This window comes from Schistocerca gregaria, chromosome 2 (assembly GCF_023897955.1).
Source record: "Schistocerca gregaria isolate iqSchGreg1 chromosome 2, iqSchGreg1.2, whole genome shotgun sequence".
Taxonomy (NCBI): Eukaryota; Metazoa; Arthropoda; class Insecta; order Orthoptera; family Acrididae; genus Schistocerca; species Schistocerca gregaria.
In genome coordinates, this window is record NC_064921.1 from 251,206,028 (window position 1) to 251,449,820 (window position 243,793).

The following is a 243,793-nucleotide window of genomic DNA, read 5'->3' on the forward strand; positions in this document are numbered from 1 at the left end:
CAGTTATTTTGCTCCCCAAATAGCATAACTCCTTTACTACTTTAAGTGTCTCATTTCCTAATCTAATTCCCTCAGCATCACCTGATTTAATTCGACTACATTCCACGATCCTCGTTTTACTTTTGTTGATGTCCATCTTATATCCTCCTTTCAAAACACTGTCCATTCCGTTCAACTGTTCTTCCAAGTCCTTTGCTGTCGCTGACAGAATTGCAATGTCATCTGTGAACCTCAAAGTTTTTATTTCTTCTCCCTGGACTTTAATACCTACTCTGAATTTTTCTTTTGTTTCCTTTACTGCTTGCTCAATATACAGACTGACTAACATCGGGGAGAGGCTACAACCCTGTCTCACTCCCTTCCCAACCACTGCTTCCCTTTCATGCCCCACGACTCTTATAACTGCCATCTGGTTTCTGTACAAATTGTAAATAGCCTTTCGCTCCCTGTATTTTACCCCTGCCACCTTTTGAATTTGAAAGAGAGTATTCCAGTCAACATTGTCAAAAGCTTTCTCTAAGTCTACAAATGCTAGAAACATAGGTTTCCTTTCCTTAATCTTTTTTCTAAGATAAGTCGTAAGGTCAGTATTGCCTGACGTGTTCGAACATTTCTACGGAATCCAAACTGATCTTCTCCGAGGTCGGCTTCTACCAGTTTTTCCATTCGTCTGTAAAGAATTTGCGTTAGTATTTTGCTGCTGTGACTCATTAAACTGATAGTTCGGTAATTTTCACATCTGTCAACACCGGCTTTCTTTGGGATTGGAATTATTATATTCTTCTTGAAGTTTGAGGGTATTTCACCTGTCTCATACATCTTGCCCACCAGATGGTAGAGTTTTGTCAGGACTGGCTCTCCCAAGGCGGTCAGTAGTTCTAATGGAATGTTGTCTAATCCTGGGGCCTTGTTTCGACTCAGGTATTTCAGTGCTCTGTCAGATTCTTCACGCAGTATTGTATCTCCCATTTCATCTTCATCTACATCCTCTTCCATTTCCATAATATTGTTCTCAAGTACATCACCCTTGTATAGGCCCTCTATATACTCCTTCCACCTTTCTGCTTTCCCCTCTTTGCTTAGAACTGAGTTTCCATCTGAGCTCTTGATATTCATACAAGTGGCTCTCTTTTCTCCAAAAGTCTCTTTAATTTTCCTGTAGGCTGTATCTATCCCACCCCTAATGAGATAAGCCTCTACATCCTTACATTTGTCCCCTAGCCATGCCTGCTTAGCCATATTGCACTTCCTGTCGATCTCATTTTTGAGATGTTTGTGTTCCTTTTTGCCTGCTTCATTTACTGCATTTTTATATTTTCTCCTTTCATCAATTAAATTCAATATTTCTTCTGTTGCCCAAGGATTTCTACTAGCCCTTGTCTTTTTATCCACTTGATCCTCTGCTGGCTTCACTACTTCATCCCTCAGAGCTACCCATTCATCTTCTACTGTATTTCTTTCCCCCATTCCTGTCAATTGTTCCCTTATGCTCTCCCTGAAACTCTGTACAGCCTCTGGTTCTATCAGTTTATGCAGGTCCCATCTCCTTAAATTCCCACATTTTTGCAATTTCTTCAGTTTTAATCTACAGTTCATAACCAATAGATTGTGGTCAGAGTCCACATCTGCCCCTGGAAATGACCTACAATTTAAAATCTGGTTCCTAAATCTCTGCCTTATCATTATATAATCTATCTGATACCTTTTAGTATCTCCAGGATTCTTCCATGTATACAACATTCTTTTATGATTCTTGAACCAAGTGTTAGCTATGATTAAGTTATGCTCTGTGCAAAATTCTACCAGACGGCTTCCTCTTTCATTTCTTAGCCCCAATCCATATTCACCTACTATGTTTCCTTCTCTCCATTTCCCTATTGTTGAATTCCAGTCACCAATGACTATTAAATTTTCATCTCCCTTCACTACCTGAATAATTTCTTTTATCTCATCATAAATTTCTTCAATTTCTTCGTCATCTGCAGAGCTAGTTGGCATGGGCTTCGTGTCTATCTTGGCCACTATAATACGTTCACTATGCCGTTTGTAGTAGCTTACCTGCACTCCTATTTTTTTATTCATTATTAAACCTACTCCTGCATCACCCCTATTTGATTTTGTATTTATAACCCTGTATTCACCTGACCAGAAGTCTTGTTCCTCCTGCCACCGAACTTCACTAATTCCCACTATATCTAACTTTAACCTACCCATTTCCCTTTTAAAATTTTCTAACCTGCGTACCCGATTAAGGGATCTGACACTCCACGCTCCAATCCATAGAATGCGTTTTCTTTCTCCTGATAGTGACGTTCTCTTGAGTAGTCCCTGCCCGGAGATCCAAATGGGGGACTATTTTACCTCCAGAATATTTTACCCAAGAGGATGCCATCATCATTTAACCATTCAGTAAAGCTGCATGCTCTCGGGAAAAATTATGGCAGCCGTTTGCCGTACCAGCACAGCAAGGCCATTTTGTTTAGTGTTACAAAAGTTAACTAAATGATAATAGTTTGCTGTCTAAGTAGGATGCTAATAACTGCTTATCTCATCTATCCAGCATAAAAACTTTCCTAGCCTTCTTGATGTATTAGTGAACTGCAGTAACCATTGGTGCTATAATGACATCATGATCACTAATCCCTGTCTCTATTCTGACACTGTTGACAAGGCAGGCATGGTTGTAGCTATCTATCTACACTCCTGGAAATGGAAAAAAGAACACATTGATACCAGTGTGTCAGACCCACCATACTTGCTCTGGACACTGCGATAGGGCTGTACAAGCAATGGTCACACGCACGGCACAACGGACACACCAGGAACTGCGGTGTTGGCCGTCAAATGGCGCTAGCTGTGCAGCATTTGTGCACCGCCGCCGTCAGTGTCAGCCAGTTTGCCGTGGCATATGGAGCTCCATCGCAGTCTTTAACACTGGTAGCATGCCGCGACAGCGTGGACGTGAACCGTATGTGCAGTTGACGGACTTTGAGCGAGGGCGTATAGTGGGCATGCGGGAGGCCGGGTGGACGTACCGCCGAATTGCTCAACACGTGGGGCGTGAGGTCTCCACAGTACATTGATGTTGTCGCCAGTGGTCGGCGGAAGGTGCACGTGCCCGTCGACCTGGGACCGGACCGCAGCGACGCATAGATGCACGCCAAGACCGTAGGATCCTACGCAGTGCCGTAGGGGACCGCACCGCCACTTCCCAGCAAATTAGGGACACCGTTGCTCCTGGGGTATCGGCGAGGACCATTCGCAACCGTCTCCATGAAGCTGGGCTACGGCCCCGCACACCGTTAGGCCGTCTTCCGCTCACGCCCCAACATTGTGCAGCCCGCCTCCAGTGGTGTCGCGACAGGTGTGAATGGAGGGACGAATGGAGACGTGTCGTCTTCAACAATGAGAGTAGCTTCTGCCTTGGTGCCAATGATGGTCGTATGCGTGTTTGGCGCCGTGCAGGCGAGCGCCACAATCAGGACTGCATACGACCGAGGCACACAGGGCCAACACCCGGCATCATGGTGTGGGGAGCGATCTCCTACACTGGCCGTACACCTCTGGTGATCGTCGAGGGGGCACTGAATAGCGCAAGGTACATCCAAACCGTCATCGAACCCATCGTTCTACCATTCCTAGACCGGCAAGGGAACTTACTGTTCCAACAGGACAATGCATGTCCGCATGTATCCCGTGCCACCCAACGTGCTCTAGAAGGTGTAAGTCAACTACCCTGGCCAGCAAGATCTCTGGATCTGTCCCCCATTGAGCATGTTTGGGACTGGATGAAGCGTCGTCTCACACGGTATGCACGTCCAGCACAAATGCTGGTCCAACTGAGGCGTCAGGTGGAAATGGCATGGCAAGCCGTTCCACAGGACTACATCCAGCATCTCTACGATCGTCTCCATGGGAGAATAGCAGCCTGCATTGCTGCGAAAGGTGGATATACACTGTACTAGTGCCGACATTGTGCATGCTCTGTTGCCTGTGTCTATGTGCCTGTGGTTCTGTCAGTGTGTTCATGTGATGTATCTGAACCCAGGAATGTGTCAATAAAGTTTCCCCTTCCTGGGACAATGAATTCACGGTGTTCTTATTTCAATTTCCAGAAGTGTATATCCAAATCCCACTCCAGCTTCTGCCGGGTCTGGGTGCTGATGAGTCCTCTCCATTTGGCTCGGTCCTCCCACCACTTTTCTTCCTCCACTTGCAGCCAGGTCACACCTCTCCTTTCTACAGATATTCTCACTCCCATTTTCCACCATGTTCTTGGGCACCCCTAGGTCTTTTCCCATCCATCTTTAGTTCTTCCATAATTTTGGGGAGTCTCTGCCCATGCATCCTCTTAACATGCCCATACCATCTTAATCTCTTTCTTTCAATTTCTTCTCTCATACTTTCTTGTTTAAGGTCCTTTCTAATCTCTACATTCCTTACTCTGTCCATTCTTGTTTTTCCCTTAACTGCTCCGAGAAATTTCATTTCCCCTGCTTGCAGTCCCTTTCTGTCTTTGTCCATGTTTCTCCACCATAGGTGACAAAAGGGATGTAATAATTCTTACACATAAGGAGTTTTGCTCTTTCTGAAACTTCATTATTCCAAATCAGGTGTTTTATTGTTTGATAGAAGTTGCCTCCCTTCTGTAACCTAATATTAATTTTGTTAGTTATTCTTCCATCCCTAGATATTTCACTCCCTAAATAAGTGAAACTTTCTACCACTTTGATGGTTTCTCCTTTCAAGGTAATATTTCCGTTGATCTATTTCTCTCTTCCAAATAACATTACTTCACTCTTATCTTTATTTATTTTTAATCCATACCTTTTCATTATTTCCTTCCACGCATCAAGCTGTAACTGTACATCTACCTCTTTATCACCCCATATTCCATATCATGTGCAAAAATCATCTTTTTGTCTTTTTCTATTACTATATATTTAACTACCCTATCATTCCCTCCATCACAACATTAAAAAGTGCAGGAGATGGAATACTTCGCTGCTTAAGTCCTTGTCTTATTTCGAAGTATTCAGAGTTCCCCAATGGTGTTCTAATTCTACAATTGTGTCCTCTCTACATTGTCTTTATAATATTAATGTATCCATCTTCTATATTATCTTCTTCATTTCTTCTCAGAGTCTTTCCCTGTCAACTGAGTCATATGCCTTTTCTATGTCTATAAAAACCATTATCACCCTTTTGCTATACTCCCAACTTTTTTCCATCAGTTGACGGATAGAAAATATCAGGTCGATAGTGTTTCTTCCTTTCCTGAATCCATGCTGTTCTTCACTCAGCTCCTTTTCTATCTTTTCACTTATTCGATTTAGTAAAATTCTTTCAAAAATCAGGGCTGTATGACTCATAAGGGTTAGTCCTCTGTAGTTTTTACAAAGTCTTTTATTGGCTTTCTTGAAGATGGGAACAATGTCTCCTGTTCTTCAGTCATCAGGTATTGTACTATTTCTCCACACGCTTGATAGCACTCTATACAGCCACTGCATTCCCACTGGACCTCCTGCTCTTATCATGTCCACTGATACTTCATCATGTCCTGGGACTTTCCCCCCATTCATCTTCTTCACATCTTTTTCCATTTCTTCCCATGTAATTTGTCCTAATTCTGTTTCTCAACTTCTCTCAATTTCTCCATTATTTGTTGTTTCCTCGTGTACCTGCTTCTTAAAATGTTCTTTCCAGAGATCTTTTATATTCCCTGGATCTTCAATAATGGTACAGTCCTGTGTTTCCATCTTTACTGGTACTTCAGAAGCCTTCCTTTTATTTTTCATCATTTTATAGAACATTTTCTTATTGCTCTTCACATCTTCTTCAAGTTTTTTTGTAAACTCTTACCATGCCTTTTTCTTTGCTGTTTTCAATATTTCTTTGCACTTCTTCTTTTCCTCTATATATCTTTTACGGTCTTCATCATTTTTAGTTTTCCTCCACTTTCCCCATTTTTTCTTCTAACTGCTTGGATTGTGGTATCATCCCACCAAATTGTCTGTCTTATTTTTTCCTTTCCAGATGTTCTGCCACATACTTTTTGTGCTGCTTTGAATAAAGTGTCTTTGAATAAACTCCATTCTTTTTCTACATAGCAGAAAACTTCTTTTAGGAAATTTTTGTGTGATTAATTCTCTGTACTTCTCAGCACATTCACCCTCCTTCAGTTTCCAATTCCGTATTCTAATCACTTTCTTCTGTTTTCTATTTTTCACACACTGATTCATTTTCCATTGTCCCACAAGTAATCTATGGTCTCCATCTGCACTCACACTTTGAATTGCCTTCACATTTGTTACTTTCTCTCCCCATTCCCTATCTACTAGAATATAATCAATTACACTCTTGGTTCTTCCATCCCAACCATATCTGGTGATAACATGACTTTCTCTCTTCATAAACCAGCTGTTTGTTATTTTCATTCCATTCCTCTGGCACAAATCCAGGAGTCTTTCCCCTTCTTCATTTCTGCCTCCATATCCAAAACATCCCAATACTTGCTCAAATCCCTTTCTGTCTATGGCTACCCGTGCATTAAAATCTCCCATCACTATATTAGCTCTCTCTATATGGTTTTCTAACACATTTTCAAAGTCCATTTTCTCTTATTCGCTACATCCCACTTGAGGTGCATAAATCTGGATTACTTTTAGTGTTTCTTTTTGGAATCTCAGGTTTAAGTTTATGATCCTGTCTGATATATATCTCACATTTTCATTATAGCTTTGTACATTCTTATTCGCCATCACTGTCACACCATTTCTTCCAGGCCTGTTATTCCCACTCCAGTACAGTTTTCCTCCTCCTCTCAAATTCTCACCTTTTCCCTTCCACTTTGTTTTGCTTAATCCCAATATATCTAACTTCCTCTCTGTTAGTACATCTGTCATTTCTTACATTTTTCCATTGGGGGTTAATATATTAAGGGTGCCATTATTAAGGTTATTTTTTAGTCTAGTTGGTTTCATCTTCTTGTACTGATGAATATCATCAGGTCTCCCATCATTTGCACCAGTACTTGAAGAAGCAGTGGGGTCAAATCCTGAGTGGTTCGTTCTGAGGCTCGTCTGTGTTTTGAAAGCAATATATGAAGACTTTCCTACTGGCTTGCTAGGCCTAATGCAAGAAAGGATTTTCTGTTGGGGTTGTCTCCCTTAGCCTTTGGAGTTTCTCCTCCATCACAAGGCAGTGGTTCCCTTCTCATTTAATCCCCAGAAAGGAGGGTTGCCTCATCTGCCAGCTATGCCATTCCAAAGTTTTCCTTCGCCGCCGTCACTGCCATCTACATCTACATTTAAGTGCTTGGCAGAGGGTTCATCGAACCACAATCATACCATCCCTCCACCATTCCACTCCCGAACAGCACGTGGGAAAATCAAACACCTAAACCTTTCTGTTCGAGCTCTGATTTCTCTTATTTTATTTTGATGATCATTCCTACATATATAGGGTGGTCTCAACAAAATATTTTCGCATTTGGAAGAGAAAGTTGGTGACTGAAATTTCGTAAATAGATATCGCTGCGACAAAAAACGTCTTTGCTTTAATGACTTCCATCCCAACTCGTGTATCATATCTGCCACATTCTCTCCCGTATTACGTGACAATACAAAACAAGCTGCCCCTTTTTGCACCCTTTCGATGTCCTCCCTCAATCCCACCTGGTAAGGATCCCACACCGCACAGCAATAGTCTAACAGAGGATGAACAAGTGTCGTGTAAGCTGTCTCTTTAGTGGACGTGTTGCATTTTCTAAGTGTCCTGCCAATGAAACGCAACTTTTGGCTCGCCTTCCCCATGATATTATCTATGTGGTCTTTCCAACTGAAGTTGTTCATAATTTTAACACCCAGGTACTTAGTTGAATTGACAACCTTGAGAATTGTACTATTTATCAAGTAATCGAATTCAAACGGATTTGTTTTGGAGCTCATGCGGATCACCTCACACTTTTCCTTATTTAGCGTCAACTGCCACCTGCCACACCATACAGCAATCTTTGCAACTGATACTGGTCTTCAGATGACCTTACTAGATGGTAAATTACAGCATCATCTGCGAACAACCTAAGAGAACTGCAGACCATTAAGGTCTTCACCCGTAACCCTGGGCATGGGTTCTGTGTTATACCCCACGAGATTGGGTATGTTTATAGCTTCCAGGTCTAAATTATTTTCATTGTGGCAGGTTGTTGAATTAGCTCCTCAGGACTGTTTTTGGAAAATGTGTTCAGAACTACTTCACAAGACTGACTGCTATGGATCCATAGATATCATAGTTGTGACATATAATTTTATATATATAAATTTTCGGTGCCTACAGTGTCACGTCTTTCAGTGTCACACAAATTTTTGTTTTTAAAGGGGATCACATAAGACTATTTCCATGGGTTTGCCCCTCAAATTTCTCCCTCATATCACAAAATTGTCGTCTGATGTAGTACAAACTGAAAAAATAAATTCCTTTTAAAGCACATTCGAATATAATTTATATTCAAAACCTTACACCTGTGTCACAGAACAAATCCTACATCGAGAATACTTTACACAAGTTTAAGGGAAGAAATGCTTCCGATAATTATTGCAGTATTTAAAGAACATCAAAATATGAACAGGCTAAAATGAACAAACAGTACACGAGACTATGTTAATCAATTCAACTGTGAAGAGCTAAGGAGCTTATTATTAGCAAGATGAGAAAGATGCAGAAGTGAAATGCCAAAATGAGCACTTCTCAACTGGGAGTAAATCAAAACAATCAGAATGGCTGAAAGAGAGCACAATAACATGAGCCATAAATGAATAAGAGCTAAGCAACTAAGCAAATAAGAGAATAGGCAAAAATGAGATGCCAACAAAATGAGAGCTGGCCAAACTCCGTCGGCACTTATTACGGTTGCGCTCATGGCAGCACCTCGCAGCCCGTATGCAACCCGTGCGCCTGCGATGGCAATGCACTCTTAGCGCTCGCGGTGGCATCTAGCGGCCCGTATACAAGTTGGACGATTGCTGTCGCAGGTCAACCCTTAATCTGTGATGTTACATAGTGTATACTAATTAGGTTATGTTAGTCACCTCCAACTAAAACTCCATGGTTGGAATACTTCCGTGCTACTGAACATAGACTTTCTTTGAATGATTCTTCAACAGTTACAGCGATTCAATTGAGTTCACCTTCGTCAGCTACTTGCATCCAGATATCTTCACAATCAGAATCAATTTCAACCTTGATGATGTTTCCCGTAGCGTACACACACTGAGGTGATTTGCTTTTTCAACATCCCAAACATTTTTCCATATCTAACACCAGATAGTCCCATAACTACCTGGCCTGACCAAGAAACAGCAGTCATTGTTGAAAAATATCTCTGGATTAGAAAGTATATGATCTATGAAACATATGTCTCAAGATTGAAGACGCCACATTGTTTAGTATTTGTTTGCCAGCCATCAATAGTGAACATTGTGAGTGAACTTGTGAAAATGGAGAAAATTGGTCATCATTATGTGATACAATATTTTTTTTGAAAGCCCTCAACCAATATTAAAGCTGAGCTAGATTCTATTTTGAGAGTGTCTGCTCCTTCATTGACAACAGTAAAATATTGGGTAGCTGAGTTTCTACAAGGCCATACGAGCTGCCACGACAAGCATCACAGTGGTCGACTAAATCAGGCGACGACTCCAGAAATGCTGAAGAAAACCAACAAAGTGGTGCTGGATGATCGCTGCCTGAAAGTGCGTTAACTAGCAGACATATCAGGAACTTCAAAAAGTGCGATACATTGCATATTATGTGAAAATTTGGACATGAGAAAACAGTACACAAGGATTGTGCCATGTTTGTTCACACTCGAGCAAAAACAGTATGGTGAAGATGTTTCAATTGAGTGTTTATCGAATTTTAGCTGGAACAAAGCTGATTTTCTGCATCATTTGATTATCATGGATGAAACATGGGACCATCACTTCACTCCCAAGACAAAAGAACAACCAAAACAATGGACACAAATTGGAGAACCACTCCAAAGAAGGCAAAGATCGTTTCATATGCAGGCAAGGTCATGGTGCAGGATTTTTGGGATGAGCATTGGATAATTTTCATTGACTACCTTGAAAAAGGAAAAACTATCAAAGGCAATTATTATGCGAATTTATTGCAACATTTGGGCAAAGAAATCAAGCAAAAACGGCTGAATTTGGCCAAGAAGAAAGTGTTGTTCCTTCAGGAAAATGCACCAGCTCAAAAGTCCATTATTGCAATGGCCAAAATTAATGAATTAAAGTTCAAACTGCTACCTCATGCACACTATTCACTACATTTAACCCCCCTCAGATTATTTTCTGTTCCCAAACTTGAAAAAATGGCTTGGTGGCCAAAGATTTTCAAAAAATGGGGCTGTTATGTCAGCAGTTAATGGCTATTTTGAGGAGTTAGACAGTTCTCATTATAAAAAGTGCATCGAAAGTGTATAGAGCTGAAAGGAGATTATATTGAAAAATAACTACTTTATTCCAAAATTTTTGTGTTTTCTTTGTTGGATTGGGTACTTATCATCCACCATTGTAAAATAGACATGATAAACAACAGACTTGACAATCCGCAAAACAACATTTGATTTGTTTATGGCAACTAATATGAATTTGCAGTTTGCCATTTGTTTTGTGTGTCTTGACTGTCAAATATTCATTTGCATTTGCTTACATACTTCAGAAATTCTACATCACATTTGCTGTTTGCTTCTATGTCCAGCTTCCTCTTTCGAATCTACAGATCTTGATGCCTTTAATTGTCCACGAGTTTGTTTTACTGTATTTAAGGAAGGAGAGGCACAAAGCAATCACTCGCAGTCCCATTAGTTTTTATTACTTTTGCATATCTAGATTTTGGCTATAAATAGCCATCTTTAGTGCATTTGAGTTACAACCCAACAAACGCACGGCAGTACCTGTCACCATACAATCTTAGTGGTGTGTAGGTAGTTTCCTCTACAGTCGCTCTGCACAACAGTTCCTTATTGAATGAATGTTGGTTTTGTTTTAGTGCATTTGTTGCATACTTCTATGAAGGGGAAACCTTCGTTGAATAAACCCAGGAATTCAGATACAAAGGCACTGCAGTTTCTGTTTACTGAATGACCAACCAGTTTTATTCTGTTTAGACCCAAACATATTCACATTTTGTTGACTAAAGCTCCTAACTTTTTTCACTAATAGGTGCTATCTAAATTTAGCAATGAGGAAAAAACAGCCAAATGGTCCGATATCCCCAAGTTGTTTAAAATGAAATTTTCTGTAACACCATAATTGACACTGCTTACAATATTCCTATATATGTTACAGCAGATTCTGTTACTGTAGTGTACTGACTAAAATTTGGTATCAGGTCATTTGTAGATACCAGGTCCTTAAAAAATTCTGGCAAATCTGTCTTCAGATCTTATTACTTTCTAAAAGTAAGCACAAATGATCTTTTATACAACTCTTCTGCAAGCATCCTACTCATAAAAGTTTCACATTTGTCTAGATATGCACATGTGATTGACTAGCCAGGGTTAAAGCATATGTTAACAACTAATATATAGGAGTCCACAAGTTCTACGCATCTGGTTTCTAATAACAGTTCCTTGTTCAAGCAATTAAAATTTTGTCTGAGTCCAAAGTTTGGTGACTGGTCTACTAATAAACAGACTTACTTCTGTGGGTCTGAATTTTTACATTGCTTTCCTGTGATACTTTGTTAGTTTCGGGCCAAAACTCGCAAGAACTGGTCCAATTTATTTGTGTCTCTGTTGAGGACCATCCACTCACAACAGATTTACTTCTGATTTTGTTAACAAGAGTAATCTCCTCTGCAGCACTGCTTATGTCAGAAGCAAACACTCGTTAGCACCATTTATTGAAATACATACATGCCATGTTAAGCACTTTCTTTCATAACTACTAATGTCTCACAACATTAATAAATTTTGCAAAGAGATTTTTCAGTTTCAGGTCAGTTAGTCTATTTTCTCTATGTACACTCAAGCAGTCTTATGGATCTTACCTGAGAGGCAAGGTCGTTACAGTTACATTGGTGAAATGCAGGAATTGCAGCACTGTGAGGAAATTTGTAATAAAGACACTAGCTTCATTTCTACAGACATTATTAGCAGCTCCTTAGAGGCCATGACTGATTATTACTAGTGAGATTGGAGCATTCTTTGTTTACATTCACAATAACACTGTCAAAAATTGCTTCAGGTTTTACAATGTCAGAAACATGATCACTGTCATTAACATAGTTTACCAGTACTTCCGATATGTTGTACGCAAGACTGTCAACAAATCATTTAGCCATCTTCTGTAACAACTCTTCTTTTGCTGAAATGTTGTCCATTTTCCATTCACTATATTTCTCTGAAAAATTGTTGTTACATGTGTCTATAAGAACATCGGAGATTACTGCATGGAGATGAAATTTGTTTTGCAGCTCCCTGATTGTTATGACTGTCTTCTTTTAATAATATGCACTTTGTACAGTGAACCAGTATGTCCCATTTTGTTTATGACAAATTCTTGATTGTGAATAGAGACATGCACTTTCCTTTACAAGAATGTCCACTTATCCTTCATAGAAATATAATTTGTATTTAGAGCAAATGTATCACGTTGAATATATCATTCTTTTCTTTCATTATATCTAGAGAGATGTTGTCACAGGTGCCACTAGCATATACGAGACAAGACCCTGAATAATTGTCACTTACAAATTAATGCTTAATTTGGAACATTTTTTTCAGGGAACTAACAGTGACAGTTCCTACAATGGATATGTTAATGTTAGTTTTTTGCTACACATCTAGTTTGCACATTTAGATTCTTTTTTTTTTTTGGTCAAGCTTTCCTGTAAGACTTCCCATGTGGCACCATCTTGTGTTGGTGAGGTGTGAACCTTTTCCTGATATCTAAACAAATACACCAAACAAGGGAAAATCCAGGATGGAATGTAACAGTATTATGAAAAGGAAAGTTGCTACTCACCATATAGTGGAGATGCCTGATCGCAGATAGGCACAACAAAAGACTGTCACAAATAAAGCTTTCAGCCAGTAAGGCCTCCATCAGAAATAGATGACACGCACACACACACACGACTGGGGTGGGGATAAGGAGGAGGCTAGGGTGGGAATGGGGAAACACACATGACTGGGGTGGGGGTAAGGAGGAGGCTAGGGCGGGAATGGGGAAGAATAATAGGGTAGGGGTGGCGGACAGTGAAGTGGGACTGCTCCAAGTTAGACGGAGGACAGGCAAGAGGTGACGGGAGTAGTGGAAAAGGAGAGAAGTAAAAAGACAGGCTGTGATGGTGGAATGAGGGCTCTGTAGTGCTGGAATAGGAACAGAAAAGAAGCTGGATGGGTGAGGACAATGACTAATGAAAGTTGATATATTGTAGGGAGAGTTCTCACTTGCACATTTCAGAAAAGCTTGTGTTCATGGAAAGAATCCATATGGCACAGGTTGTGAAGCCGTCATCGAAATGAGAGATGTCATGTTTGGCAGCATGCTCAGTAACAGGGTGGGCCACTTGTTTCTTGGCCACAGTTTGTCTGTGGCCATTCATGCAGACAAACAGCTTGTTGGTTGTCATGCCCACATAGAATGCAGCTTAGCTTGTAGATCGCATGGATGGTTTCACAGTTAGCCTTGCCTTTGATGGGATAGTTGATGATTGTGACCAGACTGGAGTAGGTGGTGGTGGGACGGTGTATGGGACAGGTCTTGCATCTAGGTCTATTACAGGGAGGGGTATGGGCCATGAGGTAATGGGTTGGGAGCAGGGGTTGGTAGGGATGGATGATATATTGTGTAGGTTCGGCGGACGGCGCAATACGACTGGGGGGGGGGGGGGGGGGGGGAGGATAGTGGGCAGGACATTTCTCATATCAGGGCACAATGAGAGGTACTTGAAACCCTGCCAGAGAATGTAATTCAGTGCTCCAGTCCTGGGTGGTGCTGAGTAACAATGGGAATGCCCCTCTGTGGCCGAACTGTGCGACGCTGGGAGGTGGTGGGAGACTGGAAAGACAAGGCATGGAAGATTTGTTTTTGCACAAGCTTGGAAGGATAATTACAGATTTTGAAGGCTTCAGTGAGACCTTGGTATACTTCGAGAGGGACCGCTCATCACTGTAAATTCGACAACCACGGGTGGCTAGGCTGTATGTAAGGGACTTCTTGGTATGGAACAGATGGCAGCTGTCAAAGTGGAGGTATCGCTAGTGGTTAGTAGATTTGATATGGATGGAGGTACTGATGTAGCCATTTTTGAGGTGGATGTCAACATCTGGAAAGATGTTGGGTTGAGTAGGACCAGGTGCAGCAAATGGGGGAGAGTTGTTGAGATTCTGGAGGAATGTGGACAGTGCATCCTCACCCTAGATTCAGATCGCAAAGATATCATCAATGAATCTGGACCGGAGAGGGGTTTAGGATTCTTGGTGTTTAGGAAATATTTCTCTAGATGGTCCATGAATAGGTTACCATAGGATGGTGGCATGCCTCTCCCTGCGCCGTATTTTTACGTCATTTCCCGCACCTTTCCAATGCCGCATGATCTTGTTTCTCAACCTATGAACCCCTCCCCAACTGCTCTAATTTTTTCTGCATGGGCTCTCTTCCTTTCCTCTGTCCATTTCGTTCCTCCTTTCTTTGGAGCTTCGTTCTCTGACAACTTCCTGTACATCAACTTTCGGCTTATATACCTTTCTGTTCAAAATATCTGAATAATATATCTGAATAATTTATCAGAGCTTTTTGTAGGTCCTTTTTGACTTCTTGTACTCAGGATATAGTTTTAAGTCCTTCTGTGTACCTAAGAATTTCATGCATAACTCTTGTTTTGGGAAGCCTAGAGACAAGCCCATAAAATTTTAATCGTCTTTTTCTAACGTCTGCTGCAAGGTTGGGCAATTTCTCAGTTGTTTGAAGAGATTGTAGTCTACAGCCTTCTTCTGTTTTCTTATATAACTTTTCTGTATTGATGCAGATGGAAGGAGCATGGATCCATTGTGGTGGAAAAAATTACACAAACAACATAGAATAATACAAAAAAAAAAAAATCTTACTCAAATGTGTGTGGGAGTCGGTGATAGCAAAAGTTGAAAACTCACTAAAATTAGCATGTTGTCACAAAGAGATCAAAGAAAAGATACAAATAATAAATGTGTGTGTGTTTATTTTAGTGAGTTTTTGCCTTTCGCTATCATCGATTACCTCACATTTCATCTCACTTCCCCCTTTTGCACCTGTTTAATCCTTCTCCTGATTTTTCACATGTATTTGTATTTCTTCAATTTTTTCGGACATTATTTTATGTTATTTAAGTAATTTTTCGCATTTTTTGCGCCACCATGGATCCTTGCTCCGTCCACCCGCATCAATACAGAAAAGTTTCCTTATCCCTAACTAGAACTCAGTCCCACATACTATTCCTGCATTGATGCTTAGCTCATGGAATCCCTCCAAATGGCCACCCATCTCCAGCTGCCACCCCTCCTTCCACAATAACCACTTCAGATTCTGCCAATCCTTAGCCCTCACCAACATAGTCCTGCAAAACCATGTCAACCAAGCCCAAACCACCTTGCAATACCTTCTCTCCATCTGCAAAATTCTTCTGCTATGCAATCCCAAATTCCTGAAACCCATAACACACATTGCAACTCTCGCCCTCCAGGAACTAGAGCAACATTCACACCACCATCTCAAAAGGCTCTCCAACTGGCTCACTTCCTACTCCCACTTTGATACCACTGTCCACCACCTCAACAACAACCTCCAAACCTTCCCCAAGTCACCTCATAGTTGACAAACCCTGTCTTGCAGATGTACTACACTTATCCACCCTCCTAAACTCCCTCCCACCACCACACATAATCCAGAACCTAAACAGGCCTGTAACGCAGTCATGAATGTTTCCTCTAGACGCTTTAGCCCCACAGAAATATCAATCATTTCCGAAGGCTTTGCCTTTTGCCCACTTCCAAATTCAATCATGCAGGACTTGTTAAAGACCTTCTCTCAGTCCCTACAGTGTAAACACTTTTTTGCCACCAACTCAACCAACGACCAATGCTGAGCCCTACCTAACTCAGTTCACTCCTCCATCCAACCGTGATCCACCCCCCACTGCCCCCAAATTACCCCGTCAACTTTCCAGAATTTCTTAACCTCAAACCTTGCCTCTCCACCATACCCCAACTCCCTCAACATGCAAACTAACTTTACATCTGCAGAAAGAAACTGCAGTACACCATCTAAAAACTGATCCCAACCTTATAATTCTACCTGTGGACAAAGGCTCCACGACTGGTGTTTTGAACCACCAAGGATTACCTGGCAGAAGGAAACTGCCAGCTGTCAAATACTTCACCACAGTGACCCCAGTCCAAAAATCCAACAGGATTTCCAGTCACTCCTCAAATCCTTAGGCCCATCTTCCCTGAGTCCACTTTCTGCTCACCCCACCACTACCCACACTCCTACCTTCTGCATACTTCCCGAAAGTCCAAAAATCCAATCACCCAGAACACCCCATTGTGGCTGGTTACTATCCTCCCACCGATAAATCTCTGCTCTCATACACCAAAACCTTCAACCTATTACCCGGAACTTACCTTGCTGTATAAAAGATAAACCATTGCCTCTCCACACTTCCCGTTCCTTTATCACACAGTGCCCTGCTCATCACTACTCATGCCACCTACCTTTACACTAACATCCCTAATGCCCATGGCCTTACCGCTACCTTTCCCAATGCCCGACAGATTCCAAACCAACAATCTCTTTCCTAGTTGCCATGACCAATTATATCCTCGCCCACAATTACTTCTCCTTCGAAAGCATTACCAACAAACGAAGCAAATCCAGGGTATGGCTATAGCATGGCATCATCCTATGCCAACCTATTCATGGGCCATCCTTCCTAAACACCCGGAATCCTAAACCCCTCACCTAGTTCAGATTCACTGATGACATCTTTGTGATCTGGATCGAGGGTGAGGACATCTTATTCACATTCCCCCAGAACCTCAACAACTTCTCGTCCATTTGCTTCACCTGGTCCTACTCAACCCAACAAGCCACCTTCCTTGATGTTGATCTCCACCTCAAAGATGGCTATGTCAGAACCTCACAGTAGTATACCACCATCAACTGAACCTACACAATATACTCATCCTTCCCTACACAACCCCAGCTCCGAACCCATTACCTCATGGCTCATACCCATGTAACAGACCTAGATGCAAGACCCGTTCCAAATATCCTTCCACCATCACCTACTCAAGTCCACTCACAAACATCAACTATCCCATAAAGGGCCGGGCTACCTGTGCAACCAGCCGTGATCTACAAGCCAAGCTGAAACCACTATGCTGCATTCTATGTGGGCATGACAACCAACAAGCTCCCTGTCCGCATGAATGGCCACCGACAAACTGTAGTCAAGAAACAAGTGGATCACCCTGATACTGAGAATGCTGCCAAACATGACATCCTTCATTTCAATGACTGCTTCACAGCCTGTGCCATGTGGATCCTTCCCACCAACACCAGCTTTCCTGAATTGCACAGGTGGGAACTTTCCCTGAAATGTATCCTACATCCCCTAACTCTCCTGGCCTCAACCTTCATTAGTCATTGTCCTCACCCATCCAGCCCTTTCCTGTTCCCATTCCAGCACTACACAGCCCTCATTCCACCATCACACCCAGTCTTTTTACTCCTCTCCTTTTCTGTTACTCCCCCCCCCCCCCCTCCTCCTCTCTTCACCACTCACCTGCCCTCCGTCTAACCTGCAGCACTTAACTCCACTGTCCACCACCCCTACCCGTCTATTCCTCCCCCTCCCTGTCCAAGGCTCTTCCTTTATTTTTTTTCCAGCTTTATTTGTGACAGTTTTTTGTTGGGCCTACCTGCAACCCAGCATCTCCGCTATATGGTGAATAGCAACTTTCATTTTCATAATACTGTTACTTAAAACACCACCTTACTTGATAGTTTTATCAAGTTACCTGTTTTCAAACTAGTAATCCAGGGCAAAGCACAGTTGTACAGGATTTGGTTTATACATTAAAGTGCCATCATTTATAACTTGATATTGCTCTACCCATTGATAACCTGTATGACAACTAGGCTGATTCTACTTTGTGTTCATGGCCTATGTATATGTTCAGTTACTAGTTAGTAATGTGTAAGATAAGTGTTGGGCCCATTGGAATTATGCAATTAATTCCCTGAATGTACTACTATGAAGCAATGGGTTCAGTAATTAATTACATGTGCCATACATTGTGCTGACACTGACACAAACAGAACATAAGTGGATTTTACTATGCAAGACCAAAGTAGAACTGAGGAGGAGGTCAGTGTACAATGTGAGGGGATAAGGTAAGATATTGTCAGATTCACATTCAGCTGAATCCAGCTAATAGACATACCTGCTTAAATGTACTTATTACAACTGAATAGATGAGTTGGAAAAGGAGTCATATCCAATTTTTCTATCAAATTACATTTACTGGACATAACTGTTCTTTATATCAATACACATCATTTCATAAACAGGGACTCATGTCCCATCAACAGAAGTGTTCGTTAGAAGGGCATTGTGTTAGAGAATGGATCCATATAAAGAAGCTTCCAGGGGACTTGTTCCAATAAAGGTGAAACCAGACAATGTAAAGAGAATTCTACAATATGTACCTTATGAGCAAAAACCATTTTACGACAGTATCTGCCAGTGGCCAGCAAAGGATAGCCAAGATAAAGACGAAGCATACTCACCATTGTCTGCTTTGCTGTAATTTGCTTGCAACTGTATTTTGGACACGTTATAAATATACCTGTATGCTCATTACACACTCTTTTATTGCTACTGCTTTAATGACTATGAGCAACATAAACTTTATAACACAGTCCTTCTGCTGCAAACAGAATGCTAGTTGCCTCATCATCAGATTTGAAAGGAGTCATCTCCAGTACTTTCAAACTTGATTACTGAGCACAGTAGATAGTACAGTGTTTAACCCTGGGGCCAAGTGCAACATGGCAACTCCATGACACCATGCTTAAACCCACTATGTAATAAAAGAGTTATTTGTCTCTTCTCAAAAATTTACTTACTGGGACATGACTCCATTTCCAATTCACTGATTCAGTTACATAAGTTCATACGGTTATACACGTTCATACAGTATACAGAGACAGATGACCACAGAATCCTCCCTCGGGAATGGGTATGTGTGTTGTCCTTAACGTAAGCATAAGCTTAGGGACTGATGACCTGAGCAGTTTGGTCCATAAGACCTTACCACTTTTTTTTTTTATATATCCTTTGATGAGCTAGAGCATGCACACTACCCCCCCCCCTCCCAACACACACACACACATGCACTTGCCGTACATTGTTGTCAGTTCAACACACAATACTGCAACTGCATTTGGTGGGAGGACTAGGGTGGGGCAGGGGTTGCGTTGGAGGGTGTGGGTAGAGGATGCACGAAGTGGGAAACAGGAATAGGAGTTGGAGATAGGTAACTAGTGGCTTGGAGGGAGGCAGCAGATGCACTGGTTATGAATGCAGGAGGGAGCAGTGGCAGATGCATGGGGTAGGCAAGTGATACCCATGTACTGGCACTGGTGAGGTGCGGCACACAATGAAGATGACATGACGGCTTGGATTGGGAGGTGGTGACAAGGCAGAGGAGGGGAAAATTGTTGGGTAGAGGGTGTGGGGGGGGGGGGGCAATGGGTTAGCAGAAACTGAAGGCAGGAGGATTATAGAAGCAAACGACGTGTAGCAAGGATAGCTTCAGTGTGTGTGTGTGTGCTCTAGCTCACTAGTAAGTGGTCCTTTACTCCTAAATTATTTACACATAAATATGATTTCAGTGTCTTACCACTGTACCCCACTCAGTGGACATCTGGAGGCAAAGTGAGAGCTTTTACAAATGTTCTGTTGCATTTGCATATTATGACACAGTTGCAGTCTGCACATTAACTGCCATGAAATCTTGAATTGATAGCTATGCCTGGCCATTCTGACATATACAGAAGTATCACCACACTAGAGTATAAGTTCAGGAGAATGATACTCCAACAGCATTAAAAGAAACTTGAGAGTTAAGTAATAATGATACACAAACATTCTTCACAAGCAATTTTTTTGTAAAAATTGTTCAGTAAAATAAAGCTCAGTAATGGATTTCCAGTCAAATAAACTTGAAAATTTTCATTGTTGAACAACCCTGGGTGGAGTATGAACATGGGTGTGTTTGAGAAAGACTATCACTCACCATATAGAAAATATATTGAGCAATAGATATAATGGTCACCATAAAGAAGATTGATTATTTTAAGCCAGATTTCAAACTTGTATTTTTCTTTAGAGCTGATAAAAAGAAGCGTCCTTCTACACACAAATATTTACTCAAGAAATTTGCAATAATAACAAAAACAAAAATACTATAAGAAAACACCTGAAATCATTAATTACCAGATTTTGGCAAATCTTGCATCATGATAACTTACAGGAAAATGGTTGGTTCTAGAGGGTGTTCCAAAAGAAATGGTCAGAATTCAGGGATATGATTAGAATGATCATTCAAAGCCAAAAAGTCTAGTAAAAGTGGGCTCTAAAACACATACTATAAGAGCTGTGAGCACTACTTCACCGTAATTTCTGTGAAATACATCTCTTATATCGAACAAATGGTCATAGCTCTTAAGGTGTGCATTTTAGAGCCAATTTTTATCAGATTTTTCTTTCTTGTTTTGTTCCATATTACCTCCTCTCAAATTATGGAAAGCAGGGAGCTTGCAGTAGAAGAGATTTGTTTCTCAGTATCAAAGCTGAAGATCTGCTCATAGCTCATGAAGTATCCATTTTAGAGCCCACATTTACTTAACTTCTTTGCTTTGCACGATAGCTCCTGTTATATCCCTGAATACTGACCATTCCTTCTGGGACACCCTATACAATAGTTAGGCAACCAAAAATGTGTCTTGTGGCAGATAGTTGTTATTCAAAAATTCCTTTTGGCAACAGACCCTACTGCAATTAAAATGCATAAAATAAATTCTATTTAGTTTTATTTTAACATTATCAAGCATAATTCCTGAATAACTATTTTGTTTGCACGAATAGTCATTTTTCTTCTGGATAGTTCTCATCACTTAAACTTTGAAAACTTCCTAATAATACTTTCAAACATGAAAAAATTAATTTTCGATATCAATAATGAATAAAGGATAAGATATATTGCAAATGAATGTCAATTTGAAAATACTGAATGTCTGGTTACATTCTAAATTCTCAAATGCTTAAATGCAGTGTTTTTATAATTTTATTGTGACCAATGCTATTATAAGGCTACCAATGCACATTTCCTAGTTGTCCATAATACGTACTGAAACAACAAAACTATGTTAAAGCTTTAAAAGCTGCTCTGTCACTGCTTTTCTTCCTCTTCCAATGCAATTTACATAATAATAAATTAAAACAAAAAGTAAGAGAAACACAATTTCCTTCTGGAAGATATTTTTCTCCCATTTTATTTGAGTGGTATCTTTATTTATTCACTGAATTGCCTGCTACATCATCAACACTATACGTATGGACAACTAGATGACCACATACACACACATGCAATTACACAAACAAACCAAGGAACACTGGATTACACACATTTAAGACAAAGAACTCCTACAATAAGAGAACACACTAATTCGAATGTAAAGAAGCAAACTAATACAACCAGAATATTTTGCACTAGTTACATTTATAAATGACACATTTAATATCACATCATCATACGGCAACACCTAGTTACTACATTAGCAAATGGTGATGAGTATCACAAAAATGTTACAGACAGCTATTCTCATAATAATTTCCTTTTACATATCTTACAGGAAAATGAGTAAAAAGTATGCATGTAAATAAACATATTTTACATATAAATACGTATAACCTCCATGTGTCAGTAAGTATACATATGGAGTAGTTGCAGATCATTTTTAGGTCTATATGTAATTCACATACTTTATTGGACATACTGTATAATGGACCGATAATCTTGTCAAGTAGCATACACACTTAGAAGGCATGAGAATCTTACATTTTATAACACCTAATTAACACTGGAGTCACAACACAGAAACATAGCTCTAATTAAATACTGCAGCATAATTACTTTCTTAAAACTGCAATGTCAGGAAAAATAGGCCTTTTCTGGCAAACATGTCAACAAGTCAAACTGCATGAAAAGCCATATAGAAGCAATTTATCCACAAAACAAACCAAAAATCATTTCTCTGAAAGAGAAATACTAAGGATCAACAAATTATTCCAGAAAAAGAACAGAATATCTGACTACAAATGGGCAATGATCTTGTTGATAACGCATACACAGAGAAGCACCAAACTACGGTTTCATCAAAACTGTAACTTAAGCCAATGAAAAAATTAAACACATAATGTGACCTCTTGTTATAACAAAAATACAACAGTTAATGCAGAGTGTGAGCAATGGGCATGACAACAGAGAAAGAAACTAGAAAAACCCGCCAAGATAAATAAAGTTACAAATGCAAGGTATTCTTTGATAAACACCTGCTCTGTGATCATTTCTCATCCTAGAGGACTCAAATAATACATTATTTCCTCATCTTTTATTTTTTCTACCTGTTTTTTTATTCTGTGCCTTCACTGCAACTACAGTTCTGTTTATCTAACATCCAAATATTTACTTTTAATTTCAACCAAATTCAATTTTCTCAAGTATTCTTTTCACAAATCCTGTAGTTATCATTTATTCAAATGTCATCACCATATTTCTTATTTACTTGGCCAACATGACCTAGGAAGGTTTTGTAACCATGTAGATGATGTATACAGCAGTTTGGATTAACTGCAATCAACCATCATTCTTTGTTTCATGCGCATCACTTTTCCATCACTATAAAGACCACATTAAGCAGTGGTACCCCCTCAAAAACTTTTTAATGAGGAGGTGGAAATGAAATCACTGTTCTCTCTAATCTCTTTTCCTATCTTACACAGCTCTGATATGAACAAATGAAATATGAAAAGAACAAGTATAGTTTACTATAGAATATAAATTTTTGTCCTTCTGCACACAAGTAGATCATCTCATCAGGTACTAGTTCGACCTTTATATATAGTAAAATTTACTTTCTGTTTGAACAGAATAGATACACCGCACAAAAAATAAATCACAGTATAAAAAGTAAAGAATACATTTCAGTGACTGTCACTGAACAAAACAGTAACAAAAAATAGTTTACACCTGCATGCAAGCAATAAGAAATAAAACAATTAGTTCCAGTAAAGCAATGGGGACATGAAAACACTGCCTGCATAGCTTAACTGGTCTATATCAAATTAAAGTGAGTATATCATGTAATTATAGACTTCATGGAAGTTTTCTGAAAGCCAAGTCAATGTTATTACATAATTAATTACACACTTTGAGGTGTTTAAATAACTGAAGCAATGAAAAGGAGGAAACCTCATTTCTCTTCTTCACACCAGTACTCGATACGTGGAAGTGACTCAAAATCTTTCAAGGGTGTTACAATTACTGTGGTGGTGGCTGGTAACTTGGAAACCTGCTCTGGTCATATCCACCATACTGACTTTGAGGAGGGGGGCCATGTGGCCCAGGAGGTGGCATCTGGCCTGATGGCGGACGATACTGGGAATACCCTTGTGTTGGCGGAGGAGGATATGACTGTGGTCCATACCCAGGTTGTCCATGAGATGGGTAGCCATGCTGAGGAGGATAACCTTGTGGCTGTCCAGCCTGGGGAGGTGGTGGAACATAGGTCTGAGTTGTGGCTGGATGTGACTGGAGAGGTGGGAGGCCATAACCACTAGGAGGATTCTGTACTGAACCAGGAGGTGGTCCCTGTGGTCCACCTGGACCTCCAGGGGGCTGAAAGCCTGCCTGTCCAGGAGCAGTGCTCGGTGGGTGCTGTGGAGGCATGTACCCACTCTGAGTCACAGGTGGATAGCCTGCCTGTGTAGTTGGAGGGTAACCACTTGATTGTGTAGTTGGAGGATATCCACTTGACTGAGTGGTTGGAGGGTACCCTCCAGACTGTGTTGTTGGCGGATAGCCACTGGACTGTGTTGTAGGTGGAAATCCACTTGTTTGTGTTGTTGGAGGGTACCCACTGGACTGAGTTGTTGGAGGGTATCCACTTGCCTGTGTCGTTGTAGGATACCCACTAGATTGAGTTGTGACAGGGTACCCACTACTCTGAGTACTTGGAGGATAATTGCTAGCCTGTGTGCTGGGTGGAAAGCTGCTACCTTGTGATGGTGAAGAATAAGTAGTTTGGCTCGTTGGAGGGAAGCTTCCACCCTGTGTAGAAGGTGGATAATTGCTTCCCTGTGATGACTGCGGGTAACCACCAGCCTGGCTCGAAGTGGAATAGACTCCTCCTTGTGATGATGGAGGATAAGCATTTGACTGTGATGAAATAGAATATATCGCTCCACCTGACTGTGATGAAGCCTGATATCCACCAGACTGTGATGTTGAAGGGTAAGTAGCAGATTGGGTAGAAGGTGGAAAAGTGCTAACTTGAGTTGTTGGAGTATATCCACTGGCAACAGACTGTGCGGAAGGAGAGTAGTTGCTACTGGACTGCGTGGTGGCAGGATAGTTTTGTTGTTGTGGACCAGCTGAAGGCCCTTGAGGATAAGTTTGAGTAGAAGCTGATGGTGCAGAACTGGTAGTAGTTCCAGTTTGTGAGTAAGCTGTCTGAGGAGATCCAGTAAAGGGTGGTGAGGTTGCAGCAGAAGAGCCATAGCCTCCTACTCCAGGACCTGGACTTGAGCGGCCCACGTATGTACTAGTTGATGTTTGAGAAGGGCCTTGGGCTTGAGTAGACGGAGGTGCAAAATTTCCTGACGGACCATTCCCTGGACCTCCATAACTTCCTGGAGCTTGTGTTTGTTGGGACTGTTGCTGTGGTGGCTGCTGCTGCGATGATGGCTGCTGTGATGGTGGCTGCTGTGATGATGGTCCATGAGATGGATGTGACGGATGTGATGGATGTCCCTGATGTGGTTGGAAGTTGCTGCTTGTAGGTCCAGATCCTGGACTGGGGCCAGTGCTGTTAAATGGTGGCCCAACCTGTCCTGTCTGAGTTGAAGATTGTGCCACTGGTCCGTAACTTGTCTGAGAGCTAGCAGATCCATAAGCTGGTTGTGGTTGACTTGTAGGAATTGGTCCATGACTGTAGCCACTGTTAGCCTGATGAGATGGTGTACCACTTGACACTTGATAGCCACTAGGTGTTGACTGTGATAAAGCCTGTCCAGATCCAGGAGGTGGTGGTCCATATGGTGAAGGTAAATTTGGTCCAGTGGGCCCACTGCCTGTAAAACAAAAAAATCTGTGTTACATATTTTGTTAGCACTTGAACTTTTGTTATTGCTGAGAAAAGCATTTAATTATTTGTGACTAATCTGATTTTCACATGACAGTGTAACATAGCATTTAATTTACTACATAGCAGTAAGAACTTTGCTAACTAGTACAAAGAAATCATGTTTTTGAGCAAATTTTTATGTGGCAGTAACAATGTATATTTCATAGTTTCGATTAAATAATCAAAGAATAGGTTCCTTCTGGTGGAGGACAGCAATGTTTTAACACTATACAATGTACATAAATTTGGAGTAAAACACTAGAGATAACATAAAGACCAACAACAGAACTATTTATCTCTTTTTAAGACCACAATGCTGCTACTATAGACAATTTTTTAAGAAGAAATAGCTACTATGTGGGAACTGTAATATGCCCTGTGGAATCCCTAGTTCTGACTGGCGACAGCTGGAAGACTTTACGCTGCACAGTTGTGCATTGCCAACTGTACAGCATCTTTACGCTGTACAGTTGTGCATTGCCAACTGTACAGCATACTACTAGCTGGTTTTTTATTTATTTATTTACACATCAAGATCCATAGGACCAAATTGAGGAGCAAATCTCCAAGGCCATGGAACGTGTCAGTACATGAAATTACAACATAAAAGAAATAAAAAATAAAATATTTATGAATCCAAAAAACAAGCCATAAGTTTAAGTAAACGCAATCAACAATACAACAAGAAGGTATTTTCCAAGGAACTTCTCAATGGAATAGGAGTGACTCATGAGGAAACTGTTCAGTTTTGAATCGAAAGTGCATGGATTACTGCTAAGATTTTTTAATTCAGTGGTAGCTAATTGAAAATGGATGTAACAGTACACTGCACACCTTTCTGCAAAAGAGTTAAGGAAGTCCAATCAAAATGCAGGTTCGATTTCTGCCGAGTATTAACTGACTGAATGCCATTTATTCTTGGGAATAAGCTAATCTTGTTAACAAGAATTGACAGTAAAGAATATATATATATATTGAGAGGCCAAGGCTCGTGAACAGGGGTCGACAAGAGGTTCATGAACTTACACCACTTATTTATTGCCTGAACTGCCCGTTTCTGAGTCAAAAATATCCTTTTAGAATGGGAAGAGTTACCCCAAAATATAATAGCATACGACATAAGGGAATGAAAACACGCAAAGTTGAACTAATTTTTATGTCAAACAATAACTCACTTCAGATACTGTTTGAATAGTAAAAATGGCAATATTAAGTCTTTGAACAAGATACTGAACGTGGGCTTTCCATGACAGTTTACTATCTATCTGAACACCAAGAAATTTGAACTGTTCAGTTTCACTAATTATATTCCATTCTGTGAAATTAAAATGTCGGTTTTTGTTGAATTGTGTGTTAGAAACTGTAGAAACTGAGTCTTACTGTGATTTAGTGTTCGTTTATTTTTTACAAGCCGTGAACTTAAGTCATGAACTGCACTATTTGAAACCGAGCAAATGTTGCACACAACATTCTTTACTACCAAGCCAGTGTCATAAGCAAACAGAAATATTTTAGAGTTACCTGTAATAGCAGAGGACATATCATTTACATAACTAAGGAACATGAGCAGCCCCAACATTGATACCTGGGATATCCTCTATTCGACTGTACCCCACTCAAATACCACATCACAGCCATTCTTAACACTGAATAATGACCTTTTCCTGTCTGGTGCTAAAGTAAGAGGTGAACCAATTACGTGCTACTCCCTGTATTCCGCAAGGGTCCAACTTCTGGAGCAATATTTTGTGATCAACACAATCAAATGACCTAGTTAAAAAAAAAAAAAAAAAAAAAAAGCCTAGCATTCGAACCCTTTTGTTTAACCCATCCACTACTTCAGATAGAGAAGAGAATATAGCATTTTCAGTTTTTAAACAACGTCTAAAGCCAAACTGTACATTTGATAGCAAATCATGTGATATAAAATGATCACTTATCCTTACTTACACAGCCCTTTCAATAAGACACTGATGGCATATAAATAGGTCTAAAATTGTCTACATAATTCCTTTCTTCCTTTTTATAAAGCGGCTTTACTACTGAGTACTTTAATCATTCAGGAAACTGACCATTCCTAAAGGAAAAATTACAAATCTGGCTAAATAAATGGCTAACATGTACAGCACAGCACTTTAACATTCTGCTAGGCACTCCATCATATCCATGAGAGTCCTTAGTCTTCAGTGACTTAATTATTGTCTCAATTTCCCACTTGTCTGTATCACAGTGTATTTAAGACACCCCTGTAGAAACTAAATTTTTATTTAATTCAACAGCAATGCTCAGAACATTATTTTAAATACTGTACGTATTGTCGCAGAAGAAGCTGAGTAGCACTGTCAGTGTGGTGTAGTGGTTATGGTACTAGACTGTTGCATGGAAATGTAAAATGTTGCACAAACTGTAAAATTTTAATTTCTATATTTGGCTCAAGGACATTCTAGAAGTATCCACAAATAACAAGAATCGTTGTACTGGAATGTTCTGCAACTGTATATATACTGTATGTGTTCTGGCTGGAGGCAGTTCACTCCGCGCTCTTGTATGTGCAAGTGCTCAACAAACCTTCATTAAGTGAAGTTAATGTTTGTCATTCATCTAATTACACTTTCTTCTACGTGATGTTATTCTGGTGTAGATGCTGGGTATTGGAACTTGTGATAGCGCACATTATCGACGACACAGTGGCTCCCATCAGGCCACGACAGTTTACGTGGCGAGAAACCCAAGTTCGAGCCATATTCCACAGATTGCACTCTTATCGGAGACAGAAGAAGAAGAGAACATTACAATGACAGCAATTGTGTGCCACCACATGAGACATCCTTCCAGGTTCTCTGGCGATGATGGCCGAGATCCAAACAAGTATCTAAAGGTATATGAGCGTATAGCCAGATTTAACAAATGGGATTACACCGTATGTTTGGCTAATGTATTTTTCTACTTGGAGGGCACTGGCAAGCAATCGTATGAGAACAATGAGGAGAAGTTCACAAGCTGGGAAGTATTCCAGGGGGAACTGCTCAAGTATTTTGGTGACACATAACGACAGAAGTGCAAGGCTGAAGATAAATTACAGTGCAGGACACAGTATCCAAAGAGAAAGATAAGGTTGCCCATCTCATGAAGGGTGTTGCTGAGCACATGTATCAAGCTCGACTCCTGAAGGAGGTTTTGACAGCAGACGACTTCATAAAATGGTGCCAGTATATCGAGACAATGCATCAAAAAACAATTACACACAAGAAGTTTGAACAGCTTTCAAATGTCGTATCTATGTCTGCGATGGAGGAAGATACTGATTCCACACGTGTTCTTCATCAGATAGTGAGAGATGAAGTTCAGAGGGCACTTGGATTGCACAGCGAGCAAAAAACTGAGACGCTTCAAGAGATCATAAAGGAGAAAGTGGAACAGACATTGAACCCAATCTCTCGTCCTTCATTTCCTCTTAAAACAGTGAAAAAGTCAAGACCCAGGCGGAGTTACATTCCTACAATGAGGAACCTGTTGGGCACCAAGGAAGACTGACGTCTGGAGGACCCAGGATAACCAATCAGTATGTTACCGCTGTAGATGACCAGGACATGTGCTGCACTATTGTCGAGAAAGGCAGTGGATATTTGATGACACCTGTGCCAGAAGACCAATCTTAATTGACGCCAATTGAAGATGAACAAGATGCGGGTGCAGGATGACGTAGTGTGGCGATACCTGTAAGACACCGCTAGCCCACGCCTCTCGCGGTGTGCGTTTAACCCCATTTAAATGACGCGCCAAGCGCGCGCCCAGCGGCTGTACGATTAATTAAATAATCGGCGTGCTAATCACAGTTGAAATCTCTGGTCCAGAGGGACGTGAAGAGGCTGTGGTCCAGAGAGAGAGTAGAGTCAGTCGAGTCTTGTTCAGTCTTAAGAGTCAGTCGAGCTAGAAAGTGTCTTGTGAAACGATCATTCTGTGGATAATATTAGTGTGATGATTTCTTTTATATGTGTTGTGTTGTCTTCTTCGATGAGTAAAAAAAAAAAAAAATTATAGGTAAAATAAATTTTTGTGATGTCCATCAATAAGTTCATTCCAGTAAAAATAGAACCACTTCCCTTCACCTTTATTCACCCTTTTTTCTTTCTTTCTCTTTCAACAAAACAAAAAAACAAAAAATTACCACCCTCCTTTTTTTTTTTTTAATTCCGGACATCACAGTAGGTCACCATCGCCGCGAGCTAGCCACTGGAGAGGACACTCCACAACACGCTGATAAAGGTCTCCATCGCTGTTTAGAAGCTCCAGCCAATCACCTAGCCACCGCAATCTGGAAAACTAAAGGGTGCGTCCTTCCTTGGAGGTGAGGCCGCCGAAGAGAAAAATCCTCTGGCATCAATCACTACAAAAATGATAGGAAACTATGTTGAAATCTTCATGGATGGCCGACCAGACCAAGCTGTTGTGGACTCTGGAGCATCATAGTCAGTCATTTCGGAGAAGTACCATTGGCAGTTGCAGAAAACCGTATTTGTCGACAACAAATCATCTCTGCTGAAGGTGGCTAATAGGAAATATGTAAAACCTACAGGAAGATGTATCATTCATGTTGGTATAAGTGGCCATACACAGCCCTTAGAATTTATTGTCTTACACAAGTGTAGTCATGACATCATTCTCAGATGGGACTTCTTGAAAGCTTCTCAGGCAATTATAGATTGTGGTCGCTCGAAGATTATGCTAGACGAGATTAGATACTATGGACAGGAAGATGTGCATCCGACTGTGTGGAGACTATGTGAGCTGGGTGAAGTGATCATTCCTGCAGTCAGCACTAGAAAGGTAACTGTCATGTGTCATGCCATGCATCAACCCATGGATCTTGTAGTGGAATGTAAGAGAAGCATACCACTGAAGAATAACTTGGTCATCCCAGCTTCTGTTGTCTCATTTAATTGTGAACTGTATATAGTTAATTGTCGCCGAGAACCACACATCCTTCCAAGACGTATGTGTGTCGTAGAAGCCACCCATGTCTGTTGGCAAAATTGGCACTACCACTACGAGACAAGATCTTCTAGCTCGTGTAATGCACCAGCAACTTTTGAATGGCTGGTAGATAATCTTCTAAGTCACCTGATGTGGACGATGTGTCTTTGTTATTTAGATGACATCACAGTGTTCTCAGAGACATTTGATGAACACATAAAAAGTGAGGGCTGTTCTTAAGTGTCTCCAACAAGGGGGACTGAAACTCAATTCAAGAAAGTGTCTCTTTGGAGTAAAAGAAATCAAAATACATGGCACCTTGTGTCAAATGAAGGTGTGCAGCCGGACCCAGAAAAGGTGAGATCTACGACGGAATTTCCTATTCTTACTATTCTTAAAAATATTAGAGATGTGAGAAGCTTCCTTGCATTATGTTCTTATTACCGTTGTTTTATCAAAGACTTTTGTATCAAAGCCAGGCCACTTGAAGAGCTGTTAAAAGCTGATGCTAAATTTATCTGCTCAAAAAGATTCTTTCGATGTGATGCGAAAAGCTCTGATGACTGACCCTTCACTTGGTCTGTATGATGTGACAGCACAATCAGAACTACACACAGATGAAAGTGGGTATGAAATCGGTACTGTTCTGGTGCAAATTTCAGATGGAAAAGAGAAGGTTATAACCTATGGTTCTAGGACACTAACAAAAGCCAAGAGAAACTACTCAACAACAGTTTTGCTATGATCTGGGCCATGTGAAAATTTTGACAGTGCCTCTACAGAAGGCCATTCACAGTTGTTACAGACCATCACTCACTCTGTTGGTTGACAGGTCTTAAGGATCCAACAGGACGACTCATCAGGTGGTCATTACATCTTCTAGAGTATGACATTACCATAGTATAAAAAGTGGAAGGAAACACCCTGGGTAAGACCATCAAGACTTTGATGAAGATAGTGACTGTCTCGCTGCACTCCAGGATCTCTCTGTTGAGCAGGAGGAGGACGCCAAGATATCTCAAATTATTCTTGCCTTAAATCGGTCAGAGGATGTGAAAGGACAATTCAAAGTAGTTAATGGATTACTTTGCAAGAAAAACTCTGATCTGTTTGGAAAGAGGTGGCTACCAGTGATTCCTAAACACATGCGCTTAGATGTTCTTCAGAAATTCCATGGCACACCTGTGGCTGCACATTTAGGATTTATTAAGACATATGATAGGATCCATGAGATTTTTCTGGCCAGGTTTATATAGTAGTGTCAGTCACTATGTGTCGCACTGTTGAGAGTGCCAGTGGAGAAAGGCAATTCCTCAGAAACCACCTGGCCGACTCATACCAATTTCACCATCCGAAACGCCTTTCCAGCATGTTGGGATTGACCTCCTTGGATGATTTTCAACGTCTGCTAGTGGCAATAGATCGATTATTCTGACACACTGTGCCATTACAAAAGCCATGAAAACAGTCAAAGTATTCGAGGTAGCCAAATTCACTGCGGAAGAAATTGTATTAAAATACGGTGGCCCAAGGTCATTCATTACAGATTTAGGGAAAGTTTTTCAATCGAATCTTGTGACAGAGATAAATCGTTGGTGCAATGGTACTCATCACATGACGACTGCCTACCATCTGCAAACTAACGAGCTTCCTGAACGCCTTAATAAGAGCTTGGCTGATATTCTATCAATGTTCATCAATGTTGAGCAGAGCAGCTGGGATGATGTGCTACCTTTTGTGACGTTTTCCTACAACACCTTCAAACAAGACACCACAGGATTTACGCCATTTTTCCTGGTGCATGGGCGTGAAGCAGCTACGATGATGGACACTGTGTTTCCATTACATCCTGATGACGTGGACGACAACTACATCAGCCAGGTGTTAACCAGAGCTGAGGAAGCTCAGCAGTTAGCTTCACTGTGCACGCTGCAGGTTCAAGAAAACTATTGCCGAAGGTATGAGGCGAGCCGCCGCCCTGTTGTCTACCAGCCTGGTGACCTTGTCTGGATCTATACTCCTGTTCGGAAGGTTGGTCTCTCTGAGAAGCTCTTCAGGCGCAACTTTGGACCTTATAAGGTTGTAAGACAGTTGTCTGATGTTAGTTATGAAGTTGAAGATTTCAAAAAAGGATGAGAACAGCTGAATCCAGGGAAGCACTCACCAGCTTCCTCACAACCTACCAGTCCATCCCCATAAACAAATGTAGTCCAGCCAAAATTTTACAGAGTCACACACTGCACTGCCTACCCACACAACCTTACCATCATTCACGAGGCTACCACATATGGGATTGCACTTTTAGCTGCCAATATCCCAGGTGGACCCAAGCTGGTGGTGGTGGCAGCAATAGAGAACTGCAAATGCTTCAGGTTGAAGCCACCAGGAGAACACAGTAAGGTATTGCAATCCACTCTGAAGGCAACGAGTTAAGTGCACCTCCCCCGCTTCCCCTCAGTAACTGAATGAGCATGATTTACACAACCACAATTAGGACAGTTCTGCCCAACAGCCTGCTTGCCACTGATACAATATCTACCCTTATTTTTGGTGCCAAATGAGAGTCAACAATGACCAGTGATTGAGGTGGAACCACTTTCACCCCCTAAGCCACTTCTGGCTCCCACCAAAATAAAAATTTGCTCCCCCCCTTCCCCTCCCACACCAGGAAATCAGTGGAGGTTCCACATTCTCAGAGTGAGGTTCCCATGGAGGCCAAACTCTTGCCTTGACCTGCACTATGGCTAGCAGCCACTCACCTACAGACATGACCAATAAAAGCCCCGGAAACCATCAATTGGGACAAATCTATAGACAATGCCAACATATGTTCCGTCCTTTCATGATGCGGATATATGGTGGGAGCCTTTGGTGGGGATTCCAGCTCTCCCTCAACGAAGGCGGCATAATGCCTATATGCTGATTAAGAGAGGAATAGTTTCAGATTTCCTGCCTAGCCTGAGTAATGATGTGGAGAAAAGGTCAGAGGTACTGAGGCTTCATACCACATAGGGTGCTGCTGCAGTCACGTCACATGGACTGGTCCTCTGACGAAAAATCGTTGGCAAATAATGCATCCCAAGAGTAGCCTGGCAGTTCTAGCTACACTCTGAAGCCCTTGTTAGGAACCACTGATAGTAGAGTAATTGACTTTGCCTATGTATATGTTACTCAATTCAGATCGCTCCTGCTGTGGTAACAGCAGTAGCCAGGCCAGAAGCAGATCAAAGGCACAACACAGCCCTGATCAGTGCACACATGCCAAACTATTTCCTACTTCTGCTGAAACTAAGTGAGAGTCAATCAAACAGAAGTGTTACTATTTGAGGCCCAATGCCCCACAGGCATTGAGCAGTTCCAATGTAGCCAGCTGCATTGGAGAGACTTCTCCTGGACAACATGCTACAATGATCAACTACTCTCTGATGTCACTGTGAAGTGGGATGGCCGTATGGGATGCTGCAGAGTGGAGAGGACTTCTACAATTAGAAAGTACCGGAATTGGTGCCAGTATTACAAATTTTATCCCACAGACTTTTAAAGAGATTCAACCTGTGACTATTACATTGTGGAACTCAGATTATTTGAGCATTCATTCAATCAAGACAGCTTTTACTTTTGTTTTTCAGAATTTTGTTATTGTGTTCATCCCAAATCTGTGAACTTATTTCTTGGGTTGAAAATAAAACTGTTTAACTGGTATAGCTGACTACTTTGGAAGTGGTGGGTTGGATGTTTCTCATTTCCAGGTACAGAGATAAATAGTCAAAGCCCTGGAAAAGGATATGGTCGAGCTGCCCCAGTCCAGGATGATACTGTGTAATTATTTTGTGTGTGTGTGTGTGTGTGTGTGTGTGTGTGTGTGTGTGTGTACGTGTGTGTGTACACGCGCGCGCATGTGTGTGTATGTCCACAGATGAGGTTTGGGAGAAACTGACTGATTGTGACAGCCTTACTAGGCCTTCAGAACACTGGGCAAGAGATTTTGCCTCACTGTAGGTATACTGTCCAGTTCTGACCAGATTATATGGGAGTGATTTTGAGATGTAAAAGCAATGACATCTGTCAAAATGCAGGTACTGGTAGGGGTAGTAGGCTTGACTTGGAGATAGATTTGAATGAAGTAATCAAAGAGGTTGGGGTCAACAAATGTTCAGGACGGTGCCACACTGGGCTTACTAGGACCACATGAAATGGATGGGAGAGAAGTGTTGGTGTCATGGAAGAATGAGGATAGTGTGTTTCGGCTGTCGGTTCATATGATGAAGGTATCAGTTAATCAGACAAGCAGTTTGGGATTATGTTTGGCTTGGAAGGTTTCCTCTATATGACACGTAAACAAGGTGGCATAGGATGGTGTCATGCAGGTGCTTACAACCATGCTGCAGATCTGTTTGTACTTCCTCCCCACAAATGGCAAGTAATTACATGTGAGGATGTAGTTCGATGCATAAAAAATGAGGTGATGTGGCTTTGGAATTAGAAGGACATTGGGAGAGGCAGTATTCGGTGGTGGCAAGGTCATAGGCATGACGGATGTTGGTGTACAGTGAGGTGGCATTGACAGAGACGAGTGAGAATCCAGTTACTAACAGGGTAGTGACAGTTGAGAGCCAGTAAAGGAAGTGGTTCATGTGTTTCATGTGGACGACTATGCTCCAGGCAGTTCATTGGAGACATTTGTCAATAAGAGCGAAGAGTCTTTCAATGGGGGCATAGTAAGCAGCTACAAATTGGATGTCTACAACTGTTGCCTTTAATGGATTTTGGAAAGCATGCAAGAGGTGTGTGTGCAAGGGGGTCACTGAAATAAGGAGGGGGGAAATGGATTCAGTAGAGGAATTCTGGGATAGGCATAAAGATTTTATAGGGCTTTGAGTATATGGTAAACTTCTGAGATGGGATCACTATTTTTCATGGTAAGGGACCTGGGAGAAAGAGGGTGAGGCAAAGTTGGAGGTAAGGAATTCATGGAAGGTAATGATGGAATGCTAGGGTGGGGGAGGATGAGGGTCACAGTTAGATCTGGTGGCTCTGACTGGCTTTGGCTGGAGGAGTTGGTGTCAAAAGAGTGCTTCCACTGAATGGAGGAGGGTAGGTCTTTGATGAAACCAACTTCGCTAATTTTTCGTGTGAGGCTAAAAAAAGATAAGGCCACTGGATATGACTGAAACTTCTGTAGTACAGAGTTTTTTTGATGGATAGGTTGACAAAAGTATTTTGGCAGATGGCAGTTGGTCTCCTTTTCCTCTGTTCCATTCCTCTCCACCTAACTGTGCACGGCTCCTCCTACCTGTGGCCAGAATTATCTCACCAGTGTCCATTCCTACATTCACCTGGCACCTCACCGTCTCAGCCCTCAGTCACCCTTCCCAATGACTCTCCACTCTCATCCCTTTTCCTGCCCCACGCCAACATTCCCGCCTTGTCCACTCTGCTCAGCACAATCTGTAACTCCAGTTAAGCTGGAGTGCCAGCACAATATATTCAGGCAATAATATGTAGTATGTAGTTGTACAGATTTATATATCTGTGCGTGTGGCCACATGCGCACTGTATAGAGATGAAAAAGGAAAAAGGCATCTTTATTCCTTCAATTATAAACTTTGATCATAATCACTTTACATTAATTGTTAAATGTTGAGCTGAGAGGTGACTCTTGACTAAACATTTCTAGATATGAGATTTGTTTGTGATTTAGTTCACACTAAGATAGAAATGAAAGTGTGGTATTATCAATGCCTACGCCATGACGCCTGCTGCCACACGGCCGCAGGTTACAGGTCACACAGCCCACAGCTGGTAGTTTCCGACTCATGAGCAGTGCCACCCAGCCAGACAATGCAGGCAGAGGCTCTTTAAATAGCTGCTTCAGCAGTATCACAGCAACACCTGGGAAGTGTGCCCTCATGAAATATCTCCCGCCGGTGCTGCTCCAAACATGTCGTATCACGCCACCATGGATCACCAATGGTGGTCATATTTGTACCACACCAGGGCTTCATAAGCACACGCAGCACCACAGTCAGGGAAGTCTCATCCTAGAGTCCTCCATTGCTGTTACCACAGAGCCACAGCACTTTAGGATTTCTTCTACTTAGTACTCAGATCTCCAGTTCATCCACAGACTTTGTTAATCGCCATCCCAGTGGCAGCACTAGCAAGTCACTGAAGATTTGTATAATTCTGTTTTCTGTCTTTGTTGGTAGAAGAATAAACTGTGTTTGTTACTCACAAATTCTGTTATTTGTTGTACCTCCATTCACGGATACAATAAATTAGTGGCAAAAGAGGCTGGTTCTTGTGTTGGCTTCCAATTCTTGACATTGTAGTACACCCTCACTTTCCAGTTCTGTGTCTAATCGCCTCCAGCAAGATTGTTGTGCAATTCATGCGTGGACGGTATTTAGCTTTAAGTTTTGAGGGAGTTCCTATTTGGTTATTTTTCTTCCTTGGATCTTGTCTTAACTTGTTACTTATTTTTTTATACCATCATTATCACGATCATGAGGAACCCTTATTGTTACATGAACTTCTTACATTTCAGTTGATGTAATTCATTCAACTCATGGACAAGGTGACATTGCTGTTGGAGGACAAACAGCTTCTGCATGAAGCTCTGCTACAACACATCACTCAGGTTTATGACAAAGATAATAGACACCAATCAGCTCTGCCTTTCGCAAGTTTGATTCAGTCGCAGAGGGGTGAGTCACATACAGCCTCCAGCTGTTTCAAAACTTTGTGGCCTACAACATTTTGGTTCATATTCAATGTTCATATTTATTTTCTTGGTTTGGCATAGACATTTTGTGCAGTTGCATTAAGATTTTCCCCCTTACTCGGCCTGTATTGGTTCCTTTCCCAAAGGTCATTACTGCTTTTGATAAGTATTTCGACTCCCAAGTTTTGGTCGCCACTGTGCGGTATCAGTTTTTGTGAATGGAGTGACAATCTACCCAGTCCCATTGGCAACGTTTCATGGAGTTATGTAGCACGACATTTGGGACACTATTGTTGAATATGTTACTGATTCCCAACTTTGCACACAAATCCTCAAACTATCAGACCCCTCACTTGAGGATGTCATTCATATAATTGAGGCAATTGTTTGACAATGGCAATGTCACCTCCTGTGGTGAGAGCTCTGTCAGTCTTCTCCATATAGCAGTTCTGCTGGGCCCTGTAAACAATCTATGGCACACCTGCAGCTGCTGTAAATCGGCAGACAAATTGCAATTCTGCCCTCACAGCTACATCTCTCATGGGTAAGGACATTTGCTGTTTCCACAGAAACAATTGTCTGTTTTGCAAACAGATTGGGCACATCCGAGGCATTTGCTCAATGAAATTATGAGGCACATGTGTTAACATGGCTGCCCACGATTCTGAAGCATGGATGTCAATCAAGTCAGTGTCAAATGATGTGTTGTTCCTGAAACATTTGGTTTCTGAGGAGTTGTTTCCTGTTCAAACCTGCTACAGCATTTCCTCTACGCATGAATCATCCTGGGCTGTCAGTCCCCCTCAGCATCTTTCTACGGTTGTTTGTGAACCAGAGAAACTTTTATTCAGCTGTGTATTTAAAACCGGGATGTCCAAATGTAGCTGGATGCTGGGGCATCCATTATGTTGATTAATAGGTGCACGTTCAAAAAGTTCGGCTCCCCACGGCTCAAAAATCCAACACAGGTTCTCAACAAGTACAATGGGGACTGCATGCTACCCTCTGCATGTCTTCTACAGTGGCACTACAGATCTATAATTAAGGCAATCCCAGTCACAGTACTTCATTCTTACAACAGTTATAACATTTTTAGCCTCAACTCCTTTGACATCTTCAGCCTCCAAATCTCAGATTATATGGCAGCAAACAACTCCCTTGTCCACCACGGCAGCATCACGAAGCTATATGACAAATACCATCAATTATTTCAGGACACTTTGGATGAGGCAAAAAACTTTTTTGCCCGCATTACCTCAAAAGATACTGCCCAACCACGATTCATCAAAGCACAAGATGTCCCCCACGCCATCAGAGAGGAATTTGCGGCAGACTTGAGACGAATGCAGGACCTGGGGGTTATGAAGCCCATCTCTGCAGTCAATGGCTGTCACCCATCGTCATTGTCAGAAAATCAATTGGACAACTCCATCTTTGCACAGATTGTAAGTCCACCATCAATGCACACTCTGCTGTGGATTTGCACCCTCTCCCTCACTGCGAACAATCAATGGACAAATTACAAGGGGACATGCTCATCTTGCAGACTGATATCAAGGACACTTATGTGCAACTCTAGTCAGATGATGTGATGAAATCCTTCATTGTAATCAACACTCACATAAGGCTGTTCCAATGCCAGTGACTACCCTTTGGCAGAACTTCTACTCCGGTCATCTGCTAACAGTTTTTAGAGCTACTGATGTCGAAGATCCTTTGGTGCTCCAAATACCTGGACACTGTCATCTGTGGCAGTACTCCAGAGGAGCACCTCTGGGACCCAGAATGCCTCTTCTAAACCCTCACCAACGCAGGACTCCAAATGCAAATTTTTCTGTACCCAAATGGAATAGCTCAATCACGCCAATGACTCCCACAGTGTTTACCCTTCTGCTCGGAAGCTACTTGGAAGCTTGTTTCTCTGAAGAATCTTGTTGAACTCTAAGATATCCTCTGCAAGATCTCATATTATTTTCGCTTCATCCCTAACATTGCTCAGATTGCAGCCCCCTTTCATGTTCTCAGAAAAATGTTTCCCCTGTCTGGCTGTGTCAGCAAGAAACAGCTTTCCAGACATTAATAAAGTCTTGCTGTGCAGCATATGTCTTGTCTGCTTTGATCCTATGAAACCTATGATTCTTTCAGAAGATGCCTCCTCCTACAGCACTAGGGCAGTTCTGTCCCACAAGATCAGCGCCACAGACCACCCAACTGCTCTCACACTGAAACTGCTTAACAAAGATCATGTGGCTTAACAAAACTCACTTGAAGTGAAGTTGACTAGAGAACAAGGCCTTGGCAATCATCTAAGGCATTTCCCAGTTTCATCAATGTCTTTAAGGATGGAATTTTTTCCTGGTAATGGACCACAAGCCTCTCACCAATTTATTCCACCCAGCCAAAATTGTGCCTGTCCAGACAGCAAAAACCTCCAACATTGTGTGCTTACCCTGGTCATTTATGAAATTCTCTGGTATGCCACAGCAATGTGAATACTTTATCTCATCTACCTATAGGATCATATGCAGAGTTTAATTCTTCTCAGACTGCTTGCTTTCACATTGACCAGATCGACGAAGCCACAGTGCTTACCTTTGTAATTGACCAACGTAAAAGTGCTATGGCAACAGGTTAGAATGGTACCCTCAAGCTCCTTCGCCAGGTTATTTAGTCAGGCTGGACTGTGGATAGGAAGTTACCTCCCAATGAGTGTCTTAGGTGTTGGGTTTCCCAACAGGATGACTTTTTGGTCCAAAATGGAGTTGGCTCCTATGCACACCTAATGAACAGACCTGGCTGCTGATACCAGTATCTCTGCAGCAGCAACTGTTGGACTTACTTCATAAAGAAGATTGGGGCATCGTCTGTATGAAGCAAGTGGCCAGACGGCACTGCATATGGCTGGATATGGACACATGATTACATATTGCAAGTGATGCACTGAGAACCTGCCTACTCCTTATCAGGAATTGTCTGACTGGCCCCAACCAGACACCCCTGGCAACAAAATTCGTATTGGTTTCACAGTACCATTTTGGGTTCGTGATGGCTTCTTGTACTGGATGCTTTTTTCAAATTTCATTTTGTGGTCCCTATGCATCCCAAAATGTTGGCCAGCACAATTTGAGCTATAGCAAATATATTCTTCCAAGGAGGATTACCAAATACTATTGTATCTGATAATGACCTGCAACTGATTTCAGCTGAATACATGTCTTTTTGTAATGCCAATGCAATTACCCACATCAGATGAACACCCTTTTCACCACAATCTAACAGTGACAAGGAGCAAGTCATGCATAATTTTGAGGTACAGATTTTGAAATCAAGGCAGTCCCACTCCAAGGAAAATGCTCTGCTCCTGTTCTTCTCAATGTAATGTAGGCCACCTCAGGGAGGTAAGTACTGGCAGAACTTCTGCATGACAGATCTCTTAGGACTACACTGCACCTCCTCATCCTCCTCAGTCCACAGGCACTCTTCTGTCTCTCACAAAATTCCAGGCCAATGCCAAAGTGTATATCAGGGTCTTTAATGGTGGTTATTCATGTGGACCTGGGATTATAGTCAAATCTGTGGGGAGAGTAACCCCTGTTATTCAGGATGGATCAGGACACCATCATCGCAGACGCCAGAATCAGCTGTGCTCTCGTGCTGTTCATGATCCACCTGCAGACCTTTCTGTTCCGGAGAATGTTTGAGCAGACAGTTTCTCCTCCTGTGTGTAACATACCAGCTGCCTAGCGCTACCAGAAAGGTTTTGCATCACAGCCACATTCATCACCACCCTAGTCACCTTGGCCAAGGGTGCTGCACTCTCCACCACAGCAGGCTCAACCAACACAGGCCCTGGTGTTTCTGCCTACATCATTGCACTCTACGGCATCACCACCACTGCGGTCACCACCATAAACACCAGGCCTCTTGTCATCTCAGCCACTGTCCTCTTCACCGTCAGCTACCAAGATGCCCCTGGATGTGGATATGCCTGTATCAGCAGGGGATTGCTCACACAAGGAAGGGCAGCAAGTGCATTTTGCCACCAGTTTTTCTGGGAACCTGTGCAGCAAATGCTGGAATGCAGGTCAACCAGCTCCTAGTCTGACCTCATTGCCCTGCCTCCAGCCCGTACCACCCCATCGTCGTGATGGCCTCTCAAAGTAAACCATCCCTGTGAGGCACTTTGTGGGAAAGTGTGGTATCATCAATGCCTACACCATGGGGCCTATCGCCACATGGGTACAGGTCACACATCACAATGCCCATGGGTCAGGTGTTTCCGTCTCATGTGCAGCATTACCCAGCCTAACAGTGCAGGCATGGCCCCTGCACATATCTGCCTCTGCGGAATCTTGGCAACACCCAGCCGGCTGGCATCACCTTACGAAATAGCTGCACACCAGTGCTGCTCCAATAACGCCGTGCCCTGCCACTCTGGACTCACCAATGGTGGGCATATTCCTATGCTGCCAGAGCTCCATAAGCACACATGGAACCACACTCGGGCAGTCTCATCCTGGATTCTGCTATTGATGTTACCACAATGCCATAACACTTGGATCGCCATCAACTGGACTTTGACTCTGCTTGTAGCTACACTATTTCGGAATTCCTTCTACTTGGTGCCATCCATAGACTTTGATATTAACTGTCTCCATGGTATAGCTAGCCACTCATTTAAGTTATGTATAGTTCTGCTTTCTTTCTTCATTGGTAAAGGAATAAAATGTGTTGATTACTCATGTCTTTTGTTATTTGTTCTACCTTCTTTCATGGATACAACAGAAAGTTTAATCAAAGCTTGTTCTGTAAACAATGAGATCAGTCTATGTGAAGCACATTGCCAGACTGGACAAGAATAGGGAATAAAACTGGCTGTATTCTCTTCAAGGGAACAACACACTTACTGATAAACCCACAGGAGACAATTCAGTCAATCTAGAGCTGTTTGATTTTGCAATAACGTCATTTATAGACAGATTCCTAAGCTTTGTAAATATGTCAGGTCACAAGATGATATACCCCCAGCTGGACTAATTCAAATGTCTTCCTGTGTTCAAAAAAGGAGACCTGAAAAATTGTGATAACTACCAAGGAATAAGCTTACTAAACTCAGCATATAAAATTGTTGCCAACATCATCAAAAATAAATTGTACAGACATTATGACCCCACTGTGGGTAAGGAGCAAAACAGCTGATAATAATCAGGTTACTTCCAGTACAGGCACCCATAGATCATGAGTCACTCCTAGTGCATTAGTATGCTCCTCTTTTAAACTTAGTATTACAGTCACAAGAGGAAATATTTGAAATCTAGTGACATTTTTATGACTTTTTAAGAGTCTACATATCATATATCATTTATCCACAGCTTCTTGTTTGTCTGTTATCTTTTTCTCTTTCTTTGGCGTCCCTGTATATGGCACTGTACAGTGAATAAATCACTATATTTCTTACAGTTTCACCATCACTTAACAAACTATTCCATGCTGCTCTTTTTTCATTACCTCCTTGATTGCTCATGTCTTTTTGTTTCCATTACTGTGTTATGAACTCAAAGGACAGGCTAACTGCAAAATTTCATGTATGGCAACTAATTTACATATACTTTGAATGAACTTGTTCAAGTGAAAAGCTACCGCATTCTGTTCCGACATGCCCTCAAACACCTTTCTTTTTTTGTGCCTGATTCCAAAATAACAGAACTAATATCAATCATACAAAATCTATTAGTGCAGTATATTGATGTCTTTATACATTGTCTACAAGCCTGACTGTAAAATCCTTTAAAATCCATGTTGTCTAGGAAGGACTATTCTGGCCATTTTCCTTTGCCAACAAATAATTTTATCAGAAACAATTTAGACACTACGAAATTCAGTTGCAACATTGCTGCATTCCAACTTGAATTTTATCATGTTCTCACTAATTTACCCCAATTAATTTAAAAGAAAAAGACAGGAAAATTAGAATGAGAATACACATTTATGTTCATACCGTAAGTACTACCCTGAGGTGGTTGTCCAGGCCCCTGACTGATGAAGCTGGGACCAGTACCAACAGATGTAGTGGTAGGGGGTGACGGTCCATATCCTCCAGATAACTGCTGTTGTGCCTGAGGCTGGGAGGGTGGTGGTTGTTGCTGTTGCTGCTGCTGCTGTTGTTGGTGTTGTTGTTGTTGTTGCTGCTGCTGCTGCTGCTGTTGTTGTGACTGTGGCTGTTGCTGTTGCTGCTGCGATGGCAAGGAACCGGGTGTTTGCTGTGGTGCTCCTCCTTGCCCATAACCTTGCTGCTGTGGTTGCTGCTGTTGTTGCTGTGATGAAGGCCCACTATATGTGGTACTTGGTGCACCTGGTGGGTAACCACTACCCTGCTGTGGGGCAGAGTTAACAGACATCTGCTGTGGCCCAGTACCAGTAGTTGACTGTGGTGGTTGAGGACCTTGTTGTTGTGTTTGTGCAGATCCCTGTGTTGCTTGTGGTGGAGGTGGTGGTGGTGCAGACTGTGATTGTCCTGGGGCCTGTTGTTGTTGTTGTTGTTGTTGTTGTTGTTGCTGCTGTGGTTGTGGTTGTGATGGTGGTGCAGTGCCCTGCTGCTGCGGTGGCCCTTGTTGTTGTGATGGTGGCCCTTGCTGTGGTCCTGGTTGTGGTCCCTGTGGCCCCTGCTGGGGTCCCTGTGGCCCCTGCTGGGGCCCTTGTGGTCCCTGCTGGGGCCCTTGTGGTCCCTGCTGGGGACCTTGTGGTCCCTGCTGGGGCCCTTGTGGCCCCTGCTGGGGTCCCATTGGAGGACCGTAACTCTGTTAAAAATATCATAAAATACATCAAATCTGCGAGAAAAATTAATTCACACAAAATGAATGATAAAAAATAGGTTCAGAAATATTTAATATGCTTTTGAATTTGCAATGTATGAATACTGCTGTGGTTATCAACACAAATATACTTCGTATTTCAACAGATACTCTGTGGCTAGAAAAAGAGAGATCCATACAAAAAAAGACTTATTTTCTGTCTGCCAGTCACCATTTTTATCTAAAAATTATTCGTTTTTAGCAATGTCCTCCATCTACAGATCATTTCTCATAGTTACAGAGTAACAAGCGTTAAGAATTACGTTTGTATTCAAGGTGCCCCCTACATTAGGTTGGTATACAAGCTCGTAGCATTTTTGTTTTTTGTTTTACATGTTTGTTCCCTGGTTGCTATGGGTTTCTTTATCACCTGTCTTTTTCATTTGCTGTTTGAGTTTATGTAGTATTATTTTGTCATTTGGAGATAGTGAGTGGAGCTGTGGATGTTATAAATGGGAGAAATCAGAACATTTCTGACAAATTCTTTTGCACTATTTATGGGGATTATGCCACTGGACACAGCATGACAAGAAAATGGTTTTCTCATTTTAAGCAGGATTATTATGACACTATAAATGCGGGAACTTTGACGTCACAGCACATGAGTAACAGCAGTGCTCACTGCGCTGTGATTGGTTGGCGCCCCATGCTGAACGCCTAGCGCCTATCGTTCTTCACTTGTTACTCTGTTACGCTGCCAACTTCATACGCAAACGTCAAGTGCAATGTTTCAGCGGCCTGGGTATAGTGACTCTCCCTGTTCAGGAAGATCTTCAGAGTTTGGTGCAGATAATTTAAACACATTAATCAACAATGACAGACATCATTGTACTACAAAATTGGCAAATGAGATGAACTGTGACCATTCCACCATTGTGCAAGATTATCACATGTTATGAGAAAGGTCCAAAAATCAGGTGTCTGGGTATGCATGCTCAAAGCCAAAATTACAAAAATCAGCAGGTGGCTATATGTGCACCTCTCCTTGCTCATCATCAACTGACTCGTGAACAACACTGACCATTCCTATCCTGTATTGTTACTGTTGATGGAAAATGGTGTCTTTATGCTAACATAAGGAAAAGATGAGAATGGCTGAGCCCAAACAAAACAGCAATTCCTATACAAAGACCTGCAACCATCCACAAAAGGTAATATGAATCTTGTGGAACAGTGACATGGTGGCGTACTATGAACTGCTTCCGCAACTTTCACTGCTGACATTTATTGTAAACAACAGAGACATTTTGCTGATGCCATCCAAGAACACTGTACGAGAAGATTGCATGAAGTGAAGTTACTCCACAATAACACACCCACATTCTGCTAGACTAACAAAAAACACAATACAGGAGTTTGGTTGGGAAGTCCTTCCACAACCACCTTATTGACCTGATCTTGTGTCCGGCGATTTTTCACTTTTTATGCTCTCCATTTAAAACTACCAAGGAACTTCCTTTCCAGATGAAAATGCACTCCGAACATGGGTTGAGAGTTCTTTACCTTTAAACCATGTGATTTCTATAGTCGCAGATTCAAAAAGTTACCCCACAGTTGGCAGACTATTGTAGATAGTGAACGAGAACATATTGATGCCTTAAGTCTCTGTTATGAATATATGTTGGGAAAATGTTTCAAACATATGCACCAACCCAATAGCTGTCAAATGATATTTTTAGTACAATCAGGGATGAACACAGTAATCAGCTACATATAAATTTACATTTTATTGCAGGTGTAGCTGGATTTCAGCTACAGTATAGCCATCATCAGTGCTAGAAAGAATAAGAAACACAAGGATCAGATACTGATTACAACAAGAAGCATTTTAGCAGTTGCTCAGTTTAAATATTACATGACAAGTGAAACATACCATTTAGTAGTGAGTCACTCAGACCCAGAAAGCTTGTCTGTGCACATTATTAAAATGACTTTAATCTGGTCACTTCACAAAACTACACAGCCAGCCACTGTGTAAGTCGTATATAGTATGAGGTTCCCCCTATATTAGTTGCCATTTCATTACAATATACATCAAATACACATAAAACATTAGCAGAAAACTACCTTCCTCAGCACCTTTAAAAATTCTCTCAAAAATTTTGGGATGCAAACATATTTGTGCTCTTTTTAACATTCAGCTCATCTCTCACTCCTGCAAGCTCCCCTAACGGTAGCTTGCTCACACCCATTAGTCCTCCACTGAAAGTTGCTCATACCCCTCCACTCCCCCTTGATCATTCTCATTCACTCATTCAGCCCAACTTATTGGCATTATCTCTTTGTGTCTCTCAAACAGCCACTATCTCTTGTCTCGTGGCCACAGTCTCCTTCGCGCTGTCCTACTGCTTCTGTCTCCTCTCACTGTCACTGTCTCCCTCTTTCTCTCTCTTACTGCTAATATATCATTCATTCCATCCCATTGCTGCTGTCTCTTCTCACCATCAATATCTCTCTTTCCCTCATTGTTACTGTCATACACTCTGTCTGTCACTGTCACTGGTTCTCATCCACTTCCACTATCTCCTTCTCTTTATTCCTCTCCCACGTGCATTGTCTCCTTCACTCTTTTCCAAGCACTGTTCTGTCACTGTCAACTATGTTCCACTTTCACTGTGTCCCTCTCTTTTTCTCACACTGCCACTGTGTCCTCCACTCCTTCTGTACCACAAGCACTGTCTACTACCTCCCAGTATTTATTACTTTTCTGTCTTTTTCCCACTGCCACTGTCTCCTTCTATCTTAGTATTAAAAACTGCAAATCCATTAGTATGCCAAGTTTTTGGAAAAAATTTTAATGGTGCTGGGGAAGGTAGAATGAAGCAGGTGGTACCCCACTGTTCAGTCAGAGTCTTTTAGAAAAACAGGAGTGTATTCGTCTTTTCTGTGCTCCGAAAAGAGCATTTTTCCACTGGCTCTCTTCCTTTCCCTGCTAAAGCAGGACATACTACTTATACGAAAAGAACTTTATAGGTCAGCAAAAGTCTGGTAGTTTACTTTACGTAAAATTGAAATAACACAAATATAAATTTATAGTTCAAACCAAAAATTACATGCACAAAAATTTTGCAAGTGTTTCAGTACTACAACATGGGGTTCCCAAAATCCTTCTGATGATAATGGAGACAATTGACAGTATCTTTCTCTGGGTTTATAAACTATGTTTCGCCTCACACCAGATGTTAAATGTGTACTTTACATGTACAACTGGGATAACTTTGAACATCTGAATCTTGGAAACAGATTAAAATATCAGGAAAATTTTCACTGCTCTTGGAGATTGGGATCTTAGGAATATATTGTAAACATTTCAGCCCAGTTGCTGTGCATAGCTGTCTTGGAATCCACAGCCCAGTTTTGGTACCCTAAAGCCATGTTTTTGGGGTGTTTCTTGACAACAGACAAAGATTTTTGAAAACAAAAAAATGACACTTATAGATAAATGCCTAGAGAATATACCATTAAAATTTGAGCAATTTGCTGCAGTTAGTTATTCAGATATCTGCTGCCAACAGTAATAAAATTTTGAAAAATACTTTTTTTTAAGTTTCTTAGTAACCTCCCATAAGCCCCTTAAGGCACACCGTAGACCACGTCTATTGCAAAAAGAATGAACTGATTACAACAATGGTTATTCTATAACTATAAGACATGATCTGAAGATGATGACACTGCCCAAAAGTGGTCGTTTTGAAATAAAAACAACTGACAAGTAGAAAATAAGTCTATTTTGTGTAAGTAAGGAATGCAGATAACTCTATGTGACAAGTACATCCAGCTGATACAGAAAGATCTGTTAAAGCAGTCAGTAATAAATATTCATCACTGATGCTACTTTAAAGTGCCCCACTCTAGACAACAAAATTAATGGAAACTGAGTAGCACACAATCTTTGTTGTTATATTTCATTATATCAAAAGGTAAATTCATTTTTGGGACTGAAAATCCCTTGAAGTAATTTTCTGATGCGGGAAGCTTTCATACAGATGTTTCTGTACTTCATGCACATCAACGTAAAGGTATGGCCTCCCAAATCTTTTGAACAGTTTTGTTATCAGAAGCAGACTGAAATTTAGCCGATTTCTTCCTTTGGGTTCACACTTATATTTAAAATAACAAACCCTTTCTGCAATTACACACATATCAATATTCTGAAAAAATGGTATGTTTATAGGCGGGAGCAAAATTTTAGGAATGGTTTCCAGATGGTTCTCACTAGCATTTGTAACATGAAAGTTTGTATGTTCCATCTATCCTACTATTTTTCAAATTAGAAGTCCTGAATACTATTTGCCTGTATCATTATGTGATTACATTGAATCATCATTGTAAGCATCAGTTTTATGCACTTCTGGTGCCACCAAAAACATTTCTATTGCAGCTGTAAAATCTGGCCACTTTGTTGCTTCATATTCTCTGCTATGAAAAGCACATATGATGAGTCAACATAAAGTAGCAGTGTGAACATAACAGTTTATGAAAGACAGTACCTTCACTTTTCATTAGAACACTACATTGCTATTTAAAGAAATACCTGCAAATTAATTTGTAAGCAATATGAAAGATTACATGAATTTACTGTAACTCACAAGTTTAAAACTGAGTCTGTAGTGAAACAGAACAGTAGACTGCATTCAGTTGACTGCTACCTTCAACTGAGACTTCATACAACAGTGCTACTATTAAGCATTACATTCAAGTACTAGTCAGTTTTACAAATCATTGAACTCCAGTTATGGTTCACATCCCTATATGCCATGAGCCTGTACAGCATTTAACATTTGTTCATAATAATCAGTATAAATGTTTGCTGTAGTGATCTGTTAACATACACCATGTGTCCAAAAGTATCTGGACACCTGGCTGAAAATGACTTAAAAGTTTGTGGTGCCCCCCATCGGTAATGCTGGAATTCAATATGGTGTTGGCCCACTCTTAGGCTTGATGACAGCTTCCACTCTCACAGGTGTATGTTCAATCAGGCACCCCATTCTTCATAGAGTGCTGCACTGAGGCGAGATATCGATGTTGGTCGGTGAGGCCTGGCATGAAGTTGGCGGTCGGCTTTCCAAAACATCCCAAAGGTGTTCTATAGCATTCAGGTCAGGACTCTGTGCAGGCCTGTCCATTACAGGGATGTTATTGTTGTGTAACCACTATGCCACTGGCAGTGCGTTATGAACAGCTGCTCGATCATGTTGAAAGATGCAATCGCCAACCCCGAATTGCTCTTCAAAGAGGGAAGCAAGGAGGTGTTTAAAACAGCAACGTACACCAGTGCTATGAAGTGCCACACAAAACAATGAGGGGTGCAAGCCCTCTTCATAAAATAATAACACTCCACCATCGGATCGCCACACTGTGTACCGTGATTCGTCACTCCACACAACACTTTTCCACTGTTCAATCAACCAATGTTTATACTTCTTACACCAAGCGAGGTGTCGTTTGGCATTTACCGGTGTGATGTGTGGCTTATGAGCAGCTGCTCAACCATGAAATCCAACTCACCTCCTGCCAAACTGTCACAGTATTTGCAGTGGATCCTAATGCAGTTTGGAATTCCTGTGTGATGGTCTGGATAGATGTCTGCCTATTACACATTATGACTCTCTTCAACTGTCGGTAGTCTCTGTCAGTTAACACACGAGGTCGGCCTGTACGCTTTGTGCTGTATATGACCCTTTACGTTTCTACTTCACTATCACATTGGAAACAGTAGACCTAGGGATGTTTAGGAGTGTGGAAATCTAACATACAGATGTATGATGCAAGTGATACCCAATCACCTGACCATGTTCGAAGTCCTTGAGTCCCGCAGAATGCCCCAGTCTGCTCTCTCACGATGTCTAATGACTACTGACATCACTGGTATGGAGTACTAGCAGTAGGTGGCAGCACAATGCACTAAATATGGAAAATGTATGTTTTTGAGGGTGTGTATGTCAGCAAGCCTATTCTGTTCACCTATTCTGTGCATCATCACTGGGAAACATACTTGAGAAACTGGCATACATATCTACTTTCTATACCATACAGTTAACTGACAACAATTATCACTTCAGCAACACTTTCATTTCTCTATTTGTGTGTTCCATTATATCCATTGTTTTGTAAGTGTGGTTATGACAGTGTCCTTGTGTCACACTGATCATTTCAGTCGGGTGCAAGAAGAAAAGCTAGCTGTCACATATTTGCATAAATTCATTCATTGAAGTTGGAAGCCTCCCACATTAAGCAGAATTTCACAGAAAGGAAGTGGCATCTCAAGTTATATTTGTTGAATAAGGCGGTGTACTGCTCGTGTTATAAATGGAGTCATCATGTATTTGCAATACCACAGAGTTTAAATATACAGTGTGGAGTGAATATTGACTTGGCTCATACTTCTTTATTACTATTGAACAAACTGGGGTACTATTCAATATCGGAGAGCCTTGGCAATATAGACGACTTAAAAAGGCGAAAATCAAGGTGGGCTCAGGTGTGAATTGAATTTCTGTTAGGGAGGGCATTGGACTAGGGTACTCTGTGCAGCTGTGTTTGCCACAATGCCAGGGTGGTGACGTGGATAACACATCTGCCTAGTAAGCATGAAACTTGGGTTAAAGTTCTCACCTTAGCACAAATTTTAATTCGTCACTTCAGCTTGTATTCTTATTCAATATAAAACTAAGACTCCATGTCTCTAGGAAAATGGTGGCCTGGAAATGTGTACAGGCACTTTTCTATAGTGAATATTGTTGTTTTTGATGAAGAGTATAATGATGGTGAGTCTTTATGGGTTGTACGACTGTAGGAGGATGCAAGATGACTTAGAAGAAATTTTAGTTGATGTGATGAATGGCAGCTAGCTATAAAAGTACCAAAGTGCTAGATAATACAGATAAGCAGAAAAAAACAAATCTGTAAAGCTTGAATACAGCATCAGTAGTGTGCTGCTTGACACAGTTCTGTTGATTTAATATATAGTTGTAATGTGGTAAAGTGAAATGAAATGGAACAAGCACATAAGGATTGTAGTAGAAAAGTCAAATGGGCAATATCAATATATTGGGAGAATTTTAGGAAAGGGGAACACATATAGGGCACAAGTTTGTAATTAAAATAATTTAACAACATAAATGCTTGGAAATTTTTTACAACTTTAAGAAAAGAAGAAAAACAAATTTATAATAATGTTATGGTGTTCTGATCATTCAATTTACAGAGATTTAAACTTTTAAAAAAGGTAGATTAACATGGAAATGAAATGTATGTTAGTGAAAAGTTTAATAAAAACTAGAAACATATCAACCCTGTCTCCACAACATGGAAGTCCACCTTCTCAAATCCTGTCCCATTTCTGTTATCAAGAAAGAAATACAGATAATTTTGTTTGACCTATACTGCTGCTGATGTTACAGCTGCGATTGTTTGAGTCACAAAATTAAATTGGTCACTTACAATATATGTATGTTTACCTGTGGGGGACCCTGAGACTGGTTTGCATACTGTCCTGGATAGCCCTGCGGTCCCTGCTGAGGATAAGCTCCTCGATACTGTTGTGGTCCGGACGTTGCTCCAGGTCCTGTAAGTGTAATTTCCAATAGAAGAAAGTATGAGTCACAGAGCAAGCAAGGAAACTAAATATGAGGAAGTTAGTGTATCCAGCTTTTAGTAAAAGTGTAATAATCTTACCTGAAGCTTCTCAGGAATGACAAGCAAAAATTAAAAGGAGAAGATTTAAAATAAGAAACTTCATACATATTAATCAGTACAAAGAAAAGACACAAAATACTATGCTTACGCTGGGGCATCGCTTGCTGAGATGGCATCATCTGACCTCTGTAGCCTCCCTGCTGCTGTGGGAAAGTCTGCAAAGGCCCTTGCGTATTTGGAGGCATCTCACCACTCGGTGTTGGTGAGGGACCACCAGGTCCACCAGGTCCACCTGGCTGCCCTGAAGGTGGTGGTCCATGCATGCCATGCTGTGGAGCACCTGGAGGCTATAGATATATTAAAAAATATTTCCTTACAACTCAACTCAGAAAAAGTAAGGTTTACTGTGTTGATGCTAAATGGACACTATCCTTCACGAAATGTAGCTGATAATACCATGCACATTTAACAATGTGTTTTATGGATGTGGCTTAGTCCTGCTTCTGAACAACATTGAATCCATACATATTATAAAAATGGATGTACATACATATGTATGTGTGTACATATCTTCCACCTCTACTATTAAACCACTGCGCCGATTTCAATCAAACTTGACACACTCATCACTTATTTTCTGGAGACAATCAGTGTAAGAGTAAGAATGATCTATCTATTATAGGGGTGGGGGTGGAGCAGCATGGCCCATGACGTGTGAGTATCCATACTCTATTCATCCAGTATTTGAGAATAAGAGCACTTAGTGACTTGCAACAAACTTAAAATAATTACAAATCTTTACAAAACTTTTTCTGATAACCCCTACAAAATGAAGAAAGGAAAAAAAGCTTGTCACTTGCTACAGTTTTGCTGTTCATGCAATAAAACTGCTGCATGAAACACGATATTTGATATGACATTATAAACACAGAGATGCATGAAAAACCGTCACATAATGCATGACATTTAAATTTATTACTTCTTTGCTTCTAACACTATTCGCAACACATTTTGCAGACAGTTGAATGTACCTATGAAAATTTATCACTGTACGACACAGTTCAAGAGATATGACATCATATACTGAGATGCGCGAAAAGCTGCTGCATCAAGCCTAATGTTTTAATTTATTATTTCTTTATTACTAATGTTATTCACAACACATTTTGCAAACAGTTTCTACATACATTGCTGAATGTACCTACAAAAATATATAGTATTACAACACAGAGTTTAGGAGATACACTGTCACAAATATCGAGCTGTGTGAAAATAAAACTGCAGGGAAAAATTTCTGAAGATACAGGTAAATACATGTACAAATACATATGAAATACATTTGACATGCATGTATGAGGGTAGTCTCAAAAATAAGGTCTCCTATTTTTTTTTTAATTACATATACCTGTTTATTTCTACAATGGTTTACATCAGTTTACAGCTTGAACACTTAGCTGTTTTTCAACATAATCACCATTTCTGTCGATGCATTTTTGTACACGCTGTGGCAGTTTTTGTACGCCCGTGTCATACCAGCTCGCCAATATGCTGTTCAGAAAGTTATGAACCTGTTCTTTCACCTTGTCGTCGGAGCTGAATCACTTTCTGGCCAAATGTTCTTTTAACTTACGGAACAGGTCAGGACTACAGGGTGCGTGGGTGATTATGTTCCACTGAAACTGTTGCAGGAGAGCAACGGTTTTCCAAGTGATGTGTGGGCGAGCGTTGTTATGGAGAATGTGTACGCCCTTGCTCAACATTCCTCTTCTCCAGTTCTGAATTGCCCGTTTGTGGTTTTTCTGAGTCTCACAGTGCATATCAGTGTTAATTGTGGTCACAGTGAGCATTAAGTCGACCAACAATACACCTTTCCAATCCCAAAAAATGGTTGTCATGACTTTACCAGCAGACTGTGTTTGTCTTAACTTCCGCAGCTTTGGCGAAGAAGGATGCCGCCACTGGCGTGATTGTTACTTGGTCTCAGATGTAAAGTGGTATGCCCAGGTTTCGTCACCCATGACAATCGAGTCCTCAAAGTTATCCTGTTCTCCTGCTCAGATGCGAGGCGATGAAGAAATGCGCAGGAAGCATCAACTCGTTGCCACACGTGGTCCTCAATCAGCATGCATGGCACCCACCTTGTGCACACCTTCCGGTGGTTCAATGTTTCTGTTAAAAATCTGTGAGCAGTGCTTCAGGAAAGCTCAGGAACCAACGTGCAGAGATCATCCAGGGTGATCCACCGATCTTCACGCATGCTTTTCTCAACCTTCAACACTCTCCCCTCAGAAATTGATGGTCTCCTGCTCCTTTGTTCGTAGTGATTTTCGGTCTGACCAGCTGCAAACTATCTATATCACTTATGAACATTTTTGACATCCATGTACGACTCACCATACACTTCCGTCAATTGGCGATGGCTTTCAATTGGCGCAGTGCCCTTTGCGTTCAAAAACCGAATAACTGCATGCAATTCGCACTTGGCGGTAGCATCCAACAGGAGCTCCATTCTCAATGGCTGCCTAGCCAAGACCGAGTGCCTCAGTGCGGTGTGCGCATGTTTACTCACAGCGCGTGAAGCACTCTTCATAGCAGTGTGACCAACTGCCACACAAACAGAGTTCTGTACTTCTAAAAAAATTGGAGACCTTACTTTTGGGATTACCCTCATAGGCGAACAATGGCATGGGTAGAAAGCTCAACCTAAAACCAAGGAATGATTTCAGCCAAATTTGGTACACAGACTAGTTACAATGTGGAAAGAAATACAATGGTAGTGAGAACCAATAGCACCCTACTGGGGTGGGGGTGACAACGAGGAGAAAGAAGAGCAAAGGGTGGACACACATAGAGAAAGGAGGAAATAAACAGAGAGGGGAGTGGGTAAAGGACAGAGAAAGGGGAGAGGAGGACATGGAAAGAGAAAGGGGAGAGGAGATGGACAGAGAGAGACGAGAGGAGAAGATAGACAGAGAGAGGAGTAGGAGGAAATGTACAGAGGGGTAGGAGGACACGGACAAAGGGGGGACAAGCAGATGGACAGAGAGAGGGGTAGGAGGAGATTGACAGAGTCATGGGTAGGAGGAGATGGACAGAAAGGTAGGTGAAGGAGATGGACATAGAGGGGGAGTGGGGGAGATGGACAGAGGGAGGAGGAAGGAGGTGATTGGAATAAATACATATTCGAGCAACATTGGGTACTCAGCATGTGTCAAATAGGCAGAAAGAAGAAGTCTAAGAACATTATATGAAAAATGAGTATGTGCTGTCCAATATATCTGCAACAATGTAATAAAAACCACATATAACAAAATGCTTGTATCATCCAATGGAAATGCAGTCATATATCTATTTTGGTCCTGACTCATGTTTTCCAGTTGTTGTCTTATCACTAAACACCTCTTTCACTCCATTTATGAAATATTTGAGAAGTTTCCATACAGTATATCTGAAAAACATTGTAGCAAGTGATCAGTAAATGAGCCACAACTGGTATCAAAATGTGTAACAAAAATCAAGATAACCATTTACAAACTGCCCTTTAGACAACACAAAAGTAAGTATCCTCCCAACATCATGTAACAACCAATCGAATAAGTCAAATCAGTCAGCATAACTTGTGAAAATGGCTTACATATAGTGTCAATGATTTATGCATCTTGCTGCAAAAAACTGTTCTGGAACTCACTTTCAATACTACTTCACGTTGACTGATTCTATAGTAACAAACAAGTACAAAAACGGAATGAATAAGGACAAAACATATAAACTTAGCTATATTTCATAACTATGTGTATTCATCTGTTGCACTAATACATTTCTGTACTGCATACACAACATTGTTTCTACTACCTCTTGTTTTGTACAGACCCACTAAGGACCATGACGTTCAACCAGCGTGTTTGGAGTGGTTTTGATATTCATTCAGCAGCTGCACATTCTCTCTGTGTTGTTCCATCCCTTCCTTCGTCCAGAGCACAACTGTCTTCTTTCCTGGTAATTAGCCCTGAACTTCCTGAACTTCACTTGCTTGAGCATTCTCCCACAAGATGTCCAGTCTTTTAAGTCTCTGTCTGCACTTCCCAATTCCTGCAGATTTTTATTACTTCCATCAACCATGGTAACTCAATCTTCCACTTTTGCCAGTATGCGAGAAGCCGACTGGTTAACCTGCTGGGACGCATAATGTAGACACGTCCATGTAAGTTGAGACATCTCTTTCTTGTCATGTCCACAATCTTTACACAGTATTTGTAGAGCTCCTGGACTGGTCAACCTTTATGTAAGGTACATCAAAAAGAATAATTCAATTTGGCATGACTATATTTCTGAAGCTAATAAACATATACAATGAATTTTGTTTTTTGATGAGCAGGCAACTCAAAATCTTTTTTTCACATCTTTTCATAGGTGTTCAATATGCCTCCCTTGAGATGCATGGTATATGTCAATTCGGTATTCAAATTGTTCACGCAATGCAGTGAGCATGTCTTTAGTTACAGCTTTCACAATTGCTGTTATGCAATGTCTCAGTACATTCATTGTTGTTGGTAATGGAGAGACAGAGAGTCTTTTCATTTGGTCGAGTGCGACTGATCCATCGTTCAGTAATCCTTCGATTTAAAAATTCCCCACTTCCAGATTCCAGTGTGGTGGTGCCCTATCTTGTTAGTAAATAAAGTCTTTCGAATCAGTCTCAAACTATTGGAAAATAAAGTTCTCAAGCATATTGAGATATGTGCTTCCTTTAGCAGTGTTCTCGGCAAAGAAAAATGGACCACACACTTTTTCCTGTGAAACTGCACAAAACATTAAATTTTGGAGAGTCGCTCTCATACTGTACAGCTTCATGTAGTCGTTCTGTAACCCATATTCTCACATTATGATGGTTCACCTTTCCATTTAAATGGAATGTTGCCTCGTCACTAAACTAAGCATGGAAAAACTGTCACCTTCCATCTTTTGAAGAATGAAATTAAGGAACTGCACACATTGTTGTTTGTGAACTTCAAGAAGAGCTTGCAGTAGCTGAATTTTGTATCGTTTCATGTGTATATGTTGATGCAACACACGCCAGACTGACATCAGGGGCATGTTGATCTGTCGAGCTGCACGGTAAACGAATTTCTGCAGACTTCTTTTGAAATTATGACAGATGCATTCGATGTCTGTGTCAGATACTTGCGGACGACCTGGCAGTTTCCTTTACACAAACAACCTATTTCTCGGACTTGTTCATCCCATCGTCTAATGTTCATTGCCGTAGGAGGATCCACACCATGCTTAGTATGAAAGTCATGTTGAACAGTTATTACTGACCCGAACTGTGCAAAATGTAGAAAACAAAATGCTTTCTGTTGTCCCAACATTATTTTTACTTGAACTGAAGTGGGCGCACACTGCTCCTACCTAGTGGAAACCATGTAAAACTGAGAGTTTGCTCTTTCCAATAGTACATTTTTCACACACATACCTCAAATAACATAACTGTTACGATTTTTTTTAAAAATCGGATGCTTCTTTTTTATTCACCTTCTATTTGTTGTCTTCTCTGACTAGTCCCAGTATCTCTTTCTCTCCTGGATTTCAAGTATATCTGTGAGACCCTCCCAGTTCACTACTACACAGTCTGGAACATACAGGGTTTCATGGTGGATACCATAGTGCTTCATTTTTATGTTGCAAGAGAGAGACTTTCTTAGTTATAAGTGCTCTTATTCAGCTGTTAGGCCCGTTACAGCTTGTTTGCTTATGTTGATAAAGTTATTCTTTTGAAAAGACTGGGGTCCAGCCATTCTCCCACGTATTTAAATATGCTGATTTTTGCCTTCTGCCTGCTTCAAGTGCAGTGTGCAAGGACATTCACTGCTGTTAGTGATGTATTTTGTCTTTTTAAAGTGACATATTTAGTCCCACCTTTGCTGCTTGTTGTCTACTAAAATTGAGCTGGCTCGCTGAAGTTCTATTGAATTAAAGTGATGTGGCAGGTCATCAGCAAATTCAAGGAAATCAACATTGAGTCCACTGCACTTGTGCCTGAGAGAGATACTACTGGCAAGTCTCTATCTAAATAACTCCTTGTTATCACTCTCTTATTATCTTCTCCAGTGCATGATTAAAGAGAAGAGGTGAGACACCATCTCCCTGTATTGATTTAAAAACTTCTTGAATGTGTTCCTCTGAACTCTACTTGTGATATGGTGTTGTCTTGTGGATAAGATTAAGGGGCCTTCTGATTCAGTCATAGGTTTTACACAATCTTCATGAGAGTCATACAATTCTTCAAATCAATTCATCTTGGATTTTCTGTGGAAACCTGTATAACCTTACAATTTATTACTGACTGGCAATAATCTTTTTGTGGTTGGGATTCATCCTTTGACGTGGCCATAGAAAAAAGCTGTACTTTTCCAAATCATGTCTGTAATGTTTTTTGATACACGTATGAAATCCAGTATTACGACACCTGCATTGTGTTTACTCTATAACTGGAGCCAAAATTTTCCTTCGTGTTTTTCATTCTATGATTTCCAGTGCTTCCGTAATCACCATTTTGTTTAGAGCTATTCATTTTGTTGCATAAAAAGCTTCTGTGTGAAATGCTGTAGTGTAGTGTCTAAGTTTAGCATTGAGGGATACTGATTTCTTATTAAATACGTTCTTAGTCAGGTAATAAGCTGTTTTCATCTTACTGACTCTTGCCTTAATGGCTTCTTTATCCAAAGCATACAGTTCAGTTACTTTTCCTAGCTCCTCTCGGTGGCACCCTCATGTTGACGTGTTCAGATTGTTGGAAGCAGTTTTTCTGGGCACAAACAGGTTCCAGTCTGCACAAACTAGTGTATAGGGGCGGAAGTGGCATGAGCACTGGCATGTGCATCTTCCTCCCTGTCTCTTAGAGCAGATGGACAACCCTGGCACCGTGAAGGCAGGGCTCATGTTGACGTTGGACCTGGCACTAGAGGTCATGGGCTGGGGAGCTGCAGTGTCCTGAGGTACTGTAGACAGCAACAGCAGGAGGCTGGCAGGTACCAGCGGCAGGCATTGATCACAGTGTAGGCAGTGCTGGCATCACTGGAGGAGGTGCGGCATCAGTAGAGGAGGTGTCTGTCAGTGCACTGATGAAGCTGTGCCCCCACTCCCTGCCGCCTCCGCAAGAGCAGGGATGGCAAGGTTGCCGTGAGACCAAGCTGTGTCACCCACATGTGGCTGGGCCAGCCACTTCTGGAGCAGCTGGAGACCAAGCCGGGATGGTGGGTGGTTACAGACTGAGTGGTGTGCTGCCCACAGTGAATGGCGGCAGCAGACGGGACAGTCAAGGCACTGCCAGTGTTTTGTTCTATTAAAGGCTTGCCTTTAATGGTGGTTTTGGAGAATGGTCCTCAATTGAAGAGTTTGTGCAAGATGGGGTACCTCAAAAATCCACGAAAAACTGTTTATTGCACCTATACATGCAATAAAATTAGTTGCATCTTTGATGTAAGAATGAAATAGATCTGCTGGAAACTGATGGTAATACATGTAATTAAAACTTTACTACCTCTTGCATCTGAGGCACCTCTAGGCTGTACCTCCCTCTTGCCCAAAATGATTCAGCAGTTGCTCAGGGGGGAGAAGCACATTCTGACTTTTGCACATGTTGCTTTGCTTTCTCCAGCAGCTAGTTGGAGAAATTGCAGTGGATGATAGTGATGTAAGTGAAGCCTATGCAGACTCAGGCAGTGAATTTATACCCAGTAATGATACTGAATGTTCACAGGAAAATATAAAGGTGAGTCATCAAAGTGGTTGAAATCAATTTAGAAATCTAATGAAGCAGAAAAGGAACCTGAGGAAGCTGAAATGTGCTGGACGTGAATGATATACAAGTGTCACAGGAAAAGTTATACCAAGCAGGAAGCCTGCTCAAGACTGCAAGTGCAAGGGAAACTGCTTCTCAATACTTATGGATGATGAGAAAAGTGACATCTTGACATATTCTTGTGAAACAGAAACTCAAGGACAACAAGATTCATACTTAAGTGGACTAATAATGGTACATAGGAGTGTGAGGCACACTAGGGACAGGGGCTTGTCGAGCTTACAGTTTTGAGTATAAGGTATATGTGAAATGCAACACTTTCAGAAATGTAAGTCTATTTGTATGTTGCTATGCAAAGTAGTGGAATTTCACACTATACTGTTTCTTTATAGGTTAGGATGGGAACAAAGGAATTTATGCTATGCAAGGCAGGATTCAGTTTAGTATATGGGATCAGCAAAAAGCATATAGTGCACATTGTAAACATTACACCTCCACAGGACAAGAGCAGGAAACTTGAAACCAGGCCCAGTGCCATCCCAGAAATCATCAGACAACAGATAAACGGTCAAATTAAAATTGCAAATATGTCATGGACTGGCCACTGACAGAGGCCCTTACATTCTTCTCAGTTCTTACAGAATGACTCCAGTTGAGGTAAAGAGCCCGGTTGAACTCTTGCATGGATTGCAGCAGCGAATGCTTCTCCATGTCTTGCACCCAGGCAGTGGTCCTGCAGTGGCACTGATGTAATGATCTGTGACACAATCTCCTGTTAAGGCCCGAGCGTTCAGATGCCACCTGCTTTGGAATCTGGGCACCATCCACAAATAGCACGTGTTTCTTCATGGTGTTCATTGATGAGTGTCTTGGGGCACACAACTCCAATCACTTGCACCCTTGGGTGGGCACTGACACCCTCCCAGCAGACAGCCATGCTAATGCCTCTTCCACTGCTCAATTGCTCCAGAGGTGGCCCAGCCACAAAAGGGTGACACAGCTCGGCCTCACAATACCCTTTGCCATGCCTGTTCCTGTGAAAGCGGGCTAGGGCTTGGCTTCATGTACACCAACAAGGACCTCCTCCAATGAGGCGCACTTCTCCTCCAGCAACACCAGGACTGTCTACACTGTGGACAGTACCTGCTGCTCTCCTGCCAGCACTACATTACTCTGGCCTCTGCAGCTCCCCAGCTCATGGCCTCAAGCACAGGTTCCAATGTCAACATGACCCCTGCCTGCAGGTTGCCAAGGTTGTCTGACTACTCTCAGGAAGGGGGAGGATGGCACTCATACCAGTGCTCACATCACTTCTAACCCTACATGCTAGTTCGTGTAGACCAGGACCCGTGCATGCTCAGAAAAACTGCTTCTGACACTACGGACATGTCAACCATCAGAACATCAAAGAGGAGCTTGCCAGACCCTCCCCTCCCCTTTTTTAAGGAAGGAGGAGTGTACTAACCCACACATTACTACACATCTGCCACCACTGCCATTCACCTGTTCAGTGACTCCTGCCACCTTCACAGAGATCACCAACTGTGGATGGCACCTCAATCACGTGCAACAGGAAGTCAACAGTCCGTGGCAGTCAAATATCCTTTATATTGTAAAGAATCAACTCTGTCCAACTTACTTTGTATCTGTACTGAACTATCTAAGTTGTGCTGTCACACTGTGACAAATAAGTAGTCGTTGGCCTCTCATAACCGTGTTTCTTATTGTGTTTGGCATTAGAACAACAACCATCTCATCAGCTATGGCTGCAGTCCAGATATCCATTAGATAAATTTTCTCCTTTTGCAGAAATGTGATTCTGCCATAGTATCAAGCACAAACCTTAACTCTTTTGTCCTCTTCAACTTACTGTACAAGCTGTTTGTAACCACAATATACACAGTATAAAAGGACTTCAAATCTAGAAAAAAAAAATCAGATTGTGTATGACCAGGAAGAAGCCATGCGTAGTAAAGTTACAACCCAGCTTTTAACATTGCCTTGAATAAAGGTTTGTGGTCATCATTTATACAATGTTACGACAACAGCAAGGGAAATCCTTGGCATCATGAGTCATGGCTGGCATAGTAATGGCAAGATGTGCACATAACATACAAATGAAACAGTACAAAGGAAAAAACAATCTTCAAATAATTACAAGACATACAAGAGATGAAATTTATCAAACATGTGGTAGCCAAATTAGGGTTATTACAGAAGGAATAAAATAACAAGAACTATATAAAGGTTATAAATGTCAGATAGAGAGAAGGAAACATGGACTGGATAAGGCAAGAAGAAGAAAGGATGAAGAAATTATGTACATATCAAGAAAAACAATGCCAAAAGATTTTATGATAACCATCAACATCTTCAAAACTGGGAATTTCATTTAATGGTATCATCAGGAATAAATTCCGTCAACTCTTAATGCAATTAATTGAGAAATTGTATCCATCAGTGCTGTGAAAGTAATTACAGCACTGTACAACATGGAATACTTGAATACAAACCCTCAGGGTATTGGAATGAAGATATACCATCACAACACAATATCCTAGCTGACTAAATTCTTCAGTGGTTTAACAATCATCAGGCAATTGTCAACTGATTGGTTTACAAGCACAATCATTTCTATCTTTAAGGGCGAGGGAAAGCCAATAGGAAAATTCTAATTACCATTAATTCATTTATAGGAGATCCGAAGGATCATTGCACACAGTTGTCTTTCGAAGTTATACGGCTTTAACTGATACTGTTGCTCTCAATCATCCATTGACTATGCACTACTGGCAGCAGTATGGTATTTTATGTATCTGTATACAGAAACAATGGTCTACAGATTGTGTCTTTGACTCGTAATTACGATGTTCTGAGTCCCGGGTTCGATCCCAACCACTGCGTAAATTCTGAATAAAAGCCTTCGGCTACAGTGGCCAAAGACTTCTGGTATAAGTAGTTACCTTCATTCTGCCATGGCATTGTCAAGAGGGCAAAGGAGCTGTGAAGAGTTTCACAGTAACCTCCTGCCCTTTGGTTACGAAAGCACAGACTAAAGGCAGAGGAGTCAGCAATTACCAATGGCATGAGGATGTTGAAGGAAAAAAGATAAGGATTTTTGGTCAGATGAATATAGGGTAATACCAACAGCAGCAGAATATCGTACAATGCGGGACTGGTCACCGTTTGCCACACTTCACATGTGCCAAATGTGCAGGCCAAGGCTTGGTCTGTCTCGGCTTTGCTTGGTCCTTGTCCAAGTACCCACTGCAGCATGACATTTGATACTGGCGATAAATGTGAACAAGGGAACAATGATGGAGGTAACATTAGACATTTTATATCATAAGGTGTATTGTAAGCTGAGTAGCTTAGACACAAAGCCCCATAACTGCACGATAAGTAACACTGAGATAATCACAAAACACTTGTCCCATCCAAACTACAGTGCATTGACAGCAAGAATGTTACTGTTGTGTACAAATTTGTTAAAGTGCAGCCAACCTACAGCCAAATGAGAAAAATATCCATTCTAATCGTAACAGGCTTTGAATGTTCAGATTTGTAAGTCTGATGTCTGTTCACGTGTTTTGCATCCAGACATGGCAGGGCGACAGCAACGCCTATTGGGCATTTCGCGGGCTTTACACCCGAAGACAACATGCAGTTAGCTGCTTTTGACTCCAAAAAAGATTTTTGACAGCCATTTTCGACGGGTTATTGCCGGTTTTACAACCTGAAACATATTCCATCATGTAGGCACTGAAAAAAATCTATACAGCCGTGTAACCATCTTAAGATGGACATAAAATGAATTTAGCGGCTTTTTCATCTGGGCTACTCAGATGTACATTTTTTATGAGTTTTTCCTTTCTGTAATAGCATTTTTTACTATAGGTTCTGGAGATCCCCTTATCATCGGAGCACAAAACACTGATGACAATGAACCAGATCATACTGAAACAGATATTGTGCCTGAAAATGATGTGCTAGATGTTGCTGATATAGAGTGACATCTTAATTTTAGGAAATTAATGCCTAAGAAAGATATATGGTGAAGGAAAAGAGGACTCACTTATGTATCTCCATTTATCGAATGGTACAAATGTTACTCTGAACCAGTTGATAGCCTTGAGACTCCCTCCCCATTTTTAAAAAAATATTTCACTGATGTACTTGCACAGAAATGTGTGGCATGCACAAACATTTATGCAGTTCACAGAAGTGTAGGTAATTTTTCTCCTAAGACAGAAAAAGAAATACTTTTACTTACAGGAATTCAAATTCTGATGGAAAATTTGAGATACCCCAGGATTAGATGTTGCTGGAAGTTGCAGTTATGTACTTCCCAAATAGCAGACACTATGTCAGTTAACCATTTCCTAAAATTGAGACAGAATTTCCACTGTGTTGGCATAAAATGTGATCCTGATAAAAATAATTAATTCTGGAAAGTCAGACCAATATACAATTCCATAGGAGAATGGTTGCAGAGTTCACCAATAGAAGAACATCTTAATGTCGATGGGCAAATGGTGCCTTTCAAGGGATAACTGAATGTAAAATAGTATATGAAGGGCGAACCAAAACATGGGGAATAAAAATATTTGCACTCTGTGGAAAAAATGGTAAAATGTTTGATTTTATAATATATCAAGGCTCGACGACAGAACTTGATCCAACAACATTAAAAAGTTTTGGTCTTGGTGCATTAGTAGTGGTGAAATTAGCAGAAAGAATCAATCAAACAAATGTGCTTCTCATTTTCAATAATTATTTATCAAATTATAGTCTCCTGCAGTACTTGAGAATAAGAGTATGTATGCAATACGTATGGTGTCCCAAAATTGCTTCAAGAACCCACCATTTTCAAGTGACAAAGATGATGAAGAAATGTGCTAGAGGCTCCGCTGAGGAACTGATAAGTTAAGACGGAGAAGTTACAGTAACAAAATGGTATGCCAATAAGCCAGTGGTAATGGCATCAAATTTTGTGGGAATTGGAAACAAAGATGTGTGTAAAAGATGGGATAAAACTGCAAAGAAATTTGTTGAAATTGACCAGCCAGAAGTTATTCAAGTTTACAATCAACATACGGGATGGGGCGACAATGTGGATTTTCTAATTACAATTTACTGCACATTAATCAGACTGCAAAAGTGGACGCTTCACATGTTTGCTCATGCAGTTGATATTGCATGTGTAAATGCATGGATTGATTACAAGAGAAGTGCATCAGAAATACGGGTTCCTAAAAATAAGACCCTTGATTTGCTTCTCTATAGGGTAAGTGTGACCAAAATACTGACAAAAATAGATAAGCCAGCTGACAGGAAAAGGGATGTCCCACTGGAGCGAGTCCAATGTCATCTCTGAGTACTTCAAAATGGGCCAATCTGGAATTTTTTACAGAAGCTGATATTTGTTTGGACAAGGTTTGGCCTCTTCCAGTGGTCAGCGACAAATATCATTTGAAAGGTGCAAGAAACTGGGTTGCAAAGGCAAAACCAAATTTTATTGTGTAAAATGTAACATTCACTTATGTCTGGGTAGCAAAAAAATTGTTTCTTTAATTATCATTATTAAGTAAGCTTTGTGTAATTTATGTATTTTGGTGAAATAAAAAGGAGAGAGATAAAAAGAAATTAAAAGACTGGGTGTGGCGGTGAAATGACGGCTGTATAGTGCTGGAATGGGAATAGGGAGGGGACTGGATGGGTGAAGACAGTGACTAACGAAGGTTGAGCCCAGGAGGGTTACAGGAACAAAGGATATATTGCAGGGAAAGTTCCCACCTGCACAATTCACAAAAGCTGATGTTGGTGGGAAGGATTCATAGGGCACAGGCTGTGAAGCAGTCATTGAGATGAGGGATATTATGTTTGGGATGCGTGTTCAGCAACAGGGTGGTCCACTTCTTTTTTGGCCACAGTTTGTCGGTGGCCGTACATGCGGACAGACAGCTTGTTGGTTGTCATGCCCACATAGAATGCAGCACAGTGGTTGCAGCTTAGCTTGTAAATCACATGACTGGTTTCACAGGTAGCCTTGCCTTTGATGGGATAGGTGATGCTAGTGACCGGACTGGAGTAGGAGGTGGTAGGAGGATGTATGGGACAGTTCTTGCATCTAGGTCTATTACAGGGGTATGCGCCATGATGTAAGGGATTGGGAGCAGGGGTTGTGATGGACGAGTATATTGTGTAGGTTTGGTGGATGGCGGAATACCACGGTAGGAGGGGTGGGAAGGATAGTGGGCAGGACATTTCTCATTTCAGGGCACGGCGGAGGTAATCGAAACCCTGGAAGATAATCTAATGCAGTTGCTCCAGTCCCGGATGGTACTGAGTTACGAGAGGAATGCTCCTCTGTGGCCGGACTGTGGGACTTTGGGAGGTGGTGGGAGACTGGAAAGATAAGGGATGGGAGATTTGTTTTTGTACAAGGATGGGATAATAATTACGGCCAATGAAGGCTTCAGTGAGACCCTCAGTATATTTTGAGAGGGACTGCTCGTCACTGCAGAAGCGATGACCACGGGTGGCTATGCTATACGGAAAGGACTTCTCGATATGGAATGGGTGGCAGCTGTCGAAGTAGAGCTATTACTGGTGGTTAGTAGGTTTGATATGGATGGAGGTACTGATGTAGCCATCTCTGAGGTGAAGGTCAACATCTAGGAAGGTGGCTTGTTTGGCTGAATAGGACCAGGTGAAGCAAATGGGGGAGAAGTTGTTGAGGTTCTGGAGGAATGTGAATAAGGTGTCCTCACCTTCAATCCAGATAGCAAAGATGTCATCAATGAATCTGAACCAGGTGAGTGGTTTAGGATTCTGGGTTTTTAGGAAGGATTTCTCTAGATGGCCCATGAATAGGTTAGCACAGGATGGTGCCCTGGAATAGGTTAGCACAGGATGGTGCTATGCGGGTGCCCATAGCTGTACTGTGGATTTGTTTGTAGGTAATGCCTTTCTGCTACTTACACCCTCCCCGCCACCTTCTCTCCTGCCCTCCGCCTAAACTGCAACACTTCACTGTACGCCACTCCCACCATACTATCCCTCCCCCTCCCCATCCCAGCCCCCTCCTTACCCCCACCCAGTCGCCACTCTCATCATGCACTGGTGCTGCTACTCGCAGTGGTGTTTCAGCTCTCTGAGACTGCAGACATCTGTGCAAGTTACGTTTGCGAGCGCGCGCGCGTGGGTGTGGGTGTGTCCACTGCTGACAAAGGCCTTAATGGCCGAAAGCTATAATTGTGTGACATTACCTCCAGCATGGATAAAGCAGTGGTCCATAGCCTTCACTCAATGACAGAAAACAGCAGAGTTTGCGTAGAGCTGCCAGTGCTAACACACAAGAAATCCTGCGTGAAATGACTGTAGAAATCAGTAGGACATACGATGAATGTATCCATTAGGACAGTGCATCAAAATTTGGCGTTAATGTGCTATGGCAGCAGATGACTCATGTGAGTGCTTTTGCCAACAGCATGACATTGCCTGCAACATTTCTTCTGGGCTCGTAACTGTATCGGTTGGATCCAAGATGAGTGGAAAACCATGGCCTGGGCAGATAAGACCCAATTTCAGTTGGTATGTAGTGGTAGGATTCAAGCATGGTGGAGATCCTATGAAGCTGTGGAACCAAACTTTCAACAGGCGCTTTGCAAGCTGGTGGTGGCACCATAATGGTGTAGGCTGTGCTTACTTAGAATGGACTGGGTCCTCTAGTCAAAATGAACTTATCATTGGCTGGGAAAGGTTATGTTCAGCTACTTAGAGACCTTTTGCAGCCAAACAATAATGGAATATTTGTGGATGGCAATACACTTTGTCAGCAGGCCACCATTGTTTGCAAATAGTTTGAAGAATATTTTGGACAACTCAAGCAAATGATTTGATCACATTTATGGGACATAATGTAGAGGTCACTTAGTGCAGAAAATCCTGCACCAGCAGCACTTTCTCAATTATGAATGGATGTAGAGGCAGCATGTCTCAATATTACTGTAGGGAACTTTCAACAACTTGAGTTCATGTCACGTAGAGTTGCTGCATCATGTTGTGGAAAAGGAGGTCTGATACAATATTAGGAGGTATCCCATGACATTTGTCATCTCAGTGTATATACAGAGTCTTTATTTTAACTTGGAACAACTAAATATCTCACTAACCACACACTGTACGGAAAAAATGTTCCAGATGAAAGTTAATATTTTCAAAGGGGGCATATGACTGTCACTTACTAATCTCCCCCTCCCACCACTTCTTTAATTGTAGATTCGAGTTCTACACCAAAAAATACCTTGAGTTTATCTGCAACAATTTTTTTCCATTCCTGGTCAGTGGTACTGTAATCGGCACGAGTTATGACAGTCGGATGGAAGAATACATCAAAATCAGTTACCCTGCTGGCCTGCTGATGAGATTCGAGGGGACTTGCCAAAATTAAGCATCCTGACAGTGTGAGGGAGCACTGAAATCAACCCCGAAGGGAACAGAAAACTACATTGCGTAAAAAGAAGCTTATTTGCCAGACTTTTAAATGTATAGAAGTAAAAGTTTTCCTGAACAATTAAATTTGCAAAACTAGAATTTTAACAGTAACATCAACTGTTTAGAACAGAAGTTTAGATTTTTACCGAAAACATTATGCATAATCAAATGGCTTGGTTCTCTATTGCAAAAACCGGAAGAATCAAATTTTGTCAATTGCAGAGTAATCAACCACAGATTGAAAATAATGTTTCTAGTAAACCCTATGTGTTTTTGGTGTTTAATTCAAATATGGAGTGAAAATGGAGAGATCCTATTTAAAAATAAAATGTGGACCTCTCCAATGGGGGGAAGGGTTCAGTGCAATTTTAGCACAGGTAAATGTCCCTCTTGAAAATATTAACTTTTAATCTGGAACATTTTTTCAGGCCGTACTTATTTTTCAGGATATTTAATTGTTCCATGTTAAAACAAACACCCTGTAATATGGTAGTCAATGTGCTCTGGCAGGTTACTGAACACATGTGTACCCATGCATCTGACTATTTACTGTACTAATGTTAACCCCTTCAAATCTTTAAGGAGGTTGTTTTTGTCCTATTGTTGTTGTCATACTTTTCACTATTTTTTGAGAAGAGATAAATACTGTTAATGACAAATGGCATTAATGAATATGTTGTGAAGCAGCTACCAAAGTACCAAGTGTTTTGAAGAGGCCTGTGCACTATGTTCTAGAACTAGGATACCACAAGATATGAATCTTATAACACACCTCTGCATTCTGAGAATAATATTCTTTGAAGTTGAATTTTCATAACTCATTAGTCAATGGCAAAACATAGAATAATGTTTTTTGCAAACCCTAGCTATTTTGGTATAGAATCCAAATCTACAATAAAAATGGAGGTTACCCATTTAAAAATAAAATGTTGATCTCCCTCAATAGGGCAGCAGTTGCATGTACTGCAAATGCAACTGGACTAAGGCGCTTAATTAGCTCTAGGTAGTTGGTGTTCCAAACTATTTTTACAGATTATGGAATTCTACAGAGCACACTGGACTTTATGTATTGAACTTCGTCAAAATTCAATGGTAATCCATATGTGATGAACCATTCGTTGATGCCTTTTTAGTAACAGGATTGGTGGAAGATCATTTACATAAAGCAGAAGCAGAGGATCTAAAACAGAATCTGAATGATGATAAGTGATTGAAATGGAACTAATATGCTTTGCTTTCTGTCATTCTGTGATTCAGAAAATCATGTTTTCCTTTTTCATGAGGATAGTATGGTTCACAAAAGCAAAAGCTTTAATCAAGTCACAAAATATTGCCAATGATAGTAATTTCTGCTTTATTCATTCTAGTATCCTATCAATGTAAATATGACAGTGATGATGACGATGATGATTGGTTTGTGGGGCACTCAACCGTGCGGGAATCAGCGCCTGTACACAGTCCCAATTTTTTCACACTCAAACTTTTTACGCAGTCCAATCTAGCCACCATCACGAATGAGTCCCTGGGCAGACAAAATCCCCAACCCGGCCAGGAGCTGAAACCGGGACCCCGTGATCCAGAGCCAGCAATATTGGCCACCAGATGTAGAGCTGCGGACTAGTATGGCAGTGATTTTTGAAATCCAAACTGTTTGCTACTTAATACATTTTCTTGCAATAAGTGTGTATGAAGTAACTGTACATGATCTCCAAAAATTTTGAAAATACTGGCAGTAATGAGATCAGTTGTTAATTCTTTCCTAATGCTTTGTCTTGCTTTCATGAAGTGGTTTGATAATAACCTGTTTAAGTCCCTCTCTGTGTAGTTTCACACTACAAAAACTACTCAAATTCACTAAGAAAAGTTATTAAAAATCAAGGACAATGCACATAATGTCAGAAGTCATAATTCTGACAACAGACTTAAAGTTACATGGCATATAGTGAAATGAGAGGCAGGACAACCAACAACAGACTAGGATAACATCACTATTGAACTGGATGGTAGGGCTGTAAATGATGAATCACAGGTACCATATATAATTCATAATCATTTCTTAACTATAGTAGAAAGTATAGGAACAAACAGTTCAAAAGAAAAATCACAGCAGTATACTGAAAAAGCAGCTCTCATTAAATTTAGTAATATGAATTTATAAATTAACAAAATTATATATGTTCTCAAAACAAAAACTCATCTGGTTTTGATGGTGTTTTTCCAATATAGAACAAAAGATTTGTTCTTATATAATAACCCCTGTCTCATCTGAAATATGTAATGCATCACTAACACATGACATTTTTCCAGAGAGACTGAAATATGCTGTTGTTAAACCCCTCTTTACAAAAGGTGACAGAAGAAACATCAGTAACTACAGCCCTGTTTCAATGTTGACATTTTCCAAAAATTTTCAGACGGTGATGCATTTATGAACAGTAACTCACCTATCACACCTGAGTAACTGTAGTATTCTAAGCAAATCACAGTCTGGATTTCAGAAGAACTGCTCTACTGAGAATCACATTTAGAAATAGGCAACACATGGATGAAGTAATATCTAACCAAAAGGTACTGAACATGCTGCCCAATGCGTCATTCTTCACTTCAATGGCTGCTTCACAGTCTGTGCCATCTGGATCCTTCCTACCAACATCAGCTTTTCTAAAATGTGCAGATGGGAATTCTCCCTACAATATATCCTATGTTCCTGCATCCACCCCTGGGCTCAACCTTTGTTAGTCCCTGTCCTTCACCTCTTTCTCCTCCTCTCCTTTTCCACTCCCTTTCCCTCATCCTTCCTCCCCTCATCTAATTTCCTGACCACACCTAGCTAGCCTACCCTATTCCCACGATGTCTCTGCATGCTCCCACAAGTAGCTCTTAAATGTACCCCACCCCTACCATGTTATCCCTAGCCCTCCCTCTCCCTGTCCCTGTCCCTGCCTCCCCCTAACCCCCCCCCCCCTTCCCCCTCCTAGATTGCTTCTCCCATCACATGTAGTTGCTTGCAGTCTAGCCTCAGTGCCAAGAGAAGTGTTCTTTGTGTGTGTGTGTGTGTGTGTGTGTGTGTGTGTGTGTGTACTTCAGAGGAAAATTTTTGGCTTAAAGCTCACATGAATAGCAGTCTGTGCCTGTCTGTGACTCAGCATCTCTTCTAAATTATAGGTGGAAGTCTATCCTTTTTATAATACTGCCATTACTCCATCCTGAATTTTCAATTGTTTGTTTAACAAATTGGGCACTCTGACTACTGCTTCACAGTACATTTATTCTCTCATGAGTTTGTTGTACATAATCCACTACAGTGATTAAAATGTCTGCCAGAGAGCAAAGTAAAATTTGGAAAGAAATGGAACAAGTTTCCCCTAGACAACTCCTTTTATCCCGTAGAATTATTTCTATTACTGTAATGTATGAAAGTTGTGGGTACAGATTACTAACTCACACCTGTATACTTAAATGATCCATGGAGCATGAAACTAACTGGAAACCTAACTGGAAAGTACCATTGTGATAGCATTTTTTACATAATTCACTCCATATCTTACTAAGTTTAGGTGAATAATATTTCCATTTAGTCTGGCTGCAAACAGAAACATAGAATAAAGTTTAGAAACGGTTTTGGTGAATTAGAAGCAACTAAATACCGACTGGGAAAAATTTAACGACTGGAGAAATATCTACAATAACACAAAAACATTATGGGCACACACATTGACCTTACAAACGCTGTGGGGAAGGGAGATTGGAGGGGGGTGGGGGTGGGGGATTTTAAGCAAATTACGCCTACTGTTTAACAAAGGACTTAAGTTTTTAGACTTGACATCATACTGTCATTTTGCCATTGATTTGAATTCACCTGCTGGAGCTTCAATTTTATCAAAAATAATACAGTGAATTAAATATTGAAGCCAAGTATCTTGACATACTCGCAAGTTTAATCTCAATACGCATCTGTTCAACAGTACCAGCACTGAAAAAACAACAGTACCAACTTACAGGCAAAATTGCTTGGATGTTCTGATTGGCATCGGCAATGGACGCAAGGTACACCAGATTACGGTGTAGTATTTGCTGGTATCTAAGGAGAAAAAAAGATACAAAAAGTCACTGTAACTGTACACAAAATGGAAACTGATTAAATGTTTTTTCATATAAATCAAAGAAAATAAAAACATCAGTTTTTACAATAAAATACACTCCAGAGAACCTGCAATGCTTGTGAATGTAGACTTTAGAAATAGAAAGTTTCCCCATAACAGCCAAGTTTGCAAATACAAGTTGTAAAATGTAATTCTGATACTGGATAACTGTGGCAGTTTTATTATTCCATGTTCTTTATAGGCCCACAAAAATATTTACAAAGAAACATGCTGCAATATTAATTATAGTTTACTCAGAAATCAGGACACAACTTTTAGTTTTCAGAAATGTACCTGTTATAAACTTCAGTCACAGGCAAATGGCAAAACTGGTAGCAAATGGTAAGGCTTGTTTTTACAGTCATTGTAAATAATGTTTGATCCTATATTGCGATGGTCAAAGTGGTGACTTCCTACTGCACAAAAAAAAAAAAGGCCGCTCTGAATTTAAAAAAAAAAAATGGGAGATATTTTTTAAAGACTATGAACACACATGATTGACAAGCAAACTCTTGGCCAACAATGGATAAATTCACAACAGGATCTTGAATTTTTAAGAGAACACAGCTCAGAGCTTCATATGAAAACACAAACAATTTTACAAATCTCTTACTGGCTGGGCACAAAATCAGCTTTCACCAATAAGATTATGCAGTGCATGAGTAGCACACACAACTGCTTATAAAAATTTTAACACGATTACAAAATGTGTATAAATCAGAAGTACTATTAATAATGCCAGATTAACAAGTCATCTTATAAAAGAGCATAATAGCAGTATACTCATGTTCAGCTAAGAATTGGTTTTAGAAGCAATAAATTATGCATATGACGCTGGCTTGGTTATGGGAAGGTGACTAATCCTTTATGCTTTAATATTTTCCACAAACTATTATCAGTCTATACTAGTTTCTTTCTCTAGGGATTATAATTTTCTTGATTTCTTTAGTAGAAATGAAAGGTAACATGAAATTGCTTAAATGTTTATACTATGTTTCTTGATATGTGTAAGAGAGCTTTTTTTCCTTTGGATATTACTGTATTAGTATTCTTTGAAGTGCTTAGAAATCAGTTATTGAAAATTAATGTTATCAGCTCCACATAGGCTATAATAAAATTGACTTCTTCAAAATTAAGCAAAACAAGTCAGTTTGCATGCTGTATGTACATGGCTAGTAAGTGGTTATGGCTACATGTTCGCTTTTGAAATAGAGATATATTTGTTTTTAGACATGTTATTAATTTCCAACTAAAAAAATTCTTCTAGAGAATAGTCCCCAGAAAAAAATTATTTGCAATTAGATTTTTACTTTGCTTTAGTCCTTATCAGATAGTATCATGTTATTGGGCAAATGATCAGAGATTTTTCCTGCTGCATACTGAACGCCTTCATGAACTACTGACATCTACATCTAAATCTACTTGGATGCTCTGCAAATCACAACTAAGTGTCTGGAAGAGGGTACACCGAGCCACCTTCACATAATTCTCTATTATTCCACTCTAGCACAGTATGCAGAAAAGACTAACACCTATATCTTTCCGTGCGAGCTTTGATTCCCCATATTTTATTATGATGCTCATTTGTCTCTGTGTAGGTCGGTGTCAACGAAATATTTTCACTTTTGGAGGAGAAAATTTGTGATTGAAATTCCACGAGAAGACGCTACCATAACGAGAAACACCGTTGTTTTAATGATGTACACCCCAAATCCTGTATCAGCTTTAGTAACAAGTAATGACTGCTGAAGTTTCTTCTAGTTACTGATTATTTATGATAATCTTAATAAGCAAATATAAGGTGTGCAACCCAAAAGATTCCAGAATGTGTGTGTAGTTGGTGAAGTCTTGCTTGTACCATGAAACGCCACCAGTTGGCACATAATACATCCTTTGAGGGTTAGTAGTACAAGCAGTTTTGGGCTATGTGGTTTCTTTTAGTTTTTGTGTACATTTCTCCATTCTCTTGAGTTGCGTGTCTTGCAATACTAATGATGGCGGGTGACTGTGATCAATGAGTGAGCATAACTTTTTGTTTCAGACTCAGAAAAATGTCTGCAAAACGTATGACAAGCTGAAGCAAACATTTGGGGAAGACATCTTAGATCATAGACAACTTACAACTATCTTAAACATTTTTAAGATGGCAGGACACAATCTGATGATGATACCATTCAGGATGGCTGTCAAGCAGCATTATTCCTGAAAATATCACTCCTGTGTGGAATACAGCAGTGATGGAAAATCATACGCAAACCATAAAGGACATATATGCAATGTCATGAGGCCACCTTATGTGACATGTCAGGTGATTTTTGTCTGACAAAAGCAGGATAGAAGCATCAACTCCTCCACCATGGTAATACGAGGTCATGCAGTGCGTTGATCACAAAGGAGTTTCTCCCGAAAAACAAGATGACAGTTAACAGTTTTTGATGTTGCTGAGCAACAGGCATACAATAATTTTTACATGAACACACCACCATTTGACTGGAATGACATTTACTTAGTTAAGACCCAGGTTTCACCCTTTTATGCTATTTTCAAGTGATTAAGTTTCTGTCATTTACGTATATTGCAGGACATACTCTGAGTAAAATCAAACTGGTATCCCATCAGGTCCAGCGGCCTTTCCTCTTTTGAGTGAATTTAATTGTTTTTCTGTCCCCCTGTCATCTATTTCAATATCTACCATTTTGTCATCTGTGCGACAATCTAGAGAAGGAACTACAGTGCAGTCTTCCTATGTGAAACAGCTTTGTAAACAGACATTTAGTATTTCGGCCTTTACTCTGTCATCCTCTGTTTCAGTACAATTTTGGTCTCAGTGTCCAGACATTTTGTTTTGATCCACCTACCGCTTTGACATACGACCAAAATTTCTTAGGATTTTCTGCCAAGTCAGTATATAGAACTTTACTTTCGAATTTGTTGAACGCCTCTTGCATAGCCTTCCTCACACTACATTTTGTTTAACTGCAGGGCTTTGGCTATGCTTATGTTTGCTGTGAAGTTCCCTTTGCTTCTGTAACAGTTTTCTAACTCTTTTGTTGTACCACGATGGCTCTTTTCCATCTCTTATGATCTTGCTTGGCACATACTAATCTACTGCATACTGTACGAGGGTTTTTAACTTTGTCCACTGATCCTCAACACTATCTGTACTTGAGATACATCTTTTGTGTTGAGCCATCAAGTACTCTGAAATCTGCTTTTTGTCACTTTTGCTACACAGAAAAATCTTCCTATCCTCTTCAGTATTTCTATTTACAGCTGAAATCACTGATGCTGTAATTGCTTTATGATCGCTGATTCCTTTTTCTGCATTAACTGTTTCAAATAGTTGGGTCTATTTGTCACCAGAAGGTCTAATATGTTATTTCCATGAGTTGGTTCTCTGTTTAACTGCTCAAGGCACTTTTCAGATAATGCACTTTAAAAAAAATTCACTGATTCTTTGTCCCTGCCACCCGTTACAAACATTTGAGTCTCCCAGTCTATAACTGGTAAATTAAAATCACCTCCCAAAAATACAACATGGTCAGGAAATCTAACTGAAATATTATCCAAATTTTCCTCCAGGTGTTCTCCCACAACAACTGCTGAGCCAGGGGTCCTATAGAAACATCCAATTACCATGTTTGAGTCTGCTTTAACCGTGACCTTCACCCAAATTATTTCACGTTTTGGATCTCTGTCAATTTCCTTCGATACTATTGCACTTTTTATTGCTATATACACGCCTCCCCCTTCACTGTCCAGCCTGTCTCTGTGGTATACATTCCAATCTGAATTTAGAATTTCATTACTGTTTACATCTGATTTCACCCAACTTTCTGTCCCTAGTACTATGGGACCGTTTATTAATGATAGCAGTTCTGGGACCTTTTTATAGACGTTCCTGCAGTTTACTATTACCACATTAATACTGTCATTCCCTGTTGCATTCTGTCTACTGCTACCTTGCTGCGTCTCAGGAGGCGTCTTGTCGGGCCTAGGGAGGGAATTCTCTAACCTAAAAAACCCACATGTGCACTCCACACGTACTCCGCTACCCTTGTAGCCAATTCCTGTGTGTAGTGCACATCTGATCTATTCAGGGGGACCCTAAATTTCTCCACCCGATAGCAGAAGTCAAGAATTGGAAACCCCAGATCTCCGCAGAATTATCTGAGCCTCTGGTTTAAGCCTTTCACTCGGCTCCAAACCAGAGGACTACGATCGGTTCTGGGAACGACACTACAAATAGTTATCTCCGATTCCACCCCGCGAGTGAGGCTTTCCGTCTTCACCAACTCCGCCAACTGACTGTATGAACTGAGGATGACCTCTGAACCCAGAAGGCAGGAGTCATTTGTGCCGACTTGAGCAATAATTTGCAGTCGAGTGCACCCAGTGTTCTCTATAGCCGCCGGCAGGGCCTCCTCTACATCTCGGATGAGACCCTCCGGCAAGCAGACAGAGTGAACACTGGCCTTCTTCCCCGACCTTTCCGCTATTTCCCTAAGGGGCTCCATCACCCACCTAGCATTGGAGCTCCCAATCACTAATAAACCCCTCCCCCTGTGTGGCTGCTCGGACCTTGCTGAAGGAGCAGCCACATGTCCACTCACAGGCAGATTGGGCGGTGCCACATGGCCAGCCTCCATATTGACCCTCTGTCTCATGTAACGTGAACGCTGTTGAACCCGCCACTCCTTTTGGGGAGAGCGTGGCCCAATCGCGCCTGGTACCCGCGAAGATGTCTCGACAGCAGGGACTGTGGGTGAAGCACGTAACACTTGTGGTGTACCATGCGATGCACCAGACTCCCCACTGCCGCTACACTCTTGAGGCAGCAGCCTGAAGATGGCTGACCGTGGCCATAATCATGTTCAGTTGTTCGCAAACAGTGGCCAGCTCCTCCTGCATCCGTACGCAGCAGTCAAACATCCTATCCATTCTAAGACACCAACAATTTACTGTACAGAGTTAAATTATCCAGTTTTAACTAGACTACTAATTCACTAAAGGTGGCTGATAACTGACTAACTGTACACTGAAGAAGAACTGACAAGTAAGAAAATACTCCTTTATATATGACACACCTGTTTCTTCACCTAGTTCACAGAACATATATATATCCTGTCTACTTCTTTTAGCTGTCCTTTGTACTTAGTAATAATTGTTGAAAGAACTACATCATGAAATATCAGTTTCAATGTGGATACCCTCGAAAATGTGAGCTTTCTAAGAATGCTCCAAAATCAAACAGTAATACGACTTAAGTCCTTGTAACTTTGATTTGATTCTGACAATGAAGGAACCACTTCATGGCATTTGCTTCAGAACTGTTCCAGAGATTCGACAGGCAGTAGACCGCTCCATTTGCACAATCAACAGAACAGGCTCTGCTAATGGAAGTACGCCTTCCACATCGCTGGCAACGAGTTCTACACAATGCACACTTTGAAGGACAGTAACAGGTGCAAACATTTAACTCTTTTGTATTGGTTGTGAATAGATAGGTGCCACTATTTAAGTTCCAACCCTCGTATAATGAGTGCACAAGAGTCCAATATGCATTATTCCATTGGTTGTTCAACAGCTGTCAATTTTTCGTCCATGTTTCACTTACCTATGTTAGTACTGGCTGCATCTACATCTACGACTACATATATACTTCACACACCACACCCACATGGGTAGCCATGCATGTTAATGCGACCACTTCTGGTATGGAGAGGTATGCCAGCCCCTACACTGAATCTGCCTGGTGGGCTAACAACAAGGGGTCAGTGTATTGGCCAGCCTATATGTGGTTTCCCACATCCCAGTAGGTGAATACTGGGCTGGTTTACATGTTTGGACTCTGATAATATGCAAATATTTAGAAAACGTTCTCACACTTGCATGCAGAATTTACTCTATACATAGACATACTGAGTACACTGTTTCTGCCTTGTAGGATGAATAGGAGACTGATGACCTTGGCTATTTGGTCTCCTTAAACACTTACTCAGTATCAGCATCATATTGTGCATAATGGAGGGTTCCTTGTACCACTAATAGTCATTCACATTCCTGCTGCATTTGTAAATGGAACAAAGGAAAAATGGGGTTCTACATGACTCTACACGAGCCCCAATTTCTCTTATCTTGTCTCTGTGGTCCATCAGCAAAATGCGCATTGGTGGCAACAGAACTGCTCTGTCATCAGCCAAAATGACAGTTCTCTGAATTTTCTCAATAGTGTTTAGTGAAAAGAACATAAGTCACCCTCCAGGGATTCCTGATTGAGCTCCAAAGCATCTCTGTAAAACTTTTGTGTTCATAGAACCTACCAATAACAAAACTATCAGCATATCTCCGAACTGTTTCAATGCTTTTCTTTAATCCAACCTGGTGGGGATGCCAAACACTCGAGCAGTCAAGAATGGATCACACAAGTGTTCTACATGTGCTCTCATTTACAAATGAGCTACATTTTCCTAGAATTGTACCAATAAACGGAAGTCAACCACTCATCTTCCCTACTATTGACCTTATGTGCTTGTTCTATTTCACCTTGCTGTGCAATGTTATTTAATTGACTAGATTTTGTCTGGAAGCACACCACTAATAGTATTGAAACATTACAGGATTGTTTGACCTACACATCTGCACTAATACACTTTTTTCAACGTTTAGAGCTAGCTGTCCTTCATCAACCAAATATATATATTAAAAACAAAGATTCCAAAACTTACCAAGCGGGAAAGCGCCTGTAGATAGGCACAATAAATAAAACACACAAACACACACACAGAATTTCTAGCTTTTGCAACCGACGGTTGCTTCTTCAGGAAAGAGGGAAGGAGAGGGAAAGACGAAAGGATGTGGGTTTTAAGGGAGAGAGCAAGGAGTCATTCCAATCCCGGGAGCGGAAAGACTTCCCTTAGGGGGAAAAAAGGACAGGTGTACACCCGCGCGCACACACACACACACACACACACACATATCCATCCGCACATACACAGACACAAGCAGACATATTTAGGCAAAGAGTTCGGGCAGAGATGTCAGTCGAAGCGGAAGTACAGAGGCAAAGAAGTTGTTGAAAGACAGGTGAGGTATGAGTGGCGGCAACTTGAAATTAGCGGAAGTTGAGGCCTGGCGGATATCGAGAAGAGAGGATATACTGAAGGGCGAGTTCCCATCTCCGGAGTTCGGATAGGTTGGTGTTGGTGGGAAGTATCCAGATAACCCGGACAGTGTAACACTGTGCCAAGATGTGCTGGCCGTGCACCAAGGCATGTTTAGCCACAGGGTGATCCTCATTACCAACAAACACTGTCTGCCGGTGTCCATTCATGCAAATGGACAGTTTGTTGCTGGTCATTCCCACACAGAAAGCGTCACAGTGTAGGCAGGTCAGTTGGTAAATCACGTGGGTGCTTTCACACGTGGCTCTTCCTTTGATCGTGTACACCTTCCGGGTTACAGGACTGGAGTAGGTGGTGGTGGGAGGGTGCATAGGACAGGTTTTACACTGGGGGCGGTTACAAGTGTAGGAGCCAGAGGGTAGGGAAGGTGGTTTGGGGATTTCATAGGGATGAACCAAGAGGTTACAAAGGTTAGGTGGACGGCAGAAAGACACTCTTGGTGGAGTGAGGAGGATTTCATGAAGGATGGATCTCAATTCGGGGCAGGATTTTAGTAAGTCGTATCCCTGCTGGAGAACCACATTCAGAGTCTGATCCAGTCCCGGGAAGTATCCTGTCACAAGTGGGGCACTTTTAGGGTTCTTCTGTGAGAGGTTCTGGGTTTGAGGGGATGAGGAAGTGGCTCTGGTTATTTGCTTCTGTACCAGGTCGGGAGGGTAGTTGCGGGATGTGAAAGCTGTTTTCAGGTTGTTGGTGTAATGGTTCAGGGATTCAGGACTGGAGCAGAATCGTTTGCCACGAAGGCCTAGGCTGTAGGGAAGGGGCCGTTTGATATGGAATGGGTGTGCTTCACACATCCGTCCACATCAAACCCACCAACAAGCAACAGTACCTCCATTATGAGAGCTGCCACCCATTACATCCGTCCACATCAAACCCACCAACAAGCAACAGTACCTCCATTATGAGAGCTGCCACCCATTACATATCAAACGGTCCCTTCCCTACAGCCTAGGCCTTCGTGGCAAACGAATCTGCTCCAGTCTTGAATCCCTGGACCATTACACCAACAACCTGAAAACAGCTTTCGCATCCCGCAACTACCCTCCCGACCTGGTACAGAAGCAGATAACCAGAGCCACTTCCTCATCCCCTCAAACCCAGAACCTCTCACAGAAGTACCCCAAAAGTGCCCCACTTGTGACAGGATACTTCCCGGGACTGGATCAGACTCTGAATGTGGCTCTCCAGCAGGGATACGACTTCCTAAAATCCTGCCCCGAATTGAGATCCATCCTTCATGAAATCCTCCCCACTCCAACAAGAGTGTCTTTCCACCGTCCACCTAACCTTCGTAACCTCTTGGTTCATACCTATGAAATCCCCAAACCACCTTCCTACCCTCTGGCTCTTACCCTTGTAACCCCCCCGGTGTACAACCTGTCTTATGCACCCTCCCACCACCACCTACTCCAGTCCTCTAACCCGGAAGGTGTACGTGATCAAAGGAAGAGCCATGTGTGAAAGCACCCACGTAATTTACTAACTGACCTGCCTACACTGTGACACTTCCTATGTGGGAATACCCAGCAACAAACTGTCCATTCGCATGAATGGACACCGGCAGACAGTGTTTGTTGGTAATGAGGATCACCCTGTGGCTAAACATGCCTTGGTGCACGGCCAGCACATCTTGGCACAGTGTTACACCGTCCGGGTTATCTGGATGCTTTCCACTAACACCAACCTATCCGAACTCCGGAGATAGGAACTCGCCCTTCAGTATATCCTCTCTTCTCGATATCTGCCAGGCCTCAACCTCCGCTAATTTCAAGTTGCCGCCGCTCATACATCACCTGTCTTTCAACAACTTCTTTGCCTCTGTACTTCCACCTCGACTGACATCTCTGCCCGAACTCTTTACCTTTACAAATGTCTGCTTCTGTCTGTGTATGTGCAGATGGATATGTGTGTGTGTGTGTGTGTGTGTGTGTGTGTGTGTGTGTGTGTGTGTGCGTGCGTGTGCGCGAGTGTACACCTGTCCTTTTTTCCCCCTAAGGGAAGTCTTTCCGCTCCCGGGATTGGAATGACTCCTTACCCTCTCCCTTAAAACACACATCCTTTCGTCTTTCCCTCTCCTTCCCTCTTTCCTGAAGAAGCAACCGTCGGTTGCGAAAGCTAGAAATTCTGTGTGTGTGTTTGTGTGTTTTATTTATTGTGCCTATCTACCGGCGCTTTCCCGCTTGGTAAGTCTTGGAATCTGACTGCTGCTCACCTGCCCTATTCATCAGATCAGTTATGTATACAAGAATAAGAGGACACACAGGTTATAGATTTTCCATTTAATGCATATTGGGAATTTACTTTTGAATACAGCATTCAGTTTCCCACATGAACTCCAAGTCCTCCTGTTTATTTTTTTAAGTGTCCATCTGCTTGTTATTTTCATGTGTCCAAATTATAAAAATTTGTAATTTGTTTCTGTAAGTTCATTACTGATCTTTACCATTTTCCTACTGGTATACTGATTGTGCCTCATGTTGTCTTTACTGAAGTTAATCTTCAGGCCAATTTCTAACTTGGTCAGTTCAATTCCTCCATCTTTTGCTGAAGTTCCATCAGATTTGAAGCAAGCAGAACAGTGTTATCTGTAAAGCAGTGATGGTTTGGATAAAATCCAATATGCTGTCCCTGCTTGAAAGCAGATTAATGATTTGAAGATCTCTTCCAACATGGCAGAAAAGTGTTTAATTGTAATGGAGTCATGTCGCATAACTCCTTTCACAATTCCTAACTTTTCACTCTCTTGATGTAATTGGAAGCTGTCACCTAGTTGCATATATTATTCAATAAACCAATGTAGGCAGAATCTGGTCTTTGGTTTTCAGTTGCTGAAAATGTTATTGTGACAAAGTCAAACAGTGTTACACAGCCAACACCCATACAAAGTGACATCTGATATTCTTTGCTTCTTTTTAAGACTTCACTGACAATCTGCAGATATACCCACTTCTAGTGATAATTGTTCCTTCCCCAGTTAAAGTCCTAAGTTTTTCTAGGTAATTAGTATAGATTTTTTGTAAAAATCTTGTATACCAATGAAAACAAGGCTAATGGACCTATAGTCCTTCACAGTTTCCTTTCTCCATTTCTTATTGATTACAAAAATTTCAGCATTTTTAACTATAGCACTATTTCAACTACCTGATATCCTTTTATACACCCATAGTATAAACGGCAGTGCAAAAATTCCAATTGCATCCTTCCTCCCCGTTTTTCTCATTCCACTATTAATCCATCACTTCAATGGGTTTTCCTCTTCCCAAGCACCAAATTGCTTATAATCTTACATCAGCTACTAAAATTTCTGGAATAAACTCAATCTCAAAAGTCTATTATCTAGGATTAGTTTCTACAGGTGTACTGTATAGATTTCGTTACAAAACTCAAACAATTTTTGTATAGTTTCCTGGTTCATTATAAGAGTGACATCTGACATACTGACTGATGTAATATGACGTTTAAATTCCTGTTTTCTTTTCATTATACATTATGGTTGAAATTTAACTTCTACTACTTGAGCCAGTGTGGATGGAGAACTATTTACCTTATGGCTACCCAACTTAACATGAATGATGTTCAGACTGTACGCTCCAGGTTTTGCACTGTCAGTAATGTTACTGTCATGACTTGACATCAGGCACTGGTACTGGTCAGGGATGTAGGGTTGAAATCCAGGCATCAGTGTGCATTAAAGTTGCAGAACTCAACACAGATCTGGACAAGGTGAGCAGGGCTTTACTTATAAGAGGGCTGTTCAAAAAGTAAGATGACTTTTCAAACTGTGCAGACAATGTACATTTCTCTATCGTTCATTTTTTTCTGCTAAGTTGGTCCACATGTCCTGAACATACGTTCACAGTTTCAAGTGTACAGCATATTTTGTTTGTTTGACAGAGAGAAAAGTTAGATGTGTTTTAGTATGCTCGATGATTTTTGATTATTATAAAAAATGGAGCAAAAAATTTGCATCAAATTATGTGTGAAAAATGGAATCAAGTGTTCTAAAACAGTTGACAGTGTCATACGGTGAGTCTGCTCTGACTGAGAAGATGCAAATAACGAAATTTGTTCTAGACGCTCCAGCACATCAACAACAGATGATAACACCGAAGTTGTAAAGAAAATTGTTTTGGAAAATTGCCATAAGAGAATTTCTGTGGATGTTGGCATATCGGTTGGCTTGTGTCATGCAATTTTTGCACATTAGACTTGCGTCACTGAAGTTTGTTCCAAAAGTTTTCAATTTTAATCAGAAGAACAGTCGCATGAGCATCACTCAGGAGTTCCTGAATGATATTGATGATGATCATGATTTGCTCACAAGGGTCATAACTGTTGACGAAACATGAGTTTACGGTTATGACAGTGAAATCAAAGTCCAATTGTCTCAACGGAAGCATCCTGGAGAGCCAAGGCCAAAAAAAGCATGCCAAGTTTGATCAAATGTCAAAGTTTTGCTCACTGTTTCTTTCCAATTACTGTGGCATAGTGCATCATGAAATTTTGCCTTAAGGTCGTACAATCAATGAAAAGTATTATCTTGACGTTATGCACCATTTGTGAGAAGCAATACGCAAAAAACGACCTGAATTCTAGAAAAACAAATCATGTCTTTTGCAGACAGATTTTTTGGCCAGAAACAACAAGACAATCATGCCTCAGCCACCATATTCATTGCATTTGGCCCCCTGCTACTTTTTCCTGTTCCCAAAACTGAGGAGACCTATGAAAAAGCAAAGATTTTCAATGATTGAGGAAATAAAAATTGCATCGCTGGAAGTACTCATGTAGTACCAAATAATGTTTATAAGAAGTGTTTCACGGATTGGAAGAAATCTTGGCACAAGTATATTGTATCTGTGGGGCATTGCTTTGAAGGGAACAACAGGAATATTGATGAATAAATAAATATTTTTTCATAAAAATATAAAGTCACCTTACTTGTGAACACACACCTCATATAGCTGGAATGTGGCTAAGCCATGTCTCCACAATATCCTTTCTTTCAGGAGTGCTAGTTCTGCATGGTTCGCAGGAGAGCTTCTGTAAAGTTTGGAAGGTAGGAGACGGATTCTGGCAGAAGTAAAGCTGTGAGTACCGGGCGTGAGTCGTGCTTCGATAGCACAGATGGTAGAGCACTTGCCCGTGAAAGGCTAGGTCCCGAGTTCGAGCCTCGGTCGGGCACACAGTTTTAATCTGCCAGGTAGTTTCACCTCGTATAGCTATTTTATCAAAACAAAGCAGCAATATTGCTGCAGCACTTTGCAAGTATCAATGTGTTAAAGGAATATATAGGGGGCCTCTTTCCACACTGACATTCTAGAACTTGATTTGAAAGTTGAAATTAATTAACGACTTGGCAACTGCTCGAGGGGGGAGGGGGCAGCCAATTGCGCCAGACACCAGAAACTGTTAAAGAAGTTACCGTCGCCATGGCTGAGAATGTTGGATGCAATTTGCGATTTTTGAGCAGTGCTCGAGCTTGTCACGAAGCTGAACATTCCATGGCCCAAGGTTAGAGAAGTGCTGCAAACAATTGTGAAGTTGACAACATGTGGCCTTGTAACATTCTGTAGGTTATGAAGCACACTTTACTATCACTGGGGCAGTGAACTGTCGCATTTGGGAATCGTCATCGCCAATGAACACTCGTGAAGTTCCCCTGCTTAGTGAATATGTCACACTGTGTTTGTGTGCTTCATGGCACAGTTCATGTTTGGTCATTTTTCTTCGAGGAACTCAAACCCCAAGGATCAAGTGCATGCAGTGCGAACAGCATACATTACTTTGATCTGCTTCGCGAACATGTGATCCTTACTCTACACGAGAGAGGTATACTGGACTCAATTGTTTTGATGCTCAGTGGAGCTACATCTCACACTACTCATGAGGCTGATCTGTTACTCCATAAAACAATTAGATAAAACCAAATCATTAGCCAATTATCCCAAACTCCATGACCACAAGAGCACCAGGTATGAACCCATGTGATTTCTGGATGAAAGGAAGCCTGAAGGGCAGGGTATATCAACAGGACACCAACAAATGTTGGAGAGTAAAGATGAAAATAGCAAAGGAGGCAGCCAACATCCCACCAGAGATGTTTCAGGCAGCAGTGGAGTAATTTCTAGTGCAGTTCAAGGCTGTCATGGATGCAGACAGTGATATTTGTAATCTGGAACATAAACATGGTATGCAATTGTTTGTTCTTCACTCATATGGAAATTAAATTGCGTTTCTTACAATGGTTTATTTGTTACTTCTCTTCCGCATGTTCTTACAAATGTTTCCACAAAGTTTAATTGTCCTATGGTCACTCATTTTTCATGGGTGAGCCTCTCAAGAAGCAAAAGTTTAATTGTAACCACCTTGTACTTCTGTTGCTCTGTATTATATCCCTTACAATTCTCTCTTTATACTTTCTGACATATTTCTGTTAACGTTTCTGTACAGTTTTGTTTAGTTCTGACAGTTCTACCTGACTTCCATTACATCTACTTTGAATTATTTTCTCTTCTTTGTCAGCTGTCTTTGTTTTGTTAGTTTCTCTTACCTCCTGCATCATCTGCAGTTGTTTCCAGAATAATATTTGATAAAGCCTCCTTTCTCATATTTAAGTCTACAGTGTCTTCATTATCTAGAGTTTCAAAAGTATTTGTTAATTTTAGAAGATATTCTTCAACTTTTACATCTCCTTTTTTTTAACCAATAAAACTGGATTTGTGGTTAATGTGTTTAGTTCTTTCTAACTACCGAGCGAGGTGGCGCAGTGGTTAGCACACTGGACTCGCATTCGGGAGGACGACGGTTCAATCCCGTCTCCGGCCATCCTGATTTAGGTTTTCCGTGATTTCCCTAAATCGTTTCAGGCACATGCCGGGATGGTTCCTTTGAAAGGGCACGGCCGATTTCCTTCCAAATCTTTCCCTAACCCGAGCTTGCGCTCCGTCTCTAATGACCTCGTTGTCGACGGGACGTTAAACACTAACCACCACCACCACCACTTCTTTCTAACTCAGTATCTAGTTTTACATGGCACCTCATCACTAAGAGATCGTGCACTGGATTAAAACTGATACACTCTGTACAATTTGGCTCTTGTTTGATAGTACACTGTCAATCTTATTCTTAATTCCTTTTGATCCATTTCAAGTCCATTTTCTGCTTAGGTTTTTTCTTGAAAAATGTGTTTGAAACACACATTTGGTCTTGCTGTTCATGATATTGATCCAATGTTCCCCAATAAAGAGTCATTTTCAACTGGTTCTCTATTTTTACACTATTTCTTACTGTATATTGTGAATTACTTTAATTCTCTTAACTCCTCATGAAGATGTTCAACTTGCTTGTCAAGCTACGGGATGGATCCGCTACAAACATGTACTATTTTCTGTACTTTTTTTATTTATATTTAGTACCATTCTTTATTTTTTGTCAGAGATTACATCAATATCAACAATTTGATACTTAATTTTGTTATGAGGGAATGCAGGTTTTCTTGGCAAATTTCACTGATGAATCTTCTTGAGTTATCAGTTGAGGTGCCCCAGTGTGTTTGAGGGGTCATGATGCTGAGTCCTGGTCCTGCCTGTCTATTCCACCCAAAGCCTCTGCTGTCTCCACATCCAGACATTCCTGACTTATTTTTGTTAACATGACATGACATGCAGAGCTCAGTTGGAAACTGTTGTCTCAATTGAAAATATCTGTTCTTGCAAAAGGTTTCATGCAGATGCTGTAACTCTGTGTACCAAGGTGTTGGGCAAGAGTTGCATTGCACTGGATAGTGGAACCTACTGTTTTATTTAGATACAAGTTCATGTATGCCTTCCTCCTGTAGACAGATTGTAACAAACTGCCATCAGTGTTGTTCTTTTTCATACAATCTAGGAACGGTAGACATCCATTTTCTTCCGCCCCCATGGTAGACCCTGTAATTTACCCCTCCTTCTTTGTTGTTCCTACTGTCCACTATGGTGAAGTCTTTTCTGAAGATTCGAGAGGAGTAAGATTTGCAATAAACTTTTTACTTATCTTTTCTTGCACAGTTGACCACAGTTCTTCATGTCTAGGAGTCTGATTCTTGAAGCTGAAATTCTCACATTTTAAGTTCTCATGGTGCAACTGAACTAAATGATTTTGTAAAATGCCATTGCTGAATTTTTGTTTTTATGTTAATTTAATTTAATTTTACCATATCATGCTGTCTTTTGAACTTTTATATTAACAAAGCCGAAATTTTGCCTTACATGTGACACCATGTAACTGCGCGTATGATGGCACCATCTATTGGTAGGGAGACCAACGCGTCGGCACCGTTTGATGTTGCATAGCACTAATGTTGTTTCACACCGAAGAGAAGGTGGTCACATGAGTTATCATCCACTACCGAACATGTAGGCAAGTAAGCAGGAACACTGAGGAGTGACTCAATTTTTGGCAGCGGAGGGAGTTGGAGGCCATGAAATGTATTGACGAATGAAGGCTACGTACGGTGAGCATGGCCTGAGTTGTTCTAGTGTTGTGAAATGGCACAAACGATTCATTGAGGGGTGCGAGTCACAGGAAAATTATGCTCGTCCTGGAGAGGCTCATCATGTCATCACACTGGAAATGGTTGCGGAAGTTAATACTTTAGTCTTGGACAACTGCAGAATCACTGTGGATGAGATTCATTGGTTACTGGGTATTAGCGGACATCGATTTACAATGGACGACGAAATGTGTGACGGGGTGACACCTGGATCTGACAGCAGCCTACTAGCTTCTTCAAGGACGGAATCGACTGGCTAGTGTTTGCAATGGGATAAATGTGCCAACAGTCTTGGTGACTATTTTTCAGTATGTATATAACTACATTTTTGTTAAAAACAAAGATTCCAAGACTTACCAAGCGGGAAAGCGCCGGCAGACAGGCACATGAACAAAACACACAAACACACACACAGAATTCTGTGTGTGTGTTTGTGTGTTTTGTTCATGTGCCTGTCTGCCGGCGCTTTCCCGCTTGCTAAGTCTTGGAATCTTTGTTTTTAATATATTTTTCCCATGTGGAAGTTTCTTTCTATTTTAACTACATTTTTGAGTTAATAAAATTGTTACCATCACTTTACACTAGTAACCGGGTTTCATTTAAATGCCCCTTATACATTGTTCAGCCAAAATACAAAAATACGTCCAATCACATCAGAGGAATGCTTGAAACTCCTTCACTCTGCGGTAATAACAGTATTCCGATGAGTTTACTATTTTTCTTGACAAATGAATTTCTGTTAGGTTCAATTATTATTTTATAAATGAATCCAGGAAAAAAAATGATAAACAGTACTAGATTGTGTAATTAATAACAGAAATTTTAAGTGTGCCAACTAATTCATGATTTTAAATGTTCCTAAAAACACAATTTTAACTGTACATTCACTGCTAGTACATATCAATTGTAACAACAAAAATAAAGTAATTGCTTTTCATAAATTTTATGCTTGAAATATGACATATTATGTATAAAATTTTATGAAATTTTTCAGAGAAACAGCTGAGATAACACTGACCTGTCCAAAATTCGAAAAATATTACTGGTATTGACTACTACTATTGAGGAAAAGTAACACTAGAGGAGGATGTCCCTTTACAAACTGAGATTGTCGTGTATGCTGCCAGGGTGGCACAGGAATTCTTGTAGGTCTTCTTCACCATGAGGCCATATTTCAAAGGTGTTGTCTGCATTTCTTTCTCGAGAATTGTTTCCTCAAGGTGTTCTGTACATAAGTTAGCAATGCCTGGTGCTAGAGGGGAATGCTCAGTGACCCATCTATCTTTTCACAGGACTTTCCATCCAGTTTGGAAGTGGATTGTGGTGAGTGCGTATCAAAATAGTTTCACACTGTCACTGCTGAAGTGACACTCTAGTAACTCTAGGGAATTTTCTCATGGGTATCATTTTGCCATGCCAATGGGTCCTGGGATTTGTTGATCAAAGAGGCAGTGAAAATAAGAGTACTTGATGATGTTGTCAACAAGGACAGCACTTAAAAATGAATTACACTGCAGGAAACACTGCAATTATGGATGGTTGCATAATTTCCTACAGTGTAATTTACAGAAACTGCTGCAGTGTTCTCTAACCAAAATGGATGTAATAATGTAGTTAAAACTTAGCTCCGCATGGGATGTGCTGTTAACAAAAATACATCAGGAGTCTGCTGACATGAAAGTAATGTAGGCAGTGGACGGAATAGACAAGCAACAACAGGAGTCAACACCTAGAACCCCACTCCTGAATGCAACATTTCTCCCAAAGGCATACAATTTTCTCACCAGGAGTCTGCAGCCTAGTGACTAGCCTATAAACAAATGAACTAGACATGGACCCACGTGAAGATAACAAACAGGAAACTTGTCAAAATGTTGCAACAACACAACTCCTCAACTCAGCTGATAGCCCCATCTGACAACCCAAGAAGATTTCATCAATTTAATTTTCTTGTTAATAAAATAGAAAGAAATTTCCACATGGGAAAAAATATTAAAGACAAAGATTCCAAGTCTTACCAAGCGGGAAAGTGCCGGTAGACAGGCACAATAAAATAACACACAAACGCACACACACATATCCATCCATACATACACAGACACAAGCAGACGTGTGTGTGTGTGTGTGTGTGTGTGTGTGTGTGTGTGTGTGTGTGTGTGTGTGTGCGCGCACGCGCGAGTATATACCTATCCTTTTTCCCCCTAAGGTAAGCCTTTCTGCTCCCAGAATTGGAATGACTCCTTACCCTCTCCCTTAAAACCCACATCCTTTCACCTTTCCTTTTCCTTCCCTCTTTCCTGACGAAGCAGCCACCGGTTGCGAAAGCTCGAAATTTTGTGTGTGTGTGTTTGTGTGTTATTTTATTGTGCCTGTCTACCGGCGCTTTCCCGCTTGGTAAGTCTTGGAATCTTTGTTTTTAATATAATTTTCTTGTTAATAATAAAACACGTTCTTGAGTACCTGCCATTGTACATGCCTCTTTAGTAAAGGACATTTCCTGACTGCAGCTGTACCTGATCCTCTTATTTTCTTTGCATCTCTGATACCCCAATGATACACCATATGATGTTATTTAGTTACGCTTCCAGTTCCAGTAACCTATTTACCTTTCTAGGTGCCCTGCAGTTTATGGTCAGTATAAGGAATGTTGCAGTATCAGTCAAGTTTCCCTGGGTCTAGATATTTTGCTTTAACCAATCTTTATGTAGCAAGGTGTGGGTGTGTAAGTAGCTTGGCATCCTTTTTGTTGCGGATACACTGCATTAGTTCCCACAGTCCATTTCTTCCAACATGTTCTATCAGAGGCCAAGTTACACACATTATATGAACTTACATGTAGCAACAAAGTTTCCAGCAACCCTAATCATGTTACATGAGTTTGCCAAGCCTGTTTGTGTTTGTGAGATACATGTCTAGTGCTAAAATTGGGAAGAGTGGAGCTCACAGCAGTTTTAACCATCTACAATAGCTTCTATACTTCAATTAAAATAATTTTGTAATTGACGTTTTGGGACGTAAATCATAGTTCTTTTCTGGACAACACGTGTTCTTGCTGTGTTGCCTGTTTTGTTGCCATGGCTATATGCCACTAACTTCCCCTCCCTCCGCCTCTGCAATCTGTCAATCATAAAATTATTTAAATTGTAGTATAAAAACTGAGGGTGGATATCCACTTACTCACTTTGGACGAATATGCCAGGAAAGCAGAATCATAGTATGGTTAGTCTGTTTCAGTCAATTTTCTACTGAAGAAAGTAAAGTGGTCTGTATGGGAGATTGCAGATGGCTACTCTCCATTCTGTCTTCTGTGCAATTTGTAAATTTGCCCTTCTGTGTTTGTTCACAAACTGAATTCTGGATTGCTCTCACTTATGGTGTGCAGGGTTAATCTGCATAGATGGAACATGGGATTGGTGGAACACACTTTGTCTCACTCACCTGCTGAGACCTGCCTGGCATAATATGCCCTACCAATGGTCATGTTATGGCCATTGTACCTCTCAGTTTCATGTAAGCAGAAAACAATCCATCCAAAATGTAAATACCCCAATAAGGTGGCATCCCCAGGAGATCTAATTAATATGAAATGCCTTTCCAATAATTTAATTACATGGATACCCCAAGCCTGTGATGTCCATCAAACACTCAGTTTGTCTTGGGTACAGGTGAGGGAGCACATTTCAACATTGGAAACTTTGGTAAACATGTACACAATCAAGTTCAACAAAAGCACATAAGATGACCATAGGCCTCTCTCTATTATTATCTATGAAATGATTGCCTACAATGAATATTGTTCCATATGTTGAAGAAATAAAGATAAGTTCTTTTTTCAATATTGCATTTTTGTCCTTTAACATTGACTGAAGTAAATCACATCCATCCACCCCCTTAAAAGATTAAAAAGTTAAATATACTATGAACTACTTTAAATATCTTTTCTAAAAGAAGTAATAGTACTTTAAGCTAAATGGGTGCACACAGGACAGATTTCAACAAATTCTTGTGAGTAGATGTCAATACTGTTGAAATATGCTATTACATGGCAGGTAATTGCAAAGTAAGTTTTTTTTTCTTCCTTTTAGACTTTGGTATCATGGCTTGCACTTGCAAAAAGAAGCTCACTAAACCAAAAGGCAGAGGAGCTATGAAAGCAGTAAGAGATGTTGTCTCTCTTAGAACTGCTGCATATCAATGTGGGATGTATTATTCTGCTTTTCTTAACAAATTAGGAAACAGTAGAGCAGTTGACATTAAGCAAAGTTACAATAATCAGATACCAACAGCATTAAATTGATATTTTGTTGTCACACAAGTCACCAAATTTTCACTGCAAATGAAGAACACGAGCTTTATGATTAAAAATATGAACAATGGAAAACATGACAGCTTGAATATAACAATGCACTTAAGCACACAACATAGTTGGGATGTTGTTGTTGTTGTGGTCTTCAGTCCTGAAACTGGTTTAATGCAGCTCTCCATGCTACTCTATCCTATGAAAGCTTCTTCATCTCCCAGTACCTACTGCAACCTACATCCTTCTGAATCTGCTTAGTGTATTCATCTCTTGGTCTCCCTTTACGATTTTTACCCTCCACGCTGCCCTCCAATGCAAAATTGGTGATCCCTTGATGCCTCAGAACATGTCCTACCAACCGATCCCTTCTTCTGGTCAAGTTATGCCACAAACTTCTCTTCTCCCCAGTCCGATTCAATACTTCCTCATTAGTTATGGGATCTACCCATCTAATCTTCAGCATTCTTCTGTAGCACCACATTTCGAAAGCTTCTATTCTCTTCTTGTCCAAACTATTTATCGCCCATGTTTCATTTCCATACATGGCTACACTCCATACGAATACTTTCAGAAATGACTTCCTGATACTTAAATCTATACTCGATGTTAACAAATTTCTCTTCTTCAGAAACGCTTTCCTTGCCATTGCCAGTCTACATTTTATATCCTCTCTACTTCGACCATCATCAGTTATTTTGCTCCCCAAATAGCAAAACTCCTTTACTACTTTAATTGTCTCACTTCCTAATCTAATTCCCTCAGCATCACCCGACTTAATTTGAATACATTCCATTATCCTCGTTTTGCTTTTGTTGATAGTCATCTTATATCCTCCTTTCAAGACACTATCCATTCCAATCAACTGCTCTTCCAAGTCCATTGCTGTCTCAGACAGAATTACGATGTCATCAGCGAACCTCAAAGTTTTTATTTCTTCTCCATGTACTTTAATACCTACTCCGAATTTTTCTTTTGTTTCCTTCACTGCTTGCTCAATATACAGATTGAATAACATCGGGGATAGACTACAGCCCTGTCTCACTCCCTTCCCCACCTTTGCTTCCCTTTCATGTCCCTCGACTCTTATAACTGCCATCTGGTTTCTGTACAAATTGTAAATAGCCTTTCGCTCCCTGTATGTTAACCCTGCCACCTTCAGAATTTGAAAGAGAGTATTCCAGTCAACATTGTCAAAAGCTTTCTGTAAGTCTACGAATGCTAGAAACGTAGGTTTGCCCTTCCTTAATCTAGCTTCTAAGATAAGTCGTAGGGTCAGTATTGCCTCACGTGTTGCAACATTTCTACGGAATCCGAACTGATCTTCCCCGAGGTCGGCTTCTACTAGTTTTTCCATTCGTCTGTAAAGAACTCGCGTTAGTATTTTGCAGCTGTGACTTATTAAACTGATAGTTCGGTAATTTTCACATCTGTCTTTATTTGGGATTGGAATTATTATATTCTTCTTGAAGTCTGAGGGTATTTCGCCTGTCTCATACATCTTGCTCACCAGATGGTAGAGTTTTGTCAGGACTGCCTCTCCCAAGGCTGTCAGTAGTTCCAATGGAATGTTGTCTACTCCAGGGGCCTTGTTTCGACTCAGGTCTTTCAGTGCTCTGTCAAACTCTTCACGCAGTATCGTATCTCCCATTTCATCTTCATCTACATCCTCTTCCATTTCCATAATACTGTCCTCAAGTACATCGCCCTTGTATAAACCTTCTATATACTCCTTCCACCTTTCTGCCTTCCCTTCTTTGCTTAGAACTGGGTTTCCATCTGAGCTCTTAATATTCATACAAGTGGTCCTCTTTTCTCCAAAGGTCTCTTTAATTTTCCTGTAAGCAGTATCTACCTTACCCCTAGTGAGATAAGCCTCTACATCCTTACATTTGTCCTCTAGCCATCCCTGCTTAGCCATTTTGCACTTCCTGTCGATGTCATTTTTGAGACGTCTGTATTCCTTTTTGCCTGCTTCATTTACTGCATTTTTATATTTTCTCCTTTCATCAATTAAATTCAATATTTCTTCTGTTACCCAAGGATTTCTAGCAGCCCTCGTCTTTTTACCTACTTGATCCTCTGCTGCCTTCACTACTTCATCCCTCAAAGCTACCCATTCTTCTTCTATTGTATTTCTTTCCCCCATTCCTGTCAATTGCTCCCTTATGCTCTCCGTACAACCTCTGGTTCTTTTAGTTTATCCAGGTCCCATCTCCTTAAATTCCCACCTTTTTGCAGTTTCTTCAGTTTTAATCTACAGGTCATAACCAATAGATTGTGGTCTGAGTCCACATCTGCCCCTGGAAATGTCTTACAATTTAAGACCTGGTTCCTAAATCTCTGTCGTACCATTATATAATCTACCTGAAACCTGTCAGTATCTCCAGGCTTCTTCCATGTATACAGCCTTCTTTTATGATTCTTGAACCAAGTGTTAGCTATGATTAAGTTATGCTCTGTGCAAAATTCTACCAGACGGCTTCCTCTTTCATTTCTTTGCCCCAGTCCATATTCACATACTACGTTTCCTTCTCTCCCTTTTCCTACTATCGAATTCCAGTCACCCATGACTATTAAATTTTCTTCACCCTTCACTATTTGAATAATTTCTTGTATTTGATCATACATTTCTTCAATTTCTTCGTCATCTGCAGAGCTAGTTGGCATATAAACTTGTACTACTGTAGTAGGTGTGGGCTTCGTATCTATCTTGGCCACAATAATGTGTTCACTATACTGTTTGTAGTAGCTTACCCACATTCCTATTTTCCTATTCATTATTAAACCTACTCCTGCATTACCCCTATTTGATTTTGTGTTTATAACCCTGTAGTCACCTGACCAGAAGTCTTGTTCCTCCTGCCACCGAACTTCACTAATTCCCACTATATCTAACTTTAACCTATCCATTTCCCTTTTTAAATTTGCTAACCTACCTGTCCGGTTAAGGGATCTGACATTCCACGCTCCGACCCGTAGAACACCAGTTTTATTTGTCCTGATAACGATATCCTCTTGAGTAGTCCCTGCCTGGAGATCCGAATGGTGGACTATTTTACCTCCGGAATATTTTACCCAAGAGGATGCCATCGTCTTTTAATCATACAGTAAAGCTGCATGCCCTCGGGAAATATTATGGCTGTAGTTTCCCCTTGCTTTTAGCCGCTCGCAGTACCAGCACAGCAAGGCTGTTTTGGTTATTGTTACAAGGCGAGATCAGTCAATCATCCAGACTATTGCCCCTGCAACTACTGAAAAGGCTGCTGCCCCTCTTCAGGAACCACACGTTTGTCTGGCCTCTCAACAGATACCCCTCCGTTGTGGTTGCACCTACGGTACGGCTATCTGTATCGCTGAGGCACGCAAGCCTCCCCACCAGCGGCAAGGTCCATGGTTCATGGGGGGGGGGGGGGGGGGGTTAGTTGGGATGTACCTAGCTAAAATTGCAGGAATTGTCTGGATCAAGGGTTTCATGAACCAGTATCAACAGTTCCTCTCATGAAAACCTGAAAGCACTTGTCAAAGAATTATTTGGCTATTATGAATAACCTGACTGTTCAGATGTTTTCACAAGAGACTAAATAAACAGGGTGTGTCAGCACAGCAATCACAAACTTTCAGGATAGATAGAGTATACCAAATTAATGAAAACTCTCATAGCAATGCATGGTTGGAAATGCTTTCCTAGTGTGGTACTGGCAGCAATAAACACAAGAAAGTAGGGACATACACTGGGTGAGACAACATGTTTATTATCCTTAGCTGGGTTTCTGAGTGATGGGGGCCCCACACATTAAAGCCTTGATGTATCGTCAACACAAGATCTGCCGGTGTGGTCCGGTACGTTGGCCAGAAAGATTGCCAGACCTCACTTGCCTTGACTGTATCTTCTGGGGATATGATTAAAAGTACTGCAAAACCTGCACCCATTATGGCAGCTGCTGAGGCATACCAGGACATGCTCTATATTTTCCTGAATATCAGATGTTACATACGCCGGAGATGCAGGGTCTGCATCACACCTTCTTCGATGACTACTGTTTCTGTTTTTGTTCTTATTTCCTGGTTTCTGTAACACTGAGCATAATAATCATGTCTTCTCATCCTGTTCGTGTCCTTCCTTTCTTGAAGCTTTGTGTCATTACTACTGTGCCAGGGAAGTGTTTCCTACCTTGCATCGCTATTTCATTTTCCGTCATAGTAGGTGTACTCTTTCTAACCTGAAAGTTTGTAACCACGTTGATGATACACTCTGTAGAACCTGAATGTTTTGATTGGCACTTTGCATGCTGAAGTGAATAATACAGCTGGACAGGAGCATGGTGCAACCATGGAAAACAAAGTTTTTATGAACTATAATCTTAGGTCTACAACATAAAAGGCAAAGAACCCTAAAGCAAGAATCAGTGAAGGCCATTTTGAGATGTCTTGCTGTCTTCCCCAAACTGGGTAAGAAAAAGAGGGGAGTTGAACTGGAGATCTTTGTGAGATTAGACTTTAGTGAAAGATGGATTTAAATAAAACGAAATTTTAGAAAATAGACAAATAATTAAATGCAAGGTTGCAAGAGTGAATCTTCTAATAGTGAAGCTTTTTTTACAAGGTAGGTCTGACATTGAAGACCTAGGTCATCAGAGCCTGGAAAAAATATGAACTTGTAAGTGATGATTTTAGGAATACAAATAAATTACTTGGTACCAGCAGAGTTTGCACAGTAACAAAGTCTTAAATGTAGGGCAGTATGAGAGAAATAATACAAAAATTATGAAATTACATTCATAGGATGCAAATAAAATTGATGGAAATGTTTGTTCCCTGAAAAGGGTGATATAACTGCTCAATTGGCTGATGTGATATTTGGATGAGGCATAACTTCTTTAGTGGTATCCTCAATGGCTTTTTCTGTAAACTTGGTTTTAATTAAGGAGACTGTAATGTAAAATTAAAGCCAGAAATTCAAATATGAGGGTACTAAGAGAACAGATCATAACTGCCCACACCATTTCTCTTTCATTTCTTGCATTTGTATCCATACATATTAGCCCTACTACATCATTAAAGTACTGTCTATTTTAAAAACAAAAAGAAGAGCTGTTAGATGTTACCCAGGTTGTCACCCTTCATCCTAATTGTACACTGTGCTCTATGCTAGAGTTCAGAATGTCACCACATCTAAGATTTCTTGCCAACTCACAAACCAAACTGTCACGCATGTGTGTGTGTGTGTGTGTGTGTGTGTGTGTGTGTGTGTGTGTGTAGCCGAAAGCTTTTTTGTGAGAGACTTTTAATTGAGCCTGTCTGCAACTTGACATGTCTTCTTCATAGGAACCATCAATCTGGTCTTTCCTACATTGTTGACATTCCTACTTGGAGTCTCCATTGTTTGATTACAGAAAATATTGTCAGCATTCTTTTCTCTTTCTGCTGCACATGTAAGAAGCCACAGGTCACAACATGACAATTTTATTGGATGTTGCCAACATATGGTATTGGTTTGTTTATCTGACCCAGTAATGCTCTATCTAGGTCTGGAAAGTTGTCTACCTGGCTGGCTCAGTGCTATATTTTATGTTATGGTAACTAATATTTTAAACATATTCTTGAAAAGTTAAAATAAAGGCAGAGCATATATCTCTGGTTCTTCTGCAGTCAGATGGAAAAAAATACAAAATTCAGGTTTGGTATGTGAAGAAACCACAAGGCACCAAAAGGATTGTTTACTACAAATATGTGTTCACAATATATACAAACTATATACACTCTTCCATAATACACGTGCTGGCAAAAAGGAAATGTAGGCCTACATGATATTTATGGATTAACAGGAGGGCGAGAAGTGGTATGGTTCGTACTAAGGGTATCTCCAACAGGGTGGATGGAACAAGCAGAGAACACCAAAGCACTATTTTATATGTAAATAATTACATACCTATAGTTATACTTTAATTTCTAATATTATGGTACTGTTTACACACAAACACAAATGAAGGAGAGAATTACTTACTGCATGCACTCCTGTGCTTTTCCCTTGCTCTGATATTCTTGGATAGTCTGAATAAGGTGGCAGTTTTCATCCAACATCTGTAACAGTATAGACGATCTTCGAATATGCGACCTTCAACTTTATTTGTCAGAAGTAAATCTAACATTTTGTTGTAAGCGATTGTAAACTTGGTGCGTTTACTGTACATCACCTTCTGTATCTGCATGGGATTCGGCGGTGGCCTACCGCGCTGTACGAAGGCGACAGACATGGTTTTCTTCACAACAAAACTAATCAACGAAAGTTTAAAATTTATCGCTACACAATTACTTCCCACGAATCGTCACAAACGCACAAAGCCGTAAACACTGAGTGAAAACGAAATGGCTGGTGTCAACCCAACAAATACTATGTCTGCAACTCTCTAAATTCTATGGGATTCACCAAAAATGATACAAAAAATTATAGCGATGTAATCGTCCTTTCCATCAAAGGAATGTGTTGGGCGCTTGCTTTTGTCACACTGACCATCAACTGAGTGCCTCTATAATGTAAATATTGTTTTATTTCGTTGGCAATATCAAATAAGATCTTTAATACTTCCCGTCATTCCTTTCAAAATATTCCCTACCAACGCCAGGAATTCGTTCTGATCACGTGACATACTTCAGCTGTGAGCAAATGGCGTCGTCTTGGGTGAAGTACGCTTTAACGGGTTGCGAAAAAGATGAATGAAATCCCTGTTTTTGACGTTAAACCGTGGTTTGTTTCACCGAAAAGTTGTAAATAGGTACAAGGAAGACGTACCTGTATTAAGTTTTGCGGTGTACGCAATTTTCATCGCTTGTTTTGCATTTATATTTACGTGTCAAAAGTTTGTAAACAAAGTGGTCACGTAGTTTGACAATAGTGATGCGCGTTATCGACTAGAACTTTCGCTTTTAATGCCTTCCTGTACTGGAAGTGAGTGATTTTGAATTCAGTTTTCATTTACTATTAATTAAAGTATCAGTAATTTTATAAATATTGTTAAATTACTGCTTTCTTGTGCTGCCGGACACACAACTTGGAATCGTCAGTTTCGCCTTTTTTGGCCAAGCATGGAAAATCTTTCAATTATTACGGTGTAAATAAAGAAAAGTGTGTGTCTGAAACTTGTTGCAGTTATTATCTGTATGTTTTTAGCCTAATATTAGTGAACTGAGGTACTGTTTCCAACGCGATGAATGATATCGGCGGCAAGCAAGAAATACCCAGTACATCAACATGGGAAGCTGTTACGCAGGTACAACCGCTTTCACATCCACATCATCCAGAAAATTTATCGGTTCTTGTTCCAACACCCATCAAGATTCCTCCAGGAGTGGACCTTGAAAATGCTATGCCTCATACCGCACCATTGCCTCAAATTCCCCAGACTCCTCAGGTAATAAAATTATCATTATTATATGATCATCTTTTCTTTATGCAAAACATGACTCCCTAGAGGTACTCTTATCGTTTCTTTAATACATATTCACTTCTAAACTAGGGAATTCCTGTTGGAGGATTCATTGATGACTTACCACCAGAACTAATACATCAGGGTTGGCGGAAGTTCTGGAGTAAAAGAGAGAACAGACCATATTTCTGGAATAAATTAACAGGAGCATCACTATGGGAGATGCCTCTTCCAAAACAACAGGTTTGTGTAGTTGTACTACTTGGTAATTAATTTTCCTCTGTTACTCAGAGCTATATGTTAGATGTTAAATCTGTAATCACTCATGTGGATTGCATTGCAAAGGACACAGTATATTTTAATATCATTGTGTGCTTGTTTTTTTGCTCACCTTCGATTTCAGTTCAGTTGATGGCTTCTGTGATAGCTTTTTATAGTATAGAATACTGTCTACAATACTGTTAGTTTATCTATACATCTGAACTTGTGTAGTCATCTCCACAGCTTTTTTTATAACATAAACAACACCATAGAGACCTATTTTTAGTATATCAAGTGCATTGAATGTCGTTTTTGAATGTCTAATCAAAATTAAATTATTAGTGTAGTTTTTCGTTTGCATTTTCTTCATCTACATCTATATAAATTCTGTGTAAGCCACCATACAATGTGTGGTGGAGGGTACCCACTACTTGTTATTTCTTTTCCTGTTCCACTCACAAAGAGAGCGAGGGACGAACAACTATTGATATGCCTCCGTATGAGCCCTAATTTCTCAGATCTTTATCTTTGTGGTCCATACGCACATTGTATGTTGGTGGCAGTAGAATTATTTGGCAGTCAGCTTAAAATGCCAGTTCCCTAAATTTTCTCAGTAGAGTACCTCAAAAAGAATGTCGCTGTGCCTCCATGGATTCCCATTTGAGTTTCTGAAGTATCTCTGTAACATGTATGTGTTGCTTAAATGTATCAGTAACAAATCTAGCAGCCTGCCTCTGAGTTGCTTCAATGTTTTCCTTCAGTCCAACCTGGTACGGATCCCAAACACTCGAGCAGCACTCAAGAATAGTTCCTACCAATGTCTTAATGCAGTCTCCTTTACTGGTGAACCACTCTCTCCTAAAATTCTCCCAATAAACCAAAGTCGACCATCCGCCTTCCCTACCGCAGTTCTCACATGCTCGTTCCACTTCGTATTGCTTTGCATCGTTACGCCCAGATATTTAAATGTCTTGACTATACTAGTAATACTGTATCTGAACATTACAGGTTTGGTCTTCCTACTCATCTGCCTTGACTTACATTTTATTCCGCATTTAGGGATAGCTGCCATTCATCACACCAACTGGAAATTTTGTCTAAGTCGTCTTGTATCTTCGTGCAGCCATTCAACTTCAACACCTTACTGTACATGACATCATCAACCAAAAACCACATATTGCTGCCACCCTATCCGCCAAATCGTTTATGTGTATAGAGAACAGAAGCGGTCCTATCATACTTTCCTGGAGCATTACTGATGATACCCTTGTCTCTGAGGAATACTCACTATCAAGGGCAATGTACTGGTTTCTATTATTTAAGAAGTCTTCAAGCCACTCACATCTCTGTGAACTTATTCCATATGCATGTACATTTGTTAATAGCCTGCAATGGGGCACAATGTCAAATGCTTCCCAGAAATCTAGAAATAGGGAATCTGCCTGTTGCCCTCCATCCGTTGTTCCCAGTATATCATGTGAAAAAAGGACAAGCTGTGTTTCGCATGAGCGATGCTTTCTAAAATCATGCCAATTTGTTGACATAAACTTCTCAGTCTCAAGGAAGTTTATTATATTCGAACGGAGAATATGTTCAAGGATTCTACAGCAAACAGAAGTTAGGGATATTGATCTGCAACATGGCAGGTCCATTCTTTTACACTTCTTATGTAGTGGAGTCACCTGCGCTTTTTTTCCAGTTGCTTGGGACTTTATGCTGGGCGAGAGATTTATGATAAATGCAAGCTAGTGCCATAGAGTTCTCTTTGCAAAATTGAACTGGGATTCCATCCGGACCTGGTGACCTATTTGCTTTCAGATCTTTCAGTTGTTTCTCTACACCAGGTACGCTTATTACTTCATCAAAGTATGTGTTTTGTCTTGAAGTCACTTCCTCAGAAAATCAGAATTTGCAAGAAACCTCAGTGCAGACTTAACAGGTTCTGGCAGTGAATGCTAATGCAAATAGATTTTTTTGTTGGGTTGTATGTAGTGCTTATGTGAATAAGGTTTTTTTTTTTAAATTGTATTGTACCTTTCGTCTTTTGGTCACAGAGTATTTATTTGTTCGGGTCAGTGGATAGCTTGTGAAAGTAAATTGCCCACACAACACATGCTCCATTGCCTCTAAATTGTTTGTATATATCTGTTTAGCTCTTCCATAATATAACTGAAGATAATTAATTTCTTTAAGAGTCAGCCTGCCGTTTCCTCCTTGTTTTCCATTGTTTCTCATCTCTTCTTGTTTAGCTTGTAACAAAGTTCAACACAGACTCTCTTTTGAATGTGGCCACCACATTCCTGCTTTTCTATTGGAATGTTGTACTGTTTATTATCTGTTACAGCTTTGAGATAAGAAGACTCCATTTCCCGAATGTATGAAAAGTTGGAAGTGGCTGCAAGTGTAGAGCTTAACATTTTAATATTTCAAAAGCATTTCTGATACTAATATCAAGATCAAATTTATACAAACCATGCATTAAAATTTGTATATCAAGAAAATAACAGTTTTGAAAAATCGATTTTTTGGACCCAAGTCTATCACATACTCCCTCAAATGAAATATAATAAACAAAACGTATCACCAACATTTGCAACTGATAAATGCAAATGAAAACATCCTAGGTACCATATGTGTAACATATACCATCTCACTTTAAATAATATCTATGGTACACCTTGTTCATTACATTTTTATTCACATTTTCAGATTGCTCTCATGGACATTCAGTTTTATTCACTAACAACATATCTTTGGAATGTTCCACTTATTTGTATTTATTTGTGATGTAAATATTGACATTATTTTATCAATTTCAAAATTGTGTAATTGCATCTTCAGATGTATGTGTGGCTCTCAGAATGAATCAGCCAGAAACTGCAATGAGCAATTGAAGTAGTGTACACAACTTTTGAAGCAGATGATTGTAGTTTGCACTAACAACAGTTATATTTCCACTGAGACACATATATCTGTCAAACAAAAACAGAAATGTTACAAAAAGCATTAGTGTAATGACCCCTCTCTAAATGGTGTTGAGTGCAGTGATTGCAGATAGGTCAATCCAAGAATGTTATAGAGAGGTTCATGAACATGTGAGATTGGAATTACGTAACTCCTAAGTGAATAACTACCATAGCAGTCTACTGTAGCAGTCTGTCTTACATTGTTGATATTCCTACATGGAGTTTCCATTGTTTGATTATCTACATGCCTGTCAGGCCTGATGGTCTAGCAGTAAAGCATTTGCCTGGAAACTGAGAGGTTGCAGGATCGAATCTCAATCAGACTATGGATTCTTCAGTCTTTGTTTTAACTTGGCCTTCTCTTCTCAATGATGCGAGGAGTCACCATAAACAACACATGGTTCCAATTCCACATTAAACTGTAGGTCCACTTTCCCCATTTGCATAACAGGAAGGATACGCGAGTTGCTGAAGTGGTGTCCAATAAAAAGGCTTGCACCAAGCCATTAAGCACCGCGAAATTATTATTATTATTATCATCATCCTCATAGGTACATAAATAAATTTGTACAGAACCCTCAGAGTTTCTCTCAATAAGCCCATAAACATTTTTGATGAGTTGTTTGTGTCTTTATTAGCTTCCACATTTCTTCAGTTAAGACAGTTATGCTGATGTTCAGATCAGTGCGACATGTGCTGGTTTCAAGTTGCACTTTAGAGTATTCTGGGACACTTGTAAACATTCATTAACATTTGTGAAATTTCTTGAAAGCTGGAGGACATTACAGAATAGTCTCGAATTTCTTCCCTTGAAAAATTCATTGATGCTGTGGAGACGTGAGTGTTTGAAGTGGTCACATATTATGCATTTGTATGTGTCTGGAGGGAGGCAACATTCTTTCAATATCTCTCTCTCCGTACTACTCAGTGCCTTCTCTATGTGGTGAGTAACAACAGCATTTCCATTTCATATTATTGTTATTCCATCCCAGATTTTCTGTTATAAAAAAAATCCAGCACTAAATAACAATATGGCGTAGATATATTACTACTCATCACATAGCGGAGGCATTGAGCAGCAGACAGGCACATTGAAATAACACTGTTGCATATAATGAGCTGGACAAAGTACTTCTTCTAATGTAGTAAAACAAAGCAACTGTCTCCCTGGATACCAAGGCTTGCCTGCAAAACTAAGTAGTTGTCACTTGACATCAGTAATAAAATCTGTTAACAACTATGTTCCTAAATTCTGAATTCAAGAAAAAAATGTCTTGGCTGTAAGACCATATTCAGTGAATGAATATTTTCACATGGTGAATTTTGATTCAAAGTACAATTTCTTGGATTTCATAAGATGCTCCACTAAAAACAGATTTTATTAAAACATAACTAACATTATGGTAGCAAAAGCTTGGTGGTTGGTATCCATTATTATCAGAGAATGTTAAGGCTAGAAATTCCATTTGCTACAAATTACAGGTATTTTTGACTGTGGTAATAATAAAAACAACAGAGAGGAATGGAAGGAACTTCTTGGCCTATGATGCTTGTTGGTAGATGCTAGACCAAATATAAAACAGATTTTTAGAAATAGGCAATATCAGTCATCTCACTGACTCGCTATTTTACTAATTATATGTTATTAAGCTTTCATCATTTTGAACTGTTTAGCTAAGTGTTGGACATTGTTGGCGTATTGGCTGAGGTATGAAGTCTCAGATATGTTGTGACCCATGTCCCAGAATTATTTATGGGAAATATTGGTGCAGTCTTGAAAGAAGACATTATCCAAAATCCTCACCCCTCCATTCCAAGATTGCACTGCCTCCCTAAGAAGTGTGGCATTTACAACATGTAAATCTAATACTCCTTCCCTTTCACTCTGTTTTAGATGTGTACATGATAAATGCCCTCTGTGTGCTAAAATTTAGTTGTTGCTTATATTCTGATCTAAACTATACTGAATTGTGTGGTCACTGGACTCTAATTCCACTCTGGCCTTCCAGATTTAGTTATTAAAACATACTTCCTAGGTCTCAAAATAAATTTATTACTGTGCGTCACATGTTTCAACTCTTGCTAGAGCTCTGTATGTTTGACTAGAGCTCTGTATGTTTGAGTTCAAAGGCTTCCATCAGAGCAATAATAATTATTTTGTTATCAAGACAAGAAGTATTTTAACACATACTGCCTGTCAAAAAGTGAAGCATCCAACAGATGATCAGATGTCAGTTTTGGCAGGTAGATGATTAGAGAATTATTGCACCTAGAGTGACAGGTGGAATGGCCACCAGACTGCACCAGTGTTGTTTTTGATTAATGTTTGTGCCAGGCCTTGTAGAGGGTATAAATGAGACATGAACATCATCAGGTGCTGAGTGACCACTTTGAAAGATACAGAGATGTTGCATACTTGTGTGAGACAGTGTTATCAGTACCTTACAGAGTTTGAAAGAGGCTGTATTGTGGGTCTCAATTTTTCCAGCTGGTTGAATCTGGAAATATCCAGATTTGTGGGGCATTTGGATGTGACTGGCCTGAAATGGAATGCATGACACCTGGAATACTCATCATCAAAGTTCCATTCAACCATATCTGACCACCAGACTGTAGGATCGTCACATTGTGCAACACAAGCAGCTGCATTTGAAGTGGTGCCATGGCCAGGAAGCCTGAGCTGCCGAGGAAAATTATCACATTGTCTTCAACAATGAATCACATTTCTTCACTATCCTAAATGAGCACTGTCAGCAGTGACCTGGGAAAGGTGTAATTCTTCACTTCTGGAGAGGCACGGTGTTTTTATTCACATCTTGTCGCGGAAAGCCATCGAGTATGACTTCATGTCACAGATGGTAGTTACTGGAGGAAATCTTGATGGCACACTTGTATGTTGTGGACATCCTATATCCAACTGTGTTACCTCTCATGTGACAGTATTATGGTGCTAGTTTTTAACAAGGCAATGCTTGTGTTGATATAAGGCACACAGCCTGCGTACCTCACGTGAGTATACAATGGTATTGTGGCTCTTTATCCAATTGAGTCAGTGCATGCATACTGACCAGAGGGGTTGCATTTCTTTTTGTCAGGTGTATGCATAATGATCACGTTGACAAACATATGGCTTCTGCAGAGAGGCAGAAGCCTTTGCAGTAGTTGCAAGGGTACTACAAATTGATGAAAACTAGGGAAAACTGCAACCTTTACTTATCTCAAAGACATGCAGCTCTACTGGATGGTTCTATGATGATGGCATCCTCGTGAGCAAAATACTCCAGAGGCAAAGTAGTCTCGGTGGGGCTACTCCAGGGGCTCTCTTCACCAAGAAAAACAAAACTGGTATTCCATGGGCAAGGAGTGTTAGATTCCTTAATCAGGTAGGTAGTTCAGAGAATTTAAAGAGGGAAACAGGTAGTTTGAATTAGATGTAGTGGGGCTTGCTGAAATGTGATGGGAAGAAGAACAGATCTTCTCATCAGGTGCGAATAGCATTCTTAATACTAGATCAAATCTAATAGTGAATCAGAAAATAGTAGTGTGGTTAAGCTACTATGAACAGTGTAGTGAACATATTAGTGTAGCCAAGATATGCATGCATGCATACATACATACATAAATACAGAAATTATACTACAAGTATTTGTGCCAACTGACTCCACAGATTTAAAAACACTATGACTTGATTAAAGCAGAAGTTGAAAGAATGTATGATGTGGTTAAGGAAATTGTTCAACTTTTTGTTAAGAGAGACAAAATTGTAATTTTGATGAGGGACAGGAATTTGATGGTAGGAAAAAAAAGGAAAGGGAAAATGGACTAGTGGAAAATAATGAAAGAGGAAGCTGACATGTAGAATTTTGCACAGATCATAGTTTGATCATATTAACACTTGGTTTAAGAATTATACAAAAAGGCTGTACATACAGAAAAGACTTGGAGGTACTGGAAGGTTTCAGATTGGTTGCGTAATGGTAAAGCACAGTTTCTGGAATCAGATTTTAACCTGTTATACATATCCAGGGGCTGATGACTCTGTTCTAATTTAGATGATTAACTGTAGATTAAAACTGAAGAAACTGCAAAAAGGTACAAAATTAAACAGGTGTGTTCTGGATAAGTTGAAAGAACTAAGTTGTTGAGAGCTTCAAAGGGAGCAATAGGCAATTGTTGAGTGATGTAGGGGAAAGGAATATGGAAGAAGAGCTTGTAGCTCTGAGAGGTGAAGTAGTGAAGACAGTAGAGGGCCACATAGGTGAGAAGAAAAGCCCCTGGATGAATCTTCACATCACAGGAGATATTGAACTTCATTTATGAAAGGAGAAAATATAAAAATGCAGCAAATGAAGCAGGTGAAAGGAAATACAGGCATTTAAAAGATAAAATTGGCAGAAAGTAAAAATGGATAAAGGACCGTTGAGCTTAGAAGCATCAATGACTGTTGGAAAGATAGGCGCCGTCTGTTGGAGAAATAGAAACCTTTTGAGAAGGGAGAATCAGTTGCATTAGTATCAAGAACTCATGTGGCAAGTGCGTACCAAGTATAGAAGGCAAAACTGAAAGGTGGAAGGGATATGTAGAAGGGCTATACAAGAGAGTGAACTTCAAGACAGTACAGCAAGGGAATAAAAATTAAATGAGGATGAGATGGGAGATGAAAAAAATTTGCCCAAGTGCTGAAAGATCAAAGTCAAAACAAAGCACCTCAACTAGTTGGCATTCTGTCAGAATTATTGAGATGGGAGAGCCAGCCATAACAAAACCACTCCACCTGATATGAGATGAAATACCCGCAGACTTCAAGAAGAATGTAATAATGCCAATTCCAAAGAAGAAAGGTCTTGACAGTATTGAATACTACCAAACCATTAGGCCCTTGCAAAATGGTAACAAAAATTATTTACAGAAGAATGGCAAAAACTGGAGGAAGCCAACTTGAGGAAGATCAGTTTGGGTTTGACCCTACAACTTATTATAGAAGATAAGATGACAAAAAGTAAACCTACTCTAATAGAATTTGTAAATTTAGGGAAAGATTTTGACATTGTTGACTGGAATACATTCTTTGACATTCTAAAGATAGTAGGAATAAAATATAGGAAGCAAAAGATTATCTACAATGTGTACAGAAACCAGACTGCTGTCATAAAAAATCAGGAGTGTGAATTGGAAGCAAAGGTTGAGAAGAAGACAGGATGGTAGTCTATCCCCAATGTTGTTCAGGCTGTACAATGAATAAGCAAGAAAGGAAACCAAGGAGAAATTTGAAAGGGAATTAAAGTTCAATGAGAAGAAGGCAAACCCTGAAGTGCGGTGCTGTCATTGTAATTCTGTCTGGAGCAACAAAGGACGTGGAAGAGCAGCTGAACAGAATGGATAGTGTCTTGAAAATAAGGTACAAGATGCACATCAACAAAAGTAAAACCAGGGTAAAGGAATGCAGTCAAATTAATTAAGTCAATGCTGGGGAAATTAGGTTAGGAAATGAGGCATTAAAGGTAGTAGACAAATTTTTCTGTTTGATTAGCAAAATAACTGATGATGCCAAAGCAGAGAAGATATAAAATGCAAACTGAGTATAACAAGAAAAGCATTTCTCAAAAAGTAGACTTTTTCAATATCTGATGTGTATTTCAGTGTCGGAGTGTAGGCTTGCAGGGAAATATAACACACAAGAAGAGAAGGGAAGCTTCTGAAATGTGGTGCTACAGAAGAATAGATGTTTAGATTAAGTAGCGAATGAGGGAGGACCAAACCAAATTGGGGAGAAATGAAATGTATGGCACAACATGACTAAAAGAAGAATGACCAAAGTAAGAGCATGTGGACTATCAGACCAATTGTGTGATTGGATTGAGGAGTTCCTAGATAACAGAGCGCAGCATGTCATTCTCAATGGAGAGAAGTCTTCCGAAGTAAGAGTGATTTCAGGTGTGCCGCAGGGGAGTGTCATAGGACCATTGCTATTTACAATATACATAAATGACCTGGTGGATGACATCGGAAGTTCACTGAGGCTTTTTGCAGATGATGCTGTGTTGTATTGAGAGGTTGTAACAATAGAAAATTGTACTGAAATGCAGAAGGATCTGCAGCGCATTGACGCATGGTGCAGGGAATGGCAATTGAATCTCAATGTAGACAAGTGTTATGTGTTGCAAATACATAGAAAGATAGATCCCTTATCATTTAGCTACAAAATAGCAGGTCAGCAACTGGTAGCAGTTAATTCCATAAATTATCTGGGAGTACGCATTAGGAGTGATTTAAAATTGAATGATCATATAAAGTTGATCGTCGGTAAAGCAGATACCAGACTGAGATTCATTTGAAGAATCCTAAGAAAATGCAATCTGAAAACAAAGGAAGTAGGTTACAGTACACTTGTTCGCCCACTGCTTGAATACTGCTCAGCAGTGCGGGATCCGTACCAGATAGGGTTGATAGAAGAGATAGAGAAGATCCAACGGAGAGCAGTGCGCTTCGTTACAGGATCATTTAGTAATTGTGAAAGCGTTACAGAGATGATAGATAAACTCCAGTGGAAGACTCTGCAGGAGAGACGCTCAGTAGCTCGGTACGGGCTTTTGTTAAAGTTTTGAGAACATACTTTCACTGAACAGTCAAGTACAGTATATTGCTCCCTCCTACATATATCTCGCAAAGAAACCATGAGGATAAAATCAGAGAAATTAGAGCCCACACAGAAGCATACCGACAATTCTTCTTTCCACGAACAATACGAGACTGGAATAGAAGGGAGAACCGATAGAGGTACTCAGGGTACCCTCCGCCACACACCATCAGGTGGCTTGCGGAGTATGGATGTAGATGTAGATCATTGACAGAACTCATCCTGAGGCATTAATAAATTATCATTTGATAATGGAGGGAAGTGTGTGTGTGTGTGGGGGGGGGGGGGGGGGATTTCAGATAGAGACAAAGGGATGGCTACAGATGCAGATTCAAATGGATATAGGTTACAGTAGTTAAGTAGGGATGAAGAGGTTTGCACATGATAGACTATTGTGGAGACCTGCATACCTGTCTTCAGACTGAAGACCGCAACAACAGTGGTCATGGACTCATATTAGTTTCTGTTTTTCATTAATAAATTCCAGATTTAGATTTTCACATAACTCAAGAAACAAAGCAGCATTCAGTGGAATGGCAACACACGTATTCCTGAGCCAAAATGAAACCCTAACAGACAATTTCCACCTAATATTTATTGGCATCTGTGTTTTGGAAGAGTTTTGGTGTCCTGGGAATCCACTTAATGCCACAAGGGACAACAATGAATTCAGCTATATACTGTGCAACCTTGAGGAAGCTCCAGCATGCCATATGCCATACAGTATTTAATGACATAATTACTTGGCATCTAATGTTTTGTTGCTGCATCTCGAATCAAAACCTCATTGTGCTCCTCAAACTCAAGAATAAATTAGATCCTTGGGACGGGAGCAAGTAGACCTCTAAGTGTAGATCCTGGACCTTGCACTTTGTGTACAGTCTGTCTTTCTAACTGAAGAGAGTTTTCTTTGGTTAGCTGTTGACGTCATTGAAAAACAGACCTTACATTTGAAAAAATCCTTGTTTTATACCATATCAGAGTGATGTGAGAAGACAGAAATTAATCTGCCACACTTTACTTTTGAAAAGTTTGAATAATTACCAGTTAAAATTTCATGAAAGTGTGTAAAACCAATAACAGTTCCAGAAGAGCTTCTGATGGTTGATGATAACACAGATAGGGTACAAATAATAAAAACCTCAAATGGTCTGTGACACTTTGATCCTCACTCAAACTCAACAATGAAAATAATATTTTGAAGATTCTAGACATAACATACCTCCATGTATGTACTTGGATTAAACTTAATGATTACATTATGAAATGGATTTGCATTTTGTGACTCTGGGTTGATGTCCACTGTTTGTGACAAATAAAAATTTGAGCCGGAATGAAACTCCGGATTTCATGCTTATCGCGATTGGTAGCTTTAACCACTTTGGCTATCTGAGCACATCTCCAGACCAACCCAAACTTCAATGTGTCACGGAGTCCTGGAGGTATGCTCGAATAGCTGAAAGGGTTAAAGTGAATGCTAATGATAAGTGAAAAATGTGGGTTTGAGTCCTGGTCTGGCACAAATTTTCATTGTCACAACAGCTGATGTCAATCCAAATTTACAAAATGCAAATCCATTTTGTAATAATTATCATAGCTACAGTTCTCAGAAAAGTGTCTGTTCCTTCAAACATGCACACATGTAATGTGAAGATACAGACACTATGTAAACACAGACATTGTAACTACAATGATGTAATGGTAACATACTACAACATATACAGTAATTAAACATTCTTGAGTGCGTGTAAAACAGTTACCTCTTATTCTCAACAGAAATTATTTTTACTGTCATGTTTTCACTGAGCTAACACGAAATTTTTGTCAGCCTGTGCATTACCCTTTTTTTTTCAATCCACAGTTTCTGTACCTACTTCTGAAATCTAATATTGAAAGAGGGGGAAGGACCAACTAAAATTCTGCTCTCCTGATCCTCCATTAGGTTATTTTGTTTGAACTACACCATCAGATACTCTTACTCTTAGTCTTCATCTTGTACCTAATAATAAATGCACACATTTGCTACTGTAAGAATAATGCAGGACATGAACCAAACATATGCCTCATGCAGGACTTGGTTTTCCTCCTGAGCCTTTCAGTCATGACTTGTGGGTGGCTACAGTGGCACTGTAGTTCAGACAATGAAGGAAAGTTGGAGGGAGGGAGGGGGGGGGGGGGGGAGAGCATGTCTTGCAAATTTTTTCACAGTGCTAGGAGGGAGTATCAGGGAACAACATAATAAAAAAAAGTTTTTTGTTGAATAACTCAAAAACATTGGCACCTAGTAAAAATCTTTCTGAGTATAAAATTAATATGCATTAAATTTCCTACAAAAGAAGTCCTATTCATTTTTTCTGTGGGACTGATAGTTTCTGTGTTGCAAGTGGGGTGGAAAAATCAGTAATATTGTTTTCACAGTAGAAAATTAATTTTTACCTCTAAATGAATAAGTAGGTTAAAAACAAATGTTAAATTGTGTACCACATGTTAGTGCATTAGAGCTTGATTAAGGGATAAATTATGTTCTGAGGACGTAACAGGGCGAAGAGGGATGGATGTGTGAGATAGAAGCATGAGAGAAGGAGAGTGCTGGATTGTGTTCATGCAAGTCCCCTCCTTCGTATGTCTGCAGACTGAAGTTCGAGCAGGTGATTCTCCACTTTATCTACCCCCACTATGTAATATATATATGTTAAAAACAAAGATTCCAAGACTTACCAAGCGGGAAAGTGCCGGCAGACAGGCACATGAACAAAACACACAAACACACACACAGAATTGCTAGCTTTCGCAACCGATGGTTGCTTCTTCAGGAAGGAGAGGGAAAGACGAAAGGATGTGGGTTTTAAGGGAGAGGGTAAGGAGTCATTCCAATCCCGGGAGCGGAAAGACTTCCCTTAGGGGAAAAAAAAGGACAGATGTACACTCGCACACACACACACACATATCCATCCGCACATACACAGACACAAGCAGACATTGGTAAGTCTTGGAATCTTTGTTTTTAACATATTTTTCCCATGTGGAAGTTTCTTTCTATACGTACTGCAGCTGTACATTCTGTGAAAGGCAATTTTCCCCACTACAAGCACTGCCCAATTTTCAGTTTGCAGCCAGATTATATCTTCCCAACATTTTGTGCCCAGTTTGCTTATGTGAGTAGATAAATTACTTCACTGAGCTCATGTTTGTGTAATGGAGTGATTTTCGGTTTATTGAGTGAGTATTTTTTGCAGGTGGGAAGTGAGCTTTTATGTAAAACATGTTCCTGTAAACAATGGGTGGGAAATGTTTAACTTGTAAGTGAGATGTTGCTGTGATCTTGTAGTGTTGGTGGGAAAGGGATTGAAAAATGTGACACCTTACTGCTGTATATTGTTGACAACATATTGTAAAGCCATATATTTGTGTTGTAATCACTTGATGGTGAATTAGTGAATGACCGGATAGTTACTGCACTTCTCTGCCCATTCATTGTGTTGCTTGTCTGGTGCATAAATCTTTTCCATTCAGGAATTGCTGGCACTTGTAGAGTGGGCTGCCTTTAGACACATCCACATCGTATCTTCCAACATGGATGTGACTGTTTATGATGCAATGGAACTGGTCATGTTCAGATGTAGAACATTATTTTCTGTAATGTGTTGCTTGACTTACGTTGAAATATCTGAAGTTCTATAACATTTAGGTGACCTGTGGTAGAGGGATGCAGTTTAACCTTCTGAGTCTCTTCAGATGTTGAGAGAGCTGAGACTGAGATGACGCATTTGATACCTCTCAAGGTGTGAAAAGTATTCCTGATATTGCCAGAGGAGACAATGAAATTGATATTGTCGAGTACTTATTGACAGACTCTTTAGTGTGGTAGACAGTTGTCAGCTCACCTTTTGACCTTTTTTTACATTGTAGCTTCTTAACAACAGCAAATAATTAATCAGTGAAGGCAATAAAGGGAAAATAGCTCTTCTCTATAAACATGAACTTAGTGAAGTTGTTGTGGCTACTCACATACAAGAATTGGACAGGGAATATGCTGAGGAGGTATAGTCTCTCTGTAAACTGAAAACTGAGCACTACTGATAATGGGGGAAGTTGCTTTTCTTGGAAGTACACTACCCTGCCATACAACAGACTAAAAATCAATTTCTACTATAGCAGTGTAGAACAGTGCGTTGTGATTTACGTAAATTCTATCCGTATATTTCTTTTGTTGGTGTTATTAGTAACTCAAATTGCATTCTATGAAGTTTTAACACATTTGTGTAAAATAAACATCCACTGGGCATGTATGCATACCGTGTTGCCAGTGATTCATAAGGCGCATTGTGGACGGTCGACATAACTTTGTCAGACACCATGTAGTTGCTTCTTGTGACATGGTGGGACAAACAGAATGGGAAATCATATGCAATCTTCTGTTTGCAGACCTATGAAGGAGGGAAGCATGTGGGCACAGTTCTCAAGCCACGTAGCCCTCCCCCCACCCCTCACTTCACACCCTTGCACCCCCGGCCACAACTTAGCTCTTAATATGGCTGTACTGCACTTAGACACAGTACATAGTTTAGTATTTGTTTTTAACCTTCCGAGTTTAAAGATAAACATTAATTTTATACCATTAAAGCAATAGTTTTAATAATCTGTAATTTTTTCCATCCTTTGCAATGCAGAAACTGTTAGTCTTAGAGAAAAAATGAATAGGACCTCTTTTTGTAAAAAATTTAATGTAGTTTAATTTTGCACTGGAATCCACAGTTTTCGACTTATTCAAGAAAAATGTAAAAAGTTACCCTTAAAAGCCCCCACCCCAATGCTCATATACCACGGGCCAGGTCTTTAAGCATGTTGTTCAGAACATTTCCTCCTAGCACAGTGCAAAAATTCATGAGTGCACAGTTTTTCCCCCAATTCAGCTTTTTTGGTCTTCATTGACTGAGATATTAGTTCCTCTTCAGGGAAGGGGATTGTAATGCTCATTTCATCCATAGCATTCATAGGCTACAAATGCCCTCTTGAAAGTAAGGATTATTAAATGTCTAAAAAAGGCAATTTTTGTTAAAACATTTTAGACTGAATTGTTGAGGAAATTTCATGTTTATTTATATTGGAAGGTCTTTAGAAATTAGTTGATACTTTAAAAGTGATTAAGCTACTGGGGAAGTATCAGATTGCAGGCCCTTCATTTCAGATCAGTCCAACTGTGCCATCAGGAATAAACTCCTTAATGCCATTCACTGAAGTAAGTGTGTTGTGAGATCGCATAGTTTATTCTATGTAGAAGATAGACTACAATCAACATTTTTGCAGAAAGTTCATACACTGGTAAAAATTACATGAACAGTGTGCAACCAATTAGTCTGTGCACACATTGCTGACTGATTAAAATCTTCAAGAGAGATTTTGGTCACACCAAGTGCTCTTCTATTTTCTTTCTCCCGGAGGTGTTATATCGTCACTGTTGCATAAGAGGCTTTTGAAAATGTAAGAAGGGAAACAAATGACAAGTTGAAATCCTTAGTCATTCTATGAGGCATGAACAGTAAAGTAATTGGTTAATTCGAGGGTTCCAGAATCAAGTAGTGTTCTGGCAAACAGTTTAACTTGTTACAGAAATGTTAAGTGAATTGTGATTTGCAAAGAGCATATAGATATGAAAAGTGAAGAACTGTTAGAAGAATGGGAAACTAAATGAGAAATAGTTGCGAGGAAAACACAAATGATTAAATAGTGAATTAGAAAATTGTATTACTTTAATACTTTCTTAGTCAAGTGATGCCACAATACGCTGAATGTTCATCTGTGTAAGTGTAACACAGTGCAGTTTCTCTTATGTCACAAGTATGGCAAGAATACTTTGTATGCAAAAGTAAACCTACCAGTGATAAATTCAGAGGATCAGTCTATGAACCACCCAATTGTAAGGAATACATTGTCGTGTGTCACAGGTTCATGGCAACTTGTTTGACACTCACACATTGTAGAGTAGTGGTTGTCCTTGTACGCAGGAAAGAGGGAAAAGCAAAAGAAATAAAAATCATTAGGTGGAACTCTTATACCAGGCCTGAAGCAATATTACAATGTGCTACAATCTCTGCCATCTTCCATTTCATTTGACGTGGCCAGCAAAAAAATGCAAACACCAAATATCAGCCATAGACTAAAATGTTAAATGTAACAAAATATTAAGTTGTCTGACCTACTACAGCAGTATTTTTAGTATGAAAGAAAGAGTTAAGTATGCAGTAGTAACACCTGTTTGTAAATGAATAGATAAGCATCTGCCCTGTAATTATAAACTCGCTTACCTGTGTCCTCAGAAATATTTGAGAGGATGTGTACAACATAGTATTTTGCTCTCTCTCTAAGAATAACTTTTAACAACAGCTCAGTTTGGCTTTCATAAAGGCTGCTCTGTTGAGAAAGCAATAGATGATCTCACAAACTTAATTTCTGTAAAACAAAATAAGAAAAATTACACTGTGATTTACCAATGCCTTCGGTTGTATGGATCATAAACTTCTACCAGGGAACTAAAATAATGTGACATTTAAGACCTTCCCATTGCATGAGCAGAGTCTTATAACAGCAGAAAACAGAGGTTCACATAAGCAAATTAAATAAGACTAAACTCAAAGGGAGGAAACACAAAATATTATGTTCCAAAAGATTTGTCATTTGTACCACTCTTGTTCTTGACCAGCTTAAATGATTTGCCTCTGTCACTGAGGACATGTCAAAATCTTTCATGTTTGCTGACACAAATATATTGATAAAGGACCAAAAACATTGACACCAGACACAGCCAATAGAATAGCAGAACAACCATACAACTGATTCTCCTTCTGTTCTACAAGAACTGATATTATGCAATTCCAAAAAGCTTAAAATTGCCTATGGGTACCAGAAGTAGAAATCGATGGGCATACACTAGATAAGCTTACATGAGTGAAGTTCCTGGTCATCCAAATAGACGAGGCACTGAGGTAGTGCCAGCATGCAGATAAATTGACACTCAATCTGTCCGGTGAGTGTTGTTTAATAGTTAATTACTTAATAAACAAAGTAAGTTTTACTTTACTGGGGTTGTATTCCATGACTTTTAATGTGCTTTGGAGGTTTATAATTTCTGTAAAAGACAAACATCTGTTTCAAAAGCTGAATGAATTGTTAGAATTTTTACCTTACAAGACAGCAGCGAGTCATTTTGACCAGTGCAATGTCTTTTAGGTTTCATGTCTCAAGGTGTAATAATGGGTTGTTACACCCACTTAGCTTATTTTATTTCATTGTTGTGATCTCCTTTCTTCTTTTTCTTTACATTTTACTTTATTTAGTGGAGCATTGGGCATACATTAGTTGCTGTGCTCTGTCAATATGTTGTGCTGTGCAGAAGTTTAGTGCCCCTCATTATTATGATGTGCCAGTGTTTTCATCCAGATGACCTTCTACAATTCCATAAAATTTGGAACTATTATTCTCAACCATATGTCTTGTCTACACACCCTTCAGTATGGCCCCTGCAGATGGCTTGCGCATATCTTTTTCAACATACTAGATCTTACCAGAATCAGCGCATAGATCCTTCACACAGATACAACAGGAGAAAAAGTCACCTGGTGAATGTTTCTTACCAGAATAACAGAACAACTCTTTTCTTTGTATTTATAAGCTAGGAAAGAGCCTGTTCATACATTCACTGTGACTACTGAAATATGTAAAGTACCAGTGTTGAAAAGTTGCCAGATAGGAGAATGTGAAAGGTCAAACAAAACTAAAAATATGCCTGTGCAGTCCAAGAAATTCATTTTTGTCCATGTGTGGGAAGTGTTCATCGTGGGTGTGCAAAGTGTTTTGATAAAGATGGTGACTTTGCCTGCAAACATGTTATAGAGAAAGGCAAAGTTATTTTCTTGTATTGTGAAAAATTTTCTTTATATTTCCTAATAAAAATATTTTTGTGGCCTGTTTGTGGTTTAATTGCGAATAAGTCATAGAGATAAAAAAAAAATGGTATTTTATAATTGTACTCTGAAGTGCCAAACAAAATGGTACAGGCATTTGTATTCAAATACAGAATACAGGCAGAGTACAATGCTGCAAATGGCAACACCTATTTAAGACACAAGCATTTGGTGCAGTTCTTAGATCGGTTACTGCTGCTACTACGGGAGGTTACCAAGATTTAAAGGAGTTTGAACGTGGTGTTAAAGTTGGCACACAAGCGATGGGATGCAGCCACTCTGAAGTGGTGAGTTACCCGTACAACCATTTTGCGAGTGTACTGGGAATATGAGGCATCCACTAGAACATAAAATCTCCAACATCGCTGTGACCAGAAAAGATCCTGCAAGAACAGGACAAAAGACGACTGAAGGGAGTTGTTCAGCATGACAGAAGTGCAACCATTCCACAAACTACTGCAGATTTCAGTGCTGGCCAATCAACAAGTATCAGTGTGCAAACCGTTAAATTAAACATCGTCAATATGGGCTTTCGAAGCTGGAGGCCCACTTGTGTTCCTCGATGACTGCACGACACAAGGCTTTACACCTCACTTGGGCCCATCAGCACCAACATTGGACTGTAGATGACTGGAAACATGTTACCTGGTCGGATGAGTCTAGTTTCAAATTGTATTGAAAGGATGGACATGTGCAGGTATGGAGACAACCTCATGAAACCATGGACTGTGCCTTTTAGTAGGGGACTGTTCAAGCTGGTGGAGGCCCTGTAATGGTGTGGGGCATGTGCAGCTGGAGTGATATGGGACCCTTGGTACGTCTAGATACGATTCTGGCAGGTGACACATATGTAAACATCCTGTGTGATCACCTGCATCCATGCATCTTCATTGTGTATTCCGACAGATTTGGGCAATTCCAGCAGGACAATGCAACCCCCCCGTAGGTCCAGAAATGTCACAGAGTGACTCCGGGACACTCTTCTGAGTTTAAACACTTCCACTGGCCACCAAACTTCCCCAGACATGAACATTATTGAGCATACATGGGATGTCTTGCAACATGCTGTTTAGAAAAGGTCTCCACCCCCTCGTATTCTTACGCATTTATGAACCACCCTGCAGGATTGATGGTGTCAGTTGCCTCCAGCACTACTTCAAACATTAGTTGGGTCCATGCCACATCGTGTTGCGGCACTTCTGTGTGCTTGCAGGGGCCATACACGATGTTAGGCAGGTGTACCAATTTTTGTGGCACTTCACAGTATGTTTATTTGGATTTGTAAGTGAAGTGATATAGTTGGTGACCAAAATACACTAGCGACATTTAATTTAACAAGTTAAACTGAAAAAAAAAGGAAAGGTAAATGTCATCGGCCAAACAGACCAATAGTGGTTCTTCCAGGTAGTTCACTAACATCGGTCCTCCTAGTGTTAACCAAAAAGCTCATGTTTTCCTATTCTGTTCTAAGAAATCTCTCTAATTGCTGTTCTAATAAATCTCTCTAATTGCGTTGACCTGCAAACAGAATTGCTGACTTTGCGTATTTTCACTCACTACTGCTCTATGGCATAATCTCCTGGGACAATGCAGTTAAAGTGAAAAAGTCTGATTTTAGACACAAATGCATTAAAAATGTATAACTGAACATTGTGCTGAAGTCTATTCAGATACTTGGAGATTGTTGCACTGAAGAGTCAATACCCATACTCCCTAATTGTATTTGTGGTTAGTAGCAAGAGTGAATATAGAATGAACTTTGCAATTCATAGTCAGAATCTAGAAGTAAAAATAGTTTTCATGGAGACTATACATTCCTTTGTAGAGTTTACAATTGAGTCTTTATATTCTTATGCAAAAGTCTATATCAAGCTGCAAGTAGAACTGGTTGTAATGACACTGAATGGACCGACGATTTTCATATCTGTATATTTTGGGCTGTCAGAGAGCTAACACTTCAAAAAGTAGCAGAAATACAGTACAACTATAGTATTTGCAGAGAGAGACTGAAAAAGAATATTTCTTTTTTTATGCAGTACGTACATTAGTAAAATACCAGAAAATGTAAAAACCTTTAATAAGTGATGGAAGAATTAGCAACAATGTAAATTGTTCAATAATGTTGAACGTAGTCTTGGATAATGAACGCGATAAAATGTTGGGTGTGTTTCAAATTTGCTGTAAATGGTGCATGCTATAATAGTAATGAGTGGCACAACTTGGTTCCAGTTACTGTATTACAAAAATTAATCAGCAGTAGCCATTGAAAATATCTCACACACGTGCCCACAAAAAATTAATAACAAATACACTATCATTCGATATCTGTACTGTTAAAAAGTAACACACTTTGGAGTGTAATTTTCTAGTTTTCTACAGTCACAGCACAGACAGTCTTGTTTGTTTTTTAAGCAGTTGATTTGACTTTTAAAGGGAATACAATAATGCACACTACACTGTGCTGCCCTTCCTAAGGCAATCAGTTACCTTTGTTTCCTTTTTTATTTAAGATTGCACATACATTTTGCATTAACAATGCAGATACCTCGACTTGCACCATAGGGTGGTGGGGTTTCGGGTCCGCTAAATAGGTCAGGTGTCCACTACACAAAGGTGGCGTCTACATGGGTAGCAGGGGCTGTGTGGCATGGACTGGGTGGTTTTTTAGGTTAGACAGTCTCGGGAAATATCAAAAGGGCTCCAATCTCAAAGGGTACAGGGCAAAGAAACGACGAGAATCGATCAAGCAACAGTCAGTATTGTAGTTGTAAATTGTCGTAGCTGTGTTGGAAAAGTACCAGAGCTTCAAGCGATGATAGAAAGCACTGAAGCTGAAATCATTATAGGAAGAGAAAGCTGGCTAAAGCTGGAGATAAATTCTGCCAAAATTTTTATAGAGGCGCAAACCGTGTTCAGAAAGGATAGATTAAATAAAGTAGGTGGTGGTGTGTTTGTGTCTGTTGGTTGTAGTTTATCTCGTAGTGAAGTTGAAATAGAATTACTGTGGGTAGAGGTTTACTCAACAGCCATACCAAAATAATAATTGGCTCCTTCCACCGACCCCCGGCTCAGATGATATAATACCTGAATGGTTCAAAGAAAACTTGAATCTCATTACAAATAAGCACCCCACTCATACATTTACAATTGTTGGAGATTTGTAATAGATGCTTTCTCTGAGAATTACTTTGAATAGTTAGTTCATGAGCCCACACGAATTGTAAATGGTTGCAAAAACACACTTTATCTCTTAGCCAAAAATAATCCCGATCTAATAGAGAACGTCATGACGGATACAGGGATTAGTGAACACAAGGTCTTTGTAGCGAGGCTCAAAACCATATCAACTGAAACCACTAAAAATAAACGTAAAATATTTCTATTTAAAACAGCTCATAATTCACTTGATGCCTTCCTAAGAAAGAGTCTCCATTCCTTCCAAGCTAATTATGTAAGTGTAGACCAGATATGGCTCAAATTCAAAGATACAGTATCGACTGTTTTTTTGCCACTGGTGTACTTTACATATGACCAGAATATCTTTGGGTTTTCTAGCATATTTTGAGACAATGTTTCATTGTGGAAACTATTAGAAGCATCTCACATTGGCGTCCTCTAAACTTCGAGCGTCCATGAAACATAGCCAGTCTGGGGGATTTTGCGTTCTTCTGAATGTGGCATGCTTTTTTTTGTTGCTTCTGCAACAGTGTTCTGACGTGTTTTGTGTACTATGGTGGATCAGTCCCATCCCTTACTAACTTATGCGGTATGACTTTCTTCCAGTCAAGGAGACATGGGCACATTAGCACAGAGAACTTAGCGTGCTCCCTAGGACAGTGATTTGTTACATAAGAAATGCAGGTGCAGGTGGCACACAAGTGAGGAAGCAGGCTACCTTTAATGGCACAGTCCATTAAGTGATCTGTGTTAACAAAAATTGTACAAAAACATGGTGATAAGCCCTGAGAAGTGAAGAGAAAACTAAATTAATTTTATTGTTTAAGCATCAATACCTATTTTCAAGAATTAACACTAACAAGCACTGGAAGTGGAGGGCTGCCCCTGTGGTAGGAAATGGTTTCCAGCAGTGGAGCTTGTGGTGAATGAGCAATTTTTTTCTCATGATATACTCAGTTTTTTGTAGCAATGGCAATACTTGGTATCAGGCTTACAGATTAATCACTTCTGGTGAGCATGATTTAGACTTCGTCAATTTAGTAGGCTTGCAATAATGCCCATCTTCATTACCGCTTTTGTGTCTGTGATACTGTGGCTAGGACTAAAGACTGTTTTGTGACATGGGACCTTTGTAATTCAGGATTCTTTTGTTGTGAAATTCTATCTGTATCTAAATAAGTCCCAACCATATTACAAGTGAAAGCTTGGCACCCTTGCAACAGACACATTAATTCCATATTCTGGAAAGGTTTTTGCAAAACGTGGCTCATCTTACTTATTACACTACAAAGAGTAAACAGTAAGTTGTGTATATAGCAGAAGGTGTATGAGAGTTACAGAAGAAAGCCCATGCACGTAGTAGATGTAATTGACCCTAGGACACTGAAAATTAGAATTGTTTGCAGAGGATCTTGAAATGTAACGATAAGGTAGAAAAATCTCTGGAATGAACTTCGACATCTGCAGATAAGAATTTCTGTCTGCAAACCCATACTGCCTCCCAGCTCATGTGACTTCAGGATGGTGCAGGTTTTCCATAAAGCACTATTCAGATTTGGAATGTCTTTACATCACTAGTACAGATGACTCCTGTTAAAAATACCATGGAATTTGTGCATATCTAACTCAAAAAATGATTACTCTAAAAGCTAGCAAGTTTTCTTCCTTTTTATATTTACCTATTAACCACTCAATGCTTCTGCTTTTCGGTGGGAGGTATCAGTTATAGTTTTGGTATTTAATAATCATCATGCTAGTAGACTTTCTGTTATCACAAGACTCAAGTGACGAGTTTATGGCTATAGCTGGGCAGTGATGGAGTCTTGCAATGTTAGTCTCCGAGTGTACAGAGTTGTTAAGTTCAGAGATGATGTCATTGGACCCACTGGCAACTGTAAAGTGATTATTTGGAGCTTTAGCAAAAATTTGATTGAGAAAGGCTTAGTGTTTGAGGAGACAGTGTTCTTGTTACACACTGAGTGCGTCTGGAAATTAGTTTCACATGTAATCTCGTACTGAAAATATTCAGACGTCCACTGTACCACATGTCAGTCACATCCATGATGAGCAACTCATGAAACTCTGCATTTACATGTTTGACAGAATGCTTCATTATAGGGTTGACATTTTGCATTCCCAACAATGGGTGTGATGTTATTGTCAGTTGCATAATCTTTACATTATCTTATATACTGAGGTAGTCGAGGAGCATGAAAGGGAAGCAGTGATTGGGAAGGGAGTGAGACAGGGTTGTAGCCTATCCCCGTTGTTATTCAGCCTGTATATTGAGCAAGCAGTAAAGGAAACAAAAGAAAAATTCGGAGTAGGAATTAAAATCCATGGAGAAGAAGTAAAAACTTTGAGGTTCACCGATGACATTGTAATTCTGTCAGAGACAGACCTGGAAGAGCAGCTGAACAGAATGGACAGTATCTTGAAAGGTGGATATAAGATGAACATCAACAAAAGCAAAATGAGGATAATGGAATGTAGTTGCATTAAGTCAGGTGATGCTGAGGGAATTACTTTAGGAAATGAGTCACTTAAAGTAGTAAATGAGTTTTGCTATTTGGGGAGCAAAATCACTGATGCTGGTTGAAGTAGAGAGGATATAAAATGTAGACTGGCAATGGCAAGGAAAGCGTTTCTGAAGAAGAGAAATGTGGCGCTACAGAAGAATGCTGAGGATAAGATGGTTAGATCACAAAAGTAATGAGGAGGTATTGAATAGAATTGGGGAGAAAAGAAATTTGTGGCACAACTTGACTAGAAGAAGGGATCGGCTGGTAGGACATGTTCTGAGGCATCGCAGCGTGGAGGGTAAAAATTGTAGAGGGAAACCAAGAGATGAATACACTAAGCACATTCAGAATGCTGTAGGTTGCAATAGATAGTGGGAGATGAAGAAGCTTGCACAGGGTAGAGTAGCATGGAGAGCTGCATCAAACCAGTCTCTGGACTGAAGACAACAACAACAACAACATATACTGGGGTATTTCCACTGAGACCCTAAATTACAGACACCATTGCTTGACTTAAAAATATGCCTGCTACCTCATATTTCCCTGCCCATAGGGTTCTGTACTAAGTCGCACTCCTCTACCGTAGCTGCTCCCAAGCAGAAGGGCTTCCATGATCATGTTAGCCCTCTGATTACTATGTACTTCAACCTACTCTTTTGCCATGTGTTATCAAAGTTTTCCTGAACTTATTGTGTTGTGTGTGTCATTTTCTACATTTTGCCTTATTGCTATCTGCAGCTCTAAACTGCTCTGATTTTATGTGTGTTACTGTCAGATAAACTTTTGAGTATTAAGGTGAACTGTTGCTTATCGATAATGACAAAGTTTTCCTTCGTTTTTAACAATAGTCATGGAATAAGAGTTCTTTGGGCATAAATCTTGCAACCATCCACCAAAGATAATAATTCAGATCACAGGTGAAAAGATCATTCCATTTACTTTTCCCATATAAAAATTGTCAGTAACCCACCAACAGTTAATTATATGTTTTTTTTAACTGCTCTTGTACTCCGTGAGCATTATTTAATGAGCAAAATTCTTTTCTTTTTGTAATTCTTTCTTCATCAAAAGCAGTACTTATTTTAATTGTGAATGTGAAACTCCAAAGAGAAGTTGAGAGTGAAATTAATTTCTTAAAAGACATCTTGTTATACACCATGAGCTCCATGTCAAAATATTTAACTGCCAGACCAGCATTTGGGCATATATCCCATCATCAGTGTGATCTGGCATTTAAATATTTTTAAATGTAACTCACCACATACAGCAAGATGTTTTTTAATGCACACTTATAAGGTGCAGAACATCAACCATGCAAGAATTTCATTGTGAAATAAATGTTGTTTTATTGTGAAGAATTACCAAATAGATCTTATTTCATTTTACCAACTTCCCCTTAATCATTTCTTTTATTTGGTGGTGTTAGCCTTAAAGTAAGGATTTTTTTTTTTTGATTCTTTGGTAGTTTTCTAAATTGTAAGAGGTGATTCAATTGTTTTGCTATTAACATGCGCTTATTGTTATGCAGTTTGATCCAATTACGGATCCTTTGGGAATATGTAATCCACCACCTCCAATGGTAAATGGTCCGCCAGCAGTTGTTGCAATTAAGAGGAGAGCATCAGAAGAAGCTGTGGGGAGTCCGGTTATGAAGAAGTTCATTTTAGCGTAAGTCTGGTAACAGCAATATATCCACATGTGAACTTGCAAGGAATGTTTATTTGAATTATTTTCTATTTCCAGTGGACCATGGGATCTAGAAGTTCCAACAAATGCTGTTATTTATGAAAGGCCTCCAATTGTTATACCTCACCCACACCCAGATGTTGAAGCTTACAGATGTAATTTGGCTTTGAAGCTCCGGCAGTGTTATGAAGAACTGTGTCATTCGAGAGAAGGTTTGTGTAACAAAATAATATTAGAGATTAATAAATGTGAGGGGTGTGTGTGTGTGTGTGTGTGTGTGTGTGTGTGTGTGGGGGGGGGGGGGGGGGGGGGGGGAGGAGGGGGTCATGCATGTGCATGCTATTTAGTAAGTGGTCTTTTTTATCCTAAGTTATTTACTGTTTTTTTTTTCTTTCAAAAATCCGATTTGTCTATTCCAGTATATTGTAATCAATGGAAAATCCAGGATGAAATGTAACAATAGTTGCTACTCACCATATAGCGGAGCTGAGTCATGATAGGCACAGCCTAACCACCCGTGGTCGTCGCATCTGCAGTGACGAGCCGTCCCTCTCAAAATATACCGAGGGTCTCACTGAAGCCTTCACTGACCGTAATTATCCTCCCATCCTTGTTCAAAAACAAATCTCCCTTGCCTTATCTTCGCAGTCTCCCACAACCTCCCAAAGTCCCATAGTCTGGCCACAAAGGAGCATTCCCCTTGTAACTCAGTACCATCCGGGACTGGAGGAACTGAATTACATTCTCCACCAGGGTTTCGATTACCTCTTGTCATGCCCTGAAATGAGAAATGTCTTGCCCATTATCCTTCCCACCCCTCCTACCGTGGTATTCCGCCGTCCACCGAACCTACACAATATACTTGTCCATCCTTATACAAGCCCTATTCCCAATCCCTTACCTCATGGCTCATACTCCTGTAATAGGCCTAGATGCAAGACCTGTCCCATACATCCTCCTACCACCACCTACTCCAGTCCTGTCACTAACATCACCTATCCCATCAAAGGCAGGGCTACCTGTGAAACCAGTCATTTGATTTACAAGCTAAGCTGCAACCTCTGTGCTGCAATCTATATAGGCATGACAACCAACAAGCTGTCTGTCTGCATGGGCAGCCACTGACAAACTGTGACCAAAAAGCAAGTGGACCACCCTGTTGCTGAACACGCTGTCAAACATGATATCCCTCATCTCAATGACTGCTTCACAGCCTGTGCCATATGGATCCTTTCCACCAACACTAGCTTTTCTGATTTGTGCAGGTGGGAACTTTCCATGCAATACATCCTACGTTCCCGTAACCCTCCTGGCCTCAACCTTCATTAGTCATTGTCCTCACCCATCCAGCCTCCTCCCTGTTCCCATTCCAGCACTACACAGCCGTCATTTCACGGCCACACCCAGTCTTTTAATTTCTTTTTATTTCTCTCCTTTCCGCTACTTACCACCCCCCCCCCCCCCCCGCCCCCCCTCCGCACCTTCTCTCCTACCCTCCATCTAAACTGCAACACTTCACTGTCTGCCCTCCCACCATACTATCTCTCCCCCTCTCTGCCACAGCCTCCTCCTTACCCCCTCCCAGTCGCCACTCCCATCATCATCATGCACTGGTGCTGCTGTTCGCAGCGTGATTTCAGCTCTCGGAGACTGCAGGCATGTGTGCAAGTTGTGTTTACTTGTGTGTGTGTGTGTGTGTGTGTGTGTGTGTGTGTGTGCGCGCGCGTGCGTGTGTGTGTCTACTGCTGACAAAGGTCTTAATCGCCGAAAGCTTTGATTGTGTGAATCTTTTTATTGTGCCATTATATTGTAAGTTTTTTTATGATACGCAATCATACACCTTAATTGCATCACAAAATATTCTTAGTGGTGATTTTCATCACCCATTTCATAGCCTCTGCTAGATAATGACCTCTGCTAAGGCGTTCCAAGCATTACGATTTTTAGTCATGTTGCTTCTGACTGATTTCTAGTGCCATCTACACACTTTCCACCAGTACTCCATTTCAGTCTTTTCTTATCTTTTGAAATTCAGAAAAGAACCTCCTTGATCCATCTATGACACATTTACCCCAATAAAAGTCCTGTTCTCCTGTTACATCTCTAACCACACCTCAGATTTCATATGTTTTGCCATTGAAAGCCTGTATCTCACAATAACATTTCAAAATTATCAGTAAACATTGATTTAAGTTATTCAGTGCTTCAGTTTGTTGTCGAAGTTTATCTGCATTTAAAAGAAACCATACAGTGACTTAAGTAAAATGAAGGTGCTTTAGATACGTTACATTAACACACATTCCTTCTTCATTTTCTCGTTTTAGGGAGTCTAATGGAAGATCTAGCATTGTTGTGTATCTTTTCCACTTTACTAAGATAGGTCTTATTTATGAACAGATGTCAACACAGATTTATGTTGAGAGTGAATCAAAAGCTTTACCAAAAGCTTTCTCAAAGTTATTGAGTCCCATACTTAATGGCAATTCTTACTCATTATTCGTTCGTGATTAGGAAAGGGTAATTGTTCTGCTTGCACTACTAAAGACAGTTTGTTCCTGTGCCTTATCAAAATCTCACACCTTTTTTCTATGTTCTTGGTGATAATTTGGGTGATTATCTAGTATCTAATATGTAGGGGACAGATAGAGCAATAGTTTTTCTTATGTTCTGTCTTTTTCCTTTCTTATGAAGGAGATTAATTACAGGGTTGTCCTGTTTGTGAAGAATTTTCTTTCTCTACCATTCTTTAAATAATTTTGCAGTGTCCTTTTCTGTAACTTTTGGCAGCTTTAATCATATATATTGAAACACAACCATCATATGATGCCTTTCCTTCCTTCACATCCTGAATGACTTTCCACGCGTCCTTTGGAATAAATTCTGGGATGTCATTATCATAGTTAGGTATAGGGTCATTTCATGTCAGGTGGCCTAAATTTTAACAAGGTCTCTGCTCAACCCTCTCCAATATCGATGAAATTTTCCCAGGTCTTACGTGAAACTATACCAAATTAAGGCTCAACAAGTAATGTGGTGGAGCCACTAGACATGTTTTGCAAAGCCTAGTTTTTCAATATTGCAGCAAATATGAATAACTCACCCAGTTTGATTTACTGTTGGTCATGATCTAATGGGACTCCCATGCTGGAACATGGTGATTGTGCTCAACTTTTTGGTGTAACAGACCAGTAGCTGAACAAATTCCCAGTGTACAGCAGATTTATCACAATTCACTGTCAATGTAGCTCATAATTCTTGTTGTGAAATATTTGCATCACATTTTGGCAGCATGTATCTTATGACAGAATGACTTTTTCATGCTAATGTTTCTCTTGATTATCCAAATAGTTACAGGTTTATCCAAGATTAAAGTCAGTTCAAAAAGCGAATTTCTCAGTTTTGTCAAATTTTCGAAAGGCTGTATCTCAAAAGGATCCTCTCAGGTTTGATTTTTCCTTGAATCATTGAAGAGGTCTGGTAAATTTTGCTTCTGTTTTGAGACAAACCAGTCCAGTGATAATAAAGAAGTTTAAAAACATGCTTTGACTGCTATTAGGAATGCCGACTCTGCTGTGTTTTTGAATATGCACATTTGAAAGTGATGTAAAATCTGTTAGTAATTGTCTTTGATTTTTGTGATATAAACGTTAATTTGCTCAACCTTTTATTTTAGAAATGGTTTATCTGTTTATTTAGATTGTTTCTCGCTATTTTGGAATTCATCACAACACTTTTCACCATCTATGAACCTTCAGTTTCTTTCAGGAAGACGTAGCCAGCATTTTTTACACTCACCAGTTGAAAACAGTCAAGTGGAAATTGGAATCAAACTGTAGACGTATGGATATTCCAAGGCAGCATTTCAATGGTGAATTATTCTGCATATCACCTGAAAACTTTTGCATAACCAAAAGTCTCCAAAGAAATCAAAAAATTTTCTGCACAACAACAAAAAATTACTTAACCAAAGAAGTGGATTTTGTATCAGTGAAAATGCCAAAATATGCTTTCGTCACAAAGCATTTTTGGATAAGTATGAATGTCTACAGAAATTCTGCTGTAATCATAAAGAACCATTCTGTGAAAAAGGATTATTGGTTGTTACTTTGAAAATAACTTATCAGTTGAAAATGATGACGAAGATCAATATTAAACCTGGTCAGAAAATTTGCCCAACACGTCAAAAACAATTTGCAGCAAAAAAAAGGGGGTGGGGTGGGAGGAAGCCAGGTTCATCACAGTCGGAAGATAAAGCAGAAGAAGCACATCCACGAGAATCTCTCCTTCAGAATCTCTCCTCTAAAATCTCTACACGTGTCAAAGAGAGCTGCCAGATTATGCTAAAAGAAAGGTTAGAGAAATTCGAGAAACAATTGCATGTAATATTATTGCTGCTGGGGGTTTTGATCTACAAGATTTTCAAACATGCAGCACAAATAAGACATGTCCTGACTGCTTAGATCATAGGCTTATAGTTAAAGAACAGAAAAGTTGCAGTTGTCATAGCAGTGAGAGAAATTGCAGATTTAGATATTATCACCCCAAAGTTGGACTACAAAAGAAGTGATATAGGAGTTCGGTGTCTCAGAAAGTACCATAAATTGTTGTCAGATGATATGCAGAATTAGTTCCAAAACCAATGCTATACTGCACTTAAATGTATCATTGAACATCCACCAAGCTACAGTTTCATTCTATCTTCCACTTGATTTTGTTTTCAACTGTGGAATGTAAAAATGCTGGATGTATCTCCTTTAAAGAAATTGCACATTCATAGATGGTGAAAGGTGTTACAGTGCATTCCAGAATAGCGAGAAACAATCTAAATGAACATACAAACCACTTCCAAATCTCGATGGCTTAAAAAATTAACTTTTATTTAAAAAAAATTAAATACAGCTAGTAACAGATTGTACATCATTTTCAAATGTGCATATTTAAAAACCCTGCACAATCTGCAGTGCTAATAGCAGTCAAAGCATGCTTTTAAACTTTTTCCTAACCAAACAAAATGAGCTCTTTTCAATGGTGCAAAAAACAAAAATCAAATATGAGAGGATCCATTTTGAAAATCAGACAGAAATTGATGAATACATATTTTGAATATTCTGTAATCTTGAATAAGTCTGTAACTATTTGGATAATCAGGAGAAAAATTAGCATCAAAAAGTAATTCTGTCGTAAGATACAAGCTGCATGATCCAAATTTATCACAATAAGCTTTATGAGATACTTTGGCATGAAATTGTGATAAATCTGCATTACAGTGGGCACATTTCAGCTGTTGTAGTTAACATGTTGAGCAGAATCACCAAGTATCAGCATTGGAGTCCTCTTAGATCCTGATCAACAGTAAAGAAAAATTGGCGATTTATTCATATCTGTTACAATAAGGAAAAGCTAGACTCAGTTTTTTGTTCGCACGGAGTTTATTGTATACTGTTATCATTCCAAAAGTTACTACTCAGTATGTGCTCCAGTATTTTCTAGACATTGTCTTAAATGAACAGGTACATTTGCTGTGACCTTCCTCAGGAACTCAACACAAACACCAACTACAATGTCATGGATCTTCTTCTCAAGTTCACCAAGCATTTGTGGCTTACTTATAAACTTCTTCCTTAGCCCATAGAAAGAAATCACTTGGAGTGAGGTGACCATACTGTGGTACATCCTTGACATTTCTAGCATCCTTTGAAGCATTCATCAAGGCATTGTCTTATGGGCAAGGTTTTATGAGAGGGAGATCCAACTTACATTAATAACAGTTCGTGGAACTTGCCCCATTCAGAAAGTGTAGACCTTAAAAAGTTTTCTAACTTTTGCGGGTATCTTGCAGCATTCATAGTATGTCCTAACAGATAGAGTCTACTAATGTGGGGAGAAGTTAACAGTTACTTTTGCCTTGCCCTGCTGCATTTTTTCGAAATGCCTCTGTGGGACCATCTTCCACTCATCAATTACCATGACACTTAATGGAAACCCATACATGAAACAAAGCTTCATCACACCACATATTTTTTTCCAACAGGTCTAGCAGATCTTAATGCCATGTGAGCATCCCTTCACAAAATTATCGCTATTGCAGTCATCTGGATACAAAATTTGAATATAACGCAGCTTTCACAGTCCGTAATGTTACTCTTTGTGGAGAACTGCATGCACAGCATTGCATGTAATGCCAGTCACTTTTTCAGCCTTTGTTGATTTTGAAGGGCTTTACTTGAATGTCTTCCTTACTGTGGCCACCTTTTCCTCTGATCTCGTAATGTCCATGGCAACTTAGATAGTCAATAATGTTATTTGTCAATTTTTGATTGCTTTTGGATCCAGAAGAACTTGCTTCCCATGTTGGCCCTACACCACCATTTGGGTCATCTGGATACTCCTTTTCAGCACAAGTTTCTCTAACTCAGCTAACCTGTTCTACTGCCTCACCTTTCCTTTTTCCCTTCTCTCTTTTGTCCACATCAGTCCTTCTGCATCCAGAACATGCAATGCCATTCTCCCATCACTCTTCCCCCTCCCCCCTCTTCGAATGTGGGTAGTCTCTCCCTCCCTCCCTCCCTCTATCTATCTCCACCTCTCCTCTCTCCCCTCTTTTCAACCCCTCTACCTTCCTTTTATCCCTCTTCATTATCACCTTTCTCTGTTTCTCTCATTCCGCACCCCCCCCCCCCCCCCCTTATTTGCTTCTCTCCTTTTTCCTACATCTCTCTTTGCTCTACTCTCTGCAGTGTTTTTATGCAGAGATGGAATCATTTGTCCAAAGACCCACCTCTTTCCTGCTACCCCCCTGAGTCCTTCCCTAACCCCTCCCCACCTCCATCAGCTCAATCAACTGCTTTCAGTGATCAAGTATCAATAATTAATCAGTGTTACCATGGCCATGTGAGTGTATGAGTGTACGTGTGTGTGTGTGTGTGTGTGTGTGTGAGAGAGAGAGAGAGAGAGAGAGAGAGAGAGAGAGAATGTGAGTTCTTTTGTTAGAAAAGTAGTGCTCAAAAGCTTTTTTGATGTAAAATGGTACTAATGTTGTTGTTTTGTACTGAATGAGGTCAATATTCAGTATTTATACATACCATTTTCATTTTTGTTAATGCTGATAGCAGGAGGTCAGTAACTTTTGCCATTGTATCTCATTTCCTCTAAAATGGGTTGATGGTAAAGTATTTATGTCTGTTGTGAAACATTGCATAAGCGGTGTTGTATATTGCTATGTGAAGATGAACAACATTAGCTTATTTTATATTTCATTGTAAATAATTAGAGGTGATTTTTTTTTCTTTTTTTTTTTTTTTAAATGCTGATGACATTAAAAACTACTACTAGATATACTCAAATTTTATCAAACTTTTGGAATTCTTTCTTAGAACATACAAGTATAGGTCATTCACTAAGACACTATCCAGTCCTAAATTATCTGATAATTGGTGAAGTATAAAAATAGTCTGCAGCTTGGGAGCCGTCTGCAATCAACTCATTATTTTCGTTTAAAAGATAATCTCTCCCTCTCCCTCTCTCTCGCTCCCTCCCTCTCTCTCGCTCCCTCCCTCCCTCCCTCCCTCTCTCCCTCCCTCCCTCTCTCCCTCCATCCCTCCCTCCCCCCTCCCTCCCTCCCTCCCTCCCTCCCTCCCTCCCTCCCCCCCCCTCCCCCCCCCAGACTGTGTTCACTGCTACAGTTTTTACCAGTTAAAACACGTTTCAGTATTCTGATGACCTAGAATTAAATACATGCTTATGAGCAGTTGTAGAGATAGCTAGTGCATTGAAGATATAGCACTTCTGGTGTTACAGTCAGTAGAGTATTGTCCCATAGGAAGTCGGGCACTCACAATCAGCCGTGGGAAAATGGCTGATGTGTGGGCAGTTTGGCAGCCGAGCTGTAGCCTACGCAATCATACTGCACTGGCCAAGAGGCTGTGCATGAGAATGGCCAAGTGGCTCAAGCATGTGTAGAGCACTTGCAATAGGACTACATGATGAGTATCCTATGCTGTCTGCACCTGCTCACAGGCGAGCTCATGAGTGGTCCTGGCTGCTTTTGCCCTGAGGCAGCATTTTAATGGCTTGCTGTGCACCAAAGTCCCAATTATCTAGATTAATGCAGAGCCCAAATAACCAACAAACATAGATCATCTGTAATACACGATACTGCTATTTAATTTGTTAATGAAACATTCTACATTAGTTGCTAATTACCCACTGGAAACTGACAACTTATTTATACAATTACACAATATGTTTTGTGTCACTTACTTTCAGCTTATTTTTTCATTTATGTTAAAGATTAATGAAAACCGTGTCAGCTATATTGTTACACATTTATTATTTGAACATCTTCAGGTTGCTGAGTTCAAATAAACAAAACCGACCATAACACAATAAGTGTGTAGAAATACAAGTGAGGTGGTTATCATTAATCATTAAGGCTAATGTCAGATGTGGACTCAACATGATCAAAAGTATTTTTTTCATCTACTTTTTCCTTGACTGTAGTTCCCATATTTTGGAGAGTTGAGACATTGGTTTAGAAAATGGATTTTGTCCTGCATTCTCTAATAACAGTAAAGCACTTCAATGCCTTGATGTGCATGATAATGGGTTTTTCAATTTTTTTTATCTATGCTCACATTGTGACTACGAAGGCTTTCCCGGCGTAATAATTGATAATATTCTTCTCGGGTATGCAGCCGGATCATAACGTCTTCATGACAGAATATTTCTGCGGTCCAACTGGCCGCCATCTTCAGGTGAGAGTGCTGGTGCACGATCTCGCCGGAACTGACTTCCCAGCGCAAGCGGCGGCCCCTATATAGGCCGCAGAAGACCCACAACGCGTGCGCGAGAAGGTGCCGTAACCGCCCTCTAGCGCAGTAGACATACCCCGCCGCCAGTGATGGAAAGAGGCGAAATCAAGATATCGCTGCCAAAAAATAAAAATAAATAAAAATTTTATTCCGACTCACATTCTCTACCAAACACACATTTCATGTTATCTTTTGATCACATCCAAGTTCATAGGTGTCACTGTGGATGTTATAACAACCAGAAATTTGTATTCCAAACATAATTTTTTTTCTGATTATTGAAATAAGGCTTCATTTTTAATTTTTTGAAAAATTGCTGAACTATGCACAAATAATCTGCAAGCTGGATAGTTGACTTGGATAGTTGGGAGATTATTGTCATTACTGCTGCCGAGTTATACAAATCTGGGTGGGGAGATGTGCTATATCAGCACTTTGGATCACGGACAGTTTTTGGGTGCCAAATGTAAGGGGCACAGCATCTCCAAAATTATGCAAATACTTATCTTTTAGGGTAACAGGTTTCACAGTAGTAGACTAATTAATATATTTTTCATTTAAACCATTTGTATTGTGTAATTCCTTCCAGTCTGTACTACTTACATAATTCTTGAATTCCTCAGTTGTTTTTTCATGTTTTATCTTTGACATTTTCTATCATTTCCATGTTTTTTGTCATCCATCATGATTATCAAATATAATCATGATCTCAAAGGGTATATAGGGGGTAAGAGATGAGATTTTGCAATATGTAAGTATTTATAAAAATGTTAATAGCATTGTTAATGGTTGTCGTAAACCTAGTAGAACTTGTACGAAGGGAATTAGATTATATGAAACTCCTCAACGGATAGAACTTCTTGCCGTTTTATTGTTGTGTATGGTAAGAGTTACCTGCTCTCCCCTCACCCCTCACACACACATACACACATACAGCATAAATGTGGTTCTGTGTGACTGTTTCAACACATCACTTAAACATGCTTTAACTAAGCCACTTTCTATATGATATTCATATTATGATTTAATTTTAATATTTTTCAAATAGGTCTCTTACATAGGAAGCATCAGTGTTTCAAAAAATCAGTTCTATGTGTTATTATTATTTTTAAGTATTTATTGAAAAATACTTTCTTTTCTTTTTCCAGCAATCGATGCACCTAAGGATTCATTCAATCGTTGGCTAATGGAGAGAAAAGTTATTGACACAGGTTGTGATCCTTTGCTTCCAAGCAATTGTTTTCCAGAGATTTCGGCTTCTATGTATAGGGAAATAATGAATGATATACCAATAAAGCTTGTACGGCCCAAGTTTACTGGAGATGCAAGAAAACAACTTTCACGTTATGCTGAAGCTGCAAAGAAGACAATTGAATCGAGGTAAATTTTGTCCATGTTTGAAGCAGTTACCGTGTAGCAGTATTTCCTTATAAAGATTTCTGGTTTAAGAATTCCATTGTAATATTTTTTAAAAACCATATTTCAACACTTGTTTTAAAGTGAGTGAATGGGTTGAAAGTTCATTTGTAAGTGAAAGATAAGAGAGTCCATGAAACAAGGACTAAATTGCTATTAATATTCTAGATACTTTCATAAGCAGTTAACAGAAACTGTTAACAAAAGTAGATTACATTCGTTCTTTATTCTGAGAAAGGGAAGTAATAAGTGAAAATAAGTGACACTTCTTCTTTTGCAACAATCTGTTTTCATTTAAATGTGATAGAAAAGCACCCATTGTTTTTGCTGTACACAGTAATGAGGTGTAAGAGGCTGCATTGGCGCAAAGAACTTGCAGAGTACTTGCAGTAGGTGTTACGGTAAGTTTCTTGGGAAAAAAAGGGCTTTTAATACTTTCTAAATTGCATTAAAAATTATCTTTGTAGTTTCCCACTATTTCATTGAAACATTCAGTTTCTAGAATTTCACTCTCATTGCTGGCACCTCCTGCCGAGTGAGGTGAAACTCAGCTGTGCCACAAATTCATTTGCACAATCTTCCCTCCTGAGACTAGGCACCCCCCATGTAAGAAATTTACAAAAATGTTTCCAACAAATGTACATGTAATACATTAAATATAATACTGACTAAGCCATATGCAGGTTTGCTCTGGGAAGTGTGACCTAGACACTTCCTTGCTGTTGCAATGTCCTTTGAAAGAACTGTCACAGGAGGTACAAATTCAGGAATTTGGTAAGGTTCCTGAAACTCTCATAAGATTTTCCCCATCATTATTAACCCTGGCAAAATACCTCATGTAAGCTTCTTGCCTATGATGCCTATGGGCTGCTTTATTGTTTTTCCTGCCCGATGCCACTTTTCCTGAGTCTCTTCTAGGGCTATCTCAGTAGGTACTAATTCATCAGTAGATCATAATTTAGACAGTGGTGAATTCAGCTGCCAGTAAATGTAAGTTCCACTGGATTGTCTTTATGTGCCTCAAATTTGGCAGTGTTTGAACGCAACCACTCCAATTTTTCCTCCTCAGGGGCTCAGCATTTGTTTGCTGAGTAAGGGCTTGGTGACCCCAGGGTTTCTGAGCTGGGGACTGGTAAGCACCATCAGTCCTCTGTCACCATAAGCTCTAGTCATACTCAACGACCACCATGTGGTGCAGTGGTGGAATGTTGTCTGTTTCGGAGAACGGGGGGCTTGGCTTTGTTGCTTGGACTGCAAGAAAGGTACCCACCTCTAAAAAAAAAAAAAAAAAAAAAAAAAAACAACCCAATCTCAAGGTGTGCTATGTGCTGAGGAGGTGAATGGCTGTTGAGGTGAAACAGTCTTTACCGAACAACCTCTGGGGCACCTGCCGCACCCCGGATGAATCAGGCTTTCTCAGGCATTCAGGGCTCTGCGTGGGTTGACGGTTGTTTCCCTAGCGTCTTCTGGGATCACTATTGAACTGTCTCATGAAACTACTACTCCTGACGAGATGGGTGTACCGTCAGGCAACACCTACACCCCCTCCTCAAAGACAGGTTGATTGGTCAGTCCTCCCGAAAAGAAGTCTCCGAGTAATAGTAACCGGGCATTAGTGTGCCATAAAACTTTTATTGTAATCAAGCAAAATGGGGGAAGCTTTGAGAAGATATCCACTTTCTATATTAACAAGGCATTGGAAGGTATTGCTGGGTCTCTGTAAAGTGTCAAACAACTACGTAATGGTACGCTTTTGGCAGAAACTGCTAAATCCACCCAAATATCTAAGCTTCTGGGACTGAAGACCTTAGGTGACTACCCAATCGAGGCTGAATTGCATAACACCCTTAACTATAGTAAGGGCGTGGTTACCTGCTCCGATATAATGGAGACGGATCTGAGTTATGTGAAGAGTGGAAGAATGTGGGTGTCAAAGAGGTGCAGAATTATATGAGGAGAGTCAATGGCAAATTGGAAAAATCAGCAATGTTTATTCTAACATTTAGTAATCCCGAATTGCCGCAATATATCCTTGCGGCTATATCCGCCTTAAGATTCGCCCGTTTGTTCCTAACCCCGTGCACTGCTATAAATGTAAAAGATTTGGCCATACCACTATGAGATGTGACAGGAAGGCTACATGTGGCAATTGTGGAGGCTCTGCTCACGATTCAGGGACTTCTTGTACACTTCCTCTGAAATGTGTTAGCTGCTCTGGGGATCACCCAGTGTAGAGCAGAAAGTGTGGGGTTTACAACGAGGAAAAGAAAATTCAAGAGTTGAAAGTACAGAGATGCATACCCTATGGTGAAGCTAAAAAGGCTTACAAAGCCATGCAACCACCGGTTTTTGCCACTTCTTTTGCATCAGCCCTTAAAACACCAATAGCTAAGTGTGATTCCTTCACACAAACTCAGACCACAGATTCAAGTACTAGCATGTGCACTTGTCTCTCTACCTGTGGGGGAAATGCTCCACTTGCAGCTGATGTTGCTTGGAAGCCGTCAGCAATAGACTTACCACCTAAGCCACATGTTGTTGTTGTGGTCTTCAGTCTTGAGACTGGTTTGATGCAGCTCTCCACACTACTCTACCCTGTGCAAGCTTCTTCATCTCCCAGTACTTACTGCAACCTACATCCTTCTGAATCTGCTTAGTGTATTCATCTCTTGGTCTCCCTCTACGATTTTTACCCTCCACACTGCCCTCCAATGCTAAATTTGTGATCTCTTGATGCCTCAGAACATGTCCTACCAACCGGTCCCTTCTTGTTGTCAGGTTGTGCCACAAACTCCTCTTCTTCCCAATTCTATTCAATACCTCCTCATTAGTTATGTGATCTACCCATCTAATCTTCAGCATTCTTCTGTAGCACCACATTTCGAAAGCTTCTATTCTCTTCTTGTCCAAACTATTTATCGTCCATGTCTCACTTCCATACATGGCTACACTCCATACAAATATTTTCAGAAATGACTTCCTGACACTTAAATCTATACTCGATGTTAACAAATTTCTCTTCTTCAGAAATGCTTTCATTGCCATTGCCAGTCTACATTTTCTATCCTCTCTACTTCGACCATCATCAGTTATTTTTCTACCTAAGTAGCAAAACTCCTTTACTACTTTAAGTGTCTCATGGGGACGCACTTGCAGACCCCTTCCGGGCACTCCCGCGCCCATTCCTTCTTGTGGGGGACTTCAATGCCCAAAGTGTGCTGTTGGGCTCGACCCACAATGTTCTCCACGGGTAGGCTGATCGAGTGACTCGTCCATTCTGAGGATATCTGCCTTCTGAACGCGAGTCAGATGACTCACTTTTCCACAGCTACAGGGACTTTTTCAGCTATTGATCTTTGCTTTTGTTCCCCAGCTATTGTAGATTCAGTTCAGTGGGAAGTGGCTCCAGATTTACATTCTAGTGACCACTTCCCAGTGGATTCGCCGCCTAGGACAGTGACCAGCAGGAGACCACGCAGGTGGATGATACAAAGGGTACATTGGTTATAATACAGTCAACAGGATATTTTTGAATGAAAGGATTGTGCACAAGAGGCGGTGGCCCATATCACTCATCAGATCCAAAGGGCTGCCGCAGAGTCTATCCCCAGGCCTAGTAAACACCTCGGCCGACGGCCTGTATCGTGGTGGAATGACGACTGCCAATTGGCAATCGGGGCCCACTTCTGTTGTGCATGTTTGGGAATCAATAAGATGGATTTCGCGCAAGGGTAGTCCACATTTCCTTACGGCCTTGTCAAATAATGGGATCTTGGTGGACATGCCAGAAGAGATGGCTCACGTTTTAGCTGACCACTTCTTTACTGTTACTAAGTCATCCAGACAATCTCCTGCTGTTCAGGTATTCCATTGGACTGCAGAGACGAGGAAGCTCAATTTTGTCTCACGTAATGAAGAAGTCTACAACCTTCCATTCTCCATGTGGGAACTGGAATCAGCTTTATCTGCAGCCAAAGGCACTGCTCCAGGATCTGATGAGATCCATTATACCATGCTTTGTCATCTGTGCCCTGAAGCAAAAGGTCAGCACCTCTCTTGTTTCAATCAGATTTGGTTTGATGCACAGTACCCCACGATTTGGAAGGAGGCAATCTTAATTCCATTCTGGAAACCAGGCAAGGACTGGAGCATCTCTAACAGTTATCGGAGTGTCGCCTTTACTAGTTGTATGGGTAAGACTCTTGAATGCTTGGTCAACCAGCGCCTCGTTTGGCTGCTCGAATCCCGAGGTTACCTGAGCCACTCCCAGTGTGGTTTCAGGTGCTACCGTTCTACTCTTGACAACTTAATTCTACTGAAGACGACGATACGGGAGTCCTTTTTACACCGAAACCATTTAGTTTGTGTGTTTTTTGACCTCGGAAAAGCATATGACACTACTTGGAGGTACAACATCCTTTACCAACTTCATGAATGGGAACTACGTGGATGCCTGCCGCTTCTGATCCAATCCTTTCTCAAGGACAGGTGTTTTCATTATCGCATTGGTGATGCCATATGTGATAGCTATGTTCAGGAGAATGGTGTGCCCCAGGGCAGTGTCCTCAGTGTTACATTGTTTGCCATCGCTATCAATGGCATTTCCTATGCAGTCAGGAGCCCTGTCAAATGCACTTTGTGGATGACTTTGCAATCTTCTACTCTTCCTCTGATCTTACGATGACGACGAGGCAGCTACAACTGACCATTAGGAGGCTGGAAACCTGGGCCCAGACAACTGGTTTTCAATTCTCACCTGAGAAGACTGTGTGTGTCAATTTTAATCGTGCTTGTCGGAGTTTTAACCATCCAGAGTTTACAATGGGGGGACCGTATTTTATTATTTCAAGACACAGTGTGCTTTTTGGGTTTATTATTTGACTCAAAATTAACATGGTTCCTACACCTGAAAGACTTATGAATAAAGGGCTTATGGTTGTTGAATATTTTGAAATGCCTTGGTGGAAAAACATGGGGAGCTGACAGGTCCTGCCTCCTACAGTTTTATAAGGCATTTGTTCGATCACACTTAAGACTATGGCAGCTTGTCCATGGATCGGCCCATCCTTCCTACCTCCGGATGTTAGATGCTGTCCACTAGAGGTGGGCAAACTTGTTCTTTTTTGGGAACCATTCATTTTTACTCTTTCACCGTTCATTTGTGCTTGGTATATGGTTCTTATGAAAGACTGAAAACTAGTAGTGTAGGTGACTGAAAGATGGAGTATAGAGTTTTTATTCATTACAGAATTCTTAAACACTTTTAGAAGTAATTTCTGTGATTATGCAGAACCTCGTCTAGCCAACTGTAGCATTGTGTGGCTGATCGTAGGGAAATAATATAGGGTGGCGCACGGAAAACCGGCCCTGAGTACAGACTGCTCGCCAGTTACGGGCGATGTGTTGCCTGCTACGAGCAGATACAACAAACAGACAAACATGTAATAATTAGGCAGTGAAGAGGTAACAAGCTAGCTGTTTCCAGAATGAGATTTTCACTCTGCAGCGGAGTGTGCGCTGATATGAAACTTCCTGGCAGATTAAAACTGTGTGCCCGACCGAGACTCGAACTCGGGACCTTTGCCTTTCGCGGGCAAGTGCTCTACCAACTGAGCTACCGAAGCACGACTCACACCCGGTACTCACAGCTTTACTTCTGCCAGTATCCGTCTCCTACCTTCCAAACTTTACAGAACCTCTCCTGCGAACCTTGCAGAACTAGCACTCCTGAAAGAAAGGATTCTGGAAACATCCCCCAGGCTGTGGCTAAGCCATGTCTCCGCAATATCCTTTCTTTCAGGAGTGCTAGTTCTGCAAGGTTCGCAGGAGAGCTTCTGTAAAGTTTGGAAGGTAGGAGACGGATACTGGCAGAAGTAAAGCTGTGAGTACCGGGCGTGAGTCGTGCTTCGGTAGCTCAGTTGGTAGAGCACTTGCCCGCGAAAGGCAAAGGTCCCGAGTTCGAGTCTCGGTCGGGCACACAGTTTTAATCTGCCAGGAAGTTTCATATCAGCGCACACTCCGCTGCAGAGTGAAAATCTCATTCTGGAAACATCTCCCAGGCTGTGGCTAAGCCATGTCTCCGCAATATCCTTTCTTTCAGGAGTGCTAGTTCTGCAAGGTTCGCAGGAGAGCTTCTGTAAAGTTTGGAAGGTAGGAGACGGATACTGGCAGAAGTAAAGCTGTGAGTACCGGGCGTGAGTCGTGCTTCGGTAGCTCAGTTGGTAGAGCACTTGCCCGCGAAAGGCAAAGGTCCCGAGTTCGAGTCTCGGTCGGGCACACATTTTTAATCTGCCAGGAAGTTTCATATCAGCGCACACTCCGCTGCAGAGTGAAAATCTCATTCTGGAAACATCCCCCAGGCTGTGGCTAAGCCATGTCTCCGCAATATCCTTTCTTTCAGGAGTGCTAGTTCTGCAAGGTTCGCAGGAGAGCTTCTGTAAAGTTTGGAAGGTAGGAGACGGATACTGGCAGAAGTAAAGCTGTGAGTACCGGGCGTGAGTCGTGCTTCGGTAGCTCAGTTGGTAGAGCACTTGCCCGCGAAAGGCAAAGGTCCCGAGTTCGAGTCTCGGTCGGGCACACAGTTTTAATCTACCAGGAAGTTTCATATCAGCGCACTCTCCGCTGCAGAGTGAAAATCTCATTCTGGAAACATCCCCCAGGCTGTGGCTAAGCCATGTCTCCGCAATATCCTTTCTTTCAGGAGTGCTAGTTCTGCAAGATTCGCAGGAGAGCTGTAAAGTTTGGAAGGTAGGAGACGGATACTGGCAGAAGTAAAGCTGTGAGTACCGGGCGTGAGTCGTGCTTCGGTAGCTCAGTTGGTAGAGCACTTGCCCGCGAAAGGCAAAGGTCCCGAGTTCGAGTCTCGGTCGGGCACACAGTTTTAATCTGCCAGGAAGTTTCATATCAGCGCACTCTCCGCTGCAGAGTGAAAATCTCATTCTGGAAACATCCCCCAGGCTGTGGCTAAGCCATGTCTCCGCAATATCCTTTCTTTCAGGAGTGCTAGTTCTGCAAGATTCGCAGGAGAGCTGTAAAGTTTGGAAGGTAGGAGACGGATACTGGCAGAAGTAAAGCTGTGAGTACCGGGCGTGAGTCGTGCTTCGGTAGCTCAGTTGGTAGAGCACTTGCCCGAGAAAGGCAAAGGTCCCGAGTTCGAGTCTCGGTCGGGCACACAGTTTTAATCTGCGAGGAAGTTTCAATTTACAAATTATCATGCGGAGTTATATGGCATTCTAATAGCACTGGAGAGGGTTCACAGACATCACCATACGAGTTTTCTTGTCTGTTCTGACTCTTAGTCCACTGTAAGCGCTTCACCAAATGTATCCGGTAGATCCGGTGATTCAGCTCATCCATGGCTGCTTACAGTGGATCCAACGCAGTGGCAAGGAAGTGATCTTTTGCTGGGTACCTGGCCAGGGATACAGGGTAATGACATGGCTGATAAAGCTGCCAAGGAAGCATGTTGGGATGGTGCTGTCGATCAATGTCCCATCCCGTTGTACGCCGTTATCTCATTTTATGACAGATGAATCATGCGTCAGTGGGAGACTGAATGGTTGCAGGTGTCGGACAGCAAACTGCGGTCACTCAAACTGACCACAAAAGCTTGGCTGATTTCGTGTCAGCCTCACCGCTGGAAGGAGGTTTTACTTACCAGACTGTGCATCGGGCATAGCCCTTTCACACACATAGCGTCCTTCTCCGTGGGGGTGTGGGTGGGTGTATTCACCTTTCTGTGAAGCTTTGGGCGTGCTGCTTTTAGTTGAGAATATTGTGGCTACATGTGTCCTGTATAGTGATAATAGGGCAGCCCGTGGTCTAACTGGAGATCTGCCCACCATCCTCATAGATACCGATACCAGTGAATTTTGTGAACTATCAGGCCTCATCCCTAAACTGGTGGGGAAGGGCGGCAGACTTTAGTACGTTATAAACTGCTCTAAATGTGGGGACAGCCTTCGTCCCCACCCATGAGATTTCATGTTGATTTTTCATCAGGGTGCTGATGACCGTGATGTTGAGTGCCCCCTCAACCCAAATCATCATCATCATCCAGTTTTTCATCTCAAGGGTGATAGTACATGATTAGCAAACATGAAAATTTCATCTGACCTTCTCAGCGAATGTGGGTTTCGGATAATACGAAGTGGTGGTAGAGTGGCTCACAGCAAACCCATAATGAAACTACTTGAATGCCCTGAATCGAGCGCAGTACCATTATCCGATACAGTTATCCAATAGCAAAATCTTGCATTGAGCAAAGGTACCAAACAAGCATATCAAACAACTAACAGCAGCCTACACTGTGACTGCATGGGGATAAACAGTCAAGAAACCCTCAAAAATGCATCTATGCAAACAGATGCATACTTATCTGTCAGACTTGAGCAATAAAATGGTCCCACAAAATCCACATACTGTATTTATCTGAGTATAAGACAACTATGGTGATAAGGCAGACCCCCTTTTTTTAAGACGCTCCATTACAAAATTTTATTTTTAAATATTCTGACTAATGAAAATTATAAACTGTTTTATTGGTATGAAGTATCTGCCTAAAAAAAGGTAACATTATCCTAGTCTAATCTTACACCATTTATTGATTGTCTACATTTTGATATTACAAGAAAAAGTAAAATAAACAAAGGGAAATGGTTTACTTTAATTTTTATCTTCACTTCCTGTTTTGATTACCCTTGAAGCAAATTGTCTGTGGCACCATTATTTTCAGTAACCAGCACCACTTTTATCATTATCTGGGAATGTATTTTTATATACGAACAACAATGAAATTTATAATCTTGGTAGTCACAAAACTGTGGTTGTTTCTCCCGAATATGTTGCAATTTCTGAGGTTGCGTTTACGGTAGGACCTGAGGACACAGCTTGTTTGAAAATGTGACAGTATTCCTTTGGCTCTTGCTTCCAAACATTTATTTATTTATTTACTTACATTTTCTTTGTGTGGAGTCATTGTAATGATGACTTTTGCAAATGTCAGACTTAATAGTATGGTTATATTTACACTTATAAAATACACTATATTCTGTAGCTGTTGCTTCTTATATCTATTTTTTACATTTATCATGTTACAACCGATATGCTAATGCCTCATGTTACAATCATTACCTTAAAATTCGTTGAAAAAATATAAACATTTTTCTATTAGAAAAGATTTTAATTATGTTTTAAAAACATTTCCCGTGTATGTTCTTAAGAGAGTTTGGTAGCTTGTTATATCAAATCAGACCACTGATATATGGACTTCTATCAGCAATTTTTAACATTGTTCTGTTATGGAAATAGTTACACTTTCTTCTAGTGTTGTGATCATGTATATCACTGCCCTTGATAGCTTCTGTTCGTTGACTTGTAAAAAATATTGTCAGATATTTGTACTGCACAAACACTTCACGACATGAATCTCTATGTCCCATCCCATGTATATGTCTTATTGCTCTTTTCTGTAGAAGTAGTATTCTTTTTAAATGTACATCAGCTGCTCAGCCCCACAGTTCAATTCCGTAATTGAGAAAGGGATAAAGTGTTCCATAATATACTAATTTCAGTGCTTGGCTAGGAATCATCTTTGCGAGCTGGCTGAGGAGATATATGGCACTACTGCCTTTTCGCATACGAAATTAATGTGGTAAGTTCACCGCTAATTTTCATCGACATATACACCCAGGAATTTACAGTTACCATTTTCTGTTGCAGAGGAATTACACACACTATTCATATTGGTGTGGTGAGAACTGCCTGTTTTAAATGTCAGTAGTTGAGATTTTGTGACATTCACCTTGTGTCCCTGATCATTGAAGTATTTTGTTACTTCTGTTACACCACTAGTAGCAAGAAATTCTAGCTCATTAGATTCACTCCCATAGAATAAGATTGACGTGTCATCTGCATAGCTTACAATATGGGAGTTAATGGGTTGTGCAATGTCGTTAATGTATATAAGGAAGAGAAAGGGTCCAAGGATTGAGCCCTGTGGTACACCTTGTAATAAGGTTCGCTGGTGGACTGGGAGTTCATGATTTTATTATCTAGTTTGTATGACAATTTAGTGCTTTACTTACGATTCAGCAGGTATGTGGTTAGAAGATTCATGGCTTGCTCCCCAATACTATAAGATTTTAGCTTTTTAAGAAGTACCCTATTGTTTACCACATCAAATGCTCTTGTCAGGTCCAAAAATATACCTGCAGTCTGCATCTTCTGGTCCAACAGACAGTAAACTTCATGTGGGAATTAATGATATTGGTCTATAGTTGGAGACATCTTCCTTACTTCCCTTTTTATACACTGGTTTCACTACACTCATTTTTAGAACCGTTGGATACATGTTTTCTCTAATGCTGCAGTTAATCATGTGAGTAAGAGGTTTAGAGATTTCTTTTTAGCACACTTTAGTAATAGCACTGGATACACCACCCCATCCAGATGAAATTTTTTTCTTTAGCATGTATATTGCCCCCTCCTGCTCATTCACTTCCGCAAATTCAAATTCGGTACACTGGGTGAGATGGCATCATGTCTCTACCTGCAAATCAATAACATGAGTTGATTGTTCACCAAAAATGTAGTTATTAAAAATATTACATATAGTATCTGGGTCTTTTATAATGTTACCATCATGTCTTATGCTGAGTGGGTCCATGTTCATCTTGTTGGACCTTTTCAGTTTTTGTCAATCAGTTTCCAAGATCCTAGGTTAACAATTTCAGTTTCAAAAGTTTGCTTAGCCCTGTTGTATTTTTCCTTGAAAACCTGCATAGTAGTAGCTTTAAAAGCTGGTTTAGATCATGTACCGTATTTACTCGAATCTAAGCCGCACTTTTTTTCCGGTTTTTGCAATCCAAAAACCGCCTGCAGCTTAGAATCGAGTGCAAAGCAAGCAGAAGTTCTGAAAAATGTTGGTAGGTGCCGCCACAACTAACTTCTGCCATCGAATATATGTAGCGCTACACAGGCATGCTTTGTAGGCACAAAGATAAATACTGGGGCCAAAACCTCTGCGTCAGTAAATAAATTTAAAAGTAGGTGGAAGACGAGCTTTTTTTTCTCCACCCCGAGTTTCAACCACTACATTTTCATACATTATCGAACGAAGTAAATACAAATTCCGTATTGTTCATCTTCGAATGTAGCAGAATTTCAATGTACTACGAAAATCAGACTGGCAAGACTGTTTGGGATGTTTGTCAATATGGCCAAATCTACATTTTGAATTTTTTCCTACCTGTGAGAAGAGATGCTTGCTAATAGGAGAAGAGATGGTTGCTAATAGGAACGTGATGAAATGTGAATCACATACAGTATTCTCTTCGCCATAAGAATAATACGAACATAAACATTTTGCCATGTATTCTTTCGTGTTTGCTGCTATCTCATTTAAATCCTGTCTGCCTAATAAACTACGAAACTAGAGAGAGACAACAGCAAACGCGGAAGAATATACGTATTGTGTCATGTTTATATTCGTATTATTCTTATGCCTAATAGTGATACAGCCAGAAATGAAGCATGGCAACTGACTAGATTTTTAAATCTAAGATGACTCGAATTTCTGTGCAGAATTTGATGTACTAAAGAAGCGGCCGCAAAGATTTTCAAACGGAGAAAAATTTTCGCCTAACTCTTATTCAGAACATGTTCTACCATACGCAGTCTATTATTTGGTTCTTATTGATCATTATCAAAGAAAGCAGCAGTGTAAGTAACAACAAATAGCAGTCTCTTGCCGTTGTTTATCTAATGAGACGATTCCTCTTTTTTTAATTGTAAGCGGCGGTAGCGCGCACAAAAGCAAGCCATGCCGCGAGCGGCGACAGGCCGTAAACACACACTATTAGAATGCGACAAACAATGCATGACACAGTACAGTAATGCATTTTCAGCTTAGAGTGACGTAAACACCTATAACAAAGAAAACGGCACTTATCAGATCAAAGCAAAATAAGCAATCGATTCAAACCAGACGAAGCACGTGAAAAAGGAAGAGTACCCGTATAAATACAAACAGAGCACCTGATGCATAGCAAGGGTTACCTGGTAAAGCTTAACTGTTAAGCTAACGACTCGAACCAAACTACTGTAGGTGTATCGTCATTCATTCGACCTAAATTGTCTCTCATATTACAATGGACCTACTTTGTTTCGATTTGGAGGTGCGTCTCAAATTTCAGGTGCAGCTTAGATTCGGGAATTTTTTTTTCCTTTATTTCGAGTCTCATTTTTTAGGTGCGGCTTAGATTCGAGTGCGGCTTAGATTCGAGTAAATACGATACTTGCTGCCTGAGCATAATCAGATTTGTTGGGAGTTTTAGTCTAGGATTACTTCCATTTTGATAGTGTTTAACTACCTTCTGGATTTCTTTGACTGGACATCTCATCTGCCAGCTGCTCTCTCATTGGATGAGTAACACCAGCAGCTGACATCCCACCCTCTCACCCCACCCTCTCACTCGCATCATACCTCACAGGAAGCAACATTGCTGTACAAAACACATAAGTACACCACTGGCTCCTGCCTAGGCTCTTTCCATCGACTGCAGAAATGTATACTATTGTTGATCATTTGTTTAATTTTAAAGTCAGTTCAATTCTTACTGCAAGTGGATTCAGCAAACTGCAGTTTAAATGTGATAGATGTTCATAAAAAGCCAAGGTACACAGTATATATTACCACAGTTGGCAGCACGATGAAATTTGCTGCCTCCTCATATCTCCCCTCCCCCATTCATCCTAGTTCACTGCCAAATTGGTGTCAGTATTCCCCCTCAAATCGTTGTGAATGCTTCAAAATTAATCTGCATGTGTCCTCATTTTCCAGAGCTTCATCTGTAACTGTACAATGACCCATAAGTTAATATATTGCATAACATATAGTTTAATCTCTGAGTTTAAGATAACCATGCTTTTTTGAATGATGAATTTGGGAAAAACCTCATTTTATAATCAGAAAATGTGGTACACGATTTTTAATAGGTTCTCCATTAGCTGTGAAGCTAACATAGCCTGCCTTGTGCCCTGTGGGGATTTCCTAATAGAACACTTTCTACAAGCCCATACCATTGTCCTTGTGTCAGAATCCATACCCTTCCAAATAAACTATCACAAATCTTGGCAGCAGTTACAGGCTGTCCACCTGTAAGTGACATGGATTAGGCAAAAAGCGTTGGAATCAACTCGGTGGGGTGATGATCATTCCCGGCTTTACTATACAATATCAGTGGTGGCTGCTATGTAAGAGCACAAGAGCATGTAAACACCCTAACTTTTGACACCTTGTGGATTTATTGGTTATTTTTCTTTGAATGCTATTAAACATAATGTAGATGCAGTAATTGTGAAACTTCACATCAGGGTCTTGAGCACAACTTCACTTGTGCATGTTTAAGCTTCTGCGCATGCGCAACTGGCATGATGTAATTGCTGTAAGGGCCAAATATATACAGATTTGATAAACAATGTGCACAGTTTATGGTGTGAACTGCTAGCCCTTACCACTCAACTACTAATTTACATCAGTACTACCAGGTGGTAGCACACTGCAGCAGACTTTATATCTACGTTTGCCATAAATCTTGCTAGGTGGTAGCATACTTCACAGATATGTGAAATCACACACTGCATACTAAAATTAGATTGGACATCAGTATATGTTATACTGAGAGAAAACCTATTTTGTGGGATTCTGAGTGAGATATGGTACATTCAGTTTTGGTTTTTATCATAGAGTAATCCATTTGAGACTCTGAGAACCATAAAACACATCATTGTCGATTATGAGATGGTGGCATTTAATGGTGCTTCTGACATCTATTGTCTTATGGTTTATCAGTAATTTTAGATGTATATGAACATTCACAAAAAGCTGTCCCACTGGTTTCTCTGATATTCATTTAAATAGGGGAGGGGAGAGGAGGAGCAGGCAGGTTCCAATGAGACGAAAGGGGGGAGAAGGTTGAAGACAGTGTGCTTGTGGCCCTTATGGCGCTGGGTGCGTCATTTGTTTTCGAGTCAAGTGACCTTGCTGGCAGGTAATACTACTTGAATTTAATCATTTTCACAAACAATTGCTTGTGTTTGGATTCGGTAGTCTACTGTGCAGGAATTGGCTTTCCTGTGAAGTGTCAACATGAACTCTGTTGAACTTGTATTAAGCACTAACAAAAAAGAAAATTATCAGGAAAAGTTAACTGCAAGGAAATTAGGGCATTCCAGACCAGATTCATTATCCAAGAAAGTGACAAAATCAAATAAGCATGGTTGCAAGTGAGCATTTGACAAAGGAAAATCCAGGATGGAATGTAACAACTCTATGAAAAGGAAAGTTGCTACTCATTTTTTAGCAGAGGTGCTGGTCACAGATAGGCACAACAAAAAGACTGTCACAAATAAAGCTTTCGGCCATTAAGGCCTTTGTCGCGCGTGCGCGCACAAATGCACCTCACGCACACAACTTTAGTCTCAGGCAACTGAAACCACACTGCTTGTAGACATCAACTACAGCATAACTTGGGAGCTGCTCTCCCATTCTCGTGATTCCATCTCCTTCCGAATTGTCCTGAAACATCTTTCTTAGTTCATCAGCAAATTTGTTATTTGTGCCCCTTACATGCTTCACTTCAATTGGGATGCTGAGATCTGAGTAGCCCACCTTGCTATCATACCACCAGGCGAGGTGACACAGTGGTTAGCACACTGGACTCACATTGTGGAGGACAACAGTTCAGATCTGCATTCAATCATTTTAATTTAGGTTTTCCATGATTTCCCAAAATAGCACCAGGCAAATGTGAGAATGGTTCCTTTGAAAGGGCACAGCCAATTTCCTTCCCCAGCCTTGAAAAAATCCAACCTTGTGCTCCATCTCTAATGTCCTCAATGTCAACGGAACTTGAAACCCTAATCTTGCTTCCTTTCTTTTTTCTATCCTACCATATGACTAGGGTGGGCCAAAACCCAGGTCAAGACCTGATTACTGGTTTCAATTTGGCATGGCCTATGCTTCAAGTAAAATCATAACTTGTCAAAGGCAAATAACAGAACAAGTGCCTCCATCTTGTGCACAGACTACTTTTCCACCTAACCTCCTGATTTTCTTGCAGCAGGACAGCTGTAACACCAGCCACAAAGATTTGGTCACAAGAATAAGTTGCTTATCAAAAAATAGAACATGAAAAAATGTTTCTTACAACATTTCACAGTTTTATGCACTGATCTTGCTGAGCTCAGCAGCTAGACAGAATGGTCAGCTGTACCTATACTAGATTTGTAATCTACAATACATTGATGTTTATTGAGTTTTTCACCAGTATTTCTGTCAGTCTTCTCTGCTTCAACCATGCTTCATGAATTCAACATCCTCACTTCCCTTTCATTGCGTCAGTTGACAGCAATCATATTGTCGTTTGACTTAAGCTCAGTTCCTCCTCAATTCAGTTTCCTCTGCAGTTTTGGCATGTTACACCCATTCTCAATAACAGTGCCCCATGTGGTGGTTGTTCCATGGTTGTGAAGCCAGAGGAATTGTCAACATACATAACTTGTCTCCAATCCAAATAAGATCTCATAGTTGTTGATTACATGCAGCACTTTTTCCTAAATTGTGGAACTCAGTTTCTGTTGTTGCGCATGTGTATACAATGAAATTAAACATGTATCCAGCCTGACAACCATGTAGCACAAATGCCTTTACTCTGAATCTATTTCACTGAAATGGAACAAGTTGTTCAAAAGGTAATTGGGCTTTGAACTACAAGAAACTTTTGTCGGTGCAAAGCTTCTGATATGGTTAATATGCTATGAAACAATGTACAAGCTTTACTGACAGTGTGCCCAATTTTAAACAGTCACATCCAGTACTTGCAGAGTTGTCACTAAAGTGTAGCTTTCTCAAAATGTAAAATAAAACTCTCTCACAAGACAGAATTTCGCTGAAAATTGAAGTGTATAAATGTGTATCTCTGGGTCAACTTTTTAATTTAAGCCATTAGAATACACTAAAATGTAGACTTTCACAGCCGGAAATATCATGTCCATTATAATTATCCGAGCTGTTATGCCGTGGTCGGTTGATGAATTTTGTCTCAATTCCCAACGTTTTGTCTCCCCCATTCAGAAACAAAACGTTGTGAATTGAGACAAAATTCATCAACCGACCATGGCATAACAGCCCGGATAATTATAATCGACATTAGAAGACAGTTAGAAACAAAGCAATAAAGTTCCTCAAACCCAGCATCTTTCCACTTTCACAGTCTTTCTATCAGTGCAGCCGTGGTGACATGACATTTCTTTCATAGAAGAGGAGAATGTGAAGTTAATACAGATGAAAAAATGCAAGGCAATGACAGAATGTGCAATGAGGGACCACAGCAGTGAACATTAGATACACACTCGAACAAGGCAGCCAGAACACAGAGAAGCTGTGGAAGAATGGTGTGTAAAACTCAGCACTGCATGTCAACACATGTAGAACACCGAGTTTCCAGTGTCAGTGCACTTACACTCATTTGCAGCAGTGAGAGGGCCAGCAGAATGCCTCCACTCCAAATTTATCTGCTGCGCCTGGGTGGGGTGGAGCATGATGAGTTAACTCATCCACAGCAGTCAAAGCGTTAACCTGTTCGTTTTTCACCATTTAACTTGCTCTGCTTAATCAAGCAAACACTTCCCACAACTGATGGACTTGCTCCTCCTGGTTATGGCTAAAAATAAGTAAATGGGCTAGGTAGTAGTACACATGGTTAAATTTGATATCCCAAAATATCAGGTCCAGCAACTGGGACAGAATGGCAACTCCAGTCGAGAGGCTGAAGGGTACTCCATTAAATTCGAAGAGATTCCAGTCAGTAGTGAGTACAGTAATATCTTGGAACCCTCATTGAGCAGAATCTCATGTAAAACTTGGCTGATACAAGATCATAAAAACTTGTGCCCCTGCAAATCAAAGAAAACAGGTGTGCCGATCAGGCAGTGGAAAAGGACTGAAGAACGCCACATTTAGCTTGCAATAATCCACCAGCGTAGAATTGCCAAAAGGCTTCAGCACCAAGAAAATAGGTGCTGAATAAGGTGATGTGGAGGGGCAGATCATTTCCTTTGTTAGATTATTGTAACATATCACTTTTGTTATGTGATGTGTTTCACAAGCATGTAGCGAACCAGTGAATGGTTATTGCCACCATAAAAAGCTTTTTAAGTAATGAATTGGTACTCCCTGACATTTGGATTTTTTCCCCTTCTTTGTGTGCATGATATCTGTAGTAGATGGATGCAATGTATCTGCAAGGTGGGAAGATGATAGCAATCTTATTAGGTTTGCAGTACCTACCAGTTGGGCAGTTTATTCCATGCCATCAGATTTTGCCTTGGAGACATGATGCAAATTGTATAAGAACAGCAGCTGTGACAGTCACAATGACTTCAAGGGAACAAGAGATAAAACTCATCTGTATTCAATTGGAATCTTGAGCAGGCATTTTGGACATAGTCCATATGAATGTATTTGTGGTGTTCCAAATAATAAGCAAACTTTGTTATGTACAGTCATTGTAAATGAGACTGCAATGTATGATGCATTGTTTCTGAGAAACATTGAATTTATTTCAAGAATTTGGATATTGTATTGTACTCTTAACTTCCAGCAATAACTGCTGCATTTTGAAATAAAACTCCAACTGAAAAATATTGGTGAGTGTGAAGAAATAACTGGGTGAGCAAATGAAAATAGGAATTTGCAGCTCCCCAGCAAACTATGCTTAACCAATCAGTATCACTATAACCAGCAAGGAACATCACAACTAGTGACTGTGACAGAACCCTAAACAAATACTGCTAGGAGTGAATAAAACTGATAAGGAGTAAGACTAATAACCAGAAATTGAAATTGTTGAAGAAGATTGGTAATGTTTCCATGAAGATTTACTGGAATTGATAACTGTTGTCCTTAGCAACGGATGTCAACAGCCAAGATTATGCTGCCGTGCAAAAGCAGTTGATAGCACTGCGACTTAGGAATTTTGAGGATATTTAAGTAATCGAAATTTAAGTAATCGAAAAAACATAGTTTGCTGGTGTACTACAGCATTGTGGCCATCATTATTACAGTATTAAGATAAGTTTAATTATGCACATGTTATTGTACTTATTGTATGCCAATGGTGATTAGAAGTGTGTATGCAAAAGATCTGCCACAATGGTTTAAAACTTCTAGTGTGCAATTAAGTACTTATGTAACAAAACTAACTGCTTGTACTGAGAATAATGCACCAGAATTAAAAAATTAAATAGAAACAACAAATACCACACTCGAGCAGCACATTAACAAGTCCTGTCAGGAAAAACAAGATTCACAGTAGCAGATGAAACTTTCTACCTTAATAGAGGAGTTAAATTCTGAGGTAATTAAAGAATATAATTTAGTCTGTAAAGAAGTGAATGAGCAATTTAGAGATGTGGGCAAGGACTTAGAATAACCAAGAAAATTAACTGAGCAGGATTTTAATGTAACGCTCAGACAAATCTCAAACCCACAAGTAAAATTAAGAGCATTGGATCAAAGCAAAGATTTGGATGTGGCTGTTATCTGAGATTCTGTTAATTCAGGCTGTAATTTTGCTAGCTGAGAGGAGCATGTAGTTGATTTAACTGATCATAATGTATGAGAAAAGATTGAATCGTTTGTCAGGACACATCATTCTAATGCAGAAACAGTTAGAAATAGAGCGAACTGCAGAAAATTTGTCATGAATTAACTAAAACTAAGGAGGATTTAAATTAAAGGTGGCTTAGTGCAAATACTGGACTATCAGCTGAGCTGATAGAGGAGTTGTCGCTGCAAAATGGAACCAATCTGTCCAAAGAATTTCCCAAGTTTAAGCCAGATGTGGAGATACAACTGCTTTATCAAAATATTGGGTTGTTTAAAAGAGAATAGATTTTGCACTAAGTTATTCACAGGATGACACAGCTGAGTGGGAAAGTGCTCATTCTGAAGAAAGTACATATTGGTTCGATTTTCAGGAAAAGTTTAAAAAGAAATACTGATTTCCCAGTGCTCAACAAAAATTGACACATGTGCTTCTTGACCTATAGTATTATAATAAGAGTTGGGGAATATATAATACTTACACTGAGTGAGACCTGTTCAGTAGATGAGCGTGGCTTAGTTAAAGTTTTAGTGGGTAGATTAACTTATCATGAAAGCAGGGAGATTTGGTATTGGGGATGGTCAACTATTAATGACTTTTTGTGTTTATACAACAGAGATGATAGTCAGTCAGATAACAATGAAGGAAATTGTTATCCACCACTATTCCAATGAAAGAATGAAAGTAAATTTTTTAAAATAATGGAGCATAATAATGATAGGCGAAAGAGTCCAGCAAGTAACCCATCCCTGACAGTTTCTACAAGCATATGAACAATAAATGTTCTTATACTCCTTCATACGATTCGGGTTTGAGCCATTCGTTTGGAAACGATGAATGTTGTGGAGCCGGGGGCAGTATCCAGGATGTGACGGTGAAACAGTAATCCCTCATGTGGAAAAGTTAGTAGCTGTAACAACATTTAGGCATATGTGTTAGTGGTTGTTGAAGGAAGGAAATCAAGAGGAAAAGGAGTAAATGAAACCTATTGTATCAGGAAATATTTTTGACAGGGAATTGGATATTCATTTAGATTCTGGGAGTCTCTTTGTTATCACAATAGTTAATGGTAAATATGAGTACAAATAATATTGTCCAGCACTACCCGTGTTTTTGAAATAACTGGGAGCAAAGGAAAGCTTATTAAAGAAGAAACCAGATTACCATTACCTATTAACAATCTTTCCTTTCAGCAGTCTTTTTAGTTGTACCAAATCGCAATTTAGAGGTACTGCTTGTGTAGACTGGCTGCTTGGTTTCACTTGATTTTGATATGAGTAGAGGAACAGAGTAGTACCGCAAAAATATTAAGTGTACCTATGAAGTGTCTTTGAAAAATTGGTCAGTACTGTTAAGTGGAGGCAACTGTAATGGGTGTGTGTAGTGTTGTGTTGTGTTGTGTTGTGACTGTGTCAGAGGTGATGTGAGAATGGAGAGGGTGTCACCTGGAAAATAACCTACTCCTTGCCAAGAGCACCTAGGGTGTCACCAAGCTTAATGTCCCCATTCAATGGACAAATCACCATCAGCAATGTTACATATCCCCACTTCATGAGACACTGTAGAGAGGTTTGGAATTTTAATCCAGGACACTGACAAAAGGAGTGGTGACCAGGACTCTCTTTCCCTTTCTCACCAAATACCAGCAGCGAAAATTTCATCCACCACCAGGATTCAAACCAGCTTACTGTCGAGTGAGCACCACCATACAAGCTTGTGTTAGTGACCTCAACTATGGAGATGGGTACAGTAGCAATGGATAGACAATTCACAGCAAGGGATGAACTAATAGAAAATGTCTTAGTTGAATCACATGGATGTAACATATTAACCCACGAACAGAGAAAGAGACTATTAGTAATATTACTTAAGTATCAGTGAGTATTTTTTGGACAAACCTGGAGTGGTTACAGACTACTTGTCTGTAAGGTAAAGGATGATAAGCTTCTTCCTTTTTTCTCCAACAAACTGTATGCTGTGTCTACAAATCTTCACCTAGCAGTACAAGAAGAAATACAGAAAACGATTGACAGTGATATTACAGAACATAATCTGAGTGCATATTATAATCCTTTGTTGGCAGCACGAAGACCAAATGAGGCATCATTTGGTATTAGAGGCTCGGACTTTGAATAAACAAATCAAAACACAGAGAGATAGACCTGTTAGTATGGAAGAATTACTATCTAAGTTCAGACAAACAAAGTTTCGTAGTTCAATGGATCTGAGACATGGATACTGGTAGGTTTCACTACACAAAGACTCTAGACCTTGTATGACATTCTTGCTTTCATGGAAAGTCTTACCAGTTTAGGATACTCCCCTTTGGTTTTGAATATATCTGTAGTTTTTGTATGGGCCATAGTCAAAGCTTTGGGTAATGAGTTAACCCAGGAACTATTAATGCTTGTGGATAATCTACTATTCCAGAAAGAGATTTTCACTCTGCAGGAAAGTGTGTGCTGATATGGAGCTTCCTGGCAGATTAAAACTGTGTGCTGGACCGAGACTCGAACTTGGGACAATGGTCTTTTGTGGGCTACTCAAGCACGACTCACGCCCCGTCCTCACAGCTTTACTTCTCCAGTACCTCGTCTCCTACCTTCTAAACTTCATAGTTCCGCAGACTCTGCTGCAGAGTGAAAATCTCATTCTGGAAACGTCCCTCAGACTGTGGTTAAACCATGTCTCCGCAATGTCCTTGTTTCCAGGAGTGCTAGTTCTGCAAGGTTCACAGGAGAGCTTCTGTGAAGTTTGGAATATAGGAAACGAAGTACTGGCAGAAGTAAGGCTGAGAGGATGGGGCATGAGTCGTGCTTGGATAACTCAGATGGTAGAGCACTTGCCTGCAAAAGGCAAAGGTCCCGAGTTTGAGTCTTGGTCCGGCACACCGGTTTTAATCTGCCAGGAAGTTTCAATCTACTATTGGTTTCAAAACCATGAAGGAAACATTGCACCCTGCTTATCAAAACATTGAAAAGATTGCAGGAAAATGGCATAATAATAAAATAAAGTAAACCTCATTTTGTAAGAGAAGAAAGTTTTTACATCATATTGTAGGAGTGAAAGGGATAAAACCCAGTGTGGAACAAATTTAGGCATTAAAAGATTGCCCAGCGTTACGAAATGTAAAATAATTATGTCGTTTCTGGGGTTAAACTGGCTTCTATAAACGTTTTGTAAAATGGTCAATCTATGAAGGATCAATGAATCTTGAATCTTTTGAAACAACAGTCTCAATATGCATGGGATGAAAATGTAACAGAAGTGTTCAACAACATCAAGAAGGCTCTATTGGAAGCTAAAATTGTGAGTCATACTAAAATGCATTAATCCTTCAAACTAGGAACAGATGCATCTGAATATGGGCTTGAGCATGAGTTGTTTTGTGGGAAATGAGATCCCAGTAAGGGAGAACATAATACAACGGCTCTTGCAAGTAGAGGTCTTAACAAACATAAATTAAATTATACAGCTACTGAAAAAGAATTGTTGTCCATAGTTTGAGACTTACAAAAAAATCAATCCCTTATTTAGAGCGAAATATACACAGGTCAACAGGCCTTATCATTTTTAATGGGGAGTAGATAACTATACAGTAGATTAATGAGAGGTTTTTTTTACAGTAGTTCAATTAAAAATAGGTTATGTGAGAGGTTCACAAAGCATAGTGTCACGACTACCTGTGGGAATAAATACAGGAACAAAAAGAGAAATTTGTGACACTATATTTAGCGTAAATTTTTTAACATTCAGTTACATGAACAACAAGGTGTGAATGTTGGCCAGAAAAGTAAAAAATAAGCAGAAAACTGATGAATATTTTGGCAGAAGAATAGTACTATAAAGAAATGAGATACTTGGAACAGTGTTTTGTAGAAAGTCATACCATTGGAAGTTAACTTAAAATACCAGTAAAGGATCTAATTTGATCCATAAACAGAGGATTTGGGCATTTCGGTATACAAAAGTGCATCCAACACATGACAAAGATTTATCGTTTTAAAAATTTGAGTAGATAAATAAAAATAGTATTAATAAGTTGTGATTTACATCAGAAGGTTAAGGAAAATAATTTACAAATAACTTGTTCATTGTATTCCCTTTGCCAATGAACTTTATTGTAGTCTTACCATAAAATTAGCAAATCAGTTGTCTAAGAGATAATTTTGAAGATGTGGACAAACCAAATTACTTACTCACTAATAATTGAACACGGTGTAACAGTAATACTTTCAAAGAGTTTTTAGCAGGGAAAGGTGTGAAACATGTACTTATTTCAAAATATCACCCACAATCCAACCCATCTGCAAATATAATGAAAGCAATTGGCAGATTGTGTCATACATATTGTTCTATGAAGCTCACTACCTGAGTATAGATGATCCCAGAGTTTCGGGTTATCTCTTATCAGCTGCCTCATGTGTCAACTGGACTTTCCTGAGATGAAGCGTTGAACAGAAAATTCATTAGAGAACCGGTGTTTAAGTTCTTTTCTTGGCTAAAATATCTAATAGCAATTTAAAGAAAAGTTAAGAAGCCTCTAAAGCAACAAGCATGATGTCAAATGCAAGAACATAATGTTAAGTAAAGTGTCCCGATTTTTAAAATAAATGATATCATCAAAAGTAGTGTGTCCTAGAAAACATGTCTCGGATAAATTTCACATCCTGTGATAATTTAGCAGATGATACACATTAGATATTGAGTTGTCTGCTGTATTTCTTCAGGTTTAGATTTCCATAAAGCAGTCTTTTAGGTTTTTCTCTGTCTTCTTTAAAACTTAAATTATTTTTTACCTATCCTGTACTTTACAAGTAATATGATAAAATAACTAATTTGTGCACTATGAGATAACTATGTCTAACAAATGACAGAGGGTTACATTTATTTGGCAAGTTACAGAAATTAGCAAACATTGGACAGAAGGCGGACTACAAAACCTAGATGAGTTATTTCTTTTAAGTGTTACTGGCTGGTAGCACTGCTGCTTTTGACAGGGGAATCACAGGGGATATTCCCTTATCTGTAAAGACTAAATATGGCAGGCTAATTTCCAGGTATGTTTGCTGACACATATAATAGGAGAAGCTTTCAGAGTTACAGTAGCATATAGCTAAGTAATGAATGAGTATGTACAGAGGAGTACAGTGAATACGGTGTGATATTAATAGAATACGGTAGTCTAATCTGTTTGCATGATGGGGTGTTTGATAGTATAGGTGAACCTAGATTAAGAGGATGATCTATATCTGAGATGAGTGTGTAGCAGTAATCCTTCTGTGGAAAGAGGTTATCTTGACAAGTACTACAGAAGTAGGGACTGCTAGTTTTGAGGTTCCTCTAAGGAAGCAAAGTAGATGAACTTCTGAGTTTGTTAATCTACTTAGTATGCTAACTTAAAGATGGAATAATAAAGATGCAAGTGTCTGAGTTTTGTATGCTATTCTTCAGCTATTGAACAATTAATTGGTCATAACATGTGACTCCTCTGGTTCGATGGCAGTTCCATAAATACTAAAAGTATTACTTATCCCTATATGTTATAATGTATCTCATAAATGACTGATGAGGAAACCAGCCACTTAGCAACGGTTATTGTTTTTCCTATAACAACCTACACAGGACAATATGCCATTACAGCATTGTAAGTTATGTAGAGTTTCATATACTATTTCATGGGGAAATGGGAATTTAGTTTGCTAAAAGTTTGTATTAGAGGAATTTCTATTCTTTTTCTTTGTTGTTTTTATTAATTTGTCTATGGAATTGGTTTAATTTGAATGTTGGGTTTGCTGCTGAAAAAGTGATTACTGTGTTGTGTTGCTATCCTTTTCACTAGTCATCAATAGTAGGGTGCTAGAACCACTTTTCTGGGCTTGGTGAGGAGAAGCCAATGGAGTTCATTATGTAGAATTGAGGAAAATCTTCATTCTGCGACCTATCAGTGAATAATCTCCCAGGTCAGGATCCTTGGGTTGGAGGAGGGGATATCAGTCTTTGAGGTCTACCTTATTTCTTTCTTAGGTTCTAACATCCTAGACTTTCTTTTTCTGTCTTACTTTTTGACCTGGAGTACCACAGTTATCCTTTCTTTTCAGTAATTGAGAGTCCAATCTTCTCATATTCGTTTATCAAAACCTGTATTCACAAGCTTGCCAGAAGAGCAGCACACATCCAGTGTTTCTCAAAGGTGTAATGAGTATGACCAGAGTTCTCCCTGAAATATAGATTGTTAAATGAAGTATAGACACTTGTAAAACTGTTTAATGATCCATATTGGTAATAAATATTTGTTATCTGAGGATTCATATTCACAGTAAGAGAATGAGTGCCTTACATAGCTGTATAGGGACTTAATCAAAGTGATATTACGTCAAATGTATGGTTATGATTAATGGCTTATAATTCATTGTGGGAATTCTACATGTAGTAAACAAATGAGGTGCAGTTACAGTTGTAGTTGTGCACAATAAAAAATGAAAAAAAGAGCAATAAGCAAAGCTCTCGATAATTTTAGTTAAGAACATTGAAATTAGTTCTGAACTTAAAATGTTGCTTTTATGACTTTTGCAATAGCGATGACATCATATGCCTTAAGGGAGGAATCTGTAGTGTAACATATCACTTTGATGAAGTGACTTGTTACCAAGCATCTACTGAAATGATGTACGATGTTACACAAGTGTCTACTGAAATGACGAATGATGATTGTCATCATAAAAAGTTTACTTAAGTAATGAATAGGTATACCCTGCAGTTTGTAAGCCTTTCTTTATGTATTTAAGTAATGAATTGGTATACCTTGCAGTTCATAAGCTTTTCTTTATGTGCATGTATTCTGGAGTGGTTGGATGCAGTGTATACTGACTGAGATTTGTCAACTCTTAATTTATCAGTCAATACATCTGTGAATTCGCTGTGTAATACACTCAGCCATTTCTTCTGAGGCAGTTGTACATGATCCATCTGTATCTTACTATCAACAACTTCCTTTACCCCAACAAAGACTAATGGAAACTCCATTTGTTTGCAAAATGAAAAGGTGTGATGTTTATTATAAAATTTAATGCAAAATAATCTTCCCTCAACTTGGAAATTAAAACAATACTGTGGATAACATCTGACCATAAAATGAATTCAGTAGACAACCTCTCAGCTACTCATGATGTAATAACCCAGATAAAGTCTTATATAAACTGTTTTACCTTCACCCAACATAACACAGTCAGTGTTATGGAATTAGCCCTGACATAAGACAGAATCTGAGTTCATCTCAGACCACACACATACGGATTGGTGGGATCGGAACCTGCCCTCCCTCAAGACAGTAACAAAACTACCAGTGTCTAAAAGGAAAGTAGCTTGTTATTAATTTCACAGTATCTGAATGGGGTCAGATCCTGCTGATGAGATGTGTCGCTTTTTCCTCACTAGAAGTAGTGACCAACCCACTTCTCTGAGTTGCGACCTTGCGATGACATCACCTTGAATTTCCATTATCCTGTGTGTCTTAAGGACAATCACGTCTACAATGTCTAGTGGCTAGCATTGCTATCTCTGGATCACAGGGTCCTGTTCAATTCCTGGCCTGGTTAGGACTGTTCTCTGCCTGGGGACTGGGTGTTTGTGTTGCCCTCATCATTTCACCATCACTCATGAAAGTGGAAATACTGGACTGTGTAAAGATTAGGAATTTGTATGGGCGCTGGTAACTGCTCAGGTGAGTGCCCCACAAACCAAATATAATTGTTATCAAGATTTTATAGGCACTGTCTTTCAGGCACCCTACACACAGTAGTCACTTCACTCCCGACCCTCCAACAATGACTGACACACTTAACCACTTCAATTTTAAGAGCCAAGCTTTCATGTTCATGATGTTGAGTCACTGTGATTCACGGCCTATTCAGTAGATTAGTTTCCTCTACAATGTTTTACATGACTTCCTGTTGTGTTTAAGAAAGACACAAGGCCTTTACTACAGTTTCTACTGTGTTCATGTATTTGCAAAAGGATTCCCCACCGCCTTCTTTACTTCAGTAATGTTTATCAGTCAGTCACATTTACCTTGGTGAGGATTTCCTATTGGCTAAGATATCTGTGAAAGTCTTAGACTGTTTCCATGGTTTTATTGCTCTAGCCTCTTGCCGAACTAAACTCCCCTTTATTGTGGATTCAATATTCTTGAGCCCAAACATTTGTTTCTGCCCATTGGGTGACACCAAGCAATTACAAAAACAGAACAGTGTCTGGAATTGTATCAACCAATAACATTTAGTCTTGTTTCATAGTTCCCAAAAGTAAATGAGGCAACATTGAAAATTGTTTGTCTCTCTGGCCAGCTGCTAATTCCTGATCCTGACAACAATCACCACCCTACTCCATGTTTAGTACAGCCATATTGCCCTGTATCAAAGCTATTGAGTGTCATGTAACATTAACTTTAGCTGCACAATCTTTGCTTGGTACACCCTACCGCATCACTGCCATGCCCTTACATAGGATCTTCCAAGTTAAACAAATGATTTGTCTAACACGCTACCCTCCTTAACTGGGAATCGAACTTGGCCGAAGTTAATTGAACCACTGTGCTGCCAATACTAGGTTACTTTGGCCCCTAAAAGTTGACCAAACTGATTCTCCCAATACCTGTTGAAGCTGTTGGGTCAGCTTGTTGTGACAGTGCCACGACATTTAACAGTGCCGCCAAGACAGTACGCGCAAACGGTGATAGAGGCGATCAGCAACTCGGCTGGAGCGCCACCTAGCTACGAACGGCACCGGCCGCATGTCACGGCACAGCAATCGAATAAGAGATACTGAGTTGTTATAACGTAACCAGCTATTGTTTCTAAGTGAGTGTGTTTGAATATCCATGCAATTATTGGTGATTAAAGGTTATAACACTTTTTGGCGACGAGGTCGGATATTTTCACTGCGTTGTGGATTTGTGTGTTCGTGACAGGTCAGACATGGAACAGTTTATGCAAGTGCCCATTGAACAACAAACACAGCTGACGGCTGCTATTCAGGCGTTGTCGACGTCGCTTACTCATCATCTGTCTTCCTCTTTTCTGCCTCCATTCCCTCCTTATGACAAGGCCGCTGAAGACTGGGAGGATTATGAGAAGCGTTTGCGGCAACACTTCTTGGCTTTCGGTGTTGTCGACGCTCCTATGTGTAAGTCGTTATTTCTATCTGATTTCCCCACGGATCTATCAGGTGCTATCTCAGTTAGCCCCTCTGTGGGAACCTGCCTCTCTGTCCTTCCAAGAAATGTGTGACTTATTGTCTAACTATTACCAAAACTATTGCCGCCCGCATGGCGTTCTACCGGTGTCGTAAACAGCCCCATCAATCTTACCGGGCTTGGGCGGAGGAACTACACTGTCTGAGTAGGAAATGTCAGTTTGTCACAGACACTCATCATGATTCGTACGCAGATTCAATGGTGAGGGATGCTATTCTACGGCTTACTCCTGATACGCTGCTGGTGCACAAATAGATGGTGTGATGTAGGCACTGTACAGTCAACTTTCGACATGGACAATTTGCCTGTTCCACAGGAGAACGAAGATGTGGCGGCGGTTCACTCGCGTAAACGATGTCGCGTTGGGCCGCAACGCTCGCAGTGAAAACAGCAACCACATTTTGCACTTCCTTCTTGTCCACGTTGTTTCGTACAGCATGACTGGGCCGCGTGTCCAAAACATTGGGCCACGTGTAATTCATGTAGGAAAATAGGCCACATTGCTTCTGTGTGTCAGTCCCCTAAAGTTCCTGTCGATGAGGACGAAGCATTGGACATGGATGTTAACTGTGTGCTTTCTCAAACAAATAAGTTGTTTGTTACTGTTCGTGTTCTGGATAAAGACATTCGCATGCAAGTGGACACTGGCTCTGCAGTAACTCTCATTAATTCTCTCACGTATTTGGAGTTGGGCTCCCCTCCCTTGTCTCCAGTTACGCGAAATCTGAGAACTTATAATAAACAGAAAATTCCTATCATTGGCCTTTAATGCTTCCACTGCCTACAAGTCTGTGTTGTCAGGCCCCTCACGTTTTATGTGGTGGATCATGCGGGCACTGAAAACCTGTTCGGTTATGATGCTTTCCAGTTGGTCGGGTTCTCCATTGATGATGATGTGCACCTCATATCTGAAGATATTCCGTATCAGCAGCTGGATGGATTGTGTTCTGAATTTTCGTCCGTGTTATCTGCTGGTCTGGGTTGTGCCAAGGATTTTGAAGCCCACATTACTCTTAAAACTACAGCTCGCCCTAAGATCTACGGGCACGCCCTATTCCGGTGGCGTTGCGTGCACCTGTAAAGGCTGAGATAGACAGGTTAACAGCTTCAGTGTTTCTCCTTCCTGTTACCTCCAGTGAATGGGCATTGCCAATCGTGGTGGTTTCTAAACCAAATGGGAGTCTGTGATTGTGTGGTGATTTTAAAGCCACTGTCAACGCTCAGAGCCTCATTGACACTTATCCTTTTCCCCGTCCTGAGGAGTTATTTACCAAGCTCGCTTAGGGCCAGTTCTTTTCCAAACTTGACTTATCGGAGGTGTGCCATCAGTTGCCATTGGATGCTTCTTCCAAGAAATTTCTCGTCATCAACACTCCTTGTAGGTTGTATTAGTACCAGCGGTTACCATTTGGCATCACTAGCGCGCCGGCCATTTTTCAGCGGTTCACTATGAGATTCACTATCACCCCACGGCCCAGCACGACGCTGACGCATTGTCGTGATTGCCAATGGGCCCTGACCTGGTTTTCGATCGTGATGAGCTACTGTGTTTCCACATTGATGAGGAAGAACGTCGTGCGGTCAAGGGTTTTCCACTTACAGGTTCGCAGGTCGCGTCAGCTACTGTACGAGACCCGGTCCTGCATCAGGTGATCGGTTTTGTTCAACGGGGTTGGCCGGACAGGACCAAGGGCCGGGCATCAGATCCCCTTCGCAACTATATCAGATCCCCTTCGCAACTACCATGCCTTGCGCCTTCGTCTGTCTGTTCGTGATGGTGGTGTTCTTCTGGCCACGGATGGCGCATCTCCACGGGCCGTGGTGCCAGCCTCTCTTCGCAAAGATGTTAGTAAACTGTTGCATGAAGGCCATTGGGGTATTTCTCGGACTAAGTCCCTGGCTCGCAGGCACGTTTATTGGCCCGGTATTGATTCGGACATCGCCCACATGATTGCTGCGTGTGGTCAGTGTGCTCAACAACTGGCTGCACCTCGTACAACGCTCTCTCCGTGGCCTGATCCGGCGCAGCCATGGGAACGGGTGCACGCTGACTTTGCCGGCCCCTTCCTCGGTACTTATTGGCTACTGTTGATTGACGCCTTCTTGAGGTTTCCGTTTGTTGTTCGATGTCCGTCGCCCACCAATGCGGCGACGATGCTGGCGTTGTCCAAAATCTTCGCGCTAGAAGGTCTTCCATCCACGATCGTCACGGACAATGGCCCTCAGTTCTCTTCGCAGGCCTTCCGTGATTTTTGTACTGCACAAGGGATTCATCATGTTACAGCACCGCCCTTCCATCCACAATCGAATGGGGAGGTCGAGCGCCTTGTCCGCACTTTCAAAAGCCAGATGAAAAAATTCCTTAGTGATTTTTCCACAGATGATGCTCTGCTGCAATTTCTGAGTTCTTATCGCTTCATGCCTCTGGGTGATCGGAGCCCTGCTGAACTCATGCGTGGCCGCAATTTGCACATCTACTAAACCTGCTTCACCCTGTCAGGCCTTGTGCTGTGTCCCCTAGTGCGGGAAAATACTCAGTGGGCGCCGATGTGTGGGCAGCACGACCAGATGCGCCCGCAAGTGGTGGCCACGCCGGTGCCACCACCCCTTCCTTCGCCTCCACCAGCCCGAGAAGCCAGTCCTGTCGTTACTGCCGATCTACCGTACGTGTTGATGCAGCCGACGTCGCTACCGCTTACGAGTACGCTGGGACCGGCCCCAGTCGCGACACTGCCTTCTCCGGGACCCATCTCGCTGGAGCACACCCCCAGGTACACGACACCTATGGATGCTGCTCTGGAGTTTTCACCCATCATCTCGTCCAGGAGGCACGTTCCATGCACGAGCTACCGTCCTGGACATTTTTGACCATACTCTCGTGTCTCTCCGTGGGATCTTCTCGGGGCCTCACAAGAGGCCATGGATGTCTCCGCACTGTCCATGTCTCCAAGGAAGTGAGTTGTTTTTTTTTTTCACGGGGGGGAAAAGTGTTGTGACAGTGCCACGACATTTAACAGCGCCGCCACGACAGTACACGCAAACGGCGATAGAGGCGCTCCGTAACTCGGCTGAGTGCAGGAGCGCCACCTAGCTACGAACGGCGCCGGCCGCATGTCACAGCACAGCAGTTGAATAAGAGAAACTGAGTTGTTATACAGCTCAGGAACTGTAGCTGCCATGACCTGCTTACGCATGGTGGCTCCCTGATGTTCCTTCGCCACCTCATCCTAGACATCACTAACAGCCTTAGTTGTAACAGCACAGGAGTAGAAAGATACAAATTCTCACCACTTTATTCTACACAATAGCTGAAACACACAAGCATGCTCAGCTACTGAAATGTTGATTTTAGCAGCAGCAATAGAATGGGGAATGGAACTGATAGGGAGTTGTGAGGGTTTAAATATAATTTAACATTCACACTATTTTACTATCAAGTCAAGCAGTTCCAAAAGATTTATGTCAAAGTGATCACATTAGTCATAAGAACCTTTACTGGCTCCCTTTAATTAAATTCTCAGCTCGATTGTGCAGAAGTTCTGAACAATTGTTACAGAACGCAAGGACCTTGGTGCTCGGTTCCTATTTCAGCTAGGAACATGGGGTGAAAAGTTTTAGGTCTAGCCTAGACCAGTGGCCATTTGTGCAGATATTCAAACATCTATCTTACTGTAGCTGTGTTACAATATAATAATCAGTATTTAAATGATGAACAGGAGCTGTGCCCAGGCAAATTTGTTAATTGATCAATTCCTTTTGCAAAAGATTTTAATTGGGCTGAAATTGATGCTCAGCCAACAGAACCAATTTGGATTTTAGGTGCAAAACCAGCACACTTAAATAACTCTGGACTGGAGCAAGACTGATGGTTCAAATTTGGCCCACCAGTGAATCAGATCTAGGTCTAAGATAAGTTTTAATCTTGCTTTGTTTGGATTTCACAAGCAAAAAATATGTTTTTTTGGGAGATAAATGAAATTTTGTATCCAATAATCTTTATCCATTGTCAAGATACAATGTTTTAAAGTCGAGCTAAATCTAGCATGTAAAATTCTTTCTTTCATGAATAGAGTGTGCAGAAACAGTTTAAAATTGAAATAATGTATTCTTACAATATAACTGAAAACCCACTTTCATAACTCTAGCTGCATTCATATTTTACATGCAAAAGACATATTTTTGTGAGTTGTTTTGCATGTGGCACTTCTTACTTTCAAATTTTGCTGACTTCTTCAAATTTTGTTAGGAGGTAGACAAATACATGTGATTAATGGTCGTATTGTTTTGTGAAAGCTGTATCTGTGGTCACGATGTAGCTGTCTAAAGCTGTACGAAAGATTCGTGTAAAATACAATTTTATGCAAATTGTACATTCTGAAATGGTTTAAGTGATACAGATCATGATGAAAAATATGTTCTTACAGTAATTATAAGAAGCATTTGCAAAATCTTTTATCATTCAGGTTTCATGTGTGAAAAATTGTGTTTGCACATGAGACTGTGTTTCGTAGAAATGTGTTGCATTTAAGCACTGTATTTGGATATGGTTAAAAAAACTGATTATTAAAGTTGATTACCCCTCATTTGTTAATACATTACAGATTTTATTACCCAGGGCTTAAGATCATTGAAAAATCTTTGGACTTACAAAACAATGTATGACCAAGCCATAATTATGCCCAGCCCCGTACAAAATTATATACTGTTGGACCAAGCATTTAAATCTTTGTCAGTGACCATACAGAAAATTAAACTAACTAGAAAATTGATATAAAAATAATTGTCAGAAAATAGGTCACTTTATTTTTAACCAATAGAAAATGTTTTACTGCATGTTCTTCAAAAACTACTATGCTGTCTTGTAGAAATTTATTTTTGGACAAAACAAGCTAAGTTCATCAGTTTTATACAGAATTGAAAAGTTGATAGAATTTTGTTGTACAGTTGTTCTGTTTATTTCAGCCAATCATACTCAAACTTTATTCAGATTGGTTTTTGCAATGTTTCCTGCGTAATTATTCATGTGAGTTTTTCTAGTGGTGGTTCCTTGATTTTAAATTTTAAGATACGAGTTAATGACAAGATCTATACTTTTCAATAGTTTATTATTTGTTGTTTGAATTGTTCTACGATATAGTAAGCTTTTAAGTAGATGAATCTGTGTAATGTGGTCGTACCATAAGTTTATCTACATAATGTAAACTATTTACTCCATTAGTATCATAAACTTCTAAGAGTATTTAATATTTTGTTTGGTATTATATTTATGTTTGCTGTTATACTGTCCTCTGTATTAAGTATTTTTAGTTATTTTTCATATGTGTGCATACACAGTCTCACATGTATGTGAATAAAATGTGTCTTAACTATCAAACAAAACCAGTAAAAAAACAGAACAAATTAAACAAAATTAAAAATATAAAACAAAATAATAAAAAAGAGAAAAAATCTAAGTAAACGAAAAGCCTACCTTAGCCATGTGACCTTGACATGGCGGTGAGGCTTTTGTGCTCTGAGGACATAATAGGCTAGACATAACAGGCTATACCGGACAGGTTCAACCATACCAGGAATGTAACCATAGAGGATCCAGATTAACAATGCCCACCTCCAGCAACACAGTTTGAAAGACAATAAAAAAACCTTTACTGTAACAGTCATTGCCAAAGTCAACATAAATCTATGTTAATTGCCAGGCCATCATGGTTTAATGTCAGAATTATGGTAGAGTAAAAGTGGGAAACCAGAATGAAAAATGTGCCCATCACAGCACAAAAAAGGGCCAATATGCCCTGGGCAGAGTTAGAGATGAAACAGTAGGGAACTTGCTTTTTGACTTATCTGGCTGCTCCAAAGACATTTAAATCAAAACATATTGACGTATTTGCTCTTGTTGACAAGTTGACCCTACTTTCCCAGTCCAGTGAGCTCTCTTAGCTGCAAGGTGTTAAGGCATACTTGCATCTTGCAATTTATAGGCTGAAGTCCCTGATCCTGTGGCCAAAATCCAGAAGATTTGCCCATATGGCTGAAGAGCATACATGAGAGCATACATTTAATAGCCCAAAAAGTTTTTCTGGGAGTGGATTTGTTACTGTTTAAAACAGTTTTTTAATTTCAGGGTGGAGGGTTGATTTTTTTCCCCCCAAGGACACCATTTCTCCCCCAAACCCATTCCCTGTTACATGTATGGTGAAGGATGTAAGAGCAAATAATACACAAATGTATGTGCTTGTAGAGAGTGGGATGCATATAGAGTAGGAAATATCCAATAGTAGGGCTGCATCTATAATAATAAGAATCACAGTGTGTGACTTCATGCATCCTAAACTTTAATGACACGTTGTGTATATTGTACAACATGACAGATGCCATGTTGAGTGACAAGATTGCTTGAATGTGTCCTGTTACATGACATGACATCATGTATCATGTTATTTTACATGACATGATGCATTATATTACACATGGGAACTAAAAATAACGAGTAAAAAAATGTGATATGTTAAGCTGTTTTGATTGAAATGTCTTTGAAGCAGCCAGGTAAATTGAAAAGTTAGTACCCTTCTTTTATATTGCTTACTCTGCACAGAACACATTCTCGTTGATTCCTACAACTTAATTAACAGTAGACTTATTAAACTGCACTTCAAATGTTCCATTACAAAAATTCCACAGAGTAACTGAGCTCTAGTGTGAATATCTCAAAGTCATCATAAAGGAAGGGGGCAGGGGGAATGAAAGCATTAACATTAACAGGAAACCCACACCACACTCATGATTTAAAATACATAACATTGCTGGGTAGTACATCTGAGCATTTTAGTGTCCAAACAACAAATCAGAGGCCTATCAAATATGATGGTGCCACTTGGGAGAGCCCTGCATATGGGACACACAGCACAAGGTGCAATCTCTGTCCATGCACTTCAAGCACAGACTTCAGTCCCTGGTGCAGCCATCTGTGTGTTGTCATACATTTCAGCCACCAGTGGTCTTCCTCAGCACGTGCTCCATGCCCTACCTGTTCTGCTCCTCCCTGCCAGACTGCACTTAGTAGCCACAGTTACACTTTTGTCAAAACCAGTGGCAGCAGGTTCCTTAGATCCTTGTGCCCTCTCTGCTGCAGCTTTCACCTGCTCAGTGGAGTGGAACATCAACTGTGCCATGAAGTCATAGCATATTGCTATAAAAAGTTGTATTGGTGTAACTCAATTAATTATGAATGTTGCTCTCAGAATTATGTTCGCATGTAAAAATAATACTTACTTCTCACAAATAATTCAGTTGGTATTTTTGCATTTTTAAGGTACAGCTATATTAATACGTTTATATTGAAACTGAAATATAAAAATAGTAAATCCCCCATATCAAGATAGACAGTGTTGATCAGAGCTGAAGTAATAACTTACTGTTGAAAGCAGAAATGTACTGACAGTGCATGCAAGTACATTGCACTATCCACTGTTGTTATACATTTTTCATACCATTTAAAAGCTGTACAAGCTACAGGAGGAGAGGACACGAGGATGCGAAGTATATTTGGCCACTAGCTTTTTACCTGCAGCTTCAGCCAGATAAGTGTATGTTATTTATATTGCTCACATCTCCTCCTTCCTGCTTTTTCTGTCCTCCTCCTCCTTCCCCTTCTCTCTGTCTGTATCCTCCCTGTCTCTTCCACCTCCTCCTTTCCTCTTTCTCTGCTCAACTCTTTAATGCCTGGAACGCATTCTGTTACTACCTGCACAACACGCCAGTCTTGCAGGGCAGCCAGGATGTCAGGCATTACCAAATCTTTACACACCCACTCCTACCCCTGTGGGGGCTGTGTGGTTCTCAGTCCCGCAGTAATTCATTCCAGACAATAAGTAGTAAGTGCATCAAGTCAGGTTGAAATCGATTTGGTGATTTAGGAGTATATGTGGAACACACATCCATCTTCATAATCCGTGTGACTTCTATAGATCATCATTTTATTAACAACTGCAAGTTTTGTGCTCAATATAAATGTTTTTAAGCTTTTGATGTTAACAAAGCTATGAGTACAGTATCCAGCGCAATAAGCAAAATAGGGCTTTTTATTTTGAGAATCCTCGTTAGGAGGAGCTAAATGTTCATGTAAATATTTCCTTGCGAATCATTGCACCCATGTCATATAGCTACTTGTGTGTTTTGTGTGTATGTAAAAGAGGGAAAATCTTTATTTTCTTACTTTTACTGAAATAATTTATGACACTCAGCTGCTAATATAAGAAATCCATAACGGGGCGAACATTTACTTAAACAAAGCATATGATGTAATTTGTAAATAAAACCATAATTAAGATACACAAGAGCAGCAACAATCAAAAGAGAGAGAATCTGCAAATAGTGAGTAAGAAGTCCTTGAAAAGAAAAGAAAATGACAATTGTGTGAAAATCGAAGAGAGACGTCATGGACGTCGAAGACCCCTAGAGGTCTCTGCAGCATCGCGCCGTAAGCCGTGGTGGCGGGCGCCTCCTGGCACACATTTAGTGTGAAGGCGCCACAGTGGAACACGTGATCCAAGCGGTCCCCCCGATTGTGTATTTAAGTGCCTGCCTTTCACTCAGCCAGTGAGTCTAATCGTTGCGTGCATCTTGACATATCGCCTCGACGACAGACAGTGTGTTTACCGTTCATTGTTTTCATTACTAGTGGACATCTTGGATTCATTTGGTTCTCTCTTTCACCCTGTTGCTTCTTGCATGTTATCATTGTAAGGTCTCTTTCGATCGTCCGTCGTTTTGTGTCCGTCCATTCTGTTCGTTTGTTTGTTCGTGGGCCGCTCTTCGTTTAGTCCAGACTCGCTTTCTCAGCCACCCTGCGACCATTCCTGTCACGGTTACAACAGAAAATACATGTGAAATGACCACTTGTTACAGTGTGAAGTACTGGTGGTGATAAGAATAACCCGAAACATCACACCATCTGCTTGTTTATGCAGTCACCAGGTTCACAACTTCTGTGTTGCTGGACAGTTGTTAGACTGTCTCATTTAATATTCTTCCTGTGTCCATTTGCCCAGGCTAAGACCTTTGCACAAAATAATCTTCCAGTGGGCAGCAGTATGTCAGGGGGACATAAGAGAGGTATTTCACTGTGAATAAGAGGTCATTTTGGAGAAATTCTACTTAAGCACTGGAGGAGTAGTTGGTACTGTTGCTACATACTAATTGAGACAGTATTACAGAGATGTACTGGTCATTTGCAGATTTATTTTGGCCCATGATGCCAAGCAGCATATCAGGCATGTTTTGATGTGGTCAGTCATAGCAGTTATAGTTACCTTGTGTTAACAACATTTATCTTCATTCTCAGACAAATCTTTAGTGAATGACATGAAAAGAAAATTTGTTCAGGAACTACATAGATGATTTGTTATTGCACACTCTCTCCTAGGATGCAACACATTATGCTTAGTGCGGGCTACTGCACACTGGCTAGAGAACTCCCACAAACAACACAGTTGAGACTAATATTTACACTTCAGCATTGAAATGTATTCTGAGTATAATATGATGTATATGCTTATTGTGATGTTCACCAATTTCATAGTATTATTGAAGTAAATGATAGTCATGCAGAGGTAAAGAAGCTAGAATGAGATAGATAAGTGTTGGGAGCTGCACATCTACAGTGTGGTGATCACAACCGCCACCACCCTCCAAATTGTACAAGCACTTTTAGAAAAGCTTTGTACAAAGCTTAATGTTTCATGGGGATTCGTAACAATGGCTCACCCTAGCAAACCAGTATGTCTTGATTAGATTGATGGAAAGATAATAGTATTATTGAAACTAGATGTGAGTAAATAAAGTCATATTACAGGTTCTTGGCAGTAATATTCTTTTTTTTTTTATTTTTCAAGTTCAGTAATCTATGTTATGATGCTAATGGTGGCCTCCTTTTCTCTATGTGCAGGAATGCCTCATCTGAAAGCCGTAAAGTTGTCAAATGGAATGCAGAAGATACATTTCAGTGGCTTCGACGAACTGTTGGTGCCACCTATGACGACTTCCAGGACAGGCTGGCACATTTGAAGGTAACCCCCCCCCCCCCTATCTCTCTCTCTCTCTCTCTCTCTCTCTCTCTCTCTCTCTCTCTCTCTCTGTGTGTGTTATTCCCCTTTTCCTCATTCTGTGAAATTAATGATAGATACACTCCGCAGCTCATTATAAGAAATGTAACTGTGTTGCTTTTTTGCATGTTGTTGCAGCGGCAATGTCAGCCACATCTTACAGAAGCCGTGAAATCATCAGTTGAGGGGATCTGTTTGAAAATATATCACTTATCCGTAGAATATGCCAAGAAAGTGAAGGACAAGCACATTGAAATTCTTAAAGAACATGGAATATCTGGTGAGTATTGAGTTAAAACATTTAGTGACTGTAATTGACCACATATTGAGAACAGTTTGATATTGAAATTAAAGCTGCTGACTTGTCATCCATGCACAGCAAATGTCTGGTTACTTGTCAATAAGTTCCAAAGACCTGAAAAGATTGCTGTGGAATTATGCTCTTAGAGGTGTCCTGTACTAAACGAGACTGCTCAGCAAATCAGAGAAACAATCAAAAACTTGAATGCATCAAATTGTTGTTTAAGCAACAAAGTAGATGTGTCAGAATCAAATATTTTTAAAGTTGTATACTTCACACTAAAGAAAGCAGTGTTCCACATTCAGGAGCCTCTTTATTTACACCACGAAGATTATGCAGCCCGCCAAATTACACGTTGATTTTGTAGAAACTGGACACAATGAGCATCTCTAGGATCACATTTTGCTGCTGATGAGGCCACATTCCACATCTGTGGAAAAGTAAAAGACCAGGTAATGAGCCAAATGTTCCACAGGCCATTTGTACAATAAATTGTGATGGTATGTAACGAGTCAAAGAGACACACCAGAAGTGACTGTGGCTTGGATTCACAAAGACTTCAGTCTGTGGATCCATCATTTTCACAGAAGAGAGAATTTGAGGAAACATTTCCATTGATATGCTGGAGCAATAGTTAGCAAGAAGGCATTGTTGTCTTCCAACAGCATGGAGCACCCCCTCATTTTTGCTCTCATAATAAGCGAATGCCTAAATCATAGATACACCAACTGATGGACAAGCAGAGGTTCAACAAGATTGCACATTTGGATTTCTTCCTTGGAGGTACATAAAGCTAAGTGGTGTATAAAAAAGGTAAGGGATTCTAGGCTCTAAGATCTCCAATCTGGGTTATAGCATTCACTATTTCATAAGATGTATGTTTCAGAATGTATCCAGGTATGCTCTTCCAACAATGGGGGCAATGCTTTGAAATGGATGGAGGCCATGTTGAAATGTGACAAAAATGTATACATAAATTGACAATAAACAAACACGCATTGTATAAATACACCTGCTATTTCATAGAAATGGACTAAGAATTTATAGTCACCCTATTTTTTGAAGAGAACTGATTTTTATCTGCTACAGCAATACTTTTAATTTTGCACATCTGCGAATGCAATGTTGACATTTGTTGCATACGACTTGAGGCACAATATGATGGTCTCATTTCGTGTATTGGAAATGCTGTACTCACACCATTCTTGACAGTTTCATTTGAAACTAGCACTGAAACAGTTCACAAATTACAGTCAGTCGTCTGTGTCTAAGAAGAACAGTCATTTTCAGTACTAAATTTTCTTGTGTACTTGAAACAGGTTATTGCAATCCCAATTTAAATATAGATGTCACTCTCATTTATTTGAACTAGATGAATTGAACAAATGTTTTGTTAACAGAAAATATTGCAAGGGAAAGTAGTGACATGATCTAAGTTGTGGCTGGCTGCAATCTCTTGTCTGCCGCATTGTAGTTTTCCCATAATAACTTCCAAGCTTCAAACAGTAGTATTTTTTGTGATAAATGCTTTACTTCCAATGGTTGAGACTCTCCTAGACTTCATATTAATATACTGCATTTAATGTGTATTTTTCACAGTTAAGAAATAAATATATAAGAAAAGCCTGTACATAGGATTTGGCAAGAGGGCATTTTTGCACAGCACTGTGTGTGTCGCATTACTGTACTTTTCAAATAACTGTAGCATATTTTGCAAGCCCATCTGAGATAATCATGTTTAAAACTGTTCAAGGTGTTGTTTCTTATGTGACAGCTATTTGTAGTCATAAGTAATATTCATGGAGAGAGAAAAAACACCAACATTAAGTCGAAGAAAAAGAAAAAAAATTCTTGGTTAAAAGTGTACTTGGAGATGGAAGGAAAGATAGCATTTAGAAATGCAATAGTGGGTAAGAAAAATTACTTACAACCACCAACTATATAACAGAAGATGGAATTTAAACTGTTAAGTTTCAAATAATGTTCAGCATCCATCTTGATTCTGGCAGACAAAGAAGACATCTTAACTCCATTGTCACAGGTGTTATTGAAAATAATAGACTATATGTTAAAATTCAGGGCAAAGTAATAAACATTTTTTCCTCAAAAAAATTGTGGCCTGACATAAGAGCCACTAAAGATGGTGCCTTGCAAATAATATATTAAAATGCTGTAATCGCTGGACCAGTTTTTATACCGGCTGGTTATAACTAAACTTTCCCTATTTGGCACGTTATATCATGGAAAATAATTACCGTTTGAATGCCAAACTTGGTAGCATTAATTTCAAGGACATGGGGAAGAGAAATAATGCAGAATCAATTTAACTGAAACACTTTTGATTGTGCTACTATGGTGCATCATACCATTACATACCGGTACTATTACTTCTACAAAAGGTGCACGCTATGGCACCCATTGGTGTCCAGAAGAGTCTGAAAGTGCAGGATTGCATTTTGATAACAGAACGAAGCATGTCCATAGGTATGCTGGCTACCTCTCTTGATATGCTGGGCTTCAGATCAGCACATGTGTGAATGTTCACCTGGTAAACCCTGTCCTTGAGGTAACCCCACAACCAGAAATCAAGGGAGTGAGATCAGGTGATCATGCCGGCCAAGCATTTAGAACCGATCAGCTGATAATTTTGATTGTTTCCAAATGTGTTTCGGAGAAGTAGCTGAACTTCACAAGCAATGTAAGGGGGGCCCCATCTTGCATGAAAACTGTTGAGTTCAATGTATCTCTCTCCTGTAGGGTGTTTATGAAATGCTTACAAAGCATATCGCAGTAACACTGCATGTCTTTGGTCCATGAGCACCAGTCTGTTCAAAAACCAATGGGCTAATGATGAATGCAGCTGTGAAGCCACACCATACGGTGACACGTTCACCATACAGAGGACTTCATACACAGTGACTGGAGGTGAAGATCCCCACACTCAGCAATTCTGTGGTGCAACCAGTCATCAGCCTCTTCTCAGAGCGACGCCCAGTTCTCCAGTTGATTCGAACTACTTCATCATACTCCACACAGCAGGTGGAGAAAGAAGACCCTTCCATAATCGTTTCAGCCAGCTATATTCTTGAAGTGCAGCTGCAGCATTACAATTATTTTGATAATAGAGTTTCGCCAGTAATGCCCTGCTCCTTTTGTCCAACCTTATGTTGACACGTCAACAAGTGCACTGTGCTGGTCAGATGTGTGAGACTATGAATCATGGTGACTGATCACAATAGTTGGAATGCTGTGACGTGTGGAACTACTGAATTGGGGTGTTGTGGTTCCAGATTGTAAACACCCCAATTCAGTATTTCCTCCAAACCTCTCTCCCAATCCGAAACCTCTGTCCTATCCAAAGGCCTCACCTTCAGCCCCACTCCCAGGTTCAACCAAACTGCCCTTGTCAAAGATTTACTGTCCTACACTCATAGTCTCTGCTGGAAATATCACTTTGCCACGAAGAAAAATAATCCTGATCCCACTCCTAATGATCCAACTCCCCAAGACACTATCCAAATTGAACCCTGCCTGGAACAGTTTCATCCTCCATCACAGCGGGACCCACCTCCTCTTCCTCAAAATCACCCTCTCCAAACCTTCCAGGAATTTCTCACTTCCAGCCTTGCCTCTCAATCTTCCTTGAAAAATCTTAATCCTACTCCCAACATCACCACAGTCGAAGCCCAGGCTATCCGTGATCTGAGAGCTGACCGATCCATCATCATTCTTCTGGCTGACAAGGGTTGCACGACCGTGGTACTTGATCGTCGGGAGTATGTGACTGAGGGACTGCGTCAGCTTTCAGACAACTCTACATACAAAGTTTGCCAAGGTAATCCCATTCCTGATGTCCAGGCTGAGCTTCAAGGAATCCTCAGAACCTAAAATTCACAAACCCAAACATCCTGGCCGCCCCATTGTAGCTGGTTACCAAGCCCCCACAGAACATATCTCTGCCTACGTAGATCAACACCTTCAACCCATTACATGCAGTCTCCCATCCTTCATCAAAGACACCAACCACTTTCTGGAACGCCTGGAATCCGTACCCAGTCTGTTAACACCGGAAACCATCCTTGTAACCATTGATGCCACTTCCCTATACACAAATATCCCGCACATCCAGGGCCTCGCTGCAATGGAGCACTTCCTTTCACGCCGATCACCTGCCACCCTACCCAAAACCTCTTTCCTCGTCACCTTAGCCAGCTTCATCCTGACCCACAATTTCTTCACTTTTGAAGGCCAGACATACCAACAATTAAAGGAAACAGCCATGGGTACCAGGATGGCCCCCTCGTATGCCAACCTATTTATGGGTCTTAGAGGAAGCCTTCTTGGTTACCCAAGCCTGCCAACCCAAAGTTTGGTACAGATTTATTGATGACATCTTCATGATCTGGACTCACAGTGAAGAACAACTCCAGAATTTCCTCTCCAACCTCAACTCCTTTGGTTCCATCAGATTCACCTGGTCCTACTCCAAATCCCATGCCACTTTCCTTGACGTTGACCTCCATCTGTCCAATGGCCAGGTTCACACATCCGTCCACATCAAACCCACCAACAAGCAACAGTACCTCCATTATGAGAGCTGCCACCCATTCCATATCAACGGTCCCTTCCCTACAGCCTAGGCCTTCGTGGCAAACGAATTTGCTCCAGTCTTGAATCCCTGGACCATTACACCAACAACCTGAAAACAACTTTCGCATCCCGCAACTACCCTCCCGACCTGGTACAGAAGCAGATAACCAGAGCCACTTCCTCATCCCCTCAAACCCAGAACCTCTCACAGAAGTACCCCAAAAGTGCCCCACTTGTGACAGGATACTTCCCGGGACTGGATCAGACTCTGAATGTGGCTCTCCAGCAGGGATACGACTTCCTAAAATCCTGCCCCGAAATGAGATCCATCCTTCATGAAATCCTCCCCACTCCACCAAGAGTGTCTTTCCGCCGTCCACCTAACCTTCGTAACTTCTTGGTTCATCCCTATGAAATCCACAAAGCACCTTCCCTACCCTCTGGCTCCTACCCTTGCAACCGCTCCCGGTGTAAAACCTGTCCTATGCACCCTCCCACCACCACCTACTCCAGTCCTGTAACCCGGAAGGTGTACACGATCAAAGGCAGAGCCACATGTGAAAGCACCCACATGATTTACCAGCTGACCTGCCTACACTGTGACGCTTTCTATGTGGGAATGACCAGCAACAAACTGTCCATTCACATGAATGGACACAGGCAGACAGTGTTTGTTGGTAATGAGGATAACCCTGTGGCTAAACATGCCTTGGTGCACAGCCAGCACATCTTGGCACAGTGTTACACCGTCCGAGTTATCTGGATACTTCCCACCAACACCAACCTATCCGAACTCCGGAGATGGGAACTTGCCCTTCAATATATCCTCTCTTCTCGTTATCCACCAGGCCTCAACCTCCGCTAATTTCAAGTTGCCGCCACTCATACCTCACCTGTCATTCAACATCATCTTTACCTCCACACTTCCGCCTTGACTTACATCTCTGCCCATACTCTTTGCCTTTAAATATGTCTGCTTGTGTGTATATATATATATATATATATATATATATATATATATATATATATCTGTGTGTGTGTGTGTGTGTGTGTGTGTGTGTGTGTGTGTGTGTGTGGGCGCGCGCGCGATTATATACCTATCCTTTTTTCCCCCTAAGGTAAGTCTTTCCGCTCTCGGGATTGGAATGACTCCTTACCCTCTCCCTTAAAACCCACATCCTTTCGTCTTTCCCTCTCCTTCCCTCTTTCCTGAAGAAGCAACCGTCGGTTGCGTTAGCTCAAATTCTTTGTGTGTGTTTGTGTGTTTTATTCATTGTGCCTATCTACCGGCGATTTCCCGCTTGGTAAGTCTTGGAATCTTTGTTTTTAATATATTTTTCCCATGTGGAAGTTTCTTTCTATATGAAAAACACTGGGATTAACATTTTTGGATTAACAATACTTCGAAATTCTACGAGAGACATATTTTCAAACTGAGGATATAAACTGGGTGGTTATAATTAAACTTTCCCTACTTAACAAGTTACAACATAGAAACTAACTACCGTACAAGTATCAAACTTTGCAGCATTAATGTTCAGAGTATGGGGATGCATGATTTCCACACGTCACAGCATTCCAACTATTGTGATCAGTCACCATGATTCATAGTTTCACACATCTGACCAGCGCAGTGCACTTGTTGACGTGTCAACATAAGGTTGGACAAAAGGAGCAGGGCATTACTGGCAAAGCTCTATTATCAAAATAATTGTAATGCTGCAGCTGCACTTCAAGAATATAGCTGACTGAAACGATTATGGAAGGGTCTTCTTTCTCCACCTGCTGTGTGGAGTATGATGAAGTAGTTCGAATCAACTGGAGAACTGGGCGTCGCTCTGAGAAGAGGCTGATGACTGGTTGCACCACAGGTGGCTCATGAAATCACTGTTGCTATGGCAGACAACACTACATGCAGTTCCCGATCGTCATGCAGTGTGTGTGCTGTATCATGACAGTTGAACATCCCGTGGTCCACTGTATGGAAGGTGCTCCGAACCCTTCTCAAATGGTATCTGTACAAGATCCATATCGTACAGCAGCAAGCGGCACAGGACCACTCTATAGACAGATGAAGCTCATTTTTCTCTGAAGCGTGAGGTACACTCGCGCGCACACACACATCACACACACACACACACACACACACACACACACATCCACACACATACACAGACACAAGCAGTGTGCGTGTGTGCGCGAGTGTACACCTGTCTTTTTTTCCCCCTAAGGTAAGTCTTTCCGCTCCCGGGATTGGAATGACTCCTTACCTTCTCCCTTAAAACCCACATCCTTTCGTCTTTCCCTCTCCTTCCCTCTTTCCTGAAGAAGCAACCGTCGGTTGCGAAAGCTTGAAATTCTGTGTGTGTGTGTGTGTTTTATTTATTGTGCCTGTCTACTGGCGCTTTCCCACTCAGTAAGTCTTGGAATCTTTGTTTTTAATATATTTTTCCCATGTGGAAGTTTCTTTCTATTTTATTTACATCATATATATATATATATTCCCCCCATGAAGCATGGACCTTGCCGTTGGTGGGGAGGCTTGCTTGCCTCAGCGATACAGATGGCCGTACCGTAGGTGCAACCACAATGGAGGGGTATCTGTTGAGAGGCCAGACAAACATGTGGTTCCTGAAGAGGGGCAGCAGCCTTTTCAGTAGTTGCAGGGGCAACAGTCTGGATGATTGACTGATCTGGCCTTGCAACATTAACCAAAACGGCCTTGCTGTGCTGGTACTGCGAACGGCTGAAAACAAGGGGAAACTACAGCCGTAATTTTTCCCGAGGGCATGCAGCTATACTGAATGGTTAAATGATGATGGCGTCCTCTTGGGTAAAATGTTCCGGAGGTAAAATAGTCCCCCATTCGAATCTCCGGGCGGTGACTACTCAGGAGGATGTCGTTATCAGGAGAAAGAAAACTGGCATTGTACGGATCGGAGCGTGCAATGTCAGATCCCTTAATCGGACAGGTAGGTTAGAAAATTTAAAAAGGGAAATGGATAGGTTAAAGTTAGATATAGTGGGAATTAGTGAAGTTCGGTGGCAGGAGGAACAAGACTTTTGGTCAGGTAATACTGGATTATAAATACAAAATCAAATAGGGGTAATGCAGGAGTACGTTTAATAATGAATTAAAAAATAGGAGTGTGGGTAAGCTACTACAAACAGCATAGTGAACACATTATTGTGGCCAAGATAGACACAAAGCCCATGCCTACTACAGTAGTACAAGTTTATATGCCAACTATCTCTGCAGATGATGAAGAAATTGATGAAATGTATTATGAGATAAAAGAAATTATTCAGGTAGTGAAGGGAGACGAAAATTTAATAGTCATGGGTGACTGGAATTCGTCAGTAGGAAAAAGGAGAGAAGGAAACATAGTAGGTGATTATGGATTGGGACAAAGAAATGAAAGAGGAAGCCGTCTGGTAGAATTTTGCACAGAGCATAACTTAATCATAGCTAACACTTGCTGCAAGAATCATAAAAGAAGGTTGTATACATGGAAGAATCCTGGAGATACTAAAAGGTATCAGATAGATTATATTATGATAAGACAGAGATTTAGGAATCAGGTTTTAAATTGTAGGACATTTCCAGAGGCAGATGTGGACTCTGACCACAATCTATTGGTTATGAACTGTAGATTAAAACTGAAGAAATTGCAAAAAGATGAGAATTTAAGGACATGGGATCTGGATAAGCTGAAAGAACCAGAGGTTGTACAGAGTTTCAAGGAGAGCATAAGGGAACAATTGACAGGAATGGGGGAAAGAAATACAGTAGAAGAAGAATGGGTAGCTCTGAGGGATGAAGTAGTGAAGGCAGCAGAAGATGAAGTAGGTAAAAAGACGAGGGCTGCTAGAAATCCTTTGGTAACAGAAGAAATATTGAATTTAATTGATGAAAGGAGAAAATATAAAAAGGCAGTAAATGAAGCAGGCAAAAAGGAATACAAATGTCTCAAAAATGAGATCGACAGGAAGTGCAAAATGGCTAAGCAGAGATGGCTAGAGGACAAATGTAAGGATGTAGAAGCTTATCTCACTAGGGGTAAGATAGATACTGCCTACAGGAAAATTAAAGAGACCTTTGGAGGGAAGAGAACCATGTGTATGAATATCAAGAACTCAGATGGCAACCCAGTTCTAAGCAAAGAAGGGAAGGCAGAAAGGTGGAAGGAGTATATAGAAGGTTTATACAAGGGCGATGTACTTGAGGACAATATTATGGAAATGGAAGAGGGTGTAGATGAAGACGAAATGGGAGATAAGATACTGCATGAAGAGTTTGACAGAGCACTGAAAGACCTTAAGTCGAAACAACATTCCATTGGAACTACTGACAGCCTTGGGAGAGGCAGTCCTGACAAAACTCTACCATCTGGTGAGCAAGATGTATGAGACAGGCGAAATACCGTCAAACTTCAAGAAGAATATAATAATTCCAATCCCAAAGAAAGCAGGTGCTGACAGGTGTGAAAATTACCGAACTATCAGTTTAATAAGTCACAGCTGCAGAATACTAACGCGAATTCTTTACAGACGAATGGAAAAACTGGTAGATGCGGACCTTGGGGAGGATCAGTTTGGATTCCGTAGAAATGTTGGAACACGTGAGGCAATACTGACCTTACGACTTATCTTAGAAGAAAGATTAAGAAAAGGCAAACCTACGTTTCTAGCATTTGTAGACTTAGAGAAAGCTTTTGACAATGTTGACTGGAATACTCTTCTTTCAAATTCTGAAAGTGGCAGGGGTAAAATACAGGAAGTGAAAGACTATTTACAATTTGTACAGAAACCAGATGGCAGTTATTAGAGTCGAGGGGCATGAAAGGGAGGCAGTGGTTGGGAAAGGAGTGAGACAGGGTTGTAGCCTCTCCCCGATGTTATTCAATCTGTATATTGAGCAAGCAGTAAAGGAAACAAAAGAAAAATTTGGAGTAGGTATTAAAATTCATGGAGAAGAAGTAAAAACTTTGAGGTTCGCCGATGACATTGTAATTCTGTCAGAGACGGCAAAGGACTTGGAAGAGCAGTTGAACGGAATGGACAGTGTCTTGAAAGGAGGATATAAGATGAACATCAACAAAAGCAAAACGAGGATAGTGGAATGTAGTCAAATTAAATCAGGTGATGCTGAGGGAATTAGATTAGGAAATGAGACACTTAAAGTAGTAAAGGAGTTTTGCTATTTAGGAAGTAAAATAACTGATGATGGTCGAAGTAGAGAGGATATTAAATGTAGACTGGCAATGGCCAGGAAAGCGTTTCTGAAGAAGAGAAATTTGTTAACATCGAATATAGATTTAGGTTTCAGGAAGTTGTTTCTGAAAGTATTTGTTTGGAGTGTAGCCATGCATGGAAGTGAAACATGGGACGATAACTAGTTTGGACAAGAAGAGAATAGAAGCTTTCGAAATGTGGTGCTACAGAAGAATGCTGAAGATAAGGTGGATAGATCACATAACTAATGAGGAGGTATTGAATAGGATTGGGGAGAAGAGAAGTTTGTGGCACAACTTGACTAGAAGAAGGGATCGGTTAGTAGGTCATGTTTTGAGGCATCAAGGGATCACAAATTTAGCATTGGAGGGCAGCGTGGAGGGTAAAAATCGTAGAGGGAGACCATAGATGAATACACTAAGCAGATTCAGAAGGATGTAGGTTGCAGTAGGTACTGGGAGATGAAGAAACTTGCACAGGATAGAGTAGCATGGAGAGCTGCATCAAACCAGTCTCAGGACTGAAGACAACAACAACAACTACATATATATATTATCATACAGTACTACATTTTTTGCACAGAAGTACTTATGCTTTCCAGTTTAACAATGCCATGCATTGAACTAGTTTTCATTGCCATATTCTCAGATTTCAGTGTCATGAAATGAAAATCTAGTCTTATTTGACAAAGCATTTCAATTCTTGAATATTAAAAGCCTCAAAACACATATCCATATTTCAAGAGGTACACTTACAAACAATTGGTCATTTGTGCACTTCACTCAGAACCAAAATTTGCAATTAAATTAATTAAATAAATGTTCAGCTGAGTCAGTATCCTCGTTTGATATTGATGATGCCTTCCTGGAGAACCAAAGGGAACTAGTGTACCTACTGAAAGTGAGCGCTGGAGGTAGTGTTGCTGCCTCGTAGCTGGAAAACTATATCCTGCAGCCTGTACATGTTGTAGCACAAACTTCATGATAATTTCATTTAAATCACAACTATAACTTCTGCAATCTACCAGTCACAATATACACCCAGGCCACAAACACCTCTTATGTAGGTTGTGAATTTGAATATTCTCCTGCTGTTTCTGAGATATTGTTTGGATATATGAAATTTCTTCTTTCTTACTCCTTAAGGTTGTGCTGTGTAACTTTACCCGTAACTTAAGTCCATACATGTCTCTTGGATTTCTTTCATCAGAGTACCCTTGTTGGACCTTTCTTGTGCGGGTGGAATTTGTTAGCTTCCACTTTGGGCAACAGAATGAAGACTGTTTATGTTTATGACTTCACCACTCTTACAAAGTCATCTGCATTCTGAATTGCAGCTGTGCTTGGGCTGAAAACAATGTTTTGCAGTGTGGTGCTTGAGCAGGCCTCCTGCCTCCTACACCATTACAAGGCCCCATCTTGTGACCAGTACCATGTACACTTCATTGCCATAAATAACTTTGTGAACTCAAACAGGTGGCAATGATTTCCGAATTGTTGAGGGGAAACATCAGAAATAAGGTGAATTTTTTGCCTGTGAATGTGACTGTTGGAAAATGTTGTCAATTGCCAACAGGGCGTATATCATTACTATGCCTTTGTTGTAAGAATGTGACGCTCAAAAAAAATTTTTGAAACTTGGGTCATTACTCTGATGTTAGTCTTGTACTTTCTGTGGCAGACTCACTGGCCATTTCTTGCAAAATCACAGTGACACACTAAACACAGTTGATCAGCCTTTACAACCCTTCTCTTCTCTTCTGCAGTATACCTGTGCTATTTTTTCAGATGTTGGTATGCCACTGCTTTCACTGTCCATTTTATAAGTTCATCAATGGACAAGACTTTTCTTAATGAGTTTATTCTTATCCTCTGTAGCATATGTAACTCCAGAAGAATCAACTGTTGTGATTTCCGGACCATGTGTCTGCAAGCCAAGTCTGCCTATCCAAGCTGGCCACCACATTCCTGAAACTAATAGATTTCTCTCACTCTACATCACATATGACTAACAACTTCACATATTCAATCAAGGTGTCATATACCACAGCTACAAGTAAGTTATTCTAAATTCGCAAAATTCAGATTTTGCAGAATGCTTCTACTTATGTACATTTATAGGCAGGTGTGAAACCATTCCCTTAAGTCATAGTGCATAAAATTTTGATCTTATAAAATGTTCCTTCTTATATATATATCAAAAACAAAGATTCCAAGACTTACCAAGCGGGAAAGCGCCAGCAGACAGGCACAATGAACAAAACACACAAACACACACACACAATTACTAGCTTTCGCAACCGATGGTTGCTTCTTCAGGAAAGAGGGAAGGAGAGGGAAAGACGAAAGGATGTGGGTTTTAAGGGAGAGGGAAGGGAGTCATTCCAATCCCGGGAGTGGAAAGACTTCCCTTAGGGGGAAAAAAGGACAGGTGTACACTTGCACACACACACATATCCATCCGCACATACAAAAGTTTCATTTTTAAATGTACTTGGGTACTCCGCAGAGCTGGATGGCATTGTTCAAATGATCCAGTATTACAGCAAGTTGACTTGTTGCTCTCTTCTTACAATCCTTGTGTCTGGCCTTTCTTCTGTTGTCGATCTTAGAACTGTGGTAACCAAGTGTGGCACTACTGGCAAGATGAAAGAAGTAGTGCAAGTTCAGGACACAAGCTGAGATGCTCAGTCTCTGTGTTGCCACCCTGAGCGTTAGGATGCTACTAATGTGGAGGAGATGCATCTACATAATCCCGGCTCCTTAGTTAGCATGGCATGAGTGGATATTCTTACAGGCTGTTCTTGTACTTTAGGCACACTCTGGGCTGGGTCCCAAGGGTTACCTAGTTGAAAACCACTGTCAGCTCATCATGTGGATGGATCTCTCTAGATTATTTTAAAATTCATCCCAGAATGTGTTGGCCTTTTCTTAACAACTTTGGTGCCATCGTAATAAATGCTTTTCTCTGTTTTGACCATTTGCAGGCAGGATGTTGAACTGGCGTAGTAAGCGAAATAAGGTTTTTAGTAATGTTGACTTTTTCTCTGAAACTTCTCGATCCTGAATGTCATTGAATGAAATTTCAGCTTCCTGTAAATCCTTTTTAACTTGGCTTGCCCAGTTTGAATATGATTTTGTTTTTGAAATTGATGAATGTATGTGATGAGTAAGTCTTTGCAGGTTCATTCTTTCCAGATGACCAAAAAACACCATTCTCTGCTTTCTCATGCTGGTAACAACATCTTCTGTATGTTCGTATAATTCACAGTTGTGTCTTCGGCGAAATTCTCCATTTTCTTTGATAGGGCCAAGGATTTTCGTCAAAATTTTCTGGTCTTTTATTTCAAGTTTTCGTTGTGGTCCTTTCTTCATCATGTTTAAACACTCTGATAGATACAAAGCTGATGGTCTAATTATGGTGTTATAATTACAAAATTTTAGGTTTAAAGACAGGCTTTTGCTTTTGTATAAGTCTTTGCACAGATGGTAGGCACCTTCTTTCTACAACTGCATTTTATGAACTGTTACGTGTAATTATTTCTCCAAGATATTTAAATTTCTTCGCCTGCTTGATTTTTTCTTGTATTTTAATATGAGGAGGAGCATGTTTGATGTTTGTGATGAATTCAGTTTTGTTAAAGGCTATTTTTAGGCCAGTCTTAGCAGCAATTGATTGTAGGCTGGACACTTGAACCTTAGTTTCGTCAATATTATTTGCAATGAGTGAAGCCAAACAGTTTCCACTGAGGCCATTTCTTTTGTGTCCAATTTGAATCCCATAACATGGCGGTACGGTTGTTTTCCACTCCCTGACTATCTTTTCCAGGACACAATTGAAAAGCAATGGAGAGAGCGGGTTACCTTGTCTCGCCCCTTACAGATTTCAAATGGTTCTGATTGTTCACCTCTGAACTTGACACTGTGTTACTTAAAGTGGTGCTTATCAGGTTGATTGTTTTCCTATATATACCAAATTAAGGGTTTCTTTATTGTTTCTTGATCAATTGAGTCATACGCTTTTTGAAAGCCGACATAGGTCACAATGAACATTATTGATCTTGATTTAGTGTATGATATAACAGATTTCAGGTTATGGATCTGCTCTGCACAGGATCTTGATGTCCTGAACCAACTTGATATTCACCCAATTGTTGATCTAAGACTGATTCAGCTCTGTTTAACAACAGTCTGGAAAAGATCTTGTACGTCGTTGGTAGCAAAGAGATTCCTTGGTAATTATTCAGATCACTCTTATCACCTTTTTTATGAAGTGGGTGAATAATTGCTACTGCCCAATCTGGAGGTAGAATTTCAGTTTCCAAAATTTTCACTGTAATATCATGGAAATGTTTTATTGTATCATGAGCTGCGTATTTCCACATTTCAGCCAAGATGCGATCTTTACCTCCAGATTTGTTATTTTTCAAGCTTTGTATAGTTTTCTTGATTTCATCTAATGTGGGAGGGGGACTATCTGCAGGAGGAGCAGTAGGATAGAAATAAAGCTTTTCATTTGGATTTTCAGCATTCAGTACGGATGAAAAGTAATTTCCAAAAGCTGCAGCACATGATTTGTCATTCAAATTTAGTTTTCCATCGAGTCCTCTTATATGTAATGTAAGACGTTTAAACTTCAATAGTTTTGATTTAAAGGCTTTATAAAATTCCCCGAGTGTGATGTCTTCTAAAATTTACTTCTATTTCATCGATTTGGTTTTTGTTGAAGAATCTCTTAGTTGTTCTCAATACTTTTGATGTATCTTTCCTAAGCTTCAAGAAGTTTTTGTGATTTTTGGAGGTTTTCTTGCTATTCCATTTTGTCCAAGCCTGTCTTCGCTTTTCAGTTGCTTCATTACAGTCTTCGTTCCACCATGGGTGTTTATATTTTTCATTGGTCAGTATAGTTTCAGTGGCTGATAGTACCATGGGTTCCTTAATTCTGTCCAGTCGTTTTATTTGGTTTTCTGTGTAGAGTTTCTGTAAATTTGTTGTTGACGTCTTTCAGTTTACTTATATCTAATTTTGGAGGTCTGTTTTTTCTTGAAGTGTTGGAAAGGTTCTTTTGGCTGTCTGGGATGGTATTCATTATGATCAGAGACAAGTAATGATCAGAATGAATGTTGGCATTCCTCAAAACTTTAACACTGAAAATTTCCCTGGTGGATTTTTTAGAAATAGCTACATGGTGTAGCTGGAATTCTCCAAACATTGCGTTAGGGTGTTTCCAAGTTTTGGCTTTTTGAGGTAGACACTTGAAGGCTGTGGATTTTAAAAGAAGATCACAGTTCTTACAAATATGAATTAGTCGCTCACCATTTTTATTGGTTCTTTTATGTGCAGGTTAGTCACCAACAAATTGCTTATACTTTTTTTTTTCTCTACCAATTTGTGCATTAAAATCGCTCATCAAAATTATGGAATGGTGTTTTGGAACTTTGTCAATTGTTTCTTCAAGTTTTTCCCAAATTTTGTCCACTGATTCTGATTCGGTTTTGTTTGATTCATTTGTGGGAGCATGGAATTTTAATATCGTAAAAGCTTTATTCATAGATTTGAAAGACAGTGTTGACATTCTTCCACAACTTGAAGAGAAATCCAAGAATGAATCGATCATTTTCTTGTTGACAATAAAGAAAGTGCCTAGATGTGGTATTTTTTTGTGACTCTTTTGCCAGGTTTTCCTTTGAATATTCTAATGGCTACTGATTCAAAACAACATTCATCTGTGAATCTGATCTCCTGTACCGCTTATATCATTACATTTTTTTCTCTTAGTTTGTCTAGGCCCCCGCCCCCAAACAAACTTCTTTTTTTGGTATGGATGAAAACATTTTATTTTCCGATTGCTCTTGTTTCCTTAGCTATTTGGTGTTCTTGCAACTTCCTTTGTGAAGTTCAAATGTTATTGTTTTTCTCATAACATTGTGAAAAGGAAAATTGCTACTCACCATATAGCAGAGAAGTTGAGTCGCAGAAAGGAACAATAAAAAGTACTGTCACAAATATAGCTTTCAGCCAGCAAGGCCTTCATCAAAATTAGATCACACACACACACACACACAGACATCTCTCACACTATCATGACTGGAGTCTCAGTTGCCTGAGACTGCAGTCGTGTGTGTGTGTGTGTGTGTGTGTGTGTGTGTGTGTGTGTGTGTGTGTGAGCTGCATTTGCATGATTGTGTATGTGTGTGTTTGTAGTCTAATTTTGACGAGGGTCTTACTGGCCGAAAGCAATATTTGGAACAGTATTTTTGTTGTGCCTATCTGCAACTCAGCACATCCGCTATATAGTGAGTAGCAACTTTCCTTTTTACAATATTGTTACATCTCATCCTGGATTTTCCATTGTTTGATTTTATTTTTCTCACATTTATCCACAAGAACTTTTTCATAGATGAGTCAGGAAAATGAATTATTTGAAAATTTGGACTTCCTCTCCCGCTGCAGAGTGACAAATGAATAAAAATTTAGAGTGTAAGCTAAAATAATTAATATTAAATTACTACTTATTGTAAAACTTACAAAAAATGTTTTCTTTTTTTTCCAGAGGTAATTGCTCCGGTGCAGGTAGCAAATTTGCGAAAAGTATGGTGCTATCCAGTGCAGTTCGCAACGCCACCATGCTCTCGTCTCCCACAGATAGATTATTTGCTGGAAAGAGACCAGGCTTTGCTGCGTTACCATATGGAAACAGTAACGATTAATGCAGCCCACTTACAAAAGCTGGTACAGTTTTACATGTTGTTTATTTAAAACTGATATTTACTTTCATATTTTATAGGTATCTTATGTGTTATGTCAATAACAGATTTTATAGAGAAGAGAAAACACCTTGTATTCAAAAGTAAGTAATGTTGTTTTGAGGCATTGCTGTTTTGTGTAAGTAAAATAATTAGTGAAACATGACAGCAAGTGGTGGTAGAGAATATTAGATTAGTGATATAAAAATGTGGAGTGAGAAGAGACACTAGTAATAATCACAGGCTAGTCTTTAAATATTTCAATACTGGCTTACAGCTCCATGTCACCGCAAACAAATCATTGACAGATGAAAGGTATGGGAAAGAGCTTTCTATTAACCTTTTGTTGTGATCTGGTGACACTATGCAGATTGTATCATTTTTGTAGATGTTAATCTTTTTCGTGTAGAAATTAGTTGGCTGACATTACAACACCACAATGTGTAGGAATACCGTGGCCAGTACTCTCTCCGGACTAGAATCCCGTTGAAAGTGTGTAGACTACTGCATCATTGTCATGGAAATATGAAAAGGCTGTTGGTTGTTCACAATAACCATGCAGTATGAAGGGCATAGAGATAATGGTCGCTTCTGCTTCTGAGTTACTCCAGAGGTTAAAAAGGTCCTCCCATGTGTTGAGTCACATAGACAAGAGTTACACACCTGCTACAGCATAATACAGTACATCAGCTGTTCTCGACCTGAGGGTAATTATTCCCAGAAGTGTAAAATGAAATTTTCAGGGGAAAAACAACTGGTTCTTCAGTGTTTCAGTCCTGATACTAAATTATTTAAAAAAAATATTATTATAAGCACTAGTTCTGAAGATGTATGATTACATAAGTTATTAATAATTAATTTTTTTCCCAAATACTAGCATCAGCATGTGACTAAGTGTGGTGGGGGTTACAGCTTTTGAAAGTTATGTATGAACATCTTCCTCACTCAGTCCACCCACTACACGTCAACTTTGTACCATGCTTCTATGACAATAATATTGGGGCAGATGTATCACATATAATTAAATGTCAACAACAGTATGAAAAGGATAGATTGCTATTCACTGTAAAGGTGTGTTTACACTTGTGCACCTTGCAGCCAGTTGCCACACAACTGTAGCTTGCCTCATACGGAAGAAGAGGTGCCCACTGTGAACATAGGCGTGAAAGGAATCACTCACATGCACATGTTCAGGAAGAGGCTTGCACCTACACCTATGCATCTACTTGCGTGTGGGATAAGCGCAGTTGCACAGTGACTAGCCGCAAGGTGCATGGATGTATAAATACACTTTAAAGGTTACATGTTGAGTTGCAAACAGGCACAACAAAAATACTTGTAAATGAGTTTTCAGCTGAAGCCGTCTTCAGAAAAGAAACAACATGCGCGCATCACACACACACACACACACACACACACACACACACACACACACATATGACTGACTGCTGTCTCCGGCAAGAATGCAGCTGTTGCACTGAGGAAAGCGCTCTGAGGAAAGGAGAGAGTGGGGGGGGGGGGGGGGCCAGGAGAAGAGAGAGCATGTTACAATTGAGGGGGTAGGGTGGAAGAAGAGTGCTGTGTGGCACAGCATGGAAGAACTAGATGGCGGCAGGACAAAGCTGACAGGTGCAATGGGGGAGGGAGGAACAGAAAGGGAGAGGAGCAGAGAAGAGGTAAAGATCGGTAGGTGCATTGGCAGAGAGCAGCGCACAATGGAGGTGGTGAGAGAATGAGGGTGGGAGAGGGAGGAGAGAAACATAGGCGGAGTGTATGAAAGCAGTAGGTTATGATAGGTTGAGGTCAGGATAATCTCTGAGTCAAGTATGTTTTCTAAGAGTTAAGTCCCATTTCTGCAGTTCAGAAAAGCTGGTGGGTCAGGATACAGATGGCCTGTGTTGTGGCGCAAATCAAACATGTTATGTTCAGTTGCAAGTTGTGCCATAGTTTGGAAGTGACTATTCATCCAGGTGCACAACTCGTTGATAGTCATACCAATATAAAAAGCTGCCCAATGATTGGAGCAGAGCTGGTATATTACATAGCTGCTTTCATGGTGATCCAGCCCATGATGGAGTTGGGTAAGCCTGTGACAGGGCTAGAATAGGAAGTGCTTGTTGGGTGGAAAGAGAAAGTCTGCATCTGTATCTTTCACAGGGATTTGAGCCCTGTGGCAAGGGGCTGGAATTGGGAGTGGCATGGGGATGGACTAAGACATTGTGTAGGTTGGTTGGGAGGGGTGGGAAGGATCTTGGGTAGGATGCCCCTCATTTCAGGGCATGATGATAGATAATCAAAACCCTGACAAAGGATGTGTTTCATTTGTTCTACTCTGAGGTGGTATTGGATGAAGAAGATGGTGCTCCTTTTTAGCTGGTCCTTGGGGGTGGGGGAGGATTGGGGCTGTGTGGGGGGTATGGCACAGGAAATCTGTTTGCAGTCTGTGGCTGGGGAATAGTGTCTGTCTGTCAAGGTGTTTGCAAGACCAGCATGAGGGCAAGGGAGTTCTTATCACTGCAGACATGATGGTTTGTGGGGCACTCAACTGCGTGGTCATCAGTGCCTGTAAAAAGTTCCAATTTTTTACACAGTCCAATCTATCTACTGTCATGAATGATGATGACGACGACGACGACGACAACGATGACGACTCAAACACCCAGTCCCTGAGCAGAGAAAATCCCCAACCCGGCTGGGAATCTAACCCGGGACCCCATGATCCAGAGGCAGCAATGCTAGCCACTCGACCAAGAGCTGCGGACGTCACTGTAGATATCCTACCCTCAAGTGGCCAGGCTATATGGGACGGATTTTTTGGTTTGAAAGGGATGGTGGCTATCAAAATACAGGTACTGTTGTTGGTGGGTTTAATGTGCACAGATGTGTGGATGGAGCCATCAGAGAGGTGGAAGACAATATCCAGGAAGGTGAAACACTGGGGTCAGGAGGACCAGATGAAGCAAATGGGAGAGACGGTGTTGGGCTTGTGAAGGAATGAGGATAGTGTGTTGGCCCTGAGTTCAGATCATGAAGATATCTTTGATAGACCTGAACCATACTGGGGGTTTAGTGGTTTAGGAGGCCAGGAAGGTTTCCTCTAGGTGGCCCATAAACAGGTGGGCGAAGGAGGGTGCCATGCATATTTCCAAGGCTGTGACTCAGTTTTATTTGAATACATTCCCTTCAAAGGAGAAGTAGTTGTGTGTCAGCATAAAGTTAGTAAGATGTATTACAAATGATGTAGTTGATTTAGAGTCTGAAGGACACTGGAAGATGTAACGGCGAGACCATAGACAGGAGGGATGTTAGTTTATAGGGAAATGATGTCAACAGTGATTAGTAAGGATGCAGAAGGTAAAGGGATAGGGGTAGGGATGGTGGAGAGTCAGTGAAGGAAGTGGTTGGTATCTTTGCCACGGGAGGCTAGATTTTGGGCAGTTAGTTGGAGGTGTTAGTCAATGAGGCCCGAAATTCTTTCAGTTGGGTCTCAGTAACCAGCTACAGTGGGGTTTCCAGGATTGTTGCTTTTGTTCTACAATGGGGTATCCAGGATGGTTGTGTTTGTGGATTTTTGGAAGCATGTTGAATGTGTGTACAGGGTGTCATAGGGGTGAGGAGGAATGGATTCAAGGATTGGGTTCTGGGAAGGGCATATGGCTTTAAGCATGGATTGGAAGTAATGTTGGACATTTCCGAGATGGGAGCACTCTGGCAGAATCTATAGGTGGAAGAATCACAATAAGATGTGGCAGTCACTGCACTTCATAACAACATTGGCGGAACCCTTGTCTGCAGGTAGAATGATTTGGTCAGGGTCTTTCTTTCCAGCTCCTGGAAGAGTGTTCCAGACACCATCCCCATTAAATAATCCAACCTGTTGACATTCCACTGCTGGCTTGGGGCACCACCCAACCCTTATCCTACTACAATGTTCCTCCTCATCAACCCCACATTGCACCCAGACCCTGCCTAGCTGACCTTTCCAACTTGCCACATCCTCCAAAACTCCCTAGCAACATTCCACTCAATCCAGAGTTGAAACAATGCTGGATCATTTTTGTTAACCTTTCCACCAAAATCCTCAACCCCACAGAAGTTTCAGTACTGTCCGCTGGCTTCCTCTTAAGCTCTACACCCAGATTTAACCATGTTGGATTTGTGAAATGCCTACTCCCTTTCTCTCAATCCCTACAATGGAAACACTTCAGGCCAAATTTCTCACGAAATAAGCATCAAATGAAAAAACTACAAAGAACGAAACTCGTCTAGCTTGAAGGGGGAAACCAGAAGGCGCTATGGTTGGCCCGTTAGATGGCGCTACCATAGGTCAAACGGATATCAACTGTGTTTTTTAAAATAGGAACCCCCATTTTTTATTACATATTCGTGTAGTATGTAAAGAAATATGAATGTTGTAACTGGACCTCTTTTTTCGCTTTGTGATAGATGGTGCTGTAATAGTCACAAACATATAAGTACGTGGTATCAAGTAACATTCCGCCAGTGCAGAATGGTATTTGCTTCGTGATACAGGGTGTTTCAAAAATGACCGGTATATTTGAAACGGCAATAAAAACTAAACGAGCAGCGATAGAAATACACCGTTTGTTGCAATATGCTTGGGACAACAGTACATTTTCAGGCGGACAATCTTTCGAAATTACAGTAGTTACAATTTTCAACAACAGATGGCGCTGCAAGTGATGTGAAAGATATAGAAGACAATGCAGTCTGTGGGTGCGCCATTCTGTACGTCGTCTTTCTGCTGTAAGCGTGTGCTGTTCACAACGTGCAAGTGTGCTGTGGACAACATGGTTTATTCCTTAGAACAGAGGATTTTTCTGGTGTTGGAATTCCACCGCCTAGAACACAGTGCTGTTGCAACAAGACGAAGTTTTCAACGGAGGTTTAATGTAACCAAAGGACCGAAAAGCGATACAATAAAGGATCTGTTTGAAAAATTTCAACGGACTGGGAACGTGACGGATGAACGTGCTGGAAAGGTAGGGCGACCGCGTACGGCAACCACAGAGGGCAACGCGCAGCTAGTGGAGCAGGTGATCCAACAGCGGCCTCGGGATTCCATTCGCCGTGTTGCAGCTGCAGTCCAAATGACGCCAACGTCCACGTATCGTCTCATGCGCCAGAGTTTACACCTCTATCCATACAAAATTCAAACGCGGCAACCCCTCAGCGCCGCTACCATTGCTGCGCGAGAGACATTCGCTAACGATATAGTGCACAGGATTGATGACGGCGATATGCATGTGGGCAGCATTTGGTTTACTGACGAAGCTTATTTTTACCTGGATGGCTTCGTCAATAAACAGAACTGGCGCATATGGGGAACCGAAAAGCCCCATGTTGCAGTCCCATCGTCCCTGCATCCTGAAAATGTACTGGTCTGGGCCGCCATTTCTTCCAAAGGAATCATTGGCCCATTTTTCAGATCCGAAACGATTACTGCATCATGCTATTTGGACATTCCTCGTGAATTTGTGGCGGTACAAACTGCCTTAGAAGACACTGCGAACACCTCGTGGTTTATGCAAGATGGTTCCCAGCCACATCGCACGGCCGACGTCTTTAATTTCCTGAATGAATATTTCGATGATTGTGTGATTGCTTTGGGCTATCCGAAACATACAGGAGGCGGCGTGGATTGGCCTCCCTATTCGCCAGACATGAACACCTGTGATGTCTTTCTGTGGGGACACTTGAAAGACCAGGTGTACCGCCAGAATCCAGAAACAATTGAACAGCTGAAGCAGTACATCTCATCTGCATGTGAAGCCATTCCGCCAGACACGTTGTCAAAGTTTTTGGGTAATTTCATTCAGAGACTACGCCATATTATTGCTACGCATGGTGGATATGTGGAAAATATCGTACTATAGAGTTTCCCAGACCGCAGCGCCATCTGTTGTTGACAATTGTAACTACTGTAATTTCGAAAGTTTGTCTGCCTGAAAATGTACTGTTGTCCCAAGCATATTGCAACAAACAGTGTATTTCTATCGCTGCTTGTTTAGTTTGTATTGCCGTTTCAAATATACCGGTCATTTTTGAAACACCCTGTACATTATCCATGTTAAAATGTATCGTTTATCAATTGCGAAAAGGTCGATATCGTGTTGATGTATGGCTATTGTGATCAAAATGCCTGACAGGCGTGTCCTATATATGCTGCTTGGTATCCTGGATGATATCATCCAAATGTCTGGACCGTTCACCGGATAGTTACGTCACTTAAGGAAACAGGAAGTGTTCAGCCACATGTGAAACGTGAAGCACGACCTGCAACAAATGATGATGCCCAAGTAGGTGTTTTAGCTGCTGTCGCGGCTAATCTGCACACCAGTAGCAGACAAATTGCGAGAATCGGTAATCTCAAAAGGTGTTGAGAATGCTACATCAACATTGATTGCACCTGTACCATATTTCTATGCACCAGGAATTGCATAGTGACGACTTTGAACGTCATGTACAGTTCTGCCACTGGGCACAAGAGAAATTATGGGGACAATGACAGATTTTTTGCACACATTCTATTTAGCGATGAAGCGTCATTCACCAACAGCGGTAATGTAAACCAGCATAATATGCACTATTGGGCAATGGAAAATTCACAATGGCTGTGACAAGTGGAACATCAGTGACCTTGGCGGGTTAATGTATGGTGCGGCATTATGGGAGGAAGGATAATTGGCCAACATTTTATCGATGGCAATCTAAATGGTGCAATGCATGCTGATTTCCTACGTAATGTTCTACCGATGTTACTACAAGATGTTTCAGTACATGACAGAATGGCGATGTCCGGCACATAGCTCGCATGCGATTGAAGCGATATTGAATAGCATATTTCATGACAGGTGGATTGGTCGTCGAAGCACTGTACCATAGCCCGCACGTTCACCGGATCCGACATCCCAGATTTCTTTCTGTGTGGAAAGTTGAAGGATATTTGCCTTCATGATCCACCGACAATGCCTAACAACACGTGTCAGCGCATTGTCAATGCATGTGCAAACATTACAGAAGGCGACTTCTCTCTGTTGAGAGGAATGTCGTTACACGTACTGCAAATGCATTGAGGATGACTGACATCATTTTCAGCATTTATTACATTAATGTGGTATTTACAGGTAATCAAGCTGTAACAGCATGTGTTCTCAGAAATGATAAGTTCACAAAGGTACATGTATCACAGTGGAACAACCGAAATAAAATATTCAAACGTACCATGCAGAATTTCTGGAAAACTCCTCAGAACTGTGAGTGTGTGCGTGTTTTGGGAGGACACTGGTTTTTACCAGATTCTGCCTGGAAACTCAACAGGTAATCAACCTCCCCTAACAGCCTGTTTGCAGCTCAACTGCTTGTTTATTTAGTGAGCAGTGATCAGTGAGCCATCCTCATATAGGTATTTGTTTGCCATATGGTTATACACTCAGCAAATAAAATTTTGTTCTGTTACCACGTCTTGCATCAGCATAATGTGGTACTACCATTGTTGTTTGCACACCTTGTAGAGTTTTTAAGCACCACTGTGATTGAGTAAGAATGTTAGAAAAGTAACACCAGCTGTTGTTCCTAGTATTCCATACTATAATTGAGTGGGATAGTGCAGAGAAGAGCATATCATTGTTCCAGTTCCAAGTGGCAAAGCACAGACTGTGTTGAGGTTGGTGTTGAGTCAACATGCCCAAATCAATACTCTGTCTAGTTACACAAACAGAGTCACTATGTTGCAGCAGATGCCAGTGCAATCTGTTGGTTATCAGAAAGGTATCCATCATACTGATATCATACTAACAAGACTGCATTACCAGCTATCAGAAAATGATGCTCACAACTGATTTCCCCCCAGGGGGCTTGCCACTCTTTGGCAGGTTCGTGCTTGGCTACCATGGGACCCCAGCCTTTGCCGCACTTCTTCCTTTCTGTGCTGCATGTCTATCCTCCTGGTGTTCTTTTTCCCCTCCTTTGGGGAACATGTCTGGGATGTTATTGGGAATGTTCTGCATTGTCTGTCACTGACGTAAGAACAGCCTCACCTTTGTTGTTTCACTCCTTTTTCACCGAGGAGGTGGCACAGTGGCTAGCACACTGGACTCGCATTCGGGAGGACGACGGTTCAATCCCGCGTCAGGCCATCCTGATTTAGGTTTTCCGTGATTTCCCTAAATCGCTCCAGGCCAATGCCGGGATGGTTCCTTTGAAAGGGCATGGCCGACGTCCTTCCCCATCCTTCCCTAATCCAATGAGACCGATGACCTTGCTATCTGGTCTCTTTCCACAAACAACCCAACCCCAACTCACTCCCTTTTCATTTCTTTGTTTCCCTTCTCCTCTTGTTCCTCCGTTTTGGCATTTGAGGTTTCTCTTTTTCTTCTTCCTCCCTGTGCACTCCTGAAGGCCGGCCCGCAGATCTGATATGTAACCGGTAATGCGTATTTCCCAGTCCCAGGTCGACAGGCAGGATTCACATGTACCCCCTGGTACAGGCCAGGCCCAGGGAGGGGCAATTGCCTGAGCTGCAACCTTCCCAAATTTCCAATTGGTTCCCCTGTTAGGTATTTGGGAGGTGTGAACATGACCTAAGGTGGGTGTGCTCCCTTGTGAAGGGGGTCTACAGTTGGTAGTAGTGTACCATTGGAGACACTGACAATCATGGGGGATTTTCTCGCAATGAGTCAGTAATCTTCCCAATCAACATCTACGAAACGTAAATGTTATGGTATTTGTGCTCCCTTGTGAAGGGGGCCCCCAGTTGGAAGTAGCGTACCATTGGAGACACTGACAATCATGGGGGATTTTCTCACAATGAGTCAGTAATCTTCCCATTCAACATCTACGAAACGTAAATGTTATGAGGCTAATAATCCAAAGACCCTTCCTGCTGCACCACGGTTCCTTGTGGTCTTACTGAAGATGGCCAGTCCTTCACCATGATAAATCCGTAATTATTCAGAAAGGTGTTGATGCAATTGCCAGCCCTGTGAAATCTTGCTCTCATTTACCCTATTGCACTTTGCTTTTGGAGACTACTTCTGATTCTCATGTGCAACAACTGCTTGCTGCCTCCCTTCTCCATGGCTACTCTGTTTGTGTCGAGGCCTATAGAACTTTGAATTCTTCCTGTGGTGTAATTTACACCAGGCTGCTTGCTTGACGGTCTAACTGAGGCTGAAATCCAATCTTACCTCTCTGATCAGGTTGTCGTTGCCGTCCATCGTGAAATGAAAAAGGTAGATTCCTCCTTAGTGCCCACTCGCACTCTTTTTTTCTCACCTTTGATAGATTTGTGCTTCTGTCCAAGATCAATGCAGGTTATGAAATTATCACAGTCCAGCTATACATTCTAAACCCGATATACTGCTACCAATGCCGTCATTTCAACCACACTAGAATGTTTTGTCAACACCCAGCCAAATGTTTAACCTGTGGTAGGGATGCACATGAGGGCAATTATCCACTTCTTTTCCCCAGGATTGTCCCATGTATTTTTATGAGCAGGCTGTCCAAGAGATCCGGGTAAAGAAAAAAAGTGCCATACCCAGTCGCTCACAAGTTACTGGCCAGTCGCAAACCCTGTGTTCTCCTGTCTGGCACTTATAATTCGGTTCTTGTTACCCCTCGCTCCATGAAGGACATAGCCACGCTGATGTGACCGCAACAAGGCATCAAACTCTCACCTCGAGGAGCAAAGCCACCGGCTTCACAACCGGTTGGCCAAAAAGGACAGAAGCAGTACTCCTATGAAGCCTTCCTTCGTCCCTCCAGCCAAACGACACCTGAATCTTCCTCTAAGCAGAAAGGCTCGAAGAAGTCCACCATAGGCAAAGTGTCTTCTCTTTCGCCAACTTGAAGATCCTCTTCGATGATGTTGCCACGTGATACCTTAGCCCGGCTGGCCTCCATGTCGCTGGTGCGCACCACCAACCGTGTTTCAGTGTTCGACTCCACAGACCGACCATACAAGCAAGCGGATGTTTCTATGGACCCCATGCAGCATGATCCTTTTGCTTCTGTGCCCTGTAGTAGTGACTCTGCACTGGCTGTCACTCGGCTTCTGTGAAAACCCCATGGCGCGTAGGAACCTCCTGCTTATGTGCCCTGTAGTAGCAACTCTGCACTGTCTCTCGGCTTCTGTGGACCCCATGGAGCAGGATCCCCCTGCTTCTGTTCCCTGTAGTAGCAACTGTGCACCAGCTGTCACTCGGCAGCCACTGAGGTGACACGCTTACATCTCTTCCTCATCATGACTCTCCTCCAATGGAATGTTCATGGCCTTTAGTCCCACAAAGAGGATTTATGGCTGCTTTTAGCATCATAGTGGCTCCTTGTACTCTGACTTCAGGAAACAAAAGTGTGCCCTCATGACCTCGTTGAGCTTTCCAATTTCTTCCCGATTCGTTTTGACCTTCCCCCCAGGTCAACATTCCATCTCATGGGGGCGTCATGCTGCTCATATGGGATGAAGTTTGTAGTCAGTCCATCTCCCTGACTACCCATCTTCAAGCTGTTACAGTTCGCCTTTTCCTTCTCCACCTGACTTTTTCCCTCTGTACGTACCTGTGTCATTCAATGTTATCAGGTACCTCCCCCATTTTTGCTACTCGGTGACTTTAATGTGCATCATCCCCTTTGAGGTTCTCCCAGGACCTGCCAGAGAGGTGCCCTCTTGGCTGACCTTTCTAACCAACTTAACCTCTTCTGCCTCAACACTGGAGCACCCACTTTCCTTTCGGACTCCTCACATACCTATTCCCATTTGGACCTGTCCTTCTACACTGCCCAGCATGCGCCTCATCTTGAGTGGTCCATTCTTTCCGACACCTACTCGAGTGACCATTTCCCATGTGCTACCCGTTTGCTGACTCCTACCCCATTCGCATGCACACCCAAATGGCAGCTTACTAAGGCTGACTGATAACTTTACTCCTCCCTGGCAACCTTCGAAGAACAAGATTTCCCCACTTGTGATGACCAGGTGGAATATTTCACAAACGTCATCCTTACTGCTGCATAACATTCCATTCCTCGTATTTCCTCTTTACCATGTCATGTTCCAGTCCCTTGGTGGACTGAAGCATGCCTTGATGTGATTCGTGCATGGCAAAGTGCTCTCCGTGTTTTTAACCATTATCCTACGATGGCAAACTGCATTCATTATAAACAGACGAGTGCAAATTGTCATCACGTTCTTCGGGATAGCAGAAGAGATAGCTGGATTTCATTCACTAGTTCTTTGAACAATTCTACCCCTTCCTCTGTCATGTGGGCCAACTTCCATCGACTCTCTGGGACCAAGATCAATTCCCCAATTTTCGGCCTGACAGCAGCAGACGATGTCATTGGGAACTCTATTGCTATCTCCAACACTTCAGGCTGCCATTTTTCGAAGTTTCCAGCTCTTCCCACTGTCACCCTGCCTTCCTCCATCAGAAACAACCGGAGGAAGCTTGGGTGATACCCTTCCCTTCTCTGCTCAATAGGAAACTCACTTGGTCTTCCTGTGTGTCTTACCTGGCAGCCCGCTGTACGTGGTTCCTCAACGTCCTACATGTCCTCAGTGGTACTTCCTGGGGTGCCAAGCAAACCACCCTCCTGCATTTGTACCGGCCACTAGTCCGTTCGAAACTCGACTATGAGTGCTTTATTTATGCATCTGCATGTCCATCCCTCTTACACCGTCTCTACACTATCCTCCATCGTGGCATCCGTTTGGCCATGGGTGCCTCTTACATTAGCCCAGTTGAGAGTCTGTATGCTGAAGCTGCTGAACTACCACTGCCCTACCGCCGTGACTTCCTCCTTAGCAGGTATGCATGCCGTTTGTCTGCCATGTGTGGCCACCCATCCTATGCCTCTTTCTTTGATGATTCCTTTGATTGCCAATATGGGGCACATCCCTCTTCTCTGTTACCTCCTGGAGTCCACTTTGGCACTTGCTACGGCGGCTTAACTTCACACTACCTGCACCTTTCCCAGTGGGTGTGAACCCTTCACCACCTTGGCTTCGTGGAGCAGCCCATGTTAACATTGGCCTTCATTCGCTTCCTAAGGACACTACTCCAGCTTCGGTCTATTGGCTTCAGTTTGATGATCTTCGCATGGAACTTCGCAATAGTACCTCTGTATACACTGATGGCTCTGGGACTGCCCGTGGAGTTGGGTGTGCCTTCGTTGTTGGCACCCGTGTCTTTCGATATCGGCTTCCAGCACACTGCTCAGTATTTAAAGCTGAGCTTGTCTCCCTGTATCACGTCATGGACTACATCTGGGAACACAGCCTTTTCACTTGTTTTCTCTGCTCAGACTCACTCAGCATCATAAGTCTATGTGCGCTGTACACTGCCCATCCCTTAGTGCAGCGCTGTACACTGCCCATCCCTTAGTGCAGCATGTCCTGGAAAATTGTCACTTGCTTGCTCTTGGTGGAGCCAGTGTGATGTTTCTGTGGGTTCCTGGTCATCTCGGTCTGCTAAGAAACAAGGCTGTGATGCTGTCAAGGCTGCAGTCCTCGTACCTCAGCCCACTAGTTCCTATATTCCTTCCAATGATCTCTATGTTGCCATCTGTCAGGAGGTGATGTCCCTTTGGCATCACCATTGGTCCTCCCTTCATGGGAATAAACTCAGAATTATTAAGCCTCAGCCAGTGTCTTGGACGCCCTCCTCTCAGTCCTACTGCCGGGAAGAGGTCATTTTAACTAGGCACTGCCTTTTTAGCCATCTTCATTTAATAAGTGGTTTTACCCCACCACTTTGTACACATTGTGCCCAAATTTTAACTATCTGCCACTTCCTGATGGAATGCACGTTTTTTAACCGTTTACGTTCCCACTTGTGTTTGCTGTCTTAGTTATTGGCCATTTTAGCAAATTATGCGCAAGCAGTCGACTGTGTTTTACTTTTTATCCGCCAAAGCAGTATGGCGAAGGCCATTTAATTTTTAGCCTCGGACCCCCATTTCTGTATGGTATCTTTTTTAGCCCTTTTTCCACGTGCCTGTTTTTAGTGTCTTCTATTATGTCAATTGGGACGGAGGTATAGCCGTTTCTTAACTCCTCTTTGTCTTTGAGTTCTATAGTTTTGACTTGGGCGCATATGACCTGAGTTGTTTTTTGTGCCCTAAAACAAAACGAAACAAAACAAAAGAACTGATTTCTGTACAGTATTAGTTTTACTGCCAACAACACCACTGGAATACACACGTCAAAATAGTTAACAGCAACAGAGAAATACAAATCAAGAGCCATTAGTTCTCCCTGCCTTTACGTTGAGTCCGAAGAGTCCATACATGGAACTGTAGTTTAAGTCTGTCAGAAGGATACCAATGAGCCCATCCTCTGAATCTTCTGTTGCCATATATGTGCATTTTCTTGCGATGTTCTACCCCTTCATGTAGCTACCTGAATAGAGATATTAACAGTCAGCTGCCTCTTTCTCCCACAACTCATCTGTAAATGTAATCAATCTGGTTCCAAGACTCGCTATAAAAGATTCATTCCGTGAGTTAATGGTGATTTTTAAATAGGAATCATAGGCTCCTCTGACAATCTCAAAGACCCAGCATCCATTTGTAAGATTAGTGAACTCTAGGGAAATCAGTACTGGCAGACTGATTACTATAACTAAAATTAGATAATCACACTCTAAGACTATGGGAACATTGAAAAAGAAATGACATCGCAAAGCACCTAAAAGCAAAGATGAAAAGATTAGCTATTAAAATGCCAGTGTAAATTAAAAGTGAACAATGTATGAAAAGATAGGTGGCTACTTACTGTAAAGATGACACTTTAAGTTGCAGACAGGCACAATTGAAAGGTACTTACACGTAAGCTTTTGGCCACAGCCTTCATCAGAAAAAGAGACACACACACACCATTCATTCACACAAGCAAGCTCATTCATGCACAGATGACTGCCAACTCAAGCAGCTCGGACAAGAATGCGACTATCACTTGGGATGGAATCAGCAGTCTGGAGACAGTAGGGAAGGGGAAAGGATAGAAGTACATGGGTGGGTGGGGGGAGGGAAGAGGAGGAGATGATTTGTGTTTAATGGCCCCACTACAATGAGGTCATTAAAGATGGCGGAGCGGTGATGTCTGGTAGTGTGTCCAGGGACTAGAATGCCAACAGGCACAACATTAGGAGTTTGTGGGGCAGGGAGATGGGGAAACCTGTTGCTATATAGGAATCTGCTGGCATTCTAGTCCCTGCACCTCTGCCAGTCTGTGCTCCTCTTGCACCCCATCAGTACACTGCTATTCTTTCCCCTTCTTCACCCCCTCCAGACTGTTGCTTCCATGACATGTGATAGTTGTATTCTGGCCCAAGCTGGCAGAGTTGGCAGTCATGTATGCGTGAACTGTGCATGTTCATGTGGATGAGTGGTGTGGGTTTCTCTTCTGCTAACGAAGACTGTGGCTGCTAAAGGGGAGTGGTGGGTTCAGCGGCATCCGCGATGCACGAGGCAGAGGGTCAATGTGGAGGCTGGCCGTGTGGCATCGCCCGCTCTGCCTGTGAGTGGACATGTGGCTGCTCCTTCAGCAAGGTCCGAGCAGGCACACGGTGGGAGGGGTTTATTAGTTATTGGGAGCTCCAACGTTAGGTGGGTGATGGAGCCCCTTAGGGAAATAGCGGAAAGGTTGGGGAAGAAGGCCAGTGTTCACTCTGTCTGCTTGCCGGGGGGTCTCATCCGAGATGTGGAGGACCTTCACACTCGGTGCGATTTTAGTTCCGTTTGTCTGGTCTTTGTCTGCCTTTCTTGTATTGTGTCGTCCCTTCTCTCAGTTCTCCGTTTTTAACGACTGACAGTTTTTATTTCGTGTGATTTTATCGTGGAACAAGGGACCGATGACCTTAGCAGTCTGGTCCCTTCAATCCCACACCCAACCAACCAACCGAGATGTGGAGGAGGCCCCGCCGGCAGTGATAGAGAGCACTGGGTGCACCCGACTGCAAATTGTTGCTCATGTCAGCACCAATGACTCCTGCTGTCTGGGTTCAGATGTCATCCTCAGTTCATACAGGCAGCTGGCGGAATTGGTGAAGGTGGAAAGCCTCGCTCACGGGGTGGAATCAGAGTTAACTATTTGTAGTGTCGTTCCCAGAACCGATTGCGGTCCCCTGGTTTGGAGCCCAGTGGAAGGCTTAAACCAGAGGCTCAGACGATTCTGCGGAGATCTGGGGTGCAAATTTCTCGACCGCTATCGGGTGGAAAAATGTAGGGTCCCCCTGAATAGGTCAGGCGTGCACTACACGCCGGAAGCGGCTACAAGGGTAGGAGTACGTGTGGAGCGCACATGCGGGTTTTTTAGGTTAGAGAATTCCCTCCCTAGGCCCGACAAGACGCCTCCTGAGACTTGGCAAGGTAGGAGTAGGCAAAATGCAACAGGGAATAACAATATTAATGTGCTAATAGTAAACTGCAGAAGTGTCTATAGAAAGGTCCCTGAACTGCTCTCATTAATAAATGGTCACAACGCCCATATAGTACTAGGGACAGGAAGTTGGCTGAAACCAGACGTTAACAGGAATGAAACCCTAAACTCAGATTGGAATGTATACTGCAGAGACAGGCTGGACAGTGAAGGGGGAGGCGTGTTTACAGCGATAAGAAGTGCAATAATATCGAAGGAAATTGACGGAGATCGGAAATGTGAAATAATTTGGTTGAAGGTCTCGGTTAAAGCAGGCCTCAGACATGGTAATTGGATGTCTCTATAGGCCCCGTGACTCATCAGCTGTTGTGGTGAGCACCTGAAGGATAATTTGGAAAATATTTCGAGTAGATTTCCCCACCATGTTATAGTTTTGGGGTGGAGATTTTAATTTGCCGGATATAGACTGGGAGACTCAAAAGTTCATGACGGGTGGCAGGGACAAAGAATCCAGTGAAATTTTTTTGAGTGCTTTATCTGAAAACTACCTTGAACAGTTAAACAGAGAAACAACTTGTGGCAATAACATTAGACCGTCTGGTGACAAACAGACCCGAACTATTTGAAACAGTTAACGCAGAACAGGGAATCAGAGATCATAAAGCGGTTACTGCATCCATGATTTCAGCCGTAAATATATTAAAAAGGGTAGGAAGATTTTTCTGTTTAGCAAATGTGACAAAAAGCAGATTACAGAGTACCTGACGACTTAACACAAAAGTTTTGTCTCAAGTACAGATATTGTTGAAGATCAGTGGACAAAATTCAAAACCATCGTACAATATGCGTTAGATGAGTATGTGCCAAGTAAGATCATAAGAGATGGAAAAGAGCCACCATGGTACAACAACCGAGTTAGGAAACTGCTGCGGAAGCAAAGGAAACTTCACAGCAAACGTAAACATAGCCAAAGTCTTGCAGACAAACAAAAATTACGCGAAGCGAAATGTAGTGTGAGGAGGGCTATGCGAGTGGTGTTGAATGAATTCGAAAGTTAAGTTCTATGTACTGACTTGGCAGTCGTAAGAAATTTTGGTCTTATGTCAAAGCGGTAGCTGGATCAAAACAAAATGTCCAGACCCTCTGTGACCAAAATGGTACTGAAACAGAGGATGACAGACTAAAGGCCGAAATGCTAAATGTCTCTTTCCAAAGCTGTTTCACAGAGGAAGACTGCACTGTAGTTCCTTCTCTAGATTGTCACACAGATGACTAAATGGTAGATATCGAAATAGACGACAGAGGGATAGAGAAACAATTAAAATCGCTCAAAAGAGGAAAGGCTGCTGGACCTGATGGGATACCAGTTTGATTTGCTCCCCTTCTTGCAGCGGTGTACCATAGGTCTCTAGAAGAGCGTAGCATTCCAAAGGATTGGAAAAGGGCACAGGTCATCCCAGTATTCAAGAAGGGATGTCGAACAGATGTGTAGAACTATAGACCTATATCTCTAACGTCGATCAGTTGTAGAATTTTGGAACACGTATTATGTTCGAGTATAATGACTTTTCTGGAGACTAGAAATCTACTCTGTAGGAATCAGCATGGGTTTTGAAAAAAGACGGTCGTGTGAAACCCAGGTCGCACTATTCGTCCACGAGACTCAGAGGGCCATAGACATAGGTTCCCAGGTAGATGCCATGTTTCTTGACTTCCGCAAGGCGTTCAATACAGTTCCCCACAGTTGTTTAATGAACAAAGTAAGAGCATATGGACTATCAGACCAATTGTGTGATTGGATTGCAGAGTTCCTAGATAACAGAACACAGCATGTCATTCTCAATGGAGAGAAGTCTTCCGAAGTAAGAGTGATTTCAGGTGTGCCGCAGGGTAGTGTCACAGGACCATTGCTATTCACAATATACATAAATGACCTTGTGGATGACATCGGAATTTCACTGAGGCTTTTTGCGGATGATGCTGTGGTGTACCGTGAGGTTGTAACAATGGAAAATTTTACTGAAATGCAGGAGGATCTGCAGCGAATCGACGCTTTGTGCAGGGAATGGCAATTTAATCTCAATGTAGACAAGTGTAATGTGCTGCGAATACATAGAAAGATAGTTCCCTTATCATTTAGCTACAAAATAGCAGGTCAGCAACTAGAAGCAGTTAATTTCATAAATTATCTGGGAGTACGCATTAGGAGTGATTTAAAATGGAATGATCATATAAAGTTGATCATAGGTAAAGCAGATGCCAGACCGAGATTCATTGGAAGAATCCTAAGGGAATGCAATCCGAAAACAAAGGAAGTAGGTTACAGTACGCTTGTTCGCCCACTGCTTGAATACTGCTCAGCAGTGTGGGATCCGTACCAAATAGAGTTGATAGAAGAGAGAGAGAAGATCCAACAGAGAGCAGAAGGCTTCGTTACAGGATCATTTAGTAATCGCGAAAGCGTTACTGAGATGATAGATAAACTCTAGTGGAAGACTCTGCAGGAGAGAAGCTCAGAAGCTCGGTACGGGCTTTTGTTAAAGTTTTGAGAACATACCTTCACTGAACAGTCAAGCAGTATATTGCTCCCTCATACGTATATCTCGCGAAGAGACCATGAGGATAAAATCAGATAGATTAGAGCCCACACAGAAGCATACCGACAGTCCTTCTGTCCACGAACAATATGAGACTGGAATAGAAGGGAGAACCGATAGAGGTACTCAGGGTACCCTCTGCCACACACCGTCAGGTGGCCTGTGGAGTATGGATGTACATGTGTAAATGTCTTTTAATTGTGCCTGTCTGCAACTTAATGTATCATCTATACAGTAAGTAGCAGTCTGTCTTTTCCCACATTGTTGATATTTCTACCTGGAGTTTCCATTGTTTGTTTAAATTAAAAGTGAAGGTGTTTTTTTGGAAATGGAAATGTAGTTCCATGCTTCTTGACGTGATGCAGGAAACCCACACTGCCGTACTAGGCAAGGTCTTAATGGAGGTGGTTTGTCATTGCCTTCCTCTGACGTAATGGGGATGAATGATGATGATGATGATGATGATGATGAAGATGACACAACAACACCCAGTCATCTCAGGGGCAGGTGAACATTCCAGACCCTGCTGGGAATCGAACCTGGGACTCCATGCTTGGGATGTGAGAAGGCTACCGCGAGACCACAAGAAGCGGACTGTTTTATTGATCTCAGTTAATGAACATTTCTAGATTTTTACACACATTGAAATGGGAGATTTAATTTAGCCCCATTAAGATCATTGGACCAAGTCCTTCCTGACCTCTAGTTAAACAGAAAACCTACATATCCTCTCTATTCTACCAAACAGAATTACTTACTACCACCTATAAATAAACTAGAGAGCACTTTGCCTTCCATTGTGTCAATCTGCTGCTCCATGTAAAATTGCCATCTCTTCCTTCGTGCTGATCCATATTGCTTCTCACCTTATTTCACACTGTGACTGCTCACATTCCTTCATTATTCTGCACTAAAACACTTTCCACCTTCCTTCTCTTGTAATCGGCCATTTCACCGAAATCCATAAAGCCAAGTGCCCATTTGTCACTTGGCTCCCTTGTCACTTCCCAACGTTGCGCTAGGCCCATCCCTGTGAATTTCCATGATAACATCATCCAGAAACCACAGCTAACATTACAGAGGCAAAGAAACACTTTGCTGTTATAAAAACCTAGTGGACAAGTTTACTTTGATGTGTCTGGTGGTTCCAAGACTTTTGCTCCTGAGTACAAAGGTAAGTCTTGCCTTCCGGTTTCACTATGCTTTTGCACAATACATACTTCTTTCACCTAGGACCATTAGTCACAAAGATGTTATTTTCCCCTATGGCAGGTGCGTGTGCAGTCCACAGCACGTTTCCCTGACTGGCATTTAACACAAGAATGAGACACACTGAATTAAACATTCGGATAGTCACCCTCAGTGTATCATCTTACCTCACCAACAAGGGAAAAAGTAGATATAGAAAAACTTCACCAAAAAAATGCCTCCCATACCTTTGCAAAACCTAAATAGGTCCAGGACACACATAAGAGAAGCTGAAACAATTAGCACAGGGGAGGCCATTGTGCCTATGTTTCTGAGAGACATCTATTTTTTTTTTTTTTTTTTTAAAAAAAAAAAAGCTTCCCTCTCCTAAGAGGAAACTGCCTGCACAGAAAGGATGGCATTAGTGTGAAGAGGGCTCAAGTTGTTTGGCCATATTCAACAACAACAAAATACCACACCGCACCTCACCTCTTCTCTTCAACACAAACTTGCAGGTAGATATTGCACTAGTTCATATGCCATAGTGGATCTTCAACAAGGCTAACTAGCTGTATCTGAACATCAGGATAGCATTCAGGAAGAATGTGTGACTCACTTTATAATGCTGATCTGCCAGACTGGTGAAGCGTATATAACAATGTCTTCAGACTATATACTAAGATACTGGTTGAGTGAGGAGTGCTGCTTTCACTCAAGATTTATGTGCGCAGCTCTGAAAAGGTTCAGACACCGACCTACTGTAGAGAATCTCACAACCTTTTGGGCATTGAGGACCAAATATTGTTGTATTGATCAGGAGAGCTAGAAGAGATTGTAGCAAGAATTCCTGAATTCATTAAATATATCCGCTACATCGCCTGAAGTACGGGGCACCGTTAGAAGAACTTTTGAAAGGGATAGTGGGCCAGTTGACCTTTACTGAAGGAGGAGAAGTGTCTCAAACAACACTCAACCAATGGTACAGTATTTTGTCCCAACTGCTCGTACTGCCATCCTTAAACCAGTATCACATCCCCCCATGTGATCATGGAAAGAGTGGTCTGACTTCAGGCCTAAAAGGAGATGTTCCCAGTGGCAGGATTGGCTTTTTATACAATTTACAGAGCAATATAGATTAAGGTCCAAGGAATCACATTGTGCAGGCATTCACCCTGGCAGGCCCTTGCTTGTCAGCAACTGACAAAAAAATTTCAGAATTTTGCTTAATCTGTAAAGCTTTAAAAATAGCATTTATTTATTGACTGGTTGCATAGCGTAATGGTTAAGATACTGACTTAACATGCAAAAGGACGCAAATTCAAATCTTGCGAATTGCATTGAATTTTTTTATTTTTAAAAATTTATTGAAGTTACATGGATCATTATTTTTATTCAGTTACTTGGTTTAAATGTATTTTTTTTGTCATGCCATGTTAGTCTTAATACAAAATACATCATTTGCTTTCATTTTTCCGCCTATCAATCTTTTTCCTTTGGAATCTTCATACATGTGAATTTGATTATTGTTAGTATTAACTTCTATTATCTTACTTTTTGTCCATGTTATTGCATTCATTGTTTTTATTTCTCCTGTTGCTTGAATTAAATTTTACTATTAATCCCCAATTTTGTTTAAATCACCATCCACATTATTTTGTCCATAGTGTAATGAGAATTTGTTTTAAATGTCTGTATGATAATTGCTATGTACATTTTGTAACGAAAAATACATTTTTGACACCATTATGCAGTCAAAACAAATATATTGTCTTGTCTTTTAATCAATAGAAAAGCTTCTAATGTTTAAACATTATTATAGATAAATAAAAGTAATTAAATTCACCTGCATACCTGCATGAAGGTTCAAAGTGGGAAAAGAATGATAGAAAGAAAAGTAAGAGCAACTGAAGAATTTAATGCACTGAATAAAATAACAAGACAAATAAGTACAAATAAAAAAAACTGCATATATACCATGACAGTATTCGAAGCCACATACTTTTACGTGTCAAGTCAGTACCTTAACCATTATGCTTTATACCAATTTGTAAATTAATATTGTTTTTTATGGCTGCAGGATGTGATTCCTTGGCTCTTAAACCTACATCACAGTTTCAAAAAGTTGATCCCACCTTTTCGATATGGGAACTAGATACTCCTTACCATTGAAATGTGGGCTCAGGAGGTACAGATCTATTATTGACAACCAGACCCTTAAGCGAAGTTGTGTCTGAAAGACTCGTGCAGGGGACTAGTACCACTTAAGGCAGTATTGTAAGTGTAACACTTTTTGCATTATCATCAGCAATATTACATAAATTAAAGCATCCCAGCGCAACGTTCCTTGTTTTTAAATGATTCTGTGGTGTTTTGTTCCTCTTCCAGCTTTGCAATAGCAACTCACCACCTTTTACTTGCTTTTTGAAGGTCAGAAGGGTGGGCTGTTCTTACTGATTTTAAATTTTCTGTGCGTAAATATGATATCTGAAAATGAGGCACATCATTTTACAAATTAAAGATTCACTGTGGCTTCTGGGTCTTATATTTGATTTAAAGCTGTCATGGCTACCTCATCTGAAGACCAAACCCCTAAAATACTGAAAATCTTGAAGTGCCTTAGCTGTATATCTTGGGGAGCAGATGAGGTGTCTTCTACAGTTTTATAAAGCTTTTGTATGATCCCTGCTAGTTTACAGATTTACAGTTTATGGATCAGTGAGACCTATACACATCAAGACTATAGAAAATATCCACCATGAGGGTCTTAGGCTAGCCCGGTGAGCTCAAAGGTAATCTGGAAGTAGTACTGTGTATTATGGAATCGTCATGCTCAACATATTGGTGGACGTATATCTGACCCTGTCCATCCAATTATCACTATACAGCTGACAAGCAAGTAGACAAGTAAATTTTACTCTGCCAATATCATAGGCATAATGTATCACATTTTATATGAAATTTGTATGTTTTATTTCATAATTGCTCAATTGAGCAATTATTTGAACATTGAATACCCATATAAAATAAAGTACTAATGATAAATAAATATTCTCTTCTTGTTGGCTTTTTCCTTAGCAGAAAAATTTGAAGTAAAAATTCCTGGGAGACATAACATTTATGTAACTTGGTCATAATCTTCATCAGACATCAAATTACAAGTTAGAAGACCTTCATTAGGAATAAAATGCATTATGTGCTTACAAAGAACATTCTGCAGTTTTTGTTTGTTCTGTTTGTTTTTGTGGAAAAGGATGAACAAAATTTAAGAGTAAACGATATTCAATTCACCATTTACTTTTATTTATAGTACAAATTTGTAAACAAAATGATTTTTGTTAGATCTCAACTACTTGGAGTCTCCATTGTTTGATTTTGTTAGATGCTGTTGCACAGAACAACGTTTTCCCTGGAATTTACTAGTTACAAAAGTTTTTGAGTTAGCCGTTAATCTAAGTTCCACGTATTTAAGAAATTGTTTTTACTTAACAGAAAAATAGTATGATACCAAATTCACACACTGAGCATTAATCTTTCCACAAACATGCTGAGTAAAAGCAGTTGGATCAAATAAAGGCTTTTTGCAATACTTATGGTCACTTACTCAGACATTCTCAGAAATTAACACAACATTTTAAATTTTTCAATATTTTTTGACAATAAATATATGTAATACAAAATGTTGTTAATATAATTACTACGATTTAATAATTCAGAGTACTGCAATAATTCAAACTGTGTGTCACTCAAGCACCATTTAAATCTGTATTTTCATTCTGAACAGAGTCATACAACAGTTGATTCAGAATTGAGAACATTTGTCTTGCATCCAGAAGTTATGTTATTTATTAGAAATAGAGCTTTGAGAGCTGGTTGGAACTAAATGGTGTTTGTATTGTTATTCCACTGCCACCCCTCCTCTTTAACTTGTAATATATTTAACTTAAGTGAGTAGTAACAGTTTCTTTTTGAACCAATTGTCTCCTTGCAACCATCTTTTTCTGCAGATATTTAGAATCGTCTCTAAACAATCTTATTAATGCTCCTGGTCTTACTTGGTAGCAATTTTCTGCATAGTGTACTGTACACAGCAGACACTTGCCAACTTTAAGCCAAGATTGGAGTTGACTGTCACCTCAGTATCTGAAGAGTCTCTGCACTATTTTAGGCTTACTGAGGTACAGGATGGATGGTGCTCTATGGTAATTTTTTAGCTCAGTATTGTATGACTGAAGGTTCACAGATGAGTCTAATTAGAGCTTGACTGCTCGGTGATTTTGCCTAAAGTTGTCCTCCACATTTGCTGTATGTGATGCAGAATTATATCCAATCTTTTTCTCATCTCCTCAGACTCCTTGAATGCTCTTAAATATATAAAATGCATCTGCCCATCAGTTAAAATAATCAAGACATCCAGAACTCCCTACTCTGCCTACATTGTATAGGGAAGGAGATGGTCCACTTCTGGGTACCAATGAATACAGGAATTCAGGGAAATGAGTTAGTGAATGTGGCATCCAAGGAAGCACGTACTCAAAATTCCAAGGCTCAATGTCGTCCTCCCCCCTCCCCCCCCCCCTGCATACATTCTCACTGTTGATGCTCACAATTGTGTTGGTATAAAGAAGAATGGCTGGAAAGGACTTTTTAGTGTGTCATTCTTAGGAATACTCCATTCCACTATGAGCCTTCAGGACAGCTACAGATGGCCATTATGTTTAGTAACTTCTTAAGTAATATGTAAGTGGGAAGCATTCACTGTGCACCCTCTGATCTGTTGCTTGTGCAAATGTTGTGTAAACAGTAACAGGAGAGGGCAGCCTTGACGTGATGTAGAAGTCACTTGCTGTTGGGGCCAATTTACGCTTTGGGGCAGAGACTTGGTGGTGTTGTGAATTCCTGGGAGTAACAGGGCCACTGATAATGTTCGGTGTATCCACTGGAATAACACACCAAGATAGTGTCAATTTGATGCATTGCTTATTATAAACAGTTATAGCGATGACAGATTCCTCAAACAGAACGACCTCAATTTCCAACCGCCATGGATTTCGAAAACATCAGTCATGTGAAACCCAACTCCCACTTTTCTCACGACATATTGAAAGCTTTGCATCAAGGCAACCAAGTCTTTATTTTATATGCAGACAAGGGCACAGTTTGATCTGTTCTTTGTTTTATTGGATGATCCGAGGAATGTGGTGCAGTTATTAAGATCTTGTAAAAAGTATGACTTCCTCCTAAAATTGTGGTGGAGGAGGATGTTATATAAATCAATAAGCTACATTTTCCTAATTCATTCTTATAGCCTTTATTCTGCATACATCAAAGTGGATTTTGACAGCATATTTTAACACTGATGTAATTCATGATTTCACATTCTGCATGCTTGGGTGCAACTGAGTTGGCGAATGTGAGTGAAAATGGGAAACCACAATTATGTTTGTAAGTAAGGTTGTATGTAATTTTTTTAGTTTTACTTATTTTAACTACATTTGTCTCATGAATTCTAACTCTTCCTGGTGATTTTCCATTTTTATTTCTTTCAGGGTAAACTGTTCCCCCTCAGGATCCTCTTCCACTAGATGCTATTCTTACTCAATCTTCAACACTTCTAGGTAATTCATTGCTTCATGTAGTTCTTCATCATAACTCTTCAGATCATTATTACTTATTATCCTTAATATTCATTACTTGCCTGTCAATTCATTTCAAGTTCTGTCATCTAGATTGTTATTGAGTTGTTCATTTTGAAGTTCAACTCTCAGTATATTAAATCATGATACAGTTTGCTGCTGATAATAGCAGTGGTCACTATCAATCAATAACCCTGTCCTCTATTTACACCTATGAGCAGTAGTCACTTTCTTTACAGTGTGTCCCTCCCATCATGAACTGTTATCCTAAGTGCACTTCTGTCCAGCACTTGGTGAATTATTTTCCTAAATCTGAACTACATTTTGTGCATCCCCACTCCTAGAACTATAAGGTAAGAGCTCTTCTTTCTATTATGACACTATTGTCCCTTCTTAGTTTATTGAACATTAATTTTAGTTGCCCTTTGTGCTGTGATAATCACTGTGGCTACAACTGCTCCTTGTCACTGATAGAATTTTGAAGTGGTCTTCCTTAAAGAAGTCAGGTCTGTTTGTTGCTATTAGTCTATACATTGTTGGCAAAAATCTTGTAAAGTTCTTAACTGATTCATTTCAAATTTTATATGATACTCCAACAAATGTTTGGATTGTTATAGGCTGTATATTTCTTTAAACAACGATGTTCTGGTCTTCTTTTAAAACCGACTGCGAGAAATAAAATGCTGAGCTGTGAACATGTGTGATTTTGTTTTCTTTCCCGCAGTCACTTTTAACACAACGGCAAGGCATTTAAACCTGCAGACATTACATTTTAAAACAAAAATTGTATACACAACAATGTGCTGCGTTTTTTTCCTTGTTAATTTTAGCAGAAAACAGGAGAGTTGTACATATGTCTTATTGGCTTGCCATTACAAACAATACTACTATGGTAACTAAATTGCCCAAAACTTTGTAATTTTTACCATTTGCAGATTAAAACTATGTGAAATACTGCCCTGTCATTGAAGCTACTATTGTCACAGATCCAGCAGCTGGGAAGGTCTCTCATACCAATGACCTAAAACAATTTACCCATTCATTTCAAGCTACTTCAGTTCCAGTCGAACTTTCATTTGCAATAACAATGAACAAGACTCAAAACAGCGGGAGGGTTGATGGACAGAGAGAGAGAGAGAGAGAGAGAGAGAGAGAGAGAGAGAGATTAGAATGTGTATTCAGTTCTCATACATGCAGGGTTTGTCCACAGAGCTGTGTTATGTATGTCAGCAGTGTGCTCTCCAATGGTGGGAGGATTTGTGGTGATGGGTCTAACCTAAACAATGCACCAGGAGGTAGTTGTATCAGAAATCTGATGCAGTGAGGATCATGCAATGGCACCACAAGCTGTTTTTTGAGTTGTTGTCATATCAGAAATATGAAAAATGCAGCATTTGCTGGAACAGTGCTACATGACTAAATTTTGCTTTCACCTGAGCAAAACCACTTCCAAGGCACTTGCCTTTGTTAACCCTAGAGCGAGCATGCAGTGTACCTTATACACATGTAAAGAATAGCTGTCTTTAAGTAGCCACGGTAAACCTGTATTAGCTAAATCACTGTCAACAACAACAAAAAATACTTTCGTTATATCACTCCATAAAGTAACGTTTGACTACTGCAGAAAATTCTTCTTTTCTTATAAAATGCCTCTTTTGCCATTGCTATCCTTGTTTTAATTTCTGTGGTGCACTTCCAGTCGGTGTCTATCCTGCTTCCAAGATACTTAAAATTTTGCACCTGTTCTAGTATTTCTCCATTCAGCATAATTTTTATTTCCTTATTTCCCCCTAGGGCCAATACTTTTGTTTTATTTGTGTCAATTTTCATTCCACATTCTTTTCCGTTACAATGGTGTCCACCAAATCCTGTAATTCTTTTTCTCCTGTGGCTAGAAGGACCATGTCATCAGCAAACCTAAAACACCCTACTCTTCTTCCTCCAATTTCTACTCCTTTGTCATCTAATGAGCATTGGTCAATCGTATTTTCCAAGTAGGAATTGAAAAGAGTAGGTGTCAAGACAGCAGCCTTGTCTTACTCCTTTTCCTAGTCCGATCCAGTTTGTACTTTCTCCTCTCACTTTAATCGAAACTTTTTGATTAAGATATAATGAGTTTACAAGTTTTCTGGTTTTCCGGTCCACACTCTTTTCTCTCATAATAGTCACCATCTTGTCCCAAACCACATTGTCAAATGCCTTTTCTAGATCGAATCACATATGTAGGTCTCTTCCTTTTTCAATAAACCTTTCTCCCAAGATTCGTAGGAGTCCTATTGCGTCTCTGGTGCCCGTATTCCGTCTAAAGCCAAGCTGCTCCTCGCCAAGATTCTCCTCCATTACTTTTTCAAGTCATTATTCTTAACATTGCTTTGGCTGCATGTGAAATGAGGCTGACTGTCATGTGCTCACTGCATTTCTTGGTTCCTGTTTTTTCAGTAATGGAATCATTACTGTTGTCAGTAAGTCCTCAGGCCATTCACCACTGTCATATATTTTATTACATAGCCTCAATATTTCTCTTATTCCATCTTTGTTCAAGCATTTTAATATAATCTGTATCTATCACTTTGCCATTTTTCGTTGCAGCTATGGCAGACTTTACTTCTTCCATTATGATGGTTGGTCCTTTCTCGTCATCACTTACACTGTTGTGGGATTCAAGTTCCATAGTGTCTGGTTTGCTATTTGTGTCGTTGCTCTTTTAGATATACTTCCCATCCCTAGAGGACATTGTCACGATCTTTGTACACTACCTCTTCGTATTTACTCAAAATTTCCATAGTAGACTACCTGCTCTGTTTTGTTCCCATGTCATTGTCTTTATTCTGATGTATAGTAAGTCGTATCTTCCCTCCCTGTCCAGTTCTTCAGTTTCATCACATTCCTCTTTTAGCCATTTTTTCCTAGCCTGCTCTGTTTCTCTTTGCAGTTCATTATTTAACCTACGGTATATCTTTCTTGCATCTTCAGTGTCCTTGTTTTTCAATTTTCTTCTCTTCTCTTGGAAATCATTACTTGTGTGATCCATGTTTTTTTACTTTTTCATATCCTATATTTTGCTATCCTGCTTTAATGATTCCTTCTTTCAGCATATTCCAGTGCTTGTTGGCATTATCAGGTGGTTCTTTATCTCGTAATGTGTTTAGAAACTCCTGAGACAGCATTTCTGTAATTTGTTCTTTGTTGGATCTTATCTTCTCTAGATCCCACTTCTTCTCCATGGTCGCCTTCTTCAGTTATTTATTTCTGCCATAAGTAAGTTGTGGTTGCTATTAACATCTACACCTGGTAATGTGTGCACATTCTTGATTCCATTCCTGTATCTTTCTTCTACCAGTATAAAATCTATTTGGTTTCAGTATTTATCCCCTGGCGATTTCCAAGTGTAGAGCCTTCTTTTGTGGTTCTTGAACCATGTGTTTACCTATCAGCTGCCTTTCCCGGCAGAAGTCAGTTAGCCGTTCACCTCTGTCATTTCTCTTTTCAAGACCATGACTGCCTACTATGTTTCCCTCTTTTCCTTTTCCCACAATGGTGTTCTAATCTCCCATTAGTAGTTTGCAGCATTTTTTATTTTCGTCCATTACTCTCTCTATTACATTGTATGTTTCCTCTACAATTACACCTGGGCAATCAGTAAATCTTTTTGTGCTCCTGTCATTTGCATAGTCTACATATACCGACATTTAGTCAATTCCTTTGTCATAATCATTTTTACTCCATACATTCCCTTTACTTCTCCTCCTGAGTAGTACAATACATGTTCATCTGACTGCAACTGTCCATCTTACCTCAGCAACTCCTAGAAGGTCCATATGGTTCTTTTCCATCTCTCTTTTAAGGTTTTCTAGTTTTCCTGCTTGTAGCAGAGTTTCAGTATTCCAGGTACCATTCCTCATTTTGATTTTTTGCCTCCTTTCAAGTTGACCCCTCTGGAGATCCGAATGGGGGACTATTTTACCTCTGGACACTGATTTAACATGAAAGGAAACCATTTTTGTGCATAAAATGGAGACTGCATTATGCAGGGAAGATAAACTGTAGTGGTATTCCGTTGCCTTCCGCAATTCTGGAGGCCGCCCCTAACATGGTATACAGACGCCTTTTGCAGCTGCCAACTCTGGGTCAGACGCAGCATGAGAAGTATAGGTTGGAAAATGAAAGACCCTAGCCCTCGAAACCCAATGGCGTTACGCTCGGAAAAGAACAAGAGCTGGCCGAGGGTGGCCAGATAGTAGTGCATAGACCGATTTATTTACAACTTGAACATTTGTCGACATAATCAACCATTTGTCTCAACACATTTTTGTAGACACTGTGGCAGTTTTTGTATGCCCATGTCATACCAGTTCGCTGCCATGCTGCGAAGAAGGATGGAGTGATTGTTGCTTGGTCTCAGGTGTAAAGTGGTATGCCCAGGTTTTGTCACCCATGACAATTGAGTCCAGAAAGTTGTCCTGTTTGGCTGTAAGGTGGTGAAGAAATGCGCAGGAAGCATTTTCTCGTTGCCTTGTGGTCCTCAGTCAGTATGTGTGGCACCCATCTTGCCCACACCTTCCAGTAGTTCAATGTTTCTGTTCAGGAACCAACATGCAGAGATCATCCAGGGTGATCCGCTGATCTTCATGCATGCTTTGCTCAACCTTCAACACTTTCTCCTCAGAAATTGACAGTCTCCCACTCCTTTGTTCGTTGTGAATTTCAGTCCAACCAGCTGCAAACTCTCTACACCACTTACGAACGTTTTTGACATCCATGCACGACTCGCCACACACTTCTGTCAATTGGCGATGGATTTCAGTCGGTGCAGTGCCCTTTGCATTTAAAAACCAAATAACTGTGCGCAATTCACTTAGCGGTAACATCCAATGGGAGCTCCATTCTCAATGGCTGTTAAGCCAAGACTGAGCGCCCCAGCTCGGCGTGCGCATGTTTACACACAGCGCGTGAAGCACTCTTCATAACAGTGTGACCAACTGCCACACAAACAAAGTTCTGTACCTATAAAAAAGTAGGAGACCTTACTTTTGGGATTACCCTCATATTAAATCTAGCTCGACACTTTTTCTAAGTGCACAGCGCACAACACCACCACTCTTTCAATGCAATATAAAGTGACAGTGTCTTTCTGTGCATCAGTACCACTTGTTACAAATTTCTTTACATCTGTGTAGCTACATGTCTTATACATTTTAGAGAACTGTTTGATACTTCTCACTTGTATGTGCATTTTTTGTCGCACCCTCTTCTGAAACACAAAATTATTTTGCCCCTCCCCCATTTTTCTTTCCTTTCTCAGTATTTGCCACACAAACTGCCCACAGTATCTATTTACTTCTAATTGTTGCAACTATCAATTACAGTAATAATAATTATTATTATTCAAACACATGAGAGTTAAACATTTTTATCAAAATTATCATACTGTTGCATTATTCAAAGGTGATGAAAGTTCACAATTAAAACTAGTTTATAAATAATCATGGCTGCATGTTCAGTTATTGGCACTGAGCAAATATTTGTGTTTCACTATGTACATATTTCTGTAAAAAATTTGTTCCCAAATTAGTTAATTTAAGGTTGCCTGTTTCTGCCTATATTCAGTTATTTTAATATTTGAAAGATCATGATGTACAAATGGAGATAGAACAACAGTTGACATTTAAATGCTAACTTAAAAACTGTTATATCCAATCTGATCATCCAGAAGGGAAACAAGAACAAAAATGCACATGGTTCAAAATTTGGAAATTTTTGACATTTACACTTTTAGTGTGATGTTGGTGCTTGAATTTGCAAGTCCACTCTTCGTTGGATCTTTGAAGCAGCAGCTTGCAGATCCTCTTCCAACTGTAGTCAGGACCAATGCTTCATCTCGATTAATGCACCACTGTGGCAAATGTGAAGAGTAGTAACACATCCTCTGTCCTTGTTAAATTGGGATATTCATTCCGAGTCTGCATCCAGAAAGTTCCAAGAGACTTTGGTTTAAATTCATTTTGAAGTGTTCTCTCACCTGACAGTTCTATTAGTTCCTCCTGGTCTACAGTTGACAAGTGGTCTCTTGTGATCGTATCAAACAGGCTGTGGATCCCACCACACTCAGTTGAAGCTTCTGGAAATTTATCTTCAAAGTGTTGATGAAGGTTTACGAGATGTACTACACTAATTCTACTGATTTTACCAACATCCAGCTCATTTTCCTTCATGAAATCATTCGTAAAAGAAAACAATTCACAGTTACTGTAGCTGGTTTTCCAAAATTCAAGTTTTCTCATAAATGCAAATACTTTCTCACTTGGAAAGATAATACTACATTTTGGCCTTGGAGTGATGCATTAAGATCATTCAGTTTCTCAAACACGTCAACCAAGTAGCATAATATTAGAATGCATATCAGAGCCATGAATGTAAGCCAATGCCTTCCTCCCTGAGCATCATGCATATGTAATACCAACAGAAAAGGAGTTCACAAGAAAGGAAAGATTTTCACATGTAGTCCTCCCTTCCAGGGATTTAAAAAATCCACCGCCCTCGAACATTTCATTTTAGTAACAGTAATTCACAAAAACACAAAGCTGGAAAAGATTTCCAATGTTAAGTACTGTCATTAAGTTACAGGACTAATTTTGGGTGGTAGCAACTGATTTCTGATCATATGAGAGTGGTCTTGACACTCACCAAACCTTTCTCCATCCATCCCGCTGCTGTGGGAGAATTAATTTCCCACCACTAAAGTGTAGTGATTTGGATATTGCACTTAAGTAGGATACCTCTGGGGATGCTCTTAAGGAACTGATGTCTGTTTCTTGAGGAATCTGACACTTCCTTTTAGTTGTGGCCCATGGCACTTAGAAAATTCAATGGATTTAGATATGTGGTCTGAAAGTATTGCCTGCTGGTGACTAGTGTTACAGGCGTCAAGCTATCACTGGCTAAAATATCCAGAGAGTGTATTGACGTCACTCCTCATTATTCAAAAGAATGCTTGTAAGGTCGGACAATCAACTTGGTGTTTATAGACTTTGGTTTTGCATTTAGAACTAACTGTGCTGATCAGAACAAAGGAAGATGCGAAAGAAGAATGCATTTTGTTGAAATTTGAATCTTTTCTCCTTATAAGGACTGTATATTTTTTAAGGAGAAGAAATGCTGGGTGAATCGCTTCCATGGGCTCTAAACTATTTCCACTGAACACGAACTAGAATTCAGTTTCTAGCTCACTACCCTTCAGCTGATTCTGTTAATCTGGCAGAAATCAAGTGGACAGTCACAGTGGCTGTAATTAACAATCAATTTCTTGAAGGGCCATGTGATTAAACATTACTCATTAGTTTTCTCAGCATTCTTGCTGACATGCTCTACTGGTCGGTTCTTGTGAAATAATCCAGCATATTAAGGCTGGAGAAAAGCTTGTGCCCTCACTTTGAGGGCATCTGCATTAGATGATAGAATATGACCAATGGTCATCTTCTTGTCACCTGTGCAATGGAATACGCACTAACCAGTTGGTTTTCTATTTAGACTCCTCCCTTTGTTACATAGTAACACAAAACTATCTTGGGTGTACCTGTAACTTGGCAGTGGTTCCAAAATTGAGTATTGGAACAGGTTAAACTGCCCTCTTTTTTTTCCCAGTACATATGCTCTAACATTGTGTCATTCTGAAAACCAAACAGAGAGGAATGGATGGCCCTATCTTTCTCTGGTACAAATTCTTCTCATAGTCTCTCTCTTTTCTCAATGACGAATTCATGTTAACTGCTTTTTCAATGAGGCGGCGGCTAAGGAATAACTGGTGTACCAGTTATCCATTGTAATGTTTGTTCTGGAGCCTTCAGTGTGAGTAATAAGCCATCCTACATCACACGGAGAACTTGAAACATTGTATGTTCCTGTTGGTTGTTTCCCACAGTACACTTCAATATTATTGTGGGGGGGGGATGATACTCTGCTCGTTACATCAAAACGAGTAACACATTTCCATGGTAAGTATTGTCCATAAAGCCTCTTGTTTCACTTGTGGCCCCTCAAGCAACATACTTAGGTCCAGTAAATTTTTTTGCAACAATTTTTCTTTTTGTTTCTGTGGTCCTATTACCACACCTTTTATTCTATTTATGTTTCCCTCTCAAAGAAAGTGGAGAGAGTGACTGTTCAGTCACCATATTGTTCTTATTCAGAATCTGAATTGCAGTTACTTTATGTGATAAGTTACTATTCTATCTCGGAGTCTTCATCTGGTACAGTGTTGAAACCTGGCCTTGAGTAGCCACTCAAGCTCTTTGTCAATCAGCTTTGATCTTGCCCTGCACAGAATACAAGAACTTGCTTGTTATGTGTTATATTTTGCTGCACATAAAAAATAACAAAATAAAAATGACTGAACCTGCTTGTTATGGGAAATATTTTGCTGAGCATAAAAGATAACAAAATAAAAATGACCAAGCCGTGGCGTACTTTGTACATTAAGTGGACACACTCGCCGTTTATTTTATACTGCTGCTCGCATGAATGTATGACAACACAAATTATCATTGTGTTAGCTAAAGCAATAATAAAGCCAAAGGCACAGGCTTGCAATTGTAAAACAACAATGGAATGGTGCAAGACAATGCACTCTCACAGGCCCAGGTTTTCCAGTGGTTCAAGAATGGGAGACCGTTGAAGACATGGAGTGATCTGGATGCACTTTAATGAGTGGTTTGGTCAAAAATGTGACCAAAGTGAAAAATCTCATGGAATCTGAATGTAAGATTAATCACCAAAAACATCAACTGTGCAAAATGATGGTTCACAAAATCTGAGCATGTGGAAGGTTTGGGAAAAATTGGTAACTAAAGTGTTCAGTGATGAACAAATACTACAAGTTGACATTTCCTGTGAGATGTTGGAATAGTTGTATGGCAACCAAACTTCTTGGCAACATACCAACAGCTGACGAATTATGGGTGTTACAGTATGAGCCTGAAACCAAGCACCAAATCTTGGCGAGCACACCTCAAATCTCTAAATCCCCAAAGAAAGGGAGAATGTCAAATTCCAAGGCCTTATTTGACAAGCATGGGGTGATCCATGAAAAACTTGTAACCAATGAGACTATTTTGAAAAGAAAAAAAATTAACAATACACAGTAACCAGATCAATTAATTCTTTTTACCAGAACCAATCTCATTATTTTAAAGACAATCCCTCGATTTAGCAATTTCAATGCATTACCAGGTTTGCTAGTGTAATGTATTTCCATTATTGTTTACCTTCTTTGTTACCTCATAACACAGATTGTGACTCACATCCATTTCCCTCCCTCCTCCCTGAAGAGGGAGCAAGTTTCCAAAAGCTAGGTTTTATTTATTTTTGTCAGTTTTCTGTTAGTGTCAGCTGTACTGAGATAAGGTAAATACTAGCCAACACACCTGTCTGTATACTTTTCACATTTCTGTATGATATTTTCCTTTCCTCAATAACAATGATTGTAACATCTATTTAGAGCTAAAACTACAATACCTAAGAAAGTGGTTTGTTTTCTAATGGGGAAAAAAACTGAGATAAAATTTACTAATTCCCTGAAATTACTTGGTAGTTATATCTGAAGTATACAGCTTGTGGTCTAGTGGTTAGCATTGCCTCTAGATCGTGGGATCCTGGTTTCGATTCCTGGTTGGGTCGGAGGTTTTCTTTGCCGGGGACTGGGTGTTTGCATTGTCCTCGTCATTTCATCTCACTTTCGTTGACCTGCAATCACTAAAGTGGGATTTAATGGAAATACTTGTACCAAGTGGCCAAACCTCAGATTGGGTCTTCCAGCCAATAATGCCTTGCAACCATTTTTTGCATGTGGAAGTTTTGTTTTGTTGAGGTTATTTTCATAAACAGACTGATGTAGACATGTCCTTTTCACATTGTCAGCCTTCAACAGCATTTGATACAGGTAATTTCTAGCAGCAGCTTTTATTTCATAAGTGTATTTCGATGCCTGTAAAATCAATAGATTTCTCTTGAAGCAGAAATTATTTACATAAAAAGCTCACTGAACATGGTACACGTGTACTGATAAACTCCAACACATCCACGCCAAACAGCCAAAACAATAATGGAATGACTTACAAAATGTCGTATTAGGCAGTCCCAAACAAACAAAAAATGACTTTAGAGTATGCTAAATAATACTCACTAATAAAAGTGAAAGTGTTGTATTTGTACGCATCCTGATTAGTAACAAGCCGATATTCACACACAAATTTATGTAATTTGCATCACTGGGCAGTGAATATTCACTGTGTCTGACAAGTTTGATTCAATGACAGAGGAGTATGGAAATACCAGTTGGACTTTCTTTTTATTGAAAATTCCCATTACATCAGGTTCCTTAAAAACATTTTGCTAGTAAATCTTGAACATTTACCCCTGATCATATATAGGGATATCTGGTATCAGGATGATGATTGTCCTGAACCAAGGCAAATACAGAATGTGATTCACCTTGACTAATGAATGTGGAGATTGTGTTGGCAAAACTTCCCTGATCTCTCAAATCTCACCATTAGATTACAACCCTCCCCTCGCTCCCCCCTAAAAAAGGGGGGGGGGTTAATCTGATAATTCATCATTTGCTCTCTCTCTCTCTCTCTCTCTCTCTCTCTCTCTCTCTCTCTCTCTCTCTCTCACACACACACACACACACACACACACACACACACACACACACACACATACACACACACACACACACAGTCTGGAAAAGTGCCAGTGTGCACAGTCTGTCTAGGAGGGGTATCAAATCCATATTTCACTCACCTCCAAAATAAGAAACCTTCTGGGCAGCGTGAAAGATAACCTTCTACTTCATACATCTGGGGGTCTATCACATACTGCACGAATATGGAAAACCCATACATCAGACAAACACAACCAGGCTGTGCCTCATAGCACAGAACATGTTTACAATGTATAATATGGACAGGAAAATAAACTTATTATAGCCAAGAACAGATTAATAAAAAAACACATGTTCAATTTTGAAATCTGCCCAGCTAATGGTTTTTGGGACAGCATTATTAAGGAAGCAATCAAGCTATGAGGGATGATAAACATTGTTAACCAAAGTAAGTGTTTTGCCTTCAATGCTGCTTGACAACCAACCTGTAAATCAAAAATACAGAAGAGGCAGCAGTGTGCAGCATTTAAAACAGCTCTGGAAGTTGAGTTGTCAACTACTTAATCAGCAGGTCTCCTGTTAAACTATTATGGTGTGGCTGTTGCAAAAATTAAATGTCTGTCACTGGTATGGAATGTGTAGCACTGGTACATCACCACAGGATGGAAAAACACACACACACACACACACACACACACACACACACACACACACACAGTAATATTTTAATTAGTAAATAATCCATATAATTTTATTTGACTAAACAAATAAAATGCCATGATCATTTTAACAGATCAATAGAAGCTCCAATTTATACAAATGGAAGAAAAATGGCTTAATACACTGTGTGATCAAAAGTATCCTCACACCCCAAAAACATACATTTTTCGTATTAGGTGCAGTGTGCTGCCATTGACTGCCAGGTGCTCCACATCAGTGACCTCAGTAGTCATTAGACATAGTGAGAGAGCAGAGTGGGGCACTCTGCAGAACTTCGAATGTGGTCAGGTGATTGGTGTCACTTGTGTCATATGTCTGTACACGAGATTTCCACACTCCTTAATATCCCTAGGCCTGCTGTTTCTGTTGTGATAATGAAGTGTAAACATGAAGTGACACGTACAGCACAAAAGCGTACAGGCCGACCTCGTCTGTTGATTGACTGACAGTTGCAGGGGCTCGTAATGTGTAATAGGCAAACGTCTATCCAGGCCATCACGCACGAATTCCAAACTGCATAAGGATCCACTGCAAGTACTATGACAGTTAGGCGGGAGGTGAGAAAACTTGGATTTCATGGTTGAGCGGCTGCTCATATGCCACACATCACGCGGGTAAATGTCAAATGATGCCTTGCCTTGTGTACGGAGTGTAAACATGGGACGATTGAACAGTGGAAAAATGTGTGGAGTGACAAATCATGGTACATAATGTGGCAATCTGATGGCAGGGTGTGGGTATGGCAAATGCCCGGTGACCGTCATCTGCCAGCGTGTGTACCAACAGTAAAATTCGGAGGCGGTGATGTTATGGTGTGGTCATGTTTTTCATGGAGGGAGCTTGCACCCTTTGTTGTTTTGCATAGCACTATCGCAGCACAGGCCTACATTGATGTTCTAAGAACTGTCTTGCTTCCCACTTTTGAAGAGCAATTCGGGGATGGCAATTGCATCTTTCAACACGATCGAGCACCTGTTCATAATGCACAGCCTGTGGTGGAGTGGTTGCACAACAACAACATCCCTGTAATGGACTGGTCTGCACAGAGTGCTGACCTTAATCATATAGAACACCTTTGGGACGTTTTGGAACACTGACTTCATGCCAGGCCTCACTGACCAGTATCGATACTTCTCCTCAGTGCAGCACTCCGTGAAGAATGGGCTGCCATTCCCCAACAAACCATCTAGCACCTGATTGAATGTATGCCTGCGAGAGTGGAAGCTGTCATCAAGGTTAAGGGTCGGCCAACACCATATTGAATTTCAGCATTACCAATTGCAAGACACCACGAACTTGTAAGTCATATTCAGCCCCAAGTGTCTGGATACTTTTGATCGCATAGTGTACGTTTATGTCTTAAAAACCCCCTTTCGTTCAACAAGGAGTTGAAAAACAAAATTACATGCAAGCTGAAAAATGTAAAATGTATGGAAGTTGGAGCACCCTGCCAAGACACGAACCCTCTCTGAAAAAGATGTCAATGAAATAACAACTTACTGCAAACTGTTACTTTGTCTGGTATGATTTGCAACAAGTTAGAATATCAGGTGGCTTTATGTTTTTCATGGTACACACAAGCAACATAGGTGTTATATATCAAGTTCTGTAGTGCTGTCCATACCTCGAGAAAACATTAGCAATTCTTGTAATAAGTCATGGTGGAGTTCCTATCCTTAGTGAATTTCAGTCAGTCATTACTTTCAAAGGCATGAAGTCCAGTTTAGCAAAATTTGCACCTTCAGTGGAGGAGAGAGAGTCTAATGCCTTGGAACTTGGATTTAGAAAACCTTAACAAATGTAATAACACTGAACTTCTATTTACAAGAGGTTTCAAATGTAATTTAAAAGTGTATGCCAATTCATTAAAAAATGTGCCAATAACTTTGTAGATAATTGTTATTAAGAGTCACTTGCTCCTTTGTATACAATCACTAGCCAGATACTTCAGTTTGATACCTAAAACTGTTTACCAAATATTCTGGTTATCGAATTTTGTAGGTTCCCTTTGTAAGACCCACTGCTGTGATGAACAAGACATACAACTGCTGAATGTTCAGTGTTAATATGATGTGATAAGTCTCTCTCACACACACAATTTTGTTGAATTAAGAGTGCACAGATGGCCTGAGGAATTACTTGTTGTGCTTTCAAAGTTGCATATTGCTTTTGTTCGGTTGATAATTATTGCCTACAGTCTGTATGTGTACAAACTGACACAACAGAGTGCAGAATATATATAGGTAGTAAGAGAGTGACTAAGATGTATGTGCAAAGTACCATAGATAGAAAGTGGACCATCACATGGCTCCTGCCAGATTTTGTAGTAAAACCCTGTAAAAGTAAAGTAAGCAAGTTTGTTTGTTAATTACATGTTCAGTAGATCACTTGAATGATTCTTTCATCAAAACGATGTGGAATGCATCAGTTTACAGGATAAATATACATGATTAGTGTATCAAGAATGGATGTAGCTTAGGCGAATTACTGAAGACATGACTGAACAGTAAATAAGCCGAAATAGGTTCGATGCCAAAAGAAACAATGGGTGAAACAAAAAAGATTAATTTAACTCTTTATGCTCCTTTTGATTACGGTGGCTTCAGTCCCACAAGTACACACACATCCTGTGAACTGTCTCATTGCACATCATTTCAATAAAAGACTTGTTCAGCTGATCTACAGAACATGTAATTAATTAACAAAGGGAGGTTCTTCATTTAACCTATTTCACTCTGAACCACATCATCAGTTTTTCTTTCCCTTTCCATTCTGTTGCTTTAATTTGATTTACACAGTGTTTTTTACCTCTTCTTTCATGTGTGTACTGTTCTGACTTATGTATGTGTTTTTAAATAAAAAAATCAAGTTATAATTTTTCATTACAGGAACAACTTTATAGGTATAACTGCTTTGATGATAAAAAATTTGAACTTTTTTTGCCACGTGTATGGTGTTTGTTGAAACGGTACAACACATTCATTGGTGCAACAAGCAAAGATGATGAACCAACTCAAGGATCACTTCCTATCACAGTACTTGAGTGCTTGAATAGAATGTTTGGTGTAACATTTGAATGTTTTGCATCTCCACTGAACTGCTACTTTAGGCAGTATTGTTCTGCATTTCCAGACACTGATTCATATTTTGGATCAAGAGGGTAAGAATGTTGTTGTTATCTTAATGTAGCTTGGCATCAATTCATGAAATGTCTCTCTAGTCATATGAGGCTTTCATAGCCGGTGTTTGCATTTTTTGTGATATATGTTTTATGGGCATTAGATTGTGGTCCAAGGCATATTTCTCTTGCCTAACATTTTGTCTCCCAATGTCAGAGGCTTTAACAACTCAGAAAGCAGTTGAACTTGTTCAAGTTCAGCAAGCCGAGCTGTTTATACATATTCAGGTAACGGTTGGTTTGTGACATCATTAGACTGCTGCCTGAGATTAGGGGAGTCATGCCAGCATGTTTGTGGAGCTTTATTTAGTACTAAGGCCCAAAAATCATCTTATTTCAGTCCTCCACCTTTTCTGTTACAGTTGTTTTTGTGTCTTTGAATTTTTATGGCCCCTCTGTATATCCTGGCGCAGTAATGAATCTTGATAATAGTAATAAATCTTGATAAAACTGTGGTATCAGAAAAATTAAATTTGATGGTTCCCTGGTTCCAGTGCATGTTCTCCTACATATGATTTACCCCTATTACCCAAACAAACAATTACTCTTGTGTTCCTTGAGGTGGCTGTCAATGCTACTATGCTACGATTTTCGGAGAAGCCACAGAAAATCAAAACCACAAAAGCAACTGTAATGGAAAAGAACAGAAAGTAAGGCAAATTGTGGGCTTTAGTACTACATAAAGCTCTGTAACATGTGCCGGCACATCTCCACGACTTTAGCCAGCAGTTTTTGATGACATCATGAACCACCCCCCCCACCCTCCCCTGCCTGAATAAGCATGGGCTTGCTGAGCTTGTTTAAGATTGTAATTGCTTTCTGAGTTGTTAAAGCCTCTGATGATATTACAGCACCAGAAGGTGAAACGTTAGACATAGCAGTAAACCTTGGACCATAGCCTAATATCCATTAAAGAAATAACAACAAAAATGTCTCTCTAGTTTTCATTTTTGAGCTTATATATGGGTAAACAGGTAATTAAATGATTCTACATAATTGAAAATCCAGCTGCAGAGAAGAATAGTGGTACTGGTTATTAATACTATTGTCTATTTTTTTTATAGATAGTGTGCAAAACTATATAGGTTTTTCCAATTTGCTGAAGTTGGTGGGGCATTTCATACATCAACTGTTTCTGGTCATCAGCTTAGTAATAAAAATGTAACACTGCGTGGATTCTGTATTATAAAGTAGTAACATATCAGGATATAATTTTGTGAGTAAAAAAAGAAGCCCTGGGAATAACAGCATTGTTGGAGAAAACCTACATCAAAAACATTACTTAGTTAGCCATGAAATAATAAACATGATTATTATGCATTTTTTCTTTAGCTGATTAACTTCTTCAAAAACAAGCCACAAAAGAAGACCACTGTTAAGTGAACTTGTCTTGGATTCAAAATATGTTCCACAGCCTATTCCATTTTAGCCACGAAATTCCATTTTTCCATCTGCAGTAGCAAAATAATTTACCTGGAGGACAATGTGCATGTATACTGTGTCATACATATTCATTTAGAAAAACATGTGACATAATATCATAGTATTCAATGGCTCTATCAATAGTTAGCTTCTGCTCATTGAGCATACTTGCTAAGCTTCAGTAGCACTCACTCAATAATGTTTGATGATCCCAGCGTGAAGAACGAATCAAATAATTTTGTAGAATATTCTCGCTCAAAAGATTCCTTTTGGGAATCTTTACCCTACCAAAGCTGTTCCAAAAAAATTTGGTATCCACCTAATAGAATACTGAGTGGAATGTCAGTTTTAATCATCCTTTGTTTCATTTTCATTGCTGTGGCAGGGACCATGTTAGTTCTTGTTCACTCAGTAAGGAACTGTTCTCACTCTTTGATCACAAAATTCTATTAAATATGATTTCCTTGCTTGACTCACAGAGGAAAAAGTAATTCAGTGAGGGAAAGTTGTGATTAAATACCTAGGAATATTGACTTTCCTGATAAAATTCAAGTATTTTCCAAGAATTCATTTCATGAAAAAAACGATGTTGCTGTTATAGTCTCAAGGAACACTTCATACTATCTGATATTCCATTACAAAAGTCTAATAGGTTTATAAAGTTGTGTTATTTGAATAGATGAAATTCACATATGCTTTGATACTTTATGAAATTTTTTCTCATGTCTGCTATTGTCTGTATCCTTGGTTATTTCACTAATATGTAATTCATGAAGAGTGCATTCTATGAAGTAATGGTGGTGCCAACATAGCGGTGTAGATCTCTTCAAAGAGTGGCATACAGTAAGCCAAATTACTTACAAAAAACGGAGAAGGCCAAAGAAAAGATAGAGGGAACAAAAAAAGAATTGTTTAACCCATTATACTGCTGTCGATTACAATGTCTCCAGTTATGTATGTACATGCTTATGACACCATTAAAGTATAAGTTTGTAAACAGATTCTCAGTTTATTGTTTTTATATGTTTGCCCACAAGGCCATCATCTTAGGGACCATACAGCACACTAGTCCAATAGTATCCTTACGATCACTGTGGGTAATGAAAAGAACCAGCTTCTTGAGCATCCCTCCAACTAACATTTTTATGAATGGTGACGTCAAATATAAGCTACCAGTAACTGAAATGAACTTTGTACCACAGACCAGGAGTATGGCAATACACAAGTTGTTAGTTACAGGACTGAACAACCTCTCACTTTTCAGAATTTAGTATGGTGTGAAGCTGTTAACTGCAATAGTTTTCTTAACATCTCAATATGGAAGGGGAACTTCCCCCACCCACTTTGCACTCGATAGCCTAACCTAAATACATGTTCCATTTTCAGCACACAGGCAAACATTGGCATCTTGTTATTCTTTGAAGAAGACTTTCACAATCCTCACTACAGCTGGGCAAAGTCCTGTCAAAATACGGAATTGCAGGCTGCAGTGGCCACTGGTCATATTGCTGTCACTAGGCAGGAGTTGTTACCTCTTGTATCCAGTAGCAGCTCAAACCACTGCATTTGTTTGCTTGCTATGTTACTCAAGAAATGCAGGCTGCTTGATTAGTCATCATAATGGTATCATTGAAATCTAACCAGTATTCACCACAAGAGACTATACTGTATTTTGTTATTCAACCTTTCATGATAGTATTCAATTTACTACTGTTGCCTGAGACCATTAGCAATTTTTTACATTAGCCAGAAACCAATGTTGTGTGTCCTATCACTCCAACCTGCCGTTTACATGAACCAGTAATACAGACAAATTTGCAGTGCTCCAGTATGGGGCCAACACTGACAAATTGGTGGTTATCACCTAGAATGCTCATGTTAAGGTAATTCACTAATGTCACCGCATACAACCATCTGTTGATTGGTTCACACCCTGTGGGAGAGGACTCTCATGATTTTCATCCCCATTCTTGAAACAGTCTGAATTTGTGCTCAGTCTGTAATGTCCTTAATGTCAATGGATGTTTCCTGATATTCCTACTTTAATCCCCCTATATGTGTCACTTGTGTAACAGCATGAGAAACATATTGTCGCGAGATCTTTTGCCGTTCCAATGATATTATATCCTGTGGTAAGATGCATCAGCAGTTTCTTTCACATTTCCTCATCATCCGATAGATCCTCCCACGTCGAATGTCGCCACACAGCAGTGTTGTTTTCAGCCACACAAAAGAGAACGTAGCTAACTGTAAATGTGCGAGATCATCTCTTTCATCTCTTGTTGCTGATACACTGTCCTTTCACCCTCTGAGTTTGGATCCACCTCCGTGGGTGTTGTAATTTTCACAAATGTTAATGTAGACTGCATATATAAAACATTTTGGTAGAGCCTTAGGTAATTCTAGCACAGCTCCTTATGTCTATGGAACTGATATTGCCAAAGAAGTTTCATAAATATGAAGGAAGTTTGCTCAAGTTCTGCCATCTAGGGAAGGATTTGCTGTTCAAAAATTGCTACTACTACTGTTTTGACAAAAAAGAAAGTTCCAGTTTTGTGCTGTAATTTTTTTTGACATAAAACCATTGTTTATTTTATTAAGTGCCAATACACTGGAAATATGATATGAAATGCTTTGCTATGTAACTTGCATACTAGATGAAAGAATCTCCTTTGTGCTGTAATGATATTCATGAGAATTACCTATTCGTAAGAAGGTGGCTACATACTCACAATTTCAAGATTTTTTATTTTGATCCATACACTCTTAATTAGGGGTAAGTATCAACTGTTTTATGAATTTGCAGGTGACAAAAGTCGACTGTCCAACACAATAACAACTATTATGGACTAATCAACATTTGAAAGTAATTTAATTTTTAATTGTAGCATCTGTTAGTATGAGGCATCTTCAAAAGTTAACATTATGGAATACCAAGTAAGTTTTAGCCACTTAAAAGTAACACAGATATGGCACTATTTTTCAATATGGTCACCAATATATGCAAACAATGGTTGGAATGTTCTACCACTCATTCAATTCCTGAACGATAGAACTCCGCTCCGCTATACAAGAATTGCTGTGTGAATATCTGTATCGCTTCAGAATCTCACTGCCTGGATATTGTTGCATATGTCAGTAACAGGCCTTACTTTCCAACCAGCATTACTCGTGTGGCTCCTGTCAAATTAGTGGGACCATTTCAATTCTGCTGGATGTGACACTGCATTTAGTTTGTATACTGCCAGAATTTCATGATGAATCCGTGTGTGATTTAAATGTTTTCCCCACAAGCATTGTACTGCCCCGCATAGTTCAACTCCAGAGTATGTTTCCAGTTGCCACATTGTTTCACTCATTCCCTGATAAGCAGATACCTGACAGCAGCAGCACTCTCTCTGCAGGAAACCCAGAACACTCTGCTGACAATGTGCCACTCTTGTGTACAATGGTCTTTGTGTGACAAACATGTGTAACTTTTGAAAGTCCCTATATACATCTACAAATATATATATCAGTCATTAGCATTCCATAGAATGAACATATATTCTCCAGAAGGTTGTATTCTTTGCTAAAGAGCAATAGACATAAATTGGAAATGAATTGTTGGGACCTACTCATAGGAAAATATAAGTAAACTGACTACCTTTCAGGCTGATGCACATTTAATCTTAACATTTTGATTTCAGTCCAATATTAGACTTCAAACCTGTCAGTGGATCATTTGAAGCGAATCCTCCTTTCTGTGAAGAGTTAATGGAAGCAATGGTGAATCATTTTGAAAGGCTTCTATCAGAATCCCCAGAAGCCCTTTCCTTTATTGTATTTATCCCAGAATACAGAGAGCCAGCACCAAATGCACTGCTTAAACTTGAAGCAAGCCATTTTAAGAGGAAACAAGTAGTCGTACCAGCTCTTGAACATGAATATCGGAATGGTCTACAACATATAAAAGCAAAGTAAGTTATTCACTGCATGAATTATTAAAAAAATTGCTTTTTTGTTATGTGATAAATTGCACAAATGTATAAACATAGCATCATTTATCCTGCATGTAAAGCTATGAAAAGTAATAGAGACTTAGTGATTAAAATAATATACCATGTGATTGTTTTCTTTCTTTCTTTGCTACCTGCCTCCATAGCCAGACCTATCCTGTTAAATATAAAACTAAGTGTTAAGCATATGGACTGTCTTTTAATTTCTACCTGGAAGTAGCACGCAGGGAGACAGATACCCAAAATTTCAAATTTTACTTCTGAGAACTCAGTTGAGGACGTGGGAAGACAGTATATATGTGTCCTTATTCTGAAGCCTTTTCAAACTGCTGAGGCTTATTGCCAAATATACTGTGTATTTTTAGAATTTGATTATCTTATTATAATTTGTGTTTTTTTCTGACAAGGGGAGGTCCCCAGGGGCGAGAAACAGTGCTTTTGCAATAGCAACGTAGTGTAACAGTTAATATCTTATCCTGACATGACAGAGGTTGTGGATTTCTATACCATTAGGTGCTTTTTAAAACTTTTATTTTTAAATCTTATAACATTGATCATTATTTTGAGTTGTTTATATTTTTATTTTTAATTCTTTGTTGTCTTTTTAACCATTGTATTAAATTTGTTCTCATTCTTTGTTCCTATCACACTTTGTTTCAATATCATTTTATGTTTTTGTCCACATTATTATTTCTGTTCCTTATTTTACTTGAATTCAGTTTTATTTTTAATCCCTTCTTTCATCTGCATAACTTTGTCCATAGCAAAACAAGAATTTGAGAAACCAAAAACATATACTTGTTACAATGGAAGTGTGCACTTGTGTCAAAAATATATTTTCCTTTGTTTTTAACTGATAGATCAGCATTTTAAACGTTTAAATATTGACAGGCAAACAAAAACTATGGATTCAGCTTATTTACGAGTACTGGAATGTCCGCGGTGCCTTTGTCGAGTTCTGGACACACAGCACTGTGAAAATTTTGTCTAGTTGTTGTTCCTGAAATTAAGAGTAGCCCAACTCACAAACCCTGGAAACCAGTGCAATTCACAATGAATAAAATAATGCGGCAAAGAATTAGAAATAAAAAATTAAGAGCATTTGAACCTACAACATATCAGGAAAGGATCTTAAACACTAAACTGCCAATCTGGATAGCACCATAATTTGTAAGGCTGTAGTGCTTCACTACAGAATTCTTTTTCATTGATTACTTGCAAATGGCAGCCCCCCCACCCCCTTTTTTTTCTTCCCCTGATTATCACAACCTGCAGCCACTTACAGATTGTTTCAAGAAAAGTAGATTCCACCCTTGAAGACTTCCCTTGTGACAGATTTCAAAAAATAAAAATTCCATGATGATTGTTTAGTATCAGAAATGCAGACCAGGACACTTATGAAAGAATATTTTACCATATAGCGCAAGCACTAACAATATGTATTAGTATTCCAATATTGTTTATTGTTAAAACAATGAACAGTTGCTTTGGTTATCTTACCAGTAAATGGTACAGATGGCTGCTGTTACATACATGGACTGGTCTTTTATATGTTTGAATTCAAGAGACAAGAAATTTGTCCTTTTGAACTTGACAATTTTAAACCATAAGTACAAACTACACACACCTGCGTATCAAAAATGTCTCTACAAACTTTGGCAGGAGAAAAGTATCCATGGAAACATTTGTTAGTAATGAAAGTTTGCTTTTAGCAGATTTTAAGATAAAGGCTGATCACCTAAGATTATAGCAAATAAAAAAAATTGGGTTACATTACTGATATTTATCAATATGATGATTCAGTACTCTTACTGTGTTGCTATGTTTACATTTGACATGTTTGTTGAGGTACAGTATAACTCCCCTTTAACGTTCCTGGAATGAATGTTATCCCACCGCTTACGACATTTTTTATCGGTCCCGTCAAATTACCTACACCCACGATGTTAATTTGCACCAGATTTTGTCAACATATTTATAATTTTCCCACAATTTATGCATTACGAAAAAATGTTTGAGGAGAAAAAAATGACACTGGCATGATGTTGGCCGTCCAGTAGTGTTTACAAATATTACGCTACCAAGCACTATTTGGTGTGGCGGCTGACGGGAGTAATTAGGTTCATCGAATGAAGATATCATGGCCAATCACAACCATTTCCACACTGTGTCTACTGCGCAAATGCAGGTTTGTGATCATCACGACACCTTTCTCGAGTCATATGTAGCGTGTTTCAGCATATGGCCCCCTTGGAGTGCTAGTTGACACCATCATTCACTTTTCATTGCTCAAATATTTTTAGTTTAATCACGACGCTCATTACGTATTTTATTCATGCTGAGAAACACATTTTGAGAATTTATTCTCGTAATTACGTGTGTATTTTTTTGATGTTACACAAACAAACAATGTGTGTGTGTGTGTGTGTGTGTGTGTGTGTGTGTGTGTGTGTGTGTGTGTGTGTGTGTGTTTACATAACTGATGAGGCAATGAGGCAGGCTACCACAAATAATACTGATTTACATATTTGCACTTGAAAACGAGAAAAATTTTTCGAAACAGGTGTAAGCGAAATATTCCTACTTCCCAGACAGTTATCAGTTCCCGTTAAATAAGTGTTTTTGTTAGATAACAAACCTTCATTAGATTATAAACAAGTCCCTGACAAGTCTTTTGATGCTTATGTACATATATCACAAATAAAGTGAAAGGGGGCATCCTATATTACCTTTTACAGCTTAAAACGTTATTCCCCACATTTCGCATCTACCCGTATTTTACACCATTTTTTCACTGTATTTGTAGTTCTGAGTATCTGATTTATTCATGATGGATATTCATCTTATGAGCAAGCAGACATTGTTTTCATATGAGGCCATTTAAATGGAGGCAGTGGTGCTGTGTGAATGCATCAAAAAGCATTTTCAGGCAGCACCATAAATAATTGACCAAGTTTGCTCTTATGCCCTACCACGAAGAGTATGTTCTTTAAGCTGATATCAAGTATCTATGCACAACACATCACAGTAACACATGAACCGAACTTCACACGATATTCAGTAGCCATACTTTACTATTAATGTGCGAGTAGGAATACTAGGTGACCTCTGGTAGGTTAAAATGGAAGGAAGCTGAAGGTTCACTGACCAGTCAATGGAACATAAGCGGCCACATCCTTCCCAAAAGAACCATCGTGGCACCTTTCTCAAGTGATCTATTTAAAACATGGAAAAAACCTAAATTTTTGGATGTCCAGACAGGTGTTTGAACAGCCAACCTTACACATGCTAGTCCAACGTATTACCACAGTACCATCTCACTTAACGTACATGCAGTATCTTTCCACCCATATGTAATGAGGAATTGACCACTGGATGTCACAAGCGTTGGACCGGCAAGAAGTATTGTGTTGTTAGTAGGGAAGCAGAAGAGTTCAGTGACTATAGTCTGATTTAAAGTAGTTGTCACTTGATGTTTGCGCTGCGAAGTTGCGGCGTTGTCACGTCAAGCATTGGCTGTAGGCTGCTGCCTCAGTGCATCGCTACCCCCAGCGATAGAAAATCGTTTTAAAGCCAGTATCTTCTACAAAAAGTAAGTAAAAAATTTCAAACCCAAATATGATGTATATCTCTACAATGTCTCTCAATCTGTAAAATATCTATTCTTAATTTTAATTAGGACAAGAGTTACGTTAATTTGTTTGAAACCATTTAAATTCTCGATTTCGCAAACAGCTTCTAACTTATCATGTTATTACTGATACTGAAAAACTATTGGTGTCACAGCAAAATATTTTTTTCCATTCATTACCAAAATAATGCACTCGGCAAAGAATCCTTAAAAGTTTTCGTAGAGCATCATGTTTCCTGTATATATATTTCTGAAAACAGCATTTTTAAGCAACCCTATCAGTACTGAACTCGAAACAAGTATGACGATTAAAATCTCTATCTCCTATACAAATTACGTAAATATTTTGAAATTTATGTACAGCATCGGTCTCAGTGGTATCTATAAGCAAATCAAATATCTTTTCTTAATTTTAATTAGGGCCGTTGTTACATTAACTATTGAAGCGTGAGAGATTTTCGCGTCCAGAAAAGTTTTCTCCATTAGATTGCAAATCTCGAAAACTATTACACACATTGAATAACATCTTGGTGTATATACAAAATGAAATAGAATTAAAATTCAGTCTAACTTACCATAAGGAGATGACCAAACAGGAGCTGGCCAAACAGTATTTCTTAGTCTCACAACAAAAATAAGAATTAATCGAAATAAATTCACAAATACAATACTTAAAGGCAGTAAGTACACTACACACTAATCAGACAATACGAAAATACTGCTTAATTCAGAGTTAGAGTCAGTGGGGAACTATCCATCTCGCTGCTCGTATTGACAGATATAATCAAGTCTTGGACACTTTGTTGTAAGATATCTTCACTGTTCCATGCGTCCTGTATCCTGTATCACTCCTTTCAAGTGATGTACTACCTTCTGCCAGTCTTCCGATGTCACAATTTCAACTGCCTCTTTTAAAAGGCAACCCACTTCAGTTAATGTGAATTTCTTATTTTCTGCAGCAATATGCCATTTAACCTGAGCCCAAATCAGCTCTATTGCATTGAAATGGCAATGGTAAGGAGGTAATCTGAGCACTTTATGCCCGTATTTTTTTGCTACTTCATCCACAATGTAAATAGGGTTCTTTGGCTTGTATTGCGATACAATTTGTAATAATTCTGCCCTTGTAAAATTACTGTCAAACTGCACCTTATGTTTCTGTAACCAGCTAACAATGTTGCTTTTCCTCGTTGCCTTTGTGGGTGCTTTGTCTTGTATTACTGAATTATAAGGAGCGTTATCCATAACAATGATAGAGTTTTTTGTTAAGTTCTGGAGCACACAGTCTTCAAACCATTTCATAAAAGTATTGTGATTCATCTCTTCGTGGTAGTCGGAGGTCTTATTTGAACTGAATAGCAGCAGACAATTTGGAATGAAACCTTTTGAATTTCCGGCATGTGCTACAATTATCCTTTTTCCTCTGCTGATCGGAGCTGCCATACTTCTGCTGATGGTACCGTCTGTCCAGCATTTTTTTTAAACTGTGTCCTGCATTCACCCTCATTTCATCAAGCCAAACGATATCATCAAAATTTGTCCCCACTAATTCTCTAAGAAAGCGGCATTGCCGGGCTGCAATATCTTGGCTTTACATTAGTAACTTTCTGCCAGATATGGATTTATAGCGGAATCCTAACATTTTCACGACTCGTAGCATGTAGTTTTTTGAGTGTTGGATACTCCTTCCTCGAATAAAATGTGTATATTTGACGACAAATACCATCTTCCTGAAAAGAGTCAAGTTTTGTGACCCTCTTCTCTAGCCGCCTCCTTTTCCCAGGTGTATCCAATTTAGATGATTCACTTGAGCCTTCTTTCGTGAATTTCTCCCTGCAGATTCTTATTACTGATCATTCACTAACTTGCAGAGCAGCTGCAGTTCGCTCCACCACCTTATCCAAAGGAACAAGAGGCCTTCCTGCATCCATTTCTCTCTCAAAAGACTCCCTTAAGGAACACATGTTTTCACACGCCTGACTGCGTATAACGACGCCATGTCCGCCACTTTTGGAGGTTTCCGAGGAGTGTGCAGCCTCGGCCTCCCTCTCTTGCGCCTGCTTTCATCACACATCGTAAACACGCGAAGCTACAAGTCACTCAAATCTCTCACCCGCATGACTACAATGGCTCGCTGAGGACTGGCTGGCACAATGCCTTAGTCAGCTCAGCAGAACGAAGTGGCAACACAGTGGCAGCCGACAGTGCCGGTTGCCATTGGCTTATTGGTGGCGGGAGCCCTGCAGCCCGTTGCCTGTCAAGTGACAACTACTTTAAATCAGACTATAGTATCTGGGTGTCACCTGAGTAACAGATCCATGAGGGACATTTCAACCTTTCTAAAGCTGCACAAGTTCGACTGTTGGTGAAGTGATTATGAAGTGGAACTGTAAAGGAACAACCCAGCCACAGCTAAACCAAGACAACGACCCCATGCACTCACAGACAAGGGACCATCAAGTATTGCCGTGGGGATCATAACAAATTCCATGAACCAGTGGAAGGAAGTGAGTTCGGAAGTGAATTCCAAAGTACTGCCAGCAGTCCAGTTAGGACTTTGTAGGGAGTTAAAAAGAATGGGGTATAATTGTCAATCAGCCCCTCATAATCCATACATTTCTGCAGTCAGTGCTAAATGATGATTGAGCTGGTGTAAAGAACACCCACTGGCTAGAGGATGACTGGAACTGAGAGATTTGGTGTGATGAATTATGTCGAACCCTGTGGTAACATGATCATGTGTAACGCCAACAGTGAAGTACAGAGGAGTTGGTGTTATGGTTTGTGGGGAGGGGGGCAGTTTCGGGGTTATGTGTCACCCCCTTATTGTGCTTAAGAGAACAACAAATGCAGAAGGATATGAATAAATTTTTCAGCATAGTGTACTGTAAACAGTAGAAGAACAGTTAAGAGACAATGACTTAGCATGACAATGCATTGAGCTGTAAATGAGCATTTGAGGCACTGGTTTGTGGTCAATAACATTCTTGAAACCCCTCTGAGATGAGTTAGAACATCGAATTCACTTGAGATCCCTGTGTCCAACATTACTACTGTCTCTCATTTTCTCTCTAGAGGAAAAATGAGCTGCCATTCCTCCAAAAAGATTCTGGCACCTTACTTGATGTGTCCCCAGCAGAACCCAAGCTATCAATAAAGGTTAAAGGGGGACACATCACATATTAATGTTCATTAAAGGTATCCATATACTTTTGATCAGATGGTGTATGATTTCCCAGCATACCTTACAAGTACCGAACAAAATTTTTCAGGACACTATTCCAGAACTACTAAAGGGCTGTCCCAGTAAATAAAAAGCTGTGTGTGATTCATACATGATGGTGGTTAAGTGCATATCAGTTACAAGCTCTAAATAGTACATACCATGTCAGACTGGTAGGAAAGAACATATTCCATGGCCATAATATTTTGGATTATTATTTGCAGTCACTCTTAAGACAATTGGTTTATGCAGCAACAGTTCATCATGGCAAGGTGACCCATAAAACCATTTATCATCAGCCAACAATGTTTGAAAACATGTGATTCAGCTTGTCTAGCCCAAGAGAGGCAACTGGATAAGATATTACTCCAAATGCTTGTCTTAATGAATTGTCCATCTCTTACAAACTTGCATTAATGGAATAACATATAGCCGAACACCTGCAGTGAAAAGTATGGAGCTCTCACAGTTCTCTTAATGTTCAGCTCCGATACATATATACCAATGTAGTGGGGAGTTTACTCGCATGTTATCTTTGAAAAAAACTTTAGTACTTTTTCCTGCCATCGTTATAGTGTGATTTTGTATGGTTGTCACAAACAGAAAGAAGTTAATAATGGAAAAATGTTTAAAACCTACTCATTCTGTCATTAATTTTGTATGATAATGAATTTACTAACTACAAATATATATATATATATATACCGTTTTAAAACAGAATTATTTACTTTTGTAGGAGTGACATGAATGTCAGATCTCCACATGGGACACTAGTTGTATGGCTACAGAATAATGCTGGCTACGAACGATGGGGTCCAACGGAAGAGAGAGTAGAATCGTTATTGGAAGCATTCAGGCCAGGACGAGAAAGGGAAAGGGATCGTCAGGAACTACTTTCGCCACAGAGAAATAATGTGGTTGAACCAGTGCCAACAACTGTACCCTCACCACAAACACCTGACAAACCTCCAATTGTTGTGCAAGACCAGAGGCCTGTTTAGCGCTTAGCACTGCAGAATATGCATGTGATATTGAAAATACACATTAGGGTGTATGAAGAAACTGACTAAGACAGACTTAATGCAGAAAAATGTTTGTTTTCCTGTTTCTGTCATCAGCAGTGATGTGTAAGTTTTGATCTCTAGCAAGGACACCTAATTTCATAATTCTTTTATAAAAGTGTTGATTTTAATGTATTTTATATCATTACCATCGCTCAGCAGATTTTTTTTTAAAATCAAAGACATTATTCGTAAGCTTGTTTACAATCAGTCACAGGACTGTTACTATAACTGTTCAATATGAACAGCAGCATCTGTATTTTTATCATCTCTTGTTTGCGTCCTTTAAAGTAGTCAATGCAACATAAACGTGATAATGGCATTTTTAAATAATTTTAAGCAGATTTTTTTTCTTGAAGTCATAAGACATCTTACATGTACCTGATCTTTGAAACTAACTGTTCTAAGATAAATTTAACTGATATTTTCTTTTTTTGTTAATGAAGTGTATGAATCAGAACAATTCTATTTCCAAGTGATCTTTTCCTTGTTAATTTTATATTACTCTGTGATCACTTGATCCATGACTTCTTATGTGTGCTAGTCTTTGTATTATATTCAGTTACATCTAGATAATCATGTTCATCTTCTTAATGTATATAGAATTTTATGAATTTTAAATGTAAATATTTTACTGTAAATAAAATAAATTATATTTTTTTTAGTAAAATAGATTCTGTAAATTTACTGATAAAATGAACAGCAGAATCTATTTTATATATGTATACAAAGTGAAGATTTCTCAGTAGATAGTTGAATAATCTAACATGTTGCTCATAGGAATTTTATGCAATGTTTCTACTAACCCACATACCTTCCTTGCACAATGTGTTTTAAAAATGGTTGCTGAACTGTGCAAATGTTGATAGTTATTAATTCCTGTAAAAGTAAGAGAGATCTGATATAAAATGCACCACAAGTGAAGATGTATATTAGAAGACACTTAGAAGGCAACTGTCCATATTTTAATAGTAGGGAACACCCTGTTTTCCAAATGTGAGCATTATACTTATATTTTTTTTAAAATAGGAAATTTTTATCTGTACATATAAAAATGTCCACACTGGTTGTAAAAAGATACAAATGTTAAAGTGTAAAGAAGATAGATTTGTTCTAAGAACACAAATATATATAATGCAAACATATACC

The 243,793-nt window shown here is 40.3% G+C and overlaps 2 protein-coding genes and 1 non-coding gene across 5 annotated transcripts; 2 read left to right on the forward strand and 1 right to left on the reverse strand.

Moving 5' to 3' along the window:
* Positions 1–21,388: 21,388 nt before the first annotated feature.
* On the reverse strand, positions 21,389–98,799 carry LOC126336793 (trithorax group protein osa-like). 3 transcript variants are annotated; one of them, XM_050000815.1, is made up of 7 exons: positions 98,373–98,799; positions 98,183–98,259; positions 72,016–72,097; positions 51,865–52,063; positions 51,539–51,645; positions 43,223–44,021; positions 21,389–25,473 (listed from the first exon to the last, which is right to left on the reverse strand). In XM_050000815.1, the coding sequence occupies exons 1-7, from the start codon at positions 98,430–98,432 to the stop codon at positions 23,663–23,665; spliced, it is 3,135 nt and encodes a 1,044-aa protein (XP_049856772.1). In that variant the 5' UTR covers positions 98,433–98,799; the 3' UTR covers positions 21,389–23,662. The 3 variants fall into 3 exon arrangements, with proteins under 3 accessions (XP_049856772.1, XP_049856774.1, XP_049856773.1); XM_050000817.1 differs by having other exon boundaries at positions 51,865–52,045; positions 98,373–98,766; XM_050000816.1 differs by having other exon boundaries at positions 43,235–44,021; positions 98,373–98,766.
* A 27-nt stretch (positions 98,800–98,826) lies between these two features.
* Positions 98,827–243,504, forward strand: LOC126336794 (mRNA (2'-O-methyladenosine-N(6)-)-methyltransferase). Its single transcript, XM_050000818.1, has 12 exons — positions 98,827–99,124; positions 99,347–99,587; positions 99,693–99,845; positions 124,655–124,794; positions 124,870–125,024; positions 134,771–135,002; positions 172,903–173,023; positions 173,198–173,339; positions 189,738–189,916; positions 229,020–229,291; positions 234,421–234,690; positions 242,320–243,504. The coding sequence occupies exons 2-12, from the start codon at positions 99,384–99,386 to the stop codon at positions 242,582–242,584; spliced, it is 2,133 nt and encodes a 710-aa protein (XP_049856775.1). The 5' UTR covers positions 98,827–99,124; positions 99,347–99,383; the 3' UTR covers positions 242,585–243,504.
* On the forward strand, positions 142,135–142,209 carry Trnas-aga (transfer RNA serine (anticodon AGA)). The gene has a single exon. It is a non-coding gene; the product is annotated as a tRNA-Ser (tRNA).
* Positions 243,505–243,793: the final 289 nt, after the last annotated feature.

Bases quoted from the DNA above. Each gene is read 5' to 3' on its own strand.
- LOC126336794 (XM_050000818.1), top strand. From the start codon at position 99,384: ATGAATGATATCGGCGGCAAGCAAGAAATACCCAGTACATCAACATGG. The intron at 189,917-229,019 runs GTACAGTTTTAC...TTTTCATTACAG, and splicing joins CAGCCCACTTACAAAAGCTG to GAACAACTTTATAGGTATAA. The intron at 234,691-242,319 runs GTAAGTTATTCA...TTACTTTTGTAG, and splicing joins CTACAACATATAAAAGCAAA to GAGTGACATGAATGTCAGAT.
- LOC126336793 (XM_050000815.1), bottom strand. From the start codon at position 98,432: ATGTCTGTCGCCTTCGTACAGCGCGGTAGGCCACCGCCGAATCCCATG. The intron at 72,098-98,182 runs GTAAGTAATTCT...TTTTCTCCTTAG, and splicing joins AAAGCACAGGAGTGCATGCA to ATACCAGCAAATACTACACC. The intron at 51,646-51,864 runs GTAAGCATAGTA...TTACACTTACAG, and splicing joins TCAGCAAGCGATGCCCCAGC to GACCTGGAGCAACGTCCGGA.